This window comes from Mesocricetus auratus, unplaced genomic scaffold (genome assembly GCF_017639785.1).
Source record: "Mesocricetus auratus isolate SY011 unplaced genomic scaffold, BCM_Maur_2.0 Super-Scaffold_100676, whole genome shotgun sequence".
Taxonomy (NCBI): Eukaryota; Metazoa; Chordata; class Mammalia; order Rodentia; family Cricetidae; genus Mesocricetus; species Mesocricetus auratus.
Window position 1 is genome coordinate 113672416 of NW_024429266.1, and position 288358 is coordinate 113960773.

A 288358-nucleotide genomic window follows, 5' to 3' on the forward strand; every position below is an offset into this window, starting at 1 on the left:
TTTCTTGGTTTTTCGAGACAGGGTTTCTCTGTATTGTTTTGGAGGATGTCCTGGAACTCGCTCTGTAGACCGGGCTGTCCTTGAACTCACAGAGATCTGAGATCCGCCTGCTTCTGCCTCTTGAGTGCTGGGATTAAAGGTGTGCCACCAACACCCGCCCTTACATACTTTATGATTCTCCTTCGCCCCATCTGTCATCACTACACTATACTTGTATAATGCATTGTTCTTCCCCAAATTTTCGTCTCACTGAAGACAGTAAGATGTTCGGCTTTGTTCACTGTGCCCAGCTCCGAACTTGAAACTTATTGCAGAATAGATACTCAGTAAATTATGCTTGCATTAGAAAATGGCTGGCGGGAGAGAGCCAGTTTGGGTTCAATCGCCGGAACCCAAGCAGTGGAAGAACTGACTCCTACAAGTTGTTGTCTGTATTGTCTGACCTCCGCATGTGCACCGGTGCCTGCACATATGCCCACACGTGTATATTGTGTGTGTGTGTGTGTGTGTGTGTTTTGTGTGTGTGTGTGTGTGTGTGTGCAGAGAGAGAGGGAGGGAGGGAGGGAGGGAGGGAGGGAGGGAGAGAGAGAGAGAGAGAGAGAGAGAGAGAGAGAGAGATGAACTATCTTGTTTGTTCCTCAAACAGGGATAGGGGGATTATAGGGTTGTCTTCATAAGTTACCCAGTTTCAAGATTTTCTTTCTAGCAACTCAAGTCATGTAAGAGGGTGAAGTCTGCTATCAGTGTCCATTGCCTCCTGAGCTGGGCGGTTAAGCTTAAGAGCATCCTCACAACCATTCACTGTCCATCCTGAAGGGCCCAGTTCTGTCCAGCTCCCCACTTGTAGTTGCTATGCATGAGGGGTATAGATAGTGGGTATTGGATGAGTAAGTCAGAAATTGCTGTCCCTCTGGCCCTGTGCTTCGCCGATGTGACTAGATACTGAAAAAAAGAGAAATCACTATTCTAGTCTGGTTAGGAGAGTTTTAAAATCTACATAATTGGTCCTTTGGCTTCATAAAATCATACAGTGATGCTATCTATGGTTTGAATGTGTTCCCCAGAGTTGATAAGGGGTGGCTAAGACATGAAGGCTCTGCCCTCAGAGATCCTGTCAACAAGGGAGTGGGCTGGTTACAGTGGAAACTGGCTCTGATCAAAGGAGCCTGTACCCCTTCCCCACCCCACCTGCCCCTCTCTTTCCTTTCCTTCTACCTTCTGTCTTGACCAGACAAGAGGGTTATCTAACACAACTTGACCAGGGACTTCTCTACCTCCAGCACTGTAAGAAATAAAATCTAGGTTCTTTATCATTTACCCAGCCTCAGGAATTCTCTCTTCTAGCCTCTCAAAACCAAGTAAGAGCCTTGTCAAGTAGCTGTTCTTAGAGGTTATTGCCCCGTGGCCTGGGGCAATAACCTTTGAGCAGCCCTGGAACTGCACATCCAGGCAGTCCCCACCCTGATGGCTCAGCCTCTAACTAGGTCACCACTTGAAACTGACACTGCAAGTTTCTGAAGCAATGATTTCTCCATGCCTTCAATTTGTGTCTCTCTTGGTATCCTGTGCAGTGGCTAGTCATCAAATGCCAGAGGGAGACACAAGCAGCTAATATAGAGATGACACTCTCTAGGTGCTGTCTCTGGGTGTGGTTGTGAGTACTTTTCCTTTGGAAAAAATAAAAAAAAACCTCATCTAAGCCTCATAACCTATTTTGGGTTCAAGTTCGACAAGGGGAGTGAGACACAAACTGGGCGGAGATGGCCAAGAGTTTAACTCAGGCACAGAGTGTAGCATACAGGATGTGGGTCCTGGGAACCCAGCTTTGGTCCTCTGCAAAAGAGGGCATACTCCCAACAACACAGCCATCTCTTCAGCCCCACACTTTAATTTTTTTCATTATATTGTGCTTCTTGCTGTCAGTAAATAGAACATTTGAAGACTTCATATGCAACAATCAAAACAAAGTAAGATTCTAATTTCAGTTGTGTCCCCCCCCCGTCAATACCCCCCCCCCCCGTCAATGTGTTCCATTAGAAGGAGGAGTGTGGGAACTCTCACTGGAAATACATTGGGGTGTGGTGATATATTATTTATGATTTAATGAAGATTGCCTGAAGTATCAGAATGCCGAGCTGTAGAAACTTGGCAGTGATTGCACTCACCTTTAATCCCAGGACTCCGGAGACAGAGGCAGACAAATCTCTGTTAGATCAAGGCCACCCTGAGCTACATGAAATTGATGCAGTCTAAAAGAGAAACAGCTCACACAAAGGTGATCTCAGCACTTGGGATCCCACACTTTTAATCCCAGGATTTGAGGGTGCAGAGGAAGAAGCAAGGGGCCTCATGTGGGAATTGGTCTCCAGCCACTCTGAGGACAGGACAGCCCTTTCAACCTGAAGTAGAGGGAGAGCTAGTGGCCAGCTGCTTGTTCTGTTATCTTCAGCTTTGAACCCCAATATCTATCTCTGGGTTTTTTTGTGTTACATTGGGGTGCTTATTGTTGGCACGTATTTGCTTCTCAGAAGATTTCACCACATAACTATTTTAAGTTGCAGATCTTGCTAAATGCTCTACTATTCGCTGAGTGAACCCTGCTCTACCCCAGAGTAAGCTCATGTGTCAATCATCGATGACTTTGTGACAGGCTGATCCCAAACTTGAATCATCATTTTTTATGCCTCCTGGGACTTGGGTCAGGGCAGCTACTCCATCATTCAGCTCCAGGTGGCATTAACCGAGGTCCCTCTAAGGGCTTTAACTGTTGTTGGCTAATGGCTTGCTCAGAAAGGTATAGGATATCTCTGCAATATTTAATCCCTTCCGGATGCTGTAACAAAATACTATGGACTGCGTGGCTTATAAACAACAGAAGTTTGTTTTTCACCGTTTGTAGTAGTCCACAATCAAGGGACTGGCAGATTCCGTGTCTGTTAAGAACACGTCATGGTTCTTAGACCAGTTGCCACAAGGCAGAAAGTACCACTCTTGGATATAATTGCCTCTCAACCCCCACCTCATCATGCTATCACATGGCTAATTAATCTTAGGCATATGAATTTTGGAGGAATACAAACACTCTGAAGGATTGCATTCTGCCTCTCCATTAGGGAAATCACAATGACTTTCCATAATGTTTCAATCTAATTCTTGTTTTCATTAAGCAGACAAGGAAAATTCCCATTTTTATCTATTGTTCATATGCATTATTCATGACAAACAGACATCAGCACTGAAGAAACGTGCAATGAAGACCAATTCAGCAGATGTTGGATTCACAGAAACATCCCAAGTAGCACAACTCAGAGCCGTGCAAACTACCCTCATCCCATTATGATCTTTGTTCATTTTTTAAATTAATTTTTAAAGTCCAATCCCAGTTCCCCCTCTCTCCTCTCCTCCCACTCCCTCTACTCCTCCCTCCTCCCATCTGCTCCATGGAGAGGGTAAGGCCTCCCCTAGGAAGTCTACTGAGTCTGCCTCATCATCTAGTTGAGGAACCTCTCTACCGCCACACCTCTGTGTCTAGACTGGGCGAGGTATCTCTCCATATAGAATAGGTTTCCACTAAGTCAATTTGTACATCAGTGTTAGATCTTGGACCCACTGCCAGTGACCTCATATATTGTCCCATTCACACCATTGTCACCTGTATTAAGAGAGTCCAGTTCGGTCTTATGCAGATTCCCCATTTGTCAGATCTGAGTAAGTGATCTCTCACTAGCCCAGGTCAGCTGATTCTGGAGGTTTCCCCATCATGGTCTTGACTACTTTGTTGATATTTTTTCTCCTCCTTCACTTCAATTGTACTCCAGGAGCTTGACCCATTGGTTAGTTGTGGATTTCTGCATCTGCTTCCATCTGTTTCTGGAGGAAGGTTCAAACTTCTCTGGGGTTGTGGATTGTAGGTTGGGTATCTTTTGCTTTAAGTCTGGTATCCACTTATGAGTGAGTACATACTATATTTGTCTTTCTGGTTTTGGATTACCTCGCTTAGGATATTTTTTTTAGTTCTGTCCATTGGCCTATGAATTTTAGGATGTCATTGTTTCTTATGGCAGAGTTGTACTCCATTGTGTAAATGTACCACATTTTCTTTATCCATTCTTCAGTTGAGAGGCATCTAGGCTGTTTCCAAGATCTGGCTATCACAAATAATGTTGCTATGAACATAGTTGAGCAAATGTCCTTGTGGTATGAATGTGCCTCCTTCGGGTATATGCCCAACAGTGGTATTGCAGAGTCTTGGGGTAGGCTGATCCCTAGTTTTCTGAGAAATCCCCATGCTGATTTACACAGTGACTGTACAAGTTTGCACTCCCACTGGCAATGGAGTAGTGTTCCCCTTTCTCCAGATCCTCTCCAGCATAAGCTGTCATCAGTGTTTTTGATCTTAGCCATTCTGATCGGTGTAACATGGAATCTCAGAGTGGTTTTGATTTGCATTTCCCTGATGTCTAAGGATGTTGATCATTTCCTTAAATGTCTTTCTGCCATTTGAGATTGTTCTGTTGAGAATTCTCTATTTAGATCTATACCCTATTTTTAAATTGGATTATTTGGTTGTTTGATTTCTATTTTTTTTGAGTTCTTGGTATATTTTGGAGATCAGCCCTCTGTCAGATGTGGGGTTGGTGAAGATCTTTTCCCATTCTGTGGGGAACCATTTCCTCTTGTTGACCATGTTCTTTGCTTTACAGAAGCTTCTCAGTTTCAGGAGGTTCCATATTAATTATTGCTCTCAGAGTCTATGCTACTGATGTTCTATTTAGGAAGTGATCTCCTGTGCTTATGCATTCAAATGTATTTCCAACTTTCTCTTCTGTGAGGTTCAGTGTGGATGGATTTATATTGAGGTCTTTGATCCTTTTGGACTTGAGTTTTGTGCGTGGCGATAGATATGAATCTATTTGTAATCTTCTACATGTTGACAGCCAGTTATACTAGCACCATGTTGAATATGTTTTCTTTTTTTCCATTTTATATTTTTAGCTTCTTTGTCAAAAATTAGGTGTTCATAGGTGTGTGGGTTGATATTGAGGTCTTCAGTTTGATTCCACTGGTCCAACTGTCTGGTTTTATGCCAATACCAAGCAATGATATAGAGCTATATCATTAATATAGCTCTATAAGGGAGCTTGAGGTCAGGGATGGTGATGCCCCCAGATGATCCTTATTGTACAGGATCATTTTGGCTATCCTGGGCTTTTTGTTTTTCCATATGAAGTTGAGAATTGCTCTTGCAAGGTCTGTGCTGGGATTTTGATGGGAATTGCACTGAATCTGTAGACTACTTTTGGTAGGATTGTCATTTTTACTTTGTTGATCCTACCTATCAACCATCATGGGAGATCTTTCCATTTTCTGATACCTTTTGTTAATGTCTTTCTTTAAAGACTTGAAGTTCTTAACACACGGGTGTTTTGTCTGTTTGGTTAGAGTTACCCCGAGTTATTTTATGTTGTTTGTGGCTATTGCGAAGGGTGATGTTTCTCTGATTTCTTTCTCAGCTCGTTTGTCATCTGTATATAGGAGGGATACTGATTTTTTTGAGTTAATCTTGTATCCTGATACATTACTGAAGGTATTTATCAGTTGTAGGAGTTCTCTGCTAGAATTTTGGGGGTCACTTATGTAAATTATCTTATCATTAGCAAGTAGTGACAGTTTAACTTCTTTTCTGATTTGTATCCCTTTGATCTCCTTTTGTTGTCTTATTGCTATAGCTAAGTACTAAGTTGAATAGATACAGAGAGTGGACAGCCTTGTCTTGTTCCTGATTTCAGTGGAATTGCTTTGAGTTTCTCTCCATTTAGTTTGATGTTGGCTGTTAGGTTACTGTATATTGCTTTTATCATGTTTAGGTACGCTCCTTGTATCCCTATTCTCTCCAAGACCTTTATCATGAAGGGATGTTGAAATTTGTCAAAGGCTTTTTCAGTTTGTTTATATGGTGGATTACATTAATAGATTTTCGAATACTGGATCATTCATACATCTCTGGGATGAATCCTACTTGGTCATGGTGGATGATTTTTCTGATGTGTTATTGAATTTGGTTTGCCAGTATTTTTTGAGTACTTTTGTATCTATGTTCATGACAGAAATTGGCCTCTAATTCTCTTTTTCAGTTGTGTCTTTGTGTGATTTGGATATCAGGGTTACTGTTGCCTCATAAAAAAAGTTTGATAATATTCCTTATGTTTCTATTGTGTGGAATAATTTGAGGAGTATTTGTATTCACTCTTCTTTGAAATTCTGGTAGAATTCTGCACTGAATCCATCAGAGGTTGGGCTTTTTTGGGGGTGGGGGTTGGGAGATTATATAACTGTTCCTATTTCCTTAGGGGTCATAAGTATATTTAAGTTGTTTATCTGATCTTGATTTAATTTTGATATGGGGTACTTATCTAGAAAATTGTCCATCTCCTTAAGGTTTTCCAATTTTGTGGAGTACAGGTTTTTGAAGTATGATGTTATGATTCTCTGGATTTCCTCAGTGTCTGTTGTCATGTTCCCTTTTCATTTCTGATTTTTTGAATTTGGATATTCTCTCTCTGTCTTTTGGTTAGTTTAGATAAAGGTTTGTCTATTTTGTTGAACTTCTCAAAGAACCAACTCTTTGTCTCATTGATTCTTTGCATTGTTTTCTTTGTTTCTATATTATTGAGGTTAGCCTTCAGTTTGACTATTTCTTGCCATCTACTCCTTCTGGGTGAGTTTGCTTCTTTCTGTTCTAGTGCTTTCAGCTGTTCTGCTAATTCACTAGTGTGGTATTTTTTCCAGCTTCTTTATGTAGTCATTCAGTGCTATGAACTTTCCTTTCAGCACTGCTTTCATTGTGTCCTATAAGTTTGTGTATGTTGTGAGGTCATTTTCACTAAATTTTATGAAGTCTTTTATTTCTTTATTTCTTCCTTGACCTAGTGGTGATTTAGTTTATCATTGTTCAGTTTCCATGTGTTTGTGGGCTTTCTGAAATTAATGTTGTGGTTGAATGAATTTTAACTCTAAGCTGTGTTGATCTGATAGGGCACAGGGGTTTATTCCAACTTTTTTGTATCTGTTGAGGTTTGCTTTGTTACCGAGTGTGTGGTCGATTTTTGAGAAGGTTCCATGAGATGGTGAAAAGAAAGTATACTCTTTTGTGTTTGGGTGGAATGTTCCATAGATATCTGTTAAACCCATTTGAGTCATAACCTCTGTTAGTTCCCTTATTTCTCTGTTAAACTTCATTCTTGCAGATCTGTCCAGTGACTAGAGTGGGGTGTTGAAGTCTTCCACTATTAGTGTGTGAGGCTTGATTTGTTATTTAAGCTTTAGTAATGTTTCTTTTACAAATGCAGGACCCTTGTGTTTGGGACATAGATGTTCAGAATTGAGATTTCCTCCTGATGGATTTTTCCTGTGATAAATATCCTGTGATAAAGAAGGCATGCCCTTCTTTATCTTTTTTGATTGATTTTAGTTTTAAGTCTATTTTATTAGATATTAGGATAGTTACACCAGCTTGTTTCTTAGATCCATTTAATTGGAAAAAATTTCTCAACCCTTTACTCTGAGGTAATGTCGGTCTGTGAGTTTGAGATGTGTTTCTTGTCTGCAGCAGAAGGATAGATTCTGTTTTCGTATCCAGTCTGTTAACCTGTGTCTTTTTATAGGAGAATTGAGACCATTTATATTAATGGATATTAATGACCAGTGATTGTCAGCTCCTGTTATTTTTGTTTTTGTTGTTGGTGATGGCATTGTGTGTTCAGTTCCCTTCTTGGGGGTTTGCTGCTATAAGCTCATCTATTTGTTGTTTTCTTGTGTATGTATATAGGTGATTTCCTTGGGTTGGTGTTTTCCTTCTAGTACTTTCTGTAGGGTTGGGTTTGTGGAAAGGTATTAAATGTGATTTTATCATGGAATATCCTGTTTCCTCCATCTATGGTTATTGAAAGCTTTGCTGGGTAACGTAATCTGGGCAGGCATCAATGGTCCCTTAATGTCTACATAACATCTGACCAGGCTTTCATTGTTTCCATTGAGAAGTCAGGTGTAATTCTGATAGGTCTGCCTTTATGTGTTAAGGATTTGTTGGATATAAAATTTTCTAGGACCGATGAATCTATCTCCTCCAAGTTATCTTCAATGCCTGAAATTCTCTCTTTCATCTCTTGTATTCTGTTGTTTATGTTTGCATTTGTGGTTCCTGATAGCTTACCCAGATTTTCCATTTCCAGAATTCCCTCTGCATTTTCTTTATTGCCTTTATTTCAGGTTTCATGTCTTGAGTCATTTCCTTCACTTGTTTGATCTTTTTTTCTTGGTTTTCTTTAATGGTCTGTTGATATTTTTCATTTTTGTTTGTTTTTTCCTTCATTTCTTTAAGAGAAATTTTCATTTCCTCTTTAAAGGTCTCAACCATCCTCATAAAGTTCTTTTTTAGGTCGCTTCCTTCTACTTCATCTGTGTTGGGATGTTCAGGTCTTGCTGTTGTAGCACCAGTAGTGTCTAGTGGTGCCTTATTGCTCTTTATATTGTTGAGTGTGCTCTTACCTTGTTGTCTACGCATCTCTTCCTCTAATTGGTGTAGGTGGAGCTTGTGCTGCAGGGTGTCTCTCTTTCTCCACTTGGTATAGTTGGGGGCTGTGGCTCCCTTGACTGCTCCTTCAGGCACAAGTAGAGCTGAGCCTCTGGTGAATACTCCTCCTGGTGGAAGTGGGCCCAGTGCTCAGGTGGTCGCTCCTTGATGTAGGTGGGGTTAAAGCCCTGGTGGATGCTCCTCCCATTGGAGGTGTAGATGGGGCTGAGTTGATGTAGCAGGTGGGTATCTCCCACTGAGAAATGACAGTGGATGCTGGCTGGGACACTGGTGCTCTTTCCCAGAGGAACTTTTGCAATAGTTTCTGGAAGATACTACTGCTGGAAAGCGCTGCTCTTGCTTCACCTGGTGGTCACTCCTCACTCCTGGGGCTGAGGCTGGGGCCTCCCTCTGACATTGCTCCCAGTTCTGAGATTCATGGTTCTCTTGACATTGCTCTGGGCCCAAAGCTCAGGTCTTCCTCTGATGCTACTTCTGGGCTGGGATTCCCCCTCATCCCATTATTAGCAATAACTATGCCCAGCACTCAAGTTCTCTACACCCAGCACTTATGATTTAGGAAGGCCCAGTCCACCCACACAGCATCTTGCCAACAAGTATTTATTAAGGATGTACCATTGGCTGTAGGGAGACTAAAGACCCCCTCTGCCCTCTCAGTTCCTGGTTAGAATCCCTATAAGAAAGGCAGATTAACAAGAGAAAAAAATACACACAAAATACATTAGTGTGCAGCACACTAACTATAAAATGTAGATATAAACTGTGTATGCGTGTGCCATACATGCCATATATATGCAATGCTTGCACGTGGGTATGAGGATGCACACAATCACAGGGAACCACGAAGACGTCAGAGGGCATGGAGTGTCCTCCCCTATCACTTTCCGCCTCTTTAGTTTGAGGCAGAGTCTCTCACTGAGCGGGAAGTTCGATGCTTTGGCTGGTATCTTCCCTGTGCATGCTTGAGATTCACATCCGGGTCCTCATGCCTGCACAGCAAGTACTCTTACCTACCACGCCATCTCCTCGGCCTCTGGAATAGCATCTTCAGCAAAGAACAATAAATCTGCAGAGAGAGAATAACCAAGGCAGGCTACGGTAGGCTTCCAAAGGTGGAAAAGTGGGAAGGTAAGCGTGTGGGGGAACCAAGCACATCAAGATTTGCTTTCTAGCCGGGCGTTGGTGGCGCACGCCTTTGATCCCAGCACTCGGGAGGCAGAGGCAGGCGGATCTCTGTGAGTTCGTAAAACCAAAAAAAAAAAAAAAAAAAAAAAAGATTTGCTTTCTGGTGCCTTGGGTGACACCGCTGGTCATCTGAGTCTAGAATAGTCACCACTGGAGGAGAATTCATACTCTCCCTTAGCTCAAAAAAAAAAAAAATAACGATCTTGGCACATTTTGACGTGTTCTGGAGTGGCGTCTCCAGATCTCCTTTAATGCCAAGCAGAATACTAGCACTGAGGATGCGACGGTGAACATGGGAAGTGTGGTCTTGGCCCTCCGTGACCGTAGAGCTTTGCAGCCTTCTGTTGGCAGACACAGAAGGGGTGGGGTGCAGCCTGGGGGAATTCCAGGCTGTGGTGTGTATCCTAGTAGAAGAACAAAGGTAACTGCTCATGAAAAGGAAATTAGGGTATGGTGACACAAAATAAACCCCTGCATCATAAAGACTCGAGGGTACAGTGGCTCATGATTTGCTCAGTGAATAACCTAAGGTGGCTCCAGGGGTAGGAGGTGAGGTAGGAGAGGGCAGCTTCTTCAGAAACGGGGCCAGAGAAGGCCGGCTCTGATATGGAAAGCTGCAGTGGGCATTAGGGGAGTATCTGCCGGCTCCCTGCCCCCACCATGAGGGATGCGGGTGAGACCCACACATTCATTAATTACAGAGGCCAGCAGCTAAGCTCACAGTCCCGGATAACCAGAAGGAGACTGAAAAGTCCAGGTGCAGGCACGCGTCTTTAATTCCAGCGCTCAGGATGAAAAGGCCGCTGGACTCACACAATGAGTGACAGCTGGCCAGGGCCAAATAGTAAGACCCTGCCTCACATGCTTATTTGTTTATTTACCCACTTACTTATTTATTAGTCTGCGAACCCAATAAGAAGACAGCAGCAAACCCAGCTCCAGATGCCTTAGAGGGCAGAGGAACCTTGGCTGCCTCGGCTTTCATGGGAACCCCATCCGGGACAGCCCATACAGCTGGGCCGATTTCAGTTAAATAATATATCTTCAGTTCGTATGAACAGTTGTTTTCTAAAAAAGCAATCCTTTCTCACTTCTCTGCCTGGCAAAGGATAGCTGAGAATGTAAAGAAATACTAGAGGTATCATAGGCAAGGAGGTGGTGTTTTCATCTAGAACAATTTATTACCAATAAAGCTTCCTAGCTGGGTTATAATTGGAGGGGGACAGAGGGAATTGTGTACATAGTCGTTGTTTGGTAGGGTCCGTAAAAAGGCTAATTGCAATGGAAAAAGCAATTTGGCAAGGAAAAATTATCTTGGCATCTGACTCCATTCTGATTGCTTTGTAAACACATCAGCTAGATATGTTTGTTAGTATGGACAATGGGACCGGTAACACTTTCGGGAGCTGAATGTCTTTACTTGAGCACCCTGGAGTGAACAAAGAGAGATTTTATTATTGGTGTTCTTTTTTTTTTTTTTATTTAAATTAGAAATAAGCTTGCTTTACATGGCAATCCCAGCTCCCTCTCCCTCCACTACTCCCCTGCCCCCCCACCAGGCCCTCCAGCCCCTCTCCCAATCCCCACTCTGATTCCTAGGGAGGGTGAGGCTCTCCAAGAGGGATTTCCAGAGTCTGTCATTTTATCCAGGGCAGGGCCTAGGTCCTCCCCCTAAAGTCCAGGCTGAGAGAGCCTCCCTCATAGTGGGATGGGCACCCAAAGTTCATTTGTAGGTCAGGGATAAATACTACCCAAGGCCCCATAGATTGCCAAGGCCTCCTCACTGACACCCACATTCAGGGGGTCTGGGTCAGTCCCGTGCTGTCCTCCCAGTCATCAGTCTGGGGTCCAAGAGCTTCTCCTTGTTCAGGTCAGCTGTTTCTGTGGATTAAACCAGCCCAGTCTTGACCCCTTTGTTCATCAGTCTTTCCTTTGTGTCACTGGGTTCCAGGAGTTCAGTTCAGTGTTTAGCTGTGGGAGTCTGCTTCATTCAGTCGCTGGAAAAAAATATTTTTCCCAGACTTTCTGGCAGTGGGATTGTAGGCTGACACTCGCCTGATTCAGGTCTAAAATCCATAAATGAGTGAGTACATACCATGTTCCTCTTTTTGTGACTGGGTTACCTCACTCAGGATAGTTTCTTCTAGTGTCATCCATTTGCCCACAAATTTCAAGATTCCATAGTTTTTTTTCCACTGAATAGTACTCCATTGTGTAAATGTACCACATTTTCTCTATCCACTCTTCAGTGAGTAGCACCTAGGTTACTTCCAGTTTCTGGCTATTACAAATAATGCTGCTATGAATATAGTGGAACAGACGTCCTTGTTGTATGAATGTGCATCTTTTGGGTATATGCCTAAGAGTGGAATTGTTGGCTCTTTTGGCAGACTAATTCCCATTTTCCTGAGGAATCTCCATTCTGATTTCCAGAGTGGTTATACAAGTTGGCACTCCCACCAGCAATGGAGGAGTGTCCCCCTTTCACCACATCCTCTCCAGCATAAACTGTCATTGGTGTTTTTGATTTTAGCCTTTCTGACAGGAGTAAGATGGTATCTCAGAGTTGTTTTGATTTGCATTTCCCAGATGGCTAGGGATGTTCAGCACTTTCTTAAGTGTCTCTCAGCCATATTAGACTCCTCTATTGAGAATTCTCTATTTAGTTCTGTACCCCATTTTTTAATTGAATCCTTTGGTGTTTTGGAGACTTGCTTCTTGAGTTCTTTGTAAATTTTGGAGATCAGCCCTCTATCAGATGTGGGGTTGGTGAATATCTTTTCCCATTCTATGGATTGCCTTTTTGTCTTGCTGACTGTGTCTTTTGCCTTACAGAAGCTATTCAGTTTCAGGAGATCACATTTATTAATTGTTGATCTTAGTGTCTGTGCTACTGGAGTTACGTTCAGAAAGTGGTCTCCTGTACCAGTTCGTTCAAGGGTATCTCCCACTTTCTCTTCTAAGAGGTTCTGTGTGACTGAATTTATGTTGAGGCCTTTGATCCATTGGACTTAAGTTTTGTGCATGGCAATAGACATGAATCTGTCTGCAGTCTTCTACATGTTGACCTTCAGTTATGCCAGCACCATTTGTTGAAGATGAAATTCTTTTTCCTTTGTATAATTTTAGCTTCTTTGTCAAAGATCAGGTGTTCATATGTGTATGGGTTAATATCAGGGTGTTCAATTCCATTCCATTGGTCTACCTATCTATTTTTGTGCCAGTACCAAGCTGTTATCAGGTCTATAGCTCTATAATAGAGCTTGAAGTCAGGAATGGTGATGCCTCCAGATGTCGCCTTGTTGAACAGGGTTGTTTTGGCTATCCTGGGTCTTTTGTTTTTTCCATGTAAAGTTGAACATTGTTCTTTCAAGGTCTGTGGAGAATTGTGCTGGGAAGTTAAGGGGGATTGTGTTAAATCTGTATATTGCTTTCGGCAAGATTACCATTTTTGCTATGTTGATCCTGTCTAACCAAGAGCATGGGAGATCTTTCCACTTTCTGGTGTCTTCTTTAATTTTTTTCTTTAAAGACTCAAAGTTCTTGCAATACAGATCTTTCACTTGTTTGGTTAGCATTACCACAAGGTCTTTTATGTTGTTTGTGGCTAATGTAAAGGGCAGTGTTTCTCTGATTTCTTTCTCAGCCCTTTTGCCATCTGTATATAGTAGAGCTACTGATTTTCTTGAGTTGATCTTGTAGCCTGCCACTTTGTTGAAGGTATTTATCAGCTGGTAGAGTTTTTTGGGTCACTTATGTAAACTATCTTATCATCTGCAAATAGTGAAAATTTGACCTCTTCCTTTCCAATTCGTATCCCTTTGAGCTCCTTTTGTTGTCTTATTGCTCTAGCTAGAACTTCAAGGACAATATTGAAAAGGTGTGGAGAAAGTGGACAGCCTTGTCTTATTCCTGATTTTAGAGGTATCGTGTTGAGTTTTTGTCCATTTAGTTTGATGTTAGATGTTGGATTGCCATATATAGCTTTTATTATGTTTAGGTAGGTTCCTATTATTCCCGATCTCTCCAAGACCTTTATCATGAAAGGGTATTGGATTTTGTCAAAGGCTTTTTCAGCATCTAGTGAGATGATCATGTGATTTTTGGTTCTCAGCTTGTTTATATGGCAGACTAAATTGATGGATTTTCATATGTTGAACATCTCTGCATCCCTGGCATAAAACCTACTTGATCATGGTGGATGAGTTTTCTGATGTGTTCTTGGATCTGATTTGCCAGCATTTTATTGAGTATTTTTGCATCAATGTTCATGAGGGATATTGGTCTGAGTTCTCTTTCTTAGCTGTGTCTTTGTGTGGCTTGAGTATCAAGGTTATTGAAGCCTTGTAAAAAGAGTTTGACAAAGACCCTTCTGTTTCCATTGCGTGGAAAACTTTAAGGAGAGTTGGTATAAGCTGTTCTTTGAATTTCTGGTAGAATTCTGCATTGTGGCCATCTGGACCTCGGCTTTTTTTGGTTGGGAGACTTTTGGTGACTGCTTCTATCTCCTTAGGGGTTATGGGTCTATTTACATTGCTTATCTGTTCTTGACTTGATTTTGCAAGTGGTGTCTATCCAGAAAATTGTCCATTTCCTTTAAATTTTCAGATTTTGTGGAGTTCAGATTTTCAAAGTATGATCTGATGATTCTCTATATTTTCTCAATGTCCGTTGTTATGTCCCCCTTTTCATTTCTGATTTTGTTAATTTGCATGTTCACACTGTGCCATTTGGTAAGTTTGGATAAAAGTTTGCCTGTCTTGTTGATTTTGTCAAAGAACCAACTCTTTGTTACATTGATTCTTTGTATTGTTTTCCTAGTTTCTACTTTATTGATTTCAGCCCTCAATTTGATTATTTCCTGGTGTCTACCCCTCCAGGGTGAGTTTGCTTCTTTGTGCTCTAGGGCTTTCAGTTCTGCTGTTAATTCTCTAGTGTGACTATTCTCCAGTTTCTTCATGTGGGCCCTTAGGGCTATGAACTTTCCTATTAGCACTGCTTTCAAAGTGTTCCATAGGTTTGGGTATGTTGTGTCTTCATTCTCATTGGATTCTAGGGAGTCTTTAATTTCTTTTTTTATTTCTTCTTTGACCCAGGAGTGGTGCAATTGCACATTATTCATTTTCAATGAGTTTGTAGGGTTTGTGAAATTTTTGTTGTTGTTGAATTCTAACTTTAACGCATGGTGGTCTGATAAGGTCCATGGAGTTATTCCTATTTTTTTGCACCTGTTGAGGTTTAATATATTGCTGAGTAAGTGGTTGAATTTTGAGAAGGATCCATGTGGTACTGAGAAGAAGATACATTCTTTTATGTTTGGGAGGAATGTTCTATAGATGTCTGTCAAACCCAATTGAGTCATAACTTCTATTAGTTCCTTTGCTTCTTTGTTAAGTTTCTGTCTGGTAGTCCTGTGTAGTGGTAAGAGTGGAATGTTAAAGTCTCCCACTATAAGTGTGTGAGGTTTTATGTATGATTTGAATTTTAGTAATATTTCTTTTACAAACTTGTATTTGGGGCATAGATGTTCAGAACTGATACTTCATCCTGGTGGATTTTTCCTGTGATGAGTATGAAATGACCTCCTTCATCTCTTTTGATTTTAGCTTAAAGTCTAATTTGTTAGATATTAGGATTGCTACCCCCACTTGTTTCTTGGGTCCATTTGATTGGAAAATCTTTTCCCAACCCTTAATTCTGAGGTAATGTCTGTCTTTGAAGTTGAGGTGTGTTTCTTGTATGCAGCAGAAGGATGCATTCTGTCTTCAAATCCATTCTGTTAGCCTGTATCTTTTTATGGGTGAATTAAGACCATTAATATTGAGAGATATTATTGACCATTGATTGCTCTTTTTTTTTTCTTTTTTGGTTTTTACGAGACAGGGTTTCTCTGTATTGTTTTCGAGGCTGTCGGTCCAGCCCAGCCTCAAACTCACAGCGATCCGCCTGCCTCTGCTTCCCGAGTGCTGGGATTAAAGGCGTGTGCCACCTCCGCCCGGCTGATTGCTCATTTTTGTTTGTTTTGGAGTTGGTGGTGGTGGTGGAATTGTGTGTGGATTTTCACCCCTTTTTTCTTTTGGCTGTTGGTAAAGTGAAATTTTCTATTGCCTATGTTTTTCTGGTTGTAGTTAACTTCCTTGGGTTGGAGTTTTCCTTCCAGGACTTTCTGTAGGGCTGGATTAGTGGATACGTATTGCTCAAATCTGATTTTGTCATGGAATATCTTGTTTGTTCCATCAATAGTGATTGAAAGCTTAGCTGGGTATAACAGTCTGGGCTGGCATCCGTGGTCCCTTAGTGTTGGTAGAATATCTATCCAGGACCTTCTGGCTTTCATAGTTTCCATGGAGAAGTCTAGTGTAATTTTTATAGATTTTCCTTTGTATGCTATTTGACATTTTTCCTTAGCTGCTCTTAATATTCTGTATGTTTGGGTTCTTGATTATTATGTGATGAAGGGATTTTTTTTGTGATCCACTCTATTTGGTGTTCTGTAAATTTCTTATATCTTCATTGACATGTCTTTCTTTATGTTAGGTAAGTTTTCTTCTATGATGTTTTCTGCCCCTTTGAGGTGGTTTTCTTCACCTTCTTCTATACCTACTGTTTTTACGTTTGGTCTTTTCACGGTGTCCCATATTTCCTGGATAATTTGTGTTAGGGATTTGTTGGACTTAAGATTTTCTTTGGTCAATGAATCAGTTTCCCCTAGTGTATCTTCAACACCTGAGATTCTGTCTTCCATCTCTTGTATTCTGTTGGTTATGCTTGTGTCTGTAGTACCTGACCATTTGCCCAGCTTTTCTATTTCCAGCATTCCTTCAGACTGTTTTTTTTATTGTCTCTATTTCATCTTTCAACCCTTGCACTTTTTGAATTGTTTCTTGCAATTTTTGCTTTGTTTTTTCCTCCCTTTTTTGCATTTGTTGGATTTTTTTGCTTTTTCTTCCATTTCTTGCATTTTTGGGGGGGGGGGGGTTTTACAAGACAGGGTTTCTCTGTATTGTTTTGGACGCTGTCGGTCCAGCCTGGCCTCGAACTCACAGAGATACGCCTGCCTCTGCCTCCTGAGTGCTGTGATTAAAGGCGTGTGCCACCACCGCCCGGCTCCATTTTTTGCTTTTTTTTTTTTTTTGTTTGTTTGTTTTTTCTTCCATTTCTTTAAGGAATTTTCTCATATCCTCTTTAGGGCCTCTATCATTTTCATGAAGTTGTTTTTAAGGTCTTTCTCTTTTGCTTCATCTGCATTGGGGTGTTCAGGTCTTACTGGTGTGGAGTCTCTAGACTCTGGCAGTGTCATATTGGTTTTTCTGTTGCTGAGTGTGTTTTTATATTGTCTCCAGATCTTCCAGAAGGAGTTTCTTCCTCTCCTGGTGGGTATGTGACCACGGTTCCCTTGTAGTGGGTATGAGCAAGTCCAATACTCTGATGGTTTTCTTCTTGCATTGATGGAGGCGTTCCTAGTACCAGGACCTTGGCAATCTTTGGGTAGGCTGGACCCTGTCGGAATGGGATCCGCAGTGTGCGGTCTCCAGGTCTCCGGTGGTTCTACTCAAGGCACCGGAAGTTAGGCTCACCTGTCTCGTGGGTGGAGACTGGGACTTAGAAGTCAGTCTCTGGGCGGGCTGGTTCCTACCAGGATGGGAACCACAGTGTGCAGTACCCTGGCCTAGGCTAGTTGTGTGCAAATCACCGGAAGGCGGTCTGCAAACAGGCCCAGGCCTACCGAGCCCAGTCGTGTGTGTAGAACTGTTTGTTTTTTGAGACAGGGTTTCTCTGTGTAGCTTCAGAGCCTGTCCTGGAACTCTCTCTGTGGACCAGGCTGGCTTCGAACTCACAGAGATCTGCCTGCCTCTGCCTCTTGAGTGCTGTTGGTGGACAGCGAGCATTTGTTTTCTACTACCACACTTGGAATCTTCAAGCTTTTCTTTTTCTCCTCAAAGGAGTGAACATGTAAGTTCACAGTGATGCTGGTGAAGACAGGCAGCCAGCAGGAAGTGGCAACCAGCAGGAACTTCCAGTTTCAGGTGGGTTTGCTCTTCACCTTCAATGGCCCACTTCCTCATACTAGACAAGAGGAAAGCCCCAATGCTCTCAAAAGCAAATGCTAGCACCAGAGGGTGGCTGAGAGGGGACGATGCTGTGGCTCTTGAAGTGGCAAGTGTGAAGTGTGAGCCCCATCAGTGCCTGCTCTCTGTCTCCACTCCTCAAGCCCCAGTCCCAACTCCCAGGGTCACTGGGGCTCCACGGCTGGGCACTCACTTGGATCCTGATAAATAGTAACTATGGTTATTAGTGTCCATGCCCTGGACTTTCCTTCCATTTTGCAAATAGCATTGAGGACTCCGTGGGCACTTGAACAAAGCTGGGTCAGCGCCCAAACACACCTACAACTGCTACAGGGTTGGCTTGCTGTGAGGGCTGAAAAAGGAATCCAGTCTTCACCAGGGAAGGACAGCTGTGGGTAAATGTGATCCGTGTTCCACAGCCATCAGCCTTGGGTCAGGACCTCTATGAGGAGAATCCATGCAAGGTGAGAAGACAGCTAACCTGTGAGGCTCCACTTCTCTTCCTTGCCAACCCAAAGCCACCCTCAGCATTCCCTTTAAGAACTAGAAACAGTTGAGAAGTAAAGATTCCTAGAGAGGTTATTCTGCAACACTTACAGTAAGACACCAGTGTTGGGCTAGGGATGGGCTCAGTTGGTAAAGTGCTTGGCTGGTATACACAACTCTCTGGGCCCCATCCTTAGAACCAAATAAACAGTGTGGGGTTATAGTCACTTGGGAGGTGGTGGCAAAGGATCAGGAGTTCAAGGCCAGCCTTGGCTATATATCATATTCAAGGCTGCCTTGGACTACATGAAACCCTGCTCAAAAACAAACAAGGGTCTGAGGCAGTGGCCCAGAGGATACAGCACTTGGCATGCAAGTTAAGGACTGGAGCTCAGACCCCAGCACCTGCAAGAAAGCGGAACAGAGGTGGCAGTCAGCTGATCCCAGCCCTCGGGAGACAGAGACGGATGCCCAAGGCAAGCTAGCAGGCAGAATGGCCAAGGCGACAAGCTCCAGGTTCTGCAGGAGAGGCTGCCTCAATAAATGACGTGGGGTTGCGGCTGAGGAAGACACTTCATGCCAACCTTTCATCTCCAAGGACCGCAAACACGGGCTGGAGTGCATGGTCATGCAAACGCAAGGATAGCCTGAACTACACAGCAAGTGCCAGTCGCCTGGGCTCTGCCACATTGTAGTCCCCAAATAACACACAAGACGCTGTATTAATTATGAAGCTGTTGGCCTTGCTTGTTTCTTACTGGCTAGCTCTGACTTAAGTAATTACCCCATAATTGTTAATCTAAGTATTTCTCTTACCGGAGAACTTTCCGGGCTTCCTACCCCATGGTGTTACATCTTGACTCTCTGTTTTTCTCCTTCCCAGAGTTCTCCTGGACTCCTAGCCCCACCTATCTTGGTTCCCTATTGGCCCAACAGTGCTTTATTGACATAATCACAGACTTCCCCCATCAGAGACCCTATCTGAAAAGAACAAAACAGAAAGGCAATGATGGAATCTGGTACAACTGATTCTAGGATTTGAGAATTTGAACTCGGGCCAGGGTTCATATTTGAACTTTTTTTGTTTTTTTGAGACAGGGTTTCTCTGACTTTGGAGGCTGTCCTGGAACTCGCTCTGTAGACCAGGCTGGTCTTGAACTCACAGAGATCAGCTTGCCTCTGCCTCCCGAGTGCTGGGTTTAAAGGCTTTGCGCCACCAACTCCTGGCTCATATTTGAACTGTTGACTCTTTTCTGACAGGAAGACTTGGAATGAATCAAACATCTCAACATAAACTTCAATCTCCAGCTTTTAGTTTCTGCCTGACTAAGATCCATCTATTCAAAACAAGTTTTTCCTCCTGTTTGATTTTTGCACGCTGTTTTTTTGTTTTGCTTTAAGACTGGATCTTCCTGTGGTGCCCAAGTTGGACTGCATGTCTCCATAAGCCAAAGCTAACCCTGGACTCTCAGTGTTCCTACCTCATGACCCTGATCAGTGGGGCCGCAGGCCTGCAACACCTTGCCAAGTTTTTCAGTTCTGTGGAGTTCTGATAGCTGTCCGTGTGGTCCAGTCAAGTGATTCCCTGTGTCCCATCTTGATATTAAAGGACATTATTTTGATTGGTCTGATAGTATATGCCTATGACCATAGCAGTCAGTGGGATTGAGAGTTCAAGGCTAGCCTGCACTATGTAGCAAGACTCTCCCCAAACAAACCAAACAACAAATCCAAAACAAAATACTAACTAATCAGTGAGGCAGACAGACAAAACAAACAACAACAGACAACTGAGCAACCAAAGAATACGTTTTTTACAAATTCTAGACACTGTGCTTCCCACAACAGTAGAGTGTGGCTTTAGAAGGATTGCCAGGAGAGGAAGGAGTTCTAAGCACTTCCTTTTATTTTTTGTGACTGTAAATTGCCCTAAACTACAATTATGCTAGAATTTTAAAAACCTGGGATAAAGCTAGATTTAAAATCTTTTATTATCCGATATCTACAATAACTGAAAACACTTTCCTACATCACAGCTTAGAATCGGCTTCCTGTTTTATAGTTTGTCTGATGATTCCCTATTATTAGGCAGTCTAGAAAGAGCATTTGCGATGGCTCCCAGACAGGCTTACTGAGCCTTTATTAAATACCATCTGCTTTTGCTTTATTAATGTTTTATTAAGGACATCTGGTTGTCACTACAGATCATATAGACCCTTCCGGTTATCACCATTAATAAATTACACGTTTTATTATTAGCAATTGAAGCTGAGTAGTAGAAGGAGAAGAGGACCAAGGACCCAGGTCCCCAACTGCCCCCAGGAAGTCTTGTGGCCAGCACAAACCCTTGTCCTGTCTGGGATACATGGTGTTTCACCCCAAAATTGAAGGTTGAACCCTTTTTCCCAGCTACAGCGAACACAGTGCTGTGGGTCAACCACCCAGTGGCTCGGGTGGGGGATGCTGTTGGGAAGGCTGGGGCTGCTGGGCTGCTGGGAACTTTGATAAGAGGATCTGGGGGAGGAAAACAGCATCAGGCAGAGCATTATATACCGGAAAGATGAGGCCACTTCACTGGGGAGGGATTTGCATGACAACAGGAATTGATGGGAGAGATGAGGCCACTTCACTGGGGAGGGATTTGCATGACAACAGGAATTGATGGGAGGTGTAAGTCTGTAAATCTGTCTCTTATTGGTTGTTGAATAAAGCACTGTTGGCCAATAGGAAAGCAAGATAGGTGGGACTAGGAGTCAAGGAGGATTCTGGGAAAGAGAGGCAGAGTCAGACATGATGTAGCCATCATAGGAGTAAGAGATCCGGACCCTTTTCTCCGGTAAGAGAAATACTTAGATTAACAATTATGGATTAAATACTTGGTTTCTTACTTGTCATAGCCAGTAAGAAACCAAGCAAATGGCCAACAGCTTCATAATTAAAATAGCGTCCTGTGTATTATTTGGGGACTGCAACTGTGGCAGAGCCCAGGCCGCTGGGGGTGGGGGGAACCAAAGCAATAGGCAAGGAATACTACACTCTACAAATGGTTGTCAGAAGTGGGATATGTATTTCCACATAGAATGACAAAAGCTTAAAAGGGATTTTAGGAGCAAAAGAACAGAGAGAAGCACAGCTTTTTGGTAGCAGCATTTTTCTCAGGTGGGCTCTTTTTTTGACAAGCAGAGACTCACGCAGCATGTTTAAGGGAGTCTTCTTGACTCAGCATAAGCAAAAAAAACAAAACAAAACAAACAAAACAAAAACCAAAATCCAGTAAGGTTCTTTTAAGAAGCTCTGTTAATAATTGAAGACTACACTCCACAGGGAATGGTTTAGGTTTTTTTCTTAATCATTTCTTTTTTTATTTCTCTTTTTTTTTAAAGCCATGCTGGCTTCACATTTGCTATGTGGCCAACTCTGGCCTTGAACTCCTGATCCTTCTGCCTCTACCTCCCAGGAGCTAATATGACAACCTCTGCCACCATGCCCAGTTTAGATCTTTTTTTCTAAAGTGTGGAGTCTTGGCCACCTTCCTCCCCTTCTTGGTCTTAGCTTTGCAGTCTTTGAAACCATTCAGCTCAATTTGGCTAATGAATTGGTCTCTTCAGTAGGTTAAACATACACTCTCCCTCTCCCCTTCTCTCTCTTCCTCTTTTCCCCTCCCTCTCTCTCTACTCCCTTTCTCCCCCACAGTTGCTTCTGTGTGTGTGTGAGAGAGAGAGAGAGAGAGAGAGAGAAAATGTGTGTGCATGCATGCATGCACAGGAATGCATGTGAGGGTCAGAGGACAACTTTTCCGAGTCAGTCCTTTCCTTCCACTATATAAGTTGTTGGGTTTAAACTCCAGTCATCTGACCTGGTTGCAGATAGCCTTACCCACTGAGCCATCTCTCTGGTCCTAAACATCACTGTTTGATAATCAAAGTGTATTTGGCACAGCACACAGGTAGCATGTGAGGCTAGATGTGGAGGCCTTGGGTTTTTGAGATGAGAATCTTCGGCTGGTTATTGAATGAACACCTTCTATTTTCTATCTGTGCTGTAAAACCATGGGAAAGCGTCTGCTGTGATGATCAGTAGCCAAGTTCTTTTTATCAATAGGTTTTCGGTACAAGGGCCCGTGTATCCCAGACTGACTCCCCACTCACTGTGCACTCCATACTGGCCTTTAACCCCTGGAAGCCCCCGTCTCTGCCTCCTAAGTACTGAGTTTACAGGCCTGAAACATCAAGTCTGACTCCAACAAAGGTGCATCCAGAGACTGTCCCATAACACCCCCACGTGTTGCCAGAGTGGAAGAAAAGAAAAGCCATTTTTAAGACACCAGATTAATTATTAACAAGACCTGTCCTAGAAAGAAGCTATTCTGAGACTGGAGAAAATGCTCAGTGGTTAAGAGCATTTGCTGCTCAATCATGAGGCCCAGGGTTCTGATCCCAGTTCGCATGCCTGGTGACTTACAAATGCCTGTAGCCCTAGTCCCAGCTCCAAAGGATCTGATGGTGTCTTCTGGCCTCAGGTACTCTTCAGGTACTGACACACACATGTGAGTACACACACAAATAAAACAAAATAAGATACTTGTTAGAAGAAAGCTGTTTCACCGCAGCCGAAATCATTAATGTCTTTTCAAATCATTGCTCAACTCCACTGCCTCTGGCTGCTCTGTCTGTTTACCCAGGACAGCACCCCAGCTTGTAAGAAAAAACTACAAGGTATACCAAGGCATCTCTTCTGCTAGCCTATTCTTGAGTTATTTCCTTTATAATAACCAGGCAACAGTAAAAAGCACTCTCCTGAGTTCTGTGTGAGCCGTTCTAGGAAATAATTGAAACTGAGGAGAGAGTTATAGGGACCCCCGCCCCTTCGTCTTTAGCCAAGTGACACGGAAGTACAGAGTTACGTAGGGACTTGAGAGGTGCAGCTGGGACTGACATGGAGATGAGCTGTGGGACTGTGCCCTTTAGCCTTGAGGTCTGCGCATGCTTTGGGAGCTGGTATTAAATTGAACGATGAATACACAGCCAATGTGAGAGAAATGGAGAATAGAATTGGGGTCAGAAAATACCCCAGAAAGCCCCGAGAGGGATGCAAGCGGGGAGGTGAGACTCTAAGAGCTCAAGGAATGCTGGAGATGAAAAGCCCTGCATGGCCGTGGAGACTGCCTTTGAGGGCTCATTAGATCACAGGACACTGACAGAGAAAGGAGGCATCCTCCACGCTTGGGGATATGTTGATAGAAATGTAAGAGACACAGAAGGAATAAACCAGAAGAAATACCCAGAGCAATAATGACTGAGTAATCCTCAAATTAATGCTGTCAGTTATAAAACCACAGACCCAGAAACCTTATAGAATACTAAGCAGGATAAATGAGGGAGAGGGGATGGGAGGAAACACAGAACAAAGACAACACACACACACACACACACACACACACACACACACACACTCCTAAGGCACGTCATGAGTAAATTGCAGAAAGACAAAGATAAAGGAACATATCCTTTTGTAGGTGTGTTTTGTTTTGAGACAGTCTCACTTGTAGCCTTGGCTGTCCTTGAGCTCCCTATGTAGACCAGGTTGACGTTGAACTCAGAGATCTGCCGGCCTCTACCTCTCCAATTCTGGCATTAAAGGTATGCCACCCTAGTTTCATTTCTGTTGCTGTGATTAAAATACTCAGACAAAGCAAATTTAACAGAGAGGAGAGAATTTATCCCATTTACAATTCCAGGTCACAGTCCAGTGTTCTTTGAAGTCAAGGCCGGAACTTGAAGTAGCAGTCACAAGCCGAGTCAGGGAAAGAGAATGAACTCATGAGCATGAGTGTAAGCAAACCTAGCAGTACAGAGGCCCAAACCAGGAACTGGCACTGCGTCTCCCCTCAACCAAAGCAATCCAGATGACAACCCCACAGGCTAGCCTTTTCTAGGCAGTTCCAGGCTGAGATGTCTTCCCAAGCAATTCTAGGTTGTTTCAAGTTGACAACTAAAACTGTCACATGGCACTTCTTATTCTTTTCACTCTGCCGGCTCCCCACTCTCATTTCACCCTATTATTTAAATTCAGGTGAGTGCTTGAATTTATGGTAGCACAACAAAGCTACTTTGGCTTCTTTGTGGCCTGGAATAGGTCCCTTGGTCACTTGAATCTGAGGGCTTTGACCCCACACCACCAGATTATAGCCCTGCTCAGTATTTACAGATTATAGGAATCCGCCCTTAAAACTTCAAAATCAGGGTGCAGACTGTCCTGGGAGATTGGACATGGAGGCTCCACATTTTCTTGATGTCTAGATGGAGGTAAACCATCCAGGAAGCTGGGTGGTGGCATCAGTGCACCCCTTTAATCCCAGCATTCGGGAGACAGAGACAAAAGGATCTCTGAGTTCGAGGTCAGCCTGGTCTACAAAGCAAGTTCCAGGACAGCTAGGAACCCTGTCTTGAAAAAACACAAAACAAAACCTGCCCAGGAGCTTAAAGGTAGTTGAAAAGGGCAAAAGAGACTCCCATAACCACATCAGGTGACTCACATGGGGTTTGAAGCAGCGCCTTTAACTCTAGGGACACTTGTACATATACACATGCGCACACACAGGAACATACATGTGTGTGCGTGTGCACATACACTCACAGATAGAAGATCTCTTCTCTAAAAGAAGGAATCTTAGAGATAGCTCAGCAGGTAAGAGCACTTGCTGCTCTTCCAGAGGACCTAAGTTCAGTCCCCAGAACCACGGGGGCTGGCTCATAGCCACCTGTAACTCAAGCTCCAAGGGACCCAGCACTGTCTCTGACCTCCAGTGGTTACCTGCACTCAAGTGCACGCATACTCACACAGAAAAAAAGGGAAAGGCTATGACATTGACTTGACTGTAACAGATGAAGAATCTAGTTTAACAAGCTTGGATTATTCCCAACAACCATCACCAAACATGGAGCTGTGTGATGAGACACAGGGAACTCCGTGCTTTCAGACCCCAGGTCACTCTCCTGGCTTAGATGGTCCAGAATCAAGGGAACGTGCAAGGCAGAGCGCAGCAGTTAGCGCAAAATGTTCTTTTCCTCATCTTCATTTTTGAGACCTCTCTGTCTTTAGTATCATGGAAATGCATCTGTGACAATACACTTTTCATATCGTCTTTAAAGAAGTCAATTCCATTAGGGCTGATGACCTTTGGGGCGTAAAGGAATTTACATTTACCATTCCATCACTGACTCAGTTGGGCTCCAGTTCACTCTAACTGGTGACACACCTAGTCACATCTGATGGCTTAGGATAACGTGCCATTATGGTGTGTGTTTCAGTCAAAATCTTATACCTGAATACCCTTGGCCTTCACTTAATGTGGCTCCTGACTATTTAATTTTAACCACATTCATATTTGATGCTGACGACAGTTCACATTGTTCTTCCATTTACTACTTTGTAATTTATTCTTTTTGTGTAGGCTTTACATAGACTCTCAGCTTCAGCTCTATTACACATTATCTCAAGAGTTTCCATGGCTAATTAATAGTCTTAATGATGTCGGATTAATGGTCTTAATCATGTTGAACTTCTTAGTACAGACGCCTCTCCCCCATTTCTCTAGTCATTGACGATCAGAATGCAAAGTCAGTCCACACAAGACAACCTTAGAAGCTGGGCAGTGGTGGCACACACCTTCAATCGCAGGACTCAGGAGACAAGAGGCAGATGTATCTCTGTGAGTTCAAGGCCACCCAGGCCTACATGAGAGTGAATCAGTCTAAAAGAGAAACAGAGCTCACACCTTTGATCCCAGCACTAGAGATCAAAGTCCCAAATGCTTCTACAACTCTTCCCCCCAAAACAACATGGTCAGATCTGTCACAGCAGTATTCCATGATCTGGGCACCAGCTTCTACCCATGACCTAAAGCAACCTGGGGAAGAAAGTTTTATTCCCTCACACTTTATAAGCCATCACGGAGGGAAGCCAGGGCAGGAACTTAAGGCAGGAAATGAAGCAGAGATCACAGAAGAGCACTGGCTACTCACTGACTGCTCTCCACAGCTTGCTCTCTTACTCAGCCCAGGAACACATGCCTGGGATGGCACCACTCACAGTAGTCTGGTCCCTCTCACATCAATTACCCTTCAAAGAAATGGCCCACAGGCTTACCCACGGGCCAATCTGATGGAGGCAGATCCTTACCTGATATTCACCATTCCCAGATGACTCCAGCTCCTGCAAAATTGAAACAAGGCAACCAGCCCACCCAGGTTGACATTGAACTTTCAGTGGTCTTCCTGCCTCAGTTTCCTGGGATGATGGGCATGTAATTGTCCCGTTCCTTATTTTATGTTCTTTTGCTTTTTGAGACACGATATGCTATGTACCTGAGGCTGACCTGCTAGTCACTATATATGTAGCTAAGGCTGGTCTCAAAGTTCACGGCAATCCTCCTGTCTCAGTCTCTAGACATCATCACCATGCCCAGCAAAAATTTCTATTTCTAAAAGTAATGGTAGCAACCATTTCATTGTATTGTTATACTATTTTATGATTATTTAAATTTAATTTAATTTGTTTTAAAAAGTGATTATAACAAAATGTCTGAAGCAAGACTTTGGCTCATGATTTTGGCTTGACTCCTTGGTCTTTTGAACACACAGTGAATGAGAGGTACAGAGGAGGGCAAGCAGTCACCTCATGATAGCCAGGAAGCAGGGAACAGGGGAGAGGGTGTCTCGGTATCACCTTCAAGGGCCCAGGCATGGGGACTTAGCTGCCTTCTACAGGCCTCACTTAGAAGGAAGGACCACGCCTGGAGTCGGTACAGGACACACCCAGACACCAAATTCTAAGCACAAAGGCCATTTGTTACCCCCGAGGGGCAAGTGGAAGGGGATAGGCAAAGGCAGCAGTAGCAGGAAGCAAGAAAGAGATAAAGGGAGGATGCAGTGGGTTTGTAGGGGAAGTCTGTGCTAGGCTGGCCTGGTAAAACCCAACCAGACATACTAACCAAACAATGAATTTGAATGGTTTGACCTTGCTGTTTTGTCTCAGGATTGAGTCAGTGGAGAAATAAGGGAACGGACCTTGGGGATTAGTTTAGGAATGTAATTTATGGCTTTTGGCAAGGAGGAGAGGAAAAGGGGAAAGGGCCAAGACCTGTTGGTGCCATGTTTGCCGTGTAGGTCTGCTAGAGCCCTTCATAATTTCTCAAAGGTTCCCAAGAGTACCACAGGCTGGGGACTAAGTCTTCAACAGACAGGTCTTTGGGGGCCATTTAGGAGGCAAAAAGTAACAGTTCCCATGCATCTTCATGACTCAGCAAATGAATAGGAACATCTACCATGAACAGGACATGGATTCTGGAGCTTTCCTGGTTTCTTTGCCAGGTCAAACTCTTGGATAAATGTGGAGCTTGCCAAGTATTTTAATCAACCAACCAAAGAGGCAAAACCACAAACAAGCTGAAATTGCCTGTGGGGAGCCACCCCCACATTCTCCATTACAAGATGGCACCAACACCCAGCCATTATGCCCTGCAAACAAGTAGAGTGCGCACGTGCCTGGTACTTTTCCATCCCTTACTCTCTGCCTCTCCCGTGGCGTCATATGGGCTGACGAGCAGGAGCCGGTCAGGAGATGACACGTCCAAGGCGGGGACTGCTGGGCTATATAAGGGTTGGGCTTTTCGCTCCCCGGGGTCTCTGCTCTGTAAGCTTATGCTCTCCCTCTCAAGACGCATTAAAGCTGTTCTGCAGAAGGATCCTAAGTCTGCCGCGTCGTTCTTTCTGGCGAGACGGTAGCGCGGGACAATTGCCCACGTGGGTAGTCCTTTTTCTTGAGTACCTATGATGCCTCAAAGTCTGGCCTTGTGTATTGTTTCAATCCAAAGGCACACAAATCAAGCAGCAGGCTTTGGGGGACACTTCAGGGAACAGAGGCAGGCAGGAAGTGCCACTTAGGAAGAGACTTCAGAACTCTGTTATTTTACTAGACGTTTACTTATCTTCACTTTGTGTTTGAGTGTTTTGCTTGCACACATTTATGTATATATCCTACGGTGTTACAATGCTTTGTTTGTTTTTTAAAGATGGCCAGTTATTTCAAATGAGAGCTCTCTGGGAACAGGCAGGCTTCGGGGGGCTCTCTGACTCCTTTGGGGCTAGCCTTGTAGCTTATTCACTAATCAGCAAGACCCTTCCTAGTCAGTACCTGAGCGTGGCTTCCCTGACTCATCCTTGACACACACCCCAGGAGTCATCTGAGCCTACGTGGACTTCCTGACTTTGATACAGGCCCCAGGAGCCGGTGGCACCTGCTTATTTTGGTTGAAAAGAATTGGGGGGAAGTCAAACTCCATTTTCTCTTAAGAACATATATTATGAGATTTTTTAAAAAGAAAAATCTGCTATGTCTTGAATCTTCGCCAGGTTTTTTTCCATCTCTTCTCCCCAAAGGCTTTTTCTAAAAGACTATGCGGGGGCTAGTGAGATGGCTCGTGCCTAAGAATGCTTGCTGCTCTCCCAGGGGACCTGAGATCAGCTCCCAGCATCCTTGTCAGGCAGCTCACAACTTCCTAACACTCCAGCTCCAGGGGATGAGATACCCTTTCTGATTTCTATGGGTGTCTGCTCATGTGCCACACAGATGCACAGATAAGCTCCATATAACACACACACACACACACACACACACACACACACACACACACACGCACACATGCACACATGCACTGCAGAAGCTTCTGGATAACAGGACTCAATATTAGAACAAGGAGCGATGTGGGTAAACCATGACAAGTTATTTTTCTTCCGTGTTGGGACCCAGGGTCCATCTACTTTGCTGGTTTGCAAAGTGTGAGGTAGCATTCTTACAGATACTCCAGACGCCAAGAAGTGGAAATGGGGGGAAATGCCTGACTCTTTCGTTTTTTGAGGCACAACCCTGGAGATGCAGATTCCATTTTTCACAACTTTCTAGCCAGAATCTGGTCACATCATTACAACTACTAGTTTGAAAAGGTCATAGCTAGATGACCATGTATGTGCCCAGCCAATGGTGAGACTGGATTACAGATGAGCAGCTGGCAATGTGGCTGGCTCGTTCTTGACAGTTAACACTTCTAAGCGATTCTTTCTTCATACGTCATTACATTGTGACCTTTTGCCTCAGCTGAGGGCCAGAACTGGTCCTCTGACCCAATCTGCAGCGTTCCAGCAGCTGTAGAGATGAGCTGTACAGCAGCCTGGCCCATGTGAATGCCCTTCCCGAAAGAGTGAAAGCAAGCATTTCGTATGCTGAGGGTAAACGAGGCACCGGAAACTACAAGGAGTGGGAGTGGAAGGTCAGGAGAGTTGGGTGGGAACGCTGACAGTAAGCACACAATGGCAGATACAGTTAGTGTGGCCTTGAGGAGGAAAATGTTGATACGAGTGAGTGGAATTCAGAATAATCTATGTCTATAAATACCCTCCTGCCCCTGGGGGCTCGGTAATAAGGTAAGTAACACTCCCCTGACACCCTTATTTCTGTGCATATCAACGGTAGCACAGTTGTTCTGTAGGTAGGAGAAACACCCATGAAAAAGATGTCCTGAATAAAGAACATCTGTCACCTCACACATAAGACATGCAAAAGGGACTAGTAAGATGGCTTAGCAGGTAAAGACACTTGCTGCTGAGCCTGATGGTGAGTTCAGTCCTTGGGACCCACGTAGAAGGCAAGAGCCGACCCCACAGTTTGAGTGTCCAGTTCACCGTGGTGGGATGTTCATGGAGCAGAGGCTCCAGGCAGCTGTGACATTGTAGCCACAATTGGAAAGAGAGAGGAATGCTTCTGCTCAGTTCCCTGTGTCCCCTTCCTTCAGTCTGAGAGCCCAGATCTCCCCACCTCAGTTAACCTAACCAGAATTTCCTTCACCGATGTGCCCAGAGGCTTGTATTGAGGTGACTTTAATCACAGAGACCCTCCATCGGAATCAAATCTAAGGTCACCTAGTCCCCACTTTCAGTTTCAAAGACACTATGAAACAATACACAGAAGCTTGCCCCTTGCAGCATGCATGACAGACAATTGTGTCCCAGCCCCATGGTAGCACTAAAATGTGTGTCAACACAGGGCCTGGGCAGTCTAAGTCTGAAATACCTGGGGGAAATTTTGTGTGTGTGTGTACACGCATGCAGATACATATGTGTAAATTACTCCCAGGACTTTAACCAAATTTAAGAATCTTAATTAATGTATCGTTCCCAGTCTATGAGTTTAAATGATGACAGTCAAGGAGCCTCCTCTCAGCTCATTAAAACCGTTACACGAATGGTTGATTTGAGAGCCAGGCAAGGATAGCTCTTCCAGCCTGTTCCAGGGGTCTCCATTTTGGGAGCCCCGGCTGCTACTGAGGCAGCAAAGGCTTCCTGCCTTGCTGGCGTTCCAGGCTTCACACCCTCTCTGGACCCTCCATTTACTTCTCTTGAACCTCTTGGGTTGGACTGTGTTCCCTGGAAGGACTTCTGCTATGAAGGTATGATAAGAACACCAGCTGGGGATACAGTGCTGGCTTGCTCATTACTGATGACAGTGACTACACTGACACTAGTGTTTTAGGGGCATAACGAGAACGTGACTAAGATTTTAAACTAATGCCTCAGAATGTCACCCTCCAGACTGACTCAGCTGTTGGCATCTTGATGCTTCCACACCAGTATGAGCAAACAGTAGCTAATGTTTCAAAAAGTTGAGGATGCTCTTCAGATTTCCACATTATTCTAGAGGATGCTGGGACATACCAACTTGGACCAAATGAAGTTCTGTGAATGCTCAGGGATGCAACTTGGATAGGGGAGAAGGCTCAGTCACTTAGGACTACATAGGTGCAATCTGTATGCTTCCATTTAATCTCATGGCACACAGGAAATGGTATTTCCATAGCACACCAAGGTAAGAGGAGCAGGGATCCTCGGACTAGCGGCAACCTCCCTGGAGCTCCTAGTGAGGGTGACTAGGGCATGTAAGGTAGAAGACTATAGCAACCCAGTGTTTCCTAAGTTCAGTACCTCAGGATCTGTCACCTCAGGTGAGCAGGCGTATTCCTCCAGACAGACTCTAGGAAGCATCTTGCTATCCTTTCAATCAACCACAACTACCCACAATCAGGAAAAAACAAAGACAAAGACAGCTGTTACTAGGTTCTTTATTCTCAGTCAAGGAGCCACACAGGGGGTGGAAAGACAACAAATTGAAAGGAGCTTTTGGGGAAGCTGAGCAGGTATGGGCAGCAAGGTGGGACTTGGACTTCACAAATGATCATGTAGAAGATGTACAAGTATCAATTGCCCTCCCCTGCCCAAAGCATATCCTCTGGGGGTAACACAAACGAAATAAATTAGTCATTTCCGATTGCCACATCCCCTAAAACCAGACTTCAAAACTGTAGACTGTTATGATTTGAAGATACTTGTTCAGTATGTAGGTTTTCATCAGAGGAAGGTAAGTACCAAGTCACAGATAGATATGACACAGAAGATTGAGCACGAGAAAACAGCTTTAATCTGCTAGCAAAAATAAGATTTATGCTGATGTTGATATCAAAACTAAAGGCATTCAGATGAATTCTGCCCACACACTGTGGCTGCTTTTCCTAAGATTGCATGAGCAACTGCTCTCATTGGTAGCTAAGCGGGTGTGAGGACAGTCTGTAATAGCCACGGTCCATCAGAGAGCCTGTCGTGCACAGTAAGCCTACATTAAAAAGCAAAGTAGTCCTTACGTCTATTTTGAAGGGCAGTGCTAGAAGGCTGAGCAAATGATTTATTGGCAGTAGTTAAAAATAGAGTATGAGGAAAACATCAGCCTACATGAAGTAAATGTTAAAAAACTCAGCTTGTGTAGTCATCCCTCAGGGAGCCCCCTCCCCCCAGATGCACTGGAAGACTGGGGAGCAGCTGAGGCATTCGTGCTACTTAGTAGGTAACTGTGTTGATATCCTAACGTGAACCTCTATCTATCTAGTAGTACAAGAACCTGCCTGAATCTGAGGTGTGCTACATGTTTAGCACCAGACTCCCCCTAGTGTCCAGAGTTGCACTGCATCTGTTTAGTTAGTACCAGGCACCCCCTAGTGTCTCAGATGCACTGCATGTTTAGTGAGTACCATACTCCCCCTAGTGTCTCACAGGTGCACTGCATCTGTTTAGTTAGTACTAGATTCATAACTAGTGTCTTGGAAGTGAACTGCCTCTGTTTAGTTAGTATCAGAAGCATCCTAGCATCAGGACATGAACTGCAGGAAGAAGTTGCACTAAGGCTTTTATTACCACTTTGGAGGAGGGGAAATGCCATCCTTCAGGTACCCAAGGACCTGAGGAGGAAACTGGGCCCCCTCCTTTTGTTATCCTGAAGATGCCCATTCCTTAACCACGATGTGTTGCAGTTTGGGGATCATGAGTACTGAAAAGAGGAACACATGAAGTGTAGTATGTGGTTAGCACAAGGTTCTGTAGCCTAGAGAACATCTGTAGTTTATCATAAACTTGAAACAGGAAAATTAGAATGAGAGAGGCTGAAATAGGAGTTCCAAATGGTGCAGCGGACTGGTATTATGTATTGAGAAACTCGGAGTCCAGAAACTTAACCTTTACTTTAGTTCTTCTCAGACAATACCATAGTTCTGTCCTTCATATAAAATATGCAAGTCCTACACAAGCAAACCTGGTGTGGGGATGTGTTAGACAGGATGGAGGAACTCAACAGCCCCTCCCTCCTGCAGGGAGTTTTATGATTCAAATACCAGGGTTGCACCTCCAGACCAACTGCATTTCAGAAAGCCCCCATCCAGACACTTGCAGTGACAGGGAATTCACACATGGTTCTGGAACATATTTTGTTCATTCCTGTCCCCGATTCAAATAAGGTGATGGCAGAGGTGACATCTGGGTCACCTGTTGATGGGATTCCAAAAAAAACTTGAAATCAACAGAAAATTGCACCATCAGGTAACCTAAGAATTTTCAAACAACTGGTGCCACAAGGTGGCACCCATCCTGGGGTATGTTTTTGGGAGTGTTGTTTTTTGTTGTTTTCCCTCTCCTTTGAGCCAGCCTCTGGAGCAGGCCTATTAAACAGTCAATATTACTAAAACTCCACATTTATCCTCACATTGTGTACACCAGGTTTGTTTCCCCACTGAGAGCCCTTAAATCTACAGCCGGCTTCCTCGTGTCTGTGAGCAGAATGTAGATAACACTTTAAAAGGGAAAAGAAGACAAGAAATGGGAAATAAAGAATCGAGCTGAGCCATCCAGCTGCTTAGAAATGGAAATGAGATTCCCACTGTGTTCATCTTGATGCCTCTCTATAAAACGGAATAAACGAACCAATATTTAATGAGTTGTTTAAAATGGCAGTCACTTGTGGACTCCAAAGACCACCGATTCCCCGTCAACACTCTGGTGTGAAAACTCGGCACTGTTCAGTCGGCTATTTGGGGGGACGCGGGTCAGCTCTGTGGGGCCGTCTCTCCTCCCATCTTTTATGTGGGTCCTGGGGATTGCACTAAGGTAGCCAGGCTTGGACAGTAAGTGCCTTTACCTGCTGAGCCGATCTCACTGGCCCCCTCAAATGCTTCCTATGGAAATCTCTTTACCCTATTATTACATAATGTTTCATAGAATCGTTACAAACATTCAAGTCAAAGGCTTCACAATCAGGCTTTGGTTTTAATGTGCTCTGGGCATAAGTCAGAACTGTTTTGACAACACAATTCAGCTGCTGCGTACATTCTACCATGGTAATGTGAAGTAAGACACTTACAAGAACAACAGCTTCCTTTTGGTAGCTCCTACTGGAGACAGAGGCAGACCTCAGAGTATTATAAACAAGAAGAGAGTAGAGGACGGAGGTGTAAAACCTTTGCGGTTTTCTCAGGATGACACAGACAGCAATGCTTGATGTTTGTCTATAAGGCAGATGGTCAAACTGTCTACACACGCTTGAGAGTACAGAGCTTAGTGAGAGGTAGAAAATACCAAAGCCACACGGAAGAGGGATGTGCCAGGCTATTTAAGACCACCAGTGACTTCACCCAAGCTTTAGAGGGTCATAGGCTGTTTACTGTATATCTTGTACTAAATGAGAGACATTCCATTCTTAAAAGGGGCCAAAGGGAAGACTTGCAAGCCAGGGGTGGGGCAGGACCCTGAAAGTAGTTTTTTAATTTGCTAAGGATTCGGCTCTCACTGAGGAAAAATGAAATGCCTTCTGCCTCCCTAAGATGCCATCAGGACAGTGAAATATTGGAGATTTCTCTGATTAATGCAACTTCTCTAAGCAATAGGGGGTTGCATATAACTATAGGGAGAGAAGGGTTCCCTTCCAGACTGGCAAAGTCCACCTTACATAAAAAATATGCATCCTACAAACCCCATACAGACGCCGTGACCGCTAAAATGAGAATGAAAATATTCTTGGTACTTCAGCACCGGCAGACTCGTTCTGTATAAGCAATTCAAGAGTTGTCTGAGGCAAAAAGATATCCCAGCTCCCAATTAACCCTGGATAGCTGGTTCATGGGTGAGAACCCTGGCTGGGTGTTCTTATTTCTCAATGCACCTGGGAGAGTGTTCTTCTTCTCCAGTGTGATTTTATAAGGCATACATTTGATTTCCCCCTTACCTTTGGAAAACTAGTGTTAAAGCTTCTTTTTTTTAAACCCACACATCAACATTCAATCTTCCATTTTTTATTAAATAGTTTATATATAAAAAGAATGACCGAGGTGTTCTACATTCGTATAAACAACCATGATAGTATTTTGAAATTGTAAAGAAACTGAAGAAAATATGTACTTCAGTACTTACAATGCTAAGCTAAGCACAAGTGGTCATTCTAGATATTATCTTCTAAAGGTACAGACACAGGTGTGTGCTGCTTCCGGAAGCAGACATGGGGAAGCACGCTAACATAGCTTTCTTCACCACAAGACGGGATGGTCCAGTTTGGAAAAGCCAAGTTCTTTCCTCAGTTCCAGGTAGGTCCCGTTGCTCACCCAAGAGTCATCGCTGGATTTCCTGTGAGAGGTGAGACAGTTTCCTATAGACTCTGCTATCACATCCTGTCTTCCCCCCCTTCCCCCCACTTCCCCACCACCATTCAGGGGCAGCCACTCTTCCTGTTGTTTGGGTATTGGGGTGGCAGACTGGAGGCCATTGTTCACGTCTGACACTGAGTTCTTAAACCTGGAGGCTGGGAAGGTGGTGCTCCTGAGAGAACCTCTCTCTCTCTCTCTCTCTCTCTCTCTCTCTCTCTCTCTCTCTCTCTCTCTCTGTCTCTTTCTTTCTGTCTGTCTCGTCTCTCTGTCTCTCTCTGTCTCTGTTCTCTCTCTCTCTCTCTGTCTCTTTCTTTCTGTCTGTCTCGTCTCTCTGTCTCTCTCTGTCTCTGTTCTCTCTCTCTCTCTCTCTCTCTCTCTGTGTGTGTGTGTGTGTATGTGTGTGTGTGTGTGTGTGTGTGTGTGTGTGTGTGTGTGTGTGTGTGTCTCCATCCTCTCTCTGTCTGCTCTACATCAAACAGGGCTCGGCTAATAGCCACCATACTGGTAATGACTAAATACTACACAATCAACTAGGTTGACCAAAGGAAATCTAAGTGAGCATAAAGCCAGACAGAGCAAAACAAAAAGGAACCGGAACTGGATACCACAACGGTGAGGAGCGAGAACTTTTGAGATGCCTGCTCTGTAGACGGAAATCCAGCAGGCATGAAAGGATACAGAACCCATCGTTTTGTTTTTTGTTTTTTGGTTTTTTTTTGGTTAGCCTCACCTCACAGCCTCACGTATGCTCCCGAGGCAGCGTTGTCAGCTTTATTCTGCCAGGGAAAGCTCATACACATGTCCACACACACTGCCTTCTCTCCTGTTCACAGCACTGGGTAGTGCTCTGTCTCTTGGACATTAGACACCACAGTCTATACTGGACATCATTTTCCATCCACACAGTAAGATGTGTGACGTTTGTCTTCATCGTTCCTTGGTAAGTCAGCAAACTACGACCCAAGGGCCCAACTCAGCCTCCAGCGCCTGTGTATTCTGGAACACTAGAGAGCAGGTCTAGGGCCTCATGAACGCTATCTGACTACTCCACCACCAAGCCACATGCCCAGCCTTGCATATCTTTGAAATGCTGTTTTATGAAAGCACAGCCCTACCCATTTCGTTAAATATTATCTATGGTTACTTTCATGATGAACCATCTGCTTTTTATAGGTGAGCTTGATGACCTCAGCAAGGGGGACTTCTCATTCCTCTTTAAACAGTTGAGTGATATTCCATTGTGGGGATGGATGACGTTCATCTTAGTATTGTCCTACATTAGGAATAATGCATATGTTCTGGATGCTATTTTTTTCTTTTTAGAGGCAGGGTTTTGATTTTGTTGTCATGCTTAACTTGCCTAGGCTGGCCTTGAACTTGGAATTCTCCTGTCTCAGTCTCCGAAGTGTTGGGATTACAGATCTGTGGCACCAGGACTGGCTGGCTCTCTCAGTGTTTCTAAATATATATATTTCCTTGCTGCTAGGATTAGTCCCTACAGTCTTCTGGAAACTGCTCCTGTTGCCCAGACTGATAAACAAAACCGGACAGACAGACCTACTGCTGCAATCCAGGCACACCTGGCCCTGAGCCTTGGGGACCTGCAGAGTGCCCATCCCTGCACGTATGGCACGCAGCCCTTGGCTCTGTACAAAGGGACCTCTGTACAAAGGTCCCTTTAAGAAACAAGCTCCACCTACTACCATTCACTGAGGAGGAACTCTGTCTCTCTCTCTCCCTCCCTCTCCTCTTTCCCCTCCCCCACTCCCTTCCCTTCCCCACTAAAACTTCCTTCTCAGGTAAGTTCTGTCTGATAGTATATTTGTCTCTCACTTGCTAATGGGACCCTTCCAAGCCCCCTGCCTCTTGCCATATTCATAGCACCTACCCCAAACATCAGTCAACCACTGGCTGCAGGTCAGGAGTAGACTTACCAGGCGTGTGCATTCTCTACATATCCCCAAACCACACAGAACATTGGCCAGGCTGTCAAGAAAGGCATGGCCCCATCTGGAAGATTCTACCAGGTCCTTCTTCAACCCCCTCTACTTTATGGGCCTCTGTTTCTTCTCAGTTGAAGTAAGGGAGAGGGTAAAAGGCTATAATTGCCCACAGCACTTTTAGAATTTTAAGCGTATTGTAAACAAGACTCTCTCAACAAATCATCTATCTGTCTGTCTAGCAATAGACACGGTCACACTATAGCCGGGGCTAGCCTCACACTCTTACCAGTCTTCCTGCCTCAGACTCCCTCCTGCTGGGATTGCAAGTATGACTACAAGCCACCCAGCTCCAGACAGTTATTTTAAAAGTAACGATCAATCAGACCATCTTTCAAGCACAAGCACAAACGTACTGGAACTGCTGGTTCTAGGCATGGGTGCTTTGAATCCCACAGTAGTGTGGTCACCAACTAGCCTGCCATCATGTAAAATCCAACCATGCCAGCAACCAGCCTCAGCCACAGGTGTAGCAAGACGGCCGGGTGTTAGGATCAGCTCTGGCAATGTCCCTGTTGGCTGAAACTCTCAGTGGAGGCACTGCTGAGCCAAGGGGAAGAGGCAAAGGGAGGTCATGAGGAAGGCACCCGTCCTGTCTGAGAGCAGTGACAGCCATGCAGATGCTGTTTGCCTGCTGTTGACCAGAAAAGCTGGCAGAACCTCACGGCCACCACCCACTGCTCGCACACAAACCTGAAAAACCGGGGCTGGTGCTCCAAGTTGTTTTCCTCTAAGACCCGCCGCCTCTCCCTCTGCAGCTGCTCAATCCTCTGCTTCTGTACCTCAGCTTCCTCTATGTCCCCTTCTTCTAGAAGCCTGGGCATTGAGGGGAAAGAGGAAAGGAATATTCACTGGAATAATAACAACCTACCACTCACTTCTATGCCCATGGCTGGATATTCAAAGTCCCCTGCACCCAGTCCCTTCTTCAGCCCGTGACACAGTATTCCGGGCCAGAAGAAGATAACCTTCTGTGAACAGGCGATACTTGTAGGGTTCGAAAACTCTATCTTCTGCTTCCCTCACTCTCTCATGGCAAGCAATCTCATGCTGTTTGTTCCTTGGCTACATATTTTCCAAATATAAACACATGTTTTTATTCCATCCTCCACTTTAAGAGCATAAATGGTGGCAAAACTGTGTTGCTTTTCTTTATAGCACATCTTAGAGAACTTTTCACAGAAGCGCCTAGACACCTTCATTTTTAATAGCTGCATAGTCTTCTGTTTTGTGGGTGCACCCTATTTCAAATGTGCTCTACATGTAGACCTTGGGTTGTTCCTACTATTTCTAGGGTTACATTTAATGTTGCAGTGAGTGACTGGACAACCACCATTTCCACATAGGAAAGTGTATCTGTACAAGAAACTTCTAGACTTAGGAGTGCTGGAACACAGGGTAAGTCTGCCATTGATGCACTTTAAAACTACACTTTATAAGGAATTGAAGCAATTCATATTTCCTTTATATTTACATTATAGCGTGTTGTCACCAACCACAGACTGGTTTTTATTTTTTTAATTTTTGCCCATCTAAGGTAAGAATGCTATTTTTACCTGAGCGAAATATTATGAACGAAACTGAATTTTTCTCCATATTTAAGGAGCATCTGGGCTTCTTACCCACGAACTGTTCATTCCCCAGGTCCATTCTCCCCCCTCCCCAGTGACACTTTACTGATATCTAGAGCAAATCCATACTGTAAGATCGCAGATACAGGTTTATGTTAATCATTTATCTCTGAATTTGCTTCTGCACTTGTATTTAAGGTTAAAAAAAAAGTTAATCGCACATAGATATCTTTCCTTTCATGTGGTCTTTAGATTTTGAGTCTCAATCACATAAGGCTCGGGGAGATTGTTCTTTCTGCCTTACAGAGCAGGAAACTGGGGCTGGGAAAGAGGGAAAGCCTTGCCACAGACCACGCAACACAGTAATAGCAAGCCCAGAATCAGACGTTAGATACCAATGCACTAAAACCAATGCACCTTGAGGGGTCAGGAGAGCTGTGCAAGAGCTTTCATTGTTTCAAGCAAACAGTAAATCCCTTGTTACTACACGCAGTAAAACCCTTCAAAGCAGCCCTTCCCTCCTTTCTGGTGTTTCCATAGAAATGGGCCAGCAGATGTGTGGGGCCGCACCACACAAGGATGTAAGTGCAGGCTCTGGTCCTCACAGTGTCCCTGTGACCTGATGACAGTGCCCACCTCAGGCCCCAGGTGGTCAGGCAGTTGTGAGTACCACCTTTTGTAGATTGTTTTGAATGTCTCTGGAGAGAAAGAACTTTGGAAAAGTCCTTACCTTTGATCTGGTCTAAACCGAGTGTCGGTGGGTGGTAATAGAGACCTTGACAGTGGATCCATTTCATTTAACTCCAGTGCGAACTGTGTGAAGCCGTAATACTGCTCATAGCCTTTCGGCATGGGATCTGAAAGAGAAACAAACCACCCGCTCTCATTTGTAATTCATTTATGCTAGTTTAATTCCTTCACCTTTTTTCATCCCAGACCAGTTATGTTTTATCTCTAAACTGTCCCATTTCTATTAAAATATTCGGACTAACAAGTAGCTACTGAGCATTTCTCAGTAGATTTTCGTGTCTGAGTTTTCTATCGCAGGGGTATGGTTTCTTTGCCTTGGTCCTTTAGTGAATTTATTCAGCGCTGTGTAGCATCTGTAAAGTCTGAGCTATCACCGAATTTGTTATTCAAATATACACACCAGGGGCCCAGTGAGATGCCACTCAAGGCTGATGAGCTGAGTTCAGAACCTACATGGTAGAAAGGAATGACTCCCCAAAGTAGTCCCCTGGCTTCCACATTTCTGCTGTGACATGCAAGTCCCTGCACTCATAACATATCTCACACACACACATACAACACACTCACATACACACTCACACAGACACACACTCACACTGACACACACACTCACAGAGACAGACACACACACACTCACACACACTCACTCACACAGACACAGACACACACTCACACAGACACACACTCACACAGACACACACACTCACTCACACACACTCACACAGACACATTCAGAGACAGACACACACTCACTCACACAGACACACACACTCACTCACACACACTCACTCACATAGACACACATACACACACTCACAAACACACACATAAAATCGCACACACACATAAACTCACACACACACTCACACACATACACTCATTCACACACACTCACACACATACACTCATTCACACACTCACACACACTCACACACATACACACATTCACACACATACATTCACACACATATACTCATTCACACACATACATTCACACACATACACACATTCACACACATACACACACACTCACACACACACATTCACACACATACACTCACACACACACACTCACACTAAAGTTTTAAAAATCAGATCAAATAAATAAACCCATGAGGCCTTTTCTTGGTGAGCCAGCTCCCGCTGCAGAAGACCCGTGTTCCTCAGAGATGCCGAACTCCCAGTTGCAACAGTCTTGAACTCCCCAAGGGTCGTCAGTACATGCTACTCTTTTTTCCCTCCTCGCTTTCTTTTTATTGTTTTATGGAGACAGGGTTTCTCTGCGTAGCTTTGGAGGCTGTCCTGGAACTCGCTCTGTAGACCAGGCTGGCCTGGAACTCACAGAGATCCGCCTGCCTCTGCCTCCCGAGTGATCGACTCATCTTTCTTTTCAACAGTCTCAGCCCCTAAAGTCTCACGTCCCACGGGTAGAACAGTAGGTTCTTCTCTGCCCTAACTTTGGTCTCAGCTGAAAATCAGGTATAGACCAGGGAGATCCAACCCAGTCTAGGGAAATTCCCAGACAGCCATAATACTTTCTGGTCACATATCCACATTTAAATGTCCTCCGAGAATTATTTCTTGCATTTCACTGGCATTCCAACAGGGTCTGCCACAGTCCCATGTGTAACAGGCCACCCTTGGATTGCTTGAGGTCCTGAGAACCCAGAACGGAACCTAGCAGCCAAACTGAGGTGCTACTGTAAACATGCAAGACCCCATAGATGGGCCCCTACCGCTAGCCTGCTAACAAGCAGGTGGCAGCAGCTAGAGGCACACAGCAGCACTGGCCGCTCCCAGCTCCCCTGCCCTGATGCAGACGCGCATGTGCTCCATGCCTGGGGGCTGGTGGACACTCACTCGCTCTCCAGACACACGTCGAGGAGGAGGCACCGCCACAGTAGATGCTCTCGTGCCATTTTCCAAACAGCCGGTGCACAGCCTTCCCACTGCGGTCGAACACCGTGCCTTCGATCTCATGAGCATTAGTGCTCCAGTATTTCGCCTAGAATGCAGACAAGAATGGTCTGGGTAAGACTCTGGAATTCACTTATAACAGGTTTTGAGGGGGTAAAAAAAAAAAAAAAGGAAGCAAGAGAAAGAATTAAGAGGAAGGCAGGAGGATCAGAAATTCAAGGTCATCCTCAGCTGTGAGTCACATCTGAGGTTAGCCTGGACTACATGATGTTATGTCTCCGGAAATTAAAAAAAAAGCCCTAAGTGTTATAGGTTATTTATTTAATTGAAAAATACAAATTATATATATTGATCATGTACAAAATGATATTTTGAAATCTGTTAGCAATGGCTAACTCAAGCTAATAAGCATGCTTTACCTCACAAGTCTTAGGTGAGGGGACTTTAAAACTGTGGCTGGCAATGTCTATAGATACATTCTTAGTGGCTCTCTTGAGTTTTTGGAAAGACTGTATCCTTTGATCAGAAATTTCCCCCAGCCCCACCCCTACCTCTGCTAACCTCCACCCTCCTTTCTGCTTCTAGGAGCCAACGGCTTCAGTCCCGCTTACAGGTGAGACGATGTTACAGTTTATGAGCTTGGCTTATTTCACTGTGCACAGTATCTGCTACATCCTCCCACGTATATATTGCAAATGACAGGGCTCCATTCTTCCCGTGGCTACGCAGGGTTCCGCCCTGCTTCTGCACCATATCTGTGTGTCGACAGCCCTGAGGCTGATCCCTCCTTTGCTCCCGTGAAGAACACGGGAGTGCAGGTGGCTGTTTGAGTCTTGATTTCATGACCTGAGCCTGTCTGTCTACTCAGGAGTAGGACTGCAGGGCCCCAGAGGAGATCAGTGTTCTGAGGGACTTCATTCTCTCTAATCGCTGCACAATACGGGTCCCGTCAGCAGTCTTCATTCTCAGATCTACCTTTCATCTTTTTGGCGCCAGCTATTTTTTTTTTTTTCTAAGACAGGGTTTCTCTGTGTATCCCTGATGTCCTGAAACTCAGACCAGGTGGGCCTTGTACTCAGAGATCAGGCTGCCTCTACTTCCCCAGTGCAGGGATTAAAGGATTATGCCACCATCGTTCCTCCGTGTGAGCTATTCTAAGAGGCAGTGAGGGGACCTGACAGCGTTTTTATTTTGCATTTTCTGGATGATTGATTAGTGATGCTCATCCCTCTATCTTTCTGCACTTTTTGAGATGTCTGTTTTAGATGTCTTTGGTCCCCTCTTCTTGGAGGCAGGCTCTCTGCTACTGAGCTGTATTTCTAGCTCTATCTGCCTTTATTGAAAACACCGGTGTTTGAGTCTGTGTCCTTGAGCATGCTGGGCACACACGTAGAAATCGGAAGACAACTTCCAGGAGTCAGTCACTCCTCCCACCAGAAGGGCTCTGGAGACCACATTCACGCCCTGAGACTTGCAGCAAGAGCCTTCAACCTCACGCCCGGCTCACTGCACTTTATCCAGCATCTATTGGTTCATCTGTGTATGGATGCATTTTACTTTTGATATGGGATCTGCCATACAGCTCTTACAGTGATCCTCCTGCTTTGGTGGCCTGCGTTCATGTGTTGGTCTTACCGGGGTGCACTGTCACACCTAGCTCCCCAGTTACCCACTACTTTGTTCCAACTGAGTTGAGTTCCTTTATATGTTTTGCATATTAACACCTCATCAGATTGTAAATATTTCTTCTTTTGCATGTGGATACCCAGTGGTCCCCACAGCATTACTGAAGAAACTGCCTTTTCTCACCACATGTTACTTGGGATCAATTGAAATCAATTAAGAGTAAACATGTGGATTTATTTCCAAGCTTTCTAGCTGGCCCCCATAGCCTGCCCAGGTTCTGGATTTAAAAAATATATTAAGGTATTTAGTAAAACTTCAGTCAGTCTCCTATTTGCAGCTTGTAACCCAATAGCGAACATGTGCGTAGGTTATATGTACTTCTTCTAGTTTTGCTTTATGTAATGGAGGGATGCAAAACTGAGTTCTTAGGCTTTTGTCAATACCTAGTGCATTAGCTAGTATTAATTGGTTAGTGTATTAGCAGCTTCCCCAGTCATGTCATTGAGATTCTAAATTCTGAGAGCTCTCGATGATACGATTTTCACCTGAAGAAAATAGTCATTTGCACACTAGTTAATGAGGTTGCTTAAAAATGCCGTTTCTGCTATTTTCCCCTTCTAGACCTGTTCCAGCTGCAGTGACCTTGTACAAACCACTTTCTCAGCACGTATCAATAGTGGGCTGTGGGGCAGCCTTGACTGTTGACTTAGTGTGGCTCAACACTGCTCTGCCCAATTCCGGAGCATAGCTCAACTCAGTCTAGTTTATGCAGTACCGCTCTCCAGCCAGCAGAGGGAGTGCCAACTCCCTAGAGGGGATGCTTTGGAAATCTCCCAGTACCTGGCTACCCTTAAAAACTGTCATGAACAGAAGGCATTTCTCCATAAATCAAAAGCCCTAGCGCTATTTCCAGCTGAAAATGGATCCATACTTGGAAATTTTAGTGCCATTTACAGGCCATTTTCTGCTGGTTCAATTTCTGTCCTTCAAAGCTTTGGTAAGATGCAAAGGGAAGAAATTGAGTTCTCCAGCCATGTAAAAGGGGCAGGGGAAGAAAGGATCCCAGACCCTTAAGTTTATTGGGAAGCAGGGGCCAGATTTTTGCCATTTACGACATTCATCAACAAAACAAATGTTAATGACTGGACGGGAAACCGCAGAGGAGACAGCCATGCCCCACGGGTACCTGGCAACTGCTCCCAGATTCTTTCGACACCCAATGCTCATCTCAAATAACTACACCATCTCAAATAACTACATGCATATTTCCTGCAAAACCGGGTGATGGTAGACACCAGTAATCTCAGTACTCTGAGGGCTGATGCAGGAGGATGGCTCTGAGTTTGAGGCCAGCCTGGACTCAAACAAATTAACTCATTCTTTCTCTGGTCCTGAGTAGATGAGAACAGGGAAGATGGTAGACAGGGAGTGAACACATTCCTTTGAGGAGATGTGGACAGCTGGTCTACCTGGATCAGGGAACACATTCTTGCTCCTGCTGCCTGGTCAACCTCACAAACATCCCTGTGGGTTACAGGGAGGTACAAAGACGATTTATGAGTTTGTGCACAGATGGGGATTTTGATTTTAGTTAAAGGCCAACATTCTTTGGCAAGGGTTATGCCTTAAAGCCACTTTAAGTACATGAGACAATTCTAGGGAGAAAAAGGGGTAGGACTCAAATGAAGGAAGTTGGAGGGAGACCTGGCTGACATTTCCATTTATCTCTGAATGTTCTGAGCCTTGGCTGTTGGAATGGAGGGCCAGTCAGGGCTGTAGGATGAACAGGACCAACCAGGCTTTGATCTTGTGGAGTTGGGGTTGGCAAGGAGACTAAGAGAGACAGACAGGTAAAGAAATAACCAGGAAGCTAACTTCAGTGGTAGCAAAAGCCTTGGAGAAAATTTGATGGTGAAATCAAGTGGAAGACAGTGAGGTGGTGACATCAGGGTCTGGGGAAAGGAGGCCAGCGGGGAGGAAGAGAGGAAGGAAGGGCCAGTGTGCTCAGTGGCTGAGGAGGCTGACAGGAGCGAGAGGGAAGCACAGGAGCTAGGGCTGGGGAGGAATGAGGGTGTGTGTGTGCATGCATGTATGTGTGCGTGCAAGTGGGTGTGCATGCATGTGTGTGTATGTGCACTGAGGGTGCAGGTGCATTCCAAGGGGTGAGAGTTGGTGGTGCTGATGCTGCAGAGCCCTGTGGGCCACTGAGAGGACGCAGACCTCCACTTGAGAGGATGGAATCGAGTGGAAAGGTTTGTTAAGGGAATGGCTGGCCACGCCCTTCCTCACGGCAAGCACACAAGCAGAGCTGTGCCCTCCCCAAGTCCTTTCCTCCATGACAGAGTCTCATGCTATAGTCCAGATTGTTGTGGGACTCACAATTCACAAACCTCAACCTCTTGAGTGTTGCAATTACAGGAGCATGCCACCAGTCCTGGCTTCATGTCCAACACTCTCAAATGCATGGCTTAAAAATATGAAGTACATTCCCAATGCGGCACAACTGTCACCACCTTCTATTTCTAGAACTTTGTCATTTTCCTAAACAGAAGCTTCAAACCCATGACACACAACTCTCTATCCTTCCCTGCACCCAGGCCCCGATGCCCCTGCTCTGTTTTCTTTCTCTATGAACTTGGCTCTTCTGGTGACCCGTGTAATTGGGATAATATAGACTGCATCTTTTCATGTCTGGTTTGTCCACTTAGCATAATGTCTTCACGTATCTTTGTGTCTGATGACATCTTGTAAAGGAATCCCCTAGGCTCTGCACTGAGGGCAGATGGTAGGGGCGGCAGGCAGGGTCAATACCCCAGTGAAGTGACAGAGTGGGAGACAGCCTGTGCTCTGGGAACCTGGCCCTGCCTCAGCCCTCCAGCGTCGGGTCCTGGCTCCCTCAAGGTACCTTTATGAAGTTCACTTTGCAGTGGCAGGAATCGTCAGTCAGGTTCTTGATGACGATTTCACCATAGTGCTCGATCCACCGCTGTCCGCTTAAGATGTTGTGGATGCAGGAGGTCACCTTGTTCCACTCAAAGTGATCCCCAAAACTGAAAGAGATGGGGGAGTCAGAGATGGCTCCCAGAAGAGGCAGCCACAGATGCAGCAGGCCGTCCCGCTTTATACAGCGAGGTAGGGGGAGCGGCCACTCACCCTTCAGTTGCAGACCCTGTATCAAATAAAGCATCTGAGTGGCGTCTGAGCAGAGGCTCCTGAGCCAGCAAACTGCCCAACTATGGAAGAGAGACTGGTGGAAGGATGCGCTGGCTTGGAGGCCAGGCTCCCATGCTTTAATAGTCACATGTGACTTCTTACATCTTTTGCATGAGAGAGGCCTCAGGCGCTGCTTAGCAGCAGCTGTGAGGAAACAGTAAGCGATGGTCTAAGTGCTTCGTGCACAGTATGTGTCTCAGAGGCAGGTGAGGGTACCAGTGACAAGAAAGGTGTGTCAGCCTGACCAACAGTCACGGGAGAAAGGGACACAGTGGCATGGGATGCCAGCCTGGCCCAGAGACCTGGAGTCACCACCACCTTGCTTTAAAAGCTCCAGTTCGTGATGCTGGCATAACCAAAGCCATGTCTGTCTCTGAGGGAATTTTGTCAGTGAGGCAGGACCACCATGATAAAGGAAAAATAACCCTTTATCTTGGAGGAAAGGAGTAACGAATTTTAACATCTCCTGCTCAGAGGGGGCATTTCCAAACAGTGAGAGAAAATACTAGACACTAAATCTGCTAGGAAGAGGTTACGTGAATCCACCTACAGACGCTGGGGGTATGGTGGAAGCCTGTATAGCCCCCATCATGGACGGTTTGCCTTAGAACTGACATTCCTAACAAAGGGGAACTTACGCAGGCAGAGTCACGTGGGTTGTGCCGATTGGGACAATTTCCATGGATTTGCCCCAGAATTTATTTTTCCATCTCACATCTGAAACAAAATATCAAATATCACATATTCAGCAAGAGAGCTAGGTAGAGCAGAGGTCTCAGGCTCATTGATTAGGGGCTGGGGACATAACTCAGTTGGTAGCTGCATGCCTAGCATGTATAAGGCTCTAAGTTTCATTCACACTGCATAAACCAGGTGTGGTGAGGTATGCCTGTAAGCCCAGCACTTTGGGAAGTAAAGCCTGGAGGAAAAGAAGTTCCAGGTCATGTTAGACTACATAGCAAATTCGAGGTTAGTCCTGGTTACACAAGCCTCTGTCTCCAACAAACAAAACACATACACACACATACTCTCTCTCTCTCTACACACACACACACACACACACTAAAATGATGTGTGCCCAACTTCTTGAAAATCCGGGATACTCAGCTTCTCTTATTGTACACCGATATTTTGAATAAACGAAAACTTAACAAAACTCATGTAGGAGAAATATGGACCATTGTAGTGATATACTGTTTATGATCTAGTAAAGCTTGCCTGAAGGGCAAAGGGCAAAGCTAGTCACAGTCATAGAGGTGGTGGTACACACCTTTAATCCCAGCACTAGAGAGTTATATAAGTCCCATAGTGGGCATTGGATATTCAGTATTCTGGCAATTAGTCTCCAGCCACGTTGAGATCAGGATTGCCCCAGCCCTGATAGAGGTAAGAGCTCTCTGGTAGCTTGGCCGTTTTGCTGCTCTGATCTTCAGCTTGAACCCCAATATCTGTCTCTGGGTTTTTATTATTTGTGTTACAGAGCATTATTTATAGAACAACTTGCCATCTCCCCCTTCTCCAAATGTAGGTTTAGGAACATCAATATCAAAACAGCCCTGAAAATGTAAAGAAGGGCCAAGGCTCAGATGAGCCTGCCTTCCCCAAACCCAAGGTTACGATCTTGAGAGCAGCAAAATAAACGAAGCCAGGCAAAAGCAAAGCAAGAAGGCAGCAAGCACAGAGCACAGATGAAAACCTCCAAACACCATTAACAACAACAACAAGGGGCCAGCGAGACGGTTCGGCAGGACAAGGCGCTTGTCACCCAGCCTGACGACACGAGTCCCATCCTTCAGAGCCCCATGGCAGGAGAAAGCCCAGTCCTGATAGTTATCATCTGATACACACACACACACACACACACACACACACACACACACACACACACACACACACACACTCACATACTCACACACATACACACACTCACACTCACATACTCACACACATATACACACACTCACACATATACACACTCACACACACATACTCACACACATACATATTCACACATACACACTCACATACTCACACACACACTCACACACTAAATGAAATGAAAGCGCAGTGGGTTAAAAATGTTCATTAAAAACAAAGATAAAGAGAAATCAGAGGTGTCAAATGTAATTTTGGAAACAAAATTTAAATTTTTAAAAATCAAGAAACCCATTTGCGGTCTACACTCTGCTGAAAAGCTGGGGATGCTGTAACTCCTGAAGTTAAGTGAGGCATTTCAAGAAGCCATGGAGAAGGATGGAGGAGAAGCCCAAGAACCGGGGACTCACGTGAAGATGGAGGAAGTTTCTTACGAGGAAAAAAAAAAGACCTGATCTCTTGACTTCTTAACAAACACTCTGTCAATGAGTATGTGTCAACTGCTATTCAGGTGGGCCAACTCTCCATGAAGGGCAGGTCTGGAGACCGCTATTGACCTTGGCAAGCACCCAGCAGTCCCTGGAGAAGATGAACTCTTCAGTGCCATGGAAGCAGAGGTCAGACGCATCAGCACATACCTTGCCAGAAAACGAAGTTTCCAGACTCAGCGTGGCAGGCGGAGATAGGTGGGTGGTGGCTGACCTGATGGGGACAAATGACAAAAACCATAATTTGAGGATATACATGCACACGCTCATGCACCATGGCTCACATGTGCAAGTGTGAGAACCATTTGTGGGAGCCAATTCTCAGCTTCCACTCTGTGGGCTCTAGGGATGGAGCTCCGGTCCTAAGTCTCGGCAGCCAGCACCCTTACCAGCCGGGCCATCCCACTGGCCCTGAAGATAATTCTTCAGAATTACGTGTGTAAAGCAGAGCTAGCCATAGCCACTGAAGAAATCTCACCAGGTGCTAAGGGGGAAATGTGTTGGGTGTGTAGAGACGGCTCAGTTCATGAAGCTGTTGCTGTGTAAGTATGGGGACCTGAATGTTGACCCAGAACCCACGTGGTGGTGGGGGGGGGGGGAGCAAGCAAGCTGGGTGTGCCGGATGCCACTTGTAATCTCAGCACTACAGCAGAGACAAACGGGTCCTTGGGACTCCCTGGCCAGCCAGTCTACTTGATGAGTACCAGGCCAGTGGTTCCCATACATGCACCTGCCAACACATGAGCGCGCGCGCACACACATACACATACACACACACACACACACACACACCTGCAACACATGCACACATGCTCACAAACACAATGCTCTTAAAGAAAAAAAAGATGTTACTCAATCAATATATAAAAGCAATCTTGAATGAATAAGTAATTACATCCTAGAAGGGCTGATCCTCAAAAGAAACAGAGATTGGCACTGGGGGGAAGGGGGCGCCATTGTTTGTTTTATCCATCAGTCAAGAAGCTCAATACAAGATGGAGGATGTGTTCCATTGTTCCTTTATTCCAGTAGCACTCCGGGCCCTGAGCTGCTCTCACAGATCAGTACTGGGGAGTGGGAGGGCGGGGGACAGACGGGGACAGCCATGCTGGCAGTGTGCTTCCCAGAAACTTCTCTGATTTCAAGGGCTGCTAGCAGAGGTTATCTTCTATTTGGAGTGTCTACTTAAGGCCTTTCCTATGAACAGGATGCAGGCTGAAACCAGATAGGTCAAGTTTCCTAAACCACAGCATTCAGAGAATCCACAGAGCAAAACTGAGTACTGGTGTGCCTCAGTGGTTATAGACTTCAGGAGAGAAGTGTTAAGTAGCTGGGCTGTTCTCAGATATCACATTAACCAGGCAGTACTTCTATCTGAAACGAGCAGGTGTGAAAGGAGATGTGTGCGCGCGCGCGCGCGCGAGCGCGTGTGTGTGTGTGTGTGTGTGTGTGTGAAGTCCACAGACACACACTCTGGCTCACTCTGCTCACCCATGCTGAGGATCTGCTTTGTAAACCATCCCTGTATGTAGAGAGCTGCAGGGCTGAAGGATCCCCGGGCATCCTCCCACAGCCTTAACTGACAGGAAAGCAGAGGAAGACAGAAATAGCATCCACACCTTCGCATTACTCAATGAACTGAAGTCCCAGCTATGGGACGTAGGAGGCGGAGCCCTGGGGTTGCTTGCTGTCCCCTAGCTCCCCACGTACTGTCTGATGCCACAAGGTCCCTGCTCTTCTCTGCAGTTTTGGAGAGGAATTTTCACTCTCTTAGGGCCCCAGCTCCTATAATCAAAGCAACCGTCTGCTTAGTTTTAAAAGTCCAACTACTTGGTAATACTTTGTATCACAAAGCTCTCTATCATCTTCCTTCCTCCCATGAGAGCTCTCAGAGAAGTCTAGCTGACTTTTAAACCATGGGATGGCATACAGTTAAATCTGAGTGAGGCTGTCCTCCTCCAACCACAGCTCCCTACCTACCTGACACGTCCCACTGGAGCGAGTGGGCAAGGAGCCATGGGATGTGGGAGGCAGCAGAACTTAGTACATTTATAGGGATCACCAAATGTAAATATCAAAGCAAATTTCTGTATGCAAACGGCATGTGCCTGCTCTATAAATATTTGAAATCCTATAAAATGGACACACATTACTGCCCATAGGAACTAGAGGGTCCTTGTGATATTAGGAAGTATATACATATTTTATAAGAATGCCGGTGTAATCTTTTAAATCACTATAGCAGATTAACAGTGTTCAGTCAGCTGCCTTTAAATGGATCCAAAAGATGGTTTTGGATTCTTAATTTCCTTTACATTTATTTGTTTATTGTGTGTTAGCGTGTAGAGGTCAGAAGTCTACTTACATGAGTCAATGTGTTCCTGTGCGTAAGGATTCAGGCATTATGCTGGCCTGCCCCTGTCACCTGGCAGAATGCACTCAGGCAGTACCCTGGTCAGCCCAGGGTTCTATGGCTGCGATATCACTATGTAGTCTGCTGGCAGGTGATAAGGACTCCCTCTTCTGTCCTCTCTCTTGGGAGGCAACTTTTTCTGTCTCCCTCTGTCTCTGTTTCTTTACCTCTTTTCTCTTTCCTTCCCTTATTTTCCTACCTCCCCCTTAATAAAACTTTCAATATGAGTCACGTCTAGCGGTCTCTGTTTCCCCATCGGCCTGCGGTCCATCACGGGTCCTGCCACCCACGGTCCCAGCCCACACCGCTGTATTCCTAACACTGTGGGTCACAGGAATTGAACTCTGTCATCAGGCTTGGAGTCAGGCACTTTTACACCAAGTCATTTCTTGCTGGTCTGGAGATAGGGTATTTTAATTGTTTCATGAAGACACAGTAACTTAAGCTTCTTTTGTAAGTTATGAAATAGGGTCTTTCAGCACAGAACCTGCTGCCCAGTGCTTCCCAACTGATGCTCAGCATCTCATCACCAAGCCAGTGTTCTCTGTGCACCTAGCAGAGGCTGCTTCCAACGTCGGCTCCCGTGCCTCCTAAGACAGCAGCATATCGTTAAATTGCCTTTTCATGACCACTTAAAAACAAATCTTTTGAATCTGACCTTCCTAGCCTCTCTGTGTTGCATTTATTTCTTTGTAAAATGAAATCAAAGAAACTGTTTTGACTTCAAAACGGTGATGCTAACATCTGCTCTCAATATCTTCAGAGGAGAAACACTAGAAGATAACAGGGAATCTGCAAATCTGGCTCTAGGGCTGATAATTTTGAATGCCCGCAGAAAGGGCTTATTCACAGTTGATACTTAATCTTTGGCACTGGCAGCCCTTCATCTGTATGAAGAGGAGGTAGCACCCACTGCTGCACCTTTGCTAATTGTTTAGTCTTGAAGCTTTTTTTGTTTTTAAAACTGGCTCAATGGGTAGCTCAGGCTAGTCAAGCCTGTGATCCTCCCGACGTAGCATTCTGAGTGCTGAGATAGCCTGGTCAGTCTCTAGCTGTTACTACATCTCAAGCCAGGAAAAAGAAAGAGTGCATGCAAAGGGGGTTGGACTGAACAGTCAGTAGCTAGGAGTGCTTGCTGTTCTTGCAGAGGACCTAAGTTTGGTGCCCAACCCGTAACCACCTGCAACTCCAGCTCCCATGGATCCAATGCTCTCTCTGGTTTCTAAGGGTATCTGAAGACACATGAATGTGCTGCACATGCGCGCGCGCACACACACACACACACACACACACACACACACACACACACACACACACGGTAAAATAAAAAGCAAACAAGCAGATGCCTTTGAATGGGACCCCATCTGGCCCCAGTGGAGACTGCCCTGCTGGGTACACGATTTAACCTGGTCTCAGTACTCTCGCCTATCACTTCCCCCCCAGCCAAGGAAGAGCAGTCCCTCACTAGTTAAAGCCCCCAAGTGTGTAAGAAGCCAGTGAGTGGCATTTACCACCTGTATGTCTATGAAGTCCTTCCTGCAAGTCCCAACACAGTGGACATCTTTTTACAACGTATGCTTTATTTGTCTATGTGAAGCCTTTATTCCCACTGACAATCACGTTTTATTTATGTTTTGCTTATGCTTTGTACAGGAGGCAGATGGGCACGGAAGCAGAAGAGGAAAATGTATTTCAGTATTCGTGTGTTTGTACTTTTAGAAGAAGTGAATCCCTTAAATACGCCACTTCTCCCCTGAAACTGCCAGAGACCAGCTACACACGTCCCATTTCCTGACGCCATCCCCAGTGTAGGTAACACACGACACAGAGAAGTACTGAGTAAAAGCACTACCCGAGAGGGGCCAAGGGGCCATTCTTTCTACAAGTCTCTCATCAGACACTGGCTGAGTACCTGTGATGTGTGGGGGAGCCTGTATTTTGGGGTGAGTGAGACAGACAGCACACACAGTGCCAGTTGTCAGCAGGGTAAGTGCTAAGGGAGGTGCAGCAGCGTCCGGAGGATGGGGCTGACAAAGGAAACCTACTTGACTCGGGGAAACCAGAAAGCCAAACATAAAGTTATCTGGGGAGGGGGCCACGGGCAGAACACAGCGGGAGCCAGGGCCCTGGAAACTGGTGTAAACTGGAAACACAGTGTGTCCCCCACCCCCATGGCTATAGCTGACAGAGGCAGGGAGTAGAAGAAGCATGGAGGTGGGCAGCCTTAGATGGTTTTTGGGGTATGGCTGGGACTCCATATTTTATTCCAAGTGGCCTGGGAAGCTACTGGAAGATACGCAGTAGTCATTCTCTTTGCTTAAAACAACCACTCTGTGCTGGGTCCTCAGAGAACTGGTCACGGAATCGAGAGCATAGTCTAGTGCAATAATGCTAGTCACTGCTTACGGTGTCTTGGGCTGGTGGCCAGTACCAGCAGAAAAAAAGGGAGGCTTCTGAAGGGAAATCCTAGGACTTGAGGACTTGTTGATGGTGCCTAGAAGAACAGTTGGTGAGTGTAGAGGTGGCCCATGGCTTATACTAGAAACAGAGCTTGTTGCAAAACAAACCCCCAAACACCTTAAGCGATAGCATGGCCCAGAAACACGGAGGGGCACAAAGCCATGGCTGAGCAATATTATTCTCAAGCTTCATTTGACAGCTCGGATTTCCCCTCTGCTACAGCCATTGAAGACAAAGCAGTGTTAATCAGGAGGAAACAACTGGCTGCTATCAGGGAAAGGAATGATTCCGAGAAGGGACATGAGTGAAGGGGGGAGGGTGGCAAGAGAGCTGTGTATCAACTCGGCAGAGGATAGACGCTCAGCACTCTTCAGCAGGTGTGAGAGCTGGCACTGTGGTCATGGGGGGGGGGGGAGAACTAGCCCTGTCCCTCACCAGCTGCAGCATACTAGGGCTAACCCTGTTGTCTGGGACCCTCCAAATCCTAAAAGCTTGCCACCTGCACACACGGGACAAGTGCAGCCTCATGCTGCTTCCACGGGGTGGACTGTGTCCTGAGCCAGAAGCAGAAAAGTCACACAAGCAGGCATTGAAATGAAATGGATGCTGCTCCTTAGATATGCTATGGTAGAGGGCTTCAAATAAGTGAGTCATCTGGTGCGGGTGAATGAGGACAGGAGAAAGGTAGGTAGATGTGTGCGTGCGTGCGTGTGCCTGCCCAGCACTGCAGGAAAAGGAGACTCTGACCAGAACCCTGACCACTTCCAGGACAGATGACAGACACATCTTCACGTCCTCCTGTGATTATAATCCTGCTTCCCAAGTAGCCTGCTGGTGGGCAAATCCACCTCAGACCCAATAAATGCACACAGGGGTAGCATCCCAGTTTTGTGCTGGGAAGCTCAGCTTTTCTTCAGTGCACTATACGCAGCAGCTATTTGAGCCAGAAGGCTAACGCCCAGATAGATGCTATGACTCCACTACCATCAGGACCAGTGGTCATAAAGCCAGCATATGGCTGCCTGCCGGCTCCCTCCATCTCACGGGAGGCACTCAGCCTCCTGTGCTGGCAGGGAGATGCAACGCCCCTTACTGTAATTCCTGCACTGTTATCGCTCCTCTTAAACTATTCTCCACGCCCTATTGAAGGTGGTTTAAAGTCCCCACTGACGAGTGCACTATTGTCACAGTGGCCTTTCTTTCACTCAAGCCTCCCCTACAGCCCAGGAGTCAAGTATTGCCATTCCCACTGGATAAAGACAAAGGCTCCAAGGACTTGAGTCACTCGTGCAAGGTGTCCCCTGAGCAAACAAGGGGCACATCCTACGCTGCAGAAGATGGCCAGGTGCCTTTCTTTGCTTTTTGCCTTGGGATGTGCTGGCAGATCCTGTGACTGGTGCCACCCCTTCAGGGCTCTAAGGACTGCACTCAGCCATCTTCCACAGGTCATGTCACTCTCCCCCGAGAGTTCTTCATTCTGCTCTGATTGTCAGCTGTAGTTTGGGGCTATTTTGAGCCTTCATTTTTTTTTCACAAGAGTGCATATAGCACCATGGTAACTGAATAATGTTTTCTTTTATTCTCATTCTATTTTAAATTCAGTATTTAAAGAACACAGCTGAATTAGAATCAGACAGATCACTGGATCCCATAACTGCTGATGTAGCTCCCACCTCCCCGTGTTAAGGAATATTTACCTTCTCACCTGGGCCGCCGCTGGAGACACACTCTGGGGCCTCTGTCTACCCACTTTCCTCTGGGTTCCAGGGAACGTAATTGTTTTGGTTTTTGTGTTGTCTTTTTCCAGATAAGGTCTCTATAACTCTGGGTGAAGCCAAGGTTGGCCTTGAACACTCAACCCTGCTGCCTGAGGCCTTTGGACAGCAGGATGGCAGGCAGGCATGACCACACCCAGCCTACACTGCATTATGACAAGCACGACATTCATCCATTTCTAGAAAGCTGGGCGGGGTGGTTGTTAGCCTGTGACCCTTTTACCGGGAGGCTGAGGAAAGAGGAGTGTGTGTCTGAGGCCGGACTGGATATGCAGTGAGACCCTATCTCAAAGAAAAAGAAAGACAGAGGGTGGTGGGGGCTGGGGCAGAAACAGCAAAGAAAAACCAAGTTCACTCCACCTCCTCTCCCAGTCCCCATAGTGGAAATCCATTGACAAAACAACCAGAAGGGGAAGAATATTTAGCAACTCACACTCCCTTTTTAGCCTCAGTTTTCTAGGAGTTGGCAGAGAAATATATCACAGCAATGATGGCTAGTCTCCTGAAAGGGCGGGTTTCATCTTTCTAAAGGTACACATTCTATTTTAGCGGGAGGGGTGGTCCACGGCAGCAAACACACGGGAAATTCATTCTCCAACGCCTGCCGCACAGTCACACTTCACAGACCAGACCCTGCTCTAGGACCACAGAAGATGCAAATGACAGCGTCACCTCCACTTTCCCTGAGCTCTACAGCCTGTAGGAACCAAACAGCTGCACTTCAAACGTGAATCACTTAGCTCCTGAACCTTCCATGCTAACTTGTGTGGAAGGGTCTAATGGACCTCAGGCCACATGAGGACATGTCATTCATTAGATAGGGACTCTTGTCTAGCCCTACAGATCCCCACCTCACTGCAGGATATGAGCCATCTGCAATAGCACCAGGTACACAGTAAGCATCAAAAAGAGAGAGACAAGCCTTGTTGCTCTGAATAAACACACACACACACACACACACACACACACACACACACGTGTTCCTCCTAACTAAAATTCTACACCATCCCACTGACATGGCAACACCCACTCTGAGGGGCAGTCAGGCTCAGAATGTGGTGACAACTGTTGGGCACACTTTTTCTCTAAGTCACACTTTGGGCAGAGGCTTGTGCCCTGGCACTTCCTTTTGCTAATGATCTGAAGGATGGTGAACACTGCTACTGCTGCATTATTCTCACGCAGGTGCTCAGAACTGCCGAGGCCTGTGTGCCGTGGGTGGTAGCTCAGCTTTCACCCAGAGAAAACGGATCCTGGCTTTGTGTTGCCAAGTAGAAAATTATCTCAGTCCTTTGAAGCCAGTGAAAGGGGGAAGATGAATATTTCAAAAGCACACTTAAAAGCAGACACAAGCAATTCTCTCAACAAACACAAAGGGTGCACATCACCTGCTCGGCAAAAAACTGGAAGCCCTTGTCTTGTCGGATGCACTCATACGTCTCTCCAAGGACCGGGTTAAACGGCTTGCTGCCTGCTCTGGAGTAGCTGGATGCATACGCAGAGATGGCGAAGGCTGCCACGTACACCTGTGAGTGGAGGGAAAGGACTAGCTTACTTCTGTGTCACCAAGACATCTGTCGCGAAGAAATAAAACCTATGTTTATTTCAGAAAGACAAGGACCTGTCTTTGGTTTAAAGACAACTCAACTAACTTAGGTTTACAAAATAATGTTCATTTGGGCCCAGAGACAAATCAACCTATTTAAACTGCCCGTTTCTTTTTGTGTCTGAAATATGGAAGGCATGATTTGATTGAGGTGATAAAATCATCCAACAAAGTGTCCATGCTAACTCCTCTGCTTGTGGCCAGGCAGTGCCAGCAATCCCAACATCGGGGCCTCAGGGAAGATGGTAGAGGAGTACAGAGGAGTAAAACAGTCCCCCGAATCCAGAAATATGCACGGTACCTTTAACTAGCCACCGACTGATACTGTAGAAACCTGAAAACTTAAACTCACATCGACCAAAGGAAATATGAGTGAGCCGCTGCTATGCTCTGAGAAGCAGCAGGCTTGAGGCACCGGGAAGTTCTGCCTTTCTGAGAGGGGAACCGAGAGGTGGAAAGTGGGGAGAGGGGTGAGAGGAGGAAGAGGAAGGAGAGAAAAGCAGGGCGTGAGAGGAAGGAGGAGGGAGAAAAGAGGAGTGCGAAGGGAGGAGAGAGAAAGAGGAGGATGGGGAGGAGGGGGGAAGAGAGGAGGAGAAGGGAGCAAGAAGAAGCTATATGCATACATGGGATTACAAAATCCTTTTCTGAACCTCACCGTGCAGATTCCAGCAAGTTGTTCAGCTCTATTTTGTTTTAAGGTTTACTTATTTACTTTATATACAGTGTTCTTCATGCATGTATGCCTGCATGTCAGAAGAGGGCATCAGATCTCATTTCAGATGGTTGCAAGTGATCATGTAGGTGCTGGGAATTGAACTCAGGTCCTCCAGAAAAGCAGTCACTGCTCTTAACCCCTGAGCCATCTCTCCAGCCCTGTTCATCTCCTGTTTAGGAGCATCAACAGAAACAGATTCTCTTGTCTGTATTTGGTTTTCCCTCTTCAATGTTAAATGAAAGTGGTAACATGGAGATTTCTTTTTTTTTTTTTTTTTTTTTGGCTTTTCGAGACAGGGGTTCTCTGTGGCTTTGGAGGCTGTCCTGAACTAGCTCTTGCAGACCAGGCTGGTCTCGAACTCACAGAGATCCACCTACTTCTGCCTCCCCAGTGCTGGGATTAAAGGTGTGTGCCACCATGCCCGGCTGGGAGATTTCTTTTTAATACCAGATAGTAAGTCTCAATATTCTTCTCTGAACACCCTATGAGGTTTGTCACATTTAACTCAGTGTCATCTGTAACTGTGTATGTGTGTGTGCATGTGTGTGTGGGTGTGTGTGCATGTGTGTGTGGGTGTGCATGTGTGTCTGTGATGTGCACATGTGTGAGCATGCGTGTGGAAATCAGAGGTCAACATCCAGTATCTTCTTCAGTTGCTCCCCACCATATTTTTCTGAGTCAGGGTCTCTCACTCCATGTGGAGCTCACTACTTTGGCGATATCATCTGGCCGGCAAACTCTAGGAATCCACCTGGCCCACTACCCTCCAGTGCTAAGGGTTTCCCACTCCACCAGCTTTTACGAGGGTGCTGGGGATTAAACTCAGGTCCTCATCCTTGCACAGCCATCTCCAGTCCGTGCCACATTCCTGAAACCCGGGACACACGTCTCTCTCTGGCTCCTCAGTCCTTGACACACTGAACTGGAAGCTCTCTGTGGAATCCCCAGTGTTGGGATTATAGCTGTGTACCACTGTGCTGTCCCTAAATATCAGTTCAAGGTCAAGTGCAGGGATCAATTACTGAATATCTTAAGGGTTCTAAACTGCCACAGGAGTGAAGCAACTTAAGAATATTTCCTTCCTTTCTTTTCTTTTTTAAACTTTGACTATTTTGTGTGTGGGTGTTGTGTGTGTACAGGTATGCACCACTCACTTTCAGTGCCCAGGAGGCCAGACGATGATGTTGGATTCCCCTGGAACTGGAGTTATGGATGACTGCAAGTCACCATATGGGTGCTGGGAATCTGCCAGGTGGTGGCACATGCTTTTAATCCCAGCACTTAGGAGGCAGAGGCAGGAGGATCCCTGTGAGTTCAAGGCTAGCCTGATCTACAGAGTGAGTTCCAGGACAGCAGGATAGGCTCCAAAGCTACACAGAGAAACCCTATCTCAAAAAACCAAAAATAAAATATTCTCATGTTCAAAGTGAATCATTTTCTTTGAGGCAAAGCACCACAAATGCTGGCTTTTACCACTAGATTTAGAAGCTTCCCGATGCCCTGTCTCCGGCAGACACTGTCTGGGGAAATTCAACACAAAGGGCAAAATTACAACTTGTGTTTTTTTGGCATTTATGATCATTAGCATCAAGAGAGGAGAATCTCTGATACGAAGGTCCCAGGGGTCGGGCAGAATGACAACTGGACGCCTCTTTCAGCCAGGAGCTGAGGTTCCCGTGGCTCCCAAATCATAGCAGCCAAGAAGCTTCACTGAGCCTGAGGACAGCAGGCTGTGTGGAGGGGGGGCGTGCTTTCTGCTAGTTCTGTGAAGCCCCAGGGCACACTCCTCTCCAATTTAGCGAATAACAAGCAAGCTCTGCACTGAAGCGCAGCTCCCCGCCCAGGCAAGGGGTCCACTGATCACCAGCTCACATCCCGGGAGCCAGAAGAACAGTTTCCACAACCAACTCTTTCAAGAGTTTTACAACAAAGTTGTTTAAATAATCTATAAGAGAGAGAAAAAGGTGGGTGGTGGGGTGTGTGTGTGTGTGTCATTTTCTGGTGTAATGGTGTAAAAATCACCCTCTGTGGATGATATTTTCCAAAAGCGTAGGAATGAATGGGACAATTCCAGAAATAAACAAAAACATTCTCAAGGGAAATTTACTCAGGATGAGAGAAACAGCTCAAGAAATTAAATTCTGTCCACCCAGGGTAGTAAAAATAAACACAGACAGCCTAAAGCCATGTTTTCCAGCCAAGCCTATGAGAACCATCAGATGGAAGCTTCCAGAGAAAGAGCAAGCACAAAAAACAAGTCGAACAACCAGCCCCCGGCACCAGCGGCAGGAGGCCGCTTTGCTTCCCCACTGCAGATTCGGATGAGGTAACTGCACGCAGCCAGGAAGGGAGGACTGAGTAACTTTCCAAGAAATGATCATCTCCAAGGAGCTATCAAAATGAGGACTGGGCTTTAAGCCCCTGGGCTCCTGGCTTGTAAAAGTGCGGGGAGTGGGTCCTCACCATCCTCTCTAGGGCGCTGGGGATGCGCGCAGCCTTGTCCAGAAGCTCGCTGTACTCCAGTTCCTCGCAGAGCCGCTGCAGTGTGTTCAGGGGCTCATTCAGCTCCACCGGCATGGCCACCTTGGACAGGTCCTTCCCAATGTTGTTGCGCAGGATGGTCCACAAGCTGACACTGCTGGTGTTGGGACCCTTTGCTGGCAAGCAGGTCCGCCTTTTGGACCTGGCTTCCCCGCCACGTTCCAGAATAGGCCCTGAAAGGAAAGAAATCTGTTGACTCCAGGAAGCTTCTGCTTGCATTCCACCATTTAGAGTAATCCACGAATATAACCTTCCCTAGCAAGCATTCACGATCAAATCGGTTACACAGTGTAGGATGGAAAGCTAGAAACTAGCAAAAGAGTTCTGAGCTATTAAATACCAAAACTCAGGGCTAGGGTGTAGCTCAGTCCGGGAGCACCATTCCCCGGCACGGCACTGCTAAATAAATAAATGTCCCAAACTGCATGCACTCCATTCCTGGGGAGATGTATTAAGTCTCACTCAAAAGCTAGTTCCTCACCGCTTTCATATTCAGAAGAACAGAAATCGGTTTCCATGCCAGTAGCAAGTTAGACTGGTATAAATTTGAAAACGTAAACACATCAAGTTCTGAAAATCCACTATGCCTGTTTGATGTTTTGTTTGCGATATGGTCTCATTCTGTAGCCCAGGCTAGTCTGTTTGATGTTTTGTTTGCGATATGGTCTCATTCTGTAGCCCAGGCTAGTCTCAAGCACACCATCATCTGCCTTCACATTTCTAGTACTGGGATTATAGCTGTGCACCACCCACTGGCTAAACTGTATTTATTCTACAAAAAAAGAAAAAAATAGTTTCCATCGATTATTTTACCAACTCAGTGTCCATTTACATTTGGGACCATCTGTAAATTAGTGTGTTCTCTACCTGTTTTATTCATAGTGTACGGGCATTTTCATGTTCTGCTTGTTCAGCTGTCTGAAATACATTTTTGTTATTTAGATTCTTCAATAATACATTTTTTAGTGATTGTAAAAATATTTCATGTATTGAATCACTCATTCCTGTTGGGCCATTGAGTTTTTCTAGATGTTCAGCTACAATTCAAAAAAACTCACAGAAAACCCAACAGCGACCAATAGCACAGAACATCAAACATTTGAAGTATTTGCCTGACCCTCTGATCATTTTATCAGCACATACGGATGAGGACTGCCATGAAAGGCTGTAGGTGCTTCCAGTCAGATGCTCTGAATGTTATTAAAAGACAGCTGAGTAGATGTGGGGTCTCCCACCGCCACTACTACACGGATTCCCCAGCCGAGAGATCCAATTCCTGGGACCTGGCTGGATCAGGAGCTCTCTGACCTGATTAACGGGTTGATCGCTGACTTGTGCTTTGATCTCTGACCTGATCAACACTTTTCACTCTGTTGGTCACCTCTGCCTCTGACATATGTTATTCTTCTTCCTCTTTAAGGTTAGGAAAGAGCATTATCATCTCCATTTTATAGATGAAGAAAGTGAGGCAGAGAGGAGGGACCAGCACACATAACCAGCAAGGAATAGAGTTGGGGCTGGTGCCCAAGGGCTCCCTTCAGTCCCTACTCCCAGCTACTTAACTTCTGTGGCATTCCGCACAGCAACAGGTCCTGCCACGTGACCTGTGCTTCTAGGGGGAAGAGAAACTGATAAGAAGTTCCCTAAATGCCAAGCATCAGCTGTGCACTGGGGGAGTCTAGTGGGTTTAGCTGTTTTCATTTTCTTTCTTGACACAGAGGCTCACATACCCAACAGGCTGGATTTGACCTCTAGATGTAGCCAAGGATCCTCTTGAATTTCTGATCCTCCTGCCTCTACTTCCCTAACCGTCATGTCTCATTTTATGTGGTGCTGGGTGTAGAATCCAGCATGTCACCCATGCTAAGGAAGCACTCTTCCAGGTGAGCTGCACCCACAGACAGAGTGGGTTTACTTCCTTCCTCAGTGGGCAGACTTCGGTTACTTCTGCAGGTGTCTTTAAGATGTCCAGAAACCCTGTCACCATCAGAGAGTATCTACAGAGAACTGGGGGACATCGGTTTCTGGTACTCAAGTTCAGATGAAGGAAGTTCCACAAGTACATGCTGTGTTTGAGCTAAACAGCCACAGATAAAGCTAGAGATGCAGCCTGACCCCCTCCTTGCCCATCTCAGTCACGGACAAACCTAGAGATGCAGCCTGACCCCCTCCATGCCCATCTCAGTCACGGACAAACCTAGAGATGCAGCCTGACCCCCTCCATGCTCATCTCAGTCACGGACAAACCTAGAGATGCAGCCTGACCCCCTCCATGCTCATCTCAGCTGTTGATGCAGGGTTAGGGCTTGTCTACATCCTGATCCAAATCCTTTCTTCCAACTTTACCTCTGTCTCCTGTTTACTCTGGTCTTCCCTGACTCCCTCCCTACGGCCTCTGGGCCATGGGGGAGGGGCCTCAGCATTTGCCATCTTCCTCCTCTGTGGCTGGAGCACCATTTTGGTGCTCATACCATTCACTGCTCACTGAGTGACGCTTCTTCATTTCCCTTTCCATCCTGTGTTTTCCTAGAAAACAACCTGCATTCATATCTGTGAACTTCTACTTCTAACTCACTGGGTTTTAGAGTTTCCTATCAAGGGGCGACTTTCTAATAAGTGAAGTATCTTCGTGCCAGCAGGCGACTCAGAAAGGAGGCTTTGTAGATGGTGGGAAGTTACCCGCCACCCCTGGAATCCTCAGAGCAGTGGCTCTGAAGTGTTTAGACCATTCACCAATGTAGTTCACAAACACTCGCTGAGCTGAGGCACTGAAATAAAGGGCTCTGGCACAGTTCCTGTCCTCTCTGTAGACATAAAAATGGATGGTGGATGGGACTTTGAGTACTCAACGGGGGCAAACAAGACACCAAGACGAGAGCGTCTGACACTAAGGGACCTGTGCAGAGAACCATGGACATGGCTGGACTCACTCTATGATCATCTTCCTAACCTAACCATTCTCTTCCAGAAGCTATAAGCTGCTTGGGATTAGTGAGGCATCCAGGGGCCCCACAGTTCAGACTCACATTATCAAATACCTTTCTTTAAAAACCACATTATTTATTTGACATTCATGTGCCACAGTGTGAGGGTGGTGTGTGTGTGTGTGTGTGTGTGTGTGTGTGTGTGTGTGTGTCCAGAAGACAACTTATGGGCGTCAGTCCTATCCTATTTTGTGGGTCCCAGGGATGGAACTCAGATTGCTAAATTTGGTAGTGAGTGCCGTTACCCACTGAGCTATCTTACCAGTCCCAGAAATACCTTTCTGGGTCATCACTTTCCTCCTTAGGATTAAGCAATGATGAAGGGGTAGCTTAGGATACCCTGAGAGGAGTAGGAGTACATTCTCCTGAATACCTGAAGTTAACTATCACTTAGACTTTTTAGTTACACATTCTCTATCAAGTTCTTGAACTACAACAACACTTCGGTATCTGAAGACAGAATACCATATCCTATATTGCACTTGTAGAGAAAATGCTTGACTACACAGGGGACACCCTTGTTTAAAAAAATCAGGCATGGTGGTGCATATTTGTAATCTTAGTACTTGGAAGGCAGAGACAGGAGGATCCATGGGCTCTCAGGCAGCAAGCCTAGCCTAACTGGAAAACCTCCAGTGCCAGTGAGAGACCCTGTATCAAAAACTAAGGTGAGCAACACCAGAAGAATGACACCTAAGGTTGACCTCTGACCTACACACACACATACACACACACACACACACACACACACACACACACACAGTTGTAGGCTTTCCAGAGATCCTGCAATGTAACACTTACCTAAGGTCTGTCTTTCATTGTCTAAATCATTACTGAGGTTGTCTAAGGACAGATTATCACTTATGTCACTGACATATGAATCGTCATCAGAAATCTGTGGGAAAGAAGAGACAATACACATGAGAGACAGCAAGCGAAAAAGGCAGCCTTTCAGAAAATTCGACTCCAAATGCCTAGGCATGCTGTCTCTCACATTATGAAGCTGCAGAAATAATTTGGGGTGCTGTTTTCACAGGACACCTTCCCCTACTCCACAGTCTACCTAGGTCATGCTCACAGCAAAAGACAAGCAAGCTGCCAAGGCTGGAAGTGCAGGCAGAGCTTGCCTGGGATGTGAGGGACCCAAGTTTGACCCACGGCAAAGGAAAAAGGGGACAGAAGGAGCGAGAGAGGACGCTGTTAGATATTCTTGGTTCTCACAAGAAAAATAAGCAAACAAAAAACCCTCCAAGATTACTGCTGTCATCAAAAAAATTCGTATCTCGTAGCATTTCCAGAACAGGCTAACACTTAAATAATGGAGTTAGTAACCTGTTTTTGAACCCTTTATGAAAAAAAAAAAACGCTTGCATGGGAATTAGTACATAAACAAAACTGTGTTTTATATAGTATATAAAATATATATTATCAGCTGGGTGTTGGTGGTGCACGCCTTTAATCCCAGCACTTGGGAGGCAGAGGCAGGTGGATTTCTGTGAGTTCGAGGCCAGCCTGGTCTACACAGTTAGTTCCAGGACAGCCTCCAAAACAATACAGAGAAACCCTGTCTCGAAAAAACAACAACAACAAAATATATATATATTATCTTTATATTTAATGGATAAAAATCATACATAGTAATGCTTAACTGTGGGTTTTGCCTATTCCAGAAAGTATGATTTTTTATGCATCAAGTAAAACCAATGTTTATAAGTATAAATTAATATAATAGACATATCAGATAATAATGATATAAAATGTGTAATACAAATTAACATGATTAAAAATGCACAGGCTATAAAGCAGTTATGTGAACAGGCAGAATTTACAACTAGTAATGGGAAGCTGCAAAAAGTCTAAGTAGCAAAAACAGGAGTCCAACACCCTGAATTTCACATTTCCCTAGTGCATGGTATCACTTTGTGTTGGGGGGCGGTGCACTACAAGCAGACCCTCACAACGTAATGGTGTGGAGGAGCCACGGAATCTAGCGATTCTGTTGACAGATCTTTACTGAGTAGTTTGGTGAAGAAAGATATAAAGGAGATTTGGGGGAAACTGACTGAAAACGGTGTCCAAACCTCGTTTTCTGAAGAGCTAGGAGACAGCAGAACTTCCTGGGCATCAAAAAACTCGGAAAGGGAGTCGGTGATGGACAGCCTGCTCTCGTTGGAGAGCTGGTGCACCAGGGCTCGGCTTTCGTCCCCGGAATTTTCCTAGTGAAAGAGCAGAAGGAAAATTGCATGTACTTAAAAGTCTCAAGAGACACAAATTACACAAGTGATTTGATTGCACAAACACTGGGTCACAGGCCCATGCAAACAAGCAACAGAAAGCGGAGGTCAGCTTCAAGGGAAGCGAGCCTCTCGGAAAACAAAGAGAAACTGAGTTCTCCCGCAAACGACGCTTCCCTTACAGGCATGAACACTGTTCAGACACGCAACACAAATCTCAAGCACAACCCAGCTTTGTTCCTTTGAGGAGGAGGGAGGTTCCACTCAGGGTGCTTCTTCCCAGTCAATGCACGGCTGATTTCAAGCAGGGTGTCCCAGTGCCCATTCTGAGGCCCGCATGCTGCTTCCAGGGAATCCCTTAACAAATACACTCTGTGTTTTGGTCCAGAGGTGCCCATGATGGCAGATCACTCCGTATTCATGGATGAGTGGGATTAATTTCCTTGTGTCTCTTCACCCACAATGACTCTTACAGGGAAGGAAACCTCAGGCCCTAGTTATGACTCTAGCAGAACGACACTCTGTTTTTTCTCAGATTCCTCCATTCTCCAGACTCATGGAGAAGTAAGTATCCGGAAGGGTCCTGGATACTCGGGATGTGCTTTCTCTTCTATCTGCAAGTAAAACTGCCACCCCACTCATATTTGTATGTAGTCTCCAGCCATTCTTTATGAACATGGAGACTGGACAATCCTTCTGACCTATGGGCGTGTACACATTAGACCAGAGCCACCAACAGACACTGGGCTACAGAAGTGGAGGCGAGGGTGACCTTAACTCTGACTCCTGTCACCTAGACTCTGATTGGAACAGATTTAGGACACGATAATTCCTTGGACTCCTGAGTCTCTAGTCAGCTCAGGTACTTCTCTGGCCTGCTGGGTGGCTCTAACATTGTTATGCATCTGACAAGCGAGTCACAGGCTAGATGGAAAAGAAGTTCAGACAGATGCCATCATGCCCAAAGGCCCATGAGCTCGGGACACCCCGCTCATCTCACCCACATATGCTGTCCCCAAGGAGATTCACTGGGACCGGAGGCCTCAGCAGTTTCCTAATTAATAAGCAGCAGTGAGTCCTTTGAACTTTAGGAACAGAGGGAATTCTACATCTCTTCTCTTGGAGTGTGTGTACGTCAGCCCACGGTATGTGTTTAAATACTTTCTACAGCCTCTAAAAGCCAACTTTCTCTATCCCCTATAAAGATCTTCAGTATGGCAGCTGCTTTCTTTCTGTCTAGAATAATTTTTTTTGAAACTAAAATATAATTACATCATTTCCCCCCTTTTCTCCCACTAACCCTCCCATGTATTTCCCTTGCTCTCTCTCAAATTTATGGTTTCTTTTTTTACTATTGTCATACACACACACACACACACACACACACACACTCATCATGAATGCACTCACATTCCTACAAATATTAGTACTGTGTAACGTTATTTGTGTGCATATTCTCAGGACTATCTGATGCTGGATAACCAGTTGGGAGACTCTTTCCTGGGAAAGCCTACTATCTGCCCCCTACACCTCTTAGTAGCCAAGTTCTTTATCTAGGGTTGAGGCCCCCATGAGATTCCCTCTGCCAATCTCATCACATCATTAGGTGTCATATTTGCTCAGGTATTGTTTAGGCAGTTATGTCGATGAGACGTAGTCATTAATAGCAGGCGGTTGCTTTCTTAAAGAAATAAATGTCTCTCTCCTCCACAGACCCAGGCACAAGGCTGCTGAGCCAAAGATACTGCAGTCCCCAGAAGGACTCCTTAAATGTTCATGCAGGCAACAGAATCTCCCCTGTGCCCTGATGTTCAGAGATGCTAATGATTTATTTACTTGTGCTACTCATTAATTCACTACCACACATACCTGTTCTAGCTTCCTCCTCCCCCTCTGATTGGTCAAAAGGGTTTCCTGACTTATCAACACTGAAAACGACACCTGTTGAAAATCATTAGCTAAAATGTTCAGGTGCAGCCGTGCTTTGGATTTCATTTTTAAAATGGATTTTTAAAAATATAATGAGGTATCTCAGGGAATGGGCCAAAATGTCAGCATAAAGTTACTTACATTCCCTATGGACTTACACATGTAGTCTGAGGGTAGTTTTAGAATATTTTGGGGGAGCTGATTTTAGATTGTCACCTGCCACACGAGGTCAAGTATGAATTTTCCATGTGTGGTGTTATGTTGTTCAAAACGTTTGGGTTTGAAACATTTCAGATTTGGGATTCTAGCCTCTACCTATTCTTGGTGTCCCACAAGTTTAGCAAACACTTATGGAGTCATACTGAAAACACCAGGACACAGTTGCACACACCCTCCAGCACAGCTTTCTAAAGAACACAGGGTCTTATTTGCTAAACTAGGAATATAGTTGAGCACAGTTAACTTCCCTCACTGTACCTCAGGAGTGGCTGTCTACTTGTTGTTTATATTCCAAAAAAATTAAAGACCAAATAAGAAGGGTGGGTAACATCCAAAATCCCATCATGCTAAAACAACTGCTTCAAGCCTTTGGACATTTCCTCTCCTATCTTTTTTATTCATGTACTTTTGTTTTGTAATAACCATAACCATACTAATTATAAACATAATTCAATTTTCTCAAACAGCATTGCATCAAAATAACTTTTACCAACAGTAATATGTTCTTAGGATAAAAGTAGTATGTGGGCCGGGCATTGGTGGTGCACACCTTTAATCTCAGCACTTGGGAGGCAGAGGCAAGTTGATCTCTGTGAGTCTGAGGGCAGCCTGGTCTACAAGAACTGTTCCAGGACAGGCTCCCAAGCTACACAGAGAAACCTGTCTTAAAAAAAAAAAACAAAAAAGTAGTATGTGTTAGTATGTGTTTAAAAAGTAAAATACAGAGTAAGACCCTATCTAAAACACACACCAGTTCACACATACACACACACACAAACCTAGAAAAAAAGTCGTGTACTTTTTATTTTTGTTTGTAAGCAGGGATCAAGTTGTACATAATAATGTGTGCATTATCCATTAAATTTTCTTATTTCACATTGTGAATAGGTTCCCGGGCCAGGAAGGCGCCTCTGAGAGAATGGACTTCAACTGACAGTTATTTTATTACACTTGTGGGTGACAGAGGAGCAATTCAGTGCCTTGTGTTAGAAGGCAAGGGTATCTGCAGACTGCAAAGCCAGGGAAGCATCATTTGTATGTCTTTGCATATACCTTGTTATTTCTCGGAATCATTTCCAGAAGTAGAATTACTAGAGAGTTTAAGACTATCAACATGGGATTATTAGTGATTTCCATGTTTAAGAAAATCATTTTCACTAGCACCACAATTTAGGGAAATGCACTGTCAGATTGTTTTGATTTTCATTAGACTGAATGTTCTTTATTAAAAAAAGTGAGCTGTAGAATGTTACTATAGGATACACGGTACAAGGGGCTTCCTCTGCATGCCTGTTTTCCTGTGAATTTATAAGTACAGCCAGGTGTCAATGATATTTCTGTTCAAGTGTCACAACAGATTACAATAGAGCTGGAAAATTCCTGTCCCCTAGTGATGTCACAACAGCATAGCATGATGTGACTCCTATCTGTGGATGCTGGTGTGAGTGAGCCTATTGAGTCTAGCTGTTTGACAGTACAGTAGACATGGTTATGCCCAGAGCACAACACTGACCATGATAACACACAACCAATCTCTGTGTAACGAATTAAACTGGGCCGTGCAGTTGTTATGCTCTCTATTTAGGATTTTAGACTGCACTCTACTTACATAAGGAAAACCAGTCAACAGTAAGCCAGCCACAGGCAGTCCTCCAGGAGGTATCCAGTGGAACACACACCAGTCACAAGAGATGAGACCCTACTGCCCAGGAGCACTGGCAGTGGGTCAAAAGGCGGGTGACACTTATGCTCTTTGTTGGTTTATAGTAAGAAAATACAAAGTTGCAAGCATTTCTATGTGGGTTCTAGAATGGTGCCTTGGTGTACAGTCAGCTCTACCATCTTGGGTGTGTCCACATATTCTACAAATACTCACTCACCAGGAAGATAACCTGATGATGTCCCTCAATATGCACTAGCAGTTAAATCCCTCAAAACTGACTTGGAAAATAAATCCCACAGAAACAAACCCCATAACTCTGTATGCCTGGTGAGTGTGAATTATCTGTGCCTACTGTTTGCTGAAGTCTTAAGTTACTTGGTATTATTTGATGTTTGTTCACAGATTAAAAACACCGTCATTGCTTCTCCATTATATAAGTCTGTCATTTTTTACTGAAGATATTTTTCTTAGTATTTTTTAATGTGCCTTCTCATTTTTGAAACATTTTCTCTATTTAAGAAAACATCAAATTTTGTTAGCATTTCCTTTGAAAATTTGTACTACTCCCCAGTTTAGGAAACCCTTACTCTAGCAGTTTGATAAGTATTCAAATCAATTTTTGTCTCAACATTTATATTTAACTTAGATCTTAGCATACAAGGGAAGAAAGATTAAGCTTCTTTTCAAATTGCTTTGAGCTGTGATAACCTAATTTATTGAATGCTCTGCATTTCCCAATGGATTTTGATGCCTCTCTTATCCATGTATTTATTTCTCTTAGAAGGGGAAACATAAAGCCATGTTCATGCCGGAGACAGTCATTCCCCTGCCACATCGCCAGCCATTCCAGTAGAGGGTCTTCCAAGAGACTCTGTCTTCAGACTCAGCACAGTTTAATTCGAGACTCTATCTTCAGACTCAGCACTTTTCTTCTTTACACAGAGGTGTGAAACCGTGGTGAGAACACACACTCTGGCCTCATGAGTTGTCAATTCAAATCCCAATTTGATTTTATAAGCTATGTTTCTGGTAGAAGTTGTTTGAGTACTCTGGATTTTACTTTCTCTGATTCTAAAAGGAAACTTCCATCTCCTACTATGCAGAGTCATGGTGAAGAGTTTGTACAATAATGTCCAGTATTTGATCCCAACGCAGAAAAAGAAACAACCACAAAGATATAAGTAAAATAAAGGAATCAAGTATCTTCTCTTAGATTTTTTTTTAAGTTATAGATTTTTGTTTTGTTTTGTTTTTGGGGGTTTGTTTGTTCTATTTTTGTTTGGGGCAGGGTTTCTCTATGTAACAGGTTGGCCTTGAACCCACTCTGTAGACCAAGCTGGTCTCAAACTCACAGAGATCCACCTGTTTCTGCCTCCCAAGTGCTGGGATTAAAGGTGTGCACCACCACTACCAGGCCAGTTATAGATGTTTTAAAGGTACTTTAAATGGGATTTATTAATTCATTTGCAACAGGTCTTGCTTTATCTACACAGGCCTGGAACTCATTTTCTAACCTTGGGCTGGCTTCCAGCTGTCCTTTAGTGTGGGTCTTCTGAGTGCTGTGATTATACATGTCACTATCATGTTCATTCTTAAATGCCATGTAGATAGAGAAGGTATTACTCCCACAGACCACCTGGCCCTTGATTTCTAATCTAAAATAAATAAGATAATCTATAATAATAATATAACCTTGAAAATTGTCCTAGTGATAGTAAAAGGTCACATTTATGAATTCTTGCATAAACTGAGGGGGTTATTTCTAAGAATAGGGGATCTTAGGGTTCAGCATCCAGGCACAACACCATCAGTGACTCATCTGTGCAGCCAAAAGGTGGCAACAGAAAGCAGGTAAACAGTGGAGGGCAGAAAAGCAGGAGCCCCTGCACTGAACCTATTGTTGGGACTGTCACTCTGTTGTGTCTGAGGCTCCTGGGAGTCACCTACAAAAGGTAACTTGGGGTGCGGGTGAGATGGTTTAACTATAGAGACACCCACCACCAAGCTGCATGCCCTAGATTCAGTCTCCAGAACCCACACGGTGGAAGGAGCAATTGCTGCAAGTTGCTCTAGGACCCCACACACGCCCTGCGGCACATGTCCACACATGCATGTCCACACATGCATATACGCACTAAATAAACAAATGTTCTTAAAATTTTCAAGTAACTAAAAATTCAAAGTTAATTCACACACACACACACACACACACACACACACACATTTTAGGGTGTTTTTTCAGCCTATGTGGCCATTCTTAATCATTTCTGCTCTTATTTCCTGAAGGGCAACAATGACTTTTCTTTGCTGGGAAAGTTAGCCTTGAGTCACTCAGTGGGGAAAAAAAAGAATAAACCATGGAAAACAGAAACTCTCTGAAAGAGGAAACAAACGAGACAAACACATAACCAACCCAGGATGCTGTGGAAGGACAAGTTCAAGGCTGTGGCAGCGCCTCCTGAACAGTTCCGAGTGTTTCAGCTTTCTGGTTGCGCCTGGTTGAAATTGTTCCCAAAATGTGCATTTTTTAACCTGGGCTTTGGGCTGTATCTCAAAACGCAAACAGCTTGAATGATACACACTGGACACTGGACACAGACCCATACATGCTTGGCGAAGGTTATCTATTTAATCATAAAACATTTAAGTATAATTCGTGTGATAATAATATGTATTATAAAAGGTAAGAATAGCCTGGAAATCAACGTTCGATTGGAGATGCCATGGTGCCTGGCAGCAAGCGACACTCAGTGGTGACCAGGCACGGCAAAGACCGGGTCCCATGTCCCCTAATGTGCACACTTGAAAGGACCTGGCTGGTGATAGGCTCAGACCTAAAGTGCCAAGCCCTCAGGGGAGGGTGCAGGGCTGGTCTCTTAGAGTAGTGTGTCTGCAGAAGAATTTTATCCTCATCTACCACCATGAGGGTGAGGCTCTGGCCTGGTGCAGTGGTCCTGTTAGCATGTCTGTGCTACAAATAGGGCGGGTGACCTGGGCGTCTTGGCCTCAACTTTCTTCATGCTCAGCGCACACACAGAAGGGACTGTGTGTGGGAGCTCTTAAGAAGATGAAGAAGATCGCAACAAAGCGTTTACAAGTGTTCACACAAGCCCCTTTGTTGCTGCCTTGCATGTTTGAGTGTGTGGGTGCATGTTGTGTGAGCAGACACGTGTTTACTTATGGGGGGAGACAACTGTGGGTGTCATTTCTTGTGGCTCGGGTTCTGTCCACCTTATTCCTCTTTTATGCGTTATACATGGAGGCAGAGGAACACTTTGAGAAACTGGTTCTCTCCTTCTGGGGCCCAGGGGTCCAACTCGGGCTTCTGGTCTCTGAGGAAAAGGCCTTTACCGACCGAGCCATTTCACTGGCCCTGTGCCCACCTTTGCTGGAGAGAAGTGACAGTGTCTCCCTGGCCTGAAACTCACCATGTAGGCTAGGCTGGCTGGCCAGAGAGCCTGAGTCACCAAGCTATCTCTACCTCCCTGTCCTAGGATCGCAAGAACGTGCCATCACACCTGTACTTTGTTATGTGGGTTCTTAGCGGGGTCTTCAACACTTTATTGACAGCATTATCTCCGCAGCCTGCTTCCTTGGTTTCATTTAAATCCAACCAGTTCGTTAATGGGAAATTTTACACATCTAATATAGACATCTGAATACCCGAGACTCTTAAGAACAGCTGTCACCTTTACTACCCATTCTTATTTCTCAAGGATCACATGGTATTTTTCTGAAATTGCTTATTTTAAACGCATTCAAAGGACCCTTTGGGGCAAAAATCCCAAGCCTTGAAAAGACTTTGGTGTGTGTGTGTGTGTGTGTGTGCGCGTGCGCGCGCGTGTGCGCCAGGGCTGTATGGGTTGAACTAGGGTTCAAGAAGCAAACGGTCACTAGGCTGCTAAGCTGTTCTGCATCTCGGTAAAAGGCGTTTCTAATGTGTGTTAACTGACGATAGATTTTGATTGTAGTGCAGTACCTCCCCCTAGATGGTACAGCTGTGTCCTAAAAGAGGGAAAAGTAAAACAAGACGAGGGAAGAAGGGGCAGCTATGGTGGACATTACCGTGGCTTCAGTGGAGCACAAGAAGCCTGCAAGGAACTGGACACGGGGTCCCCGAAACTGAGGTTTCTTCAGAAATGACGAGGAAAAGCACTCGTCTTCCTATAGCTCGCACTCAGGCAACGCACAGTGAAAGGAACCACGCTCAGAGGGCATGAGGTGGAGAGACACGAAAGGAGGACTCGCTGAAGAGGCAGATGGAGAGTGTGTGGGGCGGCACTGTGCCAGCAAGACTGAATCCCAAGAACTCAGCCAGAGCTGAACTGTGGCAGTAACCACCAGGGGAGGCCAGGAGCATGGCGGCCACTCAAGCGGGTGAAGCAGAGAGCTGTGCAACTGGGCAGAGGGTGCTGGGGGTGGTGGCAGTTGCAGAGAATGGTTACCAGATGAGAAACCTACCCACCTCTGCCAGGTTGTCCCCCGACTTGGGAACAGCGGGAGGGTCGAGGAACAGAGTTTCCGCATGGATTCTGCGTAAGCGTTCTTTAAGATCTGTGTTTTGTGCTAGGGCCTGGAATATGTTAAAAATAGCAGGGCTTCATTAGTAAGTGGACGGGTCAGGAGCACACAGTGGGGGAGTGGGCACAAGCAAGTCTAGGAGCGAGGGTTCCCTGGGCAGGACACCCTGGCTAGGGGTGTGCCTGGGCTTTCCCCATGGCTCTCCAACAGGAGGCTGGGAGGTAACAACCAGGTCCAGGCCGCTCCTTGTTAACCTCATCTTCAGAGGTGGAAAGAGGGTTAGTACGGCTGCAGAAGGAAGCCAGAGACAACATCAGTCAGCATCTTTTCTCCCTGACATGCTGATCTGCGGACCAGCCCCTAGTCCTAGATCCTCCTGTCTTTGACAAGATGCCAGTGGACACGGCCCAGTGTGAGTTAATTATCACACCAGCTGCACTGGACCTTAGAAGTACGCCGGTGACTTACTAATTTTTGAGAATAAGACAGTTTACTTTTCCAAAAAAATAAACAAGCAACCTAACCCATACACCATGGTGCTGGGTATGAGCCATGGACGTAAAAGAAACCACCTAAGACCTCTATTTCCTCCTGGGCTGTCCCACCTCCCATCTCCACCTCTCTGCCAGGCCTGGATCACAGGGAAAGGAAAATGTGTCCTGCCTTTGCGTGGCACTACTGTTCATTATGCTAAAGGTCTGTCTGTAGGAGGGGTCTTGTCTACTGCCTGGTTCTCTACAAGGGCTTTGCTTATTTATTTTCTTATCATCTCTATTGAATGTACAGGACATGATCTCACTCTGTAGCCCAGGCTGGGCTGTTAACACTTGTCCAGCCTCCCAGGAGCTGGAATTACAAGGTCACCATGTCTGGCTCTAGATTTATTTTTCAGTGGCCACAGAGGACATAGGTTATTCCAAGAATTCTTGTATCATTTAAGAAACTCTGAACCAAGAACTAGGGTTATGTAACCACATATATTAATCCCTTTGAGACAACACATCACTGTTACACTGGCTTGAATCTTAGCAAAGCCTAGAAAAAACGTGGATGTGTGTGTGTGTGTGTGTGTAAATATATATATGTATATATATATATCAAATTCAGTACCTGTATATTCATATATCCATTGTAATAGTTTTATGATTATTCGAAAAAAATATTTTGAAGACACGAGTCTTGAGTTAAACCAGAAATCTAAGCCAGAAAGGAAAGGAAGGATCACTGTGTTTTATCTTATTTCTAAACTGTTAATGTGGGTATGAGAGCATTCCTTAGAAAAAGTGATGCAAATCTGGCCTGGAAACTGTAGCCCAATGAGTATAGCCAAGCAGATTACCAAGAAGGTTGGCCCTCTGTGGGAAGACGGGAGAGGAGGACCACAGGAAGGAACTCTAGGGACCCCCACATCAGAGGGACATTCTCATCAAGAGCCACTCAGACGGGAAGAATGAGAACAAATCAAAGGAAGAGTGGAGGAAACAAAGTACCAAGCCAGGTGTGCCAGCTGCTCCCCCGGGACTAAAGATCTCTCTCTCCCACCTTAAGAAAGGGCCTCAAAAGCCAGGCATGGTGGTGCATGCCTTTAATTCCAGCACTCAGAAGGCACAAGGCAAGTGGATATCTGTGAGTTCAAGGCTAACTTGAACTACAGACTGAGTTCCATGACAGTCAGGGCCGTTACACAGAGAAACCCTGTCTCAAAAACCAATAGATAGATAGATAGATAGATAGATAGATAGATAGATAGATAGATAGATAGATAAAATTTAAAATTCGAGACTCTACATATGGAGTGAGCCAATTTTAAAAAAATTTCATTTAAAAGTAACATAATTGGGGCCGGGTGGTGGTGGCACACGCCTTTGATCCCAGCACTCAGGAGGCAGAGGCAGGTGGATCTCTGTGAGTACAAGGCCGGGCTGGACCGATAGCCTCCAAAACAATACAGAGAAACCCTGTCTCGTAAAAACCAAAAAAAGAAAGTAACATAATTGGGCGTATGACTATAATTTAAGTGCATGGGAGGCAGAAGCAGAACCCCATGGCTACACGAGGCCTACCTGGGCTGTGTGAGATGGAGGCAGGACCACGTGGCTACCCGAGGTCTAAGCTATACGAGACCCTGTCTTAAAAAAACAAAACAAACAAACAAAAGGTAGCCTCGCTGGAGCTGCCACCGAGTGGAAGCCTCTGAAGTATCTGCACAGGTACTGTGTGCTCCCAGTCAAGGGGCCATCATTTTTTTTTTTTTTTTTTTTTTCTGTCTTAAAAATTATTTTCATTTTATTTTAAAATGTTTTTTTTTTTTTTTTATTTTTTTTTTATTTTAATTTTAAATAGCTTGTTTCACATGTCAATCCCAGTTCCCTCTCCCTCCCCTCCTCCCGCACTCCCCTTCCACCCTCCCTCCCACCCTATTGCCAAATCCCTCCACATAGGGGATGTCTAGAGTCTATCATTTCACTCTTGGTAGGGTCAAGGCACTCCCCTAAGAGTCCAGGCTGAGAGAGCATCTCTCTTTGTGCCATAGGCACATGAAGACAGATTGTATACCAGGGATAGACACTGATCCACAGCTCAGAGCCCCATAGGTTGCCCAGGCCTTCTCACTGACACTCACATTTGGGGGGTCCAGATCAGTCCCATTCTGGCCTCCCCACTGTCGGTCTGGGGTCCAAGAGCACTCCCCTGTTCAGATCAGCCGTCTCTGCTGGTTTTGCCAGCCCATTCCTTGCCAATTTGCTCATCACTCCTCTCTCTCTGTCACTGGGTTCCTTGGGTTCAGTTCAGTGCTTAGTTGTGTGTTTGCCTCTGCTTCCATCAGTCCCAGGATGAAGGCTCCCGGATAGTTATAGACATCAAGTTCATTATCAGGAATGGGCATTCGAGGTGGTCCTTCCACTATTGCTTAGCTTGCCAATTGATGTTATACCTTTAGATCACTCGAGGTCACTCTGGTGCCTGATCTGTCTTCGATCCTATGATTCCCTCTTCCCCCTATTTTACCCCCACCCCCTCAACTTCCTGTTCCCCCATGACCAACTCCCTTCCTCTTTATCCCCTCTACTCTTCCCAGGTCCCACTACCCCCCTCGCCCTGTTCCCCATCCATTCAGAGGATCTTGTCTCCATCCTCTTCTCTTGGGTACTATGCATATATGCATATCTTTTAGGTTCTTTCCTGTTTCCCAGACTCTCTATCTGTGGAAGTGCAGACTGGCACTATCCTGATCCATATTTAAAATCCATATATGAGTGAGTACATACCATGTTTGTCTTTTTGCGACTGGGTTACCTCACTCAGGATGGTTTCTTCCAGTGCTATCCATTTCCCTGCGAATTTCAAGATTCCATTGTTTTTTTCTGCTGAGTAATACTCCATTGTGTAAATGTACCACATTTTCTCTATCCACTCTTCAGTTGAGGGGCATCTAGGTTGCTTCCAGGTTCTGGCTATTACAAACAATGCTGCTATGAACATAGTGGAGCAGATGCCCTTGTTGTATGAACCTGCCTCATTTGGATAAATGCCTAAGAGTGGAATTGCTGGGTCTAGTGGTAGATTAATTCCCATTTTCCTGAGGAATCTCCATACTGATTTCCAAAGAGGCTGTATGAGTCGGCATTCCCACCAGCAATGGAGGAGTGATCCTCTCTCTCCACATCCTCTCCAGCATAAATTGTCTTCGGTGTTTTTGATTCTAGCCATTCTGACAGGAGTAAGATGGTATCTCAGAGTTGTTTTGATTTGCATTTCCCTGATGGCTAAGGATGTTGAGCACTTTCTTAAGTGTCTCTTGGCCATTTTAGCCTCCTCTACTGAGAATTCTCTATTTAGCTCTGTACCCCACCTTTCAAGTGGATCCTTTGGTGTTTTGGAGACTTGTTTCTTGAGTTCTTTGTAAATTTTGGAGATTAGCCCTCTGTCAGATGTAGGGTTAGTGAATATCTTTTCCCATTCTGTGGCCTGCCTTTTTGTCTTTTTGATTGTGTCCTTTGCCTTACAAAAGCTTTTTAGTTTCAGAAGGTCCCATTTGTTAATTGTTGATCTCAGTGCCTGTGCCACTGGTGTTATGTTTAGGAAGTGGTCTCCTGTACCAACTCGTTGAAGAGTATCTCCCACTTTCTCTTCTAAAAGTTTCAGTGTGGCTGGATGTATGTTGAGATCTTTGATCCATTTGGACTTAAGTTTTGTACAAGGCGATAAACATGGATCTATCTGCAGTCTTCTGCATACCATTACCCAGTTATGCCAGCACCATTTGTTGAAGATGCTTTCTTTTTCCACTGTACAGTTTTAGCTTCTTTGTCAAAAATCAGGTGTTCATAGGTGTGTGGGTTAAAATTAGGGCTTTCGATTCGGTTCCATTGGTCTACCTGCCTATTTTTGTGCCAATACCAAGCTGTTTTCAGGACTATAGCTCTATAATAGAGCTTGAAATCAGGTATGGTGATGCCTCCTGAAGTTCCTTTATTGTATAGGGATGTTTTGGCTATCCTGGGCCTTTTGTTTTTCCATATAAAGTTGATTAATGATCTTTCCAGGTCCTTGAAGAATTGTGATGGAATTTTGATAGGGATTGCATTGAATCTATAGACTGCTTTTGGCAAGATTGCCATTTTTATTATGTTGATCCTACCAATCCAAGAGCATGGGAGATCTTTCCATTTTCTGGTATCTTCTTTGATTTCTTTCTTCAAAGACACAAAGTTTTTGATATACAGGTCTTTCACTTCCTTGGTTAACATTATCCCCAGATATTTGATGCTGTTTTTGGCTATTGTAAAAGGTGATGTTTCTCTGATTTCTTTCTCAGTCACTTCATCATCTGTATATAATAGGGCCACTGATTTTTTTGAGTTTACCTTGTATCCTGCCACTTTGCTGAAGCTGTTTATCAGCTCTAGGAGTAACCTTGCGGAGTTTTTTGGGTCACATATGTAAACTATCATATCATCTGCAAATAATGAAAGCTTGACTTCTTCTTTTCCTATTTGTATCCCCTTTATCTCCTTTTGTTGTCTTATTGCTGTAGCTAGAACTTCAAGTACAATATTGAAGAGATATGGAGAGAGTGGACAGCCTTGTCTTGTTCCTGATTTTAGAGGAATTGCTTTGAGTTTCTCTCCATTTAGTTTGATGTTAGCTGTTGGTTTACTGTATATTGCTTTTATTATGTTCAGGTACGTTCCTGTTATCCCTGATCTCTCTAGGACCTTTATCATGAAGGGGTGCTGGATTTTGTCAAAGGCTTTTTCAGCATCTAGTGAGATAATCATGTGGTTTTTCTTTCGCAGATTGTTAATATGGTGGATTACATTGATAGATTTTCTAATGTTGAACCATCCCTGCATTCCTGGAATGAAGCCTACTTGATCATGGTGGATGATTTTTCTGATGTGTTCTTGAATCCGGTTTGCAAGTATTTTATTGAGTATTTTTGCATCAATGTTCATGAGGGAAATTGGTCTATAGTTCTCTTTCTTAGTTGTGTCTTTGTGTGGCTTGGGTATCAAGGTAATTGTAGCCTCATAGAAAGAGTTTGGCAGTGAGCCTCCTGCTTCTATAGTGTGGAATACTTTGACGAGTATTGGAATGAGCTCTTCTTTGAATTTCTGGTAGAATTCTGCACTGAAGCCATCTGGGCCTGGGCTTTTTTTGTTTGGGAGACTTTTGATGACTGCTTCTATTTCATTAGGGGTTATAGGTCTGTTTAGATTATTTATCTGTTCTTGATTTAGTTTTGGCAAGTGATATCTATCCAGGAAATTGTCCATTTCCTTTAAATTTTCAAATTTTGTGGAGTACAGATTTTCAAAGTATGCCCTGATGATTCTCTTGATTTCCTCAGAGTCCGTTGTTATGTCCCCTTTCTCATCCCTGATTTTGTTAATTAGCATGTTCTCTCTCTGTCTTTTGGTTAGTTTGGACAGAGGTTTGTCTATTTTGTTGATTTTCTCAAAGAACCAACTCTTTGTTTCATTGATTCTTCTCAATGTTTTCCTGGTTTCTACTTGATTGATTTCAGCCCTCAATTTGATTATTTCCTGGCGTCTGCTCCTCCTGGGGGAGTTTGCTTCTTTTTGTTCTAGAACATTCAGCTGTGCTATTAATTCTCTAGTATGACTGTTCTCCAGTTTTTTCATGTGGGCACTTAGTGCTATAAACTTTCCTCTCAGCACTGCTTTCAAAGTGTCCCATAAGTTTGTGTATGTTGTGTCTTCATTCTCATTGAAATCGAGGAAGTCTTTAATTTCTTTTTTTATTTGTTCCTTTACCCAGGGATGGTGCAATTGTGCATTGTTCAATCTCCATGAGTTTGTAGGGTTTCTGCGATTTGTGTTATTGTTGAATTCTAATGTTAATGCATGGTGGTCTGATAAGATGCAGGGGGTTATTCCAATTTTTTTGTATCTGTGGAGATTTGCTATGTTTCCTATTATGTGGTCAATTTTAGAGAAGGTTCCATGTGGTGCCGAGAAGAAGGTATATCCCTTTGTATTTGGGTGGAATGTTCTATAGATGTCTGTTAAACCCAGTTGGGTCATAACTTCTATTAATTCTTTTGTTTCTTTGTTAAGTTTCTGTCTGGAGGTCCTATCTAGCGGTGAGAGCGGAGTGTTGAAGTCTCCTACTATTAGTGTGTGAGATTTTATATGCATTTTGAGCTTTAGTAATGTTTCTTTCACGAATGTAGGTGCCTTTGTATTTGGGGCGTAGATATTTAAAATCGAGACTTCGTCTTGATGTATTTTTCCTTTGATGAATATGAAGTGCCCTTCTTCATCTCTTTTGATTGATTTTAATTTGAAGTCTAATTTGTTAGATATTAGGATTGCTACGCCCGCTTGTTTCTTGGGGCCGTTTGATTGGAAGATCTTTTCCCAGCCCTTTACTCTGAGATAACGTCTGTCTTTGGTGTTGAGATGTGTTTCTTGTATGCAGCAGAAGGAAGGGTTCTGTCTTCGTATCCATTCTGCTAGTCTGTGTCTTTTTATAGGTAAGTTGAGGCCATTGACATTGAGGGATATTAATGACCATTGATTGGTGATCCTTGTTTGCGCTTGATTTATTGTTAGTGAAGTTATTTTGTGTAGTTTCTCCTCCCTTTTTCTTTTAGTGTTTTGTAAAGTATGATTCTATATTGCCTGTGTCTTTGTGAATGTAGTTATCTTCCTTGGCTCTAGGTTTTCCTTCTAGCATTTTCTGTAGAGCTGGATTCATGGATACGTATTGTTTAAATCTGGCTTTGTCATGGAATATTTTGTTTTCTCCATCTATGGTAATTGAGAGCTTTGCTGGATATAGTAGTCTGGGCTGGCATCCTTGTTCCCTTAGCGTTTGTAGGACATCTGACCAGGATCTTCTGGCTTTCATCGTTTCCATTGAGAAGTCAGGTGTAATTCGGATAGGTCTGCCTTTGTATGTTACTTGGCCTTTTTCTTTAGCTGCTCTTAATATTTTCTCTTTGCTCTGTAGGTTTGATGTTTTGATTATTATATGGCGAGGTGACTTCTTCTTCTGGTCAAGCCTATTTGGTGTTCTGTAAGATTCTTGTACTTTCATAGGCATATCTTTCTTTAGGTTAGGGAAGTTTTCTTCTATGATTTTGTTGAATATGTTTTCTGTACCTTTAAGTTGAAGTTCTTCACCTTCTTCTATACCTATTATTCTCAGGTTTGGCTTCTTCACGGTGTCCCATATTTCCTGGATATTTTGTGTTAAGGATTTGTTGGTTTTGAGATTTTCTTTGGTTGACGATGCTATGTCCTCTAATGAGTCTTCAACACCTGAGATTCTCTCTTCTATCTCTTGTATTCTATTGGTGATGCTTGCATCTGTGATTCCAGACCGTTTACCGAGCTTTTCTATTTCCAGCATCCCTTCATTCTGTGTTTTCTTTATCGTTTCTATTTCAGCTTTCAATCCTTCAACTGTTTGAGCTGTTTCCTTAATTTTCTTGGTTGTTTTTTCTTGGTGCTCTTTAGATTCTTTGAGAGATTTGTTTATTTCTTGAATTTTTCCCCCATTTCATGGATTTTTTTGTTTGTTTTTTCTTCTATTTCTTTAAGGGATTTCCTCGTTTCTTCCTTGAGGCTCTCCATCATCTTCATGAAATAATTTTTAAGGTCTGTCTCCTCTTCTTCATCTATGTAGTGCTTTTCAGGTCTTGCTGGTGTTGGATCCCTGGATTCTGGTGGGGTCGTGTTGGTGTTTCTATTGCTGAGTGATCTCTTATTCTGTCTTCTTCCCATCTCTTCTTCCAGTGGGTGCTGGTGGGGGCTTTCTGTCTCCACTGGTCTCCTTCTTTACTGCAGCTGAAGCTGAAGCTGGCCTCGCTGGGGTTGGGGTCTTGGAGGGGCTGATCTCTTTCCTGTGTGGGTGGCTCTTCTGAAGCTGGGCTCGCTGGGTTGGGGTCTTGGAGGAGCTGATCTCTTTCCTGTGTGGGCGGCTCTTCTGGAAGCCGGGAGCGGCCCCGAAGATGGAGGGGGATGGGTGATGGGCGGGTGGTCCCAGCCAGAGACCCAATCTCACCTGAAGCTGGGCTCGCTGGGTTGGGGTCTTGGAGGAGCTGATCTCTTTCCTGTGTGGGCGGCTCTTCTGGAAGCCGGGAGCGGCCCCGAAGATGGAGGGGGATGGGTGATGGGCGGGTGGTCCCAGCCAGAGACCCAATCTCACCTGAAGCTGGGCTCGCTGGGTTGGGGTCTTGGAGGAGCTGATCTCTTTCCTGTGTGGGCGGCTCTTCTGGAAGCCGGGAGCGGCCCCGAAGATGGAGGGGGATGGGTGGTGGGCGGGTGGTCCCAGCCGGGGACCCAATCTCACCTGAAGCTGGGCTCACTGGGTTGGGGTCTTGGAGGAGCTGATCTCTTTCCTGTGTGGGCGGCTCTTCTGGAAGCCGGGAGCGGCCCCGAAGATGGAGGGGGATGGGTGGTGGGCGGGTGGTCCCAGCCAGAGACCCAATCTCACCTGAAGCTGGACTCGCTGGGTTGGGGTCTTGGGGAGCTGATCTCTTTCCTGTGTGGGCGGCTCTTCTGGAAGCCGGGAGCGGCCCCGAAGATGGAGGGGGATGGGTGATGGGCGGGTGGTCCCAGCCAGGGACCCAATCTCACCTGAAGCTGGGCTCGCTGGGTTGGGGTCTTGGAGGAGCTGATCTCTTTCCTGTGTGGGCGGCTCTTCTGGAAGCCGGGAGCGGCCCCGAAGATGGAGGGGGATGGGTGGTGGGCGGGTGGTCCCAGCCAGAGACCCAATCTCACCTGAAGCTGGGCTCGCTGGGTTGGGGTCTTGGAGGAGCTGATCTCTTTCCTGTGTGGGCGGCTCTTCTGGAAGCCGGGAGCGGCCCCGAAGATGGAGGGGGATGGGTGATGGGCGGGTGGTCCCAGCCGGGGACCCAATCTCACCTGAAGCTGGGCTCGCTGGGTTGGGGTCTTGGAGGAGCTGATCTTCAAGGGGCCATCATTAACATTACGCTGTAACACTCATTAGCAGCACACTGGTAGCATGACAAATAGAAACCACGAATGGACTTTTTCCCCCTCAGTCCTAATGTTGGGTTCTGGTCACATGATCCTAAAATTCATCACTCCCACCTGACCCAAAATACAAGTCTGTGGCTCTTCAGATGGTAATTCCATACGTGTATGCGTTCTTCCTCCTCTTAAAGCAGAAATTCCAAAGCGCAGGAGAAAAGAGCAACTATGTATGCTGTTCCAAAGGTTCTCTGGCTTCTTGGCAGAGGTCAAGGTTAAAGTGCCAGACACCTTCAGCTGCCCAGGTAGCACAGGACACAGCACGGTCATCAATGGAGCCCAGTGAAGCTGAGACAATAATTACTCCGAGTGACCGTGGCTGAGACAATTACCCCGAGTGACCGTGGCTGAGAGAATTACTCCGAGTGACCGTGGCTGAGACAATTACCCCGAGTGACCATGGCTGAGACAATTACCCCGAGAGACCGTGGCTGAGACAATTACCCCGAGTGACCGTGGCTGAGACAATTACCCTGAGTGACCGTGGCTGAGACAATTACCCCGAGAGACCGTGGCTGCCAAACTCATCTGAGGCCATGACAGCGGCTTTCCTGCTTGAAGACGCAATGGCCACCTGACAGTCGCTCCGTGACTCATCTCTCTCTGAGTCCATGGGAGGAAAAGCTGAAGGTTTTGCACTATTTATTCAAATAAAGTATCATTCACATTTGGAAGAGCGTTAGGTGGGATCAGCGCTTTGCTGTGGAGACGTGTAAATTGGAAATTCCTCGCTGCCACGTGCTATTTGGTAAGGTGATCTAAACTTAAGATGCCTCAGAGCCACAAAATCTCCCAAATGTCAAACTGTGTAAGCATTAACCAACAAATGTCTGTAAGACTCCCATGGAAACATACACCAAAAGTTTGACAGAAACAGGAAAATCCAGGTAAACTGGAAAAAAAATCAAACTCAAAGAATGGAACATTTGAGAAAATCCTACCTACTATGGTTTGGGATTATTTTGAATACATAAGTCTGAAGAAAGGTTTGAATATAATTTGGATAATTGATTTTTCTCCTCAAGATGTAACTCAACCATGAAAATCCTCAATTTTCAATGCAATCACGGAAATGGAAGGTATTAGTAATTCACAAGGCTAGTCACATTTGCACACTTATGAAACAGAGACACACGACTTACAGATGACAGGGCATGCTTCAGACCGACGACCTGAGCAGAGGGGGTGGAGGAGATGTCCAGCTCCATCAACTGTTTCATCTTCTCTCTCTCGGCCGATATGCTATTAAAGGCGGACCTTAAAGCGAAGTAAACTATAAAGATATAATCATTACAAGAAGGAACCGGGAAGAGGCACAATTAAAAACAAAACGCAGAAAAGTGGACTTCTTATATTTTTGGTTATGAGCCTAGCCTTCAATGGCGGAGCCGTCTCTCCAGCCCGAAAAGTGTACTTCTTACACAAGATTTTAGGAAAGTATTCCGAGTTCAGTAAATACACCTTCTACATGGATTTTTAAAAACACACTGAATGTGTGGGAGCGAACCCTAATGGAAACTACAGGCTCCAGTGACAACGTGTAGCAACACAGGTCCTTCAGCGCTACCTTTCCTAACCCTGTGTGGGATGCTAAGAGCGGAGAGGCCTACGTAGGTGGCAAGGGACACACAGGGAGATTGTGTGGTTCAGTTCTGCTGTGGACTTAAAACTCCTTGGGAAAATATAATCTATTAGCATTTGCATACACTTGTCAATCCTAAGGCTTGTGCCTGCTAAGGCATTCCATGATTTTATGATTTAGAGGTTTAAAACCACCAGTATTCAGTTGCAATTTAAGAACGAGGCTTGTTGGCTATAAGTGTATTCTATCACTACATCAGAAAAATGAGATCATAACTCAACCAGGTGGTAAAAATCAGCTGGCAGTGAGAGCCAGGTAAACACTGGGTACCTCGGAAAAGTCACACTCTAGGCCGCTCAGGGATAAGCAAACTAGAACTGATCATGAGGGAACCGCAGACAACTGAATATCCTGTTTTTTAAAACTGTCTTGTACTCTTCAAAGGCATCTAGGTACCAACTTTATAAAAAACAGACCCCAATTAAACTGTGCTGAAAAAAACAAGACAGTGAAACACAGCCTGCTCACGGGCAGATCCTGTACCCAAAGGGAGAACAACACTAAAAGACATTTTTTCAGAGTTGACATCGTGAATGGGAGACCAAAGTGTCATCCCCCAGTGATATGACCTGAGTTAGAGAACTACATTGTGCCAAGTATATAAAGTGTAAAGCCTCGAAGAATGCATAATGATACAGGAATCCTATTCTCGAAAATCTCAGAAAATAAAAGCATGTGTGTACAAAGACTGTGGAGAAATAACTGTAGTAAACTGAAAGAAAAAAAAAAAAGAACCCACGCAGAGGGTTTCTGGGAGTCCTTTGTTCCCCTCTCGCAGCTTTTCTGTAAGGTTGAAATGATTTCAAATGAGGTGTTGCCCGTTTCTTCCTAGTTTCTTCTGGCTGCGCTAGAATCCCCCCACCTCTGGTTTTGGCATTCGGCCACTCTGCTCACTTTGGGGAGCTTTCAGGTTCAGTGAGAACCTAGAACCAGCAATCACTTAAATGCCCAAACTGAAGCTTTCAAAATGAGCTGGGAGCTGTGGGGATGGCTCAGTGGGCTAAGCGTTGGCTCAGTGGGCTAAGCGTTTGCCATGCAAGCATGAGGACCTGAGTTCGAGTCCCCAGAACTCATGGAAATCTAGGTGCAGCACTGTGCTCTGCAATCCCCATGCTCCAACAGTGAGATGGGAGTGGGAATAGGAGTATCCCTGGAAGTTCTGGTAGGCTGGCCTGCAGCAGGACTCAACAAAGAACCGTCTCAACAGGACGAGTGAGGACTGACACCAAAGGCTGTCCTCTCCCCCTCCCCCAAGTGGGAGCTCTGGCATGCACACAAACTCATACACACAAGCATGCACACTTATACAGCCATGTACACACACACACACACACACACACACACACAGAGAGAGAGGGGGGGGGACTTAAAAAAGACAGGAACAGGTATGACAAATATCTATTAGGTTCTGATCACATAGGGTAAAGAAACTTCCTAAAGATAAGGGAATAGCTACCTTAAGTGTAGATCATAGAGACCACACTAGATATTATCTTTCCATTCTTTTCCATTATAGTTTGTCACAGAAGGACAAGAAGGAAGGGACTGAGACAGGCTTCTCCAGTGACCTGGTATTTTATTAAATTTCACAGGCTTGCATTTTCAGAGGTATTGTCATCTAAGAACGGCCTATTCAATAACAGAAACTAAATACCTACTATCGACTTGTTCCCTTCATTTACCAGCGAGAAGGAAGACTGTCCATTGTCTCCACGCTGTTGCTGGATGTCTGGGGCACTTAGTGATAGATCCAGAGAATCCTCACAATATCTCAACGCAAACATGCAATTTGTACACCCTCTCTCTCTCTCTCTCTCTCTCTCTCTCTCTCTCTCTCTCTCTCTCTCTCTCTCTCTCGTCTCTCTCTCTCTCTCTCTCTCTCACACACACACACACACACACAGACACACACGGACTTACAATCTATGGTGCTGCTTCTAAGATCAGAAGGGAGGGGCCCATTACTTATTCATCCTATGACCTTGGAAAAGTATCTGATGTGCCTGAAGCCTAAACGGAGATACTGCTAGCATTTACTTTACAGCCTGTAATAAGGATTAAGTAAGACAATGCATGCAAAGTCCTTAACCTAATGCACAAATGCAATACATAATGGATGTAACCAAAAGGATAATGGCCATGATGATGAAAGAGATAGATGGGAGTGAAAGTGATGCCTGGACTCTCTTGGAATCTGGGCAGCAGGAGTAGTGTGATACTTAGCTCTATCAGAATGATGATTATTAATAAATGCATATACAGCAGAGAGTATATGAATGAGGACTGGCCAGAGCTCGCTGAGCCAAGGAGTAGCAGCCTTGGGAGGACAACGACAGGGTACGACAGGGTACCTCACTGCATTTTATGCCTGGTTAGACATCTCCCCTCAGTGCCCCAGGACATCCGCAGCTGTCCTAGTGGGTCTCTGGGGGTTCTTCCTTTCCACAGACACATTTATTCCTCCATGCACCTGGCTGGCTCTGCTTTCCCAGGTCAACTCTCCTGCCTTTCAGATGCCCTGCTGCCAGGAGAGACTTTCCACCAGACTAGACAGTTTCTGTTTATGCTTTATAAAGGACAGAATGGGTATTATCTGTTTCACAGTGTGAAGCTAGGAAGGCTAACAATAGAGCTCACCAACTGAGTACTTGGCCAGCAAGAGCATAGCTTTAGGTTCAGTCGCCAGCTCCCTTATCTTCAGGGAAAAGAATATATATCTAAGACTACAGTGGGCATAATTAAACAAAAAGAAATCCATACTGTCATATTTAATTGTCAGATTAAAAAAAAACACTTCCTCAATCACCTGAAAAAGGGATAAGAAAATCAGATCCCCTAAATGCATATGTGATAACTAAATGTGTGTGTGTGTGTGTGTGTGTGTGTGTGTGTGTGTGTGTGTGTGTGTGTGTGTGTGTGTTTCTGAAACAGATTCTCAGGTTCTCACCACATAGCCCAAGCTGGCCTCAAATGTGTCTTCCTCTAGCCTCAGGTTCTCAAATGTAGGGATTACCAGTGTGTCCTACCACACTTGGTTTAATTTCTTAAATGGCTCTAGACCCAGCCAGGAGATATTAAAGTGGTCACTCTTGGCCAACTTATAATTCATCCTTCCCAGAGCAGTGACGAGATGCCAGAAGACGGCAATCACATTGCTCAAGGCCGTGCTGGCTAGTCTACATCAACTTCACACAAACTAGAGCTATTCGGAAGTAGGGAGCCTCAGCTGAGGAAATGCCTCTGGCTGTAAGGCATTTTCCTAGTTAGTTATTGATGGGAGAGGGCCCAGCTCATTGTGGTGGGGCCACCCCAGGGCTGATGGTCCTGGATTCTATAAGAAAGCAGGCTGAGCAAGCCATGGGGAGCAAGCCAGTAAGCAGCACCTTCCATGGCCTCTGCATCAGCTCCTGCCTCCAGGATCCTGTCCTGTCTGAGTTCCTGTCCTGACTCCCTTCAGTGATGAACAGTGCTGTGGAAGTGTAAGCTGAATAAACCTTTTTCTCCCAAACTCCCTTTTTGGTCATGATGATTCCCTGAAGCAATAGAAACTGTGACTAAGACAGTGACCTTGGTTCACAAAGTTTAGAGGCATTTCCTGTGCCAGGAGTGCCTTCATTTCTAAAGTCATCCTAAATTTACTAGAGACTGTAACGCTTAAAAAAAAAGATTTCTAAGTGAGCGTATTATACTTGTGGATACATTATCATAAAAACGAAATTGAGATGCACAGAGCTACAGAGAACCTCAAAAATCATCCAAGCCACCCACCCCGGAGCATGGCCCCACCCTCTCTGACTCAAACCCTTGCCAAGTGGCCTTTAGCCCATGCTACTCAAGCCCCGTCTGCAGTCACAGTGCTCTGAGACCTGCTGTGGGCTATGTATGCAATGACTGCCTCAGTCTCCTGACATTGTCCTGCACGGCTGCCTGCCTTCATGGGGAAGTCAAGTATCAGAAGGTAGCCACAGAATCTGCTTAGAAGTCTCTTCCCTGCCCTGTCCTCCGCCCTGCTGGACTAGGACAGTGGGATACAGGTTGGCCTGGCCTGAAGCCAACTGTCCTCCTGCCTCATCCTCCCAAGCCCTGGGATTACAGGTAGCTGTAATACCTGACCCCGAGAAGCTTTTGACTGTGAGAACCCTTCAGCCCCAGCTGCAGAACAGACACCGTGGGTTTTGCTCAGTTGACTCTGGGCCCTCCCTTTCCCCTGGCTTCAGGCTCCCATTGCTACACCAGGTTGGAGAGGCTCTGAGCGCTTTGGACTGGGAAGCCACACATGGATCACGGGCTGGAGCTCTCCTCTGCCCACACTCCCTCCTTAGCAGCCCCTTCACTTCAGGAGAGACCACAGTTATCAACAGCACCGGCACCGTGCGGTACCGAGGGAAGAACGTGTGTAGTAAGGCAAATGTGAATTCAGCTCGGTCCCTGATGCTTAGCTATGGTTTAGACTTTGGAGGAATCATCTGTTTCCAAACCTATCAGCTTGGTCCCTGATGCTTAGCTATGGTTTAGACTTTGGAGAAATCATCTGTTTCCAAACCTATATGGACTGAATATGTAGGAAATGCTGGCATCTATGGTGCTTTAAGGAAACAATGAGAAAGCACTTGAGAATACAGGACCCAACACAGTAAGACTCCATTTCTCCTTCCTTTCATTCTTTTGTGTGTGTGTGTGTGTGTGTGTGAGAGAGAGAGAGAGAGAGAGAGAGAGAGAGAGAGAGAGAGAGAGAGAGAGAGAGAGAGAGAGAGAGAGAGGGGAGAGAGAGAGAGAGAGAGAGAGAGAGAGAGAGAGAGAGAGAGAGAGAGAGAGAGAGAGAGAGAGAGAGAGAGAGAGAGAGAGAGAGAGAGAGAGAGAGAGAGAACATGCACTTTTCTTCCATGGTTTTTTTGTGGGCAGGTACAAGGGCAGGGTCTCTCAATGGACCTGAGTCTGCGGTGTATGTGGTGCTGGGATCTGAACACAGTCCTTGTGCTTGTGCAGTAAATGCACTTTACCATGGAGTGAGCCATCTCTCCAGCCCTTCTTTCTTTTTATGGGATCCATGTGAATTACCTTTGAACACTCCTAAACTCTCTGGGATTATTTGATGATCTTTAATCTGCCTCTTTTTAGTTTCAACTCTTACATGGTGCCCATAGCTGTAAAAAACATTTCCTAATCGGTACTCCATCTGAATTGATTTAGATACACTAGTGAACTTTGCTAAATGACCCTACTTTTTACTGAGCATGTGTATGGATCAAATTGCTCAACAAACTTACAGGGAATTCTCATTGTAAACGAAGCTGGGGCCACCTTTCCCTCAGGTTTGGGATCACTGTGTGGCTTTTCCTTCAAGACTTCCCGAGGTCAAAACAGTTCAGAAAGTGACCTTTCAGCTGCAGTTTAACACGAGGAAACACTCCAGGCACAAAGGAACACAGACTTGGCCTGAGCTCTCACTTGGGTTTTCACATCTATGAGTGAGGATTTCTCTCCTCAACAGGATTCCAGGAAGTCTGTTTCTCTTCCATGCCAGGAAGCAGATGTCGCCTTCTGTGGTGGTCTGAATGAGAAATGGCTCATATACTTGGAAGTCTGGTTCCCAAAGGTGGCATTAGGAAAGATTAGGAGGCGTGACCTTGTTGAGGGGGTGTGGCCTATCACTGGGGTCGGCCAAGGCTCTCTGCCAGGTGATAGTGGGTAAGACGTTAAGTTCTCAGCTACGGCTCCAGTGCCACGCCTGCTCATCTGCTGCCACCACGCTCCCAGCTAGATGGTCATGGGCCAATGGGGGAATTTCACAAATAACACTGAAAAGCAAAGCCTAACAAAGCTGCCGGGTTCCCTTGCTGCAGGCCTTTCCAGAGATTTTCCCACCTGCAGTTTCATGTGTAAAGCCAAAACAGCCACAGTCAGCAGCATTTTCCAGGTGTTTTCAATCCCAAAATTGCCTTTGACTTTTACTCATCTTGTGAATTACTTTTCAATCCCATAAAATGCGTTTTTGAAACATGTAAAGCTAATATATGCACCAAACATTGTGGCTTTAGGGTGTACATTCCACTTGTTTACACGTGTGTTGACGTACACAAAGCCAGAAATAAGAACCAAGAGCAACATCTCAGTGCATGCCTGGGAATGAATGTACAGAAGAACTTTTACATCCGGGATGGGTCTCTGCTGGCTGCGCATCATGTGATCTACAAAAGCATAATTCAGATGTTGTGTGCCATGTTGAATGGTACACAGGTTACGTGACATCCATGGAAATTCTTGACTATAGTTCAGCTGCTTCAAAATAACAGTCAAGAGACGCCTGAGGCAATCAAAGGACAATAGGCAGTGTCTGTAACCAATCAAGACTCACACGGGGAGGAAGGCCACCACAGCTGAGTCCGAATGTGCAGATAAATGAAAGGCCACCAGGTGCTAGGACTCAGGGCAAATCTGTGTGTGGCCTTTGCTCCACGAGGCGCCTCTTAGTGGTGCAGAAGAGTCCAGAGGGGACTGAGCCATGCATGCAGAACTGAAAGCCATGGGAAGGGAGAAGAGACTGGCTAGGCTGCTGTGAACCCAACAGGCTCCGGCTTGGCTGGACGGTGCACCTGGCCTGCTGCTGGAGCACAAACCTTGACCTCAGTGAGGTAAGTGGCACCTCTGCAGCCTGCTGGTCTCACAAAGACTCCACAGCACAGCTGGTGTGGGGGGACTACAGACCCGCAAGGACAGGGAGACCACTGTAGGGAGCCAGGACCAGTGGACACACTCAGGGTGGACGGCAACCTGTACCTGGCTGACGAGTTGTTTCCAACAGTGTAGGTAAGACCTAGACATCTCCCTGTGGGAGATGGGAGCCGGCTCCTCAGGTTTAAATATGCATTATTAAAAGGTAATGATGGTTTAACACGCCTCCTCCCACAAATCCTAAAATGTCCCCGTTGCAAGGACCTTCTAAAGAATGCCCATGAGGCACTTGAAGAGCTGGGAAGGCCCAGCCAGGGAACGCTCAGCTCTCACAGATATGGACAGCTGTCCTGCCGGACACTGAGAGATGCACATGTTGGCCAGCAAAGGACGCTGTCACAAGCATGACGCAATTGCCCTATAACCAATCTCACAACCAAATGGATTTTACATTTGTCAGGTGAGAGAAAGAAAGACTATGTATATGAAGCAGGAAATACTCTCTGCAGGAATCAATAATAATAAGCGGGAGAAAAAGTCTGGAGCCAGGAGAGGAAGGCACTAGTGGGAATGCCACTTGAGATGTTTTCATCCATTTCACTTTGAAAGACCCCAAATTTATAGAAATAAAATATAAGCTTAAACAGGGAGGGCACCCCACTAGAGAACTTGGGAAGTGAACAAAGGACCCCATCCCAGGAACTGGCCAAACCACAGAATGGAATGTATGGTTTAGCAACCTTAATTGCAGAAGGGCTGTAAACCCACAAAAGGCCAATTCCGGGCTGCTGACCACCTGTGAAGAACTGACCAGGGCGTCAGAGATGGGCAAACAAGATTTGTGGGAAACAAGGAGATGATAACACCATTTACTTAGGGAGAGATGATTAACTCATACCAAGGTTTGAGGAATTTACAACGTGTAGGTCAGGAAGACATCTACTTCCCCTGGTCAGTAGTCACGTACCCCCCCATCACAAGATAGGGATCCCTCCCAAAGGCTTGTGGTTTTGTCTTTAAAAGCTGATTGTAACTGAACCTCGGGGCCAATCGGTCTAAAAGCTGACCGAGAGGCCCATCTGCAGAATTAAAGCCTCTTGCGTGTTGCATCAATTGGCGCGTGGACTCTTGATTCTTGGGGTGATGAATCCAGCTTGGGGAGCCCTCCTCAATTCGGGGTACCCCAACAACTTTAACAATAATAGTCAATAAACGAATGCTGAAAAGAAACATTAGCAGAGGGGAGCTAGCAAGCACTTAGAACTTCTGTTTCTGCCACTAAAATAATGCTCTGCACATCCTAGATATTTGAGTATATTCACATAAGCCAGGAACATATTCATTATTTCTAAAAAATGACATTATACTTATATATTGTTTTGTAACTTTATAACTGGATAGTATAGGCATTTTGGTTTTATATTTAAACATTTGGCCTCACATCCTGGCCTGGACCAGGCTGTAATCCAGCCTCAAGCTTGCTGTCATGTGACCCTTGGGTAGCTTTACTAGCCTCTGGATTTCAGGCAGGTAGTGAAGACTTCATTTCCTACCCAAGTTTCTGCTAGAATGAAATGAAATGGTGAGTCTAAAATACTCAGCAAACACCTGACATGACATCTAGGTGCTTGGTGTGAGACTCTATTACTATGCTAAATAACCCACTACACGATTACGTTATATTAAAAAGAGCAGTCCCCTCTTGTCGGACACTTGGGTTATTTCTAGCTGGGCACTCCAGCCACTGAGCCATACACAACCCCAGCCAGGGTTATTTGTAATTCTTACTTTGAGACTGTTGTGAACTCGAAGGAATCGGCAAGCAGTACAGAAGTGCCCTGTGCCCGCTTCCTCCCCATGGTAACATTGTGCTCACTAACAATATAAACCCAAGACAGGGATGTTAGGGCAATGGAGTATGCTCAGACGTCTTCACTTACACGCACTCCGTTGCACATGTGTGTATGGTTACAGGTCAATGCACATTGGCAATAAATTCCTACAACCACTGCCCCAATCAGAATGCAGAACTGCCCATCAGCACAAAGGTCCCTTTATAATCACATCCGTACTCCTCATCCTGCCCTGTACCTAAACTCTGGAATCTACTAATTTCTTCTTTCATTTTATATCATTTACAAAGTGAAGCCACACAGGCAGTAAAGTTTAGAAATCAGCTATTTTCATCCCGCTAATGTCCTTGAATTCTATCTATATACAACATATATATGTCAATGGCGTGTTTGTTGCTGAGTAGTACTCCATTGCATGGATACCACCGTTTATTTAACTGTTCGTCTTTTGAAGGCCACTGAGCTGCATCTAGGATTTGGTCAATACAAATAAATCTCCTTATATTTTGGTTCTGTGGGCTAACATGTAGGGTCTACCACTGAGCCACAACCCAGATGTCCCTAAACATCTGTGCATAGCTGTACCCCATAACTGTTTTCACTCCTCTGGCTTAAAGGCTTGGGAGCACTGAGTTGGCTTTTAATGAAGGCACGCATTTAGTTTTATACAACACTGCCAGGCCACTTTCCAGAATGAGGCACCATGTTCCATGGTCACCAGTCATGGACGAGAGAACCTGTCCCTAAGAGTCATGGCTCCATTGAGAGACTTCCCTTCAAACAGCGGGCAGGGAGGCCTCCGCGCAGTACCACTTGTGTTTCTGTCATGGCTAACAATGTCACACACATATTTCTATGTGTTGATATGAGGACTAAGAGTAGGTATCACTGCATAGATGCATTTTTAGTAATTCCTACAAATGGATTCTTCCAAGAGGAACTGCTTAGTTGGGGGTTGAAAATAGGTAGAATAAATGCCATATTAATCCCCAAAGTAACCAACTGATATTCCACCACCAGCATATGAACGCTCCATTGTGAAGCATGGCAGGCTTGCCACGCCATAGTCTCTAATACATGCTAGCTAAGTCATTTTTGGATACTTAAGCACCTGTACATGTGAGACCCGGTACACAGCTGCTGTCCTGATTTGTTTAGGGGACAATGACACATGCCTATGCTCAAAACAGATGCAACCTTTAGAAACATTTTCAGCCTTCAGTTGGTTGAATCCTTGAGTCCTGCCAGCTAGATCCCAGACCCTCACTGTCTCTTCCAAGAGATCATAAAGAAAATCTTGGCAGCAACATCTATACTACCAAAGGGATAAATAAAGATGAGGCTATGAACACCTTATTGGAGCAGAACACCTTATTGGAGACAGCTTCTGTAAGGATGCCCCAGCTTCAGTCATGCACTGGACATGTGAGTGACAACTCCTGGGAGGAAGCTGGGTCTGCAGAGATGGGCTGACTGGTTAGAAATGCACAGTCATACATACTGCAGGCCTGGAGGCAAGGTCTCCTATCTTGGGGTAATTCTAGTCCTCTTGGGCATGTAGTGCCAACCTTTGTGTCAGAACTAACACCTTGTTACTAATAGATTAAAAAACAACAAACAAACAAAACCTTTTTAGATTTTAGAATTAGTTAACTTAAAAGACCACCCATTTCCACCAACCCACAAACTAAGAATGCCATTAGAGAGCATCTTGAGCCTATGGAAAAGTTTCTCTCTGTTAGCACCTCTCTGGTGTATCCTCCACGTATTTTTAAACATGCCTTGATTTTTGACTTTCTTGTTCTGTAAAACTATAAAACTTCTTCCCCTCAGGAAGAGGGGATTTGGGGTAACCTAGATCTGTGTTCCTGGGCCATGATCGCTCAAAATTGGCTCCAGAAGAAAACTCTTTATTATTCTCTTAAAGATGACAGCTATAGTTTGGTGTTGATAGACATTTCCATCAAATATGTTAGAAATAAGGAAAACTCATTTACCTTTGTGGGCGACATGGCACAGGTCCTCCTGCATCTTGGAGAACTCGGACGAGGCTTCAGAACCATCCGAGTAACACTTCTCTTCGCCAAGGTCCAGAGTTGACAAATTAGGATTAGAAGAGTGTAGCCTCACCGGGCCAGAAAAAGGTTTAGGGACCTAAAGAGACAGCAGAGGGAGAGGCTCAGACCAGAGCCTCCATGACTGGAGCTAATTAAGGGGGCATCTTAGAGGTGCATCTTCCCACTGAGAAAAATGAGTGAAAACGCGGGAAGATGCTCTCCATGGCCACTGCATCCTATAAATTACAAATGGCCAGAAAATCACATGCTGTCTCAGAAATGATGAGAGCTTTAGGGTCATGGGCTGCAATGACAATGAACGTCACCACATAACCAGGCTGTCAGAGAAAATCAGTTCCTGGATTGTTTTCTTGGCTTGCACCTGGAGCTTCTAGAAAACAAACCCTCGGCTCACATTTGCATGTGTAAAAATGCCCTTTGCTCTGAAAGCATCTAAGTTTGGCGCTGGAGGGGGGCTGAGAGTTTAAAGTTGCGAAGGGCCTGCAGGACAGAGGCTCAGGCCTGTGGACTCTAAGAGGAGATAGGTCCACTCTGAGGGATGATAGCAACAGAGGCAACTCACAGTATTGGGCCACAGCAGCCACCAGGCAAGGCACACACCAGAGCAGGGAGTATCACAGACAAGCTAAGATGTTAAAGAAGGAAAGACCTCAAATCCTCGTGACGGGCGGTCCCTCCAATGCCAAGCCATTCTCCCCCAGGAAAATCTCTCCTGCCCTAGAATCCTCACGGCCTTATCCCTGTAGCCGGAGGGTCTTAGTAACTAACAGGAGCCGACTGTCCTCACAGGGGACAGGGTCAACTCCGGAACTCTCACTTTTCTGTCTTACTTGAATCAGGGGTGCCTGCGCGTGGTGTGCCGTGTGGCACGGTCAGGAAAGCAAGCCTGGCGGAGAAGCAAAGGTTACCTGCAGCGTTCCTTTAGCATCTTTGCCAATAGCTCTGGACCGCCACCTCTTGTGTGATCGCTTTTCCTTTTTGGGACTTTCAAAAGCTCCACCCTTCGTTTCAAAACAGGAAAAGAGAGTACAGACAGTAAGGTCCATCAAAACGGCCGGGACGATTGCACAGGGAAGTGGCCAGAGCCATCCCCATCCCCTGAGTTTGGCTAAAGCAACCGGACAGACAGCATCCACTGTTAGTCACAGGCAGGGGACAAGACAGGAAGTAGAAGGCAGAAGGGGAACGGAAAGGCGGGTAAGCCAACCTGGACGGCATTGATGGCCGGCGCTGAGTATGTCCGGTGTAAGACATCCATGCTTTGTAAGAGCTGGCTCATTTCCAGCAGGTAGGCGTGGCAGTGTGCCAGGTCTGGGGAGGAAGAGCAGATGTTCACAGCTGTCCACTACTAGCACCAGGGAGTACCAGGCTGTGCATCTCCACATTTGATTTTCCCCACACAGGAAAGGCTATAGATGATAGTGGTTTATGACATGACTCTAGGCTGCCTTGACTTAAATCTACTTGGTAAACTGTGACGTGAGGTCTCTGTGCCTCAGTTTGCCCATATGGGAAATGGGGGTAATTATATAGGTAGCCATAGTGCTGAGAGTCAAATGACTTGATGTGTGCAGAATGCCCAGCAGTGGCCTACAGCAGCAACTGAAAACAGCAGTCACTCCCACACCCCAGGAGCAGCATCCCTAGTCCAGCAGCAATGGCTCTAAGCCGAACTGGTATCCGGGGACCTGCCTCAGGACAATAGTGAGCCACTGTAGATGGGCGTCAGATGACAGAAGCGCATGGTCAGACTAGACCCTAGGCGCTAACTCAAGAAACAGTGCATTCCACTGTGCACAGTGTCTCTGCTGAGCAATGGAGATACACACGATTCAACATCCTGGCTCTCAGCCTTCCGACGCACAGAATCCCATGGACTGTAGGCTCTATCCCCAGCTTATGATTCATGCAATTAGTCTGGGCCTGGGAACTGGCATTTTTAATAGACCCAGGCCAGCCTGCTGATGCTGCTCTAAGAACAATAGTCTGGGGACCATTTTGCCAGGGCCAGTCAGTGGAGCCAGTGAGTGACAGGTATGGGAGGGGAAGGGCTGCATGGTCAGAGGGGACCACATCTCACGCAACACACGGAAGGTTGCCGCTGACAACTTTCTGTAAGAGTGTCTCTAAATCAAGAGTACACTTTAAAAACTGTGTGTGTGTGTACGTGTGAGTGTGTGTATGTACACATGTGTGTGCACGTGTGTGTGTACATTTGAGTGAGTGTGTGTGTGTGTGTGTGTGTGTGCGTGTGTGTGTGTGTAGGCCAAAGGACAACCCGTGGTCTTCATTAGGAACTATACCAACTTTGTGTTTCAAGAAAACGTCTCTTACTGGCCACTCTTTCCAAGTAGTCTAAGCTTGCCCAGCCCCAGGGATCCATATGTCTCCAGTTCCCCAGGACTGGGATTACAAGTACACGCTACCACAGCTGACTTTGTGGGTTCTGGGTACCAACCCCAGACTCTCATGGTTGCATGGCAAATCCTTTATGAACTTTCTCTCTCCAGCTCTCAACTTAATTTTTTAATTCAAAATTTTAAATTCCATTTGCTCTTGTCCTCACCTTAGAAAATCAAATCTGAACTCTTTATCCCATTAGAAATCTCAGTTTGGTTCCCTGGATGAGTTCTAGCTGATTGAGGTTGGGAACACTGTGTTGCCTTGTGCGGGGGTGAACAATCCTTTCTCCTGGTCAGAGTCACTCAAGGGCCAGTGGGAACAGGGTCATCAGAGTCACACCCCAGACTAATTTAAACAGCATGTTTGGGACAGAGGCATAGGTATGGGCACCCCCACACTTTAAAGGGTCAGATGGCTCAGCAGTTAGGTTAAGGGGGTATACTGCTCTTCCAAGGGACCCGGCTTTACCCACACTGAGCAGCTCACAAACACCTTCAACTCCAGCTCCGGGGGACCCAATGCCCTCTTCTGGCCTCTGTGGGCACATGCACTTGAACGCACATACCCCTCCCCACAACACAAATATACACAAGTAAAAATAAAATAAAATCTTTAAAAACTCTCTCCACGATTCTAGTACAGCCACCGTGGGCTTTCCACCTGGCCACTTACACTTAATCAGTGGACACTGACTCTTCATCGTGGGTGGGCAGCAGAGGCATTTTGGCACTTAAAAAAGTATGAGTGAGCTGATAGTCCCCTCCCATGGAGACATGATTTATGGCCCCAGGAGGAATTGACGCATCCTTCTCAGGATGAGACTAGAATGTCTGTCTGCATCCAGGTGAAGGTACTAAGCTCTGTGGGGAGAGCACGTTGGCTAATGATGATGAGACCTTCATTAGCAAAGTTAGGGATGGAATGCAGGTGAGCGACAGCAGGGACACAGATGCACGTGAACGCAATACCAAGCGCACTTCGCCTCACAGCCATGACAGACAGAAAGAGAAGAGTCAGATTCTCTACCTTTTGAGCATTTTTCCATGTCCTCTGAAGACTGTAGCCAGAGTGGAACTCGAGTGTCACCAGCACAAGAAAAAGACAAACTGCTTCCAGTTTGAAATGAATTCTGCTTTGGCAGACTGCTACGCTGCTCATGGATGACAAGAGCAGGTTAGAAATCAAAACAGACTGTGGCAGGGACAGCTTCGAAGGGAAAGGACAGCAGGGTGGTTTTGGAAGAACCTTCTAGCAAAGACCCCCAGAAGAGACTCTGATACCTCCATCTGTCACCCAGCTAAGCCACACCATGCTCTATGGCCTTGGGTGACAGTCCTTACTTTCTCCTATGAAATGACAATACCACAGTAAAGATATGTTGGGAAAGAGTCTGCTGTTGTATGTGGCTAAACCCATGCTTAATTAGCTGCATCCAACAGGCAGCTCAAAAAACCAAAGTCAGTGTGGTCGGGAGAAAGCCCAAGCCTTAGGAATCTCCTTACCTGAGCTCCCCACCTTAATTCATGCTACTTCTATCAGCCAGACTCACTGGCCAAGAGACTAATTAAACACCACCCAACTTACCCTGCACCACCCACAAACCTCCCCTCAGACTCACTCCCGGAATGGGCCTCTCTGTTCCTCAGACTCACTCCTGACAGCCCAATCATACCTTCCTACTGGAAATGGACTCGAACACTCCTGGGGCAGAATCTGTGACAGAGGACCCTGGGAAAAAGTGACTGACATCATGAGGAAACATGGCGATCTCATTCTGCCGGTACATTCTGTGGTGTCGGAGCTTGGATACCCACTCGTCAAAGACTTCGTCAGACTTCACCTACAGGGTGTTAAGTTGAGAGATGTCAAAGAGAACTACTTGCTAAAAAGGATCAATTATTCATCACAATGAGGCCATTCCTGACCTGCTCTTTTTGAGATGGCACACATGAAAAAGAAGAAATCGAATTGACTGCCTCGGTTTACATTTATGTGGTTTTGGAGAATGCTTGAGGAAGAGGTATCTTCACAGAACACATATTTGTGTTTCCTTTGAGATGTTCCAAACTGCCATGCAACTTTTAAGAATGCCAAGAGAGACAGTTTTACTAAACAACAAATAAGCTAGGCCTCACATTTGTCTCTTCACACGTTTCCAAGTTCTCGAGCCTGAGTGTATTGTGTGTATGGACAGGTGATATTCATAACCTCAAAGTGAAAAGCGAGGTAAAAGGAGGATATAGACTCATAAAGCTGTAATTTAAGATAACTCAAAAAGATGTCTGGTGGGTCAATGGCCTGCCAGGCCAGTGCTGGGACAATCCTGCCCAAGGGAAGGCAGGCGTGCAGATGGACAGCCGCGGCAGCAGACGCACAGTGAGCCTGAATCTATGTTGCCCAGAGGTGCCTGAAGATGAAGGCTCCTCCTTAGCGCCTGCCTGCAGGAAGCCGAGGCACGACGGGCGCACATCGATTTGTCTCCTCTCTGCACTCTGAGCCCCTGGACGGATTTCATTCCCCAGATGTAGTTAATAGGAACTCCCTAAGACTCCTTGCATGATTCTGCCCCCGAAAGCCCTGAAAAGCCAGTGCTGGAAGCCTTCATCTTGACTTATCTTTTATTGGTTAGACAAGGAGAGGAACAAGGCACTTTATTCAATAACTAACCACAGTTCTGTCATAGGCCCCACAGTAATTACAGGACTGTGGCTGGGTGGTTTCTTAACTGCTCTTCTGGCCCAGACTCCTCAGGTATAAAATGATAGAGAGGATCAAGCCAGGTGTGGTGGTGAATGCCTTTAATCTCAGCACTCAAGAGATTTGTGAGTTCAAGGCCAGCCTGGGCTATACATTCAGACCTTGTGGGGGGTGGGGAGGTGGGAGGGATTAAGAATAAAGAGGGATAGGGAAACCAACAGGCCTACACTACAAGTCAGAGCTGATACTGAGGAATGAACGAGAAACCAAGGAAAACTTACAGAGACTCACTCTGTCTCATGGTAACAAGCCCAATGCATCTTATCCTCAGTCTTTAAAAAGGGGGCATTTCTGTCTGCTCACTAGAACTACAGGTGAGCGAGCATTGTGAAAACACAGACAGAAGAGTCATGGGACTACAGGAAAACCACGCCAACCCTTCCAGAAGGGATTCACCACTGGCAGCAGGCAGGGGAGCCATATATTCTCTTAAATATATAATATTAGAGTTTCCCCCTTTGCCATAGTCGCTTCACCGGGGAGACTTTCTCTTTCGGGAGACACTTTGAAATACTTGGAGATCCTGTGGATTGTAACCACGAGAGAAGAGAAGCCACTGGCGCCCAGTGGCAAAGGCTTAACCGTAAATCGGGACAGCCCTACAACCAAGAATCATCAGCTCACGGTATCAGTGGAGCTTCTGTACACGCTGAACTAGGGCTGAACACAGGGTTAGGTTAGGGGACAGATATGAGACTGGGACACGTGAGAACCTTGGTTTCCCCACCCTTCCCCAAACATCAAGCAACCACCTAAGCAACTCTCAATTTATCTCCAACATTCAGGCACTGCCTAACAATTATAAACAGTAATTAAGCTTACTAAACTTACTGCCCCCCAAGGAGTTGTGGCAAACCTTATAAACCTTATGCTCAAAGCCCTGCCAATGAGCACTGGACCCACCTTTTTTTTCTTTTGGTAAGGCAACAAATCAAAAAGAAACAAATAAAAGTCCCAATATTTTTCAAAACTTAGACGACTGGTCAAAGCTAAATGGCTAGCAAGCAATCCCATACAAACTGTTGCTGCTTGGGGCTCAAGTACCATGCTTTCATGATGTCACCCACCTTCAGGAGAAGGACAAGTGGGTAAGAAGTTTACAGACTAAGAAGGCGTGCGCCATCAAACGCCCAGACTAAGATTTGCACTAAAGTCATAAGTCAGGGCTCCACACAGCAAATATTATACTTCAAGGAACATATTTTAATCTAAGGTAAAGTGTTCTATATATACTAAAGACACACAGCCTGGGGAGAGGGGCCCATGAAGGTGCTTTTGCTGTTGATTGCTGTTGCTGGGGAGGTGTGGTAACATTTTGGGGAATGGTGACAAGGATGTTAACTCTTCAAGCAGTGTGAGAGACATTCCTGTACAACAAAGAAAACACCAGCCCATCCTAACATCAATAGTATCCCTTAGGGATACGTCAGTGACTAACACTGCCCACAAGATGTCCCAGAGTCATCACCAGCAGTATGGTAGTAGACTATCCCATCGCAGTAGAAAGTCCTCTATACAGCCAAACTGGGAGAGCTATGCCTGCAGCCTTGGCTATTCAGGAAGCTGACCGGAGCCTAGGAGTTTGAAGTTAGAGTGGACAAGATAGCAAGACTCTACTTCAGACAACTCCACAGACAACAGAAGCCCTTTTGGCAGCTGCATGGCAGAAGCTGGCCCTGACTGGGGCCTCACCTTTAGGTGGTAGATGTGCTCCTCAGTGTCAAGGTCGATACACTTGGACGACTTCTTCACGGACATCACCGAAAGCCCCACATCAATGCAGCCATGCAGCTTCTCTCTGTCAATCTACAGGAGTGTGGAAAGGGCTGTTTGAGAGTCACAGTAGTCAAGGTGGTTGCAACATCCCCTCATGCCCTACCACCTCATCTTGTATATCCACCAATGGTAAACCTGGACACCAGGACTGATAGAGCCCTCCAGGCAAGCAGGATATGCACATGTGCGGTATTCTTTCTCCACAAGGGGGAAGCACTCGCCTCATTTCACCAAAGAGGAGGCTGAAGGGCAGAAACTAAATAATGAGTTGTCACAGTCAGGATGCAAGGAAGTGAAAGAAAGTCACCATGAGGTAACTCCAAAGCGATGTAAGAGCCATTACCTTCCCCTGGATTAGTGTCTGTTGTCCAAGTTCATTCATGAGTGACTTAAAGGGAAGGGTACAGACAAGAAACTAACGAGGACTAGAGGGACAGGGAAAGAGGAGAGAAGTGCCCTATGAGACTGGCCTGCTGGTCACTAAGAACCTTCCAGGACAACCTCCTAGGGTTAACTCCAAGAGAAAGTCCACCTTAACCTTGGCTTTCCCCATCAACCCCGCCTCCCCTCGAAGTCAACCATTCAGAGTGGGAAGGACACTTGTGACATGCTCTGTTCCTGTAATTAGCTAAAACCAGAGTGGGCCTATGGTAACCAGTGTGCACCTTTTCCTGGTGGTGAATGGACCACACCCAGATCCAGAGCTAAGAGAGCAGGGGTGAGGGTATGTGGAGAGGGGGGGGGGGTCTGTGTCACCGAAAAGCTACCACCCACAGAGCTCTGTGGCTCCAGGCTGACTTCAAGTAGGCCTGCACGCTTCTGAAACAGCATGCTGGGCCAGGAAGAAGACTTACGTCAGTTTGGCTCTTGGCGTATTTCAAGATTCCTTTGTCCAGGTAGAAGAATCTCTGTGGGAAGCAAACAGAATTTAGCAAGATGTACACGCTAATATCCCACCTGGTCTCCAACTTCGAACAGAATCTGAGCATTCAGAACTTGGTACGGAGGGGGACGGAGCGCGTGCCCACAAAGGAGCAGCCAACACTGGCGTCTTACCTTGTGCCAGCCTTTTAAGGGCCATTTCCTCTTTTTCAGCAAAAATCCTTTCTGCACAGGCGGCTCCTGGGTGTAAGTCATCTCCCCCCTCAATCCTTCCACCACTTCCCAGCTGTCCTGTTCCAACGAGAGAGCACAGGCTAAATGTCACTCCTTTACGAGATGGTAACATGAAGCAGCAAGCTACTGGAAAGCCATCCAAGACAGAGAGCCTGGCTAGGCTTGATGGGAAGAAACTTAAAATTTAATTCCCACACGTTCCTCGGACTTTATAGATTCAATGCTGTAGCTTAGTGGCATCTTTTTTAAGCTCTGATTTTTTTTTGAAGGACTGTTTCTCTTTTTTTTTTTTTTTCAGTCTTTGAACCTTGACAGCGCAACTGAAGGGGAAGATCTTACAATAAATTCTATTTTTGTTCACCTTGATGTCATCATGCAGCGACTGTTCGGTGAGCAGACATCAGACTGGCTGTTAATCGAAAGCTACAGATGGCAGGATGGAACTGTGTGTGTCTGTGAAATGTGCGTATGTTAGGGGGCCACCTAGGGAACAGCTGGGACACAGCTCAGCAGTGAAGAGCACTTACCGCTCTGCCAGAGGACCTGAGTTCAGTTCCCAGCACCCACATCGGACAGCTCACAACCGCCTGCAACTCTAGCTCCAGAGATGTGACCTCTCTTCTGGCCTCCATAGGTACTACACGTGACACCCACTCACACAAACACATAAATGTAAATTTAAAAAAAATACATCTTTTAAAAGGAAATGGCTGCAAAAAAAAAAATGGGACTGGGTGCAAGCTAGTAAATCTTACAAGCTGACTGCAAATAATGGTTCAGTGGATAACTGTCTTCAAATTCCACGGGTTTAAGGAGCAGAAATGCAGAAACATCAGGAAGATAGTTTGCAAATAATGGTTCAGTAGATAACTGTCTTCAAATTCCAGGGGTTTAAGGAGCAGAAATGCAGAAACATCAGGAAGATAGTTTGGTCACAAGTATTTTCACCCTTCTCCGCCAAAAAAAAATTTTTACCCACCCCTATCCAAGAGACTTCTATTTAAGATGTGCTACAATCCCAGAACTTGAGAAGCTGAGGTGGTCTACATCATGCAGCAAGAAATTAAAGAAACAAAACAATGAACGACACAAACAGCAACAAAATCCTTGTATTTTTGGCCTGGGTTCTTTTCAGTTTTGATGAGGCACAATGTCTGCTTTAGTCAATCCTCCATCATTGGCTATTGAGGTTATGGACTAAAAACAAATCTCAAAATAAATAAAGAGGAAAACACTAAAAATTCTGAAAATGTTTTAAAATATTTTAATTATTATTGCTAAATCTGCGCAAGATAACCCCAAAACTGGTACTATCCTTGTAAGTTGGATAGACGATGATTAATTATAATTAATTAATTATTATGTCATAATTACAATAGAGTACACACAGGCTGGAATACAACTTGAAGAGTCTGAATACATACACAAGACATTATTTATAAAACACTTCCCAAACTGGGTAATATAGCTTTGCACACACATGACTCTTCCTAAGATTTCGTGTAGACACCCTGCTCTGAAACAAAGTTCCAACCCTTGGGCAGATGGTACAGGCAGAGGCCACAGGAGTTAGACAGGGAGCAGGGCAGGCAGAGGTCCTGCAGGGCTCCTTTCTATGATTCCCAGAGCTCAGCACATCATCTCTAGCAACAGTCTGCCTTTTATCTGAGTCCTTTTCACTGCGACTGGAAATGAAAGCACATCCCAACTTTTAAAATAACCACTGTAGGTATCTCAGAATCTGGAGTTGTCAAAGGGATTTCTTCAATGGGAAAAGCAGGAGAGGGAACTCAGTATTTAATTTAGAGCAACTTTTGGGCACTGAATGAGATCTCATTTTGACTGACCGTCATCAGCTGCCCAGTCATTCAGTCAGGCCCTGACAGTAACCGGAGACTATCTATTTAGTGAAGAGCAGCACACGGCCTGCCACACCAAACCATCCTGCTGTCATTCACTTTGGCTCAGGAGACCACCTTTCAGATTGCGTGCCCCTCCTCCTGGGCAAAGCGTGCCCTCATCCCCACAACTCCATGGCACCAGTGTTCAGCCATTCTTGCTAACGACCCCCCTTTACTCGCGGTATCATGTGTGAGGATTATCCCTAGAGGGCAGGGGCCCCTTGAGAGCACGAAGGGAGCGGTGTGCTTCACACTTCCCCCAGTCCTGAGAACGGCGGGCACCTGACAAGTAACTTCCGCCTTGGAACAAAGCTCCGGACTCATGCTCCTGGAAGGCTACAGTGTGGAATGAACTTCAGTGAACCCGGTGTCCCTGGGCCAAATGACTGTTTTCAAGTGAGATAGGACAGATCCATACTCGTGAATGATGGTTGCGTGTGGTATCGTTACATGAAAACCCAAGAGCTCAGTCCTCTGGGAGGCCCTCCAGCAGCTCGGCCGTTTGGAATTGCTGTCTTCAGTCTCCCGAGCAGAAGGCCACCTGCAGAACGCTAATGCGGAAGGAACCAAAGGGAACATCTGCTTTGCCCCTTCAACTGTGCTCAGGGTAAATGCCAAGAGGGATCAGCCATTATTGCATATTTGTCAAACTTGGGGGCGGGGGAGAGGTAGAAATGGTCTTACCTGCTGCTGAATGGGAAAGGACTGAATTTCAGAAATGGCTTTACTGACTTGGTTAGAACTGAAGCATTCCACAATTCTAGAGCTATGGTTTATTCCTCCCAACCAGCCATCATGGAGGGCAGGGGCCTAGAGTAGGCTCCCTCATCCCTCATGTCAATTAGCCAGGAAGGGTTTGTAATTTTGCCCCTGATAAACCTCATCTTTTTATCTCATTTTGTCAGGCTGGCAAAGGCAGATTTGTTCCGTGAAGAAAGGGCAGGCTCCCCTTGGCTCAGGGAGGAGGCGCAGAAGCCTTCCCTGGGCTCCATATTCATTCACAAGCTTGCTTCTTCCCAAGTCACCACTGAGCCATCAGGTGACACCTAAGAAACCGCCCCTAGCTCTGAGGTTCTCAGTGGCCAGAGGCTGCTCCCTGGGAGGCTGGAAGTCCTGTGGCTGTTAACAGTGTTGGAAGAAGTCTCTAGCATCTTGGCTTCAGGTGACAATGAGAAACTTCCTGACTCCTCAACCTTGCACAATGGCAAGGTTGTAAAGACCTGCTTGTTGTCACTTGACCAAAAGGGGCTGGTGTGTAGCTCGGCTCAGTTACAGAGTCAGCTCAGTGGTAGACTATTCACTGTGCATTAGCGGAAAATTTACCATTCAACTAAATCATAAGTTGTTGCTTTTTTCATCTGAGCCAAGTGCTTTGGTGTTTTCTTCCCAGACCACCATAGAGAGCATCCTCTTCAACTCATGCACAGCTTCAGCACAACCCTTTTCCATAGCAGATATTAATAAATGCAACAAGAGAGAGAGAAACTGTTCTAGTGGCTACTAGCATAGTCTACATACAGTGAGTTGACACACGCTTAGATTATCATGCTTAACCCTTGTGTAACCCTTCAAGATGGTGTTTACTAGGGTTCTTAGTTTTTGAATGTAGAAAATGAGGAAGAGAATTGGATTTCCTGATGTGGTAAAGCTGCCAAGTGGTACCCACAGCACAGCCTATGGGTTTTGTTTTTGTGTTTTTTAAATTATTCTGCTATAACTTAAAAGTGGTTTCCCCTATATTTTAGATGAGTAAATTCTGATGATGAACAAGAAATAAATCCTAAGGGGTAAGGGGACAGTGTTGGAACTGGCCCACCTCTTGAGACAACTGGAAGGAGTTAAGAAGTATCGGGCTTGCTCAGAGCTCCTAAGTTTCCAATCTCACAGAGCTATCGAATGTATAAAAAATCAGCATATTCGTTTTAATGCTGTGACCCTTTACCTATTTGCTCCTTCATGCCTGGAAGGAACTGACTATCTGGTGATTTTTTTTTTATTTCTCCCTAACCCTCAACATCCCTGAAGAAAGTCTCCCCACTCATTTGAAGACAGGCAGTAATAACCCAAACCCGACTTACACTGCCTGCTTTCCCAGGTCCAATGTGGATTCCTTGTCTTACTGTAAGCTTGTTCATGATCATCTGTGTCCTCTGTAACTATCAGCTGAACAAGTCTGAGAACAGAAGTGTATGGGAAGGACCCTGAGTGCCCACAAGGTGTGATATTCAAGTGAATTACTTTCCAGAGCAGGAAAAATTGTGTGTGTGTGTGTGTGTGTGTGTGTGTGTGTGTGTGTGTGTGTTGGGGGGGGCAGGAATCAGATGTGGCCTGGGCAGATGGTTCTGTGGGTGAAGGTAGTTATTATCAAGGTTGAAAACCTGAGTTCTAGCCCTGGGAGCCCACATGATGGAAGAAAACAGACTCCAGGAAGTTGTCCTTTGATCTCCCCTCATGTGCCAGGGCAATGCATGTGTGCATATGTGCATGCATAAACATGGATGTGTACACACACACACACACACACAAATGTCATAAAAATTATGTTGAAATGACAGTGTTCCAGGCTAAAGGGACTGTAGGGAGCGGTACCTGATGTCCACATACCACACTGATTTGAAGGTAGGGCACACTCCTTGAGTGACATAAATACCTGGGATATTACAGGACAGATATGGGCCACCACAGAGATCAAGGTCCTGCAATGACGAACTCTGCTGACTAAGCCCGCCATGCCTGGGTTAATGTCCTATCCTGCATGGATCAGACTGAAAGGTTATCTTGAACATGAGATGAATGAAATGTAGCTGGGGCTTCTCAAGACTTCTGCTAAAGCTCAAATGAAGCCGGTGTAGCAGTCATCTGGCATTGAATTCAGTCTATTTTACACAACATCTAAGTGCCAAAGATAGAAAACTGCTTTGTGATTAGAAAGGCAGTTAGGCATTTATTCATGCTCATGAGTGTGGGCCAAGTTCATTTCCATAGTGCTGAGTTCACGGATTGCAAGCGCTTCCTTCCAGAACAGCTGCGCGCACACTGCCCCGCCCGCAGGCACCTTGCACATGCCCAGTTCTCAGCTATGCGAGCTGTGATGTCAGAAATAGAAATGACTGAAATGTCCATTTTTCCTGCAGCTGAGAAGCGCGGGGAGGGATCTGGCAGGACTGGAGGATAGTCTGTCCTACTTAGTCTGTTATCAGTTTACCAGGTTTTTAAAATCGGAGGGCAATGTCCAGCATTAACTCATGTGGCAGCTAATTACACCCACCGTTAACGAATTTAAAGGCATTTGTGATCTTATAAAGTCTATCAAGAAAGGCCTAAGATCACGAACATTACCTGTTATGATTTTCCTCTGGACACATGGAAATACTTATCAGCAGATTGCCAATTAATAGAACTTTGACATCAGACCAGCCGTGGACTTAGACAGTAATCACTGAGAGCCAGAGTTGCCTTTGGTTAAATGCCTTTCTCTCAGCTAAGGTTTTACGAGCACCAGCAGGCCAAAGGGCAATAAAAGAAATTTAAGAAGAGAAAGAAAAATAGTCAGGGCCACACTGACGTATGAGGGCAAATAAATTGAAAATGACTAGGAGATGCTATAGACACACAGCTCAGATCACAGGCGGGGGAGGGGCTGGGCTTTAGCCACTGTTGCTGAATCACTTTCAGAAGACCAGGCTGTCTTGAAGGATGTAGACTTCAGAGAGAAAACCACGACTGGTGAGTAGGAGCCACAAGACCCTAGCGTCCAGGTCTACAGGCAGACCATCTGATGATAAGTCAAAAGAGGCACAGCTACTCTGGAAAGAGCACTCCTCAGTCCTGGGAGTGCTCCATCAGAGGCCAATGGCCACCAGGCCAAGGGGAGTGCTCCATCGGAGGCCAATGGCCACCAGGCTAAGGAAGACTGAAGGGATCCTAAGTATAAGAGGGTGGTCAGAATAAATGAACTCTAAGACCTCGTCTAAATCTTGTCAGAAACTCATACCCTGTGAAGCACAGCTTCAGTGACGTCGTCACCGTAGGTACAAACTGAACTTTAGGATTAGAGATTCAAGAAAGAGATGAGCCCTGGTGAGTCCTCCTTGATTTTGAAGGCTGTTTGGGGACCATCAGTGACCACATGCCTACAAGCACTGGGCTTTCTCTCTTAGCAGAGAGATGTGGCGAGCTGGGCGGGTAAATACCCAGAGGATCCAGGCCCCCAAATGCTCCCAGGCTGATCGCCTGACCAGCTAGAGAACACAAACGTCTGACGTATTTACTGGAGGAGTACTACCCACCCAGTCCCTCCAGAAATCATCGCAGACACTGCGGAAGACACCGGGAAAGCTGTCCACTGTCTCACTGTTCCACCTGAGACCCTCTTGGGTTTCCAAATAAGAGACAAACGCTTATTGCAACTGCGCTGACCGCAATGGCTTTATAATTAAAACACCATTTAAAAAAGCCTTAGCATGCATGCAATGACTGTTTCTAGCCTGCTGATGACTCACTTAGCATAATTATGGCTGCAATTACTTCAGTACTTTTTAGACTCCTCAGATATATTTGGAAGTTATTGATATTGCTAAATATTCCTCTCATAGTATCAAGGCCCTCACAAGCTCTGAAAACATCCCCTGTGCATTTCCTCTTTCCCCACAATGTTGTTCAATCAACAAGAAGTGTAGCTACTGCTAATGATGGCGACAGCCTGAGCCATTCCGCCCAATGACAGGCCGCCACCATGAGAGCGACGGCTGGCCTCTGGTGACGGAGGTTCTGACAGTAATAAAGGGAATGAAGTGTCCTGTGGTAGTCCTGTCATCACCCTCATCACACAGAAACTGAAGCTCCAGAGTGGCCTGCCCACGACCGTAAGCCACTAAGCAACAGGACACATCTATGGGCTCAAGCTGCAGCTCACACACAGAACCTGTGGCTGAACATCATCAGCTCTGGACAAGAGCAGTAGACTCAGTGGAATCCTTTCAGGGTCGCCCCACACGCCCCCAGCAAGGCCTTATTATGACCTTATCTTATTGGTATTTTTGTCTTTTCACTTCCGGGGGAATTGTAACCAATTCCTTTCCCCCAGAGACACAGAATAGCTGTTTTGAAATTTCAGAGCTGGGAAGAGAATGTGGCAGTCACCTTTGAGTTCTTTTGCCTACGAGATGAGCAATCTAAGTGAAATCAATTATTTGAGGATCACAGAACTGAGAGGCTGCAGGGGACCAGCACATGAAACTTTTGCACCCTTTCTCCAACTCCTTTCTAAGAATGATTTATTTCTAAGACAGTGGCCAGCCTACCGAAGGGGAGTCTGTGCTAACTCACCACCCTCGGGTAGGATGAAACGCTCCTCCAGAGCCATGTGAATGGGACTGGGGTCAGTGGTAAGAAGGTAGGACGTTTTGGTTCCTTCTATCTTGCAGCATCCTTTTGTATCTTATCTTTATTTCCTTTTGTCCTAAAAACATCTTTGTGGCATACAGCGCTCTGAGGTGTATGAGCACTGGAGAGAAAAAAGAAATGCAAACTCTGTACTCAGACAAAACACCATCATACTCAACGTCAGAGCTTGCTAATCTCTCCAGAAAACCCATGCCTGTGCCAGATACATGGGCTGATCTCTATTCTCCATCTCAGCGTGCTCAAAGAGCTAACTGAACTTGAAAACAGAGGCACTCTGAGAAATACTGCATATGTGACTTGGAATCACGGGCATGGGTTGCAGGCCTTTAACGTGACAAACCCTTCCGTATACAAAGGTCCCATATTTAGCGCCCACACTAGAAATGCCAAGACACATCTCCAAGCAAGGACACTTGGAAAGTTAGTACACATGAAAAATGAAAATGCATCACAGATTGAAAATCTATAGGTGCCAAATTGAGGGCTTCACATGCCACAAGCAGGTGAGCTCAGATCAGCACCATCCCCACACCCTAGGTGTGGTTACCTGGGCTTCAGCTAGGACTCTAAGCAGAGAGAATTAATTTTCTCAGGCTATCCTGACAAATGGCCACAAACTTGGTGGCTTAAATTTACAACCAATAAATCTCTCTCTGCTTTTTATTTTGAGATGAGGTCTTACCATATAGCCCAGCTGCCCTCAAACTTAGGCTCCTCCTCTCTAAGCCTCCTGTGAGCTAGGATTATAGACCTGCTCTACCACCACCCAACTGTGCCGGAGATCAGAAATCCCAAACCCAGTGTAAGCTGAGCCAGGCTCCCTCTGGAGGCCCCAGGGGAGAGTCTTTTTGAGCTGCCCTAGTCTCTGGAGGCTGCAGCGTCCCTGCTGTCCCCTTGGCTTGTTGTTCCAGACCACGTCTGCCTCCATTGTCACGTCATGTTCTCTCCTGTGTTTCTCCCCTGAGGATTTCTCGCTGATTGACTGAGGGCCCATCTGGACAGCTCAGCGTGTCCTGTCCTCCTTGCTGTCCTTAAATGAACCACATCTCGTAAGACCCCTTTCCAAACAGTGTAACGTTTGCAGGTTCTGAGGGAGAAGATGTGGGTCCATCTTTTTTCAGGGGGGGGCAGTATTCAGCCCACCACACAAGGTAGAAGAGACACTGAGGTAGAAATGTGCCAGGAATTTTGACTCCGCTAGGCCTGTGAGTGGCACAGAGGGAAACATGGCTGGACTCAGTGCCAAGGCCAGTGTCCAGAGGCTCACCGGCTCATTCCACTAGTCCTCGGGAAGGTAGGCAATGCTCGCCACTCCACCACCAATGTCTAGGTCCCTTCTGTTTAGTCCTGTCCTGTCATTTCTGGGCCTTTAGGATCCATTTATTATTTATGTGCATGAGTTTGTGCATATGGGTGTGGTGTGTGTGTGTGTGTGCGCGCGCGCGCGCACTCGTGGAGGTCAGAGGACAGCTTTCAGAAGCAAACTCTCTCCACCGTGTTGAAGCAAGGTCTCTCGAGTTCCTGCTGCACTGCACACAGTAAACTAGTTGCCCTTCAAGCTTCTGGGTGACTCTCCTGTCTCTGCCTCCACTTCCTGGTGGGACAGTGGGGATTACAGATGCTGGCCACCACATCCAGCTTTGTTATGTGGGTTTCCGGGATTCGACTCAGGTCATCAGCCTTGCATGGCAAATGCTTCAGCTGGGCCGTCTTGCATACCATCAGCCTGCCATTAGCGTCTTGCATACCATCAGCCTGCCATTAGCGTTTTGGCATCACTGCATCAGTTACTGCAGCGGATTTTCTCTCCCATGAGAAAGAACTGCTGAGCTGGCTCAGCTCAAGGTTGCAGTTCAAAGTTCTCAAGAGTGATCCAGGTGCTGCACAGCTGGGAAGACATGCTGGAACATCTGGGTTCCGGTTCCTCCTGCCCGTGATCCGCACTAACGGCTACTGCCAACCACAGGGAAATATATTCATTTTCTTAAGGTGCCTCAAGAAGGTTTTTATCGAGGCAGTGATTCTAAAACACAGAAAGCTATCTTTGCTGTTTTTCATTTCATTTTTTACTTCAGGTAAGAGCGATGGCTTGTATGTCTGTCTGTCTGCACCGCATGTGCTTGAGGACAGAAGAGAGTATCGGGCCCACTGGAACTAGAGATACAGTTGGTTGTGAGCAGCCTTGTGGGTGCTGGGAACTGAACCAGGCCCTCTGCAAGAGCAACCAGTGCTCTTAACCACTAAGTCGTCTCTTTGGCCCCTGCTTGCTGCCTTTTATTCCAGGACCGCCGACTGGAACAGACAGGTTAGGAACTTTGGAAGTGTTTAGGGTTCAGTGTCTCCTGCTCTTTCGGTTAGGTATGGAACAACAGCCTGTCCTCAGCAGACACAGAGAAGAAAGAGAGACCCAGCAACTGTCACTCCGGACAATGCTTTAATCTCCTCCCTGTCACGTGTGTGCTTCTCTGCAAGACTCAGCGAGAAAACTCCTCGTGAGTTAAGTCTGATTTTTTCACCCTTCCTGCATCAAGAACGTAACGTTACAACATAGTTGTGGCCAAAAGGCTGGTAGGAAAAAGAAGTAGAGGGACCAAAAAAAATAAGCCAGGAAAACAAAGACAAAAATAGACAGCTGGGTCTTTTCCTGGGCTGGGCTGACCAGAAAAAGGCAGCTCCAGGCAAGGGGGCCACGTGTTGCCTCCCTCTCCAGCTGTTCTCACACTCGCATAGGTGCCGGCTGCAGGAGACCTTTTTAAACAATTTATACAGGAGTGGACTTCTGAAGGCGCCTCTAGCATCTAAAGACAGTGCTTTCCAGACAGACGGCCCCCTCCCTGGTCACCTGACTCTGAACACAACAGTTAATGTGTCTGGGCCATGTTCCTTTTCACAGCAAGACAAGCAATTCGGACCTCGGGAGTTGTTTTGGGATTCCATAGGATGCTGTGAGAAGATAGCAGAAGACATAGAGATGCTCAGGGTGTTCCCAACCCACAATATCTCTTTCTGTCTCTTCTCACTGTGGATTTACGCTAATCCTCTACACTGCCACTACCCCACAGCTTGAATGATGCAGGGAAGCAGTCACCTGTGGGTACCATGAGGATCCCAGGGACTTCCGTTTGTAGGAGGAGAGTGGTGTGTTCGCCAGGCACTTCCGCACAAGGTTGTGTAATCAGGCAATTTGCACAACCCAATGAGAAACTAAGACACAGAGGGAGTGTGGCCTGTTCAAGGCCAGACGAGTTATAAACTGACCGAGATTTAAGCTCGGGCCCTCCAGAGCTAATGCTTGCTGTCCTTGATATTCTAGGACTATTTGCCACTGCTATATAGTTTGATCCCCTGCAGCTCATGTTGAACTTTGTCGTTGTAGGGTATGGGGAGGTATGACCTTTAAGAAGTGATGAGGCTGAGGCAGGAGTTAGCTCTCCCCAGGCAGTAACGCAGAAAAGGCCCACAGTAAAACTCTAAGTTGGACATATAACTGTGAGAACAAAGGGAGAATATTTCAGTTATCAGCCAGTGAAGGTCAGAGAGGAGCAACACCTGGAAAGCTGGTGACTAACTGGGCTGGCCAGGGCTGGCAGCCAATAGATGAGCCAAGGTCAGCAGCTAACAAAGCAGAACGAGGGGGCTTTGACGTGGGACCAGGGCCACAACTGGGCGAGCAGCACTTGAGCCGAGCATGGTCATCTCCCTGGTTACACCAGTGGAATATGCTCAGAGTGTTGTGGGCCCCACAGCGTGGCCATGCTAGGCCCAGAGAACTACCCAGTCTCAATAGAAATGACCTCAGTCTTTGTCCATGTTCTGTTTAAGTCTTATAAAAGGCCCCTAGGCTAGCTCAGTGTTTGTGTGATTTTTCTCCCCCTCTGCTTCCTTAATGAAGCTTCCTTAATGAAGCTTGTTTTCACTTTGCTTAGAGCCTCATGGCACTTCTGACTTTAATCTTCATCAGCATGAAATACTGCGCTTGGAGCTGTTGTCTCAAACTGACCCCCTCGTGGTCACTGATTGCCCAGCACCTAAGTCCTTGAGTCATACACATGAGGACCCAGAAAGATCTGCGTGGAAGTCATTAAATGGGGGACGTTGCCTTTCTTTCTGGAGTGACTTCTCTATCAGTCACCTAAGGCATGTAGCTACAAAGGCCGTTACAGGCTGCCCTGGTGCTTATGCTCTTATGCTCTCTGCCATGAGTTCAGGCAGTACAGTATCATCAGGACTCATGTCAGCAGCCTGCTCACCTTCGGACTTCCCCGACTCCAGGGCAAAGCGAATTATTTTTTCTTCTTTAGAAAGCACCAGTCTCGAATACCCTGTTATACAATAGGAAGGGAACCAAGGCGCCACCAGAAGATAGACAATGTGACGTGACAGGAGGTTCCCACAGTCACACCTCCTCAATGTCTTGCAGTGTGATGTAGTGTACTCTTTAAAAAGAACCCTGATCAAATTCAATGCCTCTAAAGAAAATTAATCAATGGACTAAAGCAAGTTTTCCTCCTCTTCTTCCTCTCTATCCTCCTCCTTGCCAGAGTACTATGATCTAGTCTGACCAAGCTTGCACTGCCCCTGCCTCAGTCTCCCAAGTGCTGTGATTGTAGGTGTGCAACACCAGCCCTGGCTTGGATCTCAGCACATTTGCTACTCAACTGAACATACCAACACCTGAACACTGTACTTTAATTCACCATTCAAAACTCGGCAAACTCCCTTCCCAGCCACCTACCTGTCCTATAGATTCTGGCCCTGAGCCCAGGCCGGCTGCAACTTCTGAAGTCTAGCATAGTCTATTAGCCTGAATAAGTCAGCTCTCATCAGGTGACCTCGAGAGAACTCAAATGCCACCAAAGATTAGCCCAAAGGCAACAGGGTGATAAGAGCAACTGGAGTCGCCGCAGGGGAGACTCATCTAGAAATAGATCTCTCTTTCAAGTCCAGGCTAATGCGGGTGAACTGTTTTGGCAGAACTTGCTTTCTCAGTTCTTATTTTCATGGCAAATGCTAACAACTCATTAAAGGGTGGAGGCCTTGCCCTCTTTCCACCAAGGGCTTTGGATCAGCTGGTTTCTTAGGTGTAAGGCTCTGCTTGGCTCTGTAATGCTCTGTCCTTCACGGGTTTACATCTGCTGCTCAGGCACTTTCAGTAGCAGCTCCTCAAAGGAAGCTGTTGAAGAAGAAAAAACAAAACAAAACTTGGCTATCGGGCTCTTCTAATAAAGACAAGCCAGATACCCACTCATTTTGTCTAGTCCTGCCTTCTAAATGCAGTACTTTGAAATTTCTAGGCAGGAGTAGAAGGGAGGCAGTGGGAAAAAGACAAAAGAAAATTGGATTTACTCATATTTTATAAATCAAAAATAGCAATTCTCTCTCCTACTTATATCTCCCTTTGCCTACTTCAAGAATCCACAGGACAGTCTGCATAGGAATCTTTCTACCTAGCAAGTGCATGCTTCTTCATTCATTAACTTAATCCACAAGCACTGAATATCCCTTGTGAGCCAGCCCAGGCACTGTCAGGTACTATTTCACTCAGTTCTCCTTCCCTCCCCCAAGAAAACAAGCTCATTTAACACTGATGCATGAACAGGGGCAATTCTACACAAAGTGAGAGACACACGCATGGAGACCTACACAGATGTGAGACACATGCATGGGGATCTACACAGATGTGAGAGACACACGCATGGGGGAATCCATACAGAAGTCCATGGCTCCCTGACGTTTTACACATTCGAGTCTGTTATAGAAAGGACATGATCAACTCAGTTAAGAATCAAAGACAGGCAAATTCAGTCTAAGGAACAGAAAGCAAGTCAGAGGTATAGAGATCATGTTTCTCAGTTAGCTGGGTTGGATGAAACTTAAGAGAAAAGGATTTAGAAAGACTAAGTCTCATGACCAAGAGGGTGTCTTATTTTCTATTTTAAAAATTTGTATTTATGATGTATGAGAGTGTGGGTTGTATGTGACATGTGGTGTGTGTGAATATCCATCTGTGTAAGATGGAGTATTAAATTCAAGCTCTTACTGGCCCCTTCCTGTGGCCACCCAGACTCCAAGCAGAGTTAAAATGTACAAAGCTACAAATCTCCAGGCTGTCTTATAGTCATGAAGTTAAAAAAAGTCTCCAAAGAAAATGTAGTATGTATACACATTTAGCACACAAATGCATGTGCACACATGTGACACATTTTCTCATATAAACACACGCAATATATTTTCTTTGGAAAGAAGTATTATTCTGCCTTTAAAAAAATGAACTCTTTTCATTGGCGACAACATGCAAGAACTGGAGGAGACTATGCTGGACACTGGAGAGCACACTTTGCACCATCTTATATAAACGTGCCATCTAGAACTTGAACTCTCAAAAGCAGAATGCAGGATTACAGTGCATCACATCAGTAGATTAGAGGACACGGGGTGTGGGTTCAAAGTTCAACGTTCCAGTTATTCAGGGAAAAGAAAATCTGAAGATCTAAGGTGCAACATGGGAACAATGGTGAGAAAAACCACATTGTCCACCCCTGGGTTCTGCCATCCATGAAGTCAACCAACTACTGACTGAAAACATTCGAAGGTAAATTGTGTCCAAACACATATAGACTTTTCTTTGTGTCATCATTCCCTGAATATATAGTGCAGCAACTGCTAACATAATATTTCTATCAGGAATCTAGACCACTTGACGAATAGAGGAGGGCACTCTAGTTGACTGATGAAAGCCTTTGCATTCCACACAAAGGGACTGTGCATTCTTAAATTCTGTTATCAGTGGGAGCTCCTGAAACCAATACCTTTGTGAATACCATGAGAAAGCTATATGTGACATTTGTCAGGACAGAAGGTCTCTATGTGTGTGCATGTTCACACGTGTGCAGGTGACCTCAGAGGACAATGGTCACATATGTACAGGTGGAGGCCAGAGGACAATGGTCACATATGTGCAGGTGAAGGCCGGAGGACCTCAGATGTTGTACTTTAGGAGCTATCTTATTTTAAGATAGGGTCTCTCATTAGCCTGGAGTCCACCCACTAGGTGAGGCTCGGCTCTTGATATCCACACTCCAGAAATAACAACGTAGAAAGATCTGTACATTTGTTATCTGGCCTACGTTCATCATTCACACTGTATGCAGAGTATAGACTATAAATATATACATATATATAATTTTCATTTGTTAGTTACATCTCAATAAAGGTAAGAGCATGGGGGAGATTATGTTTTTAAAAGTTTGAGAAATCTCCATGGATCTGAAACAAAATAAAAATATAAAAACATAGTGCGGGCAAAGGTGTTTGTTGGCTTACTTCTGGAAGCGAAGGGAGCCAAACCATCCCCACCTGCGCCAGGCTCAGCAAATGGAGATGATTCAGAGAGAAGTCCCCGCAGCACAGGGAAAGGGGGTTTGCCATCTGCTCATCCGGGGAGGTAGAAGGAGGAAGCTGAACCTGGGCCAGGTTAGCTGCTGGTCTTCTGGGGATCTGGGACATTCCATTCTCGCCACGGAAATTGAGTCCCAATGCAACGTGACACTTGCCCTGGATCAGAGTCCCTGGGAGCGGAAGCTAGGCAACAGCACATCCCAAACCAAGGCAGGTGACTACAGATCTCCCAGGAGACGCGCTAGGTGCACACAGATAATGGCCAGTGACGTCGACAGGGGTGAGTCCACTCCACATGAAAGGAAAGCTCAGGGCAAGCTGAAAGGGGTTTCAAAGTGGCACCTTGGATACAAGGAGGTGGCCGCACATGTCTTCACCAATCAACATTGCACCATGCCACGGTTCAGCCCGTGACTGTGGAAATCCTGCCGTTTTAAGCTTCCAACTTTTACTTCCTGTGATGAGGCTGGAAATGCAGTGTGCTCTATTTTGCCACGGACAGATGCAGTGGGAACAGCTGAGTCCCCAAAGGGCCAGCAAGGGAGAGCTCCCAAGGCTCCTGAGGCCCAAGCAGTGTCCCAGCCAGTGTGTGAGCCAAGCAAAGACTGATGACAGAGGCATCGTGGATGGGAAAGCTGTGCTATCCTGGGTCAGAGCGCTTTTGTTTGTCTGAAAATGGGACAGTAGGTAGACTCCACACACAGTCCTTCCAAATGAAACTAAATCATTTTCTTTACAGACTAGCTGCAAAATACGTATATTGAATTCTCCACTTTCTCTGCAGGAGGAAATATGAACTTTATGTCAATAAAGTGTTCTAGTTTGCCTTCTTTTGCTGTGACCAACACCGAAAGCAACCTGGGAAGGAAAGGGTTTGTTGGGCTCACACGTCCCGACGAGTCGGTTCCCGAAGGAAGTCAGGGCAGAAGCTTAATAAGGCAGGACCCTAGAGGAACACTGCTTACTGGCTTGCTCCCCGTGGGTTGATCAGCTTTCTCATACCACGCAGGCCACCTGTGCAGGGGTGATACAGCCCACAGTGGGCGGATCCCTCCTACATGAACGAGCAATCAAGTCAGAGTCCCACAAACATACCCACGGGTCAATCCACAGGGGCCATTCTGCAACTGAGGTCCCCTCCTCCCAGGTGACTCCAGTTTGTGTCTAGTTGACAAAAACCTGACCAGCGCACACAACAACCCTGTGTGCCGGTTATTAAAATTAAAGAGGAAGGTCTAAGATATAAAAGATGACCGTGTGATGAATGGTCAAAAGAAGTTGAAGCACTGGGTAGGATCCTCCTGCTATTTTTATGGGAACTGGGAAGGAAGACAGCAATGGGAAAACCAAATCAACCAATCTCAAGGAGTGCTAGAAAGAATTCCTGTAGTGAAGATGGAAATGCCACAGCTTCACTGGACCTATGCTCCCTGTGGGGCAAAGGAGTAAGCCGCCTGAGTAGGAGGATGAATCACACTCCTCTCTAGTCCTGACTGAGTGCTGGCTGAAGCTGGTCAAGTGAGCAGGCACAGTCCTCCCCACGAGAGAGATCTCTAGGGACCTGGTACATTAGCCAGCAACAAATTGAATCTTAAAAAAAAAAATCCCAGAGGCAAGGTTGTTAAGTCAGTGGGTAAAAGTCCTTGTCACATGTTTTAGTTTGCTTTCTTTGTTGTGATAAAGACCATAGTCAAAAGAGTTTATTCGGCTTACACAACCTGATTACAGTCCATCATTGGGGGAAGGCTAAGACAGGAACACAGCCAGAGCAGGAACCTGGAGGCAGGAACGGAAGCAGAAACTATGGAGGAGTGCTGCTGACTGACTCGCTCCCTGTGACCTGCTTAGCTTGTTTTCTTATACAACCGCGGGGTAACTGCCTAGGGGTGTATGAGCAGTACCTACAACAATCCTTAATCAAGAAAATGCCCCCATACACTTGCCTACAGGACAATTTAACAGAGGTATTTTTCTCAACTGAGGTTTCACCTTCACATATGACCTGAGTTTGTGTCATGTTGACAAAAGCAACAACAACATCCACAAAAACAAAACAAAATAAAACAAACAAAAAACCTAGCTAGCACACCACGCAAGCAGGAGGACCTGGGTCATTCACTATACACACAGCATAGCAGAAGCATCTGGAAAGCCAGCATTCTCACAAGGTGAGAGTCCCGGGAGGCTTGCAGGACAACTAGCCTGGTGGCAGCAGGGAAAGACACTGTCTCAAATAAGGCAGAACTGAAAGGAATCTACACGTGGGGTTGTCCTCCAGCCTCCCCGTGTTGTACACCTTGGCACAGGCTTGTGCATGTGTGAACATACACGTAAAGATAAATGCTAAACAACAAAAACAAACCTCTTAACTATCAGAAGAGATTTTAAAGGGCTCCCTGCATGTCAAGCTCACAACAAACTTTAATTTACTAAGAATCGTAGACTTGTGGGTGGCAAGCTCCCTGACCGAGACAAATGTTCAAACTAAGAGACATTTGGCTGAATCACCTTTGTGCAACGTTCCCGAGGTGGGCCATGGCTTAATTACTGCTTCCAAATCTGGACAGAAGCAAATTCTTAGGCCAGAACTTCCCAAGGGGCAAAAGGCAATGCCCACAGAGCCAGTAAATACTGAACAGCTCAAAGGTCTCTCCGATTGAAAAATCCATCTTTCTTGCAAATCCCCTACCAACTCACCCCCAATTTGGTAAAGCAGGACAGATGGCTTCATTATATGTCTTTATTGCCACAGATTGGACACCAGTAGATCTGCCAACAAAGCCATATTTTCCTTTCCTTGGAAAGGAAACCAGGAAGCAAACTGTGACCACTGCCGGCTATTTAGGAGTTAATGCTGCCCTCTGTTCTACTGTTTCCTTCCTGTCGCGTCCCATTTTCCCCTTTCACTAGCTCCCCTGGTCCCATTAGAAAAGGAAAGCAGGCGAGGCTTTAGCTCCTCACGGGCAGTCTGGAGGTACGTGCTCTCCTCAAAAGTCTGGTGAATATAAGAAAGTGGGGTGGATATTTAATTACTGGATATGCGTTTGCTGCTTATTTTGGTTAATAAGGAAAGGTGGGAGGGGCTGGAGAGATGCTCAGTAGTCAAGAGCACTGGTCATGGAGAGATGCTCAGTAGTTAAGAGCACTGGTCATGGAGAGATGGCTCAGTAGTTAAGAGCACTGATCATGGAGAGATGGCTCAGTAGTTAAGAGCACTGGTCATGGAGAGATGGCTCAGTAGTTAAGAGCATTGGTCATGGAGAGATGCTCAGTAGTTAAGAGCACTGGTCACTCCTGCTGAGGCTCTGGGTGCATTTCCCAGCACCCACAAAGGCAACTGACAACCAGCTCTAAGAACTCCAGTTCCAGGGGAACCGGTGCCATCTTCCAGCATCTGAGTGGTGCACAGGCATACATGCAGGCAAAACAGCTGGCCACATAAAGTAAAAATAATAAGTATCTAAAAAAGGTAAGCCCTGGAGCAAAAGAGGTGGAGCTCTAGCTTGGCATCTGGTCCTCTCTGGGGCAGGTAATCTGGTCTGTATGACTCCACTTCCTTGGAGGGAAAATGGGGGTGTCAGTACCTATGTTGGTAGATGGTTGCAAAGATTGAGGAAACAATACAAAAATCCAAATTCAGTTCTCAATATCTGGAGGAACATGAATCAATTCTCGTCATGTAACCAGGTACGGAAACAAGTGCTTGGCCTTTCACTGAGATGGAGTTTCCCAAGAGAGCACACTGCTTTACCTGCAAATTCTCGTAATCCAATTTGCACTTTTTTAAAGAGCGACAATAGTTCAAGGTTACCTGTCGGCTTCCTTGCTTGGAGGAACAGCTACTCGTGCTTCTTGAAGGAGAAACCAATTTTTGGGACACACCCAGGTTCTTCTCATCACTCATTATGAAGAGCTGTTCACTTGGGCTCAGTGCAACCAAAATGCCATGAGAAGATGGTGGAGTTGAGAGGCTGAAGGCCACGCAGGCGAGTGTCGACTCTTATCCAGTGTGTCTAAAGACCATTTTGGAAGGCTTGCAGGAAATTCCTAAAACCAAAAGAAAAGTTACTAGAGAGGCCAGAGAATTAGAGAGGTTGGATATCACCTCTACTTAGCCCACAGTGGTGAGGCCACACCACATATTACAGACTCTGGTGGTCAGAAGACACTGGGTACCTCCCCCTATAGGGGTGTATATATGGTTTTTCATGGAGCTTTGAAATGAGACAGGTTAATATGGAGACACATACAAATCCAGTACTACAAAACTATTCTCAAACCACAGTGAGACGCCATTTCACATCATGATAACAACAACAACAATAACAATAAGACGTAACTGGCATTGGGAAGGATGTGGAGAAGTTAGAATCCATTGTCAGTGCAAACATAGAATTTACAGCCTGGCATAGCAGAGTCCAGCAGTTTCTCAAAAAAATGTAGGCACAGAATTATTACACATTTTACTTCTGAAAGAACTGAAAACCGGTGTTCAAAGGGAAAGTTGCAGACGAATGCTTATGTCAGCAGCATTTATAGTAACAAAAGGTGGAAGCATGCACGATAAACTGGTGGATGTGTAGACTAAATCTAAGAAATCATGCAGACACGGAACAGAGCAAAGGACTCACAACACATATTATAACACGGAGGAACCTTGCAGACACCATGCTAAGTGGAAGAAGTCAAACAGAAAAGACCATGCTACTCTAGTCTGCAAGTACAACATCTACAGTCAGCAAACCATGAAGTTGGAAGGCCAGGGCCACGGGTCATGGAGGGAAGGGATGTATGTGACTGTTTAATGGCCATGGGTCCTGTTGGGGGTGATGAAAACGTTTTGGAGCTAGACAGTAGCAATGGTTGTACGACACTGTAAAACTACTAAATGTCACTGAAATGGACAGTTGAAATTGTTGAAAAGATGAGGTCAATGTAATGTGAATGATATCATGTTTGTTTGGTTTTTTTGTTGTTGTTGCCGCTTTTTGTTATTCACTTACTTGTTTATTTATGTATTTTTGGGTTTTTTTTTTTTGAGACAGGGTTCTTCTTCCTTAGAGCTGTGGCTGTCCTGGAACTCACTCTATAGACCAAACTGATCTTGAACTCAGATCTTCACCTGCTTCTGCCTCATGAGTGCTGGGATTAAAAGTGCGCACCACAACTGCCCGGTTTAAAACATATATTTCTTTCTTTGTTTATTTATTGATTTGTGTTTTTTCTCTGTGTATCCCTGACTGTCCTGGAATTTGCCCTGTAAATCAGGCTGGCCCCAAAGGATTTTTTAATCCTTTCTAAAGGCATCTGTAATGCAACGTAACAGAAACTGGAGGGGATGGTGACAACAGAACTCACTCTAGTAGCATACATACTAGCAATTAAAACAGTAAATAGTGGAGAGAGAACATGCTACTCCGTGACAAATGCTATAACAAGGATTCCCACAAGAACTGTATCATTCTTCAACAGACTTATGGGAGGATATTATCTCTATTTTACAGAGAAGACCACAGAGCCTCTAGTAAGTTAGGTCACTAGTCAGATCACACAGCAAGAGGAGGGAAGGGCACTGTCTTAGCTTTTAAACATGGAGCTGGGAACAGGTGCGCCCCTAGTGGCCAGGTGCAGCAATAAGAGTGTTGTTACACCATCTGATGTATTGAACTCATGGACCGCAAAGTACCTAGGGTGGGGAAAAGCAATGACCAAGACCCCCACTTCCACGTAACTATTGAGGCTGCCAGCTGCCACCAGTTACAGTCAGCGATAGGGAGTCTTACACGAAGGGGGACCTCATAGAGCAGTCCCCAGAAGCACCATCTTCAGCCACAGCCTTGGGGTTAAGGGCAATGGATGTGCTTGGTTTGGGCTGCAGAAGGCCAGGACCTTATTAAACACACTGAGTTCAACTAAATTCTACAACTACCCCACACATGTTGACAGTGGAACAATATTTTATTCAATCCGCTCAGTTAGAATGTTTACATAGTCCAATATTTTTAAAGAAGGCTGCTATATGACTGTCCAGGAGCCAATTGGTCTGATAAGATATCAAACGGGATTAATTATTAAATACTCAAATCTTGTAATGCCTTCCTGGCACTTTGCTCTTTAAAATGATTACACTAAAGTTGTAAGTTAAAATAAAAAACAATGCAGTGAGATATCTAAATCTCAGAAAATAAGGTAAGGGACCTACAGCCACAGAAGTCAATTCCCATGTGTGGTACTTTGAATGAGACACCCCACCCCCAACTCTGGGTTCATGCGTTTGAACACTTGGCCCCTCATTGGTGACACTGGTTTTGGAAGCTGTTTTCTGAGGGCTTGAGGGGGTGTGGCCTTGTTGAAGAGAGTATGTCACTGGGTGTGGCCTTGTTGAAGAGAGTATGTCACTGGGTGTGGCCTTATTGAAGAGAGTATGTCACTGGGTGTGGGCTTTGAAAGCTTAAGGCTTCTGCCTCCTTGCTGCTCACTCTCTGCTTTGTGGGCCCTGAGCTTCCTGTCCCTTCAGCTATACCTATGGCTCATTCCTCTGGAACCACAATCCCAAGGAAAGCTCTCCATCTATAAACTTCCTTTGTTGCTTTATGTTTTCTCTATCACAGCAACGGAAAAGCAACTAACGCTCCATGTTACGCTAGTGTGTTCTCCATCGCTAGAAGCATTGCAAGTTGGCTCCAGCAATGCCTAGGCCTGAAAGCAAACAACACTGACTCTTCTGCTTACAGGGCGTGACTAAGTGTGGCTGAATCAGGAGCAAATTCAACTAGCCAAAAAGTGCCAAGACGTATTAACAGTTTGTTTAGTTAACAGTGTTGCCTGGTGTCTAAAAAAGGGAGAAAAAAAGAGAATTCAATGGTATCCTCAATAACTGAACACAGGAGTGTGTGTGTGGTGTGTGTATACAATAATCACTACGGCAACATGTCCACAGTGGACTAGGAATACTAACAAAGGATTTCTGTCTGTGGGTGCCAGGTTTTGTTTTTCCAAACCTATGGTTCTGATAAAGGACAACATGGAAGGAGAGGTATGTGTGAAATGAGAAGGAGGGAGCATGCCTTGGGCAATAAAATGAGTCACAGGAACCATGAAACCCTGCCAAATGAGAAGTCCAGACCCTGACTCGGGCAACTGATGAAAGGGGTTATCTTTATCTCCCGACTCTGCCAACCTCATTTTGGAGGGAACTATCCCGTTGGCCAAGGCTCTAAGTGGGTTAGAAACCAATACTCATTGAGTTGGCACTTAGGGTGAAGGCCCCTGCCAGCACCACACCCCTTTCTCTTTCCCGTTTCCTCCATACCCATTACTAAAGCAGCCTGAGGGTGCGAGCCAGGAAAAAACTGCTGTTTTGTTCCCCAGGACCTTGCTGCCCTCTAAAAGATGAAGAAAGCTCATTCTAGGAAGAGGATGGGTTCACTTCCTAGAGCAAAGAATACAGGAGCAGTGCCCCATGTCTAGGGGTCCCGGGCACCACTGGTGGTCACTGTACAGGGACAAGTACCACATCCACTCTCAGGGACTCCACAAGGCTAAGCCAGGACTGTCAGAGAGAAGGATCCCTGCTTCTACTCTCAGGAACTCTGCAGGGTTGCCATGGGCCCACTGTAGGGAAGGTGTGGCCTCAACTAAGCGACATCTTCTACTTCAAGTAGCTGTCTTGCCTGTATTGACTTAGGAAAGTTGTAAGGATAAATCAGGAGGCATGTGGGGCCAGGACCCTGAGCTGATGACTCAGGGGTGAGATGAGGACCACCCCACGAAAGACCTTCAAGTGCTGCACCTCACCCAGCGGCCCTTGCATGGGAAGACCTCCATCTATCTCAAGGAACATGCTGATGTGAACAAAATGTAACAGTCTCCCTGTCACACGCAGAAAGGTCATTTACATCCATTTTTCTTTGACTGAGGTTTCCCAGTAAAGTACATCAACCTAGTGTATATACGGAACTGTACTTCCCCAAGTGACTACCACCTGACTTCAGAAACAGAACATGTGTAGCTCCCAGAAGCTCTGGGATCTCCTGGGGCTGACCCCCTTGTAAAGGTATGTGTTCATGAATAACTACAAATTCTTGTGGGGTGCTGGAGGGGCTTCCTGGGGTTTTGGATGCTTTTGTGCATTCTGTCTTTTACAATGTTTGGTCTATGACAGGCTTTGGTGCAAGACCTGCTTTCAAACCAGCCTTACCACCAGGCTGGGAAGGAAGAGACTCGTGGCTCTCCCCTTCTTCTAAACCACAGAGCCTCCATATCTGGAGGGAAAAGTCATATGCACCCAGGCCAATGCAAAGAGCTGGGCTGGGGTCCTTCTCACTACTGTTCAGCTTCTTTAAAAATATGTCAGGTCAAGCTGGTAAAGCCAACTGTAGTAAAGTCCAGTGGGCATAGTTTATGCAAACTGATGCCACCTGGGACTTAGGGAAAAGAGAATAGAGTCCTATCAAAAAATGGGCAAGAGGTCTGGAGAGACAGCTCATCAGTTAAGAGCATTGCTGCACTCGCAGAGGACCTGGGTTTGATTCCCATAGGGTGTCTCATAACCACAGTAACTCCAGTTCCAGAGGCCCACAGGTCCTCTCCTGACTTCAATATGGGGGCACTAGACACACGTGTGATGCACAGTCATACATTCAGGCAAAATTCTCATGCACATAAAATAAACAAGTCTTCTGAAAAATGCTTTTATATGGTTAAGAATAAAGATCAGCATATTTACAAGGTGATCCTGAGAAACATTTTTTTTAAACTTCACATGAAAAAGGAGATACAATTTGGGGAAGAATGGAGAAAGGCATATGTACCGCAACATGCCTTGGAAGGAGCCAGCCTCATTTGAACTGGTACTCTCCTACTTCAGAATGTACCTTTAGAAAGACAGTCACTTCTTTGGATCTGGAGGGCTTTTCCCATGTAAAACAGGAAATAGCACTATCCACCTATCAGGGAGCCATAAGAAGGAAGTAAGAAAATGAGGCTAAAGCGCCTGGTTTGGACAGAATAGACAGAGCTGAGTCCCATCCCCTCCTCTCCTGGCTTCTGCAGCCTGAGATCTCTATGCCTCTTTCAACCCAAAGCAAATAAGGACTGTAAAGAAATTCAGCAGTTGTCATTTCAGCCAATCACACACAATTGAGGAGGTGTTATTTGCAAACTATTAAAGCACTGTGCTTCCTCTGGAAGAAGATAGAGAAGGGAAAAGTGACACATTTCATCACCACTGGATAAGGGTGGGGCAGATGCTTCAGTCTGTAATGTACTCGCTATGCAAGCAGGAGAACCTGAGTTCAGACCCCCAGCCAAGTTACATACTTGGTGAAGGACCTTGTTTCAAAAAATAAGTAAGATGAGAGATGAATGGAAAGGTATCTGATCCCTCAACCTCTGACTTCTACATGTAAACACATAAACACAGACACACACACCAGGTTAAGGTTAACAACAAGGCTAATGAGTGATGGGAAAACAGTTACTTGTTCAGCTATCAGGGCTGGGGTCTGCACTCGAGACACTTGGCCAGGTTTGGCTTGAGAAACAGGTTTTCCTTACACAGCTAGGAATAGCTTTCATGAAGACTAGAAGGCATTAATTTACAGTATCTCAGTAAAGTAGATAAATCATGCCCTGAATTGGCACCAGAAAACTCTAACAGGGTGCCCATTTCTATGCTATGGTAAAAGAAACTATTCTGATATAGGAGTGTGCCTTTCCAGAGAACATCTCAGAACACCTCCGCTTCAGATACATCACATGATCAGAAGGGCAGAGTGGTGCCCAGGTCTGTGCCCGAACTGTTCATTTGCCAAAATCCACTGAACAAAAAGTACAAGTCCACCACAGTCACTCACAGAATTTCGGAACCCAGCGGTGAATTCTCACCCTAAGTCAGCATTCTTCCTACAAGATCTCCCATTATCTCCGTTTGTGCCCTCCCACGACAGGAACAGTATTCTGACTTGTTTGCTAAACTACAGTTTTCCAGTATTCTGACTTGTTTGCTAAGCTATAGTTTTCTTAGTTTAGAAATTAAGTTTATCTCACTGTAAATTCAATACACTGTCACCTTCCACCTCCCACCCAGCAAACAAACAACAGCATCTTTTTAATCATGGTTTATTTACTGTGTGTGTGTGTGTGTGTGTGTGTGTGTGTGTGCGCGCACACACGCGCATGCCCCTGAACATATGCATGCACCTGAATGTATGCACATGAACCATAAACATGCAGGTGCCTTTGGAGGTCAGAAGAGGGCTTGGGAACCTCTAGAACCAGGGTTACAGGTAGTTGTGAGATGCCCTTGAACAGGTGCTAGGAGCTGGACCCTGGTCTTCTGAAAAAGCAGCAAGTGATCTTAACCACTGAGCTGTCTCCAGACTCTAAGCAGTCACATCTTCATTAGTCACTTTCCACGAGTCCCCTCCAGCCCTTAGTAGCACAGATGTGAAACTCTCATCTGTCTTTGTGCTTCCCTTACTAAAGGACCAGATTCACTGCTCTAGACAGAGTATAAGGCTGCAGTCACTCCCATGCCTTGGGCACACTGAAACTGCTATTGTTGTTTATTTGTCTGCATGCTTATTTATTTCTTAAGACAGGGTCACTCTATGCAGTCCAGGCTGTCCTGGAACTCCTGATCGTCCTGCCTCTGCCGCCTGAGTGTAGGGCTCTAGGGATGTGCCACTATTCTCAGCTACTGCAATGATTAATTTGGCTTTGGGCCTTGACTCTGGAGACATTCATATCTCTCTCTCTGGCACCAATGTCCTTACACCTCACTAGGACTGGCAAGCCACAGGACATACTGAGAAGCTGGGCTTGCTTCTTTTACACCCTTTAGCTGACGTCCAAGAGTTCACCATTTTCTCATGCCATCATCATCATTAAATTCCATTGTGTTAATATTGACCCACTTCTGGAAAGTCCCGAGGGTCATGGCCACTGTTTAACACATTCCCGGGGTGATTAGTGTGTGCACTGTTTGAGACATGTAGCCGGTACTCTCCATCCTTCTTACTCTGGTCTAGTACTTTCTCTTGTGGCTGTGATATGGCAGATGCTCTACCAGACATGTGCTTTTCGAAGGTTGGTCCTAGTGCTAGCGGCATCAGGCTCAATTTGGGGCTTACTTGAAATGTATTCCCAGACCCCAGCACGGCCTACAGACTCTCAAACAAGGGGAGAACTCAAGAGCCTGTCCCAGCCCGTCCTCCAGGTGATTTTGATGCACAAGTTAAGCACCACTTGCACGGACTAACATTGTATCCTCAGCATGAAACCCTGAGTATCTAGTATTTACTCCTCAGGAGGTTGGAGGAGACCCTGGGTTCCATTCCAAGGCATGCCATTCTGGCTGGCTGTTTATCCACTCTCGTCTGAGCCAGTGGTTCTCAACCATCCTAATGCTGCCACGCTTTAACACAGCTCCTCACGTTGTGGTGACCTCCAACCATATCATTACTTTGTTGCTACTTCATAACTGTAATTTTGCTACTGTTAAAAATTGCAATATGAATATCTGATAAGCAGGATATCTGATATGTGACCTCCAAAGGGATCACTGCCCACAGGTTGAAAACTCACTGCTCTAATAAGCCCTGGGTAGAAATATCAATTCTGTATGCTTCCAATCCCCAAGCCCATGCTAAATCACGAGGCAAGATTTTGCATGTGTCTCCCCAGAAAACCAAAACACACAATTCTGAGATGGGCTACTACCTTAAAGCCCACCCCTAGTGACACACTTCCTCCAACAAGGCCACACCTTCTATTCCTTTTCAAATAGTGCCACTCCTGACGACTAACCATTCAAATGTATGAGCCTATGGAAGCTTCTCCATATACAGGCACCGTTCTTGTTCAAATTCCACAGTACCAAATCACTTCTACGGTATGGAGAAATCTTTCCCTCCTGGCCCTAAGACAGGTCTTCCCCTCCAATCTCAGGTTTAAACCTGACAAGTTCCGCATCTGTGGTACTTTGATGACTTAATGACATAGCCAGGAAAGGAAACTAGGGTGAACGACTGCTCACATCTTAAGTAGCACCCTAACTGATTCTTGTCCTGCGCATGAGTGGTTGGTCTGCTGGATGAGAGTACATTCGCGCATCTCGAAGTGAATGCACAGAACCTGTGCAGAGTTAGGATTCACCCCACCCCACCCCACCCCCCGGATGCTGGTCAGGGTCCATGGAAGCTCCACCCACGCCAGCCTTGCTCCAGGGTGACGCTGAGGTAGAAATGTCTTCAGGTAAAATCAAATCTGGAGATCCCAGTGTGTAGTCAGTGTTGAGAATAGTTAGTCTGGGTTTTCAGAAAGTCCCTTTCTCTAACCATCCTCCCTGTAGCCACCCACGCCGGGGCACCTGGTACCAATTTCAATCACTGTTATTCAATCATTCTCCATCCAACTCCCAAGAAGACTGAGAAAATCCCGTCCTCTGCTGTGTGTTGGAGCCAGACTAGCCCTGGGTCCCTTGACTCAGCTGGGCACCTGCCTCCTGCTTGCTGTCCCGTCACTGTGGAATCACATGATGTTCCCATATCCAGCCCATGCTTTCCAGTTAGCTCTCCTTAGAAAAAAGGTGGGTGAAGAGGGAGGCTGGAACAATCCCAGCCACTGTGTTGTGAAGAAAAAGAACCAAGCCTGGACGCCTGTGTTTGTGCCCTGGGTCTGGGATCCAGGCTTGTAGAACTGCATCCAGGCTCTGCTTCTCCTGTGTTTGTGCCCTGGGTCTGGGATCCAGGCTTGTAGAACTGCATCCAGGCAGTTCTCCTGTGCGCCCTGCTCACTGCAAACATTAGCTCTACAGACATGACTCTGGCAAGCTTACACAACAATCCTGGGGTTTTCCGAGTCCTCTTAAACACCTGTTTGTATTTCTGTACATTTACTTTTCATTTATATTACCCAAACTCCATCTGAGAAGCTCACACTCATAAAAGCTCATGGTACCCAGTCCTCCCAGCAACACAACCTTTATCCTCATCCATCCATCTTCATGAGACCGCTCTTCACCCACTTTCTCTTTTCCAGCTCTAGAAATGCCCGCCATCCTCCTTGGACCACTTGAGCCATCCACCTCTCCCTGTCCCCAAATGGCTTTGTTTCCCTTTTGGACTCTGGCTTCACTTTTGGTCTATGAAAGTATTAGTCATGTTTCCTGCAGTGTGAGTCACACTTTGTATCCTGACTGCTAGATGGTGATGTACATCCCACTTACAGACTCTATTTTATTTGTCCTTACACTCCACAGAAAAATTACTCGCAAGAATCGTTTAGCTGGGAACACATCCTCCGAGTGGACACATGTATTCCCACAGGCACAGGCCCCACTTCCTGTCCACTGGAATCTCTCTGGGTTAGACTAGGGATTAGAAAGTCCCACGGCCATGTCTTCCTTTTCACGTCCTCCTTCTTTTGTCTGTGACTTCCCTGAAATGCTTGTAGAGTACTCTGCCATGTCTACAGCACATTTCTTTACTTGTAGAGTACAATGCCATGTCTACAGCACATTTCTTTACTTGTAGAGTACAATGCCATGTCTACAGCACATTTCTTTACTTGTAGAGTACAATGCCATGTCTACAGCACATTTCTTTACAGAGTTCGGCACCTCTCCCTGCCACTTTACGCCTCTGGTCAATGCTTCTCTGTTGGGCTGGAAGGAAACACAAAGGTGACAGCCCCTGGGCTATTTTCTTAGTCTTCTAATGACACAAACCAGAAAGAAAAAGAAAGGTTAAGAGCTTATCAGGAATTAGCAGAATGAAACCTTCGGTGGGAAATTATCAATAGACCCTCCTAGCAACACATCTGACATTCATTCGAGATCTGCAGTCTCTGAGAAGGCGCCATCTGTGTGCTGCCTAGGCATGCACAACCCTCAGGACATGCGTAATCCTCTCCTTCACTTTCTCAAGTGCATTATTCTCCACCCAACCATGTTTTAACGTCCTTTCTCCTTCTTACCAAGTTTTCACTTAGCTCCCTTGACCGGGTTAGCAAATCTCTTGGCAAATACACTTGCCCTGTGATCCTCACTGCCTGTCAGATGGTATGGACTACAGTTACCTGTACACCCTCCAGAGCAATTTCAGCAGAAACATCACTTGGTGCCTCTGGTCCACCTACTTCCTGCCAGGACACAGAACTAGGCCTAGAAACTAAAGCCATTATTTCTGGTCACCATCCCAGAACAGAAGTAACTGTATCTGGACATCTAATGAGAAAAACAGACTCCAATCCTACCAAAGACACTTAAGTTTTGAGTCTCACAGATTTAGCCTCTGTGCCCCTCAGCTGGAAGTGCTAGCCACTTCCTCCCTGATTGGCTTCTAGCGCAGAAACAGGATGCCCTGGGGATGAGAACCGTTCTCCTTGTTTGAACAAGGAAAATTTTCATGTTCTAGGCATGTACCATGCTTGCCTGAAATAATCCCATATTTTCTGAAGAGGGTTGACAGTGGAGATCCACTCCTCAGTCAACAGTAGACATCCATTCCGCCAACCAGACGTGTTCTCCAGTGGCTTAGACCCTTCTGCATGGGTCACCCATGTGGTCCCAGGCGCCAGAGCAGAACAGGAGGATTAAACATTCTGACTGGAAGAGAGGAGCTCCCAAGCTCCATGGCTCTGACTCGAATGCCTGAATGGAAGAGGCAAGGCTGGGTCATTCTCTGCCTCCCACAGTGTTGGTTATTCTCACCTGTTTTTCCGTATCTCAACGGAAACATTTATGAAGCTGAGTGTGGTGGCACAGCCTGTAAGCCCAGCTGTCTGGAAGGTATACCAGGAGAATTGCTGTTTGAAGCCATGCTGGGCTTCACAGTGAGACTGTCTCAAAAACAAACAACAACAACAAAAGACAGGATATGGGGAGACACTGCAATAAGTAAAGTGCTCACCCTGCAGGAATGTCTTAGCTCGGTCTCCAGTGCCTCCGTTAAGAAGCACAGCATCCCACACCTGTAAGCCTAGCACTGGGGAGGCAGAGACAGAAGGATCCCTGGGTTCAGTAAGAGCTTCTGCCTCAAAACAATAAGGTGTGGAGTTCTTGAGGAAGACACAAAACACTGACCTCTGGGCTTTACATGCATGTGCACACATGTGCACACACACCGTACACGTACATATGAACACACAACACACATACAAATAAGCAAAAAAGACACTTACGGGGCAACATGGAATAATAAAGGATACCACAGCAAAAGACAGGAAAAGTAAAAGAGAGCCACCACACTGGGAAAACGTCCATCCATTGCTCATCTAGAAAACACCTGCTCTGGGCCCACGGCTGTTCTCAGCCCTCGGCGAGCTGAATTCCAGGGTGAAACAACTCTGATGAGGCAATAAGTAAGCTGTGCAGAGTGAAAGAGGCAGAAAGCGGAACACATGGGATGCTGGCAGGTGTTCTAGGTGGGAGTCTAGAAGGTGGGGAGGGGCCTAGCTAAACAGAGAAGAATGTGCAGGACAAAGATGGGAGCTGGACCAAAAGGGCCACTTCCTGTGACATTTCTCAATCTTGGCTTCAGCACAGGGTGACCGTGGTAAGTTACAGGACCCCCAGGTCTGGATGTCCTTTACACTAACTCCTCCAGAGTCTCTGGCTGTCAAGGGCAAGGCGGGCTTGACAAGCTGCCCCTTGCCTGTTTCTGAAGTTCCCAGAGGGCTGAGCTGCAGGCTCACATGGTCTTCCACATGGAAGAGATAGGTTTACTTACAGAGCTCTTCTTGGGGTGTTTAATTTCACTTGCGTGTCTAATGCCAGACCTATGCCTTCGGCATCTAATTTATAGCAAATTAAAAGCAAAGCAGGATGTGACTTAGCAGTTTAAAGGGTAAGAAGAGAGAGCACCACCCAAGAACCCAGAATAGCATCTGGCGGTTTGAACTCTATCAGTGGGTGGTGTTGCCCTCCCTTAACTGATGCTTGCTTCGGGAAAGCAGGGTAGAGGTTTAACAATCGGCAACTGCACGCTGCATTTTACTATATAGCTTAAAAGACTATCAACGGGAGTCACTACAGAGAATGAAAACACACTTTTTAAAACTTCTCCGTCACCTAGGAAAACATACTTATCTTTTTTGGGGGAATGTAAAAACCTCGATGAGTAATCCTCTATAAACACATTAAGCAAGAGCTCAAATGAGAAACTAAATACCTCAGTGGGTCACGTATCAGATATGCACACTTGAAGTTTGTTCTCTGCCTAACTGAGACTCTAAGCTCAAAGCAAACTCTGTACAACAAAGCTCCTGAGATGCACTATAGAAGTGTTGTTCCAATATTACCAGGGCAATAATAAGCCACACCTTGTGAAGGAAACATAACTGTGTTGAATGTTGGTGGTGAGCAAGTTTTACTCTTAGCAGAAGGACAGATGAGAAGAAATGAACAGGAGATTCTTCAAAGGGTTCAAGTTTTACACTTAGCAGAAGGACAGATGAGAAGAAATGAACAGGAGATTCTTCAAAGGGTTCAAGTTGGAAAAAACATGAAAGAAAGTAGAAATAGAAGGAAAGTCAGAACAAAGCAAAAGAAAACTCTGGAGTGGATTTTGGCAGCTAAGAGCCAAAACGTTAAGGAAAATCTAGAAGCACCTCTATTACCAAAGTTGACAGTGTGACTGTGACTCTCTCAGTGGAGAGATGCGGGTTCTCTCAGTCCCTTCCCATTTCGTCTCGAGTTTCTATATCACCCTGAGGGTTTGGTAGCCAGTGAGTTGTTTGTATAGCAACCAAAAACACACTATGGTTACATAGCCCCATTATGTAACCGAGGCTGGCCTTGAATCTGTAGTTTCTCTGCCTCCCACATGCTGATGACAAGGATATGCCACCTCACTCACATGATGTCCCCCTGCTCCTCATGCTGCTAGAAAAGAGGAGTGATATCCTGTGACCTCCAAGGCCATGGTAGGACACAAAACAGCTGCCATCTTAGACCAAGACGCTTGCCCTTCAAATTGGCTACTGGGTTAGCTTCGTTCACTCCTTGCTAGCAAGTATCTCATGGTGCAGGGGGCGAGGATTAAAAGGGTTCGAGGTTTACTTTGCCCCATGATTTCTGAAAGACTTCAGTCCGTCACAGTGGGAAAGGAATCGTGGCAGAGGCTGCTGTCCACACGGCACAGGAAGGAGAGGAAGTGTGGCTAACATCGTCCAAGGCCCACCTTCCATAACCTGCCTACTCCCACCAGCTGGACCATGGCTGCCAAAGGGACTCCACCCTTCACAATAACACCACAGACTAGGGACTAAGCATTCAAAGCATGAAACCTCGGGGGACACTTCTAATTCCAGCAGCCGTGCTCAAAGTAGCCAATATAAAGGCAGCGTAAGGGGAGGCCCATCCGGAAACAAACGGAAGCAGCCCCAGTTCATGCTGGCATCAACCCCCCCCCAACACACGTGAGCAAATCGTCAAATGATACAGCCCCTAGCCTACCCCAGGTACTGGCTGACACTGAACAGGACGGAACACAGCCCTTCTGAGTCCTGCCCAAATTGTAGATCTGGGGGCTAAGAAAATTTCATCGTTCTTGTAGCTAACCAACTTGTGGAAAGTGAACACACAACGGAGAATATTCATTCTGCTATACCCATCTAAAACAGTACCAGTGGGCCATGGATAAAACGAGTTAAAAAAGGAATTGTTCCAGGCACTGCCCTGTTGCCCCCCTCCACCGCAATAAACAGGGAGTTTGTTTTGTTTGAAATAGAGTCTCATTATGTAACCCAGGCTGGCATTGAGCCAATAACCCCTCTTCCCATGCGCAAGGTCACAGGAATATGTCGCCACACTCAGCTTTATCTGGAGACTAACTTTTTACTGATCATGTTGGGCATGCCTATAATCCCAGCCTTCAGAAGACAGAGACCAGCCTGGCTTACATAGTAAAATCTATCTTCAAAGAAGACTCTTGTTGTATGGGGCTGAAGAGATGGCTCAACTGTTAAGAGCACTAGCTGACTGTTCTTCCAGAGGTCTGAGTTCAATTCCCAGCAACCACATGGTGGCTCACAACCATCTATAGTGGGATTTGATGCCCTCTTCTGGCATAAAGGCCTACTCATACTCATAAAATAAATACATGAATTTTTTAAAGACTCTTTTATTTTCTTACCAGCTGCTAATAGAACTGCCGATTGTGACCTTAAAACAAGCTTTATATTTTTTATATTCGGCACTACCACCTGCCAGGCAAAGCTTACCAACTCCTTGGGCATAGGAAATACATAAGTACTTCCTTTCCAACTAACGTGCTTAATTTCTCTGTCCAAATAAAACTCCTAGAATAGCTACTTTTCTTATTGCAGAACTAAACACCCAACAAGAAGCAACTAAAAGGAGGAAGGGCTTACTTTGACTTACGGTTTGACGGTACAGTCCATCAAGGTGGTGAAGGCAAGGCAGCCCATAGTGGTGACAGCCTGAAGCTGCTGGCTTGTTCACATCTCAGAGACTCAGCTCAGCAGGCGAGCAGAGAGGCAGCTGGACGTCACAATCGGCTATAACCCGAAAGGCCTATACCCAATCCACCTACTTCTTCCAGCTAGGCCACATCTCCTGAAGCTTCCACAACTTTTCAAAGTGGTGGCATTGGCTAGGGACCAACTATATATATTGCATGAGCCTCTGAACCTGTGAGTGAGTGACAATTCACAGTCAAACTGTAGCACCCATGATGCTGCCTTTGTTCTCTAGACGTACCAGAGACCACCCTGACCTCCACGTATTGATGACTGCAATTCTAAGTCTTATCTATTCCTAAATAAAACATTTTGCTTGGAGATTCCTCTTTATATAGCTTTGCTAAAGTTTTGGGGATGTTTGTTACGCAGCACTAGCTAGTATCAGGCAAACATCCCTGGCAGGTCTCTAGACTGGGCAAGTGGAGACCATGAGAATCTGGGACTATAGAGCCCAAGTGTATGTGGGCAGCTACTCTCACTCTCCTTACCACAGACCATCAGGCTGCTTCCACCAGGAGCATCATATTTCTCCCTTCTGGGTTAAACTCAGAAGAGAGCTCCCTGACCATCAGCCACAGGCCTCACCTTTGCCTAATACAGTCCCTTAGGTGAAGCAAACACAGTTTAGTACATGGACCTATTGGCGGGTCAAAGTGAGCATGTTCTGACTGACGACCACAAATGTAACAATGTTGACATGGAAAGCAAGTCCCTTAAAGCTACCTTTAGACTAGACCTCAATGTCTCTCGTGTGTTATGTAGTGATGCCTCCACAACAGTTTATGGCCCAGGTTGTGAGCACATTCTCAACTGACAACTGAGCCTTAAAGAAAATGTCTAAGACATCAGGGTCGGTCAGTAAGGGACCACAAAGAAGAGAACCCAGTTCTGTCCTTCCCAGCAAGGACATAAGCCACAGGGAAATAAGGAGATGAAGCAGAAGTTCTATGTGATGAATGCATTTAAATAATTGTAAAGAACAATTCTATTGTGAATTGCTCTCAAAATCCCCATTCCACCCTTGGTGAGAACAAGCAAACACGCAGGCCTTAGCTGGAGTTATCTAGTAAACCCTGTACTGCAATGATCTATCTAGTCCCACCCCCTCACAGGATACCCTGAAGGCTGCATGTGCCCTGAAATCAGAGGATGCCAACAGGGCCACTGGGAAAGCAGAGTTTCATAATAGCACCTGGGTGGGACAGCTGAAGCCAAGGGAACAAGAAAATTGACCTGAGAGTCATTCATCAGGACAGAATGAACACCAAACAGTCAAGGAAGGGAAAGCCCTATGTGTGGACCAGGGCTACCCAGCAGGATTTCAGTGATGCTGGCACTGGAGCCTAGAGATACCCTGGCCATCCACTGAGCAGTAGATATGGGGCCTATGCAACAAACTAAATTTATGTTTAGTTTAATTTAAATTCTGGGCAGACAGTTTTAGAACACAGCACTCTAAGTCACTTACCGCCCCCCTCTCTTTCTCTCTCTCTCTCTCTCTCTCTCTCTCTCTCTCTCTCTCTCTCTCTCTCTCTCTCTCTCACACACACACACTCACGAGAACACAGGAACACCATGAAAGCTTATACCTCTCTCCCTCTCACAGTCAATGGTGAGTACTGCTGAGTCACAGCCAACTACAATGGCTCAAACTTCAAGTATTAATTCACATCCAGGCAATTTTTCCTTCCCATTTACTTTACTGGAGAGTTAAGACGAAATAAGGGTAAAACATGATACTTGTTTCCTGTGTGGTAGTCAGAGATTTTTAGAAATAAGCTCCGCCAAAACCTCACATGTACATCAAGCTCTGTCAACACAGACATAACAAAACTATTTAGAAATATTTTTTTTAAAAAAGCATGGTGTTTGTTCACAGCCCATGTCAGAATGTTCTCTAAAAGAGTGTTCATAATTAAGACAACAGCTTGTGATCCAAGGTGAAAGACAGCATTCCAGAACAATGACAACAGCAAAAAAAAAAAAAAAATGTCATTATAAACAATTACCAGCTGCCAACTTGTGGGTGGATGAAAATATTTACCCGATTTCATTATCTTCAGATGGCAACAAAAGCCTGCCCTGACCAGCCAAGAGTCTTTACAGCCCAGAGAAGGAAAGGCAAGATGCTGACCAGGACCCTAGGCACTGTACAGAGTCCTGAACATTCACAAACCTGCCCAACAGGCATCATTTGATGTGGCAGACACATGAGAAGCTCACAAAGAAAATGGCCTGTTACCCAACATTCAAACTTAATCCATAATCTGGTGTCCGATTTCCAATCCAATTTTATTTTAGCCACCGCTCGACCTACATTTCTTTACTGGCTCTTAGATGTTTCCTCATTCAATGGACTAGGGATATAGCTCAGTTGGTAGGGAACTTACCTCCCATGCACAAAGTGCTGGCTTTTGTCTACCCGCCACATACATGTTCCGGGCGACACCAGGCATGGTGGCACCCATCTGCAATTCTAACACTCCGCTGGAAGTGGAGACAGGAGGATCAAAAGTTCAAAGTCACTCTCAGCTACACAGACTGCTCAACACCACCTTGGAATACAAGAGGCCACCTTAAAAACAAAAAATCCCAGTCACAGCAGGCACCCTACCCTATAAGGGAGTGTAAATTGTCTGTAGATGACAACTGGGCAAAAGAAAAGTTGTCTTTTAAAACACAGTCCATAAAGGATGGGGATGTGTAGCTCAGTGGCAGAGTATTTGACCAGTGTGCCTGTGGTCCCTGGGTTCTACCCTCTACACTCAACATGAGTGACTATCCTCAAAAGTGAAGAACTCACAAACTCAGGAAATAACAGACCCCAAAAGCTCTTCTAAAAAAATTAAATCCACAGAACATCAAATTAGTAAAATAATAAGCCATGATAGAAAGGCCATTGGCTACCAGTCCATTGATCGGGAATAAGAAGTAGGAGGTGGCTAGGGGGAATTAGAACCACAGACATCAGAAAGACATTACATCCTGACAGCATTAAAACAAATGGGCAGCAAACAGAGAAAACACGTGGGGGTAGCCACAAGGGCACCTGATTAAAGTTTATCATGCCATCCCATGGTCTCAGGCCATCCTACCCCTACCAGCTAAGTAGGTTCCATCCCTTCTGAACCCAAGACAATGCAATCTTGTACTAAAGAATTACTTCACAGTATATCAGCCATTCTTTCCCTTTTGTTAAATTCAAGTAAAACACACACACACACACACACACACTCACACACACACACACACACACACACACCAGATGTTTCATTTTGGAGCGTAGACTTTGGCCACAGCTGGCCTTATACCATTATTTCTCTATTCATCTCACTATACAGTAGAGAGGTGCCTAAGATAAATATTCACTGTGGTGACTTTCTGGCTGAGGTTTGGGGTGAAATTTGACTTTTTCCTTAAACTTCCTCTTCTGATTGATCTTTCAAAACTTAAGGCATTTACTGAAGTAAAAATGAAAGGGAAATCACTTTTTGGAGCGGTGTGGCCTCTTCTCCTAAAACGTTTCTCTGATCTCTCCCCTTGTTTCACCCATCACTTACCAGCCTTGGGTCCTCACGCAGTCACCCCACCAGTCTCTTCACTTGCTTTCTCTGTTCTAACTGTGTCTCAGTTACCAATGTGACGGACCACGTGACAAGGTGTGAGAGGCTGCCTAGCATCACTCCTGTGGCTAGCTATCCAATGCAGAAACCTCAGGTGAGTGTTGATAAGGAAAACAGTGGGAGCTGACTCTTTTGACTGAAAGTATGAACACAAACTGCCTCCCCTGGCAATCCCAACCACATTGCCATCACATTACAGTGGTGACACACACACCCCAGGCTAGCAGATTTACTGGAAGTGAAGCAGATTGACCACTACGATGTCTTGTTGCTGTTGCTGCTGTTTCTATTTCCTTCCCTCCCTCCGACCCCTCCCACCTCCTTTCCCCTCTTAACATTTTTTTCTAGCTAAGTAAATAACTCCTATTAAAAGTTGGAAGATGATGGATGTGAGTTAAAGGAGGGAAGGAGGAGGATTCTCAAGAACATAGAGTAGTCTGTCTGTCCCTACCCTTGAACTGTACATGGATTCTCCATGCTAGAACTCCAGAATGTAAGCCAGTCATAGCAAGCTTATCTGTCACCCACACCATCGCTGGTTTCCTTCTATGCTATTCCATGGCAGAAGTCATCAGTTTGCTTTTCGAGTGTCCAACTCTACCCCTGGCTTCCCTCTCCCCTGAACTCTTCAGGAGTATCAGGACAACTGTAGAAACTGAACTTTCAAATGTGTTACATTGACAGCTGTCAGATACCAAAGAGAATAGGCTTCCCAAGTAACAGATCAAAGTCAACAGTAAGGCCAGGTGTCATGGGGCATGCCCGTAATCCTAGCACTTGGACGGAAGAAGCAGGGGGATTGCCATAAGTGCAAGACCATTCTAGGTTATACAGGGAACACTAGACAGTTTGGGCTACAGAATGACACCATGTCTCAAAAACAAAAACAAACCCTCCAAAATAAAACCACATATTTATAGCCTAGAAATTAGAGTATTTTACAAGTGCTATGTGCATATACACAGAGTGAGATCAGTTTGGTTGCAGCTCCCTAATTTAAGTTCTTAGTGAAATAGTAGACACAGATTCAATAAAATATGCTATCACAAAAGTTCCAGCCTAAAAACAACAGCCCCAGAAGACCAAGAAACCAGACTCCATACTCAAAAACAGGTCTTACCCTGCATTGTGATTATTTAAAATGTGCCCCGCTACCTGCCAGTACTGAAGGGCTTTGGGTGAGTGGGGTGTCCTAAGAACTACTAGTACCGAAGGGCTGTGTGTTGAGATGGTAAACAAGACCCCAGTGGCACCTTTGGAGGCTGCTGCTCCTACCCACCCTCTTGAAGACACCATGTAAACCATCTTCACACACTCAAGGCTCTCAGAAACCTACAGGAGAAACAGCCACAGTAATCACAAAACTGCTAATTCGGATGGACTCATCCCTGAGCTATTTGATAATGCAATCCTCTCTTTGAGGTAGCACCTATTTCTCAACCCGCCTTCTGCCCGACAGTCCTGCCTTGCTTTCAAATGCAATTATCTACAAGACAATCTGAGCCCTGTGAAAGTAGGTGTTTTGCCCACGATGACTGCAACAGCTCAACAAGTACAGGCGCCACTGCTCGGCATGAGTCAGGCTCACCTCAGCCAGTAACAACTCTGGAGTGATCTTTGTTCACAGTCTCACGTCTAGACTTTGGAGGTATGGAGAATCAAGGGAAACCGTGACTATCGCGTGGTTTGTCAGCAATGTTTCGGAGATGGAGGCATGCTTCCCTGTGACCCCATCCTCCTTGAACATCCCTCTCTCGCATCTTTGTCCCTGTCCAACTTCCCTTCTTCCCATTTCTCCTTGTGTTTTAAGGTTTATTGCTAAGAACCAGTCCTTTCTAGTTGTCCCAACTGCCTTAAAAAGGAACGTATCTGGATGTCATAAATGCAACACCATTTGGGAAAAGTTGTGCCACTCAAGGAAATTAAAAATGTAAGTCGGGTGGAAAATTATTCCCCCAAAAGCTTGTGAAAAATATCCTTGAACTTAAATATTCATATAAATGTAGGTGGACTTACTTAGAATGTGTATGAGCAATCAGCATTATATTTCTCCAAGCAAATAAGAAAACAGGATAAACATCTGGGATTCACTTAACAAGTGTTCACTGAGAAAGCACTTACTATGGGTCGAGTATGATGTGGAGGTTAACCAGTCCTGATTTTCAGCTTAGTAGGACTTAGAGCCACTGCAGGAGACACACCTCCGGATGTGCCAACCTGGGAGCTTCCAGGGAGATTGGCCTGAGGTGGGAAGACTACCGTAGTGGGTAGTACCCCTCTCCATCCCACACTGAAGAGAAAGGAAACACAAATGGAGCACCAGCATGTATCTCTCTCTGCTTCCTCCTAAAGATGGAATGTGACCGGCTGCTTCATGCTCCTGCCTCCACGCCTTCTCAGCCATGACAGACTGTCCCCCAAACCACGAGCCAGGACAGCCCCATCCTCAAGTTACTTTTGTCAGATATTTTGTCACAGGAATGAGTAAAGTAACCAATACGCTCAGTTCTAGACACTGCTGACAACTAACACTACATCCCAGGAGAGGTATAGGCTCCTTAAGGCCTAGCCATACCTTGGAGAAATCAGCTTGTCCGTGGAAAAAGGCTGATGTTGTCCAAGAATCCAGAACTGCATAACAAGGTACAGGGAAAGTTTATTATGACACATGTTTTGTGCCTAGCTTGCCTGGGCACCATGCTAGGTGCACTCGTGTAATCTCCAGTTGCCAGGATTTTCCTTTGACTTGTGCTTTCGCTTCATTTTAAGGGTAAGGACCCAAATGGCCAGACTTTTAGAACACATCCAACTCCATCTAAATCCATACCATTTACAGAATAATGAGGTTCAATTCATGATCACTTCAAAGTAACATTTCTAATATGACTCACAGAGACAGAAAAAAAGAAAAAAGCCTTAAAGCATGTGGGGTTGAAGAGTGGACATCAATATCACATCAAAAAGTAATCCTTCCCAGATTTAAAGGGCTCACAGTTCTGATTTTGAAGTTACTACAAAGCTGCAAAAGCCAGCACTGTTTGTTGATGCAAGATTGTATGTATAGGTTGGTAAGACTGACAAACCATCTTATTTATGGTCCAGCCATTCTTTCATTGTTGTTGTTTTTCAGATAGGGTTTCTCTGTGAAATGGCCCTGGCTGTCCTGGAACTCACTCCGTAGACCAGGATGGCCTTAACTCACAGAGATCCACCTGCCTCTGGAGTGCTGGAATTAGAGGTGTGTGACACCACTGCCTGGCCAGGTATTCTTTTATTATGAAGAAAAGAGGTCTGTTATTATGCCCAGCTATAGAAGTACAAGGCAGAGGCCCACATGGGTGGTGACTTTCCTGATGGCTGAGAGGAACACGGGGCAAGAGATGAGAGAGTACACATGCATGTCTAGGATCAATTCATTTTGTCAGAAATACCAAGACAATTCAACAAATGATAGCTGGACAATGTAAAATCTACAGTCAGAAGGATGAAGTCAAATGTAGTTAAAATTTTACATAATATTATTTTTTTTAAATTAACTCAAAATGGCAGAAAGACTTAAAGCTAAGAGCTGAAACTGTAAGAGGTACCCTGACCTTGAATGATATCTTAGTCACTGCTCTACTGCTGTGAAGAGACACCAAGGCCCAGGCAACTCTTATAGAGGAAAGCATTAAAATGGGGGCTTGCTCACAATTCCAGAGGTTTAGTCCATTGTCACCATGGCAGAGAGCATGGCGGCACTGGAGAAGTAGCTGAGAGCTCCATTCCCCATAAGCAGAGAGATTCTAAGCTTGGCATGGCCTTTTGAAACCTCAAAGCCCACCCCTAGTGACACACTTCCTCCAACAAGGCCACACCTCCTAATCCTTTTAATCTTTTCAAACAGGGCCACTGATGACAAAGTGTTCACCTAGATGAGCCTCTGGGGACCATTCTTATTCAAACCACCACAGATGAGCTGAGGTTTTCTTCACCAGGACACCTGAGCACAAGCAACAAATGGAGAGATAATGAATTAGATTCCATCAAAATTGAAGACCTCAGTCCTTCAAGGGATAACACCAAGAAGGTGAGTCTAACCCAAGAATGCAGAAACTGTAGATCATGTGTTGATAAAGTTCAGGTATCCAGAATTTATCAATATAAGCTGTGTTTACAGCTCAGCAGTAAAGTGCAACTTTTAAAACTAGAATAACTACAGTAGACGTTTTTTCTAAAGAATGTACAAACTGTGTAGATATATAACTAAATGTTCAGCATTATTGCCATAGGGAATATAACTAATTCCAAACCACAAAGATAATAGTGTCAAATATCCTCTAAAGTGACTATAATTTAAAATTTTAGTACTTAGCAAAAATAAGTGTTATGGAGGACAGGAGAAGTTTCTGACTTCCGAGTAGGACTATAGCTTTGTAGTCCATCAAAATATTGAAATGGAGTTACAGGTGACCCTGCAATTCTGTTCTGAGATACACCCTCAATCACATGAAAACGTGTCCACTCAAAGTCTTGTACAAGAACATTCACAGCAACACATAATTCACAATACCCCTCAATGTAGAAATTATGTTTTTAAAATCCATCGAGAATTTCAAGAAGGTTCTGAAAACCCCACCAACAACACTCTGAAAGAAGATGCTTAGCTTAAAAAGGGATGAACTTAAAATTAGCACAGAAGCCTATGATTTCTGATCAGTCCGTACAAAGCCCAACATCTGGGAGTTCGTGGAAAACAAGGGATGAAATGGCAACAGTCAAAGTTAAATCAGCTCCAACACATGAAAAGGGACATACAAATGACTGGGCAACACAGTCATCCTGAGACTCCCCAACGCGTCTTCTCTTGAGAAGCAGCTAGACAGTCACACAGAGAAACCCGGGGTTTCCGTGATGTCAAAGGTTTGCTTCTATCTTGGGAGGGACACCCGCTTAGATCTCTGCAGGTCTAGCTGCACACCATCGGGGCCCAATTATAAGCCCTTACAGAATGACTAAAAGCCAAATTTGGAAGGGATGCTAAAATGATCTTCCCACTCTGCACACATTGGCTGGCCTCTGATCTGTACATTTGCTTTACGTTCAGCAGCAATGTTACAACATTTAAAATGGGGGGGGGGGGGGAAGGTTACCACTCAAATTCTCAGAAATACCACCAAGTAGGTTAAAATAGATACAGAAATGCACACAGAGATTCCCACAGACCAACCCTTCACTAGTCAGATTCATAGTGAACTCTCAATCCGTCATCCTCAGTCAAAAGCCCAAGATAAATAGAGCAAGCACAGATAATTCCAACTTTTGAGAATCAACTGTTTGAAACTAGTGATGGCACAGTTTTTCACAGACGTCCGCTGGCTTGTGGTCACATGCCCGGACCAAGGCCCACCTGAGCAGTTACTGAAATGGACTTGAAACAGAGAGATGGCGATACCTCTTTTGGGGGGGGGGGGACACCTTCAAGTTCAAGTCCACCCTGCTCAGAACTGGATTTTTGGCCACTGCTTAAAGAATTGACCCCAAGAACTCCAGGCAGGAGGGAAAGAGCGAGGCACAGCACTTGCTGGAAGCCCACCAACTCCTGTCCAGCCTAGACGGCTCCATAAGGAATCTATCTGCACCTGCAAAGGCTCGTGGCTGTGCACTGCTGCCATAGTTCTAACTTCCGCCTGTTTGGAAATGAAAAGAGACAGAGTTAACAACACGGGACTTTAGACAACAGCACTCATACGGAAGGACAAACTGCTACCCGTGGTGCAGTGTTAGCTCAGCCCTGTGCCAGCAGCATCGAGAAAGAAGTGTATTAGCTACTCTTCTCATCCGTGTGGCAGAGAACCTGACAAAGGTAACTCGGGAAGAGAAAGGGACAAGGAGAGGGGGGAAGGGAGAGAGAGGCAAGTGGTCTTTCTAGCTTTTTTAAATCTGAGCTGCTATAAGCAGGTGCCAGTCACAATGGCCAAGGCGGTCTTTCTGAAGCAACCAAGTGGCGCTCCAAGCACAGGTGGTTCTAGTGTGCCGCAAACTGCTACTAAAAGCTACCAAAACCGGTGATCAGACAATGTGGGCATGCAAATACTCTACAATAAGTTATGAGAAGTTCCAGTGTCCCACAACAGAGTCCCCCTGTGTTGTGACAGTTCACAGTAGGCTGGATGTTGGACAGCTCAAACTCTGGTGTTCCAAAGTCAGGCTTGCCCTGGCCAGCAATATGACCTTGAAAATATCTCCTTCCTGGGGCCCTGATTTTCTCAACCAGAGCTCACATGACGTAGGAACCAGGGTGGGTGGGAACTTTTTCGGAGACACTTTGGACTTTTAGAGTTTGTTTCTATAAATGTGCAGGGAATAAAATGCATCTTATCTAACTCCAAGGGGAGGTTGGGAGTGCAGGGCAGCAATGCCAGCCTCTCCCAAGCCCCCCCCCCATCTCCAGTCTCCCCCTTCCTCTGAGCCACCAGCTCTGCCCAGTCCCTGGGTCTGCGTCATCTCAGCCTGACCACCTGCTCCTGACTCACAGCCTTGCTGCCAACCCTAATATCTGCTCCACATTCCCCAGCCTGGCTTCAGTTTCCAGGTCAAGGATTTTCTGTCTACCCTTGCCTCTATCCCACCCTTGCAGTGAAAGGAACAGCAGCTCACCCACCTCAGGAGACTCACAGGGCTAGTGTGGACTCCCAAACCAGCCCGTCAGCCTAGGCCAATGCCCAAGAGAAAACACAGGAAAGCAGCAGAGAAAAGCAAAAGACCTGAAGTGGAACCCCCCCCACCATGTGAGGCACAGCAGATGGGAAGGACTGAGCAAGTCTTCCTCACCTAGGAGAAAGGTATCCCACTCACTGTGGAGAAGGTGACCAGGTGACCCAGGCATTCCCTGAGCTATCCTGGCAGGCCAAGAGACAAAGCTGCCCCAGCCCGTGGTGTGCAGGTCGGTCTTCTCCTCCAGCCTCTCCCCTAGGGGGCCCCGAGGATTGCTGAACTTAGGTGACAGGTGGATCCTGAAGGGTAGCTATTGCAACCCCAATGTAGAGAAAGGATGGATGGGCATTGGCAGAGAGGGGAGGCACACTGGGAGGGACAGAAGGAAAAGAAGACCAATGAGAGGTCCAAAGAACCAAAGACAGACAGACGGACGGACACAATGGCACATGCACATGCGTGTGCACATTTGTGGTGGGGATCATGCATGACTACAACGAGAAAGACAGAGACACACAAAGCAGCAGAGACAGAAAGACAAACTGCACCACCCAAGGGTGGGTGAATGTTCTAGACCCCACCATCACAGCCATGCCCCATGCTGCTTGCCTGGGGAGCAAAATATTGGGCGAACCTGCTTAGCCACCAATATCAAGAGTTTATAAAAATAGTCTCGCCTTTGACTCAGTATTTGCAGTAGAAGAAAAAGTGTATATCCAATCTCAATGAGCAGACGCAGAAGGCAAGTTAAACAAAGACCAGACTACATCAATTCATACAGCAAATAATGCAACCTCCAAAATAAACATTTATGGCTAAACATTAAAACTATTTTAAAAAATGCCTCTTGCCCTGTTTTTTCCCATTTCTCTTTCATAGCACACATGTGCTTATTAGTTTCCAGTATCTTAAGAAGGGGGAACTTCAACTGAGAAGATACTGGCATCAGACTGGCCTGTAGGCAAGTCTATGAAGCTTTTTCCTTTAAACTAATGATTGATGTGGGAGGATCCAGGCCACTGTGGGCGGTACCACATCACGGCAAGTGACCCTGGGGTGGATAAACAAGTGAGGTGTGCAAGCCACGGGGAGCAAGCCCTGAGGACCAAGCCGGTGCCCGGTGCCTGCCTCTGCACCAGTTCCTACCTTTGCTTCCCTGGATGACGAACTGTGGTCTGGAAGCATAGGCTGAGTAACCCCCACATTGCATTTCATGATGGTGGTTTATCACAGCAGTGGAAAGCAAACCACACACAAAAATAAAGGAGGCAGGAAAGCATCCAAAGACATTTCTCCCTTCTTATTGCCTGCATTTTCAATATTTGTATTAACAGCCTATTCAAGATTTTATGCCCAAACGTAAAAATAAAATGAAGGGAAAAAACTGTGAAAATGTATTCCCTGCAAGTTATTTTGGGAGGTAGGGGTACGGGTGCTGTAGATTTAATGCAAAGTCTCGGGCATGTCAAACACATACTCTACTACTGAGTGATGTTTGGGTCTCATGTAGCCTAGGCTGGCTTTGAGCTTGCAGTGTAATCAAGGATGACTGGTGGTCCTTTTGTGTCTATCTCCCAAGGCTGGGATTGCATTTGCGAGCCTTCACCCTTGATTCTTATACACATTTCTATCTGTTTTTAATGAAGCTGGGATTTTCCTGGTACCAGGATGGGTTTCTACTGACCAGAATTACTGACCCTGAAAACAGCAATCACTCAAAGGGACTCTCCCCCACACCCACACCCCCGTTGTCATGGTGACATTTAGTAAATATTTCTTCTGTGACTATCCACTATGTGTAGGGCTAGGTTTACTCTCTGCTGGGGAACATTTCACTTTCTGGGGAGTTAGTTCCATTTTTAAATACTTTGTTCATGAGAATTATCTCCAACCTCATCGGCTCTCCTGAGGCCCAGATGAACCACTGGCCAATCTGACCATGGCCAGGAGGCCCTGAGATGCTGCAGGCTCCAAACCTCCTGTGCTCACACCCCTGTCCTGGAATGAGTGCAGCCTGCTTGCTTGTTCTCCTGCTATGATCACCCCCTTCTGTTTCCCTGTGTGAGCACAGAGGAGCAGGCCCATAGTTCTGCTCTGCAAAATATGAGGAATAGTGCAACTATGCATATATTTGACATTTAAAAAGTGAGGTTTACTTAGGGGCATGACCACGGAGTTGGGCATTTTAAATACCACACCAGAACTGAGGGATGGCTCAGTGTGCAATGGTACTTTCCATGTAAGCGTGAGTACCCAGATCTGCAGACCCCAGCAGGACACAGCAGCACATGTCTGTAAGTCCAGTGCTCCTACGGCATAATGGGAGGCAGAGACCGGAGAATTACTGAAAGTTCATGTGGCCAGCTGGCCTATACACAGCAGTGAACAAGAGGCTGTGTGCCAACGGAGGTGAAGGCGAGGACTGACATTCAGAGGTGCCCTCCAAGTGTCCTGTGGCACATGGGCGCGCACACACGCACGCACGCACGCATGTATCTAGAATGGGGGTATATTTTTATTTTTAAATCCCACTGCAGGCTCACAGTGTTAGAGTGAAAGGAGCCACAACTGAGACAGAAATCCTTCCGGCATGGTCTTTACTGAGCCACAGCCACAGTGACTCCTCTCTGTGAGCCCTTCGACACAAATCCCAGGAGCCCTGTGCAGAGCAGACCATGAAGTTCTGAGCCAACATGGATATGCATACCTGACTTGGTTATTTATTGTCAAATCCTTGGAGCGCTGAGGATCATGTCTACCTGTTTTAATGCAGGCTGGTGCTTTTTCTAGAACAGAAGAAATATCCCAGCTCCCACCTAAACACCCAAAGACTGGATGAAGTATACCCACCCCCTTTCTGGCCCTCTCATTTAACGTTAAAATTCACCTTCTCTGAGATACCATTTTACTCCTGTCAGAATGGCTAAAATCAAAAACACCAATGACAATTTATGCTGGAGAGGTTGTGGTGAAAGGGGAACACTCCTCCACTGCTGGTGGGAGTGCCAACTTGTACAGCCACTTTGGAAATCAGTATGGAGATTCCTCAGAAAAATGGGAATAAGCCTACCACAAGACCCAGCAACTCCACTCTTAGTCATATATCCAAAAGATTCACATTCATACAACAAGGACATCTGTTCCACTATGTTCATAACAGCATTATTTGTAGTAGCCAGAACTTGGAAACAACCTAGATGCCCCTCAACCGAAGAGTGGATAGAGAAAATGTGGTACATTTACACAATGGGGTTCTATTCAGCAGAAAAAAATCAATGGAATCCTAAAATTTGAAGGCAAATGGATGGCACTAGAAGAACCCATCCTGAGTGAGGTAACACAGTCACAAAAAGAGAAACATGGCATGTATTCTCTCATATATGGATTTTAGACATAGATCTGGGGAATGCCAGCCTACAATCCTATGGCCAGAGAGTCTGGGAAACAGAAACTTCATTAATTGGCTGATGGAAGAGAGGCAGAATCCCCCAGCTAAACACTGAGCTGAACTCAAGGAATCCAGTGACAGAGAGGGAGGATTGATGAGCAAAGACTGGGCTGGTTTAACCCCCAGAAACAGCTGACCTAACAAGAGTTAGCTCTTGAATCCCAGAATGATGCCTGGGAATCCAGCATGGGACTGATCAAGACCCCCTGAACGTGGGTGTCAGTGAGGAGGCCTAGGTAATCTATTGGGCCTTGGGTGGTAGATCAGTATTTATCCCGGGTATACACATGGACTTTGGGCGCCCATCCAACAATGAGAGATGCACTCTCACCCTGGACTCTCAGGGGGGGTCTAGGCCCTGCCCTGGATGAAATGACAGACTATGGACACCCCCATGGAGGGCCTCACCCTCTCTGGGGAAATGAGGGGGTATGGGGAGGGTTGTTGGGAGGGCACGGGAGGAGGGGAGGGAAAGGGAGAGGGACCTGGAATTGACATGTGAAGCAACCTTGTTTCTAATTTAAATTTAAATTTAAAAAGAAAAATTAAAAAGAAAAGAATTCACCTTCTTTTCAGTGGCCAGCAGGCAGGCCTAGTAGGTTACATGTGTGTTCAAGAAGAATAGCTTTCCTTCCAAGTTAAACCAAGGAGAAAATCCTTCAGGAACAGTCTCAGCTCCTAGGGCTTAAAATGTGTCTGGCATTTCCTGCTCTGGCTGGCACATTTCATTGCCAGTCTCTTTCTCTAGCTACAGCAAACAGAGTCATGGGGCTGATTCAGGGATGAAAACCAGAAGTTAGGCGGGTCTTCGTAACAGTGTGACTTATCAGGCTTTCTACTTCATGTTTTAATGTTGGTAGAGTTAGGGGAGGGGTTCGATTCATAGCTACATTTCCATGGCCATGGTTTTACCCATTTTCAAACATGGAAAAAGGTGACTTGAACAGATAACTTTGGTTTTCACAATGTATTTCTGAGGCATGATGATTTACCTGAGGCTAAAAAGATAAAGATTATCGCTTCATTCAAATGGTCCTTGGAAACCTAGAGGGAAACCTTGCCAGTCTTCTGTAAAGGTGCGATGAAGACACAGGCATACCAGCTCGTGGAGTGGGCTCTAAGAGCAAGCTATGTTGCAATAACTAGGACCATGTATGCACAGGTATGTGTTACACATACATGTGGAAGCCAGAAGAGACTATCAGGAGCCCTCCTCTATTGATCTCTATGTCATTCCCTTGTGATTGAGTTATTTTCACTGAAACTTGCCCTTTGGGAAGTGGGGTCTGGGCTAGCTGTGAGCTCCTTGAATCTACCTGGCTCCGCCCCTAATTCTAGGGTTACAGGCATGAGTAGGACCACACCTGGCACTGATGTGGATGCTGGGGATTCAAACTCAGGCTTGCAAGCTTGTGCAGCAAGTGCTCTCAGACCAAGCCATCTCCCAGCCCTTTGACAATTGCCCACTGGGTGTTCTGAATCCAGGCGGCCTACAGTGAGCTATTCGCACCCACAGGGCAGCATTGATAAGGTAGATGTCACTTCATACAAAGCTCTCCCAGCCCCAGTGTGAGAATGCCAGGTCATGCTTAGACTTCTTTCATGGACATTCATTACACACACAGCTGGTGGGCTGGCTGGATACAGGAAACATCTATGGGCACGCTGCACATAAGAAACATGTGTGGGCATTTTCAAGAAAAAGTCCTGCTCTCCTCCTCTCTCTGAAGAGTCCAGTTCAACGAACTTTCTCATAGGAGCTTCTCGGTGCTGTGAAGCGCATAGCTCTGAGGGTACCAACGTAGAAGAGGGTGCCCGGAACCCTCCACCAGACGCGCCTCCGTTCCCGTAGCTACACATCTCAAACGTCACCTTCCTGCAACACTGATCCACCCACAGGGCCCAGCCCTGTTTCAGAGCCTCTGACGCAGCTGCTCTCCACCCGCAAGGTGGGCACAAAACTGTGGCCCCATCAGAGTGCAACTTAATGGGGGAAGAGGTCTGCCCACACCTTTTAGCACCCCTATGCTGCAGCCCACCAGACCCCTCGCATTCACTATGTTCTTGCTTCAAGAAGAAATACCTTTCATGTCTTAGCGGACAGACCTGCTGGTTTTTACCTCTACACCCTGCTGCCTGGCCAGACACCTGAGGTGGAATGAGAAGTTCTCAGTACACTTCTGATTCATTCATGTGGAAACAGGGCATGGTACTTGTTTTCTCTGAGGCATTAAAAAGGTTTGAGCAGCTATGGACACTGAGAGTTATCCATTTAGCTATGCCATGATGCAGCTCAGGTTCCAAAAGGGTCTCTCAGCCTCCTCAGGCACAAAGTAGGGGAGCACTCTTAGGGGGAACGATGCCTTGTTCGCTCTATGATAGCCACCCCTTTGGGGACTCACATGCCTTCCAGCCTGAGACCTAGACATCCCTGAGAAAGCCCAGAAGCTAGGAGCTTGCAGGGGAATTGGCATAAGATATATATATATATATATATATATATATATATATATATATATATATATATCTGCAGTTTAGAGTTTTCTGAATAGCATTTCCTAATTTTCCTAAGCTCCAGGCTTATGGGATTTACATTTTTATGATTCAGAACACTAACTAGGATTGCCAACATTCTTATTTTTAGATTTTTTTAGCAGAGAATATGACAATAAATTCTACCTACTCATTCTACAAACCCTCTCCACTTCCTCCAGAGAACCAAAAAGCATTTGGTGATTTCTGGGTGTTATTTTATTTGCATATACAGGTATGTAGTAAAATTTTTTGAATTAATAATTGAAATTCAAAGTGATTTCCACAATTGTTGCCTAAGTTGGCAAAATATCCTAGTGGGCACAGAAATAGCTTGTGTGCATGGGTGGACTGTTCAGTTTCCTCACAGCATGCTGTCTCCTCGTTCTGTCTGTCTGCTCAGACAAGTGGCAAGGGGACAGTGACAGAAGGATCACAGCTTGAGACAGAAAAGGGAAGCAGAGATGAGTCAACGAGACGGCAAAAATATTTTATGCTTTGGGCCAAGAACGCTTTGCTCTCCAGTGACCTAGCCGCTCTCTCTTCTTTTTAAAAATAACCTTTATTCATGTATAGCTTATATACAATAAAATACACTCCTTTTAAGTGTCGGTTTGATGAGTTTGGAACAAATATATCCATCCACCTACGTAACCACCACTTCAGTCAAATAGGGAACATGCCTCATTCAAAAACTCCATCACATTCTGCGGTGTGCTGGCAGCTCCAACCCTCAGTTGTCTGATTTCTGTTACTGATATTGCGTGGCTTGCTCTAGGACTCCATCTCCCTGAGACAGTGTGATGTATAAAGCTGAGACCCAGCTTCTTTCTCTCGGTGTCTATATTAGCACCAGCTAAATTGCTTGGACTAGTGGTTCCTCACTTTTCATCACTCAGCTGTATTTCAGCACACTCTGGTCCCAGCTGATGGGCACAGGAAGCGTTTCGAGGTTTAACTGTCAACACTGACCTGCTGAACATCTGCATAAAGGTCCTGCTCTAGAATAAATGTGTAGGAGCACAACTCGCCACCGTGTATGTTTAACTTCACAAACTGCAGCTTGCTTTCCAAAACGGCTGCGCCTTTACATGCTCCCATCATCGAGGCCAACACGTGGGGTAGCAGGCTTCAATTTAGGCATGTGGGTGGATGTGTAAGTGAACTTCCCTGAGTTTAACTTATGAAATTTAAAAGTTTAAAGTATAAAATCTGTTCTGTTCACCCCTCATGAAGAAGGCCTTGTGCTTGGGGAACTCAGGCAAATTAGGTAAAAAGAAGAGCAATGGGGTCAGGACCTAGAGGCTTGAATGTCATCGGCAACTTTGTCACTAGATAGTTCTTCCCAGATGTCAGAAAAACAAACTATCTCGTCTCATTTATTTTTTCCTACTAATAAGATAATTAGCCAGGGATCCAGCTAGGTAGCTCAGTGGGGAAAAGTGTCTGGAACCAAGACTGATGGCCTGAGTGAGATTCTCCCAAACCCACGTGGTTAAGGAGGAAACTGAGTCTCACAGTTGTCCTCTGACCTCCTCCATATGCATATCCTGGCACAAGCATGCCCCTCCCCCAGCATCAATAAATGCAAAATAAGTAAGATGGCCGAATGATACTGAAGTTCTTGCTATAGATTGGTTTAGTTGAAAGTGCCACAATCCTTGCATAGTTCAGTCTTATTTTGCACAGCTCCCCATGGTTTTCTAAGAGAGTTTGCATACACCATAGTCAATGAGGAAGGACTAACTGCCACTGTACACGTGCACAGACTAAGAATGCATGGAGAAAAGAAGCTTCATTCGATGCCCGGCTCCCCCCAGTGCCTGGGGCTTCTAGCTGCATTGTTGAACTTAATTTCCAATTATGCCTACTTCTAAAACCCTTTCAGAGTCAAAACGCTTAAGCAAGTACCTTCATGCCATTCACGTTTTCCTTCCGGAGCCCTAAACGAATGGCCCTGTATGTGTGCCTCCGAAGATGGGGTAGCCCTCAACCTTGCAGTGTTAGGAAACTAAGCAAATGCCAGATGGTCCCCTCATCTCCACATGGAAAGGTGAGGGTGAGGAACAGGCACTGTTGAGGAGAAGGGCAGGAGCCATGCATTCTTTAAAGGGGACATACCGAGTTGAAGGACAGGGTAAGAGGGGGCACAGGTGGGAGCAGGTATGTGGCAGAACACCAAAGGGGAAATAAGGGGTCCTTTTTGGGGGGTTGTCTTATTTTGTTTTTAGTTGCAAAGAAGTACATACTAAAGGAAAAAAATGTAACTAAAACATCTGGTGTTTGGGGATAGTGGAGAAGAAACCTTGGCATTCTTTATCTTCAATTCTTGTCTAAACAAACAAATTATATATTGCCTATGCAAGATTCAGATTTCACTTAACAAAGGTTCCCCATATCTTGTTCTAAAGATAGCTCATAATATGCCAGTGGAACCAGAATAAGCCTTTTATCACTGATAGGGAAAAGACATGGGCTTCAGTGGGAGGTCTGTGGCTCATGAATGGGGAAGCTCACTTGCTGCTAAAAAGAAACATGCATACACTTCCTTTACCCAAGGAAAACTGGAAAGTAATCTACCTGCAGCCAACCCAGGCGACCTTTAACCTTTCTTGGACAAATAACTTCTCGAAAATCCAATGAAAGTCAGGATCCACTGCTTCCAGATAAGTGACCATTAAGTCGGGTGCCCTGAAGGTCTGGTGGCGTCTCTAGGGTTTAAAGGACCTAGATGTGTATATTTATTCTGAAAGGCCATCTGTCCATGTTGCCCAGCCTGTCTTCAAATGTGCAGTCCTCCTGCTTCAGTCTCCCTACAGCTAGGACTGGCTACAGGCCTGTGCCACTTTGCTAGTCTCGGGACCTAGGCTTAAATGAAGGACCCCTTGGTTAACTGAACTCACCGGTGAAATTTCACTGACAGTATTTTAAACATAACCAATACCAGCCGGGTGGTGGTGGCGCACGCCTTTAATCCCAGCACTCGGGAGGCAGAGGCAGGTGGATCTCTGTGAGTTCTAGACTGGGCTGGACCGACAGCCTCCAAAACAATACAGAGAAACCCTGTCTCATAAAAACCCAAAAAAAAAAAAAACCATAACCAATACCTGGAAAAAAAAAACAAACTTCCCTCTAGTCCAAATGCCAAATTCAAGGATATGGAGATGCCTTTTTTTTTTAAATTCCAAAAATGACTTAACGTTCATTCTCACAGGAAGTACATGTTCAGAGACAGAAAAGGAGCTGTGGGAAGTCAGACTGCCCCCGGACATCCATCCCCACCATCAGCCCTTCACGGCAGGGAGAGTGCACGCTCATCTTTCTGCAGTCACTGGGTATGTGCTATCAGTCTCCATTTCTACAATGGGCCTGTTCTGAAAGAGACACCACAGGAGCAAAGTGTCTGGCTAGAGAAATGTACAAGAACAGACTGCAAAGTGTGCCTAAATTTGGAAAAAAAATCAGAATGGAAGGTGATAGGGAGAATTTGAGAATTTGGGTTGTAAGGAAAGTGCCTATTTGTGGTCTACAGATTAATTAAGCCTCAAATATGCCTGGGTCTCAATCTCTCGATCCGTGTAAGTTTACCTTACATGGCAAAAGGAACTCGGCAGGCAGGGTGGAGCTAAACCCCTGGAGGTGGGAAGATTTTTCCAGACTATCCGGTTGGACCCAACCTAATCAAAGGGGCCCTTTAATGGGGAAACAGGATGAGCATTAGGCAATGTGGCAACAGAAGCAGAGGGACAAAAGTTGGAGTGAGATGAGGCCATTAGTAAGGAACAGCAGCAGCTTCCCAAGATGGACAGAAAAGGAAGTGTGGTCCCCGCCAGAACCTTTGGAAGCATCCTCTTGCCAGAGCCTGGCTCTATACCTCTGACTTCCAGAACTAGAGAAAAACATTGCTGTGGGGTTGACCCATTAGAGCACCAGTGTGATGGGGAGGTCCTTCTGTAACGCTGTGAATGTTTCTCTGATTGGTTGATGAGTAAAGCTGTTTCGGCCAATGATCAGGCAGGACACAGCCAGGCATGAAGACTCAGAGAGTTCCAGAAGAGGCGCAGACAGTGAGTCACCAGAGAGAGAGATGCCATATAGCTGCTGAGGAAGAAAGGGGCCTGCACATCACCAGTAAGCCAAGACCTCATGGAAATACATAGATTAATAGGAATGGGTTAATAATTAAGACAGAGCTAGCCAAGAGAAGCCCATGCCCTCGGTCAAACAATTTATAACTAATATAAGCCTCTGTGTGTTTGAGACTGAAGGGCAGTGGGACCAGACTGGACAGAAACTCTGTCTTCACCAGTAGGAAATAAGTACATTGCCTGCATCATACTTCAAGGTGGCCAGTGAAGAAAAGTATGAAACAACATAGAGAAAAGTAACTTCTGCTAAACAGCCAACGCTGCCATCAGCCAGGTGGAGTGAGTGGCACACCTGTAACCCCAGTGCTCAGGATGATGAGGCAGGGGCATTGCAAAGGCCAACTTGGCCTACACAATAAACCTCTCAAAAAGAAATTTGTTTCCATCAGTGAGCCTAGAATAAACTCGACTATGACTCTGAGCCAACAGCATGTGGAGAGCTACAGGGCTCAATGAAGATACCCTGGGAATCAGAAAGACTATCTTTGGTCCTCATTCCCCCATGTACAGTGTGGCTAGACAAAGATGGCCTGTTTCCTGAATAATCAGGAAGACAAAACATTTAGCACAAATGCACTAAAATGCCTCTGAACAATGCCAGCTGTCTCCCTCTACAGTTTACGTCTAGGCCCTGGTGGGCTGGTGTCCTCATCAGCCAATGTCTCCTCTCAGCTCTTAATGTGACTGTGTAAGACTGGGCACACTGTCCCCAGTTTGATGCTCTAGCCACTGAGCTTAACGGGATCTTGTCATTGCCTCCAAGATGGGGCTTGAAGCAGGCTGCCTTCTCATCACTGATACTATACTGTCTTTCCTGTCAGGCTACACTGTGGGCCATGGATATGAGGTAGGCTGCATGCATGTGTGAGCAAACTCCACCAGCACATACAAGGACTATGAATATGCTAAGGAAAATGAAAGGACAAATGGGGTTCTGGAGTCTTGGTGCCTATGTTCCCCAAAATTTCCTAAGGTAAACTCTTATCACCACCAGTCTGATGGCAATGGGAGGTGGGTAAGGAATCAGTTTGGTTAGGAAGGCAAAGCTCTTAAGAATGAGATGGATACCCCCAAAGAGGGGGCTCCAGAGTGCCGCCTGCCCCTTCCACCCTACAAGGACACTTCAAGAAGATGCCACCTATGAATCAAGAAATGTGCTTAAAGGGACCGTAACCCTCACCCAGTCCCCTGCTTTAGCAGCCATTACAGGCTGCAGAAAAGACACAGCAAGATGTAGTCCTCTGACTCAGCAACTGTGCTGAGCTCCCTGACCCTGCCCAATCTCCAATCACTAGGAAGCAAGATACCTCCAAGTGGCAAGGAGCCAATTAGAAGTTAGCTGGTATGCTCTGGATTGTAACAGTGGAGTGTCCTCAGGGCATAGCAACCATTCCTGACCAATCAGCTAACGACAGGTCATCCAAGCCCAGAAGTGCACCAATCCTGAGACTGTTGCAGACCCCTAGATACTCCCCTTGCTCTACCCCAATAAATTCCATGCCTCACTATCCCTCTGGGTCCTTCTCGCTCCACCCACCATGTTGAGCAAACAGAGGACCCGAGTTAATACAGCTAACTCATTAATTTATTAAAAACTCTTTGCTTATACATTGGATCAGGTCTCTTGGTGATTTGGGGGCTCAGAATTTGTGCACAACAATGCTCTCAGAAGATGCCAATCTGGCTGGCACTTGGATCTTAGGCTTTCTAGTCTTTGAACAATGAGAAATAAATTTGTGTTCTTTTTTAAGCTCCACAGTCTGGGGTATTTTGCTATAACAACCCAATTGACAAGCTTCCTCACAGCAAGCATTTGAGATGCCACATGCCTGGCATGAATGGCATTTCTGACATTACTTTTCAAAACAAAAGAAAAATTTCAAACTCCAAGTGGCCCCAGAAGGCAGACAGCCTACTGTTCTGAGGTGAGATGCCTGACTCCAACCACTCAACTGCCTTCCCCTTACATTCAAATTCCACACAGGGACCGAGGCTACTGCAGCAACTCCAGGCTTCACGGTTCATGGGAGGAGAATGGACAAGCTGCTGCCTAAAATAGTTTAATAAGGCCAGCAATGATTCACAGCATGACAACAGGCCGAGCCAACAGATGCCTGCAAAGTGCAGACCAGCTGAGAGGGAGGGTTAAAATGGAGATTCAAGAGGAGCGTTCAGCTACAGACCATGAGGACTACCAAAAACTCCGGCTGAGTCCAACAGGCACTAAAGCCTCATCATTTATTAACGCTCTCTGGATGTCAGAAAGAACAACAGACCCATGAAGGGCAAAAGCAACTACACAAGCAAACCTTCCTAAGAATGCCTTCTTCCCAGTGGACTCTGATTTGGTCCCCAGATTTATTCTATAGTTGTATGTACATAACATTTTCCTTAGTGTATGAATAATTATGAAGATAAGGACAAAACTCCCAGACATCAACAATGACAATGGCAGGCACAGGGTAGTCTGATTCCCAGAGCAGACTCAACCACAGTGTGAACACTTAGACCCATTCTGCTTCTATTCCAGAGAAAACGAGTCACTGCGTAATGTACACTTTTCAGAGAAGAAAGAAATTATGGACCAGTGAGATGGCTCATCAGGTAAAGGTGCTTGCTACCAAGTCATGCAACCTGAGTTCAATCCCTAATCACACAGAGTAGAAGGAGAAAACTGAGTCCCACAAGTTGTCCTATGGCCTGCACATCACTCACTCACTCACTCACTCACACACACACACACACACACACACACACACACACACACACACACACACACGCACATCTTCATAAAATCTTCATGAGTATTACGAGTTTCATAAATAGAAACCCTAAAACAATAAATAGTGGAATTGTTGGCATAATACTAGCTTGTTCTATAAATAGCCCCATGGATAAGATGAGGAAGGCAAGTCTTGGAAAAAGAAAAAGACAGAATGTGACAAGTTTTACAAGGTACACACATACCCACAGTTAGACCTAACATGACAAGCTTCACAGGGCGCGCGCGCACACACACACACACACACACACACACACACAGTTAGACCTGATGTACAATAGTTTTAAAATGGAAATCTGTGAGAAAGTAATTTTCTCAGTTGGAACCAAATGTAGATCAGAAGTTATTGGGAAATAAGGTCATCTGGAGTGTTGTTTTTATATGAAAGCCAAATCTCACACTTCAGGACAGACCTCACTTGAAAGACACCTATAATGATCATCTTAATAGATTTTTTATTTTGAAAATCAAAATGGTAAGCACAGCATGCTCAACCCTGATCTTACTTAGCAAGTCTAAGTCTCCTTTGCTGTGTGTCAGGGAAGCAATAATCTTTTCCTTATAATCTGTTCTTGAGTCTGAGTCATAAGCGTTAATGACAAACAACCAAATTCCTTAGATCAAAGACAGAATTTTCTGTAAAAGAATAGAAGTGAAGTAGAAGTACCTTGGACAAAGTAAAACCCCTTCATCATCTGCTAGATAAGAAGATGCCTGCTGTGCCCAGACAGAAAACAGCTCTCAGATAACAAACACATTTACCAAAAACATGCCTATCTCTTTGCCCCCAACCACTGCGGAAGAGACAAAGTTCGCTATAGTGTCACTGGTGTCCAGAATGGTCTCAGAATTAAGATGGAAATCATGAAGATCAATACCAGGAAGACTTGGCTAACAGTTCAAAGGTTTCTTCTTCTCCAGATAGAAACTGTGAACCTGAATTTTCCCAACAAGTTACGCGAGTGGATGGTTCCTAGGGATTTGTCACCCTTGAAAAGCAATGTGATGGTATATGGTATGAGTTGGATAAAGTCAACTCCCATCTGCCTTCTATTTCTTGCCAATCATTCAACACTTAGACTTTATGAAACAAGCAGATGGGAAATCCATAAAAGACCACTTTTCTGACTCTAACCTGTTGCACAGGCACATTTCCTGCAATGCAATGCATGATCTTCAAAACTGTATGTAGCCACTGGTGGACAATCACAAGGACCTTACAGAGTCTCTTTCCTTTTAAGACCTCTTTGAAAAATACATCCAAGGTTGCTTGTGATAGAAAAAACAATCTATAGAAAAGTGGCTAAATGGTTGATGGTACATTTACACCATAGCCTGTACAATGCCCATTAAGATAATAAAACAGCTATGAGAGAGTTTAAGAAAAACTGCACATTCACAAGAAGTTGTGAAAATAGTACAGAGCAAACCAATGTAACCTTTACTCAGCACACGTCAATGGCAGCATCTTATCCGGATCTGTAGCTTTAAACAGGAGACTGACATCCCAAACAGCACAACTAACTGTGCAGCGTGCAGCAGCTGTGTTCTTCTGAGCTTCAGAAACTCATCAGGGTTTTACATCAGCTGACATCTGTCTTGTGTGAGTGTGCTGTGCACATTCCAGGACACTCCATATTACATGCAGGCTGTTCAGACACTGTTCCACCCCAACGAAAAACCACACAGAACCTTTTGAACTGCTAAAAAAACTATCTGTCTCCTAATCTGGAGGATGCTAGGCTGTATACCTAAGTATTAGACAACTAAGTTGCCATTCTGCCTGGACTTAAAAAGAGTAACAACGACTGATTGGCACAATACATGGATTCTATTTTGTTGGAGCATTTATAGAATGACATCTTTCATACAATGAATCACTGTATTTGGGACACCCCCCCAAATAAATTGACATTTATTTTTCTTCTGTAAATTGTATTTCATATTTCCTGGTATTTATTTTGCAATGAACAAAATAACATTAGTAAAGCAGGGGGAATGGGAAGAAGGAAGAAAAAGAAAGGAAGGAAAGAGAGGGTGTGGCAGTCTGGCCTAGAACCTTGCGACCCCGGGGTTGGGGACTTGAGCAGGAAGATCCCATAATTAGCCTGCTTGGGTTACAGAGGGAAGTGAAGGCCTGGGTAACTTAGGAAGACCCTCTCTCAAAAGTTACAAACTGTAAAAAAAGGGACTAGACAACAGCTCAGTCATGAGTACCTGCCTAGTACTGTGTTCAATCCACAGGGTGGGTGAGCATAGTCTCCCTTCCTTCTTTGTTTTAACTTCATTTATTTTAGATTCCTCCTGGCTGAAGAGCCTTCAGCGTGATTATTTCCACCGTTCCCCTAACATACAACCTACCTCCACCAACTTGGTGACAAAGAGGCCCTAAGCTTGCTGTTTTCCTTGCAGATGAACTTGAAATGTCCTCCTCCGTAAGGCATTTTCACACTGAGCCCCAATAGGGAAAGAAAGCTGTTCATTTAGGGACAATTGTTCCTCTCACAAATGGTAAGAAATGAATACAATCTTGCAATTGTAACCTTTAGTGGCCACAGTCCTGTGCAATAATCTGGCAGAGAGCCTCAGGACTTAAGACGCCCTTAGCAACACTGCACCGTAGAAAGGTCAAACGGCGACAGGATGAGCCAAGTTCTTATACCTCCAGTGAGAGTAAAGTCCTGCAGATCCATGGGAAAGTAAACAACCAATTCTGACCCATAACGGAAAGTGAAAAGTTCTAGAAAAAGGAACGCTGGCTCTAGGCTTTGAAGATTTCTGTGTAGGCTTCTGCGAGATGTAAAAGAAAACGTACTGTAAAGAGAAGTCATTCCATCCCGGGGCTCTGGAGGACTGCAGGAAAATGAGAGGGTACAGGCTCAGGAAGACATCAGTCTGCAGTGACCCACATGCAGCAAGAAACCAGATTGGCACTAAAGTGAAACGTGAATTGAAACGGAAAGAACAGAACTGAGGATAAATCACTGAGCTCCTAACGGCATACCCAGGGAAAGTTAAAGAGGCTTTCGGTAGGGGCGGGAGCAGCAATTGTAAGACATCTGTGAATCATTTTTATTTTAAATGAAGACTTCCTTCTATCACAATCGACAATCTTTTTTGTACATTACTCTTCAGTTTTGCCCACAATGAAACATGTGATGCTGGCTGTTTCCTTTTAGCTGCTCTACGGAATTCTATTGGTGAAATACACGGCTAATAGCCCACCTTTTTCCTAGACATTTAGGTTGCTTCCAGTTTTTGCTCAAAAAAAAAAAAAAAAAAGCAACAGCAAACAAAACATACTTACCGACACATTCGCACACCTGTGTGTCACTTCATGCTAGGTTTACAATGGTACAACCTATACGTAAGGACTCAGGCATTGTGCCTGCCTGCCCGTGTCACCTGGTAGAATGCACTCAGGCAGTACCCTGGGCAGCCCAGGTGCAAAGGACCCCTTTAAAAGAAAGACCTCTGCCCATTTAAGCTCTCTTTCTGCTCTCTTTCCGGCTCCCCCCTCCCCTCTCTCTGTCTCTCTGTCTCTGTCTGTCTCTGTCTGTCTCTCTCTCTCTTTTTTTTGGTTTTATGAGACAGGGTTTCTCTGTATTGTTTTGGAGGCTGTCGGTCCAGCCCAGCCTCGAACTCACAGAGATCCACTTGCCTCTGCCTCCCGAGTGCTGGGATTAAAGGCGTGCGCCACCACCGCCCGGCCTGGCTCCTCTCTTTTCTAACTTCTCACTTAAGCTCTGTCTGCCTGGCACGTCGCCACCCCCCTCGGTCACCCTCGCCTGCCATGGAATCCGTCCGCCCAGGTTCCTAACACTATGAAGCAACTCCCATCAGCTACATACTGCCACGTGATTCTCTAAGCTAGCTGGTGGAATGATATTTCCACTAAGATAACACGAGCTTCCACTTCACATCACCCATGCTTCGAACAGCCACACTCTGTAATGTGAGCAAATCTGTGGATATAGAATAGCATGTTTGTTATTTTTTTATGTTTCTAAGATCAAACCATATTTCCAAAAGTATATCCCTTGAAATAAGCCGTGGACAGTGACGGGGGAGGGAATTACAGAACCATGCTCTGCTTGGGTATCAAGAGCAAAAATATCTGTGAGGACACATATTTGGCTGAAATTAGCGGACACACCCACCTATGAATGGAGGACTAAATAAACAAGAGCTTAACTGCTGCTGTGGTCTGAGTGCCTGTGTCCCCTATTCGTACCTCCAAGTTCACAGGGTGACACCTAATCACCAATATGATGGATTAGAGAGACCTCTCAGTGGTAACTAGTTCATGAGCAGGATTAGTCCGATTTTAAAGGAGCTCAGTATGCAGCCCCGCCATCCTACAGAGGAAGCACCATCTATCTGTGAGGCTGAGAGCCTTCACCAGACACCAGACCTAAAACACCTTAATGGTGGACCGTCCAGCCTCCCAAGTCATGAGTAAGAAACTTCTGATGTCTATAAATTGTCCAGTTTGGGATAATTTGCTATAGCATCCTGAATTAAGCCACTTGTCATAGAAAAAGTCACAGACAGACTTTCCAAAATTGACTGGTCAGGTCTATGGGCATAAAGTACCCAGCATCCTTCCAAGACAGGGCCACGACAGCTTCTAAAACTGCCATCTTCAATTTTAAGGCCAGATGAAGTAAAAAAAAACAAAAACAAAAAACAAAGCCAGAAAACCTAAGCTCTCAGCTGAACAGCTTTCTGCTGGAAAGTTCCTAAGCTGGTCTGTCTCTGTGGCTCTCATTCTCTCTCCCTCCCCTCTCTCTCTTGCACGCACATGCACACACATCCATGCAGGACACACACACACACACACACACACACACACACACACACACACACTCCCATTATACTGGAAAGTTACATGCCTATGGGGAACCTAAATTCACTCTCTCCACTCTTAACCCCAGGCTGTAAATCTGGATGATTCTAAGGTAAGCTTGTGCTTCTTGCCCTAGATGAGCTTCGGCAAGCTCAAAAGATAAGCCCCTGGATAATGAGTCTCTACAGGCCATGTCTGGAGGAATGACGATGGCAGGGACTGAAGGCTGGATAAATATGGCCCTTTGAGACAAGGAACTTCCAAGCTTCCAGACGTCTTCATGCAGCCAACTTCATTTGGTTTTTCTGCTACTCGCACACAAAATCACCCAAACGGGAGGTCTTGGGAGACTGAGGACTTAGGATGTAGTGAACCGGTCCAATCATTGACAGTCTGACAGGTGATTGCAGCTCTAAGGGCTGGGGCTATACAAACAAGGCTTGGATGGTTTCTCCTAGTAACTCCATGTCTAGAGAAAAAAAAAAAAAAAAAAACAGAGACAAATGCCAAGGCTGAAGGAGATCTGGAAGAAGTCTGTACATTTAAAGATAACATGCGGGTGTGGGGTCCAGCAGTGAGAGGGTGGGAATTTGGGATCTGCAAACTGGTTTTTCCAATATTGTCAAGGAGTTCTGTTAAAAACCAACTGTTGATAAAGGAGCCAACAATCAGTTAAAGAGTGAATTCAGAGACAAAAGTAAACAGCTGGGCTGCATTAGAAGGGGAGATACAAGAGAGAAATTCAGAGGGAGGAGACATCATTGGTGCCCACGATAGGTCATCAGGACGGCTGGCTGTACGGTCCTGCCGCATCAGAGAAGACAGCGGTGTGTAGACCAAGGGACTCAATCACAGCCAGAAGAGAGAAAGCAGATAGGCACACAGGAAATCCTGAGGCTATGCTAGAGAGGGGTATAGCAGAGGTCACCATCACGGAAGTGAGAGCCAAGCTGGAGCCACTGGGTGGATCGCTATGATGGTGGGCGGTCGCCAAACCAAGGAGACTGGGAATGGTAGATGAGCAGTTCAAGTCCCCAGCAAGGTCATATCAGAGAACAGCCACCAAGAGGATGAAGGTAAACGGGGTCAGCTGGGAAGAATTGGAACACTTCCCACACCAATCTAAACACTTCTTTAGGGAGAATAACAATGGAAGGGCAGAGAGCCTCTGGCAATAGGCAGACAGCATATTGTGAACCCTAGAAAACCCAGCCTGTGTTTCTAGACAATGCCGCCTCACCTGGTCCTCCTCCTTCCTAGTTGAGCAGTGTCCTAGAGAAATGAAAGAAGACTCGCAGGAGGAAATTCACTGCAGCTAAGATGGCTCTCATGCCTCTGCCGATGGCATTTGCTCTGTTCCTGTTCTAGCCGACTGCCTGGTTCAGGGCGCAGTGACTGCTTTAGCTTGGGTAGCTGCAATAGCTCCAGCCTGCTTGGATAGTTGCAATAGCTCTAGCCTGCATGGATAGCTGTAACAGCCCCAGCCTGCATGGATAGCTGCAATAGCCCCAGCCTGGCTTGCCCACTCAGAGCACCTCACACATTATCAAATGCCCCCCAAGAGCACTGACTGGCTATCACCATACCCGTCTGCAGTGATCCATGCCCCTCAGCCCAGGAGACTGGCCACAGTGTTCCACCCCTGAGCCACTTAGTGGAAAACTATCCTCAAATGTCACACATGCTTTTCCTCAACTCAATTTCCTCTCCTTTGAATTTTCTCAGCTTTTAGAACCTACTTCCCTTTGTCCACAACAGCATCTGGTTGAAGAGATAGCGAAGACAGCCTAAAACAATGCATTTGGATGTGTGGCATGTAACGCGTCACAGCATGGGATTCTCCAATTAATGGTGTATGGAATAAAGGCCTGGCCTGGAGGTATTGCTGGCGGTAGAATGGATGCTTAGCCTTCCCAAGACCCTGGCTTGGTCCCTAGCACCCTACAAATTTTTGATTAAAATAAATTTACAAGTCAAAGTATGTAATGATAGCATTCAAAGACCTCCAAAATTAGGATTCAACTTTTTTTTTTTTCCTTTCTCCATTTTTCTCTGCTTTGAAATTAAGTCTAAGTTTCACAGTCCGGATGGGCCCTGTCTTTCCCAGGAGATACGGTGCTGTGACCTGCTCAGTTTTCCACACAGCATGCAATGCAGCCAGAGAAAAGAAAGCCTTTGTTCTGGGATCCCGCCATGTATCCACTCCACCTGCCACGGCAGTAAAACGTGTAAGTCAGGTCCAGCTGACCCAAACAGCCTTCCCACCACACTGGCTCCAAAAGGCCTGAGAGTGTGTGTGTTTGTTTGACAGAAAGACAAGAGTTTCTGGGCTTCTCTGGTGCAAACATTTTCCCTCCTGTTAGGTGTAAGATTTCAGGCTCTTTTCTGAAACCTTAGAAGCCAGAAACAGCCAGCATTGTTTTCTTTAAACTGTAAAGAGATGATCTGGCATGCATCATCTCAGCCATGAACATTAATGTTCCTCACATATGAACAAGACCCACCATGGCCTGGAGCAGCTGCTCTCAGACATACATGCTAATGTTCCTCACATATGAGCATCCTGATTAAATGGGATAATGATGTCACCATTAAATGAGCTTAAATAAATAACAACAATGAACTTTTCCTATTCACAATTACGGTACAAAATTTTCCTGCAAGTTAACTGTGCATGCTACAGCTTATGGAGCTGGGTAGCACCATTGCTCTTTCTGGATTCAGCTTTGATGATGCTGGTTTGGAAGGCTGTGTAGTCCCAAAGAAAATGTCAACCTGGAGCATCCAATTAACATGTAGGCTTTCAGAAAGCTTTGCCCATTAACACATGCCATGTCAGTCACTAATTCCTTATAGTCTCCTAGGCTGAGGCAGCCCGGGGACTTATGATTCAACCAGGGACTTATGATTCAACCATTTACAACCCTTGCACGGCTTCCCTAGTGTAGAACCACACCCATTGCTTACTGGCTGTGCTCAAGCTGAGAATCTGCCTTCCTTCTGTCCCCAGTACTCGGTGTCAGACCACAGTGGGTCCTGTGGGGGAGACAAGAACACTCAAGTTACAGAGGCGGCCCACATAGCTGCTTTTATCTCAGAGGTTTCGAGAAAAGAAAGAAGAAAAGAAAGGCCACCTTTCAGCTTACTCATTCAGTCTTTTAATTCCAAAATAGAAAACACAAGCAGTTTCCAGCTTTTGGGCCAAGTCGGAAGAACCTAAAGCCAGAGAAGATAACCATTGCTGGTGTTCAGCTCTTAGGTCCCTGGGCCTCTGGGAAGGCTGCACTGGGCATCAGTTAACCAGCAGGTTCACGGCCATAAAATTAGAAAACCAAAAGGAATCAGATAAAAATAAAATGGAAGAAAATGGGGCATGCCTCCTCACAGATGTGAGCAAAACAGGCTGACTCCTCTTTTGTTGAAACGCATGACTCAAGGAGGCAGCCTGAAGACTAGGAAAGCAGTCATCCAGCGTTCCCGCGAGATCTGCCCATCTTTCCTGTGTGGTAACTGTCAGTGTGTGTTCCTGAAGATGAGCCCTCTGCACCTGCGCTGTGTGGTATGGAGGGAATGCAGATCGGTATTTAAAGAAAGGGGTTCATCTACAGACACCTTTGTGAACAAGACTCTGTCTACACTTGCCTTGGGTCTTCCGAGTTTTACAACTGAGAATGCAGAGTCGCTTTTCCCTAAGTAACACATAGGAAGTGTCAGCCTGTGTCTGCTCTCTCTGAAAGTGATAGAAACTCCTGAAATTGCTAGCATGGGGATCGGGATTTTCCCGTGTATGATGATCCACAGTCTCCTTTGAAGAACACAGCTGAATGGACTCCTGAAAGGGTCACCATCTCTTCTCCTCCCTGCACCTCCAAAGTCCAATCCCTTAACAAAGCCGCACCCTCCCGGGCTGAGACGCTTCGTGCTCCTTACCTGCATAGCGGCTCTGTTTGTTCTGTGGGGCTCCTCGAAAACTTAAAAAGAAGTTCACCTTTCCAAGGGTTTCACTAAACTACCTAAGACGACAGTTAGCACTCTGACTAAGCCTGGTTCTATATATGTCTCCGGGGAAACCTATCTAATATTAGCATCATGCTAAGAAACAGATTCAATTATGAAACAAATCACACAAGTCAAATTTAATAAGCTAGAAACACAGCTCTAGGAAAGCGTTCATGTTCCCTGTGCTGATTATATCTTCACTAGGACCCAGTAGACTGGGGTGGACTGATGATGATGATATACAGTAATCAAATGTATTTGGGGCTCATTCATATTCATCCTGCATTTTTCTTATCACCATATTCTACCCCCGCCAGTGTGTGAAATCTACCTGGAGTTTCAGAGTAAACACAAGAGAATGCAATGATAACAGGAAAAATAATAGCAATAATTGAACTAATGATCTGTTAACCAACTTTCCAGGTATAACTGGAAACTGTAAGTACTCAGAACATTCTTCTAATGGATAAAGAAAATCAAGAAAGAAGCTTAAAGCCTCCATGTACAAAAACAAGGATAAGTCACTGAGGAGAAGCCAAAGATAGAAAAAGTGATCCGACTTGGAGAAGGTAGGTTTCTTTCTTTGTATCAGCAACGTGGTGAGGCACTCTGCTTACAAATGTGGTCATGACAACTGCCAGAGCATCTAGCCTCTCACTGAATTAAACGTAACTTAGGTTACTGAGGTTCCTGAAGATGCTAAGAAAAAGACACCCAGAGCAAGAACTCTATAACAACAGAGAAAGACCAAACCTGTCAATAACCTAATTCTCCTCCCCTTCAAAAGAGGAGGAATGCAGACACTCTTCTCCTTACACTATTTTACCCAAAGACTTGTACCACAAGGCAGCACTTGTATTTTCATTTGGCAAGTCTTAGAACTATACCATGAAGTGCTTCTTTTTCTCTTTACTGGTGAATGGAAATTCATTCATTCATTCATTCTTCATTTTTACTCTTCTTTTCACTCTGTTGAATTTATTCCAGTACCATGACTCGTCTCTTCCAAGGTGTCTTTTCTGTGCAACCCACTCCTCTAACTCAGCAACGATTTGCTCCTTGTCAGTGAGGATGATCCAGCGTGGCCACGAGAACTCACATCTGCACGGGTCTAACTGTGGACCCCTCGCCAACCTCCATACGACCAGGACCCCGTACCTGCGCCCTATGTTCGGCAACAGCTTCTGTGCTTTAATGTAGCAAAACTTCAACACTGTTTGTAGGCCACCTTGGGCCTGGCCACACTACCCACCCAGGCCTCACACTGTCCCGAGTATTAGTTCTCTGAAGTGACACCTGTCAGATACACGGTGGCTTTTCAGATATGTATCTCCTTACCACCCAGGCTTGTGCCTCCGCACTTGCAAGCCTTTGTGAGGTTTTCTAGGTTAGGAGAGCAGAGCGTTTTTCTTTTTAGGCCACTTCCAGGAAGAGAAGCGGTGACATCTTAAGTGAATGAATAACCTAACGTGCTGCATTATTTTTAGAAAAGAAAAGAAGAAACCACAAAACAAGCAGCAATAATTCCAGCTCAAAGGGGTCAATATCTGATTTGTTTTTCCTGACAAATTCCAAGTTTAGGTTGTTTTTTTTTTTTCTTGTATCTGAGTTAAGTCCAAAACCCCCCACAAGACTATTTGATGGTAGAGTCTGCCCGAGACTCAGTAACCTTATTACAAAGAACAAATAAGTGGAAACTCACTACTTCATGCTTCATACCAAGATCCCAGCAACTTGGAAACCTGAGGCAGGAGGATGGCTGGGAGCTACAGCAGTGAGTTAAGCCTGAACTATAGTGTAAGGCCCTGTCTCCAGTTAGTCATTCTAAAAAATAAAAACATCTGCATGTAATTTTACCCATTCTTCCCCCCAACAGCTTCTAGATCTTCCTCCACCCCAGTCAATCTTTTAAGGACAGACTTTATTTTGAGCTTTTCTCTGGCTGCCTCACATACCATCTTTAAGTTTCTCCATTTGACAAAGACTAAGAGCACACTAAGTATGACTCTCGGGACTGGGGACACAATGGGTGACAAAAACCACTGCTTTCTTGACGCTCAGTCTCACCTAGCACCTCGAATAGTGTCAGCACAAAGCCTGCATCTACCAGATACTCACTGAGGCATTCTGCATGAGCCAGGGAACCTGAATATGAAAACAGTGGTTTCAGGCGTGGTTTAACGTGCTGAAACAGCACGCTCAGATACAGGGAAGTGACACCTGGCCACTAGGGGAAAGGACAAGCCCAAAGTGCAGGTAGGATACACAGAGCACCTAGAGCCTCTCTGCAAGTCACCACATCCTTTGGAAACGTAATTATATTAACCACATGGTAGGCTGCTTGCTACTGGGCTAAAGATGTGGGCCGGTAACAAGCACTTGTCTGGTGCCCAGGAATCCTGAGTTCTAGCCTGAGTACTGAAAAGGGGAGAAAATGTTCATTGATAAGAGACTCAAATAATGTCTAGACTATTCAGAAAAGCAAGGGTTGGGGCACCGAATATAGCTTAGATGCACACCATTTATTTTCAACATTTTTATTTCTTAGCATGATATGTCTTACAGTTACTAAGTAGCAAAGCACCTTAACACATAATAGCTTGAACCAGCCATTTTACTTGGCTCATAACCTGAGGCTCAAGAATTCAGAAATAACTGGGTTGGGCAGCACTGGGTCAGGGTTTTCTGGGTGACTCTGGATCCTTCTCCGGGTATGGCTGGGGTCCTCTGCAGGCTCCAGTGGGTGGGTGTCTGAGCCGGCTCCACTCAAACTGCTTCTTGATGATGTGAACTTGACCTCAGCCTGGCTACGGGCTAACGTGCCTCAGTGGGGATCTCAGTGAAGCCACATTGCCCTGCGGCAGTTAGCATCCCAGAGCTAGTGTTCAAGAACAGTCAGCAGAATTCACAGAACCTTTTACAACCCAGAGTCGCATACGGCCCCCCTCCTGCCATGTGCTCTGCACCAACTGGAGATAACTTGAGAATACACAGACTCCGCCTATTCCTGGGAGGGGACTTCTCGGCTTATGTTTCCTTTCTGTTTCTGGAGCTGGTGGTTAAACCTGTAGCTTAAACATTTTAACATGTCTTTCTACTAGCCTGCATCCCTACCATGGCTACTTAAAAAATAAAATACCAGCAAAGTATATGAAGAGGTAAGTACATATTAGTTTTAATGGAAGTGTGTGATGGGGTAAACATTGTATTGTGGTTGCAAGTCCTTATAAGGGAAACAGGCTATTCTGTTCTGTGCAAACACTGCCTTTAATTAAATAAGCTAAGCTTAACTAACTGATGTTTTAACAAAGGAATCAGAAAACAGTTCTTGGACTTCAGACTCTTAACCAACAAAAGGCCTCAACCAACCGTGCAGGCTGCCTGCCTTCCAAGGAGCTTTTAGGGTACACTGGGCCCCTCCTCTGCTCAGCAGCTGGGTGCTCACACCTGCTGCGGGTTCAAAGGTTGGCAGCAAGTAGGCAGGTGTGAGAGACAAGAGAGAAAAGAATGAGTCCATCTCTATGCCCAGCTCTGTGAAGGTGTCTTCCTTCTTTCTCTTTCCTATAACCCCAAGCAACCATCCTTCCAAATGAGCTCTTTAGTTTGTTCTAGATAAAAACAGCAGCTCTATCCTGTAATCTTTAAGTCACCACAGCCGAGGGAACAGTCCTATTCCACAGGGGGTTGGACCACTAAGTCCTAGCAAGACTTGGGAATCTCCAGAAGCAAGCTTAGAGACTGCCCAAGTCTATGATGGTCAGCTGCTGGAGCAGAGGCAGTACATCCAGGCTCCCTAATAAGCAGCTGTAATTCTATGAAATGGGATTTAGAAAATAAAGGCAAAACTGAAGCATGTGGGATGTTACTATTCACTATCCTCCTTCAAAATAAATAAATTAAATCAGAGAAAAAAAACACTATGGAATTCTGAATGATGAATTCCAGGGTGAATCCAAGGTTCACAGAAGGATCCAGGTCAAAGATCTGTGGAGCTGTACTCCACTGAAGCTCACAGGCCTCGGGGCTGCCTTCCTGACTGACACCCTTGCCACCCCACCCCCAAGCTCCCAGGACACTCCCCTGGGAGGTCACATGCTCTCACCTCACAGGAGTACCTTTCCACAGTGACTAACTTGACATGACTCTCAAAGTCAAACTTGACCACACTGTTTTATCTCTGTCAGAACACAGTCCAAGTCATATGAGAATTCTGAGTACTTTGTAAGAAAACAAGGCAACAGTCTTGTGACCTCAGATTCTTCAAACCACGGAATTGTTCTTGGAAAGTGTTTCTGTGCTCCTCTCAGGTGTAGTGGACAGGAGAGAGTTTACTTCAACTGCTGTTAAATGTCTCTATGGGAAAACATGGTTTTGCCATGTGTGGCTTGTCCCTGTGATTGAACATCTCACTCAGGTGACTCTTCTTAACCCTGAGAGTACAAATTGTCTGATGCTCTGAATAAAGTTGGCTATTGCATAAGACTTTAGCCCACCTTATTTTTAGGCCTCAATCTCCCAGGTTTACACCACCAACTAGAGCAGTAAGCATTTAACCACATAACTTCCCTACCTATCCATGGCAGGGAAAGGCCAAATATTAGCAAAAGTATTTATAAGTAGATGGCAGAACACTGCCTAAAGATTGAACATTAAAAATAAGTTATATGGGTGCTGGAGAAATGCCTCAGAGGTTAAGAGGATCCAAGTTCAGTTTATAGCACCCACATGGCAGCTCACAATCACCTGAACAGAAGTAATACATATGTGTTTATGTATGTGAGTATAAATGTATGCATATGTTTGTACATATGCATATATATGTATATATAAATGTGTGCACATGCATATGTATGCATGTGTGTGTGATGTGTGGGTATATATAAGCATATTTATATGTATGTGTTTATATGCATACATACATGTATGCACATACACATATATATTTTATACATATACATATGTATGAACATGTATGTATATGGATTCTGATATAGAAATTAATACTTTGTATCCATATAGATTTGATTTATTGATACAGATTTAAGGTCAGTTTTGTTATATGTATGTTTCTCCTCTTGTTTAGGCATTATGTTTATACAGCGCTTTTAAAAATGTAATGTATAATTAAATACAGATTGTAGTCACCTATGATAGTCAAAACTTATAATTAGGTTACTTAGGTTTTCTAGATATACAGAGATATATTTCAGATGGATAATCTTCAAACCTTTCAAAGACCTTCAGAATATAGAATTTAAAATAGTCTAGGGTTTTTCATGACTATGAGACACAATTGCTCCAGGAAACACCAGTTACTTCAGAGTGGAAGATGGGCATTGAAGAAACTCGTTATGGAGTTTGCTTTCAATATGGTGAAACTAGTTATTTAGGCAAGAAACTGCTCTCGTCTGGATTGTTTGATAAACTGGACATACAGGACCCCACAGGAAAGTGACTGCTGAACTTGATGGGAAAGTCCTAACGGGTTCCTGCTTCATGGAAGAGTCTGTCAGATATTCTGCAGGACACAGAGAAAAATGACTGACAAAATGCCAATACAGGGTGGACAGCTTAAAATTTCCTGCTTTACTGAGAAGTCTACCAGACACAGTCGGCCTATGGGTTGAAGATGGATGCGCCAACATTACAAAATAACTTTGGGTGACTGTCCAGGTAGCGAGATGTCTCTGTCAATTCTAATGTTTGTATATTATCCTTCTATGGTCTTTGATGGAGTTGAAGACTGATAGTTATGGCTACAGTTTTCCTTAGTTAAGATAAAAGATAAGTTACATATAAGCTTTAGACTCACAAAGATAGGATGAATGATAGAATATTTTCTTTAAATCTTGTTAAATGTTAATGGACTAAATATTGTAACTATAGTTCTTACTTGATAACTGTTTTCTTATATATAATTTTGCTATGTTAAAGTTAAAACCCTTCTTTTTATTTAGACAGAAAAGAGGAGGTGAAGGGGAATGTTCTTCTGTGTATATATTTCTCTTATTAGTTAATAAATAAAATACTGATTGGCTGACTGGTCAAACAGGAAGTGACATAGCTGGGCAGAATCAGAATATAAGCAGGGACAAGCAGGAAATCACTATTTTCTTTGCGGACACTGAGCAGTCATCATGTAGCAAGCAAAGGAGTTTCAGGCTCAGCATTCCCCAGTAAGATAAGACCATGTGAAAATACTTAGATTAATAGAAATGGGTTAATAATTAAGACAGGGTTAGCCAATAAGAAACCCTAGTCACTGGCCAACATTTCATAATTAACATAGCGTCCATGTGTTCATTTGGTGCTCAAGGGCGGAAGGACCTGCCAAGCCAAGAACCTTACATTACAGGATTCACTCCCGTTTCTCCTGTGCCAGACTCTGGGATGGGTGCTGATGATTTCACAGTAGGCATACCTTCCATCCATCTGTGTGTTTCAAGATACAGGAGATTATATCACACTTTAAACATTAAGAACTGTCTTTTAAAATCCAGTACTCCAAATATCATACAGCAAACTCACAGACCCTTTGAGAAACTTGAGCTGAAGCCGACAGCAGGATGGATTAAGGTCACAGCTTCCCTGAGTGCTAAAGGCAGACACACATGCAACTTTCTCTTGGCTTCCTGTCTGGGAGCATTGACCTAAAAAAAAGTTTTGTCAGGTATAGTAGCACATGCCTTTAATCCCAGAATTTGGGAGGCCGAAGCAAGTGGATCTCTTTGAGTCTGAGGCCAGCCTGGTCTACAGAGTGAGTTCCAGGATAGCCCAGGACTATATAGTAAAACAGTGTCTCAAAACATTTCCCCACCCCAAAAAGAGGCTTAAGAGGAGAAAGAGAAGGCAAGGTGCTGTTTTCCAGTATTTGAAGCACTGTTGAAAGGAGGACACCGACTCCCTCTACCTCAGGGGAACCAACTGTTGACAAACACCTATAGAGAAGACATCTGAGCTATTCTACTTCAGAAGGCAGGGCTAAGGCTTATGGGTAGCCATGAAAGCCCCAGACTTACTTTATCACTAATAAAAAGACCACAACTGAGTCACTGAAGAACCTTTAAGAGGCAAAATGATATCTGCCATTGAAGTTGTGGCCTTTGCAGCAGCAAAGGCCTGGCGCATTCAACGATACTTGTGATACCCTCTTCCTACCCCCAAGGGACTAGTTCTTATCCATCCTATGGGATGGGATGTCTTCATCTTTGTACAAATAAACTTCCCAGGATCTTGATTCTGTATCTGTACCAAGAACATGTCTCCCTGCTCCAATGTTGAAGATGGTCTCACTAAGGACTACCTCCTTAGTCATCAAGGTTGCAGGAAGAAGCTGGAAGCGCTGTGATTGAGAGGGCAGGTGAGGGATTGACCCAGGAAAAACATCTTCTGTGTACACTGAGTGCACGGCTGTGAGTGACTCACTGAAGAAAGACAGCTGTTCTCATGACCTGTGTCCTGCTCAGGCCCACAGAAACACAGGCATCTGAGCAGCAGCCACCGGGCTTAGGCCTGACCCACATACGTTGTCAATGATTCACTGAAAGGCTTGAGAAACTGTGATTTCTCCCAACCTCTCTTCTCTACTTCTTTCTCAACTTCATGGTACACTGTCACCTGTAAACGCTGTTAGCAAATCCACCATGCTGTGGAGAATTAATATCTGCAATACAGTTGAGAATCTACCTAGAACTTACCAATGGTTCTTCACATCAGAGTCATGCTTTACACACTGTGATACAACACTTAATTCCCTTCCGATATCCTTCCATGATGAGACATGCAGGCACACAGGCGCAGTGTGCTCTCGCCTGCCCTATGGCATGCTTCATCAGCTCTTGAATCTGATTTTTCCACATTCTGCTATTTTTTGATACAGCATGCGTCACACATTAATGGCCACCGCGGCTTACCACTCAGCATGTCTATCATCGAGGTTGCATATTTCCTTTCTTAGTTGTATGTAAGTGGTGGCCTTCTAATAAACATAGGTTTGGTTCAGGGAAATGGCGGGCAGTTCTGCACGCAGTCATCCTGATGGGGGTGAGTGAGAGCAGACACTCGGGGTGGCTCTTGTCTTATCCCATCAACCTCCGCTGATTTCAGCCACAACCACAGTGAGGGAATCCAAGTAGAGCGGCCTCAGCTGAAAGCTCACACTACAAGCAGGACGGGGTCTCTTCTTTTCTTCTCTGGGACAGAGTTGCCAACTTAGCTAGAAGGCAAGGCCCACCCAGAAGCGTGGGAACAAGAGCAGTCAAGAGCACAGGCTAGCTGCGGCCTACGGTGGGACCCTAAATGTCCCAGCTCCCATTGAGCAGAGAGAGGAATCCAGGGGCAGAATCAGATTGTCAGCCTTCACAACACACTCTGCTGTCAACAGTTCTCTGTCTGGGCTCCCTCTTCCCTCACTCCACCTTCCTGGAATAATAAAAAATAAAAACCTACCTGTACTCAGATCCCAGCTTCAGACTCTTCTTTCATGAAACCAAACTAGGGCAAACTTGAGGGAACCAAGCCTTAGTCGATTATTTAACGAGTAATGCCTTATGAGTCAAAGGTATCCTTGCAAATCAACTGCCTGGAATTTGAGATCTATTTTCCACAGAAATTCCATTGTAAAGTATTAGCTTTCTATGCCAGGTCGAAAATAATCATTTACTCTGTAACAGTACAGGCAGCCAGCTTAACAGTTCCTAAGGAAATGGATAATGACTTTGTCACATCTTGTTTCTTTGCCAGGAAAAAACCAAACACCTTAACACACACACACACACACACACACACACACACACACACACACACACACACACACACACACACACACACGGGGGCGGGGGGGTGGTAGTGGTAAAGGATGGTTTCTACAGAATCAAAACTGCTTGTATTGATAGTAATTTAAGCCCTGATAACAACTGAAATCCAAGACAGACAGAAAGAAAACTAAAGTCACCAAAGCTCCCAAAAAGGGAAAAGCAGAATCAAGTGAGTTGAGCAAGAAAACACATCTTTAAGTTCCTTGGCTGACGACAAGCAGGATGCAAGGAAAGAGGGCAGGCAATGTAACGCGGGTCTGCTCCGCTGGGCTTTGCAAGCTATGAAACCGAGAGCGCGGGTCATCAGGAAGTACACCTCCAAGTCAATGTGAAAGCTAAAAGTCAAGGCACGAAATCTCAGGAGCCTGAGCTGAAAGGAACCTCTGAGCTTCATCTCATACAATTTCTATTTTCAGGGGGTGAACGCAGGGCTTGGCAATACAGCAGGTACGTGCTTGCGCCTGCCCTACAGCCCTGGCCCTCTCATAACTTTATTAGTAAATTGTATGTACGCGCCCCCATAATTACCATCTGCTCCTTTAATACTCAAGCCAACAATTTCTCCCTATAAAACCCCAGTTTAAAGATTTTATTGTTCATTTCCAGTGCTTGTGGTCCCAGGAGATAGAACCCGGAGAAAATAGAGATGAAGACACTTGAGACTAAGAAGTCAGAATCTCATGTGGACATCCTTTCCCACAGCTGAGTATAAATTCACCCTTGGGTTGTTTCCTTCTCTGGATTCTGAACAAACAAAAGGCAACTACTTGCTCAAGTAAAAAGCAAAAATACGCATTTTAGTAATGAATAAAGAATTTATATTGAGCTTCGTGCATTCCTTCTGGTTAACTAGTGGGCATGAACTGTAAAGGTGAAGCAAAAGTCACACTCATGTCACGTAGATGCGTGTAAGTCCATTACTACAAGTGCAACAGAAAATACAAAAACCTCATGAAAGCTTGGAAATTTGGTAAGAAAAGCCAAAGTCAGCATTAATTATGTTGAGGACACATGGACACTCTTTTTTCTGTTTCCTCAGAAAGTGCTAAGCTCAGAGAGAAAATATTCTTTACTTTTCTTCCCAGTAAAAACTGATTAAAAAAAAAGACAAAGCACCACAGGGGAATAACCCTCAAGGTTCGCAAGAGAATCTTCCTATTAATTTTGGTCTAAACAAAAATAAGCGGGACCAAACACTTTAGACACAGGCCTGCTGTGCAACTTCTAGAACGGGGTGGGACACCCACAGCACACTGGGCTCCAGTGAATGAACACTGCTGGAGATGATTGCGCACACTGGGCTCCAGTGAATGAACACTGCTGGAGATGATTGCGCACACTGGGCTCCAGTGAATGAACACTGCTGGAGATTGAGCACACTGTGTTCCAGTGAATGAACACTGCTGGAGATTGAGCACACTGGGCTCCGGTGAGTGAACACTGCTGGAGATTGGGAATGCTTTCATTTCTGTTCTAAGTGCAAGTCTCATCTCACTCTGACACAAGCAGGAATGGAAGGAGCTTTGGGACCATCGATGGCAACCATTCCTCGGGATGGGATTAAGTGTTCTGTGTCACAAAACAATGAAAAGGAAAGACACGAGACAATGTGGAGGGCCCTGGTCTGGTCTACTTGTTCAAACACTGAACAAGGGACTCCAACAGGACCGCAGTCTTGGAGAGACACCTGAACCACTCAGACACTAGACTGACACAGAGAGTTCTATTCAGCAAGGCTACTAATGGGTGAGCTAAGAAGTTTAAGGAGTCCAAGCTCTGGCTTTAAGAATGGGGAAGTTGAAGTTCATGAGGCTCCAAGATTCAGCCAGTGCCACCATGTAACCGCTAACCACAACAGCTGTTATCAAGTCTTGGAACATTTGGTACAGTACACTGGCAACATCAGACCGTACAGCCTAAGTTTTCATGTCCAAACTAGTTATTGTCAGCATCTTTGGAGAATACGCTGAAAATGGATGAAAGTTGTTCTTACATAAGCCACCTCGGAACATTAAGTGCTCAAATTATTCCCCCAGTTCGATGCAGTTCATGAAACAATCCTACAATGTTCTCAAGGCTGGGCCTTGCATCTCCATGGTGAAGAATACAGTTAGCTCACATCAGGGTTCCCTGGCCCCAACAACACACAGTCGTTAGATGAAACTGTAAACACACCAGCCCCTGACCTCTTTCCCAGAACTCATCTAAATGACTCTGGCCTTTCTAGACATCATACCCCTGAAGTACTTTCCCTTCAGCACTCCAATTGCTCAGGCAACCATCTGTGACTACATTGCGGAGATGCAGCCTTTGACAGTTCTGCTGGGGAGTTAGCACCTCTCTTTCCAAACCAAATGACTCTTCCCCAGGCTGGCTTCTTTACAGGAAAATGATACCAGCAGGTTCTTATTTCCATCTCTGCAGGAAAGGTTGCTCAGAAGTTGAGTTTCAACGGCTCCTATTAAAGTACTGAGTGTCTGCTGAATGATGACCAAACTCTTAATATTCCTCTTAAATAGACATTTACTAAGCAAGGGCTGTTATGCCTCTCAGTATGCAAGCCAAGTAGATTCTCAGAAAAAAATAAAAGAGAATTAAGCACATTAGGAAACAGCAAGCTTGCATCCTGACTAAGTGACTCAGAGTCAAGGATTATATTTGGTAGAAGGGTGCGAGGGACTGACCCCCACTGTCTATGGAAGGTCCTTCCACAGCACAAATAATAAACGCTAAATGAACAAAGGCAAAGGTGCATGGAATGGATGAGCAAAAAAGAACGCCAAGTCACTTTGGACCAAGGCAATGGGACTTCATTTAAAACATGGCCAGTGCTACTTGACACTCCTTTAAATGTTCCGTGACATGACGTAGAGCATGGCGTGTATCCAGGCTGGAGACAAAAGCTCATGAAGGAAATAATTTTCATTCTAATCAGTGGAGGAGTCAAGAAGGAAAAACTCTCCGGGGATGGGGAAGGGGCTTCTCAGATGTTGACCACACTCAAGAGAAGGGGTGTGGGAGCAGGAAGGCTCAGACAGACAGACAGACAGACAGACAGACGGACGGACGGACGGATGAAGTTTCCCCTCACAAAACGCCCGTCTTCCACTCTCACAGCGTTTATTCCGCCCTGCTTCATCCTGAAACCCCAGGTTTCTTGAGAAACAAATTAACAACAAGGCTCAAATACACGGTGACTCAGGTGAGGCACATCCTGAGCCCCTGGAGTCCATGTACTGCTTTGTGAACAATCTGTCTATCCAAACACTTGGGTTTATCATTAGTATCATTATTACTCAATTTAAAGCATCTTTAGACATCAAGTTATTATCCTCTTCATCAAGACAGAGTTACCTTTTAATCCTTTCTCCATAAGGACATAGAGTCCCAAGGTAAGCCATCAAACCAAAATAGCTCTACAATGCCTGTGTAATGACAGTGGCTTTCTCATTACTCATATACCAAGAACCATTTCCATGCCTGGAATGCACATAAACGTCCACTAGAGACACACTTAGCCTGGGCAGACCAGCTGCGAAGAAATTATTTAGACAGGAAAGTACTCTCTCCACTCCAACTCTATGAACTCGGTTCTTTTGGCCAGCCACTCACATAGCTCAGCAATGAAAACCAACAAACAAACAAACAAAAAAAAAAAAAACTAGAGGCAGTATTTGGAGAAGTCTAGGAGGCACAGAGCATGTCACAGGAGGCGGGCTTTGAGACTTCAGAGCCTTACCTTACTTCTAGTTGTGATGCTACAGTCACTGGACACTGACCTCTATGGGACCATGAGCCCAACTTCCTTGGTCATGGCAGTTTATCACGGCAGCAGAAAAGTAACTGATCCAGGAACAGACATAGGGATAGTGATTTCTGCAGACCTCCCTGTGCTACCTCCTACCTAAATAAGTAAAATAATAACAATGCCTTAAAGTTTACCTAACGGCACAGTACAGAGAACCAAAGGCTAAGATCAGTTTCAGTTTGAATGTCCTGGGAACAATCTAGAAATTCATGTTACTGCTCTTTGAAGGTAAACTACAGAATGGTAACTGGGGTTTGAGGAGGTAATAAGGGTTATTAATGACCGCATAAGAAAAGAGAACAGACCTACTATGCTTTCCTTGACTTGCTATGTGAAGCTCCCTGCAATGTTATGGTGCAGCAAGAAGGCCCTGGAAGGGATGCAGGGGACCTGGATTTGATTCCCAGCACCCACATGGCAACTCACAGCCACCTGTAACTCCAGTTCCAAGGGAGCCGACACCTTTTTCTGGCACACATATGGTTTACAGGCATACGCGTAGGCAAAACATGTATGCAGATTTTTAAAAAGTCATTCTGTGCCTCAAAACTGTAAGATTTTAGCAGGAACGTAATGACCAACCGTGTTTCTGAAAATTCCAAAGGCGGATGCAAGCCTGGCAGACCAACACTTGATTCCAGCACTGGGGAGGCGGAGGCAGGTGGGTATCTGTGAGTTTAAGGTCAGCCTCATCTACATAGAGAGTTCCCAGCTAGCAGGGCTGCACAGCAAGACACGGTCTCTAAATTAATAAATTAATTTTAAAAACAAGAAGGGCAAAAGACCCTTTGAAGGATCTTTGGCAAGAACACAGGCATCAAGTGACCTCTGGTAACTGGGCCTCACTACGCGCCCCTGCTCTGGTGCCCAGGGATGGATCTGAGGAGAGAGAGGAGGGCATGACCACACAGCAGGTAAGGAAACGTGACCTGAACTTCTGCAATGTATCTTACACACAGAAGGCCTCGTAGAACAGGGGTGCTGTGGACTGTGTACACACCGCCAGCGTTTAACAATACCTGGCACACAGGAGGCTTCAAAAAAGTTATTTGTAATTAAATTACTGTTACAACTCTTATTCATAAATATTCTTAAAGCCAGTAGCAAATTTCCCAGCTGACGATCGCTACCAAGAAGGCAAAAAACTAGAATTTTCCCATGATGAGAATGGATACCCATTCCTGTGTTGTTTTGGGATTCATGTACTTCATCAACAAAAATATACTAAGTCCTTGCATGGCAGGTTGAGGACATAGCATCTGTCAACAAGACAGACGTAATTTCATCCTTACAGACCTTCTATTCTAGTCACTCTCCCTAGCTTTGGGCTGAACCACAGGTCTTTTGGGTGGCCTTGGGGCCGTTGCATTTTTTATTTCCTCTTCCAAATAATCAGACATTCCTGACACATGTGATTGGTCTCTTCAGATATCTGCTTAAATGGACCCTTAGTAGAGAGGCTTTTGACCATGTTAATTAAAAGTGAATGCCAACTCTTGGTCGCAATACACCCCCAAGCGTCTCATCTCTTCTCTAACGTCCTCCACAGCATTTATTAGACCTGACACACATACCTATCTGTTCACAATGTGAAGATCAAACATCCCTGTTACATTCCTAGGACCTACAAGGGACAGGGCACTGAATTCACAGGCATACAACAAATGACTACAGAATGGGTGTCCTTTAAACATGCACCCACAAGCAGTTTTTCACTCAAACTAGTTCTTAACCCTACTAAGAAAATCCTGCACTTATAGCGATGACATCAGACAGTTTCCCAACTGCCTCCAACTTGCCCACTGGCTTTACCATCTGCTTTAAACTGTCAGAGGTAACTCCCACTTCACACTCCAGGTCACTAATATGTGCATTTCTACCAAGACCAAGGATAAACACTTCCTCACCCTCCCAGAATATGAGTGAACCACAGTCAACACCAGGACGTGAAGCTGGGGGTGGCTCCCATCATCATCCAAGAACCTACTTTGTAGTATCGCACACTGGGTCTCAAGGCTTGGGAGGAAAGCGCTGTCAAGCCTGTCCCAGGATGATCACTGGCCCTGCCACACCCCCAGCTAACCAGTCCTTTTCTGTTCTTTCTGGGCAACACGCAGCAGATGCAACTATTTTATCTTTCCTCAAACCATCAAGCCAGTCAGACTAGAATACAGCTAAGTTTTAAGATACAATCCTTCATCATTTTTCTCCACCCTGGCTTTATTCTCCTCCTGCTCGTCTGATGTATTCATGAAAACCGAAGGATAAAACTGCATCACCTGCTAGCTCGTGCCTCACAACCACAATCCCATAGGAAGGCAAGCCGTCAGTTTATACAGCAAGACTCATGGCTAAACCTAAAGCTTTCAGATACTCTGCCTGTCCCCGAAATCTGAACTTTCCTTGTACTTTGTGGCCTTGGCATCTGTCTTTAAACTACTTACAGCGTTTCCTGACAGGAATAAAAATGCCTTCTTCACTACAGACACACTCTTTTGTTTCTTTAGCGAGGAAAATCTAGCTTTTCTCCTCTTACTTATTCCAGCCTCACGGTCCTCTGCTGGTTGAAATCCCGCTAACAGAGGTTCCCTTGTTCCACTGCATTTCCAGTCCCTGGTTCACCATCTGCTTCACTAGTGAAAGTGGTTAAGCTGCCGAGTGCCTTCCCACTCCCACAATTCTGCTTGCTCATTAGTATAACTGGAATGAAATCATCCTATCTGCTTTGCCCAGTGCTACCAAGGGCAAATATCAAGTCAGACTGCCATTAAAGCATTCCAGAAAGTTCCAGTGACTATACCTGAATAAGTGTGGTACTTCTGAAAGAAGAGGCCGCGGCAGCGGCGGGGTTATCGACGCTGCATTAATCTCTTGGTCTTTGCTGGGACAGGGCACACCTGAAAAGGAAAAGGGAGAAACGAATTGCAACCACTCTAAGGTTTGGGAAAGAAACCCAGATGTCCCTTTGTCCCCTTTCCCATCAATAAAGATTAGAGTTCTAAGCAGGCTTCCTGCCCCCATCCACACAACGCAGCAAGCAAAAACTCACCATGCCTTCAACCACTTCTTAATGAATTCCAAACTTTCTGCGCAGTGATAATAAGTGTGAAACCAAGCCCTGGTGTAGATTGAAGACTTGAGAGTGGGTCATGGCAGTAATAAGTGAGCAGACATCAATCTAGAGAAACCACCTCTGGTTGTTACTGTCATTTGGCATGAGTTTATTTGATCCAAAACGTGCTTGAGGATTTTGCCTTTTATCTTTTAATCTAGAGAGATCTAGAGAGAAACCACCTCTGGTTGTTACTGTCATTTGGCATGAGTTCATTTGATCCAAAACGTGCTTGAGGGTTTTGCCTTTTATCTTTTAATATGTACATGGTAAATGAGGTTACCTCTTGAACAGTTCACTTAATGTTCTCAATTATAGTATCAGTCACTGAACGATTTCATGCAAATTGTTTTAGAACTGGGTCTGAGCTTCCTTCTCTGAAAAGCAGGTTGCTTCATCTGGTTATTGTGGAGGGGCCAGGAGACAGAACGTGCCCCATTGGATGTTGTGAATGGGAAGAGTTCAGTGGTTTGACCGTCACTCAAAGTCCACAGCAACCCATCCCTTCTTTGCAGAGAGGGAAATGCCTTTCATGAATAAAATGATTTTTAAATGCTGTGGTGACTGTCACCCAGTTGACTCACACTGGTTTCTCCCAAGAACCTACTGTCAAGAGATGTCACACAAAGCAATTTCCTACTTCTGAAAAAACATGAAGGAGTCACAAATAGCATTCTTTTTTATTAAGAAACAAGATGACCAAAGGAGGTAAGGACGACAGAAAAAGATGAAAAGACAATGCTGTCCTTTAAATGGTACTCAAATAGCCTTTACTCTTTAGAGGCATCTTCTGTTGAACTACTATGAAAAAGATGCTTTTTTCCAGTATAAATATATGCCTCCACACCCCCAATATTGTTTTAAAACACTGCACAACAGACAGAGAATGCAGGAATGTGAACCACAGGCGTGGTAATTATTGGCAAGCGCAGGTGTCTGAACAGAGGGAAGCTAAGGGGAATGATATACAAATCCTTCCGCTTCATTAGGTTTCTAAAAATATTCTCAAAATACAAAGGCATGGGTACTGCATAAATCGATGAGAAATGTAATCAAAGGGGTTTTGTGAATCTTGACCATAGCCCAGACACAAGTATTTTGAAATTTTTTTAAAAAAGGGAAAAAAAAAAACACAAAAAGACATGATGTTATGAACCAAGCCAGCAGGGCTTAAAATAAGCAGAGAAGTTGGACAAAACAAAATGAATGCACGATAAAAGTGAGGACAGATTTTTTTTAAAAATCTGTTCATACTTAGCTAGAAAATGTAGAAATATCAGATGCTCTGAGGCCATGAACAGACTCTAAGGCTTCTTTTCTGAACTAGGTGTTAAATCATTTTGAGTTTGATTCCCACAGGACTCAGGAGGGAGGAAACGAACAAAACTAGTGCATCCAGGCAACCACCAAGAGGAGGTGGCCTGGCTCTTCCTGCTGTACTAGGAGGTGGCAAGCCCAGGACTAACTGGACTCCACACAGGATTCCTTCCAGATCCCATTGGTCAATGGACCAAACTCGTTTGCATAGATGCATCCCTAACTACGTGTGGCTCCAAGGGGAAGAGAAAGGATGAAGTTACATTCCCTAGACACCTGTCAACTTGCCTCTGTAACTAAGATACAGTGAGATCTCCAGAAGACAAGTATAACAAGGAGAAGCAAAGCATTCAAACAGTCTAACTTCACAGTATCTTAAAGTCTGGAACTAATAGTTCTTGATTCATGTAAGCTTTTAATCTAATGACCTATACCAAACATATTATGGAAGGAAAGGGGAAGGTCAAAGTTACATTCCTTCACCCAATAATAGCAAAGTGTCTGTCCTAATGGTGGCCAAAATCAATCAGAAATGACCCGCCAACTCCTCCTTTTGATACCAACGTCTCAGTCTTTCCATAATCCCATAGCACACATCTGACCCTTGCCTGGCCAGTGACTTCCCTGACAATTCTGGTCCCAGCAAGTGATTTGGACTAGGTCCATGATCCAGGCAACAACCAACAGCCCACAAGTAAGTGTGGATCCAACCACTGCTCAGGGTGCAGGACTGCTAAGAGGCACTCCCCTAGAGAACACCTGCCTGAGAACAAACCCAGATGAGAAAGACAGTCTGTGGCAATACAGCAGAGCTCAGGTACCCAGACCCTCCTCTCCCTGAAGCTAACCCTCCTGTGACTGTTTTAGCAACGTAAACCAAGAGCTTTTTTTACTGTTCTGATACTGCATGGATGTCTTTCATTTACAAACAAATGGCCTCAGACATTATTGCTTCCCCATTCCTTTCAAAACTTTTAAAGGATCAATTCTTCAACCAGATAGTCCAGCCTTGATTATAAACATAAATAATAAAAATAAGATAGGCATAAGTCTTTTGAAATGGAACACTCTGAAAAATCAATATCAAACATTGATAATAGCCTCTGAATCTATGGAGCTTTTGGGTGGCTATATTATTTCCTCACTCAAAAAGAAAAATGTCAGAGGCTGGAGAGATGGCTCACTGGTTAAGAGCACTGGCTGCTCTTCCAAAGGACCTAGGATTAATTCCCAGCACCCACATGGCAGCTCACAACTGTCTTTAAATCCAGTTCCAGGGACCTGACTCCCTCTCTTGGCCCCTGCCCGGCACAAGTGGTGCACAGACATACTTTCAGGTAAAGCACACACACATAAGATTCCATTTAAATTTTCAAAAAGGAAACCGTCCTTGGTACGAGTGAATATTTCCACCTGATCCTATTACCGAGTAGCTTCAGGTTTGGGAACACTAAGAGTCTCCCTACTCAGCACTGGTGACTACTGGAAGTTCATAGATGAAGTGAAAGGCTCTGCTGTTTGCATTCATTTCTCTTGAATTCACCGCCCTCGGTGGGAAGGAGATGCGCTCACAAGAACGCCATGTCTGTAAAGCGTCTCTTTGGCCCACCTCCCCACTGAAGCCTGGCCAGCCATGTGGGCAGGCCTGCCGCAAGTGCTGCTGCATCCCATCCGTACTCCGTCTGTATGTTTACGAAGTGTCCACATTACAAAATCCTCTTCAGGCTAGAGAGCACAGCCCTGTGCCAGCAGCCTCCACACAGAACATGCCAGCACCTCTGCTGACCCTGCCCTGGCACATGCAGGAGATGTCATATCTGATTGGCTCACACCATGACATGCGATGCTGGCCCTGGACCGCAATGGAAACATCAGCCGATACACAGTTGCGTGAAGGACAAAGGACTGGACGCCGAGGATGTAATCCTGGCCACCGAGGAGTGGTCTTAGATAAGCTGCCTCTTTCAGGTGTCCAGCTTTCTTCTCTTTAACATGGGGATGGGCACAAACAGATCAGTGAACGTCACTGTGTATCATGATCCAGGTGGTGGGTGGCAAAGTGGACATGATGAACCAGGACCAACTTTACAGCCAGAGAATATACACATGACACCGGAGCACCTGGAGCACCAGGAAGGACACAGGTGACCCCAGAGCACCAGAAAGAACACAGGTGACCCTAGAGCACCAGGAAGGACATGAGGTGACCCTGGAGCACCAGAAAGGACACAGGTGACCCCGGAGCACCAGAAAGAACACAGGTGACCCCGGAGCACCAGAAAGGACACAGGTGACCCCAGAGCACCAGAAAGAACACAGGTGACCCCGGAGCACCAGGAAGGACATGAGGTGACCCTGGAGCACCAGAAAGGACACAGGTGACCCCGGAGCACCAGAAAGAACACAGGTGACCCCGGAGCACCAGGAAGGACATGAGGTGACCCTGGAGCACCAGAAAGGACACAGGTGACCCCGGAGCACCAGAAAGGACACAAGGTGACCCTAGAGCACCAGAAGAACACAAGGTGACCCTGGAGCACCAGAAAGGACACAGGTGACCCTAGAGCACCAGAAAGGACACCAGTAAGGAAAGCCACACAATGGAACATCAAAGGCAAATGGTAGCCACCTGATGAAGTTGCCCATGGCTAGAACTCAGAAATAGTAAAGCCAGTGCTCCTGGGTTATAACCTCAAGCAGAAATCACCCATGTGTTCACAGTGATGTGTAGCAGGTAAGTACTGGGTAATGGGATAAAAACTAAATAAGCAGGAAAGAAAAACCTTCCATACAGACAAATGCCAGGACACTTAGCCAGACCCTCCACCCTCTAGGAGGCAAAACAGGCCTCCACACCATCAGGACGCACCAGGCACAGAAATGCACGCCATGGTAGCACATAACCTCCACAGGACATCATGAGAAAGCCACTTGACCTCTGTGAGCCTTCTTCCTCAAACACATAAGGATCACCAAGTCCAGTGGCAGCCAGTCTATAAAACACAGCCACCTGTCTCAAATCATGGAGGGAGCCTGTGGGAGCTGCCTGGTCATGAAAACACAACTTTTGTGAATGGATTGTTTTAAGGATTTCCCAGAGTAGAATCTTTGGCCTGTCCTTCCACAGTGTGAGGGTGCAGTAAGGCCACATCAGACGGCAGCACCTTGACCCTGGGTATCCCCGCTCCCAAAATTATACAAGGATAACTTCCTCCTCTTTATAAATAAGCTAATCTCTCTGTGTGAACCATATACATGTCTGTGTGTGTATACAGATGTATGTGCATGTGTGCAGGCATGTGTACAGATCGGAAGCTGATAACAGATGTCTGCCTCCATTGCTCTCTATCTCATTTTTTGAGATGGGGTATCTCACTGCGCATGGAGTTCAGATGACAGGATGGCCCCTGTCTCTCCTCCAAAGTTCTGGGAATATATGTATCACTGCACACAGCTTTTACATAGGTAAACACCCATATAGGTAAAATAACATTTAAAGTAAATAAGTAAATAACCTAGGATTGTTTCAGTTATAGCAGCACAAAACACACTAAGACACCTGAGAACTGTGCCAGTCAAGAGGAGCCCAGCCCGGGAGACACAGCAATCTAACACAACATGGAACGCTGGTAGGAACACAAGAACAGCAAAAGGACACTCAGTATTACTATGCCAGCACCAGCTCATTGGTTTGATAACATTAAGATGCCACTAACCAGAAAAACTTGGTTGGGGCAGATAAGAGCTCCCTGCACTACACAACCTTCCTACCTTGCTGGTAACCTTCTAAAGTGACACCTGGGTTTTGGTGTTGGAATAAAGCTCACAAGCACGGGTAAGGCTGCATGTTTGCAGAGCACGTGAGTTCTCTGTCTTCCGGGGCTGAAGGCCCATGTGGAAGGAAGGTGTTACAGGAAGTAACAAAGTCCATGCCCCACGGCCACTCGCCCCTGGGGTGAGTCATTCACCCGTGCTCCTCAGGCCAATCTTCCTCACCTGTTCAACAAAGTTAGCGCCCCTTCTGTCTCGGTATTGTTTTGTTATGAGTGGCTGTCTTAGTTTCCATGGCCAAGAAATAACATCACGGCCAAAGGCTACTCGGAAGGGAAGAGTTAATTTTGGCTTAGAGTTCCACATCCCATTCCATTATCAAAGGAAGTCCTGGCAGAAACTCAGCTGCAGAAACCCAGAGGGAGGCAGCAGCTGAAGCAGAGGCCATGGAGAAACCCTGCTCACTGGCTTGCTCCCATGGCCTGCTCAGCCTGCTTTCTTATAGCATCCACACAAACCAATCACCAATCGGGAAAATGCCCCCCACAGACTTGCCCACAGGCTGATCTGGTGGGCAGGGGCATTTCCTCACTTGAGGTTATTTGTTCCTGAATGCCTCTAGTCTGTGTCAAACTGACATAAAACTACCGAGCATGGGGGTTGGAGAGATGGCTCTTCCAGAGGACCTGGGTTCAACTCCCAAGACCCACATGACAGCTCATAACTATCTGTGGCTCAGGTTCCAATGCACATAAGAAATAAATAAATAGAAAAAAAGAAAGAAAAAGCTGATACCCAGGGGAGGCCAGCCCCTTTCTGACCAAATACCAAATATGGAGGAGGGTGTGGATTGAGAGGGGGGTCTGAGGGGGAATTGTGAAGAGAGGAGAAAGAAAAGGCTGTGGTCAGGACATAGGAAGGAAGGAAGGAAGGAAGGAAGGAAGGAAGGAAGGAAGGAAGGAAGGAAGGAAGGACGAACTATTATCCAGCACACTGTTACATGGCAACTGAAAAGACAGAAGTTTCCATCTGCTTTTGAGCCTGTGGCAGCACAATATACCACAACAGAGGAAGTGTGTGTGGCAGAGGAAGCCTGCCCCCCCCACCACCACCACCCTGGTGGAAGCATGGACAGACAAGAAGCTTCCCTGCAGGGTGAAATGTTTTCAATCTAGGAAGAAACTGTCACACTCCACCCCTTCCTCCTGCTCATACATCCTTTCTGCCCCCTCTCTGGCAATGATCCTGAGCCTTGGAGGGGTTGACTATAGATGTCCACCTATGGCTACCGTATCACAGTAACAGCCACTTGATCTCAGGAGCTCCCCCAGTACTTGTGAGCTGAGGCTCACAGCAGCAGTGATCTATGGGCATGAACACACATGTTTAGAAGGTGGTTTGACATGTGCATCACATCCATCTAGAAAACCCATAGAAGTTGCTTCCGAATTGGAGCCTATGACTGCCCCAACCACAGGTTTGGTTCTGGCTTACAATACCAGGCTTGCATCCGGGCTTTAGAGTGGCCTTAAATCCAGTCAGAAGGCTGTTGGTCTCAGCTACAATAGCCAAGCTACTATTGCACAAGCAGGCACATCCTGCCTTGCATGTCGGTCTTTTAACACACAGAGATCCCAGTCAAGCAGGAATGTGGGTGACAGTTCTCCACCAGCAGCCTACATGGCCTCCTCTGGCACTGTAAAAGTGGCCCTGGGTTGGCACATTCCTCTGGCCTGCCCCTTCACCATACCTGGATGTTGGGGGAGTTCCTGACTGGGCAAACCATCTCTACCCTAGCATAACCTTTTGCTGGAGGGAAATGTGGGCTCCTTAGTCTGGGGGGATTCCCACACTGGGACAGGCTTGACCTTCTCCACCTGCATTTTATCAAGGACACCTTCTGTGAACTGCTCCTCAGGCAGAAGCTCCTGAGCATGCACACTGTGGCTTTCTGTCAGCTTTCTCCTTAGGAACTCCAGCTCGACTCCAATCCTGTCACATTTGTCCTCTTCCTCTGCTTTACCATTTCACTGTCTCCTGTAGGTTGCCCTACCACTTTGTGAACTATCTCTACATGTTGGTCTAAGTCACTGAGATCTACCAAGGCCTTTCCTACTTCATAAGGGTCTTGTCCCACCAGAGGACTCGGCAAAGCCACTAACGCTCCACACTAGTGTTGAGCTCCTTGCAGGCTCAGCCTTTTCTTAATTCCTCTGTAAACATAGTTCTATTGGCCCAGTGAACTGGGTTCAAACACAACTTCCCTTAGTCCTAGTTTTCTCTATGGTATCCATTCCTCCTCTGTGACCTTCTAGTTCCTGATATTTATGGGGACTTCAGATGGTCATAACCAAGCATTGCTAATGTCTTTGGTAAGCCAGTCCGCTGGGGATTGATTTTCTTCAGAGTGTCTCAGATTATGCAGCATTTACCTTAAGGAGAGATGGGAAGTTAAATTACTCAGTTTCCTGCCTCCACAGCAGCCAGACTGATGCCATCCACGCCCATGTCCCAAGGCCTCACAAGTCAAGCTGAGACAGGCTCTGTCGCCACTTGTTTAAAAGTCTCCCCAGATCCCAGCAGTTCTAGTGCTGAGTAGCTCCTGATCACACTGGTTTCGTGCTTTGGACCTGTTAAAGCCCCGATCTGCACAATGCATTACAGGTTTTTCTTTTTTTTTTTTCTACTGAAGGTTAGACTTGAGGGGTATATCTAATGGCTTTTACTACCCCTCTCTCATCCTCTTCTTCATCTAATGTAGTTAGAGGCTAACACAAAGGACACTGGCTACATCTCCCTTTCTTGTTGCAACTGATCCTCTGTACAAACAAGTTCCTGTTTGACTGCCATCTCGGCCGCAGGTGAGTTGCTAACTACATACAACAGATGTCAGGCAACCTCCACCGCCGCCTTAACTCTTGCTGTATAATGGCAAAGACTGTAAAATTTCCTCTAAGTTTTCAACCGTTTCCAGGTTATCTCCACATTCACGAATGGAGCAGGCATGCCACCCCATACAACACAGATGAGGGTGGCCGTCCTGGGATTACTCCCACAGACACTCCTACTCCTGATGGCTCAGCCTGAGTTACACATCTCACTACAAGACCCATGCAGTTGCTGTCCTACAACACAGGCACAGGAACATACACCATACAGGAGAGGGCAGCTGTATTGGAATTTCCTCCATGGGCGCTCCAGAGCCACTTCAGGCTTCTCAGCCCCAGGGGCTCGCCTTGCTATCCTTATCCAGGACTAAGTACGCACTCCTCCCCAACTCATCTTTGTTCTATCAGGTGCCTGATCAGGCGCCAATTATGGTTCCTGCCCCACTAAATCTGCAAGTCAGAGGTGAGACTATTGTTTGACAAAACTTTTCCTGGGGAGACCAACACATGTGTCTACTCACCCCAGACAGGAATCCCATAACAGACCAAAGTCCAGCTTGATGAACCAATGAGTTTTATTGGGGTTACTTACAGGAGTATAGGTGAGGGATTACTTACAGCAGTAGAAATGACTCAAACACATCTGCATCAACAAGGCCCACCCCAGTGTGGGTGACAGTTCACAAAAGCTGGGAAGCTTGGAATTTATTGCACAGCCTGCAGGCAGCTCAACAGACTGGAGAGTGTCCTTTCCTAGAAACTCTAATATAAACTTCTTCCAGGCAGCTGGTCTGGCCACAGGGTCTTTGCAGATTTTCTCCTCTTCTTTGCCGCTTGCTTCATTTTTGTTTGAGAGGTCACTCCCAGCTTTAATGGCTTACTCTGGCAGGGAGGGGCCTAGTAAATCCAGTCAGTTTCAGGAACTTCCTGAAGTGAGTTTGAGTTGTTTACCTTTGACCTAAGGACCTTTTCTGCAGAACTGAATGTTTCAATCTCAGAGGGAACTGTTACACAACAGGGCCCCACGATCAATATTTGAATTAAGCATTCCAGTATTGCTCTGGCTTAGAAGAAATCTATCACTGATTCCTAGTTACACACTCCCCTCCTCTAGCCGGATCCTTTGCTCTGCTTGTAATCACCAGGTTCCTGTTTCCTTTAGCTCTTTCACACAGTTGGCTGAGGAGAAGCAGTGCTGAGTACCTACAGGGATGTGGGTGGGACCATGACTGGCTAAACCTCAGTAGATGCTAATCAGCCACACCAAAACCAGGACCTCACCTCCTAGAGCACGACAGCCTGGGGCAGTCCTACAGTAAAGGAAAACCTCAGGATCGTTGCAGCCCCACATCACATTTTACAGTGGAAATCCAAATTCTGTCCTCAGATCGCAGCATGTGTTAAGCAAAGTGTCATCCATGGATTAGAAAACCCAGCTATCTTACGCATGTCTGCCTACAAGTTATCTACATTATGAAAATAAATCCAGCAGATGCTAGAGAAGCAAAGAGGCTTCTGAGCCCTCACCAAGGACCACAGCAAGCAGAACTGAGAGAGATAAACAAACCCAATGCTCTTCTAACCCTGGGACCAAGGACTAGAAAAACAGGAATTTCCAGTCAGGGGTAGGCTACCTTCAGTTTTGCAGCAAGAAGTCCTTGCATGCAGTCTTTTTTCTGAGTCTTGTTTTGGCTACAACCTTTATTTTTTCTCTGACATGTTATTACTGAAATGACCCCTTAATGACACATGTAAAAGCTCAAGATCACACTGGGCTACGGAGCCTAAGTGGGACAGATTTTACACTGTGAGGGCGCACACTTATAAGATGAAAGAGTCCCTGGTACCAGCCTCCCTCGCCCAAGGACAGAGGCGGTCAGTGTCTGTGGATGTGGCTGCAGCTTAACTTGAAAGATACAATTCATAGCCAGGCGATGGTGGTGCACACCTTTAACCCCAGCACTCGGGAGGCAGAGGCAGGCAGATCTCTACGAGTTCGAGACCAGAGAAACCCTGTCTTGAAAAACCAAATCAATATACATATATATTTCATAAACAATGCACATAAATTTGTCAACAAATCACCATTCACCAAACTTTGCTTACTCCCGTGTAGAATGTTCTAGAGAGAGGGCCTCTTTTCTATTTAAGTTACTCTCGCCGGGCGTTGGTGGCGCACGCCTTTAATCCCAGCACTTGGGAGGCAGAGGCAGGTGGATCTCTGTGAGTTCGAGGCCAGCCTGGTCTACAAGAGCTAGTTCCAGGACAGCCTCCAAAGCCACAGAGAAACCCTGTCTCGAAAAACCAAAAAAATAAAATAAAATAAGTTACTCTCAGATAAAAATACCACTAACATATGCAAATAAAAGGCTGAGCGTGCTGGCACACACCTTTAATCCCAGCACTCAGAAGGCACAGATGGATCCCTGTGATCTATAGGACCAGCCTGGATTATAGGGCCATAATGAGTTCCAGGCCAGCCCAGGCTAGCCCGAGATACATAGTGAGACCCTGTCTCAAACAAACAACACAACACCAAGAGACAAGGTGTGCACAAGCCATCTCCGCACCTTTGTTCCGTGGGCCATGCAGCATCTAGCTCGCCTTTAATGATTTTCTCCACCTCCTCCTCCAGTCTCTCTTCCCCACAATGGACTCATAATAAATGCCCCAGGAATGTACTGACTGCCAGTCCTATTGGTGAACTCATAATCCTTTGTTCAAAACATACGGTGGGTCTCCAGCTGGCAGAGAACGGAACAGCCATGCACACACCTGGGGTTCCTTTCGGTTCCTGCCCTTCCAGACACAAAACATAAATTGCTTCCCACTGTGGCTCATCACCCTCTTCACCTGAAGGTCCTTCTCTCTCCTTATTCCTCCATTCTCTGACACTGCACCCTGCTCTGTGGCCCTACACTATCAGCACCCACTCCGCCAGATCTGTCCTGTTTAGAATTACCCTCCTCGACTCAAGAAGTATCACGGAAACATAATCCCATCTAGAAGGTGGCTGTCAGAATTAAATGTGGTGATGTTCTTTCAGTAACTACAAAGGACAGGTCTCCTTTTTAGTAGCTGTTCCATAAAAGAAATGGCTATCATCATCTGCCTGGCTGGTTATCCTTCCCCTACCTGTAAGGACTCAGGCATTATGCTGGCCTGCACCTGTCACTGGCAGAATGCACTCAGGCAGTACCCTGGTCAGCCCAGGTGCAAAGGACCCCTTTAAAACAAAGATCTCCGCCCACCTATGCTCTCTTTCTGCTCTCTTGTTCGTGCTGTTGCCCTGGGCAGACAGCACTTTTCCTGTCTCCTTCTTCTCTTCCGTCCTCTGTGTCTCTTTATCTCTTTTCTCTTTCCTCCCCCCTTCCATCCCTTTCTAATAAAACTTCTCACTTAAGCTCTGTCTGCCTGGCGTGTTTGCCCCTTACCTCGGTCACCCTCACCCGCCATGGAATCCGCCAAGGTCCCCTCCCCCTCTTTCTCCTGCCACTAAGCACCTTTTGGTTTACAATCCCAAGGCACCAGCACACATCCTCCTTTCCTCCTGGGGCCTGCCTGAGGGTGCACAGGTTGGATGGCTCTTGGAAACCTCCTCAGCTGTCATATTATCCACTGAACTGCTGGCCCAGATATGATCGCCGACTTTGCCTCTCTCAAGTTGCAGGTGGACATTTCCATGTTGAAAAGGCCTCCAGCCAGGCTGGATACCAGAAGCACCCTTTCCCCTAAGAGAGTTCCTCTGCTTTCCCTGACAGGAACTCGGCATCATAAATGACATAGAGGCGTAGAACTGAAAGTATGCAGGTACTTTCTGGTTACTTTGTATACTCATTTTAAAATAAGTAGCACATCTGCTTAAAATAAAACTCAGAAGATAGAATTCCTATCCCACCACTATCTTCCTGTTGCCTGCTATCCATTCCTGGGGGAACCTGGCATTAGCAACCTCTTGTGTGTCCTTCAAGATATTTTATATTTGTATATACATAGGGAAGAAAAGTAAATGTTTACCAACCAGCTCTCTGGAAAAACACCCTGACTTGCCAAGCTTGTTGATTTGCGTGGTGTTACCTACTCTCACCGTGATTCATGCGTCAGCCCAAGTCGACAGCAAGGACCTGGGAAGAAACATACATGCCCTGGAGGCTGACTGTGCCCATCAGCTTTGTGTATGTACACATGTGTAAATCGTATGTATACATATCTGCATAGATACATATGAAATATACCATATAGGCATGCATTTTTACCCAGTAGATAACATGCAATCCCTTTGTAGATATTCTATGTATACCCCACATCTATGCATTCTACATATTGCTTGTATTATAACTTAACGATAAGTCTTGTACTCCTATCAGTCCAATAAAATTCCTAGAATCATAACTGCTAATTCAGAGAGTGTGCATATTTGTGATTCTGGCATCGCACAACTGAGACCAGTTCAAACTTCCACCCAGGACCTGAGCACCTATTTCCTCAGATCCGAGGCAGTGGTGCCATGGTGTGCAATGTCTGCCAACCTGGCCTGCGGAAAATAGTACATTACAAAGGTTTTCATTCACATTAAAGTTTTAGTATGTTTAAGAGTCATCTCTGTACAGCTTTATGAACTATACACTCATATTCTTTACCTCCAGAGTAACCAGCCTTTCTCTTCTGGATTTGTGGGAGCTCTTTATATACTGAAAGAAGTACATCTGTGTAGTATAATTGTTACTTCCCTAAAATTTTTGTTGTCTTTTGAAAGAACTGAAAAGCTTTGGTCTTACAAAAAATGATATGCATTTGGATGAATCAGCCTTTTATTTGATAGCTTCTGAGTGTGTGTTGCATCTGGGAAGGATTGTCTATCTCCATTAACTACTAAAGTGGGATTCTACCTCATTTTCTTAGTTGTTTTAATGTTAAATTTTTGCTTCCTCTGGAATTTATTTTGGTAGAAGATAGGACTTAGATTCCAGCTTTAATTGTTTCCGGACAGAATCATCTTTGCTTTCTTTCTCAACCTCCACTACCAGTCCCTATCCTCAGGAACTATCATACTAGTTTTTAAAAATATTTTGATATTTCCTCAACTCCTCCTATTGTGGCTACCATGTATCTCTGATGCCAGCCTTTGCCCTCTAGTAGAACCAAATACTTTCTTTTGCCACAAGCTCACCCACAGTCACTAGATCCATTGCCGTCTGTTCTTTGTGGTCTTCTGAACCATAAGTGGCAGCATGGATCCTTCTCTAGTGACTCCCAAGCACCAAAGGAAACAAGGCTGCTATGTCTACATATATAAGAAACCAGCTGAAAACTGTCCTGAACCTGTGAGAATAAAGCCAAGCAGGCGTCCTCATTAGGCTTTCAAGCCTTCGTGTAGCCTGTGATGTTCATCTTCATTGTCAGCTTGGTTGGATTTGGAACCCCTTAGGAGACACACTTCTGGCTGTGTCTGTGAGGGCATTTCTAGAGACTGAGGAGGGAAAGACCTGAGGTTCAGGACTAAATAAGCAGGAGAACGTGAGCTGAGCACAGCATCTCTCCCTCTCTTCCTCCTGACTGTAGACACATGACCAGAATGCTCCCACCACCACACCTTCCCTGGGGCGATGGACTGCACCCCTTAAACCATCAGCCAAAACAACCCCCCCCCTGCCTTAACTTGCTTCTGGTCAGGAAGTTGGTAACAGCAGTGAGAAAAGTAATAAATACCCCTAAGTCATTTCAGATCCAGGACAAATGAGCTACACTTGAATGAGAGACAGCAACTGATTCTTTGAGGCTATATCCATTGCCAGGTTGTTAGATCATGTTCAGATTCAGTTACAAAGGTAACAGAAACTCAACTTTGGACTCGGACCCCATTAGGAAACAAACAGATCCATGTGTGGCATCAGAGAAATTCAAACCCTTCTCCCCAGTTCCATGTGGCCTCCTGCAACCTGAAAGTCACGAAAGGGCAGGGCTTTGCACATCTTCTCCCAGGAGGATTTAGCCACAGTCTCTTTTCTCTTCTTCTCTCAGATCTTTGCAGCCTGAATCATGACCCACAGGAAAATAGAACTTTCCTCCCCAGGGTCCCAATTAAAATCCAGACTCTTTCCCTTTGAGCACATATCACCATGGTAATTAATGAATTCTCTGTTTAATGTCGACATCCTCTTCTAGACTGTTAAGTCCTGAAGGTAGACTCTACCGCTAATTCCCCACCACACCCTGTTTCTAGTATGGCATCTGGTACTTGGAATGAGATTGACAAATACTTATGAAATGAATGAACATAAAATCTTACTTCAGGCTTTAACTCCAGAGAGGCGTCTACTTCGAGTTTATTGACATTGGTGAAATTAAAATTACATAGGTTATTTAGTTTTTGCCTCTAAGCATTGCGGGCCATTGCCCAATACTGATGATACAGAGGGGAATGTTTGATTTAGAAGACTTAAACTTTTATTTACATGTCTTATGACTGTTAGAATATTTAACAGAAGTGCAGGGCACAGGACAGGAAATCTTCACTACATCATGCTTTAATACGTGGGTGAAGAAATGGTCTGTTGGGGAAAGCCCTTGGTCTGCACAACATTGCAAAAACTAATTTCAGTATTTTAACCAAAAAGGGGGGGGTAAAATGACAAACTATCGATATTGAGAGTCTGTGGTCCTCTCCTGGCTCCTCATTGGGAGCCACAGCAACTGGACCGGAAGCTGCGATTTTCCCTTTCAGGGCGCTCTCAGCAAGTGGATGACTCCTCTCGGGGTACTCACTGATCCACACCAAGAACTAAATGCACCACCTCCCCCTCATTCCATGAGTAAATGGACATCTCCACCCAGACAGCGTTTTCATCTAAATAGAATTCACAGGAAAGAAACTGACTTCTCGGCTTTAAGTCTGCACATTATTACCCTTTGACATCATATTCTGCTCGTGCTCGGTAGAGGCTACGAGAAAGCGGGTCCGGGAAGATCAACTCAGGAGAATAAATCATGTGATCAGAAACCATGATATCACCAATTGTGTTCTTGTGTTCTTCCGAAGTGCAGAAAACAGTTCATCAACTCCAAAGACTCTGGCAAATAGCCAAAGAAGCAATTCAAGCCTCCCGGGCTGCTAATTCACACACTGCAAAGGAATTTTCAATTTCCTCCTGGGAGTAGAAGGCCACGGTCATACTGCCTGCTGGAGGCCTCTGCAAGGCACCTGGGGATGAATCTGTACTTCCCAAACTTTCCACACTCTATGCTTTTTAAAACTTCAGGTGTCTCTGGTTTTCCTCAATATATTATTATATTATTATATAATACATATATTATATATAACATATATTATTATATGATGTATATTAACATAATAATATATATAGTTCAAACATAAAAATGTATAGCTGCATCGTCCAACAGACTATATGCAACTTTAACTTAAGTCGTCAATTAAAAAGAAATAGATGAAGTTACTTTTTTAATCTATGCCCTAATATGTCTGGAATATTGTCATTTCAACATATAAGCAATGAAAATCTTTCTGAGATATTTTTATACTCTTTTCATACTCAGCCTTCAGAATCCAGTATGCATTTCACACAAACTGCACATCTTGCTAAGTACTAGCCATAATTTCAGTGTCCAGTAGCCACATATGGCTAATGGCTGTCCAGCGGACAGTGCAGACACAAAGCCCATCCCCAGAAGCACGCCGCCCAGCATCAGTAGCCATCAACCACTGGCTGGGCATCTCGTTTCCTCTGCACTTCCCACCCAAATGCTACAAGTTACAGTATTGCATTCACGTTCACATCTCCTTGATTAGCTCTCCCTCTTTTAACTGTTGGCTTTTCGAGTCTAGATACTCAAGCTGAGGTTTGTAAGCTCAGAGGGAGAACATGCTTAGTCCCCTAAAGGCCCTGGTTAGGTCCCCAACAGCACAAGAGAAAACCAGGATACTGTGAAGACCCCAAAATGACAGTGTCAGTAAAACACTTTATCATCCAGATGCTTCCATGCATCCATCCTGTATCACACAGTGTAGCATCAAGATGCAAAGGACATCACCATTGACTTACTAGTGCGTATGAGCAGAGCTAGGGGACCTGTTATAAAATCCACCAGCTCCTCCTTTATTAACTGGCAAGTAGTTAATAAAACATGGTATACAATATGGTGGGGTTCATCTGTTTCAAAGGTCTTACTACGTAAACCTAGATGGCCTGGAACTCACAGAAATCTGCCTGCCTCTACCTCCTGAGCACTGGGATTAAAGGCATTCTGCCTAACCTCAAAATGGCGTGTTTAAGCAGTGAGAAAAAAAAGAAGAAGAAGAAGAAGAAGAAGAAAAAAAAAAAAAAGGAAGCATTCACTCTTGCCACACCAGGGATAAACCTTGAAAACAAAATCCTGGATGAAAGAAGTCAGACTCAAAAGGTCACAGGTTCTGTGTCTTCCTTTACATACCAGGTGAGTCCACACATACACAAAACAGGGGCGATGAAGTGTCTGAAAATCCATTATGGTGACAGTCCAACTAAGTGCATATACTAGGAGCCATTACATTGTATACCTTAAACAAATGAATTGCATGATACATAATGTCTTAGTTAGGGTTTCTATTGCTGTAAAGAAATACCATGATCGTGGCAACTCTTATGAAGGAACACATTTAATTGGAGCTGGCTTACAGTTTCAGAGGTTCAGTTCATTATTATCATGGTGGGAAGCATGGTGGTGTGCAGGAGCTGAGACACAGTGCCGGAGGAGCTGAGAGTTCTGCATCTTGATTGGCAGGCAGTAGGAAGACAGAGACTGGGCCTGGCTTGAGCTTCTGAAACCCCAGCGCCCACCCCCAGAAACACACTTCCTCCAAACAAAGCCACATCAACTCCAACATGACCACACCTAACAGTGCCGCTATGAGCCTATGAGGACATTTTTATTCAAAGCACCACACATGAATTACACCTCCATAGCTGTTTTAGAAAGTAGTAGCCAAATACACTACATACACACAAAGCATTTATACTGTATCATCCAGATGTAACACAAAATGACAAAACTGCTTTAAAAAAACAACAATAAACTCGTCACCAACTCTCCTCACTCTAAGCCACTTGATTCAGACATTTTAAGCAGAGGACTTTATTTTGGGATCCCTAAATCATGAGAAACAGTGGTTTAGATAAAACCTTCAGACAGTAAGAGTCACAGCAGAGTAGTAATAGCTGCGTATAAAATGCATAGGTACAATGCGCGCTGAGAGTTGCATTCTCCAACTCCAGCTTGGAGGAGGCAGAGGAAGGCTTCCTGGAAGCTGTGTCCACCCTGAAGTGGGACCCATGACTGAGCATGAGGAAGGTGAACATAGATGAGGAGGAATAATCGTGAAGAATAACCAAAAGATCCCTTTCCTGCATGGCCCTGGTAATGGGGTGCTGTCACTCAGCAGTTCCAGTGATGACGGGTGAGCTAGAAGGTTGGACAGGGGTTGAACCTGATTCAGAGAGACCTCAGAAATCTTACTAAACTCTGAAATATTCATTGGTAATAAAATTCCACAAAAAGTTAGAATGAATTTGAAAACAACTGTCAAGTGTGTGTGTGTGTGTATGCGTGTGTGTGTGTGTGTGTGTGTGTGTGTGTGTGTGTCAGGGCATGCATGTGTGCCAGTTCAAGTACATGTGTGTACATGTGCATGGAATTCAGTCAGCAAGCTCAAGGATCCAATTCTCTCCACCTCCCCAATACTAGGATTGTAAACACCAGCCACAGCACCCAGTGTTCTGGGAATCAAACTGAGGTCCTCAGGGCTCCAAGACAAGCATTTTGTCAAGCAAGCCATCTCACAGGCCCTATAATAGGCATTTAATAACAACAGCATTAGCAGACATGAAAAAAAAACCCAGTGTATATCACATACATGGTATACCCTACAGCGTTTGTTAAATATAAGAATGTATGATTTCCCCCCCCGTGGCTTTAAATGGGGAGTGTTTGACCAGGTACTTCCCAGGGATTTCACTAGCTGTTCTGTTGCTTTGGCATAAACTTATAAAGGCATTAAAGTGTTATGAATCAAACACTAAGAAAATAGGTCTGGGCAGGATGGTCTATATCCTAATTCCAGCACTTAGTGAGGAGAGGCAGGAAAATGGTCAGGTTCAACCTGGAGCCACATAACAACACCTTGCATTAAAAAAATAAACTAAATAAAACAACATATTCCAACTGCTTTTTCTAAAACATAATGTAATGTAACCAAATATAATTGTCTAATGTTCTGCTTTAATTGAGTATTTTCTGTCAATAGGACACCAGATCCTTATGCCAATAATAGAAACAAGAAGAATCCACTCATCTTACCTTCAAGACATTTAAAATCTGGGAAAAGGGTCTGTGGAGGCAGCTCAGATGGTAAAGTGCTCACCACAAACACGAAGTCATAAGTTAGGATCCCCAGAACCCACAGCACTAAGAAAAACAGACATGCATGTGTTCCTGCATAAACATACACAAATACTCCACACGTGCACACAATAACTAACAATAATAGTAATATAAATGAAGTCTAAAGGGGGCAATATATTTAAATATAAAAAGTGGGTCAGAAAGCAAGGGAACGGAAGGGCCAGGAGATATAAAAGGCACAGAAAGGACAGGAATCAAAAGCGGACTCTGGGTGATCAGAACTGGGAGCTCATTCACACTTAAAAACAAAAACAAAACTGTTTTGACAAGGCTAGTCACAGTGGCACACACTTTGATCTCAGCACTCAGCAGACAGAGGCAGGTGGAACACTGTGAGTTTGAAGCCAGCCTGGTCTACATACAGAGCTCTAGGCCAGCCAGGGATGCATAGGTAGACCCTGTCTTGTTTTAGTTTTTGTTTTCTATGTGCTCTGACAGTTTGGGTTCACAGAGATTATGCTTCCAGAAGTAGTTTCTGAGCTGAGCCTCGGAAGATCTAGGTTCTTCCAGAGCAAGGCAGTGAGAGAGCACTGAAGGCAATGGGCGTACATGGGCAAGACCAGACAGATGCTCTGGTGACAACACACAGGTCAGGAATGCTGACGTGAAAGCCAAGGCTGAACCTACCATCCCAAACCCCGAGTTAGCCTAAGGAGTCTACATTAAGTGGGTAGAGAAAGGGAGCTGGGCTTTGGCTCTCGGCTCCAACATTAATGAGAAGCAAAGTGAACTGAGCATTTCCCAGCCTCACCTTGTCACTGAGGTATAAGTCACCTGCTTTGATGTGGCTTTTAAGATGGAGAGAGGTGATGCACGGCCAGCTCCTCCACGTGACTCTCTGCATCTGAGTTCGAAGCTGCCGCTATAACTAATACTGTTCATAAGTATAAAAGCCGCTACCATAATGACAGTTCTTAAGGAATCTGCCTTACCGCACATGGTAGACAGGAGAAGGGAAAAGCCACGTGTAGGCAACGTTAAGGCAGAGTGAAATCCCTGAGCTAAGGCACTGCAGGGGCTGTGCAAAGCCCAAGAAAGATACTGAGACAAGGGTAAGGAAGCAGGAATGTGGTCTGAACAGTTGTAACTGAGAAGGCAAAACAGAAGTTTCTAGAGAAGGCCAGAAAGCTGATGGCTAAGTGGATTTCGGCAGAATGGGAGTTTGCAGGAAACCGTACAGCTCTTGATTATGTATGAATGGAGAGTGCCTTCATCTTAGCAGCTTCCACAGTCCCTGATGCCTCACAACCCCACTTCCAGGGGCACTCTAATCCAGTCCTCCCTGGGGCTCCCAAAACAGAAATGTCAATTAAGAAAAGGTAGTCCTGCTGAGAAGCTCACTATAAATCACATGGTGGGCTATCCAGACCCTCATGCAGGGAGAAACACCCTACTGCCCCAGAACTGGCTGGACGCAGAACGAAGAGCAGAGGGGATGTCTGTGTCCCTCCTCCTGCCCTCTTTGCCACTGGTCCTTTAGGAGACAACCATACCATCTCTTTCCGAGCCTCTCCACAGGAGTGTAATGCAAGGAAAGAAAGAGCAGAAATGACCTTATTCTGTGGGAAAGTCGATGCAGAGTCTTCTGGGGTGAGTGGTCTCTGCATTTGAGTAGAAAGGAATGACCCAACTTTCCAGCACTTTCCCATCAAGATGAAAAGCATCAGTACTCAGAGCTCATTGACTACAAACAGCCTGGTTGCTTTTTGGATTTGATTGAAAGCAGGATTTCCTCCTATTAAAAGCCCCCAATCGACCATGCCCACAAACCGTATACACTCAACCACAAAAATCAATGGCAGTGAGAGCCTCGACCATTCAGAAACAGTTTACCTGGTCTATTTGTGCTGGCACCACAAAGCTTACAGCCCTGTCTCAGACATCATTTGAGCATTTTACCAGTGAGCTGCATCACTGGGTTAACATTGATTAAATAGTGAGACAAGAGACATCAGAGTATTGTGGGAGGAGCTAAGGGTTTAGAATCAGAAAGATAATGAAGAGCTCTGGGAATTACAACTGACCCCAGGCAAATTCCTGAACTCAGCTACAGTTTCCCTGGGTGGTGAAGCCTGTCAAGATGGTGAAGATTAGGACATAAGACATCCTGTGCACCCTGGCCTACAAGTATTAGTCATTACTGAAAACAGATCTCAGGGCTAAAACAACAACTCTTTTAGCTGAACAACATGTCCATTGACTTTTTTACATGTCCATTTTTACAACGGAAATCATATTTTCATCTCTTAGAAGTAACCCAACACATGACAAAAACAGGCTAGAATCATAGTACTAGAATGATGTTTACCTTGGGACAATTAGTTAACCCACAATTTCCAATCCACTAAAAATGTCTAGCTTGGGTCAGGGAGATGGTTGAGTGGGTAAAAGGCAGTTGTTATCAAGTTGATTCCCAGAGTTTGATTACCAGATCCCACAGTGGAGAGAGAGAAAAAAACTCACCAGTAAAGTCCTTGAACCACCAATCTATATACACAAGCACAAGTTTGTAAACACACACACATAAATCTAAGGGGGGGGGGCAAAAAATCTAGCTAATCAGAATAGTGTAATGTTAAATGATGCAATCTATACAAAGCCAACACCTCGATGGTTAGTGGAAGCGCAACAGCAGTAGCTATTGCCATTTACTAATTTTCCAAATAAAAAAAAGGAAAACGATGAAAATCAAAACCAGCTGTGAAATATTCTTGTAACCATGGAGAAGTTTGCATTCACTCATTCCATAAAATGTGTTTTGTGACCCTGCAGTGTGGTAGGCTGCATTCTCAACACTGAAAGCTAGAATGAGGAACAGGACCAAACTTCCACTTTCGGAGGACTTGCATCCTAGCAGCAGAAGGAGGCGGGCACTTGGAAAAAACAAGATCATTCCAGTTTTAAGCTCTGTGAAGAGCCCCAAACAGGACAATGTGGAGTTGATGGACAGGATGGACATGTAGCTCAGATGCACTGCCGTCTGCTGACATCTTCGGTGGCCAGAAAGAGGTTCTCTTAGTATGATACTTTGAATGTGGGATGTAGATGGTCAAAAGTCAGCAGCTACAATATAAAATACAGTACCCAAATGCCTCAGCCCGTAATCAGAACCTAGAGCACTGCAACATCCAAGGGGACTCACTGTCCCAGTGCAGTTCCCAGACACAAGGTGACAGGCAACTTTACATCCCTCTCAGAGACAACAGTCAGGGAGGCACCCAGCTGGTTCAGAAGTGTATGAAGGACACAAGGCAATGCCACGGGTTACGCCAGAGGCAGCAAACGCTCGCTGGGCTCCTGAAGCCCCAAGGGGAGGGTGTTCTTGGTCCCCAGTGCAGACACCGTGGAGCATGGCGACCTGGCTGGTGAGACCAGAGAGCAAGGCGCCTGCACCACCTGACCCTAGCTCGCGGATGTGGCAATGCCTCCCTCCTGAACCAATTAAACAGGTTTCCTGTTCCATGCCAGGCTGTGCCCGGGACAGCTCCACCGCACGGCATCCTCCTGCACCGGCACACAAGCTCCCGCGCTCCCCTCCTTCTCCGGGTCCATCCCGGCGGGGCTGTCACTCGAGGGGCACAGGTCCAGCATAAGCAACACCAAGGTGCTTCCTCCCACAAAACTGGCTCTGACACCGCCGGCGAGTCTCAAGGCTGCGCGGTGGGCCGGGGCTAACTGGGAGCAACACAGACATATTCGGGACCCTAGACTGGCAGAGCGCCTGAACCTTCCCAGGGCCTCCACCACACCTCAACCCCAGCCCGCCGGACGCCCTGCTGCTCACCTGAGCTTTCCGCAGCTGTGGACGCTGCGTGGTTCCCCAGTGCAGGCTTCAGACCGGGAAGGACGCAAACCCGGCTTCTCCGGTCCCTGCAAGGTTCAGCCGACGGCAGTTCCAGCACCAGCCGCAGGAGACTGGGGCGCCGAGCGCCACTCGCCGACAGATGGTGGGCGGAAGCCCGCGCTGCGCACCGACTTTCCCGGCGCGGAGGTCCGTGGTCCTCTGCCACTGGCCGGCGTGCGATCCCGCGACCAGTTCTCGGTACTTTACCCAGAACTTTAGGGCGCGCGCCGCGGGGAGATTAGCTGAGTCGCTGGAGCAAGGGGAGGGAGTTAGGAGGAGGAGCCTGTGTCTTCCTTGGGGGGCGGAGCAGCATGGGGGGGGCTCAGCAGAGTGGCTCCCACTCCCACCAATCAGGAGTCATCCGGGGAAAGGCGGTGGGACGCTGCACTTGGAAGCTGCAGGCGGATTCCGTGACGCCACCCAGGGTTCAGGGCGTGTAGAGGAGCCCAGGGTGGTGGTAGGTGTGGCTGGGCGGGGCAGCAGCTGCCGGCACCCCAGGGCAGTGTGCGCCCGGCAGACTCTCAGTAAATGTTTATTGAATGACTAGGAGGGAGGTAAGGTCAGCGCCGCAGGAGCTGTTTTAAGAAGATTCCAGGAGACTAAAGTGGTCCAACAGGAGAGGATCGCTTGACCACTGAAAAGCCTGAGGATAAATAAGGGGGAAATGTGTGGGGAGCCGAGGAGGGTTAGGCACACGATGTTGAGGGGAACTGATGTGGGAGACTGGGTTCAGACCCCGGGACTCGGCCTCCAGAAGCAGTTGTGCAGACTGGTGCGGGGGCGCAGTGGAGGGGTGAGGAAAGAAGGGTTATTTTGTTCCTACAGTCCGCGTACAAGGGCCAGGAAAAAAGATGCAATGTAGTCGGCGATTAAAAAGCAGGAGTCTCTGCCTAGACGGCCAGACCCATCCCACATCACGGCCCACTTGCTGGAATCCTAGCTTGGATGTCAGCTACTGACAATTAGAGGTCAATTTGCCAGACGCACATGAGTCCGGCGCCTCAGGTGCCGGTGGGCAGGGAATGATGAATGCCAAAAGCAGATGTGGCCCTCAACCTGCAGTAAAGGAACACAAGGTCTCTGCCCTCTCAGAACCTCCATTTTAGAAACGAAGCAGACGATAAACCAAAGAATATACACCGTTGTGAACTGTTAGCACTGAGACATTGGAAGGAGTGATGGGAGCAGCCCAGGTAGGTCCCTGAGGGCCGAAGCGGGAAGGGCGCTGCCACCCTCGGTCTGGGAACGAGCTTTCCCTGCACTCGGCACTGCAGATGCGATGTATTTAATCTCTTTAAGATCCGCCTGGCCTGCCTCACCACGCAGGGCAGTTTAGGTCTTTTGGCTCTGTTGCTGACACTCTAGGCGCTCCAGAATGCCAAAGTACTCCCACCAGCCGCCACTGGTGGCACTAGACATTTTCATTCTGACGCCGTATTAAGGTTTCTGGGGCGCTTTCCACGACTGTATAAACCACGTTTCATTCGCCACGCTTGGATGTTCGCTCTCAGGAACAATCGCTGACGTAGACTCTGGGGCTGTCTGTTTTGGCTCTGGCAGGTGGAGGGGGTTGGGGTGGGGGTGGTGCATACCTAGGACCTCAGATTCCCTAGAGGCTGTGAGCCTTAGCACTCGGTTGGAGATTTCAATTTGAATGACAGGCGGGGCTTCCTACACAGCCCCAAGCCTGCTAGAGTGCGAGCTGCCACCGAGAACCCAAGGCAAGCCTTGCCCACGCCCAGCTTTATTTCTAATAACTCTTTCTCTATTCCTCTCCCCACTTCCAAACCACCTTGTTGCATCTGGACTCTTTTTCCTAAAGAAGACAAGCCTTTTATCCCAAAGGAATTCTTCGATGCAGAGGAATCCAACCTTCAGACTTTGCACACTGAGGTTGTCATCTCCAAAGTTCACAATCAAGATTGTACAATCATGTATAACTATATACATACACACTTGTATTGTGTTGAGCCTGATTCATAGCTACCCTGAGCCCAAGGAGGCGGTAGCCTGTACCAGACGACCTGGTAGCCACAGGTTTTACAGACAGCTACAGTTTTACTGTTCAAACTGGCATCCGGTCCTTGGCTTTTTCTTCTGTTTCTTCCAGGCTGCCTGTGTGTTCTGGTTGGTGCTGGAGGCCATTAATGAGATAGGATGAGAGATTTGTTCATATTCAAACTGCCTTGCCTCCAAGAAAGAGGAATCTCAGTGAGTCTCTTCAGTTTCACTTCCTCTTCTAAATAAGCTGCTACAAATCAAAGGGGGAAAGATTAAAGTTGAAACCCACACAGAGTTAATTATCTTGCAAAAGCTCATTACTGTCATAAAATTAGCTTTCCCCACAGTCTTATTTTAGGGCGATGATCTGAATGTACTTGAGAAAGATCAATGGTTGTATAGTAAGTTTCTAGAGTTCTTTTCTCTGAACAACTGGACATATACTGTTGATCCTAGTAGATGCTCCATCACTGTGGGGGGATTTCTCTGCTATTGGCCTAGTCCTTTTCTTCTTTTACATTTATCAATGGTGTGTGTGTGTGTGTGTGTGTACATACATGTGTGACCCTGCATAAATGTGGAGGTCAGAGGACAACTTGCTGGAGCTGGCTCTTTCCTTCCTAGGGATCAAATTCATGCTCAGTGACAAGTGTCTTCACCCCCTGAGCCATCTCACTGGTCTCTGCTGAATGTCGTTAGCCTCTGACGTTCCTCATAGGTGAGCAGGTGCTTGCCTGGTTTTGCATGTCTTCATAGTAAAAGAAGCTGGTCAGAATGGAGTGTAAGCAAGAACTGCATGGGCTTCTAGAGTTGGACCCCCAGCTTCTTGTCATAACTCCTGGTTAAGCAACCACCATTCCTACTTTGTGAAATGGAAATAGTCATTGTATTTATTGGGCCACTTCAAGAGTTTTGCAATCTGAAAACAATCGCCATGTAGACTAAAACAGAGTCTCCAACCTCAGTGTGATTGACATTTTGGGCCCACAATTCTTTGTTTGTGAGTAGGGATATCTGGTACCTATAAGCTACATCTGTGCCCTCTACCCAACCAGACACAAAGAACACTCTGTCCTACCCAGATGTAGAAACCCAAAGTCCCCAGACATTGTCAAAAGACCCCTGAGGGCAGAAATGGTCCTGGCTGAAAACTACTGACTTAGCACTTAGCCAATGCCACGGATCAGAAGGCAGCAGAAGTGCCTGCTTAGGATAGGATTGTGGCCACGAACCTAGGGTGAATTTTGCTTTCCCAAACCCCATCTTCATAATGGGAATCTTAATAATACCATTTCTTGAGGCTGTCTAAGGATTAAATGTAATCCTGTAAGAGCCATTTGTGAAGTGCCTTGGCATGTGTATACGACAAAAACAAACTGCTGGCCTCACTGTCCTCCTATGGAGAGCAGGCATTGGCCTGCATGGCCTCATTGTCTTCTGGGGAAAAGGCATTGTCACTGTCCTCCTATGGAAAGCAGGTATTGGCCTGCAGGAGCTTACTGTCTTCTTGGGGGAGCATGCATTGGTCTGCATGGCCTCACTGTCTTCTGGGGAAACAGGCATTGGCCCTGTCCTCCTATGAAGAGCAGGTATTGGCCTGCAGGAGCTTACTGTCTTCTTGGGGAAGCATGCATTGGTCTGCATGGCCTCACTGTCTTCTGGGGAAGCAGGCATTGGCCCTGTATACTTTGTTTGCTGCTATTCCTGTTCCTGATTCATGGCAGACAACAGGAGTAAGTCAAAAGCTGGCTTTATCACCAAGTTCAAATAGGGCTCAAAATTCTCAACACTCTATTCTAGGAAACCATCACTGACAGAACAGCATGAGTATATAAGAGAACACTGAAGGACCATCCCGGGGCTAAATGACCTTAACATCCCATCCCAGGGCTGAAGGATCCCTAACAGCGCCAGTCTCCTGCAGTGGTGACCACAAGTGAGAAGGAATACAGCTGATCCTGTCATCCACCTCACCTCTTTTATAGAAGGGGGGGATCCCCAGACCAGAGTTCCAGCATCTGTATCATAATCACACAGCTCAGAGGCTCAGTATCCTGTTCTCTTAAGTTCATTTTGCCATACCCACAATCTAAGGAAGCTGAAAGCATTTTCCTGGCCCAGCGCTTGAGGCACAGGCAGGTGGACCTCTGTGAGTTTGAGGCTAGTCTGGTATACATAGTGAGTTCCAGGACAGCCATGGCTACATAGTGATAACTTGTCTCAAAAAGAAAAAGAAAGGAGCCAGGTGTTGGTGGCGCAAGTCTTTAATCCCAGCACTCGGGAGGCAGAGGCAGGTGGATCTCTGTGAGTTCGAGGTCAGCCTGGTCTACAGAGTGAGTTCTAGGATAGCCTCCAAAACAATACAGAGAAACCCTGTCTCAAAAAACCAAAAAAAAAAAAAAAAAAGGAAGAGAAGAGAAGGAAGAAAAAAGCATGTTCAAAGCAGTGATGCTAGCCCTATTCCTACTCATCATCCTCCTTCACTTTTACATGAAAAAAATGAATTAAAGTATTTTTGTTGCATAGGATCACACTGGAAGTATCACAAATGTGTTAGTAAGCTCATGACCAAAAATGTGCAAGAATTCATCTATTCTTTGATTAAATATAGATCATGCATCACCTTTGTGTAAGAGACCGTTCTTAGCAGACACCTTGTGACATGCAAAGATGGATCAGAGGGTGTTCCTGTCTTTATTTCTTTTACAGTTACCTCCATAGGGCAGATCAAACATGTATATAAATAACTACAATACAAGCTGCAGACTGGAAACTTTCCTGAGAGAGGCCCCAAAAATATGTCCAGGGGGGAAAGGATGAATCATTTTGAGAATTAGATGCAGTGAATTACTTCCGGTGTCGTTTTGTCAACACTTTTAACTTTTGGTTAAAAATGTGTGCTTATTACAGTAAAGCTGTCCCTGTAAAGGAAGTCGCCATATTGTTCGAGTTCCTGGTTAAGATCCAATTCTTCCTTACTGTACTTAGATACTATCTGTGCAGCTTAAGGTCAGAGTTCATTCTAATTCTACATGAGTCATTTGTTAAATCAGACGTCTAACTTTTCTGGAATGCCCTAGCTTGCTCACAAGCATTTTGCAGAACCAGTCTTTTAAGTTTGTTATACAGTGGGAACACACATAAAAATGAACATCACATGTGGCTCTGTGGCACAATGGATAGCGCATTGGACTTCTAGTGATGGAAAAAAAATGAACATCACAGGGACAAAGGGACAGAAAGGGAGTTTCCTTCAGGATTGAGTCATCTCAAAGTACCGACTCTGAGGACACACACTTCTCATGTTATCTACTGTAACTACTAAGAACAGCCCACGTGAAAGTGTTGTTTGCCAGGCACTACCAACCTGAGCTGCCAAGACGGCTGCCGCTCCTGCCGCTATCAGGAGTCTGCCTGACAAATCGGAAAGATTTGGCAGAAATGCCAGGACATTCCTTCTGTTACAAGCCTCACCAGCAGAGTGTGTGCTTCAAATCCTCCTTATCATACCATTTCTAAGCCCACACTCTGTAGGATTTCGTCTAATACACACATTCTAAATCACATCTGCAAACCTAGCTGCAAGAGAAGCTAAGAGATGATGCAATTCTTTTCCTTCTAGTCTCTGTGTTGTGGAAAGGCACCTGAGAGGGAGGCTGGATCAGAAACTGAGTGTTAGCTAGGGGTGTAGCTGTTGGGAAAGCGTTTGCCTAGCATGTGCGAGGTCCTAGGTTCAAACTCAGGACCGCAAGTTGAATGAACCAAGCCTTTGCACCTTTCATATTCATATGAGAGAGGGAGACAGAGGGGGGGGAGAAGGAGGGAGGGGGAAGGAGGGAGAGACAGAGACAGAGAGAGGGAAGGAGGGAGAGACAGAGAGAGAGAGACGGAGGGAGGAAGGGAGAGACAGAGACAGGGAGAGGGAAGGAAGGAGGGGGGAGGAAGGGAGAGACAGAGACAGAGAGAGGGAAGGAGGGAGAGGAGAGACAGAGAGACGGAGGGAGAGAGGGAGACAGAGACAGAGAGAGGGAAGGAGGGAGAGAGAGAGGGGGGGGGGAGGGAGAGAGGGAGACAGAGACAGAGACAGAGAGGAGAGTTGTGTTGATGTAGTGGCATGCACCTTCCATGCATGCATGTGGCAGTTAGAAGATAAGTTTGAAAAGCTGGCTCTCACCTTCCACCTTGCTGAGGCAGGGCCTTTCTTTCTTTGTGCTGTGCACTCCAGGCTGGATAGCTCCTGGGCTTCTGGGACACTGCCCTGTCTCTCTCCCATCTTGTTATACGAGTGTTGGGGTTATTAATATGGGACAGCACGTGGGCTTTTGACTTTGATTCTGAGGCTGTGACTCAGGTTGTTAGGTTTGAGCAGCAAACACTTTTATCCCCTGAGCTAATTCCCAGGCCCAGCTTCTTTCCCCGCCTCCCTCCCTCTCTCCCTTCTTTCTTTCTCTTTTTCCTTCTTTCTTTCTTCGAGGTCCATAGAAAATGTACTAGGAGGGAAGGGATTTTTTTTAATGTGATATATCCTCTCTGATGATTTCCAATATATACTAAGTAACCCAGCGTGGATCCTGTGGTTTCATAGTGCTTTATGAGTCTCCTAAATTCTCACCTCCGTATCCACCATTTATTTCCTGGAAAACTGTAACAGACCGGGAACTACCTTTACTCTCCCTGTGGTGGTGGGAATGCCATTGGCCCCTGTAGGCTCATGCATTCAGACACTTGATCCCAGTTGGCAGACCATTTGGGAAGGACTAGGAGGTGTGGCCTTGTTAGAGTAGGTGTGTCACTGGGGTGAGCTTTTGAGGTTTCATGGACGTCCGCTCTAAAACTGTGAGCCCCACATAAACTCGTTCTTCTTCTATATATTGCCTTGATCACGGTGTCTATAGCAATAGAAAAATAACCAAGATAATCCTATAAGCCTTTCTCTGCTCTAAAGCAAATGATTTTTTTAAGGCACCTGCAAAACCTCTGGTCATAGAATGCTCCCCCAGTTTCCTATTGCTCTCGGGATGAAAACACAACCTCTGTGGATGGTTCTCAGGACTCCGCATGGCCGGGCACCCTCCTACTCCATCTGTACCACCTGCCCCTCCCTCTCTTCAGTTCTCCGGCCACACTGGCCCACCTCAGTTCCCTCCTGACATGGGTCTGGTGCATGGCATTCCCTCTCTCTTCCCGGCGTGTGCTGTCCCTTCTCCTCCTTTAGTGAGTGGTGGGTGATTCATTCTAGGCCTCAGTCAGCCTCCCCTTCTTCAGGGAAGTCCTCCCACACGGCCGGTCATTGCTCTGGTTGAGACTGGGAAGTCTGTTGATTTTGACAGCACCGGCCACAGCTGAGCTCGCTGTTTTCTGACTGATTTCTGCCTCCTCACAGATGGTACGCACCACAGTGAGAAGGGTCCTTATGAGTTCGTCTCCCTGTCCCTGCCTCAGCCGCTAGCGGCAGGTTAGCCTTCAAATACTTACTGCAAAACATAAAAGGGATTGCAGAGAGTGGACGTTAGCAGAGGCTGCCCGCGGCAGCTCTGGTAGACATGACTGCTCAGGCCCAGTCCTAGAAAGACTCGTGCAGCCGCCTGACAGTGGAAAGATCGTGTCTCCTTTAAAACTGCCAAGTTACAAAAGAGGTTACAAATTACGTGACTTTTATTTTATCCTCTTTTTTTCTTTAATATATGTCCCAGTTCCTTAGAGACTCATCAGCTCCACCCGGATATAAGAGGAAACTGAAGAAGTGGCTTCCTTTGTCTGTACCCATCCTGCTAGGGCCCAGGTCCCATAGACCTTTCTCTATTTACAGGAATGAAAACCAGAAACCTTCTACAAAAGGTGGGTTACACCTTAGTGAAGGACTCTTCATTTCTCCACAATATCCTTGAGACAGAGACCATAGGATTCCATCAAAAGAGAGTACTTTGGTCCCTGGTGCCTGTAACTTGTACATGATGCCCTGCCGGCCCCAGGAACCAGGTGCCATGTTCAGGTGAAGTCAGTCCTTCAGGGAAAGAAACTGTGATGCCCTCGCTCTTGGAGATGCTTAAAACAATGAACTGAGTTTGCAACTGCAAATAAATGTGTCGTGAAGAGTATACACTTAGTGTAAAACAGCTGTTCTCAACCTGTGGGTCGCAACCACTTTGGGGGGGTCACACAAATATCAGATATTTACATTATGGTTCATAACACTAGAAAAATTACAGTTATGAAGCAGCAATGTAATAATTTTACGTTTGGGGGGTCACCGTAACATGAGGAACTGTATTAAAGGGTTGCAGCTTTAGGAAAGTTGAGACCACTGGTGTGTAGGCAGAGTTTTTTGTGGGGACCACGGTTCCCCAAATAACCACACAGAAACTTATTATTAATCATAAATGCTCAGCAGATAGCTTACGGTTGTTACTAACTAGCTCTTACAACTCAAATTAACCATATTTTTATGTGTGCTTTACCACATGGCAGTACCTCTTTCCAGCATGGCATTTTTCCATTCTTCCTAGCATGGACTCTCCCACATAACCTCTTCCGGCATATGTATTGGCCAGTTAGCCCTTTATTAAACCAATGAGAGTAAAAACATACTCACAGTGTACAAAGTACTATTAAATAGCACTGGTATAAAGTGTATCAATACCTGGAGTCCTTTTCCTCAAGAAGTAAGTGTGGTTTTCTGGTGCTGATTCTGAAAATAGTTTTGCTGCTATGGCATGCACATCGGTGCCCACAAGCAGGGACTGGTGCTCATCAAACCTGGTGCGAGTGCCAGGCACTCCATAATCTGATGTTTGGGAGGCTAAGGCAGGAAGGACACAAGTTCGAAGCCAACCTGGGTAATTTACAAAGACACTGCCCTAAGCTAAAGTTAAAAAGGCCAAGGAATAATGATTACTGAACAGATACTTGCTTGCCACACACAAGAACCTAGTTCGATTGCAGGTACCACTTCATGTGTATTTTTCTTGCTGGAAAAAAAATGTACAGAGAAATAACAGCTAAACAATAATAAAACCAATAAATAGATTTAAATAGAATGAAATGGCCTATAAAATGTTACCTACTAAAAATTTGTTCCATTATTTAATGTTTTCTTCTAGCATTTTCTATGTAGCTGTAACTTTAGGATAAATATGTACAATTAAGTTCTGTCTGATTTTATAGTTGCTGCTCCGTGATTATCAACTTAAAAATCATGAATTTGCCAAGGTGATCGTTGTGAGAAGTATGGAAATGAGCATGATATCATATAAACCTGTGCCTCCCCAGAAATAACTGCACTTTCAGTACAAAGAACAAGATTGGGACACCGCCTCTCCCAATAGTAGCTCTTTCTTAAACAAATAGCTTCACATTTTAAATTTTTGCTTCTTCATTACAACAATTTTATTACTTTATTTTATGAGTGTTTGTCTTCATGCTTGAAAGCATATCTGGGCACCATTTACATGCCTGGTGCCTGCAGAGGTCAGAAGAGGGCATGGGATTCTCAGGAACCTGAGTCTCTGATGGTTGTGAGCTGCCATGGAGTGCTGGGAATTAAACCTGGGTCCTCTGGAAGAGCAGGCAGTGCTCTTAAAGACTGATCTGTCTCTCCATCCCCTGCTTCTGTACTTTTAAAGTGAAGTTTACAGTAGTTAAGTCATGGTTATTAATGGAACTGAAAGTAGTAATCCCATCAGCTGAGGTAGGTCGTACGGAGATTTAATGGGTCTCTATTTTAATAACCTTTGCACTCATTCCTCCTAGGGAAATTCCAAGAATGAAGTTACAGATTAAGAAGACAGTGTGGCCGGGCGTTGGTGGCGCACACCTTTAATCCCAGCACTTGGGAGGCAGAGGCAGGCGGATCTCTGTGAGTTCGAGGCCAGCCTGGTCTACTGAGCGAGTTCCAAGACAGTCTCCAAAACAATACAGAGAAACCCTGTCTCGAAAAACAAAACAACAACAACAAAAAAAGAAGACAGTGTGTCTACAGAGCTAAATTGCTTTCCTGGAGCCTGGCGCCACTGGTGTGATGTGGCATTGTGGCAGCCTGTGGCCTATCCTGTGCCACACCACACAGAGACGTATCTAATTATACAGCGAGCTAATGGATGTCAGAAAACCTGATTGTTTACCCCATAGCAGATCTGCCTACACAACTCCCAGCTAAGAGTGAAGGGAAGTCTTCAGACATCCACTCAAGGCCAAGAAGGCTGAACCTGTTTCCCTGAACTACCCAACTGTGTCCAGCACCTTCAGCCACAGCACTCCCAAATCATAAGCAGCCATTGCTTTGATGAGGATAGGGACTCTCTGAAAGACCCAGACCTTTCAAACCTCGTTCTGGTTTCATCTAGAGCCTCGCTCTGCCATGGTGGATGTTTTTCCTTGGTGGTGACTACTCTGAGCTTGAGTGAGTACATGCCCCAATTCTGGACAATGGCACATGAAGGTGACCCTACTGAGGGCTTTGAAATAACTTGTATCCCAAACAACATTAACTCACAACAGCATTTGTATAAAACAGTTCATCTAACGCCAACATTATATTATAGCTTCTCATGTGACTTGACATGCTTCATACTATATATACTTAGTTATTGATTTTATATTTCCCTTGGAATTTCAAATTCTGTTTGAATGTACTTCTTTTCTATGAAATACGTTCCATAAATGATTTATTGAAAAAATGCATAAATACATTTTCCTCAAAACTATTAACTAAATTCACTTGGCAGGTAGTACAATTATTTTCCCATTGTCTGAAAGGATAGTTGGTTCTGCAATGAGAGAAATTTGAGTTAAAAGCACTTAAATGATAGGTTAAATTAGCATACTGTCCAAGTTAAGGTTTCAGTTGTTGTAAAGAGACACTATGACCACAGCAACTCTTATAAGGAAAATATTTAATTGGTGTGGCTGGCTTACAGTTTCTGAGGCTCAGTCCATTGTCATGATGATGGGGAGCGGAGCGGCATGCAGGTAGATGTGGTGCTGGCTACACCTTGACCAGAAGGCAGCAGTGACTGAGACACTGGCTGGTCCTGAGCATAGGAAACCTCAAAGCCACCTCCACGGTGACACACTTCCTCCTACAAGGACATGCCCGCTCCAGCAAAGTCACACCTCCTAACAGGGCCACTTCCTATGAGATTATGGGTACCAAATACATTCAAACTACTACATACACATAGTGTGAAGTATGTCACTATAATGACTTTAATGTTGTTTTACATCAGAGCTCAAATATGTCATCAAAGACCCAAGTCTGTCTTCCTGCTCTGCCCACTTCTCCCAGGGGATTCCCTCTTTAGTCTGGATGTGATGCAGATATGGCAGTTACCATAGTAATATCCAGAGACAGAAACTTCTGAAACTTCTGAGGAAGTTATGGTCATGTTTCATTGATCATAGTCGGGGCACATGCCCCTGCATACTAGAAGTAGTTAATGAACCAAGACAAAATTTCTATGGCCGATGCTAGGGTTTGGATCTAGAAAACAAACAGCAAACAAACAAACAAAGCCTGGCATTCAAATGGTAGATGCAGGAGAGGCAGCTGTTCAGCATAAAACACATTGTTTGCACAAGCACTTAGAGCTGCTGTCTCAGCGCTTGGGAATTGGAGGAAGTCTCTGTGCCTCTGGGTTCCCAGATGCTGGCAGACACAGCTGTGCCTGTGGACCTTTGCAAGGGCAGCAGGCAGAGGCCTGTCACTCCTCATTGCACGTAGTCTCTGTAACTTGGTGTGCAGCTTGTCTTTACACGAAGCCTCTTTAACAGTAACGTTTATTCCTGCCTTCTCAAGGGCAGGCTGAACAGGTACATTTTCAAGGTCGTTAAGGTCCTGGCTATGTGTTCACATCGGGATTCTCAGGGCTTCTTCCAGGGAAATGAATCAATGTCTTGTTGGGAAATGTGTAACTTAGGGAGCTGGTGTGGAGTTCGAGAGGACGCCCATGGAATGTGTGGTGTGGTGGAACTTTAAGAAGGGGAGTTTGGGCGGTCCTAACATCCCTGGGGGTGTGCCCACTGAAGACACAGATAAGCTCTTATGGACCTAGTTGATTCCCAGGCTCTCTCTCTAGTGCCCGGTCTAGTCACGTGATTACTTCCTCTCACTTGTGCTCCCACTATGGTCCCATCTGCCATGAATCAAGGAAGCCAGAGATTGTGAGCTAAATAAACCTGTTTTCTTTTTGAAGTATCCAGACTCAAATAAATTGTCATAGTAAGGGACAGTACAGTAAGTCAGTGAAATACCAATCAAATAAAAAAGTAATCCATCTGAACAGTGATAGCACATGCCTTTAATCCCAGAATTTAGAGGCAGAGGCAGGTGGATCTCTGAGAGTTCGAGACCAGCCTGGTCTACAGAGTGGGTTCCAACACAGATTCCAAAGCTACACAGAGAAACCCTGTCTTGAGAAACAAACAAAATCCATATATTTTTGTTTTTAATTCTAAAATTATTATATTTAATTTGCAATGGGCGCATGTGTGTGAAGCAAGGCTTATATGTGGGACAACAACATGCATCAGTTTAGTCTCTCTACCAGGTAGAGATCAAATTCAGAATATGCTGGTCATGGAGGTGAATGCCTTAAATTCCAGCACTCAAGAGGCAGAGGCAAGCAGATCTCTATGAGTTCAAGGCCAGCCTGATTTATATAGCTAGTTCCAGGCCAGCTAAGGCTACACAGTGAAGCCCTGTCTCAAAATAAATAAAAACATAAATAAATATCTACATAATAAAATATGCCAAAAATATCATTTTATCATGTAACTGATTAAATATATTGATTAATAAGAAATGGTGAGTTTGGAATCCAGGGTGTATTTTCACTCCCAGACCCCTCTGTTGAGTCTAGTGATATCCCAAGTGCTCAATATTTGCTGTCATGTGAGTCAATGCAGATCGTTTGTTCTGAGTTTTCCAGAGCAGCCTGACTTTTTAATGATATTTGTTACTTTGCCATGTGTCTTGTCAGTTCTCTTTCCCCGATGGAATGGAAATCGAATTAGTTATACATTTTAAAGTGCTTACTCATATATTAGTGATAAGCAAGAAAATAAGTCTACTGTTGTCTTTGCATCCAGGAGAAACACTACATCTGCAAACAGTGTCCATATTGGAAAAACTGAGAGTCTGTATTGTCAGCAAACATGCAGAGATATATATACAGTGACATCACGGGGACCTTGGCCTCATCAGCCCAGGTGTGGTGTATTGTTTATGACTTAATAAAGCTTGCCTGGGGATCAGAATGCAAAGCTAGCCATAGCCGTAGAAGCTGGGCAGTGGTGGCACACACATTTAATCCCAGAACTCAGGAGACAGAGGCTGATGGATCTCTGTGAGTTCAAGGCCTCCCGGGATACATGAGAGTGAATCAGTGTAAGTGGAAAGCAGAGCTCATACATATAATCCCAGCACTAGAGATGTATATAAGTTAGGAGTGTGGCATTCGGTATTTAGTCTTAGGCAATTAGTCTCCAGCCACGTTGAGGACAGGATCTCCCTTCCAGCCTTGGAAGAGGTAAAAGCTCTCTGGTGGCTTGGCTGCTTTGCTTTTCTGATCTTCATCTTGAACCCCAACATCTATCTCAGGTTTTATTACTCATGTTACACCTGGCAGACATAGTCCCTAGCTGGGAAAAGGATTATGGCAAAGTTTAGGGAGACCAGTGGGCATTAGATGCAGGAGTGAATGGACCAAAAGAGACTCTAAAAGATAAAAAACAAAATAAAGCAGGGTGATAATGTAATGACAGACAAAATGGACAGGCTTCATAGTTAGGTTTGGATCAATTTCCAATAATACTGTACAGCTTGCATTGCTTTTCATGTGAATCTGTGAGGAGTGGGTGCTGACCATACACTCTGTACCGAGCTTTACCTGGCCCGGCCCACCACACCTCTGCATTTCTGTTTAAAATAAAGGGATTATTGTGGATGATCAAGGGCTTTGGAACTAGAGTGGCTAGATTTTAAAAAGTACTTCTCTACAGAAGATCATTTTTGTCCCCCATAGGAGGCATTTGGGGTTATAAAAATTGGGGTGAGGGTTATGAAGGTAGATGTGACTTAACATCCTACCATGCTCTCCCCCCACAATGATGCCCAAATTGAAAACTGTTATTTTAAATACTGGTCACATCACTGTCGATGACCAGAGAGATGGTTCAGTGGTAAAGGCACTTCCTGCGAAACCAGATGATCTGAGTCGAAACCCTGGAACTCGGGCGTTGGTGGCCCACGCCTTTAATCCCAGCACTTGGGAGGCAGAGGCAGGCGGATCTCTGTGAGTTCAAGGCCAGCCTGGTCTACAGAGCGAGTTCCAGGACAGCCTCCAAAATAATACAGAGAAACCCTGTCTCGAAAAACCAAAAAAAAAAAAAAAAAAAAGAAAGAAAAGAAACCCTAGAACTCACATAGCGGAAGGAGAGAACCAGCTTCCTCAGGTTTTCTTCTGACCTCATATGTGCACCTAGGCATGTGTACACACACATACACACAGACACGCAAGATTAAAACGGTAAATGTAAGAAAAAATAGTGTACTGGCCCTGAACTCTCGGAATCGCGTTCCACCTTCCCATGTGAAGACAGGAAGAAAGCCAGTAAGAGGCACAGCAGGGAAGGGTAAAGGCACTCGCCACTAAATTTACTGAAGTGAATCCAATCCCTGCAACCACCATGGCAGAAAGGGAGAGGTGCTCCCGCCAGTCGTCTCCAATCTCCACAAGTGTACAGTGCTGCGCACGCGCGCACACGTAAATAAATACAATAAAAAGATCAGGGAAAGGACGCCTGTAGTGCGGTAGTGATGCATGTGACACTTACGTCTCAGACCCAGGAAACAAGAAAAACAAGCTGACAAGCAGAGCTTGCTTCAAAGCCGGAGGTGCCTGCAGAGTTAAGATGTCTAAACACTGCTCCATCAGCGCCTCTGAGCCTCCAACCCGAGGATGTCGGACTCCCCAGACCATTCAGTTGGATGGGTCATTTGTCGCGCGCGCGCACGCGCCGCGCGCGCACACACACACACACACACACACACACACACACACACACACACACACACACACACAGCTTCTTCTAAGGAGCTCATGAAAACTCTGTAGATCCACTGGGCACAGTCTGCTTTCTGGATTAAACTGAAGCGTCAGAGACAGCTAGCTGGAAGCCAAGAATATGATGGGACGGGTGGCCCAGCATCTCCAGAGAGCTCTGCCACAGAGGATAATAGACTTACTGGACATAATGAACCATCTAACGTCACTCTTCCTGGAACAGAAGACCTGACTCTGGCTTTCCAGAAACACAGGATACTTAAGAGCCCCCACTCCCTTGACTGTTGCCAAAACATACGGCTAATGTTCCGGAAACTCCTTCATCAAATGCTCCTTCTACACAAGAGCCAAAGGGCCTTTTCTCTTATAGACATATCTTCATCGCTCCTTTTCTTATATCAAAAACATTTTTATAACAATGATGTAAAAATTCAAATATGGATCTAAATGCCAGACAAGCAACTCTGTTTTCCGGGGATCAGGAGTCCGTATGATTTCCAGACAGTGACAGTCTGAGTTGTAACTAAAAGCAGCAGCATCTATTGCTTGGGTATGCTGGTTGGGTACCTTATTCCCATTTAGAGATGAGAAAGTGAACCCAGGGAGGTCAGAATGCCACAGAGGTTAGAAGCTGGGGCTCCTGGAACCTGACACTCCACCACTGCACTGGCAGGGAAAGGGGGATTTAGACTAATGATGTTGTCTGTGTCTGTGATTCTGTGGCTGTAACAATTGTGTAGGAGGCAAAGAGTGCTCATGTAGAAGAGGAGAGACTATGGGATGTATTAGCCAGAATCTCCTGCCTGATCACATAGCCTCAGGCACTAAGTGGTTGTCCATTACCGGAACCACACTTATGTCAATGATCATGTATCTACCTCCGCTATATTTAATTAATGGATTTCTCTCTCTCCCCTCCCTCTCTTCCTCTCCTCGGTCCCCCTCCCCTCCTTTCCCGTTCTTTTCCCCCCCTCCCTTCCCCTCCCCCTCCCTTTCTCCCCCATCCCTCTCTCTTGTAGAGTCTTATCATGTAATCCAGGCTTACCTCCAACCTGAGATCCTCCTGCCTCAGCTCCTGAGGGCTGGGACTACAGCCCACTTCGCTGCACCTGACTGAATATTGACTTTTGCTAAATTTATTTTCTATCCAGGACCCAGTGCAGAGGTTGACATACAGAAAGTTCTCAATGATAATTTGTTTTCAGAACAGATGAGTAAGCTGAGCTCAGTGAAAGGAAAAAGTACCCGCTCAGGACGCCCAAGACCAAGTTCTCAGCAAAAAGGAGATTTGTTTGCCCCAGAAGGACAGAGGGCAGGGATAAGGGACAAAGACAGGAGACAGAGGATAAATGAGATGGGGAAGGATCTAGAGAAAGAGCATAGAGAGGAGACAGCCGTGGCCCATAGGCAAACGGTGGCTGATAAAGGTAAAATGGGACACCCTATGTTAGGATGGGGTGTTTAGTTTTAATTGGGCATGTAAATTAGCTGAGCCAAAGGAGATTCTGATTACTTTGACAGCCTGGACCTTGGTAGTCAGCCTCAGGGGGAGGAAGTGGCCAAATAAGGGAACAGACCTTAGTGGTTAGCTTTCGGAATGTGACCTAATGGTTTTTAGCAAGGCAGAGGGGATGGGGAGAAAGGCAAGGCTTGCCAGACCCATATTTGCCAGGCCTGGGCTGGCCAGAGTCCTTGCTCTCGGTGTTGGGTGCATTGGGTTGATGCAGAAGGAATGTGAGTTAGAGGACACTCTAAGCAACACAGTAAGATCTTAGAAAAAAGAGGTAGAAAAATATTCCCGGATTGCTCAGCTTTAATCTTGGATAGTTTTTAAAGGGGGTACTGAACTGACATTGCCACAGACTGCTCACCAGACATGTCATCTCTCCTTGGCTAGACCCAAAGAACCAATGATCAGGACATACACTGCAGGGTGTTCAAATCCCATGGCCTCTAGCACAACACACACGATCAGGCAACAGTTACTTTAGAGAAAACTAAACAGCTTTCACAGGAAAGGGGAGAGAGATGTCCAGGGGCTATGGAGTGGTTGGATAAAGAATTGCTCTCCCTCAGAGACTCAAAAAGCCAAATCCATCGCCGCAAAGTTGTCTTGGTCTTGCCCACTTATACTCTTGGAGAGTATCCTAGAGCTCCTGTTTCCCCCAATCCTAGAACTGACCTATTATAGTCTTCAGAGCACCCTGAAGGATGGGTGCAGCAGAAATCACCCTAGAGAAGTGGCATCCGCATCTCCCAGCCTTCCCAGTTCTGGGGTCACCAGTCAGACAGGTAATGTGACTTCTCTCTACTTTCCCACACCCCAGGGAGTTTTCAGGCCGCCTCCAGGTGCTTTACATGCATACATGGAAAGGCCACTCTGTCACCCAGGAGAGCTACCCTTTTCTTCCCTTTTGCTCTGTCTCATGTCACACCACTGGGGCCACCCATCCTTGTCATAGCTGTCAGGGTGAATTACATCCCACCTTCTGGCTGCCATGCCAGACATCTCAAAGGGGTTTTAATGAGATAGTGTCTTCAGTATTGTATTATCATCCCAGCCTTGCTAGTGAGACTTCTGATCCAAGAGGACATGGAATCGGAAGCCCTTCACTGTGTCTTTACAAGGCTCTATAATTTAAATATTTGTATATTTTTTGTATTATACATATTGGTGTATATATATACATATATATTTCTCCGATTAACTCAGTTTCCCATATAGTTCACTCTAAAGTTGAATTCAAAGAAATATAATCTATCCACAAAACATTAATTAAAAGGTATTCTGATTCTTGTACCCCCACTTTAAAGGTGACTCCCCAGCCATTTGCAATACTTCTCTAGCTGTTTTGAAGTTCCCACATGAGAAACAGCAAACCTGTTCCTCAAGCCCAGGTCTACGCCTCTGCTGTGCCTTTAGGGTCTCATGCATATTCTCCTGACTCAGCAGTTAAGAAAGTGTGGGAGAAGGTAAAGGCTCCCTTAGTGTGTCAGAGGGAAAAGAAGAGAGTGGGAAAATGCAGAGAGTCACACAGCAATAAATCTTCATCTACCTACCATGTGTTTTTATTTTGAGGGTTTCTTTGGGTGTGTTTCTGTGGGAGGGGGTGCAGGTGTGTGTGTGTGTGTGTGTGTGTGCGCGCGTGCGCGCGCGCGCATGTGTGGGCGTGTATACATCCGTGCATGCATGAGTGTATAGTTCTACTTCCAGTACTAGGAGATTTCTTACATTTTAGCTCAGAGAGCTGCTTCTTACTGCAGAGCTCCTGTGGTAGTTTCCTAGTTCTGTATTGGTTACAGCTTTATTGCTGTGAAGAGAGACCAGGCAACTTTCGTAAGAGGAAACATTTCATTGGGGCCTTACATACAGTTTTAGAGGGTTAGTCCGTGATCAATATGGTGGGAAGTAGACAGGCATGGTGCTGAAACAGTAGTTGAGGCTTTACACCCTGATTTGCAGGCAGCTGGCAAAGAGACAGAGAGAGAGAGAGAGAGAGAGAGAGAGAGAGAGAGAGAGAGAGAGAGAGAGAGAGAGAGAGAGAGAGAGAGAGAGAGGAGAGAGAGAGAGAGAGAGAGATTGGATTTGTCTGTCATGGGCTTTTGAAATCTCAAAGTCCACTCCCTGAAACACATCGCCTCCAACAAGAACACACACATCTCCTAATCCTTCCCAAACAGTTCCACTAACTGGTTACCAAGCACTCAAACATGTAAGCCTATGGGAGCCTTCTCATTTAAACCACCACAACTGCTATCTAAAAATTTGCCCCAAACTTAGTGATTTGGAGTAGCATTTGCTACCTCTTGGTTTCTGTGAATGGCTTTCAGATGCTGCTTCCTCGATGATGACCCTGGCTCCAGGTTTCAGAGGAGGCAGCTGAGCTACCAGCTGAGTTCTTTTCCTAGTGCTACGGGAAGCGGGTCAGGGGTCTCTTTCAAACTCCCTTATGTGGTTGCTAGGCGCCTCAGTCCTTTGCCTCATGTCCATTGACCTTCCTGACCCCCACCACAGTGTTGACCAGAGCATAGCATCTAGCTTCCCTCAGAGGAAACGGGGGAGTACAGAGGGAGAGAATGAGGGAGGGGAGGATGGAGAGGAGAGAGAGCACTCCCCCAAGAAGGAATCCAAGACCTTTCTGTAACTCAATCTTGAAAGTGATATCCTACCACTCCTATAGTGTTCTGTTTGTTACAGGAGGGACAGCAGTAAGTTCAGCTCATCCTCCTCAAGAAGAAAGTATTACACTACAAGGTCAGTCATAAATGCCAGTGAGCAAGGGCCATTGGGCGTGAGGCGTTGATGAAACCTACTGTTATCAGAGACCTCATTCTCTCTAGCACAAGGAATCCCAGCATGGATACCTTTTCTTATCAGTCGTGGTTTCTGACTTAGTTTCTCCTCATGTTTTGCATTTTATCTGCTGGGTGTGCACCTTTCTCTAATGTTTTACAACGACATTGTTTAACGTTTTGTCAGGATTTTAATCTTGCTCAGAGAAGGAGACAAGGTGGCATACTTCATTCCCCGCCTACATCTTGATGTTCTCAAAAACATCTGCACTCTTAGCTTGATGTCTGGGTCACAAACAGACATATGTGACTTTGGACCACATAAGATTTGGCTGATCTGCCTTGAGATATGCTGCGGACTTTAAAAAACACAGAGGATTCCAGAGGCTTAGTAAGAAAAAACAAACATGAAATCAATGACTAAAACTTTTACAGTGGTTGTGTTTTAAAATGATAATATTCTGAATATATTGGTTAAATATATTTTTAAAATTTGTTTTACCTGTGTATTTTGGTCTTTTAAATATATCTACTGGAAAGATTTTGAATCACGATTTATCATTACAATTTACATGTTTATAGTCATGTGTGACTCACAGACGTGGTTTGCCTTGTGTTCCTACTGAACAACACAGCTACGGGTTTTCCTGGCTTGATTTTCAATATAATGTCTTTATTTTCTCTGGAATAATTTCTTAGCTCTTGACTCAGTCACCCTTCCATTTATTTTTTTGCTATGGCAACTTCAACCATAAGCAATTCTTTATATAAGTCAGTGCTGGGGATATAACTTAGTTGGTGCATTGCTGACCCATTATGCACAAGGCTCTGGGTTCAAATCCCAGTGCTGCCAAAAACAGTCAGTGGAGGTTAGCTTTCTAAATCCTTGCATGTCTGAAGTTATGTTTGTTTTTCTCCTCTTGATTTATGTCTGGATAGGCAGGCACTACTTCATTTCTATGATAACCCATTGTTCTGATTCAATACATATAATCTGTTACTTCTTTCGTGACTATAAATTTCCAGACTTTCTCTTTTTTCTTGAAGTCCAGACTTCTCAGGAAGCTGCACTGAGAACTGTTTGGGTTTTGTTTGTTTGTTTGTTTTTCATTAATTCTGTTTGGTACTTAGTGGCCCTCCTTATGAAGGCTTCCTGAACTAAAGACTCATTTCTTTACTCTGAGATTTGATTTTGTTTTAATTCCACCGATTGCTTTTACCTTTTCTAAATCTCTGGATAACCCACAACAACTTTGCTGGAAACTTCAAATCCACCCTTCCTGACTTTTATCTGCCCTCAGATTTTCCCTCACTCTGGGAAAACACTGAAGCTCAGTCTTCCTCCACACAGATCTTCTGTTGAGTTCATCCTTCTATCCTGCTGCTGACTGAGTTTGTTTTGTGTTATGTTGTTCCTTAGTTTTCATTTTTCCTGCAGAATTCTGGAATTGAGGAAGAAAGATAAGCTTGATACCTTCCAGTTTGCCACACTGAATGTTTGCCTATTTATTATTTTTATTTTGGGGACACAATAGGATTCACTAGGGGACCTGGGTAAGGAAAAGATAGGGAAGCCTTTGGAAGTGTGGAACTGACTCCACATCCAACGAACCCGGACTGGAGATGCTTTTGATTTCACAATCGCCAAATTGCCTGAGCCACGTCTCAGCCACAAAATTCATGGGTGTCACACTTGCAAAGCTCCATTCCTTTGACACATAGGTCTTCCTGCAGCTGAGGAACTGGGACTTGGTTCTGAGAGACACTTCAGTTACAGGCTCCACAGGTTGGTACTAACAGAGCTGGGAACCTGGTCAGTGTCACTCCTGACCATTGTACCCCATGGTTTCACAAAAGTAGTTCATGTACCAATCCAGAACCTAGAGAGAGTATCCCAAGAGCAGACCTGTGGATGTCCATTGGAAGGGCAGTCTCTGAGGTCCTTTACAACAGACTTTCTTGAATTTTTTTACTCACAATCTCAGTCACTGGGTGAGCGTTTTGTTTTTAATGAAACCCAAGTCATCAATTCTAACAGTAATTTTAAAAATCAAATATTCTAGTACAACATGACCCAAAAACGTGCTAATTTGATAGCTACATGATTGGAGCGATGCCTATAATTGAACAACTATTGCTTCTGCACGAGCAGAAAACTCTGTATGGACAGTAAAAACACTTGTTTACAATGCAACATAGTCTGGAATCTGAGCTGAGTTGTTGTGGGCAAGCGCTTTGTTTTTGTTTGCGTGAGAGCAAGCTCAGTGCAAGGTTTGCACATTGTGCGTTCAGAACTGAGACTGCACTAAAGTCACTAGATACTGCCAGAAACACCCCAGACTCACTAAGCATTTGGTTTCTAATTAATTTGGGGGGGTTGCACATTCGGAAACCTTCTACTGTGAGGAGCCGCCCTCACTATCGCTATCGCCATTAGAAGATGGCGCTGACATCTGCTGTCAGTTGGAGTTTACCGTTTAAGCTGTGCCTCACCCGTCATCTGGGGTGATGAGCAAACCACCAATCCCGGCTCTACATGTCTCACTCGGAGCTCCTAGGCTTATATAAGGGGCTGGGTTTCTTAGCTTGGGGTCTCCCTCTCAGAAGCTGATCATCTATCTCTCAAGATGTATTAAAGCTTTACTGCAGAAGGATCCGAGTGTCCTGCGTCGTTCTTGCTGGCGAGACGGTAGCGCGGGACATTCTACAGTTGTCAATTTCTTCCAGCCCCCACAACTCACTTGCATGACACCATGTGGGTTCGCAAAGCACAGGTGTAAGAAGCTGTGCTTCAAAGAGTCCAATGCCACATATGTGGGTCATAGCTTCAAATATCTGAATTTGTGTATTTACTTTGAAATGTCTGTAGAGATCTGGAAGCTAGAAAGAGATTGTGGGGCAGAGGGAGGAGGCATTAAGAGGAGAACTCATGCTATGTGAGAGGTGTAGCTTGACTGAGAAATATCTTCCACGGGCTCATGTTTGAACATTTGGTACTCAGTTGGTGGTACTGTTTGGGAAGCTGAGGAACCTTTAGGGGGGTAACACCTTACTGGAGGAAGTGCATCACTGGGGGAAGGTTTGTTTGTAGTACCACCCCACTTCCTAGTCTCATTCTCCGCTTCCTGTATGTGGATGAAACTGTGAGTGGCCAGTTTCTTGCTCCTGCCACCATGCCACACTTTCTATGATGGCATTTATTCTTCTGGAACGGGATGCCATCAGGGACCCTTCCATAAGTTATTGTTACATGTTTTAGTCTTTTACTTTTTGGCTTTTTTGAGAGGGCCCTCCACCCAGCACCCAAATAAATCACGCACGGAGTCTTACTATTACTTATGCCTGGCCTTAGTTTGGCTTGTTACCAGCCAAATTTTCTTATCTTAAATTATCCCCTCTACCTTTTCCCTCTGGGATTTTAATTTTCCTTCTTACTTTATGGCAGGCTGGGTGTCTGGCCCCTGATGTCCTCCTCTCCTTGTTCTACCCTTGCTCCTCTCTTTCTTGTTTCTCCTCCTATTTATCCTCTCTGCCTGCCAGCCCCGCCTACCCTTGCTCCCGCCTCGCTATTGGCCGTTCAGCTCTTTATTAGGAACACCAGGCGTTTTAGATAGGCACAGTAACACAGCTTCACAGAGTTAAAAAATGCAGCATAAACAAAAGCCACACACCTTAAAACAATATTCTACCTCACTAAGTTGCTTTGGGTCATGATATTTTATCATAGTAACAGAAAAATCACTAATACAAAAGTAGAGAGAGAGGTTGCTGGGGGGGGGCAAGGTTTAAACAGAAATGGGGTAGGGGAGGAGGATTAACTAAAACTAAGAATTTATGAAGAAAACATATGGAAACTTAATTTTAAAACTAATTTAAAATATAATGGAAAGAGAGAGGGTTTAAAGAAACATATCCCGTGTGGGAAGACAATGCTGAGCCCAGAAGTCGTGGGTCCTTTGGCTGCACCACCGGCATACGTTATTATATTAGCTACATTTCTGCTGCTGTGGTAGAACACCATGGCCGAAGGTGACTCAGAGAAGGAATATTTCATTTTGGTTTCTGATTATGGAAGGAGCGTGCATGATGGCAGGGGAGATGTGGCCACAGGAAGCTGAGATACAGTATCCTCAAACACAAAGCACAGAGACAACAGGAGGCAGGTGAGGCTACAAACTCTCAAAGCCTGAGCCCAGTGATGCGCTTTCTCCAGCAAGGGTACAGGTTTCACAACATCCGCCAAACAGCACACCAGCTGGACACCAAGTATTCTAATACCTGTGCCTATGAAGGATACTTCTCATTCAAATTGCCACAATTAACTTACAGAATTATCGCAAATAGAAGCAAATCCATTTTTCTGTCAAAGAGGAAAGTTAATTAAAATAGCTACTTTATAAAATAGAATTTATATATCTACCAATTACCTGCAATTTAGAAAAACAACAAACAGGCTCTAAGACAATAAACATAACAGAGTTGATAATATAGACAGATATTCTGTACACTATACATTTTAACATTTAACAATGGAAAACCAGTAAAATGTTTAACATTTAACAATGAAAAATCACTACTTACCCAACATTATATAGTTGATATGTATTTAGCCATAAGGGATTTATAGAGGAAGGGTCTAAGTTTAGAACTATCATTTTTCAAACAAAACCAAACACTTTCCCAAAGTTGTGTCTTTCACCATTAGATAATAAATCCTTAAACAAAACTCCCTGTAGCCAAAGGGAATGTCCCTACATTAAGATGAAAGGTTAAAAAATATATCAGACTCAAAGTGACACTGTGGTAAAAAAACATGCCCAAATTTCAAAACTAACTTCTCTTTGAAAAAGCTCCCCAAAGCCAGGGGTAAGTCTGGAGTCAGCCAGGGTTCTGGTGAGCAGGCGATCAAATCTAAGCGAAGAAGTTGGTGGAAGTCAAATGGTTAGGAGAAATCATAAAACACTCTGGGAGCCAGATATTTGGTCAAGCTTTATTCTGGACATACGGCTGAAAACACTGGGGTCTTTCTTATTTGTTTTGTTGCTGCTGTTGTTAGCTTTGGTTGGCTGCTTTGGGCTGGCTTGGTTTTGTATATAGGGACTCACTATATAGCTTGGGCTGGCCTCGAAGTTGTAACCCACAACCTCCTGAGTGCAATTGTTCGATGCCTGAGCTGAACAAAATGTGTTTTCTTGGAGTATTATTTTATTTACAAGATGAACAGTAGGTGTTTGTCAGTATATAGCATAGCTGAGAAGGCTAACCAAATACGTCTTTGCCAACCATGTATCTGAAAGAGAGACAGGGTGTCTACATACACTTCTTCAGAAAAAAATGATACGGAAAAAAAGTGAGTCAGGAAACATAGGAAAATCTAGTTGACTTCTATCAAGTCAACTTTGTAAAAAGGTAAAACAATGCCACTCTTAGTTTTTTTCCTTCTCTTGCTTTTCTTTGCAGGACTATAGTAAGTACAAAATATTTACCAAATTTTCTATTGTTGTTTTTACATAAATTGATTCTTTAAAACTTTATCAGTTTTATTATTCAGTGTTATGGACACATTTAATCATTATAAATAGAAGTTCTTTAGGATACTCAATAATTTTTAGAATGTAAGGAAGTCAGGTGGCCATAAATTTAAGGACTCTCAGTTAAACAGAGCTAAATATGCTTTTGAATTTATAGTAAGTAGTAGGTAATGAGTAAGCCAGCATCTGGAAAACTTTGGGATTTTTTTAATTGAATGTATACTACTAAATTCAGTTGAGGTAGTCTTGCAACATCAGCTGTGGTGGTTGATTTCATGTGCCAGCTTGGGTAGGCCACAGTTCCCAGATAGCTGATCCAGTGTTACATTAGACACAGCTATAGGCGTATCATGGTAGGGGATGTCCTCCTGCGTGCTGTGAATATATGTTTCCATATTGGTTGATGAATAAAGCTGTTTCAGTCAATGGACAGACAGAATTTAGCCAGGTGGGAAGTCCAAACAGGGATAGCAAAAGGTAGTAGACAGAGTCTAGGAGACACCATGTAGCTACTGAGGAAGTAAGTGACCCAGGCATCACCAGTAAGCCAAGACCACTTGGAGATACACAGATTAATAGAAATGGGCTAATAATTAAGAGAGAGGTAGCCAATAAGAAGCCTGAGCAATAGGCCAAACAGTTTATAATTACTATGAGCCTCTGTGTGTTTATTTGGAATTAAATGGTAGCAGGATAGAAACCTCTGCCTACAGTATCAGGATTTTTTGTTTGTCCATTTCGGTTGGTCAGTTTACTATATGTTGTTTTTTTGGTTTGGGTTGGTTTGATCTATAGAGACAGGGTCTCACCACCTAACCTTGACTGGATTTGAAGCTGAAAGCTGCAGCTTCCCTAGTGCTGAGATTACAAGGATATACTACCACACTGAACTTATGGAAGAGATTCTTGTAGGTGAGAGTAATATATAAATTGGTAGACTTGAATGAAGCTCGTCACCACCTATACTGTCAATAAGCTTCCTGCAATCCCTTGAAAGCCCCACAGCATGAAGACTGGTATTTAAACAAGAAGGAACTCAGAGAAACAGCCTTCAGACAGGAACTTCAATAGCAGCTCTTCCTCGATCTCAGTGTGAGGCCCACCTGAGAGATTTAAAACATCTCAGCTTTATGACTCTGAACCAATCCTTTAGTATCAAGTCTCATCTCAAAATGTATACATACACGCAATTGTCCTGTTTCTTTAAAGAACTGCCTAACACATTAGTCTTATTAGTAGGATATATATATGTATATGTATATATATAATTTTTATATACATATACATCTATGTATATCAATAATAATTAAGAAGTCATGAATCTGAGAGAGATTCAGGGGATGCTGGGAGAGTTGGAGAGGAAGAAGGGGAGGGGAGGGAAGAAAGGATGTAAATGCAATCCTCATGAGTGAAATTCTCAAAAAATTAATTTAACTTAATTAAAAATAGATACTTTGGGATACTCTCTCAGCCTAGACACACCAGGGAGGGCCTAGACCCTGCCCCAAATGATGTGACAGACTTTGATGATTCCCCCACGGAAGGACTTACCCTTTCTATGGAGCAGAAGAGGGATAAAATGGGGGTTGGTAGGGGACATGGGAGGGTGGGGGGAGAGGGGATTGATATATAAAATAAGATTGTCTCTAATTTAAATATATATGCAGAATTCATAATAGCAGTCAATAAATTCTTAGTGGGCTATAGATTAAAAGCAAGGGAAGATAAAATTGTTTTAACTAAGTATGTAAAGTGTCTTGATATAGTTATGTGAGGTAATAGTTCTATACCTAATGACCATTCCCACAACACCTGGAAAAGTACAAAATAGTTTCTCTCCAAGCAGCTCTCCTTGACACTCCCCCTCCTATTCAAAGGACCTCTCCATCCCCCAAGGCTTGAACTTTCATTTTCTCAGTTTCTCTAATTTTGAGAACTCTTTGTAAATAAGGTGTTAATGACTTCACACTTCCCCCAAACAATCTACATTGCTAAATAACAAGGAAGAGGGAAAGAGATGTTTTGCCCCAAAGTAATTAATCTCTACTAGTGTGTGGAAAGATCCGTAACACCTAACCAGGGGAAGAGAGCTAAGACAGGGGCCTTTCTGAGGCCTTCCAAACAGGCTCAAGGAGGCGACTACTGACCTACCCCACTTCCATGGAGTGGCACTCTTCCTGAAGTTTCCTGGGCACAGTGGCCTGGCGTTGCTGCTGCCACATTCCAGGAGACGGTGCGTGGGTAGTGCTTGTGTGAAACACAATGGATGGCTGAGCTGGGCACATGGTGCAGAAGAGCTAGTGGCTGCCACCCTGCACGCGCATGGAGCCAGATGCCACGCAGGTACTCTCGTGAACTGCACACATGTCCAAATAATTTAACATGTTTTCTATTTTATTATATGTTTATAGGTGCTTTGTCTGCATGTATGCCTAGGCACCGTGTGTGTGCAGTGCCTGTGTAGGCCAGAAGAGGGCACCAGGTATCCCGGAACTGCAGTTATGGGTGGCCATGTAGGTGCTGAGAATTGAACCTGGGTCCTCTGGAAACCCATCCAGTGCTCTGAACTGCTGAGCCATCTCTCCCGCTGTGTGTCTAAATAGTGTTTCTGAAGCAAGACACTTATGGCCACCCATGATACAGGCAAAGATAAATAATGCATCTCACATTGTTGGATGGGAGTCCAAAGTCCGTGTGTATACTCGGGATGAGTACTGATCACCCTGAACTCTTGGGGGAGGGTCTAGGCCCTGCCCTGTATGAAATGACAGAGTATGGACACCCCCATGGAGGGCCTCACCCTCCCTGGGGAAATGAGGGGATAATGGGGGGGGGTTGGGGGGAGGGCACGGGAGGAGGGGAGGGAAAGGGAGAGGAACCTGGAACTGACTTGTGAAGCAACCTTGTTTCTAATCTAAATTTAAACTGAAAAATAAATTTTAAAAAAGGTAAATAATGTTTGTTTCTTTTCAGTTCCCAACACAGGTTACCCTCTGTATTTATGTATTTAACACTTGGAGAAAAGAAAGCCATGCAGTGTAGCCATTTAAAGCCACCTGTGCTTGGCCATGCGTAGTGATGCACACCTGTAATCTCTCTGTATTTAAAGGGCTGAGGCAGGAGCATTCTGAGTTTGGAGTACCAGGAAACTAGGAACGGATTAGTAGGGGAGTATCATTTTAAAGGAAACTAGGAAGGGACTAGTAGGGAGTGTTATCTTAAGGGAGGGGGAAATTGAATCATCCCTGATGCCCACCAACCAATGGCTGGATAATGAAAATGTGGTTTATATACACAATGGAACTTTATCCAGCTATGAAGAAAAGCGAAGTTATGAAATTTGCAGGTAAATGGGTGAAACCAGAAAAAAAAAACTTATTCTGAGTGAAGTAGCCTAAGCTTAGAAAGACAAACCTCACATGTGTCTTCTCATATTCAGATCTTGACCCAGCTCTTGATTTGTAGGTGTTTAATTTGGAGTACCAGGAAGCTCGGAAGGGATTAGTGGGGGAGGGGGGTAGCACCTAGGTAAAATGTGGAAAAGGATGTATGTCGGGATACAAGAGAGGCACGGGATGAGTGAGAAGTCAGTTAAGATGAAGGAGGGAGCCGGGCGGTGGTGGTGCACGCCTTTAATCCCAGCACTCGGGAGGCAGAGGCAGGCGGATCTCTGTGAGTTCGAGGCCAGGCTGGACCGATAGCCCCCGAAACAATACAGAGAACCCCTGTCTCGTAAAAACCAAAAAAAAAAAAAAAAAAAAAAGATGAAGGAGGGTAAGTGAGTAAACCACTCAGAAACCTGCACCTCCATAAAGGTCGAAAGCAGACAGACAATGTCTGTGCTAGAAGCAATGGGTCACTAAACCAGAACTCCAATGCCAGGTGTCAAGCTCCTCTATGTTGTTGGCCATGGGGGCCCTGGAGTGGCACTTCTTGTGGCACTAGAGGTGGCAGAGTGGCTGCCATTCTGTCCAGTGCAGTCATAGGCTGTGGAGCTAGACTGGGTTTAACAGAGACAGGTCTCAGGTTGGGTTCCTTTGGTCACTAGTACTGGACTGACCACACTGAGGACCATGCGTTTGCTGACTGGTCAACAGTATGGCTTCCCTCCTTTCTGTGCCCAGCCCTCTGAGACTCACCCAGGCACCTGGTGTCACTGACATCTTGGGTGGAGACAGATGTGTGGGCAGAAGATAGTGCCCCCCCCCAATTTGAGCTGTATGCTCTACAGATGCTCTAGCAGAACTGGGCTTGGTCTTTGGTTCATAGGTAATGTTGGGGACCCAAGAGTACACAGCCCAGTCCCTCTCAATACCTGCTGGCATGGGGTGGGCTGTACAGCAGGCTCCCCTTTCTAGGCCGGGTGAAAAAGTTGCCTTCCATGATCCAGGAGGAACACTGACCAAAACAAGCTAGAGTTGTCTGGGAAGAGAAATCTCAGTTTCCATCAGATTGCCTGTAGGCGTGTCTGTGGTCCATTTTCTTAATTAATAATTGATATGGGAGGTCCTAGTCCACAGGGGTGTGTAGATGCCACCCATGGGCAAGTAGGTCTGAGTTCTATAAGAAAGCAGGCTGAGCAAGCTCTGAGGAACAAGTCAATAGGCAGCACTCCTCCAAGGCATCTGCTTCAGTTCCTGCCTCCAGGTTCCTGTCCTGAGTTACTGTCCCAACTTATTTCTTTCTTTTTCCCTCCCTCTCTCCTTCTCTCCCTCCCTCGCTCCCTCCCTCGCTCCCTCCCTCGCTCCCTCCCTCCCTCCCTCCCTCCCTCCCTCCCTCCCTCCCTCCCTCCATCCTGTGATTTTGTGAGACAGGGTTTCTCTGTGTAACAGCCCTAGCTGTCCTGGAACTAGGTCTATAGACCATGCTGGCCTTGAACTCACACCTGCCTCTGCCTCTGCCTCTGCCTCCCAAGTGCTGGGATTAAAGGTGTGCACCACCACCTCCCAGGTGCCCCAACTTCTCTTGAAGATAGACTCTGAGCAATAAGCTAAAATAAACCCATATCTTGTAGTTATTGTGTCTATCACAGCAATAGAAGGCAGGTCATGAGATATTGCTATGACAGACCTGACCGTGTGTTTTGGGAAGGATTATGGTGACATTTGAACTTTGGAGCAGAAAATCTGCTGAATGTTCAGAGTTCAGTGACTGTTCTGTGAGAGCTTGGAAGATAAAAATGTCGAGAGTGATGCAGATGACAGAGGCCTCACTTGTGAAGTTCAGAGGGAAGCCAAGATCTTATCAGGGCTGGAGCTGAAGGACCGGCTGTGGCTAACAAGAGGCCATAAGCACAAAACTTTCCTTTTGCTGGGACAATTGCTGTTGGTCAGCTGGGACTGAAGAGTCATCTGTGCTTAAAAAGCGAGAGACATCATTAGGCCAAATCTCCTGAAGGGTTTCCTCAGGGTCAGTACCACAGAAGCTGTGATCCAGAGAGCGCCAAGGCTGAACCTTAACTTATGCTGGCAGCTGAACTTGGGTAAACGTCTCAGGGTTTCCCAGATGATACTGGCTTTAATGGCATGAAGAGGTCATGGAGAGTGCCAGAGGCTTGGCACTGTGACAGGCCAGGAAAGCCATTGGGAAGGTGAGATCTCAGTTGCAGGAGAAGCCCTGAGTTTGAAGAGCCAATGGAGAAAGCTTAAGGCTTAACACCATGTGACAGGATTAGAGTTCCTGAAGAGACAACAGGAGAGGCTATGGGTAAAGGTATTGCCCTTTTGCAGCAGAGACTCCAGCATTTTGGAGATGCCATGACCCTATAGGACTTATAACAAGGACAGCAGCAGGTATAGGGATGGCCTAAGCCTAGGAGACAAACCGTGTGTGTCCTGCGGGTGGAGAGGAGTCCAGAGGACACTGAGTCCCAGACATGACAATGAGCTTTACTCTGCTGCCCTTTGGCTTTGCTTTGATCTGATTGTAACTGTGCCCTGGCCCTTACCTTATGAAGTAAGAAGTATGTATCTTAATTTGACTTTGCAGAAGCCCACAACTAAGACTTTGGAATTTTGGAGAGCCTGGTTTTTAAATTTTAGGCTTTTGGATATTTTAAATTTGCTTTAAACTGTGAAAGAGACTTTGGATGTTTTAAAGAGACTGAACTTTTTAAAGGGTTTGACTTTTTAATTGCCATGGGACTTTTAAAGTTATTTATGTTTTGTGGTATTGACATTAGTATGAGGTCTTGGGAATAAACGATAAAGGAAAGGTTAAGGATTAATAGTGAACTATGATGTGTCCAGTTGATGAGGAGTCAAATATCCTTTTCTGTTGCTGTTGTTTGTTTTCCCTTTTGTCAGCTTGGCCCAAGCTAGACTTTTGTAGGAAGAAGAACCTTAATTGAGAAAATGCTTGCACAGGATTGCTTGTAGGCAAGGCTATGGTGCGGTTTCCTGATTAAAGGTTGATATAGTGAGCTAACCCATGGGTGGTATGGGGAAGGTGGTGCCACCCCTGGGCTGGAGTTCCTGTGTTGTATAAGAAAGCAGGCTTTAATTCCTGTTAGATCTCTGTGAGTTCAAGGTCAGCCTGGTCTACAGCATAGCCAAGCTAAACAGGGAAACCACATCTTGAAGAAGGAGGAGAAGGAGAAGGAGAAGGAGAAGGAGAAGAAGAAGAAGAAGAAGAAGAAGAAGAAGAAGAAGAAGAAGAAGAAGAAGAAGAAGAAGAAGAAGAAGAAGAAGAGGAAGAGGAAGAGGAAGAGGAAGAGGAAGAGGAGGAGGAAGAGGAAGAGGAAGGAGGAAGAGGAAGGAGGAAGGAGGAGGAGGGAGAGGAAGAGGAAGAGGAAGAGGAGGAAGAGGAAGGAGAAAGAGAAAGAAGAAAAGGAAAAAGAAAAAGAAGAAGAAAGAAAGCAGGCTGAGTAAGCCATGGGGAAACAAGCCAGTAACAGAGCTCCCCCACAGGGTCTGCTTCAGGTCCTGCCTCCAGATTCTTGCCCCAAGTTACTTTTACCATGGTGCTTATCACAGCAATAGAAAGCAAACGAAGACAGTCACCTCCTTACCAAAAAAAATGCCCAATAATATGTTTATAAAGCAATAAAATGCCTATAGGACTAAACAATGAAATTACAGAAGAACAAAAGAATTTATATTTTATACATTTATTTATTTATGGTGTGAGTGTGTGTGTGTACTTACACACTTATGGAGATCAGAGGTGTTGGATCGCTTCTTCCATTGTTTAAAACAACAACCAGAACCGTTTGGGAAGGAAAGGGTTTATTTCATCTTGCTCATCCAGGTCAGACCCCATCACTGAGAGAAGCCAGGGCAGGAACTTAACGGCAGGACCTGAGGCGGTGACTGCGGTGACCGTGGTGACTGCAGAAGGGCTCTGCTTGCTACCGGCTCATTCCTTGGCTTGCTCAGCAGCTTTTCCCGAGCGCTCAGGCCCACTGCTTGGAGATGGCGCCAGCTACAGTGGACTGGGCCCTCCTGCATCGACTAAGAAACCATCCCACCACATGTCTGCAGGCCACTCTGTTGGAGGCAAATTTTCAGCTGAGTTTCCCTCTTCCCATGTGACTCTAGCTTCTGTTAACTTGACATAAACTAACCAGTACAGCATATAGTTTTTAGGAGACAGAGCTAGAGAGACACAGAGAGAGAGAACGAAGGGAGGAAGGAAGGGAGGGAGGGAGGGAGGGAGGGAGGGAGGAAGGAAGGAAGGAAGGAAGGAAGGAAGGAAGGAAGGAAGGAAGGAAGACAATAACCAACCAGCAGGGTATCTAGCAAAGCACTCAAACCTAGAATGTTAAACGTACTTATGCAATTTAATAAGAAATGGCCAGCTCAATGGGAAAATGCTACTTTGACAAGAGAGGATTACCTTCCAATGACCAGGGGACAATGAAAAGTTGTTCCCTTCATTAATCACTAAGTAATGAAAATTAAAGTGACAATGTTACAGTATAACAAGCTGGCAACTGGCTGAAATGAAAAGACAGTTATTAGAAGACAACCAACATTTAGCCAGGCGTTGGTGGCACACACCTTTAATCCCAGCACTCGGGAGGCACAGGCAGGCGGATCTCTGTGAGTTCGAGATCAGCCTGGTCTACAAGAGCTAGTTCCAGGACACCCTCCAAAGCCACAGAAGCACCCTGTCTCAAAGAACCAAAAGAAGAAGAAGAAGAAGAAGAAGAAGAAGAAGAAGAAGAAGAAGAAGAAGAAGAAGAAGAAGAAGAAGAAGAAGAAGAAGAAGACAAACAACATTCGATGAAAGTAGATCCTTACTCCTGGAACGTCTAGGTTGAAGGAGCCATTCTGGAGACAGTTCATCAGTGTCCCCTGAAGCTGGATGCAGACACTGTGACCCAGCAAGTCCATGTCTAGATGTATGCCTGGCAAAAATGCAGCCACCAACTGGTTTACACGGAAACACAATTTACATAATCCACAATTGAAATTTGTCCAAATGTCCAGTAACAACAGAAGGGAAAATGCATATAGCATGCCAGATTTCTAAAACAGTCCTGTAAACAAATGGGTGAAAGCAGAGTTGTCTGCCACTGTTGAAAGTGAGGAGAACCATTATTCTTAGGGAGTTGTAAAAGGGCAGGAGGGCATTTCTGAGAATGGGAAATTGCTGACTTTCTTGTTTTTGCTAATCCCACCAGTGTCTGCTTTGTGAAAAGCCAGACATTTCCATGCGTGTATCTTTATAATTTAGCCAAGATTTTGAACACCATCAGATGGTGTTTACCCAATTTCTAAATTGTTGATCCTCAACTTTGGCAACGGTACAGACAACAAATATTTTTATATACTGTTGGCAGAACTATAAATTTAGTCAACCTTCTTGGAAAGCTGATTAGTAACATGGACCAACAATATTTCAAAGTTTATGGTCTTTTGCCTACTAATTCCATGTATATGCATCTATCTTAATGTAATAATCCACTCCATAAAATGACAAGGACAGGATACAAAACTGTGTATATTCTATATAGTCCAAACCATTTAAATACATTTATGAGAGGCTGGAAGAAAGTACATGGAAAATCATGAATGCTGTGTCCCCATCCCCAAAGCCATGATCCCAATGTAATGGTGTTAGGTCGTGTGGCCTTTGAGAGCTGACTAGGTTTATAGCGGTTGTGGTGGGTCTTCTGGTAGGGTTAGGAGTTATCAGATGTCGCACCTGCTGTGCAGCCTGCATCCGAGAATGTAGCGAGGTGGTCGGGATAGATGACACAGAGACCGGTCGGTTGCTTTAAGAAAACTTTATGCTTCCCAAGTCAGCTTAGGAGGAGACCCCAAGTCCGCTTAGGAAAACCCCCAAGAAAAAAACGCTTCCCTTTTTAAGGACTTCTGCCATCCATCTACATACAATTCTTCCCAGACTTCTCACCCTCCTGGCTGGTGGTTTAATCTCCAGCCCCAGAATCGGGGAGACACCACAGGGAGCAGGAAGGAACATCTAGCCGTAGGGGGGATCAAAGTCATGGTGTTTCAGTGAGGAGCCCTTATCTGAGCCCTATCAAGAGCTTTATAGCACTGAATTGTTTTCAGTAAACATTATCTCACAGCTGCCTGCTCCCAGGCCGAAGGGGAAGTGGGTCTCTGTTCAAGGTCTGGTGTCCCCACAATCAGACAAGGGAGACAGACAAGATCTCCCCCTCGATACAGTCAGAGGCCGCCAAAGTAAGCAAGCTGTTATGAGTCTGGGATAGAGACCTCCACAGAGCCAAGTCTTGCTGGAAGTCAGAACTTGAAATTCCTGGTCTTGGGAACTATGGGAAATAAATGTTTATTGTTTCCACCAGTATATGGCATCTTGTTAGAGCCACTAAGTATATTATCATAGTGATCTGGAGTAGGGGTTGTTTATTTCACTGTTTTGAAATTTCTCATCAACCAAATTACATTTTAATTTAAATTTTATGTATTGGGGGGCCTGCTGTGCCATTATATGTGTTTTTATGGGGGGATGACTGATGGGAGTTGGCTCTCTCCTTCTACCATATGGAACCTGAGGATCAAACTCGGGTCATCAGGCTTGGCAACAACTGTTTTTACCCTCAAAGTCATCCCAGTCGCCCTATTTTAATTTTCATAAATGTAATTGCTCATTAATTACAACTAAATCCTCCTACGCAAAGGACAATAAAAATAGAGAAATACAGAGTAAAAGTAAATGTGTTTTCTTTCATATATTCTCCCCTTAGTGCATTGCTTTGGTTTTTCAAAAATAAGCATCAATATCCTCTTGTAAAACTTTTTATATATTTTAGTTAGTATATAAATCATGCACACACAGGTAAGGAAATGTGCATTTGCAATGTTTAGTGTGTGTGTGTGTTTTAATTGGTGGTTTAAAATAAAAACCCACAGGAACTGGATATTCCCATTTTATTGTCTGCCCCGTGCCATGATTTAAGTGTCACATAGCTACATAAGCAGTACTTTCCTGAAACATAAACTGCTTAGTGCCAGTGGCCACATGCCAGGTCCCCACCTGCTTAAAACCTGCTTAGCTTCAGACAGCTCCTGTGTTGTCATGCTGGATCTGCCTAACATACTGTAAAACACTTTAATGACACACACCAAATAATTAGCAAGTTTGCGCGGTAATCTGCCTGGATCTGGAACAGCCTTTTTAACTCACTATTCACCGACAACGTTTATAATCAGAGAGCTGAGAAGTATACGTGGTTTTGTTTGAAAGGAATCTAGAAGGGATTGTCAGTTGGGCTCAGTGTTCCTGTTTGTTTGTCAGGTTTAAAGCAGGAAGTCTCATGTCTGTTTAATTTTTCATCAAAGATCGTTTGTGAAAGGTGCCTGGCTGATCTGGGCCACATCGTTACAGTGAGCACCACATTAATAGAGACTGCTGTTTGCATAATAGAAAAGACAGATTACTTAGAAATACCTTGAGGAAGCTTGCTTTTCACACGGAATGCATGAGTTGTCCAAATGCCCTGAACGCAGGCCTTCAGCAGCAGTTGAAGAGGTGACTCATTCATTCCTCTGTCACCCGAGACGTAGCTCACATCTCTCATGCTCCCTCTATGACGGTACACTGGCTCACATTCCATCATCCTGTCCCTTGTTGGTCTAAGTCTTTAAACCTGGAGTTGGCAATTTTCTGGCGATTTCTCTGTCTTATGCTCGCACTTGTACGTGGATGAAATAAAACCTTGGCACCCACCTGGCTCCATCTCAGCAGGGTTTTCGCATATTGATTCCAGAAGTCAAGGGTAATTAGGAGTAATTCCACCCTTGGTGGCATCTCTCTGGTGTCTTTAAAGAAGATGTCCTGCGTAGCCCATGAAAGCAGCAAAATGTCTGTTCCTTATTCCTCCTCACAGCAGTCTGCCCTGAAGCTTCCTTCCTTCTGCCTGGCTCTAGTCCCCCACCTTTCAATGCCAGTTTCCATCCTGGCTTCTCTTTGCTTCCCCGTGAGCTGCCTCTCATCTGTAGTTTAGCACCCTGGCAGGGGCAGAGGGGGAGGGGGAAGAAGAAGGGGACAGTCTAGTTACTACAGTCTTTTTACTCAGGAGGAACAGGAAGAGCGAGAGTTATGGAGCACAATCCAGACGCTTTGTCCAATAATTTATTGTAGATATTACGTAGACTCACACAGACTAGACCTTCTACATGTGAGGTGAGATCTAGAAATGGGTGCATTGAAGTTGGGGTTGTTTTGGAAAAAAACGAGGGAAGGGTTTTTGTTGGTTGGTTGGTTGGTTGTTGGCTTTGCTTGAGAAAGAAAGTAACATTTGCTAGTGCAGAATTGATGGTGGGTGTCCTTCCGTATATATGTTTCTCTTATTGGTTGATGAATAAAACACTGTTTGGCTAATAGAGGCAGGAAGATAGGCGGGATTAGGAAATAAGGAGAATTTGGGAAAGGTAGGCAGATAGGGCACGTAAGGAGACGCCATGTAGCAGAGGAAGGAGTAACAGATCTCGACCCTTCTCCGTTAAGATTAGACCATGTGGAAATACTTAGATTAATAGAAATGGGTTAATAATTAAGACAGAGCTAGCCAGTAAGAAGTCCTAGCCATCAGCCAACAGTTTTATAACTATTACAGCATCCGTGTGTTTATTTGGGGCTAGGGCGGCTGTGGGACCAGGCAGGACAAGGAACTCCAGCTACACAGAATGCTCTGCAGTATCCCATTAATGCTTTGCACTTTGATAGCACAGCATTTGCAAGAGGGATTTGCTGTGGCCTCTGTTTCAGTCCTAAGGACTACGTTTGTTCCCGTGGCCAGGTATAGTGGTGCACGCCTTTAATCACAGCACTGGGGAGACAGAGTCAGGGAGAGCTCTGTGAGTCTGGGGTCAGTCTGAGCAGCCAGATCTATACAACGAGACGCTGTCTCCAAAAAAAAAAAAAAAAGTGTGCTCCTGTGTTGTGTCCAACTCACAAAAGCAGCAAAACGTCCTCAGAGAAATTCTTTTCCCATCTCCAAAGGTAACTGATTGGACCATTCATGTGACATTAGGTGAGGAAATCATACATCCCTCGAGCTTCCAGGGTAGCAGTGGTAGCAACTGTCCTGTCAGAGTCGGAGATGAGAGCAGCTCTGAGGGCTGAATCCCACGGGAGCACGGTGCTTCTGAGTGTGCACACAGGCCGGAGAATAGGAGAGGAAGCCAGTGAGGTCCAGAGGAGGCTGGAAGGTTAGGTGGGGCCCGGGAGCAAAGGAGATGATTTGTTTGGGGTGGGAGGAGAAGAGCCGTTCAATCATAGGTGCTGCAGGGAAGATTCGGGGGGCAGGAGGCATTTGAAGAACTGACTGAGGAGCATGCAGGGTAGCCCCTTGCACTGTTTGTCCTGTGGACGCACATTCACTTTTAGTCAACCTCCCTTACTCCACACAATTATTTTTTCCAGTCTGGGAAGCAGAACCTCTGTGGCAGGCAGAGCTTCCCTTCTTGTGATAACACATGATAAACCACAAATGTCATCTACTGTGTTCTGGGCTTAATGTCATCTCGGGGGGGGGGGGTCTGTTCCAAAGTGTGGTGGTTTGAGTGGAAATGGCCTCTGTAACCTCGTAGGGAGTGGCACTATTAGGAGGTGTGGCCTTGTTGTTGGAGTAAATGGACTAAACCTCTGAAACTGTAAGCCAGCCCCAATTAAATGTTTTCCTTTATAAGAGTTGCTATGGTCATAGGGTCTCTTCACAGCAATAGAAACCCTGACTAAGACACAAAGTGTTATTCATTTTTATCATGCTCACTGTCCCTAGTCAGCCTGAGCCCTAGCTAGTCCAGTGACACAACAGTCCCACACTTACAGGGACTTGGTGTATCCGAAGGTCAGGGAGGATGAACTGAAGGAAGGAAGAGGCAAAGGGAGGGGACACACTCCCCCTGAAGGTGGCCTATACACTTCTGTGCATCATTTGAAACCAGACCTGTCAAACCTAGTGTCTCTTTGGTGATGTCTTTGAGATTCTGCCTCCCCCGTAACCAGGGTAGTGGTGACTCTGCTAGTTACACTAAGATGTGGTATTGGATGGCTTCACACATTGGGTCACCAGGAGTGGTGGCCATGCCTGCAGCCCCAGGAGATTACAGGCAGAAGAATCAGAATTCAAGTCACCCAGACCAGTCTGGACTGCACTAGACTCTGTTTGATAGGGGCCACACACACAAACAAAAACCAAGAATAAAACAAGAAGAAGACCAGCGAGTTAACGAAAGACTGCAGCCCGGGTTCAGCACAAAGCTCAGCACTATTGGAAATTTTAATTAAAACTGAATACTATTAAAAAGCACTTCCACAACACTCCCTCATATTAACGTCCTCACTCTCACGACACTTAGTTTTAATTATTGAGAAACTCTTATATGATTAAGTGGCTGAGCCTGGTCATTCCACTAGGGATTGGCAAGGCCAGAATTCACCTCCAATCCTTGGCGTTTGGGGGCCCTCCCCGCTGCTCTGCCTCCCTATTTCTATATCTGAAAAATGCCTTGGCGGAATAAATTACTTTCCATGACTATGTTACATGGCTAACTAAGCAAGGTCGTTAGGGGTCACAGAGCCAGGGAAAGCTAACAATAAATCAGTTCTCCATGACGGACAACTGATTTTTTTTTCCTGTTGTTGTTTTGATAAATCACAACACAAAGCCAGACATTTTCTCAAGGTCAATGATTTTTTCCCCCAGGCCCTTGTCTGATGAAAGGAAAGACATAGAGAGATTTATTACCAGCCATCTTCTTCTAGCCTGGGGAGACCATACCTGGAATCTCCCCAACCAGCAGGTGAGGTGCATGCCACTAAATGTGTCAGCTTTATGAATGGCAAAGTCACTTTGTCCCCTGACTTGATCCTGCCAAATTCAAAACCTGATTCAAGGGCCACAGTGGCTGACCAGATGCACCCTGAGCACCTCCTGCCTGGAGGCTGTAGTACCCCTAGCTGAGGTCCACCTGACCAGTGCCTACTATTTGGAAGCATATTCCCAATTCCAGCCCTTTCTTCCTCCCCTCAGTGCTGACACATGAAGTGAATCAATGTTTGCTTGAACCACCCTGGTGATGGCTCACTCTTTTCACTTGCCTGGGCACCTTCTGAAAGGAAGGAGTTGCTTTCCCCCTCTCCTCCATGCTTGGCTTAACCGTTTATAAACATGATGTGACCAGAGAGAGGAATGGTCCGGTGGGCTGAGATTTGAAAACAGAGGAGCAGAGGAGAGGTCCCTGGCTCTCTCCAGAGCTAGAGGAAGAAGAACAGGCTGAGGCAGGGAAAGCAGCAGGAGGCATGCCTTTAACTTTCACTTCTAAAGTCCCCTGTAATGTGGAGGTTCCACCCCTAGAAATTCATCTGTATGCCCCTTCCGGTCTAACCTGAAAAGGGGAGTGACTTCCGAGTATCCCTAACAGAGCTTAATGGGTCTCTAGTGGAAGGAACACACTGTGCCCTCCTAAGAAGCCCCCAGGCCTGGCTCAGGGGACTTCCATGGCAGGTAGTGTGATCAGTCCAGAGACAAGGTCCCTTGACAGGAACTGGCAGGGGTAGGACCACTGAGGCGAGACAAGTGCTATGAACAGATGTCCTTAAGCTTAAGACAAGGAACACCGAGGCTTGAAATGCTGACTTAGTCTAGGAGCTCCTACCCAGGCCTTTGAAATGGAGCAAAACTGGAGGAGGGCAAGACCTGCAACCCCAGGGCAGCAGCGGAAGCGAAATATGCACATTTCGGTTAGTAAGTGTCTGCAAGCCACATCTTAAACCATAGATTCTTATACTCGATCATAAAGCTTGACTTTGGATTGAAGAGGTATGGCTTCTACATTCCAAAAGTACCCTGATAAACAAAGCAAAAAGGCTTTGGAATAAAGCTGCTGCTCTTCATTATGTTAGTAAACTATTGATGCACTATTTAAGCTCACTGAGAGGCTGGCTATGGAGTTGGTGTTGTTGCTTCAGACCCAACTATGTTTATCTTAGAGTATTTTCCAAGATCCCATGTTCATGGATGGGCTATTACCACCCACACCTTGTGCAAGGGGGAGGGGAGAAGAGTCCGACAGCCCAAGAGTAGACACCAGGTCCTTGAGAATAGAAGAAGAGTAGATTGGGTAAGAACACTATGCCCTTGAACACAGCTACTAAGTGAACCAATGTCAGCACCTTCCCAAAGCTAAGGACTAAACTACTGTCTGTTCCATGATATAAAGATGCCTATGGTGAGAACAGCTTACCAAGGAGCAGATATTCTGCCTGGGACCTTCTGTGTTCCACCTGACTGCTTTGGTTCCTGGATTTGCCCAGTTAGTATCTGACGGATGCTGGACATGTTTGGTCTGATGCTGTACTATGTCCTTCTGGGGCTCCCCATTTGTCCTAGTCACTGTCTATGACTTAGAAGAGACACCACGACCAAGGCAACTCTGATGGAATAAAAAGCATTCAACTGGGGACTTGCTTGCTGTTTTCAAGGTTAAATCCATTATCGTCATGATAGGGAGCATGGCAGCTTGCAGGCAGGTGTTGGAGCAATAGCTGAGAACCATATCCTGATCCATAGGCAGAGAGAGAGAGAGAGAGAGAGAGAGAGAGAGAGAGAGAGAGAGAGAGAGAGAGAGAGAGAGAGAGTCTCCAGGCTTGGCATGGATTTTGAAACCTCAAAGCACACCCCCATGACACACTTCCTCCAACAAGGCCACACCTACTAATCTTTCTACTCCTTTCAAATAGTGATATTCCCTGGTAACTAAGCATTCAAAATATATGAACATGGGGGCCATCCTTATTCAAACCACCACACTCTACTCCCTGGTCTCCAAAGGCTTGTAGCCATATCGTAATGCAAAAATTCATTCAGTTCCACTTCAAAACTCCCATAGTCTATCACAATCTCAACATTGTTTAAAAGTCCAAAGTTCAAAGTCTCTCCTGAGACTCATGGCAATCTATTACGTGTATCCCCCGTTAAATTAAAAATAAAAAGACAGATTACATACTTCCCTCATACCACATCACAGGATATATATCACCATTCCAAAAGAGAGAAAATATTACAGAAAAGCAAGACCTCAAATCATCAATGCAAACTCCAAACTCTGAATCTCCATGTCTGATGTTGAAACAGTCTTCATATCTCCAACTGATTTCAGCACTGATGACTGCAACACACTTCTTTCCCTCTCTCATGCTGATTCCATATCCAGTCTGCAGCTCTCCTTGGCAGGTATCCCATGGATCTGGCATCTCCAGCATCTTGGGGTCTCCAACACAATCTAGGCTTCACTTATTGGCCTCTCTCAGCCTCCATGCAGAGACACCCCTGACATATGCCTAGCCTCACCAGCTTTCCTAAGATGCAGAGGAAGATTATACAACCCCTTTCACGTATCCTTGACGCCAAAGGCAGAACCATGTGCACAAAGATCCCAATTTCTGCTGCTTTATGGGTCTGAGACTTGGCCCCTTCCTTCAAATACATTTGCATCACCTTCCTGTTGTTGATGGTTTCCTTCATTGCTTAAGCCTTTCTTTAATTCTTTTCATAAATTAGAAGCTTAGCAGGTTGGGTCTTGCCCTGAGGTCACCATTCTTATTATTCCATTTTGTGTTAGGTTTTTCATTAAACTTTTTATCTCCTTGAGCACTGGACATAGCTCCATTACACTTCTTGGCACTCCTTTTCTCCTCAAACTGTACGTTTTGTATTTCTCCTTGCCCCACTTTCTCTTTTCCATGATAGATCTGCATAAGAGTGATTGGTAACCACATGATACAGTCAATACTAGGCTGTCTTGAAATCTCCTCTGCCAAGGCAATTAATCCAAACTCTTCAATTTAGCTTCAGGCAGACTTTTTGGACAAGGACAGAAAGCAGCCACATTCTTCTCCAAAATATCACATGAGCAGTCTCTAGGCCATTTATTAATATTCTTCTTCTTTGAAATTTCTTGATCTGAATCCCTACAGCTCAAATCATCCACAGCACCACTGTCTTCCATGATCTTATTAAGATGGCTCATTAAGCCCTGATTAAAGCATGTAACTGCTTTTCTAGCCCAAAGTTCCCAAAGTTTTCTATATTTCTCAAACAAGCATGGTCAGGTCTGTCACAACAATACCCCACTCTTCATACCAACTTCTGTCCTAGTCCCTGTTCTGTTGCTATGAAGAGATACAATAACCAAGGCAACTCTTATGAAAGAAGGCATTTAATTGGGAGTTTACTTACAGTTTCAGAGGTTTTATCCCTTATCATCATGATGAAGAGTATGGTGGTATGTATGCAGACAGGTTCTGGAGCAATAACTGAGAAGTACATGCTGATCCATAGGCAGAGAGAGAAAGAAAGGGAGAGACATGAGCCTAAAATGAGCTTTTTTTCTTTGCAATTTTTCATTTTTTTATTTAAATTAGAAACAAGCTTCTTTTACATGCCAATCCCAGATCCTCTCCCTCCCTTCGTCCCCTGCCCCCCCACCAACCCCCTATCCCATCCCCCTTCTGCTCCTCAGGGAGGATGAGACCTTCCATAGGGGATATTCAAAATTGGTCATATCATTTGGAGCAGGGCCTAGACCTTCCCCCCGTGTGTCTAGGCTGAGAGTATCCCTCTATGTGGAATGGGCTCCCAAAGTCCATTAGTGTACTAGGAATAAATACTGATCCACTACCAGAGGCCCCATAGATTAACCAGACCTCCTCCTTCAGGGGGTCTGGAACAGTCCTATGCTGGTTTCCCAGCTATCAGACTGGGGACCATGAGCTCCCCTTGTTCAGGTCAGTTGTTTCTGTGGGTTTTTCCAGCCTTGTCTTGACCCCTTTGCTCATTACATCTCCCTCTCTGCGACTGGATTCCAGAGTTCAGTTCAGTGTTTAGCTGTGGGTGTCTGCTTCTGCTTCAATCAGCCACTGGATGAAGGCTCTAAGATGGCATATAAAGTTGTCATCAATCTCATTATCAGAGAAGGGCATTTAAGGTAGCCTCTCAGACTATTGCTTAGATTGTTTGTTGGGGTCATCCTTGTAGATCTCTGGATATTTCCCTAGTGTCATATTTCTCTTTAAACCTACAATGGCTTCCTCTATTATAGTATATCTTTTCTTGCTCTCCTCTATTCTTCCCCTGACTTGATCTTCCTGCTCTCTCCTGTCCTCTCCCTTCCTCTTCTCCCTTCTTTTTCTTTTAACTCCCTCTCTCCTCTCCCCCATACTCCCAATTAGCTCAGGAGATCTTGTCCCTTTCCCCTTCTCTGAGGGACCTTCTCTTAGGGTCCTCCTTGTTTCCTAGCTTCTTTAGCAGTGCGGATTGTAGGCTGCTACTCCTTTGTGGTAGGTCTAAGATCCATATATAAGTGAGTACATACTATTTTTGTCTTTTTGTGACTGGGTTACCTCACTCAGGATGGTTTCTTCTAGTACGATCCATTTGCCTGAGAATTTCAAGATTCCATTGATTTTTGTTTTTTGTTTTGCTTTGTTTTTCACTGAGTAGTACTCCATTGTGTAAATGTACCACATTTTCTCCATTGTTCAGTTGAGGGGCATCTAGGTTGCTTCCAGGTTCTGGCTATTACAAATAATGCTACTATGAACATGGCTGAACAGATGTCCTTGTTGTATAAATGTTCATCTTTTGGGTATATGCCTAAGAGTGGAATTGCTGGATCTTGTGGTAGACTGATTCCCATTTTCCTGAAGAATCTCCATACTGATTTCCAAAGTGGCTGTATGAGTTGGCACTCCCACCATCAGTGGAGGAGTGTTCCCCTTCCTCCACATCCTCTCCAGCATAAAGTGTCATTGGTGTTTTTGATTTTAGCCATTCTGACAGGAGTGAGATGGTATCTCAGAGTTGTTTTGATTTGCATTTCTCTGATGGCTAAGGATGTTGAGCACTTTCTTACGTGTCTTTCAACCATTTTAGGTTCCTCTATTGAGAATTCTCTATTCAGTTCTGTGCCCCACTTTTTAATTGGATTATTTGGTGTTTTGGTGACTAGCTTCTTGAGTTCTTTGTATATTTTGTAGATCAGCCCTCTGTCAAATGTGGGGTTGGTGAATATCTTTTCAAATTCTGTAGGCTGCCATTTTGTCTTGTTGACTGTGTCCTTTGCCCTATAAAAGCTTTTCAGTTTCAGGAAGTCCCATTTATTAATTGTCAATCTCAGTGTCTGTGTTACTGGTGTTATGTTCAGGATGCAGTCTCCTGTACCAATTTGTTCGAGGGTACCACCTTCTCTTCTAAGAGGTTCAGTGTGGCTGAATTTATGTTGAGGTCTTTGATCCATTTGGACTTAAGTTTTGTGCATGGTGATAGATATGGATTGATCTGCAGTCTTCTACACACCAGCATCCAGTTATTCCAGCACCATTTGTTGAAGATGCTTTCTTTTTTCCATTGTATAATTTTAGCTTCTTTGTCAAAAATCAGGTATTCATAGGTATGTGGGTTAATTAATATCAGGGTTTTCAATTCGATTCCATTGGTCTATCTGTCTGTTTTTGTGCCTAAATAAAGCTGTTTTCAAGACTATAGCTCTATAATAGAGCTTGAAATCAGGGATGGTGATGCCTCTGGACGTTCCTTTATTGGATACTGTTGTCTTGACTATCCTGGGTCTTTTGTTTTTCCATATAAAATCAAAAACTGTTCTTTCAAGGGCTGTGAAGAATTGTGCTGGGACTAAAATGTGCTTTTAAAACTCAGATTCCACACCCCTGTGACACACTTCCTCCAACAAGGCCACACCTTTTAATCCTTCTATTCCTTTCAAATAGTGTAACTTCCTGGTTGCTAAGCATTCAAATATATAAGTCTGTGGGGACCGTTCTTATTCAAACCACCACACCATTTTATTGTTACTTGCTGTATATTGTGTAATATAAGTTCACTCCTTAAACTGAAAATATGGTTATGATGAAGCATTGCTCCTGTGGAACCACATTTAGGGTAAGCAAAAGCTGTCTGTGCATGTGTGATAAGAGAAAGAACTGATTCTAATTGAAATAAGTTAGATACACAAAAACAAGCTACAAAGTCCAGCTCATGCTCTTATAAATGATCTGGGCCTCGCATATAAGAGAAGAGGATCAAGATAACTCCATACGACATACAATGGGTGTTTTGGCCAGGAATCCTATAAAACATATCCTTTCTCATCAGGTTTCTCCATGTGTCCAGTCGCAAGTTCAAGTCCTGAGACCCAGGAATCCATATCCTCCTAGACAGTTGGGAGTAAAGGATGAGATTGATGTGGCCATAGAGAAGAAGAGATGTAGAACTTCCGGACACAGCTGACCAAATAAGATTTAAAAACTGAGGGTCACTTCAAGAGAAGACCAACCAAGGACCATCTAATTTTCATTTCGTCAATAAACGTCTAAGTAGCCGGGCATTGGTGGCGCACGCCTTTAATCCCAGCACTCGGGAGGCAGAGGCAGGCGGATCTCTGTGAGTTCGAGGCCAGCCTGGTCTACAAGAGCTAGTTCCAGGACAGCCTCCAAAGCCACAGAGAAACCCTGTCTCGAAAAACCAAAAAAAAAAAGTCTAAGTATGCAAAAGTTATGAGTTATGAATATATGTTAAATAGAAGACAGTGCCCTAAATGGGACATCTATATTAGCCCTTCCAACTCTTAGGAAACATAGGGAGAGGGATGTAAGAAGGGAAGAGTGGGGAGCTCTGTGAATCTCTTATCTTCTGATCATCGCATGGTCCTTGCATTCATGAACTCACAGCACCTGAACAAGATGATGGGGCCCATCAACATTCCATCCTGAATATGGGAGAACCTCAGGAGGCCCCTCCTGTCCTTGAGGAGCTATGGGCAATATATGGTTTCTGGAAGAGGAGGATTCATTTTCTCTAGTGACATATTTACTGGAACACTGAACATGTTCTAGTAAATAACCCCACCCCCATACTCATAAAAGCACCCCTAATCAATGTCAGAGGGCCACAGCAAAGCAAAACAGTAACAACTGAAAAGACTTGGCAATGAGAGGAGGACTTCCTGGGAGCAAGGCGTTCACTGGGAGTGGAGATAGATAAGGAGAGTAAAGTGGTTAAAATGGCCAAAATACTTTATATGCATATGTAAAATTATGAAAAAATAAAATAGAAGAGGTTAAAAAAGAAGAAATAAAGGGCAAAGTGTCTTAGAATAAATCCAGATCTTTAAATTGAGTTCACTTCGATAAAAAAAATTCATTACATCTTCTTGCTTTTCTCCTCGGACTTTGTAGTGGTATTTTATGACGAGAATTGTGTGATTCCTGAATTGTTTCCTATTCCCAAGATTCTAGGATCCTGCTCTGTTCTATGAGAGTGGTTTCCTGTCTGTCAGTCGAGAGCTGATGAGATGGTTAGGGTTAAGAGCATACTTAAATTACTACCCAGCCAGGCAATTGAATTTCCATCAGTCACCAGCAAACTCTATTGGTAGGAGAGACGTCAATCTCATTTGCAAAAAAAGAGGAAACATAATGGCTTCACCTTGGCCCCAGCAGCCCCTTCCTGTGCGGCGTAACCAGATGAACTTAACTCATACGCCTGAAGCTCTTTGGGTCACTGAGACCATGACCTGTAAGCAGTGAGTCTCGAAACTTTCAGAAGGGAATGGGGCTGGATGTGGCCCGGCACAGGGTGCACCGCTAATGCACCGTTAAAATCACACATCACAGCTCAGCAGATTCATTTTACTAAGGGATATCTGTGGGAGAACTCGGCTCCTCGTTAATGCTGATAGTGTACTGATGGGATACAGACTTCCTGGCACCAAAGAATAAGCAGAGCCCTTGGAGGCCTGCTGAGTGGTCCCGGAAAGCTTAGTCTTGAGTCAGTTTTTCCCTCTCTAAATGATTCTTCCTGCTTAAACCAGCCAGAGGATGCCCTAGTGAGCTGCAGCTGTACATTTGACACAGTTTACAGTCATCTGAAGGAAGTCTCCATGGAAGGATTGCCCTGTTCAGATTGGCCTATGAACATATGTCTTAGGGTTTGTTTGTTTTTTTATTGCTGTGATGAGATACCATGACCATGGCAACTCTTATAAAGAAAACATTGGAGTAGCTTGCTTGCAGTTTCTGAGGTTCAGTCTGTTATTATCATGACGGAAAGCGTGGTGGCGTGCAGGCAGACATGATGGTGGAGCTGAGTGCTATTTCTCAGCCAGAAGGCAGCAGGAAGTTGACTGGCAGTCACACTGAGGGGAGCTTAGCAAGAGACCTCAAAGCCCACCCCCCACCATGACACACTTCTTCCAACAAGGCCACACCTCCTAACAGTGCTATTCCCTGACTGTCATGACTGATGACAGATGCAGGAGGGCCCAACCCATTGTGGGTATCACCATCCTTAGGCAGGTGCTCCTCAGCCATAAAGGAAAGCTAGCTGGGCACAACCCAGTCAGTGAACTAAAGTGTGAATCAACACCCCTGTGTTTCTGCTTGAGTTCCTGCCCTGACTTCCCTGGGTGAATGGATTCTAATCCACAAATACAAGCCAAATAAACCTCTCCTCCCCAAAGCTACTTTTACTAAGAGTGTTTTGTCACAGAGACAAGAGGAAACTAGAACAGAGGGCACTCTGTTCCAAACTGGCCCCTGGCTGACCCAAGTATAATACCTGCATCTAAGGCACTGCAGATTGGATAGAGACCACAAAACCAATTGCTCAAGGGTAGGACCATCATCCAGTCACACAGAGAGGAACCTGGGTGTGTAGTTGGATTTTTCTTTGGGCCACCAGCTCACAAAAAAACCTGGAAACTTATTATTAATTATGGAAGCTTGATCTATAGCTTAGGTTTGTTCCAGTAGCTCCTATAACTTAAATTAACCTATATATATATATATATATATATATATATATATATATATATATATTTGTTAATCTATGTTTAACATGTGGCTTCTTTTATCTCTCTCCCATCTTGTGTGTCCAACTCCTTCCATGGTCCCAATGGTGTCTCTTGCAGGCCTCTATTATCTCCTCTTCCTCTCTCTACCGGGAAGTCCCACCTATCTCTCCTGTCTAGCTATTGGCCATTCAACTTTTTATTACACCAGTCACAGAATCACATCTTCACACAGAGTAAAAATATTCCACAACATGTGTGCCCCGAGGAGTGCCTAAACTGGAGGAGATGTAATGGTACCGAAGTTTGAAAACCAAATGGGAGATTAAGAAAGAAACAAGGGCAAGAAATTGTTCAAAGCTTCCAAAATGGCCAAACCAGAAAAGATAAGAGAGAGGGTGAGAAGTGAGGGGTCAGAACCAGGAGAGAGCCGGGAAGGTAGCTCAGTTGGTACAATGCTTGCCTACCATCGCAAAGCCTTGTGCTCAGATTTGGTCCCCAGCACTGAATAAAACCTATGGCGTATAGTCCAAGCACTCTGGAGATAGAGGCAGGAAGACTTCAAGTTGAAGGTCATCCTTGGCTTGGCTATATAACAAGCTTGAGGCCAGCCTGAGCTACATGAAACTCTGTCTTCAAAAAAAAAAAAAATTGAGGGAGGAAGCCAGGTACAAAGTCAAAGATCTATAAAGAGCTATTGTAGCATTCTGTTACTGTGACAAAGTACCTGAGGTAATTATTTGTTTTAAAGTCTGGACGGGGGAGGAGTGGGTGGATGGTACAGAAGGTGAGGTGCTCGCCTTGCAGAAGCGCCTGAGTTCACTGCCCCAAACCCATGCTAGGAAAAGCCAGTGGTGGTGGCACACTTGTAATCTCAGCACTGGGGAGAGAAACAGAGGATCCTTGGGGCTTACAGGCCAGCCAGACTGGACTACTTGGCGAATGTGAGGCTAGTAAGAGACCCTGTCTTAAAACCAGAAACAGGACAGTGCCTGAGGAGTGACAGCTGGGGTGGCTTTCCACACGCACCGTGCACACACACGCACACCACACGGAGTCAGAAAGAGGCTGATGTCTCACAATTCCCTTCAAGGGCACGTCCCCAGTGATATAAAGACGTCCTACTAGACGCTGCTTTTCCAAGGTTCGTAGCATCTCCCCAAAGTGCCACCCCAGGGACCAAGTTTTTAACACACGGGACCTTCAGTGAACATCCAAAATGGTAATTATAGTAACCTGAAAGGACTGGGTGCTAGAAAATTGGTTCCAAGAAGTGGTGAAATGTGATTAGGTACCTGGAGTTACTACCCTCATAATGCATTGATGTGGTTTTTACAGGACCCTTGAGTTCCCTCAACAATGGCTCTTCTAAAGCGATGCCAGTCCATGAACTTAAGATACATGTAAATAAGGGGAACTGATCTTAGAGTTTCTTGTGTGTGTGTGTGTGTGTGTGTGTGTGTGTGTGTGTGTGTGTGTGTGCGTGCACGCACTTGTAGAGGCCAGAGGTCTCTGGACCCACCAACTTGCCATTTTGGAGACAGTCTTTCACTCTAGACTGAGGATTAGGCTAAGCAGGTGGCCAGTGAGCTCCAGGGGTCTCTAACTGAGTCCCAGGGTTATAAGTGCATGCTACAGCTGAGGTTTCAGGTGGGGGCTGGAGACTGAACTCAGGACCTCCATTCTGTGTGGCAAGCACTTTACTAACTGATCCCTCTCCCCAGCCCCTGATCTTGGAGTTCAATCTCCAAAACCATGAGCTAAATGAACCACTTTTCTCTGTAAGTTCCCAGCCTCCGGGATTTTGCTACAGTGGGGAACAAAAGAATATGGTATGCTAGCGGCATATTTCTGTCACCTCATCCCTTCACTTACCTCCTGCTCCCACTGATGTCAGAGGTCCAGCGTAAGTCGCTGCACCTCCACCCTAGGAAACCCAGAGTGCCTGTGCTCTAGCCACTAGACAAAAGGAAGAAGAGAGAGCGTGGGAAGATTTCCTGAGTCTACTTTTGGGGTGCCTTGGTTACTGTTCTTTTGGTGTGATGAAAACACTGCGACCAAGGGAACTTTCAATGGAAAGCACTTAGTTACAGGTTGCTGGCACTTTCAGAGGGTGAGTCGTCAATGCCCAATCGTGGTGGGGAGTGCGGGGACAGGTGGGCATGGCACTGGAGGAGTAGCTGAGAATTTACATCTCGATCTGAGACAAAAGGCAAAGAGAGAAAGACTGGGCCTGGTGTGGGCTCTGGAAACCTCAAAGCCCAGCCCCCAGTAACACACTTCTCCAACAAGGCACAGCTCCTAGTCCTCCCTGAACAGTTTTGTTAACTGGGGGCCAAGCATTCGAACGTATGAGTCTATTGGGGCCATTCTCATCCAAACCGTCACTGGCTGGGGAGGTGGAGGGAAGAAACCACACAAATTACCCTCAAGAATCATACTTCTTCCTTCATCCCCCAGATCCAGTATTCACTTACTCTTAGCCATCCATTTCTCCCTTCCTTCTTCCATTGCTCTGTTGGATTTCTCTAGATCCATTTACTCCTGTGTGTATCAAATATCCGTCCAGTGCCTGTTCCGTGCCAGGCAAGATTCTGAGTGCTTTATACACACATTACCCCAGTTGACGCGGTCCTCAGGACAGTCTAACAAACTCGAGTTATTTTTAACCATTTTTTCAGGTGAGAGAAAGGTTGTGTACCTGGTCTAAGGTCACACCTTACATCCACCCTTCCCTGTCTTCAAAGAGGGATGCTGTAGCCTTTGACACCTCAGTCTGTTACTTCTGTTTCCTAAATACTTCTCCGCCTTCCCTGTTTACACTTCGTTTCATCCTGCTGGGTTTGGTGCAGCCTCTCTCCCTGGTCACCAGCACCCCAGCTTTGGAAAGTCTTCCGGTTAGTCACTCCCATCCCAACTTCCCTTTCCTGTTCTTTCACATGTCACGGCTGTTGCCCAGGCCCAGGCAGGGTGAGCCTTCCACAGCAGTGCTGAGGAATGTTTAGCATGCCTGGCCTCAGGCTACTACACAGCAATCACTTTCAGCCCTTGTGAGGAACAGAAATGCCTGAGATATTTCGAATGCGTTAGTTGAGACGTCTGTTAGAAATACATAAGCACGTACGTTATCTTTCTTAAACCTTCTTAAAACCTGCCAGTTACTTGTTATTTACTGATCCCTCCTCATGCCAGGAACTGAGCCAGAGAGCAAAGAGAGTAGGTAGGCAGCCCCTGTCCTCCTGAAGTATGGTATCTGGAGTTGATGGGAGAAGATGAACGGGCAGTTGCTCTTAGCCTTGTTCAAGGCTAGGGCAAGCATGGGAAAACAGCACACGGCCCCTGGAGGGTCTAAGACAACCTTCCTAGTGCTGCAGCCAGATGTTGCTCATGTTGTGACCCCACACGCACACCATAAAATTATCTTTGTGGCAACTTCATGACTGTAACTTTGCTACTGTTATGAATAAAAATATAAACATTCATATTTTCCGGTGGTCTTAGAAGACTCCTGTGAAAGGGGCGGTCGACCCCAAAGGGGTCTTGACCCACAGGTTGAGAACCAGTGCCCTAAGATTTCACATGACCCTTGAAAGATGAACAGCAGCCAGCTGGCCAAAGTGAGCAGCAAGGAGAGGATATAAATTCTGGTGAGAATGAACAAGCGAGCCTGGCTCCAGTGAGGGGGCAGGTTAAGTCCTGCAGACACAAGGAATATAGTGAGGCCAGGCGCCATGATGAGGACGGGACAGCCTCAGAGGAGGCAGAGGAAGCAGAAGCCATGCAGAGTCTGAGGGTGCCAACCACAGTGAGTGCCATCCCAAGGCAACAAAAGGGGGCTGATTTAAAGATCAGAATTACCGTGGCATAAAGCGCTATTGTTAAGTGAGCAGCTCAGAGAGCAGACGCCACCACAGTCAAGATACAGGACCCTACCACTGCCCAAAAGTTCTCATCTGGTCCTTTGCAGGGCATCTCTGGTTTCTTTATTGTTATAGAGTGGATGGGCCTGCTCGGGATTTCCAGGGCTTTAGTGTAGAGAACGGACGGAAGGGAGCAAAACCAGCTGGGAGAGATTCATTGGCAGGCTTTTGCAGCACCCTGGGTTTGCACTGTGATGATGGCTCTGTTGTATGCCAGGTTTGCGGAGCCCAGAGACTAACCCAAGGAGTCCATACTCGGATGCAAAAGCAAAAGGTTTCTTTTTGTTGTTCAAGCTGACCAGCTTGGATCTCACTCCATGGTAGGGTGGGGGGGTGGGGAGAGATGAGATGCCAACCAGCAAAAAAAGAGAAGCTTTTAAAGGTGCAGACCATAGGTTGAAGGCCACACATTTCAGAGTTTCCCTGGTTACATACAAAGTACAGAGTAAAGCAGTAACTAGACAGGGTTTCTCTGTATTGTTTTGGAGGCTGGCGGTCCAGCCTGGCCTCGAACTCACAGAGATCCGCCTGCCTCTGCCTCCGGAGTGCTGGGATTAAAGGCGTGCGCCACCACCACCCAGCTCATAACTATATATTTTAAGCAAGAGTGAGAGAGATAAGGGAGGGTATGGGCTTGCAGGGTTAAGGGGTCACAGGGTCTTTCAGCTATCCCCTGGGCCTGAGGATCTTTACAACTGGCAGGGGACCTTTATGACCAGCAATTAGCAAGGAATGTTAACATGAGCGGTGGACAGTCACCTCCCCTTCTCTGAGAGCAGGGGCTCAGGGGCCAGTCGTGGCACTCCTGATTTAAGGGGTTAAATTTCCTTTACCATTAAAAGTTCCCTTTCTCTGGGTAGATTCAGGGCCCAAGTTTTTAAGCGTCTATTAATTTTAATTTTTGGTCCTTCAGCTGCAGGGATGAGAGAAAGGATAGATGTGACAGACTGTAGAACCCAGAATCTCAACATGGTCTCCAAAGCCCTTACTCATGAGCCAAGCTCTCCACATTGCCTAGGTCTACCCGTCCATGCCCACTGCTCATATTCCCAGGTTCACCAAGGTCGTCCATGAATCCAGCTTTTTAATGTGCTGCTGCTGTCCTTGAAAGTGTCCTTTTTCCCTACCAGGACAAGTGTAGTTCTCCATGATCCAGCTTGAAAGGGTTTTCTTTGGGGGGCTTCCTAACTCTGCCTGGTACGTCTTTCCTTTCTCTACCTTTTTTATATTAAAATGTGTAGCTATTTTGTACTCCCCCAAACAGATTGGAGATTTCTTAATGATAGGGACCACATCACCCTCAGGTTCAGATAACCTATCACGTAATAGGTGCTCAAGAAACATCTGCTAAGATCTATACCTCTCTTTTTTTTCCTCCCCCTCTCCCTTTCTGCTGTCCTCTCTTCTCCCTTCCCTTCCTTCCTACAGCTGCTGTAAAGTCAGAGAACTAAATGTTTGGTGGTGAGCATAAGGAAGTAGGTAGATAATGATTGTCTTCCTATTCTGGAAGTTTGTGTGACACCTTCCAGCACTACGAACACTAGTCACTAATGGCGAAGCTTCCAGTAGACCGGCAGCTCTATTTCCCCATGTTCAACGACATAAATATGTGCTATCCTCAGCGATGAACTGTGGAATATTCCTTTGTGAACATGTGTTGCTGTGCTCAGGTTAGTAAAGAAGCTGACTGACCAATAGCTGGACTGGAGAAGGTTAGGTGGGAAAACCAGACTAAGGACACTGGGAAGAAGGGCAGAGTGAGTGATGCCAGCAGACGCAGAGGAAGCGGAATGTGTAGAAAATGAGGTGACAAGCCGTGAGCTATGTGGCAGAGCGTAGATAAGAAATGTGGGTTAATTTAAGACGTAATAGCTAGCAACAAGCCTGAGCTATCAGCTGAGCCCTTACAATCAATATTAAGCTTCTGAGTGGTTATTTGGGAGTGGTTGCCAGCACAGGAAAACTCCACCTACAATGAACCCTAAGCTACAATAGCAATTTGTCTGCAAGACATATCCACTGGTGTAATAGTGGTACAAATACTATATAAGTAACAATCACCTTTTGACTGGATTTTAAGGCCTGCTCTACGAGATGAGGGCTATACCTAACACCATTAATGAGTCCAAGAACCTGGAACTAGGTAGGTGATGGCCCTGAAGGGAAAACCTACAGTTCTTCCACCAAATGAACAGAGCAATAAAATGACCCCTAACAACATATTGTTATACCCATAGATTAGAGCATCACAAAACCCACATCAGGGAAGCTTCTTCTTGCTAATTAACAGAGACCCACACTGGACAATGTGCAGAGAGCGAGAGACTTTGGAGTACTCAGCCCTAGAGGGGCTGTCTGTGCCACACACCTCCTCTCAAAGCTCAGGGTGCTACGCAGAGGACTGTGAGAGCCAGAGGTGGAGGACTCCTCCAAGGAAATGGCATCCTCCAGTCACTAGAAGACTGACGCACAGAAAACTCACAGAGACTGTGATAGCATGCACAGAGCCCACATAGGTTAACCCAAACAAAATCCCGTATGGAGAAGGGGAACTGGGCACCAAGTCCCACCTCTAAGCAGGAAGCTACTGCAATTGGTACCTGCTGGAAGAGGGAGAAATCAGTTTTGCCAATGGCGTGGCCCTGGGAACTATCAACCACACCCCATAGCAGGATGAATGCTCAGTAGTTGGCCAACATAAAATGGACTCCATGTTTTTGTGTTGTTTGGGGTAGTTTCTTTTTTTTTTTTTTTGGTGCTGTTTGGTTTTGTGTTGACCTGGTTTTAAGATTGTTGTCCTTTTATTTTTTTTCCCCAGAGAGAGAAAAAAATATGGAGTTAGGTGGGGAGGGAGAGGGTATCTTGGAGGAGTTGGAGGAGGAGAAAAAATACAACCAAAATATATTGTATGAAAATTTTAGAAAACACATTTAAAAAAGAAAGAAAGCAGGGTCTGCGGTGGTGATGCACACCTTTAATCACAGCACTCAGGAGGCACAGGCAGGTGGATCTCTGTGAGTTCAAGGACAGCCTGGTCTACAGGGTGAGTTCCAGGACAGTCAGTGATATACAGAGAAATCCTGTCTCCAGCACTGCATAGCAGAGTGTGATTTCCTCCCTACCGCTGCACTGGGGGCTGCTGCACTGGGGCCACTGCACTGGGAGCTGACTGGAGCTGCTGCACTGGGAGCTCCTGCACTGGGGGTGGCTGCACTGGGGCCGCTGCACTGGGGGCTGCTGCACTGGGGGCCGCTGCACTGGGGACCGCTGCACTGGGGGCCGCTGCACTGGGGCCACTGCACTGGGGGCCGCTGCACTGGGGGCCGCTGCACTGGGGGCTGCTGCACTCGGAGCTCCTACACTGGGGGTGGCTGCACTGGGGGCTGCTGCACTGGGGGCTGCTGCACTGGGAGCTGCTGCACTGGGAGCTCCTGCACTGGGGGTGGCTGCACTGGGGCCGCTGCACTGGGAGCTGCTGCACTGGGGGTGGCTGCAATGGGGGCTGCTGCACTGGCTGCATACAGAGGTTACCCAGGAACACAAGTCCGGGAAGATTGCTCCGTATGCTCCAGGCAGCTGGAATCCCTCTCCGTTCTGATCCACTTCGTTTGGACTAGACGGAACCCGGTCCTCATGGCCTCTCAGGCACGGTGCCCACGAGCCCAGGCTTGTCTCTGCACTGTGTCCACCTCCTCCGTTCTCACTACAGAGAAAGACCTCCCTGCCCGCCTCGTGGAACAGTGGCAGGAGACTACACACAGCCATGCAGATCATTCTGACTCCCACTTCCTGACAAGGCACATAACTGTGACCTGGCAGGGTCCCCATTCCTCTGAGGCAAACAAGGCCAGGAGGAGCTCATCTGGACGCTAAAGAAGGAGGTGGTATTTCCTTTCGCTGATTTCTCTTTCCACTTTTGGCCTACTTTTTACCCAGTCTCATTCTCCACCCTTGTTTGCTTAGAACCAGGCCGAGTGAGGAGCAGCGAGAGACGGGGAAGTAGATGTCCCCACATGTGTGTCTCAGCAAGCCTTGTCTGCAGGGCTTAGTCACTTCTGTTAGTCAGTAAATGTCCACAGTTGTTTCTTGTGCGAACAAATCCTCAGGTAGCTTACATGTCAGATCTTTGGGCTTGGTGGGGTTATTTGCACGCACATACAAAAAGGTGCAACTTTTAACTGATCCACTATGCTTTCTACTTAAATTGTGTCCTTTACGTGAAATATCTGCTGTCCATAGTTACAGTGGTTACTTGATTTTCTTTAAGATAGTCTTTCGCCATAGCTCAGACACCTTCAACTTTCAACTCTCCTTCCTCTGCCTCCTGAGTGCTAGAATTACAAGTGTATACCACCACACCCAGCTGGTTAGTTGCTTTTTTAAATTGTCAGATCTGCATTGCTGACACATTATTATTAGCAGCAGCAGTAGTAAAAATAATAATGATGATGATAATCAAAGGTCGAAGAAATAAAGAGTCCAAACTTGCCACAGAAGCTAATTCTTTCCGTTCAAAAATCTTTAAAAGCCTGTGCCTTTTGTGTATCAGATGTTTTTCCAGCTGCTGGGAACTGAGAAGACTATTAGCATGCCCAACCTGAATGATGAAACAAAGTGTGCATAGGGAGCCGGGCGATAACGAAGGTGGATGACGGTCTCTGGAGGAGGTCTTCCGGAAGGCTTGTGCTGCAGCTAGACTCCAGCAGCAGCAGCAAGTGGGTGAAGTGTTTTCCGAGGGAGAAAACAGCAACCTGCTTCACAGAGCTAAGCGTGTGCAGAGGTCACTCAGCTTTGCCAGCCTGTGCATGCCCCAGTTAGTGGCTGAATACCGGAGCTCTGTCTTGGTTTTCCTACTTAAAATCCTTGTAAATTTGAGCAAATGCCTGGCTTCGTTTTCATTATCTGAAAGGGGAAGGATAGGCCTAGGTTTAGACTTCTGCAAAGGGGCTTTTGTAATATTAATGAGGCAGCTCATAAAATGCTTGGCATTACATACCTCCCAATGAGGGAAACTTTCAATAGCAATTCTTAATGGACATGAGGATTTACAGCTGGCAAGGGCCAAGAAAAGCTGTGCGAGCCTGCTCAGCGAGACCCCAGAATGTTTCAGTCCACGGGTATAAAGGCAGATCTACCCCTGGACATCGTGTGGGGGATGTGTGGATAAGGAGCTAGGTGAGACTCGGGAGGGGAAGGGCCGTGGCAGAGAAGCTGATGGAATGGACCCGACAATTAATGAAATATTAATATAATATTTAATATTAATCATAAATCGATTTTTCAGATAGGATCTGAGATGTACTGAAGGGGTCATTTTCATGGGGATTGGTGACTAATTAGATGCATGAGAGAGTGGCAAGCATCAGGGCCACGCCCAGGGCCTGGCTTGATGCAGTAGCTACAAACCCAGATCATGTCATAAAGGAAACCTCTGTTGGGTGGAGGGTGTTTGTTTGTGAATGTGGGGATAAGCGATGGGCTCGGTGTTAGAGCCAGTGGCTTTAAGGTACCAAAGACTCAGGAGAGAAGGAGTGGGTGTGAATGGGCAAAAGTCCGAGGGGAAATTCTCATCTGTTCATTTATTTACTACATTTACTTACTGTTTTGCAGAGGGAAACATGGTTTCTGCCATTTCTAAGCATCTGTCTTTTGCTGGGGGTGGGAGGCAGAGTCAGCTGCAGCTGGGTTTTAGGAAGAAGAGAGTGAGACTTAGAAATCCGAGCATATTGTAGTCAGAGAGAAGGCGCCAGACAGGAAGAGGTTAAAGTTTCAGCCACTAAGAAAACCAAAATTTATGAAATTTGCAGGAAAATGAATGAACCTGGAAAACACTGTATTAAGTGAGGTGAACAAGCTTGTGAAAACAAATACTGTGTGTTCTCTCTCATACGTAGTTTTTTACATATGTGTAATCTTATTGTGGGTAGGGGTCAGGAAGCCACAAAGGGACCCGAGAGAGAAGATAAGGAGGATTTAGGAGGTGAGCAAGAGAGCCATGGAGCAGATGTGACGTGAAAACGGAAAGGAGAAGCCTGGGGCTGGAAGAGTGTAGGCAGACAGGAGAGGGAGGGGACAGGAGAGGGAGGGGACAGGAGAGGGAGGGGACAGGAGAGGGAGGGGACAGGAGAGGGAGGGGACAGGACAGGGAGGGGACAGGACAGGGAGGGGACAGGAGAGGGAGGGGACAGGAGAGGGAGGGGACAGGAGAGGGAAGGGACAGGACTGGGAGACCACCGGGAGCTAAGCATAAGGAACCCTGTAACTTTGTCATCTGACCTCCACACGCTATAGGACACATACACGCATGCACACACAGCACACATACAACAAACGTAAGATAATTTTACAAAATTTTAAAGATGCAACAGTAAAGGTGTGGTTGAGGTGGAGATTATAGCGAGAGTCCCCAGCTGGAAAGTCGTGGCGGAGAAATGAATCCTTCCAGGCATACAATCCCCTGCAGTTATGACAATAGCATGGTTGTCTCATCTCAGACAGGAAACATGTGAGTTGAGCCGCTCAGTGAGAACCTGACTGACCTCACATCTCCTCTTTTTATAACTTGCAGTTTATAACTTGACTCACAGTTGATGGCTCTCAATAGCAATCATACAATCTGCCAGTACAGGTGTAGGCGTGTGAAGTCCGCAAACCAAAGTCTTATACCCCCACCCCGACCCCTTGCTCCTGCTCCAGGATCCCCAAGGACAATGTCTGGCAATGCAGACATTGCCTCAAGAGTGGGTAAGCCCGTCTCTTCTCTGTAGGTTACACAACAGCTCTGCAGCTGTGAGGCTGTTACACGTGGAATGGCTTATTTCTTACACATCGTTATGATGCCATTGATATCCATATGTGAGACACCCAAATGGTTTTTAAAGAAAGTCAGCTTCTTGCTGCCCCACAGCCTTTTGATAATTTACCTATCGTCTTGGTTAGGGTTCCTAATGATGATAAAATACCCTGGGCAAAAGCAACTTGATGGGAGATGTCATTCTGAAATCTGTCTCTTATTGGTTGTTGAATAAAGTACTGTTGGCCAATAGGGAAGCAAGATAGGTGGGACTAGGAGTCGAGGAGGACTCTGGGAAGGAGAAACACAGGGACTCATCATGTAGCTACCATGGGGGTAATAAGTCCGGACCCTTTCTCCAGTAAGAGAAATACTTAGATTAACAATTATGGAGTAAATACTTAAGTCAGAGATAGCCAGTAAGAAACCAAGCAAATGGCCAACAGCTTCATAATTAATACAGCGTCCTGTGAGCTATTTGGGGATTCAGACAATATGGCAGGGCCCAGGAGGATGGCGGGGAAGACTTCACCCTACAGCAACTTAAGGAGGAAAGTGATACTTTCAACTTATAAGTTGTGGTCTCTCATCCAGGGAAGTCAGGGGAAGAGCTCGAACAGGACAGGAACCTGGAGGCAGTTGCTGGTGCAGAGGCCATGAAGGGATGCAGCTTACTGGCTTTCTTCCCAAGTCTTGCTCAGTCTGCTTTCTTATAAAACCCAGGACCACCTTCCCAGGGATGGCACCATCACCCTTCCACATCAATCACTAATTAAGAAAATGTACCACAGATTTGTCCACAAACCAGTCATGTTTCTCAGTTGAATTTCTCTCTTCCCAAATGACACTAGCTTGTGTCAAGTTGATATAAAACTAGTCAGCACACCTATTTATACACATACCATGTTACACTGATTTTATTGATTGTGTTAATTTTCAACACAATTCTGAAAAATATTCAGGAGTAGAAACTAAATACTATCCAACTTCCTGTCCTCCATGCAAGGCTACTCATTCACAGTAGGTGCAGACATTATTTACCATTCAATGAATGAATGACTTAAAGGGGAGAGGGGAACACCAGTACACATAAATTCCATGTAATTGTGCACCAACAAGCATGTATTTTAGCAAAGAGTCAGAAGAACAGCTGGACATGATTCATTAAAAATTCAATATGTTATTGATGTTTTCCAATAAGGTTGTATTTGTCAAGATTTTTTCAACTCTAGAGCAGAGTGTGTTGGTATAGGGTTATAATTCAAGCTACAGTGGGAGCTGCGGTGGAAGGATCCAAAATCCAAGGCTTATCTAGACTGCAGAGTAAGTTCAAGGCCTGGGTAACCTAGTGAGACCCTGTATCAGGATATAATGTAAAAGAAGGGTTGAAGGCATAGTTAGCCTAGAATCCATGGGTTCAATTCCCATCACCTCTTAAAATAAGGAGCATTCATTGGATAAGAAGCCAGTGTATGGTTCTGTTGGAGGAAAGCTCAAGAAAAGGCAAATGGTATCAAAAGGTATCAAATATCAGAGCAGTGCCACCTCTGGTGGGGGTGTTGTCATCTCCATCTTGAAACAAGCTTAGGCCTATAAAAAGAATCATTAAAAATCTGTATCCCTGTGGTGGTTTGAAAGAAAATGGCCCCCAAAGGGAGTGGTGCTGCTAGGAGGTGTGACTCTGTTGAAGTAGGTGTGAAGTAGGTCTTGTTGAAGGAAATGCATCACTGTGGGAATGGGCTTTGAGGTCTCCTATGCGCAAGCTACTCTCAGTGTTGGGGACCATTTCCTATTGCCTGCAAGATGTAGGACACTCAGCTACCTCTCCAGCTCCATGTCCGCCTGCACACTGCCATGTCCCACCATGATGATAATGGACTGAACCTTCGCAACTGTAAGCTGCCACCTCAATTAAACGCTTACCTTTATAAGAGTTGCCATGGCCATGGTGTCTCTTCACAGTAACAGCAACCTTAACTAAGACAACCCCCAAATATTAACATCTTTATAATTTATATAAAATTTATAATTAACAAAATTATAATTCCATTATAAAAATCAGCATACTTACATAGGCTAAATGCTGTTAACTATATTATGCATTGTATTTGTACCTGTAACAGCTATCACTATAGTACTTACTTGCCTATAGCTTTTCCCTCTTTTTTTTCTTGCTCTTCCAAAAGAAATTTTTTTAATTCTTTTCGTTTTTGTGAGACATATTAGTTCACTCTGTGGACCAGGCTGACATCGAACTCAGAGATACACCTACCTCTGTCTCCCAAGTACTGTGATTAATGACACTCACCACCACTCCCAGTTTCTTTTAAAATTTTTAAAGATGTAATAATGCATTTTATTTAGCTGAATATCTAAGATATTGTGATTTTAGCATGTAATCAATATAGGAGTAACTATTAAACAGATATTTTCTGTTATTTTCCTTGTAGTCATCCATTTTTAAAACAGTGGGGATTTGGATATTTACTCTTACAACATAGCTCCATTCAGTCTGGCTGCATCTCAAGAGCTCAAGACCACACGAACTCTTGGACACTATATTGGATAGTGAAGAAGACATAACGGGTGCCCAGGGCCATTTCTCTTCTCATTCTGTGGGCATCTAAATCAGTGCCTGGGAAAGGACGGGTTTTGTTCTGCTTCCTGCATTGGTTGTCCTGTGTCACTGAGTCAGAGTACTTGACACAAACAAAGAATGACTTGTTTTGTTCACAGTCGCTGGCAGAGGTTCTAACATATCGTGGTAGGGAGGGTGTAGCAAGGCAGGACAGCTCATATCAAGGCAGCCAGGAAACAGAGAGAGAGGGGAGAGGGGGAAGGGGAGGGAGGGGGAGGGGGAGGGAGGAAGAGGGAGAGAGGGAAAGGGAGAGAAAGAGAGAGAAGGAGAGAGAGAAGGAGAGAGAGAGAGAGAGAGAGAGAGAGAGAGAGAGAGAGAGAGAGAGAGAGAGCTGTTGTATTCTATCTAGGATCTCAACCCATGAGATGGTGATGTCTTCATTCAGAGAGGCTCGTCTCAGTTAATTCTCTCTAGAAATGGCCTCACAGGTGGTATTGGTTATTTTTCTGATTGCTGTGACTAAATACCTAACAAGTACCACTTAGGAAGGAAGGGGGAGGGAGAGAGGGAGGGAGGCAGGGAGGGAGGGAGGGAGGGAGGGAGGGAGGGAGGGAGGGAGGAAGGAAGGAAGGGCAGATGAACTCAGCTTGAGGGTACAGTGCATCACGGCAGGGATGGCATGGTAGGAGGAGTATAAGATAGGTCGTCACAGGTATCTGGATTCAGGAAGCAGAGAGTGATTACTTGTTCCTTTTCATCCAGTCTAGTACCCTAGAACAGTGGGGTGTCTTCCTACCTCAGTGAAATATTGGGAGCTTTGTCCCTTTTTGTCTAAGCCTGTCTGGCAGTGTCTTTCACACACAGCTTTTGCTTTTCAAATGTTACATGTTTGTTGTGAGTGTGTGTTTCATTGGGGGCTCTTCAGTATCCTCTGCTCCTTCTTGACTGGTCTCCTGCATGTACAAGTCCATTGCCTGGATGCTTTTTCCTCATGGTAAGTTTCTTATCGTTAACCAGACCCAGCCTGGCTAGCATGTCTCTGTGAGCTGGCTCCCACATCTGTAGCTAAAATGCTGTCTCCACTCCCTTCCTCTCTGTAGTCATTCCTATACTGTAGCAACAAGCACAGTCCATTCTATCACTTACTTAAAGGTAGATTGAAAAAAAGAACAGAATGTCACTTTAGATTGGTTCCAGACACCATTAGGGAGAGCTGTTTTTATGTCCTCTTTTATGAGCCTTTTTTTTTCAGACTCTGAAAGTAGGGTGAGTCCACAACATCAGAGGTGTTGTGGATAGAAACATTTTTTTAACTTGCCAGTGAACTGTGTGTTCCCTGACAGCAGGGACTATATGACTTTTCTCCCTTGGTACACAGTGTGTATGTGTAGGCTTTCAGCACCATTGGGAAAGAACTTACCCCCAATGAGCTAATACAGCTCTGTCATTCTGACCAGAGAGAACATTCTTTAGTTGTTATCATCATCATCATCATCAGACGGGGAACAGTTCTTTTAAAAAGACCTCTAAGACCTATTTGGTAACTAACCCCATGTTAACTTAGTGGTAGAACCTTACTTAGTGACCATACCGTCCCTGCTGTAGAAACATGGGTCTGAAGCAGAGGAGGGAGGGAGAAGCCATGGTTTCTGCAGGGACAGAGCTGATGGGGTGGAAGGCTTCCAAGGCTTTGGGAAATAACCACTGGTGGTGGTGTTTTTCAGATTGAAAATTTATTACTTAGAGGAAGGAAAGGTTTGAAGCTGACCATTTTCTTTCTTTCCTGAGAATGAGAGAGAGAGAGCTGTCAGTCAAGTATCCTTGGCAACACACTAAAATAAACCTTCTAGAAAGATAACCAGTGGTAGTTGCTAGGAGATTATCATCTAAGTAATAATCCATCATCTATCAATTTATGCATCAGCCTACCATTATCTATCATCCATTTTCATCACTCCATCATTCACCTATCACCCATTTATCAGTCTACCATCCATCCATCTATCTGCCATCCATTTATCAGCCTGTCATCCATCTATCATCCATCCATCCCTCTATCTGCCATCCATTTATCAGCCTGTCATCCATCCATCATCCATCCATCTATCTGCCATCCATTTATCAGCCTGTCATCCATCTATCATCCATCCATCAATCTATCTGCCATCTATTTATCAGCCTGTCATCCATCCATCATCCATCCATCTATCTGCCATCCATTTATCAGCCTGTCATCCATCTATCGAAGCTAGCTATTGTTTATCTAAAATTAGCTGGATGTGCCTGGTCAGTCTAAGGAGATGGTTTGTGAGTTGTATGTGTCTGGGTCACATATGGAAAATGTCACATAAACTATATAGCTATGTGACTACAAAGTTGACAAGCTTTCCAAGTTCCTATTTCGGCATCAGTTAGAGGCCTTATATGTCATCCCCTCTCCAGACACAGCCTGGTTCCACACAAAAGGACTCAGTACCTCATAGTGTACCTGTACCCTCACAATGCCCACAAGTACTTGTCGTCAGGTGCTGAGGCCTGAGCATCGCTCCCCTCTCTGGGCAATGTACATTAGAAATGTAATCCCCAGTGCAATAGCACAACAGAGCTAGGGAAAAGAGGTGAAGTTAGACCCTGAGAGCTTTGCTTTCCTGGGGAAATTCGTGTAGCAGTTGCAGGAGTGACCCAGGCATCCCCAGAGTGGGTTTGTTATGGGTTTGTTGTCCCTCTTCTGCCCCGTCCCTCCAGCCATGGCTTGACACGCAGACCCCCAGCTTCTAGAACCATGAGACAACAAATTCCCATTCATTATAGACTGCCCATCTCTGCCGTTGTTTCAGAAACTGAAAATGGACTAAGATAAGGTTCAGACATCCAGCCCTGTCAGTCAGATCTGGTCGGCAAGCCTGATTTCACTTTAGCATCAAATGCTTGGAGTTCAAGGTCAAGGGGCCGGGCCATAGAACACTTATCTTCTTGCCTGTGGAGATATTCCTGGCAGGAAACACTTCTCTGATTGTTCCATAACTAACCAGAAGACACTCCTGGTAAGGCCCTAGGGACTTACTGGAGTGAGGTATCCTAAGGTGAAATTTCTCCATGGATGCCCTGGCTAAGACACCTGGCTTGTTAGGGAGCCAATAAAGAACTTAGGTCTTCGAGACAGACTCACATTAGTAAACCCCACAATCTCAGCACCTGTGTGTTTAGATATATGAGACCCTGTCAGGAGTCTGAGAGCAGTGTTCTGTGTCACTGTAAGAAACTGAATGGCTTACATATGGGAGAGGAGTGTCCATCTACATAAATGCATGTATGTATAGATTGGGTTACTTGAACTAAAAGACTATAACACACACACACACACACACACACACACACACACACACACACAGAAGGAGACAAATTAAGAGACACTTCTGTCATCCAAATGGGAGCTGGGCTTGGAGTAAGAGAAACAGAAAAGACAGAGTGACTCACAAAAGCACTGGAGAGTACTGTTGATATGGCTTCTTGACCTAACACAGAAGAATGGAAAGGACTGAGTTTGCTTCCCAGGGTTAGGATATCAATGGAAAAGTATTGGTGTTGTGTGGTGTGAGTGGCCTAGACATGTTGCCTTTGGTGTGTTTCTTCATTTGGCTGAATTTGTAAATCGTTGTAATATACACATTTGTCAGTCCCCTGGGATGCACATATTAAAGCAAAAGGTGGAGACAGAGAAACCAGAACTCTCCTAAATTGCTGAGGCAATATCAAAGCAGCATTGCTTTGAAAATCTGGCAGGCAGTTCCTTATAAAACTAAATGAAAATCTACCATGCTATCCAGAAACTCCACATATAAGAATTTATCCAAGAGGAATAAAATATATCTACATGAAAAGATTCACACTAACATGTTCTTACCAGCTTTAATCTTCAAAACTAAATTGGAAATGTTCCAAATGTCTGTCAATGGGAAATTTCACATGTTTCATTCAATGGAATGCCAGTCAGCAATAAAAACAAATGAAATTTTGAAAAGAGAGATGAATGGCTGAGACATTCAAGCCCCTGTGTCTACAAGACTGGAAAGATGGGTCAGGACACCTCTGGGTCCCAGGGGAGTGGGTGGCTACACTGTTGCTGGCCTGTGAGCTTCTCTGTGTGTATCCACTCTGTTCAGTTAGCAATAGCGCTATGGAGAAACAACATGGTGGCATTTTCTGTCTTCTGCAATCCATTTTCCCAGACACTGTCTGTGGTATCTCCTCCATCTCCTTCAGTCTACTGGTGATTGTTTCCAAACTAGCCTGGTAAGCCAAAGGTCCATCCATCACCTTGCACACAGGAAATGAGCAGAGACCACAGGAAGCAATAGGGTTCAACGCTACCTCTGCTTCCTGAAAGTCATCCCCCTCCAGTTATCTCCTGCCCTCCAAGCACCAGGGTCACTTAGTTTCTTCTCAGCTACTAGTACAGTCTTTTCTTGTTTGTAATCTGGTCCTCTCACCTGCTCTTCCTCTCTCCCAAATCTTAGAAAGAACAAACCACTTTATATTTGCAGCATGGTTTACAAGTTAATGCACCCTTTTTCTCTATGCCCAGATCTCATCTCATCTCTAAACAGCCCTGGAGAAGCAGACAGTGCAGAATCTGGTGTGCTGTCTCATCACGTGAGTGGCTTGTCTGAGGTCACAGGCAGCAGTCCCTCCAGGCCTCATGAATATTCAAATGTCTACAATAGGAATACGAGCAGCTCACATGTGTATCTCTCTGCACCATGTTCGTAAGAAAACATCTGACAAAGAACCAGCTTTCATCTTCGAGAATGCCGGTTGCTCCCAGGGGACCAGTGGTGACTGAATTGAATTAGGATCAATGAGTGATGGAAAAGCAACGCTGTATCAACTAGAAGTTCGTGGGGTTATTTGATTTGCCACTTCAGATGGTAGCTAATGGAATTTTACAGCAAGAAGGAAACTCTGAGACCGTCTAATTCAGTTCCCGGGAGGTGAAATGCATCCTGCAAGGCCACGGCTATCGCTAAGTCAGGATAGGAACCTGGAGCAGAGGGAAACTGCTGGCTTCCTGCCTGCCTCCCTCTCTACCACTCCACTGGCTTTGTGAAATCCTAATTCACTGCACACTGTTCAAAGAACCCCAGTGCGGTTTTTCTTCCTGTCCAACTCCTACTTCTCTTTTCAGAACAAGGGAGATAAATTTCATAAACAGATTTAAGCTGTCTGCGCTCCACTTTTACTTCTCAGATCCTTGTAACGGCATTGGGCTTAGCTGCCGAATCCAGGAACACCTCTCATCCCACAGTCCTTAACTTAATTGTACCTGTAGACTCCGTTTGCCCATTTAAGGTAACATCGTGGAGTCTGAGGGTTAGGATGTAGACACCTTTGCGGGAGCATGCCTACTATTCTGGGGAGCACCGCTGCTTCCTAAGGCCCTTGTGAAGAAAGTGCCGATGAGTGCACTGAGCTGCTCACGAACAATGTGCCAGAGATACAGGTGGGTGTTTGTCACATGAGCGGGGCACAATGCTTAAAGCACTCAAGCCTGGCAATTGCTGTCCCTTCCTTTCTTCCCTTGAGAGCGTCTGGGGACAGAGGCGTCTTGGGTCTTACTGTTTGCTACTTCTCTGTAGTTTAATGTGTAGGTCCCTGGTGATTAATGAATCTGTGTATGACGATCATTTGCTGGTCTCTTCTATTTACACCACTGAAGATCCTTGGCCAGAGGAGTCAGGACACAGTGGACAGCTCAGAAGTATTCTGGAAGAGATGGGAGAAGCAGCCATGCTCTTTTGCTTGGCGTTGGGAAAGACCATTAAACACACTTGTGACTTAACAAATCCCAAGTCTTGGGCATACAAGTGGCCACAGTGACAGCAACCAAACGCATTCTTCTGGCTGAATGAAGCTCAACCCTGCAGAAGTAAAAGACTCCTGACTCTCTCCTTAACCCCATTGGTTCCAGCACATCTGGGGGCAACTTATAAGCCATCCTGGCTAGAAACTCCATGTTCCTAACTGCTCCCCAGAAGTGACTCACACACACACACACACACACACCTGATTGGTTCATCCAAAGTAACTTCTTTCCTCCTTCATTACTATGCCAGGAGCCTCAAAGTAACCTGCGACACTAATGACAAGTCCTCCACTGTCACACAGGAGATGCTTAACTTTTTCCGGATCACCGTTTTTTGTTACCCACCATGGAGCCCAGGTGATATTTTTACTGCCACTGTCCATGTGCCAGACCTGCAAGACAATGTGTGGTTTCTCACGACTGCCCCTTCCTTCATCTGTTCTAGCCACACTGCACAGTTCTCAGGGGTACTGTTCTTTTCCTAGCTCTGAAGCATGGTCCTAATTAGTCTTAGTAATAAAAACCTGGAGCCAGATATCAGGGTAAAAGCTGAAAGATCAGAGGACAGCCACGGTCACCTCTTACCCCTCCAACCCCTGAGACTGCAAAGGGGCTGAGCATCTGTCTATGCCCCGCCTTACCACTTCCTCTCTCCACCCAGCCCTACCACTTCCTGTCTCCTGTCTGTACAGACCTCCAGGCCTCTATGGTTCACCAGCTCCACCCTCTGATCTTCAGGCAAGCTTTATTTGTCACAACACAAACAAAATACCACAATATAGTTCCTTTAGCCTGGCAAGTTTATTATAACATTGCAACACAGAGCAGTCAAAACACTTGAGGAAGGGACAGTTTCTCTAATGGGACAAAAAGACACCCCACTGTCCCTCAGTGGTGTCACAGCACAGACTGCACCTCTGCTGCTGCATGTGGACTCTCTGCTCCAGATGCCATCCCAAAGCAGAGAGTTCAGAGACCAGGTCCTTACAGGCGCCCAGGGTAAAACAGGGAGGCACCCTGTTGCCAGCTTCCACATCGCTGTCTTTGTTTGTATCCCCTGGACCTTCCTTAGAGAGGAAGGCCTCTTCCAGGATGCCTTCCTGAAAAGCAGGGCACCACGCACAGCCTCCCATCACTCTCTAGTGACTGGTCCTTGGAGGAACTACCACACAGTTGTATCTAGGCCCAGGGGGGAATTCACTCCTGAGCAGCAGCTCTCCCTCCCCTACTCTGTGATGTGTTGCAAACAAGGGAGAGCCGGGTGTGCACACGGCTCAGTGGAAGTGTGGATTCAGGGAGTGTCTTCTGTCTCCTTACACCCCAGACATCATGGCCAGAGGACAACTTTAGGGCAATGTCTTTCTCAGCTTTCTCTCCAAGTCTTACTGAAGGATTACGTCCTAACCCTTTGGTGTGATCTCAAAAGAAGAGGTGGATCCCAGTACAATGACACCCTGTGATGCAGCAAACTCAAAACTCTCCCCCAGACATGATCCTGCCTGAAGTCATCAGTCAGAGAGCACTGCAGAGAAAAGCAATTCCTAGGTGATGACGGAGCGCCTTGTAGCTGAACACCGGTGGTTTAGACTGGTAGTGAGCTAAAGGAAATGGCCGTTGGTGGTTTTCTGAGCTTGCACCATAAGTAAGCCACTATCAAACCTGTTTGCATCAGTCCCTCCACCCTTAAAGTGCTACCTCTTTGAAAACGCCCCTGCGCTGGGGAAGGCGCAGAGTAATGACTTCACAAGCAGGCAGGAAGGGCTCCTTGCAGGCTCTGACGGCAGGACACATCGATGCATTCCCCTTCAGTGGCACCAAAGTCTCTGTCATTATTTGTGAGCTGGTAGTCTAAAGGTGTCTAACCTCTGGGCCCATATTTCCACATAGGGCCTGGAAAATCGTAAAACAAAAGAAAAACAACAACAATGGGCACGGCTTCCTAATAATCCAGTACTTGTGGCTTACAGTGGCATGGCTGCTGTACAGTGAGCACTTGAGCAGCTGGTACACTAAATAGAAAAAGCACGGGCTCAGCAAATTCCCAGACCTGGGCCAGGTAAATGCTGCTCCTGGCCAGTGCCACTGGCATAAGGCTCAGCTCTCACAGGCTGAGCGGGACTGAGCCAGCCGCCAGCACAGAGCAGTGTGGTGAGGCTTAAGGATTAGCTAGCTCATTTGGTCAGAGAAGGCTGCAGGTGTACAGTAAAGTGGTCCAGGCCAAGCAAACCTCTAAGCAGGTACAGTAAAAAATGGGTATAGATAGTCATAGAAAAAAACAAATGATTTAAAAATAATAAAGTCTTTGGTAATATTTACAAGAGGTCTTAAATAACAATGATTGCTCCTGACAGAAAGAGTAAAGTAATACAGAAAGAATAAGCCATATAAAGATGGGAAAAGCATGGGGTGTCTGGATCTTGTATGGTAATTTGTTGACTTTGAATTTTTTAAATGATAATAAACAAAAAAAAACAATAACTGCGGAGAGACACTGGATTTTGGAAACTGCCCAATTAAACCAGCCTATATATTTTAAGAATGTCTTAACTTCAAAATGAAAGTAAAAAATGTTACATTGGGGGCAAGGTTATGCCTTTGCTTCCACAGAAAACAAAAAGTTATGGTTCTCTTCAACATTAATAAAAATCAGATTTGATTGGGGAAGACCTCCCGAAAATCTTAGGACATGAAAGATGAAACCAAGATCCCTCTACTGTGGGAACAGCTCTGAGACTGAATGAGACATGACGAATCTTGTTGGCTGCAGAGTCTGCATGACTTATTATTACATGCCATCCTTTCGTATCAATGGATAAAGATTTATATTACAGTTTGGATATGCAGTACAAATGGACTTATAAAGTTGACATATGCCTTTTACCTGGTCAAATATAGAACAATCATTTTTAGGTGCCTTGTGCACACTGCACATTCCACACGTGTGTTAATGCAGATATGTATGTTACCTTCAAAGTCTGTGTGTTTTCAGGTAAAAAAAAGGACCAGACACAAATAAAGACAAGTAGCCCAGTGATCCATCCTCAAAATACCTCTGTTGTAGTTTCCTCAAAACTCTGCATCCAGAACAACTTCAAAGCTGCTAGCTGAGATGGTCTAACCTCATGCACTACTCCAGCAAGGGCTTCAGATAAGCTCTGCACTTTCTCATTATACAGAGGCTGGACAACAAATGATACTGCTCTCCCAGGACTTGACCATCATTTCAGTTTTCTCAGGGTCCCCTAAAGATGCTATCACCCCCAGACAACAGCATCCACATTCCCAAGAGCCGTGGGGTGGAAATGGTTTTGGTCATTCAGTGGGGCATGGATGTTTATCATCATTTAGGGGGATTAGTTACAAATTGGTATTGGTTGTGGATGAAAAAAAGAAGAAAAAAGAGATTAGACTCAAGGATCTCTTTCTGAAGGGAAAAAGGAGGGAAATGAAGTGATGAGATAAAAGGGTGGGTTGCTGAGTCTACTTTAGAACAGCCACTACTCTCAAATATTTTACATTGGTATAGATTTTTGTATACTGATACAAATTTCAGGTTATTTTTGTTATACTGTATATATGTTTCTACTCTTATTTAAGGTACTATACCTATGCAGCTTTTAAAAATGTAAAGTTTTAGTCCTTTAGAGCTATTTAGTATAATGAAGAAAAAATGGTTAATAATTAGTCATCTATAACAATCAAACTTATGGTCATGTTAGGTATGTTTTAGAAGTCAGAGATATACTTTATTTTTGTTTTGTGTTTTTGGTTTAACGAGACAGGGTTTTTCTGTATTGTTTTGGAGGCTGTCGGTCCAGCCTGGCCTCGAACTCACAGAGATCCGCCTGCCTCTGCCTCCCGAGTGCTGGGATTAAAGGCATGCACCACCACTGCCCGGCTCCAGAGATATATTTTAAATAGACAGATGGTCTTAAAACATTTCAAAGACCTACAGAATATGACATATAAGATGTGTTGATAACATAAGGCTTTTCATGACAGTAAGACACATCTGTTCTGGCAGCACCAATTTATTTCAAAAAACGATGATAGTTATCCAAGAACCTCCATATGGAGTTTGCTTTCTTTGTGACAAAAATTAGCCACTGGCCAAGAAACTGCTCTTGCCTTGACAGCTGACAGTATACTATCCAAATTGTACAAACAGGACACTAAAGAAGGCAATTACTAAACTTTTCCAAGACAAGGTAAGACAATCCTTCAAAATTCCTGCTTCACAGAAAAGTCTGTCGGATATTCTGGATCTTTAAGTTAAAGATGGATGCCCCAGCATTGCAGAGGGACCTTGGGTGACTGTCCAGGCAGCCAGCTCTTTCTGTCATCTACAGTTTTAGAAGTTGTTTGCTCTGAACTTACTTTTTACTCAAGCAATAGTATATACTTTTTGTGTCTCTGATGGAGTTGAAGATGAGATAGTTGTAGTTATAGTTTTCTTTGTTACCAATTTTTTTAAAGTTCCCAAAAGAGGTATAAAGTGTATAACGTTGAGAGACATAAAAGTTTAAATCATTTATCTAAAAAAATGTTTTGAGCTCTAAAAAAATAGTTTTAGAATGGTAATACAACTTATGATAGAAAATGGTTTAGGTGTAAAACTTTAAATTCATCAAGATAAAATAGATAATGAGCATTTTCTCCAAATAAGCCAAATAAAATGAACTGGATATTGTGAATGTAATTGTTACCTGACAATTGTTCTTATTGTATACAGTTTTACTATGTTAAAGTTAAAACCTTTCCTTTTTACTTAGACAAAAGGGGGAAATGCTGTGGGATATTTGTACTCTGTGTGATTGTTTTAGTAAAGAGATGAACAGTCAACATCTAGCATGTGGTATAGGCGGGATTCCTGGGTAGAGAGAGGGAGGAGAAAGAGATCATTGAGGCATGTGAGGAGATGCCCAAGAGACATGGAGGGAATTGGACATATAGAGTGAAAGGTAAAAGACAGCATGGTAAAACATAGGTTAATAAACACAGGTTAATTTACATTATAAGAGCTAGTGGGAGAAGTGTAAGCTAAGGCCAAGATTTCATAATTAATAACAAGTCTCTGTGCCATTATTTGTTTTGTTTTGTTTGCTTGTTTTGAGACAGGGTTTCTTTGGGTCCGCCCTAGCTGTCCTGGAACTAGCTCTGTAGAGCAGGCTATCCTCAGACTCACAGAGATCTGCCTGCCTTTGCCTCCCGAGTGCTGGGATTAAAGGCATGTGCCACCACTGCCCAGCTATGTTATTATTTGTGAGCTGGTGGCCCAAAGAAAAATCTGACTACTCATATTCATTTAACAAATATGACTATTAGCACACAGTGTAAAAGGTTGAAGCTCAGCCTCACTCCAAGCCACTCCTTTACCAAAGGAACAAGTCAGGCTGGGTAGTTACTTTCAGTTGCTTGTCAGCTGACTATGAATCAGTCCATTTCACAGATCGGCTTTGCAAGTCAGTGGTCAATGCTTTCTCTTTAAGAGGCAGGCTTATCCATTTGCTTTCACTTGCTTGATGTGACCTGAAAACCTGCTGGTTATATGATAAAGTGCTTCTCTCCCAAAAACTATCTATCACACCTTTTCATGTGAAACGGGGTCATCCTTGAGATAGAGAAGGACGATAAGGGCCCCCCACTTTTGACCCAACAATGGGTAGTCAAGAAGATATGACTTAGGGTCCTTCCTGTTTCCCAGACCCTCTGGAAGTGGCATTGTAGACTGGCACTCCCCTGATCCATGTCTAAAATCCATGTATGAGTGAGTACATACCATGTTTGTCTTTTTGTGACTGGGTTTATCTCACTCAGGATGGTTTCTTCTAATACCGTCCATTTGCCTGCAAATTTCAAGATTCCATTGTTTTTCTTCCGCTGAGTAGTACTCCATTGTGTAAATGTACCACATTTTCTCAATCCACTCTTCAGTTGAGGGGCATCTAGGTTGCTTCCAGGCTCTCGCTATTACAAATAATGCTGCTATGAACATAATGGAACAGATGTCTTTATTGTATGAATGTGCATCTTTTGGGTATATGCCTAAGAGTGGAATTGCTGGGTCTTGTGGTAGACTGATTCCCATTTTCTGGAGGAATCTCCATACTGATTTCCAAAGTGGCTGTATGAGTTGGCACTCCCACCAGCAGTGGAGGAGTGTTCCCTTCTCCACATCCTCTCCAGCATAGAATGTCATTGGTGTTTTTGATTTTAGCCATTCTGACAGGAGTAAGATGGTGTCTCAGAGTTGTTTTGATTTGCATTTCCCTGATGGCTAAGGATGTTGAGCACTTTCTCAAGATATCCTGAGTGGAGGGAAAAGGGAGCTGGGAAAAAGAGAGGAGAAGAAGAGGAGGGGAGAGGAGGACATGAGGGAGCAGGAAGGTTGAGTCGGGGGAAGAATAGAGGAGAGCAGGATGAGAGATACCATAATAGAGGGAGTCATTATAGGATTGAGGAGAGATCTAGCACTAGTAAGATTTCCAGAGATCTACAAGGATGACACCAATTGGCAATCTAAGAAATAGTGGAGACTACCTTAAATACCCATCCCCAATAATGAGATTGTTGACTACCTTACATGCCATCCTAGAGCCTTTGTCCCGTGGCTGATGAAGGCAGAGGCAGACACCCACAGCTAAACACTGAAGTGAACTCTTGGAACCCAGTGACAGAGAGGGAGGAGTGATGAGCAAAGGAGTCAAGACCGGGCTGGTGAAACTCACAGAGACAGCTGACATGAACAAGGGGGAGCTCATGGACCCCAGACTGATGGCTGAGAGGCCAGCATGGGACTTATACAGACCCCCTGAATATGGGTGTCAGTGAGGAGGCCTAGGCAATCTATGGGGCCATGGGCAGTAAACCAGTATTTATCTCTGGCATCCAAGTGGACTTTGGGTGCCCATCCCACATTGAAGGATGTTCTCTCAACCTGGGCATATGGGGGAGGACCTACAGACTGGGGACCAAGTCTTCAACATATGGGTCACCAGGGAAACATTTAAGAGCCAAACAACAAAAGAGAATTTGTGTATTGGTGCGAAGGGATTTCGTGGGAAACACATGGAAACTGCTGGCTATAGAGACCCAGGCGATGCACTTTGAAACACCAACACAGGTCAAAATGTTCTGACAAAGTCTTAAATTCTCTTCCAGTGATCTATCCCTGTCTTCAAAAGAGACACCCATCCCCTTTTCATTCTCTCATTCAGTAATCATGTAGTGCGGGTCCATTGTATCCCAGCTGCTGTCTGAGAGCCAGGGGACTCTACTCAAGAAAACTCACTGCCCTAGTGTGTCGCACCTGCTGTGCAGCCTGCATCAGAGAATGTAGCGAGGTGGTCGGGATAGATGACACAGAGACCGGTCGGTTGCTTTAAGAAAACTTTATGCTTCCCAAGTCAGCTTAGGAGGAGACCCCAAATCTGCTTAGGAGAGAAGTCTCTCCAAGAAAAAAAACCTGCTTCCCTTTTTAAGGACTTCTGCCATCCATCTACATATAATTCTTTCCAGACTTCTCACCCTCCTGGCTGGTGGTTTAATCTCCAGCCCCAGAATCGGGGGAGACACCGCAGGGGGGACAGGAAGAAGCATCTAGCCGTAGGGGGTGTCAAAGTCATGTTGTTTCACTGAGCGAGCCCTTATCTGAGCCCTATCAAGAGCTTTATAGCATTGAATTGTTTTCAGTAAACATTATCTCACAGCTGCCTGCTCCCAGGCTGAAGGGGAAGTGGGTTTTTGCTCAAGGTCTGGTGTCCCCACACTAGTGGAACTTGTGTTTGTAGCAGAACAAAAACCAAATCACAAATATGGTGATGTCCTAATATCAGGAAAAACAAAGTAGAATGAAGCCATTTGTGTGCCAGGCCCAGAAGAGGGGAGGGTTCCAGAGTGGGGGAGTGGTCATTGAAAGAAGTGGAGTGGCGTGAGTGGGTTATAGCGTGAAGAGGTTAAATGTAGGAGAGGCCCCAGAGAAGTAGGTTCGAAAGGCTGGGCAGGCCTTAGAGAACCATTTTGGATAGCATCTTTAGGATGCAGAAGGGAAGCCAACAGAGCATTTTAAGCTGGGCGCCTGATCTAACTAACTTTGGTAAAAGTCCACTTTGTCTGCCATGTGAAGAATAGATTTCAAAGGTGGCCCAGGGTCAATGCAGCAGGCCATCCTCAATGATTAAGACCTTGCTGACCTGCGCTGTGGACATATGCTATGGTTTAGATGTAGTTTGCTCCCCACAGTGCACGCATCAGGGCTTGGTCCCCGAGGTGGAGGCTTTGGGAGGTACGGTCTAGTGGGAGGTCCTTGGGTCAACAGGGGCAGGAACTTAGAAGGGATTTGGTATTTCTCCTGGAACCCTGGGTAGTTCTTTGAAGAGGTATTGCAATTCTTGTTCCCTCACACATTCCTGTACTTGCTATAGACCGTGGCATTATGCTGTAGAAGGGACCTAGTCCAGAAAGTACATCACCATGCTGTGCTGCTGGCATTCTGGCTAGGTGAGTCTCCTTTTCTTCATAGTTAGCCTGCTTCTGATGGTTCCTTACAACCATGAAAACTATATCAATCCAAGGTGTGATCATGGAGATAGAGAGCAATGTTCTGTTAATGATACATTTGGATGCGATCCCAGCACTCAGGAGGCTGAACTGGAGCCAATAGACTGAATTTGTGGGTGGATTCTCAGAGAAACGAATCTGTGATGATTCCTCCGGGGTCTGGCCTGGGCCATTAGGTAAATGAAATACCAGCCTGAAATCAGTGAGAGCTGAGTAGGGTGTGAAGGGAAAAAGTAAGGCCCTGGGTGCTGATGTGTGAAGGCTGAGACACCTCTTTGATGAGCAAGCAGAGATGTCAAAGGATGCTGGGCGTGGAGGCTGGGCAGGAGGGAAGAGGTCAGAAGGGAAAATCCGAATTGGGTTCTTGGATGTAGATAGTGTCGAAGGTTGTAGGGCTGGCTGAAGCTACCTTGAGAATTGTTCTGGTTTCATTTCTGTCGCTGTAATAGAACTCCCTGACTCCCCCCCCCAAAATGCAACCTAGGGGAGGTGGGTTGCTTCAGCTGGCAGTTCCTGGTTAGTGTGCCACTTCACCACAGTGGCAGGAACTTGAGACAATGGGTAGCACCACACCCACATCAAGATCAGTGGGAAAGGAAAGCATACAATCCCTCCCTAAGGAATGCTGCCACATACAATGGGCTGTGTCTTCAATTAAGATCCCCACCCCGCCCCTAGACACACCCACAGGCCAATGTACACAATCCCTCATTGAGTCACTTCCCAAGTGACTCTAGGTTGTATCAATTTGACAATTAAAGCTAACCACGGCCGAGGTGGACCTTCCCAGAGAGGATGTTGAACTGTCAACCACAAATGTGAGGGGATTCACCAAAACTAAAAGACTGGGAAGGCCAAAGGTGAAATCAGAAGAGTGGAACTGGAAAGTGAGTGTGTTTCACCCTGTAAGAAGGTGTTGGCTGCAAACCAGGAGGATGAGAGCAGTGATCAGAGGAGCCCAGGGTCTGGCAATCAGTGTTTGCAGGGGGTTGTGGACAAAAAGACTGACTGGGAAGAAACTGGAGGCAGGGAAGTGGGGACAGCAACAACTATAGTCAGCTCAGTGTTTGCAGTAAGTAGGGTAGAGAAATCAGACAGAATCTAGAAGGGCGAGAGGGGCCTTCTGTAAAGGGGCTGTAGGGCAGCATGGCTGCTGTTAGGAATGATTCTCTAGAAGGGAAAGACGCGATGGAGCCAGAGGATGCACATCCCGAAACAATCACCCCCGTGTGTCAAAGCTCTTGGGACTTAGGACACACGTCCTAAGAGCACCTGGAGTGGGAACCCTGTGGGCACAGTCCAGATGGAGCACAGCCAGGTGGCAACAAGTCAATGCCAAGTTTCTCCTGTGAACTGTGACCTATTATATCATTGCAGTGGCATCTTGCTTTGTTAGTGAACTTGTGATGGTGGCCACACCCTATGGGCGTGGCTTCAGGTGTTCAGCTGCGACCCCTTATAAGGTTGGGGGCTGGCTCACTCTCTTGGATTGCGCAACAGCATCGGAAGGGCGGTGACTGCATCTTCTAGAGCAGGAAGACTGTGCTGGTTGTTTACTCTTATCTGTGTAAGTGCTTCCCTAATAAATACCCATTTATCATTTATCTTGGGTCTGGTGGACTCATTTAAACCCTACCTTCATATCATGACATTTGGATAGAGAGTTTTGGATTTAAGTTTTGTTCTTTAATCCATCCCTTAGAAAGCAAAACAAAACAAAAAAAACTACAGCAGGAAAAGGATGGAAAGGTCCTAACTAGGCAGAATGGAATACTAGGATTCAACAGTGTCACCTAGTGGTAGTGGTGTGGGATAGCACCAGCTGATATGTTTCTTCTGACAGCACGTCCCCCCCCCCCGTGCCTCTACCCCAGTGAATCCAGGGTTGATTGATCCCTTTCGAATAAATACACACCCTTAAAGGTACTCGGAGTCATGGTGGGAAGGGGTCTCTTCATACAGGTAAGCGTAACATTTTTCAATGGGGGGGCGGGCCCTCAGTCACAATTTAACTTGAATATAAACAAAATCTGCTTTATTTACCTGCAGAGTTTAATTGCTCTTTGGGTAATTTGAAAGGTAATTAAAACTCCCCCACCCCTGAATTTCTGAACTCGGGCTATTGTAATTCTTTTGCTATGTAAAGTCAGACAAGGTTCTGAATGGACAGTGGTTCACAGCCTCACCTGGTTTCAAACAACAGGAAAAAACAGTTGGTCCCAGGGATTTGGGCTGTCTTTTAATTTACAACCTCTCTTGCGACCCATAAAGAGAGCTGTGATCCATTTTAAAGGCAGCTTTAAATTTCACTTTTTTCTTTCCTGTAGCTTGATGCTTCAGGAGGTCTTAAGGTCCCTAGAGTTCTCTGGGTGCAATAACTCACAGTTTCATTGGGTGTCAAGGACATATTTTGTTCACAATCTTTATTTTTTTAAAAAAATATGAAAAGAATAAACTATGTAAATAGATAAAATATGCAAAGTAATAAAAGGGGAATTTGAGTAGCTATAAAAATGTTTCTGCACCGAAGTAATAGCCAAAATATCAGAAAAGGTCATGGAGCACTCGGGACTTGGGTGGGGTTAGGAGATAAATAAAATCCATTGGTTGGACGTGCAGCTCAGCCTCCCTGTTGGATTCTGAGTGTCAGGGTGTGGACCTTCCAGATCTTCAGGAGAGAATATTTTTTCATCCTATCCCAAGACGATATCGATTTTTGTTTATTTAGTTAGCTTCATCTCAGCCAGCTTCAGATACAGTAAAAAATTTGTGTTTTGTTAGAAATTATGTTGTTTAGACCCCCAGACAGACAGCCCCTCTAAGGACATCCCATTCAAGCTCCAGGGAAGCCATTTGTGACTGAAAGAACCAAATCCCTGACAGAAAACAACTTTTGTCAATGGCCATACAGGGTCGGTGCCGTTTTCAGGGCTTCCTGACTTCCTTCTTTCACAGGGGCCGGCTTGGCTTCTAGTCAGTGTTCGCTTCAGTTTTCCTCAGCTACAGATATCCCCAGCCTCTCCACTACACTGACTGTAGGACCCTGACTAGTCTCCTTGTTAATGACATCCTGAATATATTTTCATTTTTAAATCCATATTTAGACATAAATGATTACACCATACTTTGAAAATTATCTTTTTTAAAGAAATAGTTTCTGAAGTTACAAAATATTTACCTTGGAAATTCTCTTTTTGAAAATTATCATTGCTTTAGGTCCTTGAAAAGCCTGGGGGAGAAACCGAGAGGTGGGGGAGGAAGGAGGAGGAGGTGGGCATGCTCTGCCATCGGAGGAGTTGACCCTCATCTCCCACCTCGCTTCGAGGCGAGGCCTTTCGTCTTGCTTCTGCCTACTTAACCCTGTTTCAGATGAGCTGGTCTACACATCTCCCAGCCATTCCCCAGTCTCCACCTCCTAACCCACGATAAGGCACTGGGAATCCACATGCTCCTATGGCGCCTGGGTTCTGGGTCATCAGGCTTGGAAGGCCAGCCATTTCCCCACTCCTGCTTCCATCGTTTTAAAGGCTCTGACTGGCTGCTCTTGTTTTATATGGTCTTTGTTTTCATAAAGCTTTTAAGTCGGCGTACATCTTCAGAAGCCTCACAAAGGGATGGGAACTGAGCGTCTGGTAGCACTCGTGTCTAGGTGACCCCGAGGCTTAGGGACGCTGATACCCTAGAGTATTTTATGCACCTTTGAATGGGAACTCAGAAGTGAAGCTTCTTGTCTCATATGACTGTCGTAAAAAGTGTGATAAAATACAAAGCTTGCCCTCCTAACCCTTTAAAAGACATGAGGAAAACAGTCTTGTATCAAGAGCTCCAAGACAGTCTCGTTGGCCCTGGAAAGGGCCATGCTTTAGCCACACCCCAGTCGGAATCTGACCTACCTGAGCTTGCCATTGGTGTGCCCATCAGTCAACCTGTTTTCAAAATTTAGAGCAAAGCAGATTTGGAGACTGCTCCAACTGGTCACGGAGCCTGGGCTGACCCGCTTCCTGCTGTCAAGGTTGGAAACTACAAGTCTTTCATCTGAATACATTTTTTTTAAAAAAGAAAGCCAGTGATTGGATTCCTTGTCATTCTCATGCTGCCTGTTACTAAAAATAAACAAGGAGGAAAGCAAAGTGACTGTGACATTTAATTTTCATTGCTACCTTGACTGGATTTAAGAGTCCATCAGGAGAACGAGGCATACCTCTTGCTGCTATGTGAGCACTCTGGAGTGGATGAACTGAGGGATGAACTGACCCCAGAGGTGGGCGGACCACGCCATGGCTGCACCCCGCCCCCGAAATGGCTAGGAGGAGGAAGAGAAGCCTGTCAGCTCAGCACAGCATCCCCTGGCCATCACCACAGACTGAAACCACTGCAACCAGGAACTGACATTAATGTTCCCTCCCTCACCCAAGCATGGGACGGCACCCCCTTCCCCTCCCGCCTCCATGCGGGATGCTTATCCCTGGCTGCCCCCCATCCGCCCCACCCTGGCTGTCCCCCATCCGTCCCATCCCGGCTGCCCCCCATCCCCCCCACCCTGGCTGCTCCCCATCCCCCCCACACCCTGGCTGCCCCCCACCTCCCCCCCACCACACACACACCCAACTTACTCCTCTCCCACCACTTCTCTTGTCTACTGGTTTGGAAGTGAGAATCTGGCCCTGGTGTTTCCTGCCAAGAAAAGAGTTCTTGTATAGGACCGAGGTGGGCAGTTGCTTCTATTTCTGCTTGACCGTGAACTCCAGGCAGGAAAATGGGCCCTGGGGAATAAATGAGGAGGAAACGTACTCTGACGTGGAGCTGAATGTCTATTAAGCAGATATTGGGCACTTTTGAGGGCTCTGACTCTTGCGTTGAGAATGGGTGATGAGCTGTGCAAGCCTGAGCCTTCATTTTCTTTCCTTTGTGGATTATTTGGAGATTTCACATAATGCACCTGATCACATTCACTTTCCAGTCCTTCCAGGTTCATCCCTCACCTTTGTGAGCTCCCCCAAAACAAAAGAAGGAGGGGAAAATGCCAAGTCCAAATTGTGTTGCCCATATAGTCACTGGAGCATGGTCAAACTCCAGTCTCCAGACCCTTAAAGAAAACTGAGTCCTTTCCCACCCCCTCCCCTGCCAGAAGTCATCAGCTGTGATGATCTGCACTTCAGCATCTTCAGCACAATTTTTAAGAGTTCTCTTCAATGGCTTCCTGTCTAGGTTGTTTCTTCTTGGGGGTGGGTGGGGGTGGGGGAGAGAGGTCACAGAAGCCTTCCAGGTCTCTCATTCTCAGCTGTGAATCCGCAGTTGTCGATACCACAGCAAAAGAAGCTTCCTTGCCCTTGGTAGTCAGCTGCAGCCCAGATCGTGGACTTCCACATGGTTTCTGGCTACAGCACACTCACGGACATCAACATGACCTCAGGCAGCAGCCCAGGCCACACACATCTGCGTGGCC

General features: G+C 45.3%; 1 protein-coding gene across 7 annotated transcripts; it reads right to left on the reverse strand.

Annotated features, from left to right (window-relative positions):
* Positions 1–31488: 31488 nt before the first annotated feature.
* On the reverse strand, positions 31489–207295 carry Osbpl3 (oxysterol binding protein like 3). Of its 7 annotated transcripts, XM_013126073.3 has the most exons (24): positions 206948–207295; positions 184421–184517; positions 122242–122477; positions 103666–103782; positions 103464–103517; positions 102526–102639; positions 99749–99916; positions 99103–99226; positions 96881–96984; positions 96582–96674; positions 95593–95749; positions 84571–84701; positions 73843–73950; positions 65414–65548; positions 64134–64227; positions 60271–60521; positions 56875–57012; positions 48989–49052; positions 47114–47192; positions 46168–46312; positions 41580–41724; positions 39700–39826; positions 38092–38214; positions 31489–35378 (listed from the first exon to the last, which is right to left on the reverse strand). In XM_013126073.3, exons 3-24 carry the CDS (start codon positions 122332–122334, stop codon positions 35282–35284), a joined length of 2661 nt encoding a protein of 886 aa, XP_012981527.1. In that variant the 5' UTR covers positions 122335–122477; positions 184421–184517; positions 206948–207295; the 3' UTR covers positions 31489–35281. The 7 variants fall into 7 exon arrangements, with proteins under 7 accessions (XP_012981527.1, XP_021079330.1, XP_021079332.1 ...); XM_021223671.2 differs by lacking the exon at positions 184421–184517; XM_021223673.2 differs by lacking the exon at positions 96582–96674 and having other exon boundaries at positions 206948–207294.
* Positions 207296–288358: the final 81063 nt, after the last annotated feature.

What these genes read in the sequence shown, in the direction of transcription:
- Osbpl3 (XM_021223671.2), bottom strand. Translation starts at nt 122,334, where the DNA reads ATGAGTGATGAGAAGAACCTGGGTGTGTCCCAAAAATTGGTTTCTCCT. An exon ending in CTAGCTCTTCAGAAAACGAG is followed by an intron (nt 64,228 to 65,413) that starts GTTTGGACACCG and finishes TCTTTCCCACAG; the next exon opens with ATTTCTGATGACGATTCATA. An exon ending in CACCAGCCCCGGTTTTTCAG is followed by an intron (nt 35,379 to 38,091) that starts GTTTGTGTGCGA and finishes CACCTCTCACAG; the next exon opens with GAAATCCAGCGATGACTCTT.